This window comes from Cygnus atratus, chromosome 21 (genome assembly GCF_013377495.2).
Source record: "Cygnus atratus isolate AKBS03 ecotype Queensland, Australia chromosome 21, CAtr_DNAZoo_HiC_assembly, whole genome shotgun sequence".
Taxonomy (NCBI): domain Eukaryota; kingdom Metazoa; phylum Chordata; class Aves; order Anseriformes; family Anatidae; genus Cygnus; species Cygnus atratus.
Window position 1 is genome coordinate 6,102,765 of NC_066382.1, and position 223,859 is coordinate 6,326,623.

Here is a 223,859-nt window from a genome sequence, read left to right on the forward strand (position 1 = left end):
AAGTTTAATTAACATTGCACACAACATTTAATCTTTTTCTGTTTTTATATGCTTAGTGAACTAGCTTAGTCAAAAAACACGTAAAGAATTTGCCTCTGAGAATTTTAGAATGTTGCATTCCAACACCAAGAGGAATTACAGCATGTGGCGTCCTCCTGCAGCGGGGCCAGAAGCATCCGTGTCCATATAGGTGTGGCAGTTGGATGGAATATTGTAACATCACTGAGACTTAGCTGTATTACAGGAACCCTTTTCTTTCTAGTAGTAAGTTTATTCAAATGGATACCTCTGTTTTAGCAAGGTTCTTTGGTAAGAGCTGCTTGTTTATTTTCTCACATAAGTCATTCCTCGAAGATCTTATCCTCTCCGTAACGGAATTTTCCCTGAATTGTAATTAACAGGGAAAAGTCTCGTAAAATGATGCAGAATTTTAACATTGTTCAGTAAGTGTTTTTACAAGCATATCTACACCGTGGTAATGTATGCTGCAGTTTGATAGTTGCAGTGACAAAGATGGTTAAGAGATGAATTCTAGCTAGATGAAGTCTAGCTTGCAATAGCAATTATACTTATTAGGTGGTAGGACAGCCACAGTAAAGGTGAAAAAAACAGTTTGTTCACATCTTGCATTACTGACAACTGAAATAGTTGGTGTGTTTGCTCTTACTGCAGTCAGTGTTTTGATCATATATTTGCGATGTCTGACAGTGAACTGATAATGAACAAACCTGCTTCTTTCCCTCATTGCTTAATATTCCAGCAGAAATCCTATTGTCATAGTCTTTACTATGTTTTTTCTGCTGTGATATTAAATTCTGTTGCGTCCCACAGATGTTGCCACTCACTCTGACATGGTTCTCGTGTTCATACACAACAATTCTTAAGCAAAATGCTGTAAGATTGAGATCTGTACTCCCCAAAACAGACCTAATCTTCAAGGAAGAAGTTTCACTCCTAGCTAGTCTATTCATCACACATAGGAAAAGTGCAACTTTTATAGTTACCGTTACTGTTGTATCTCATTTGCATCGTTGGATTCTATAGTTTTTATAACTGTCTTTTTATGATCTGAATGCACCAATAAAGCCATAACGATGCCCACAAAGTACTGACGTTTCCTGAGATGAATCCAAACAGGCAATGAAGACAAACTTGTCCTGTTTACAAAGAGTGACACGTTAGTCAGGATCAAACGCAGTTAGTTTAATAAAAGCAATACTGAATTGTGTATGGAGCTGGAAGAGCTAACAAATGGCTTGCTTTTTGTTTTTCTCCATTATCCAGTTTGTTAGCAGGAGTTACAACTTGCTTGTATCAGAGAATATCTTCAAGGCGTTGAATCCTTGACATTACAAGATAGTCCAGGTGACGCAGCCAGGTCTCCTGCATGTGGTATTCCCTGCCCTGCTCTGTAAGCTCCTGCCCCTTTCTGTGAGCTGCCTATAATCGATTTGGGCTATCGTATTTCTTTTACTATGTTTTGTCAGCATTTTATATTGTAAGCTTTCAATTTAAAGTGTTCTAGTTTAGCTCCTGATGGTTTTCTTTAGAGATGTCATAGAAAACTAGACCCTGCCAATTTAGTGTATAAATTTTCAAGTTCAAATGTGGAAACAAATACCGTTATGTTCACTTAGATTTGTGATTTCATTCCCAAAGTTGTGGGGCCAGTTCCAGCTTTCACTGGATTTGAATTCAGCTAAGAAGCTAAGCTGAGTGATAACCTGTGGCAGTCAAAGTGCCTGTAAATGACCTGAAAAAGAGAACATGGGAGACTTTGCGTGTTGATTCTAGCTGATAGGTATGAGTCAAATGAAAGTCTACTTCCATCCTTTATCTCATTTTCATTATGAATAAGTTCTGAACGTGCTGTTGTGGATCTGAGCTTTTGTGGTAAGTGAAACTGTGAAGAAGAGGTAAATTTTATATCTTACTTAACTAAACTGGTAAAGGATTAGAAACTCTTGGGACTAGCATGAAAATTCATAGTAGTAATTGAAAATACTTTGATAGTAATACAGTGCAGAACAGCAAGCTGATTTTGTTTCCACTTGGTACAGTATTTAAAAACAGAATATTAATACTTATTATAGAATGTGTTAATACCCTATCGTGTTTGGTGTTTTCAGGCCATAGCTGGCATTTTGCAAAGTGTTTCAAGACTTTGATGCACAAATCTTACGGTATTTTAATGGGAACTTCTCGTATGGAGCCACAATTCAAGTTAAGCCTTAAAGTGGATTGTTTCATCTAAACTTTGTGGACAGTAATTCCAAGACTGAGTGAACTGAGAGCTAAGAGCTACTCAAAAGAGATCTCTGAGGACGATACAAATTAATATGTTCAAGAGATGTTTGTTTTTTTTTAAGGTAGTATTCAGATTGCCATAAAGATCCATAGTTTGTTTCCAGCATGCCATGTTATGTGTATTATAGAGTTGTATAATGCTTTTCTTTTCTTTGTAGAACCCATGTCATATTTAATTTTTGGGGTGGAGCTGCTCTAGATGTGAATAGCGGCTCTATGGGAAAGAGGGTTTGTGTTGGACCTTCCAGTACTTTTTGGAAGAGTGGGAAGGTGAGGAAAAACTTTCTTTCTCAGAACAAGATGCAAATAATACACTTTAAGGAAGGTGTGATCCATTAAGTGTGTGGTTAATGGTCTGTTTTACAAATCAAATGAGATAAAGAAGAATGTCAATGCTGTTCAAGTTGTGTCTTTATTCCATACTCATGAATGACATGAGGCCATTTCCTAAGCTTTGGGATCCTGACTTTGCAATTTCAGTAATGTCTTACAGGTTTTTTGTTTGTTTGTTTGTTTGTTTGTTTTACTTTATTTACTTATATTATTTGAGTGAAATTAATACCAAGGTAGCTGAGGTAGCTGAGGTCAGTGCTACTTTGTGCTTATCACTTACAGTCAGGACAGGGTCCCCCCAGCCAAGTGTTAGAAATGGCAATAGGTTATTAGAGTGGGAAAGGAAGCAGGTGGAATGAAACATCCAAGGTCTAACACCAAGGCACGGGCAGAGCTCAGAAAGGAACTGGGGGGGGGGGGGAGAGGGGGTGTTAGTCCCATGGGGAGTGTCTCTGGACCACAGGCTCTTCAACCACTTTAAATACTTCTAAACCTTTTCCTTAGTTAAGAGGGGGCCCTATTGCTAGTGGGCACCTGACCCCTGCTTCCCATGTACAGTTCATCGCTTTTCATCCCCATTGTGCTGAACCCAGGCATTTACTGATCTTAGTCTTTAAAAACACTTTGCTTTTGAAAGCATGCATTTGAAAGAAGGCATTGAATTAGTACTTTTTTTTTCTTTTTTTTTTTCTTTTTTTTTCTTCAGATAAACAGCAAAGCACTGAAACTCAAAGGGATGCCTGAGTAGGTGTCAAGTTGGAGGGAGGCTTTTTCGTAGGAGATAGGTAGCTGGTTCATCTTCCTAACCTAGTCGGAGAGAGTGTGGTTTGTGGGACTTAGTGCGAGAATCAGCAATGAACTTCAGGGTGTGTGTGTGTACACATACATTTGCTTATTTTTTGCAAGCCTTTTATATTCTATGAGCCATGCAGGGTCATCTGAGTCATGTTTTGGATGACGCTGCTCCCAGAAACTGCCAAAGGGTTGTGAGAAGCAGCTTTGATCACTCGGTGGGTGATGCTCCGTTTCTCAGAAGTGTAGGCTCAGCGTTTGGAGTGTGTGTGGCCGTGCACCGCTGGAGGTGTGCTGCCCTGCAGATGGGCAGCAACGTGGGGACTTGTACCGCTCATAATGCCCCATGTCAGTCAAAGAAGAATAATGCTCTGGTATCTGGGCCCGTTTCTGCAGAGCCTGCCTCAGGTCCTTTTACAGTTAAGTCAATGCTACTCGGCAAAGTTAAATGCCCACTGTAAGGAAAATGCGAGTGCTTTTTCAGGGAAGTGATGTTGGCGAGATCACAGAGGATGCGCTACCTGCTGAGGGCATTTGAAAGCCTGGCAACAGAAGTGGGAACAGAAAGGAGCTGAGTCAGCCTGTCTGCTCCTGCTTCCTCCGGGCTGGTGGTGAGCTGCGGGCATGGGTGCTGCCCCGAAGCTGCTCTACGGGGGATTTGCTTTGGGGGAGCTCAGGCAGACTGAGCAAACTCACGCTTGGGCAGCACACGTGTGAGTAGCAGTTAGTTGTATTCCCACTGTAACTTGGTGGTAGCATTTATTTAGCATTTCATTTAGGTACTGTTTTTCTCTACTAACCGTTGCAGTGTGAAAGGAGGTAGGAAGATGAGAGAGAATGAATTCTTCCATGACTGAGCTGCTTTGAAGAGTTGTACACTCAAACTTCACTGTCACTGGAATCTGAAGTTTTATTTCCCATTCATTATGGCAAATGCTTTCACTCATCACTGTCAAATCGGAGGCACATTTTCTTTTGTGCAGTTTCATGCAATGAGATGTGTAGGACAGGGCTCTTAGGAGTTCTGCTGGCCTTCAGTAATCTTGAGACTCACTTGGAGTAAACGTTTCAGATTAAAGCTAAATAAAAATCAACTGCAGCCATCCCTATGTGTGATAAACTTTTCTCATTTTTTTCCTCTGTCATGAATGTGAATCAGTAGATACACATTTTTTTTAAATCAGATTAGCAGATTACATTACATGACAGTATAGAAGATGTATTTGAGTACTGCTATATTTAATCCAATATTCTTCACCTTTTGGCTCGCACAGTGCTTTGTGCCTCTTTAAAAGGGCAGGAAGATAAATTGTTGAAGTGATACTGTTCATCTAAATTTATAGACCTGGATTTCTTAGTGACTAATAATTTCTTTGAGCTCAATTGGAAGTGTCATCAAGGAATCTGATTTTCCAGAAGAGCTCAGTAGCCATCCTCAGGGCCAAATCCCTTGTAGGGGCCACTTTAGATCACTAGTTGTTTTGTTTTTTTTTTTTTTAATCTTGTTGTGTTCAATTAAAATGGTATTGATGCATTAATTTTAAACAGTCCCCAGGTGAATTCTTGGCATGGTGTGAGATTTTTTCAGCAGTTCTCAATCTGGTGTTCATCACTGAAAGTAACAGTGATTTGAAGAACGATTTCTGTGGGAGTGGGATTAAGTCAACAACGAAGAAACTTGAACTCTAGAGCACATGTATTAACAACAAAACAATTTTTGAGTTATTGTGAGGGAGCAGTGCAACTTTAAAGGTATTCTGTCCTTTGAACTGCTGTGGTTAGAGACTGCTGCTATGTATCTTCTTGAAAGTTGAGAATGCAAGCATCTCAATAACAGGTTTTTCCAGCTCAGATTCATGAAAGGCCTAACCATAAAATCATAATATTCATGTTATGTCCTTTAGTGTCATGTGATCGCAAGATAAAATCCTGATACATGATCCAGCTTTTTCACCACATTCATAAATCGCGTAATTCTCAAAGTCTCAGCAATTACATGTGCAGTACATGCTGAGATCCTTTTTGTTTCCTGCTCACCCATTTTTTTATGTAGAGGCAGGGCTTTTTTTGCAGGAAAAAAAAAAAAAGAAAGATCCTTCTCAACCAAATTCCATCTACAAACCATGTCCTTTTTTACTTAAAAAAAAAAAAAAAAGTTCATGTAATTTGATGGTTGATGTTTTTCCAAGTCCTTGTTTTGTGTTTCCCATTAGGCAATATGCTAGTGCAAGAGAGTACATGCCAGCTGGGTTAGCAGCATGCTGTTTGAGTTCTCACTGAGCCGAAAGCCCAGGAATCTTGTTTATCACCCCCTTGCTTGCCTTCTGGCCCCTAAAGTTACCCAGCCTAATTCTGCAAATCCAGGAATTTAGGCTTACACATCCACACCACTGTATCTTTTTTTTTAAGCAGGCAGTTAATTATTTTAGATGTCAGTCTGTCAGCTTAGACATTGTTTTATTTAATTATAGTAACCACTTTGGACAGAGTATGGCCCTGACGTGTCTGTTCTTAGGAGGCTCATTGGAGCGAGTGTGTGTATTCTGAAATATTGGACCATATGCATGTTATTTTAGATTAGGAGTAAAGAAGTGTAAGCCCTGAAAAACAAACAAACAAACAAAAAACACTTAATTGAGGTATAAATGTGAACCTAAATTCCCTGGGTTTTGTACCTTCCCCTTATTGCACGCTGTGACTTTGCTCACTGAATTTCTCTGATGTGACCAGCAACCATATCACATCACTCCAGGTCTTCGATCCCACAAGTAACATGGCTTATTTTTTCTGGGATGTTTTTAGTGAACTAAACTAGCAGCTTGGAAGAATGTTAATTGCCCAAGTGTGGTAGAAGACAAGGTAATTTGCATAAGAAATACCAATGTATTTCAAGAATGTCTGAGGGAAGGGTGCATGCCAGGATCCGGCATTCTTGCTAGCCTAGAAGTTTGCATGTGCATAATCTCAAGGCTCATCGGCCTAGGAAGGTGTAGGACTGTAGGATATTAGATGAAGTGAAACTAAGTGTTGAGACTGCATGGCTTGGGGAATCGCAATGTACTGTGATACGAACCTTGCTTAAAGATCCTGCTTTAGGACTACTGGTCTTCTGGATGACCTTGGGAAATCCCTTTCCTTCTGACTCAGTTCTGCACCTCAAAAATGGGGAGTATGATACCAAGTGTACCACAAAACACTTTAAGATCTTAGCATGGAAGCATAAGAGGCAGGGGTTAGCATATTGTTGTTGTAGTAAGGCTCACTAAAATCAGTGATTTGTTTCTCTGTCACAGCTTGGGTGTGCTTTCAGTTAAGAGAGAGCTCTAGGCCCTGTCTGCATGTGAAAAATGGTATCGTTTAACTTCTGGTTTGGCTTTAATTTAGGGTATAGCCAGTACATTTACCAACACTATTTGTCCTGATTAAAAAGTCCTACTTGACAACACTCTCGAACCCCTCCTGTTGCTTAACATTCAGTTTCTGTGCCCTTTTTCTTGCAAGCTTAGTATCTTTTTGGCTGCTCTTCCTTTTTTTTTTTTTTTTTTTTTTTTTTGGTTTCCCTCATAGCAAGGACTGTTCCTATGAGGGCTCACCGGGGCCAGGCCTGTCCTCTGGTGTTTGGGCCGGAGCGGGGCCGTGGTGCAGCAGGACCAGGCCGCAGCCGCCTCGCTCCTCCCCACAAGGCCCTCGCTGCTTGCCTGTGTCTACACAGGGAGCCGAAGAATTCCTTTTCTTTTGCCTGGCTACAGTTATGCCAGCACCGGTGATGGGGAAAGCAGGTGCAAAGTGACAGTGCCAAAAATAGTGACCTCAATAAACCATTCCTCCGTGTGAGGGGTTGTTGCAGCTCTCCTCCCCCTCGGAGACCAGCCAGGCCGGGTTTGCTGACCCAGGGAGTTCAGACAGCCACGCTGCCCTGCATCGCTCCCATCGGGCTCCTTAAAACCGAAGTTACAACCCACTCAAGCAGCGTGCCGGTGCAGAGGGCCTTGCCTTGCCACCCGCTCTCGTACAGCAATGCTCCCAGCCCTGCCCCACAGTGTGGGCAGCAGCCGGCGTTTTGCCTTGGGTCGGAGTGTGGTTAGTTGTGAGCAAAACAGAGAGGGAGCAGTGAGAACCCCATACGGGCTCCGTTCCTGTTTCTATCCAGTCCATCTAGAAAAACAGCCCCTCCTTATCTTCTTCCCCTCATCCCCTGCTTCCCAATAATAAACCCACGATCCATGGCTTGAAAGCGGGGTGGAATTAGGGGATAAAAGATTTCTTTAGCATATTGGTTTTGAGGGGGAGATGAGGGAGCGTGTTTGAAAACACAGGTCAGATTTTCTCAGATATTTTGTCTCTTTGTGTTTGAGGCCTTGTTTTGTTTATTTTTTATTTTTTGTTTCCCACAGGATCTAGGCATTTGCTCATCGCATGCAATAACACACAGATGTTATTGATTATAGAAGAACTTTTACAAGTCATAATTAATTTTTTGACATTAAACTTTGCTTAAATGGGAACATTCTAAATAAAACAAAAAATTATCTCTTCTAGTTATAGTAAAGAACTGAAACTAAACAAGCTAAATTTGTTTTGGGTATTCTACTGTTTCCCTTGGTAACAGTCTTTATGTGGGACAACAAAATCTGGCTTTTGTTGACTTCCTCGTCACCACTTTCTGATTCCTACACACTAGACAAAGGCTTCAGTATTAAATTCACAAGGACTGAAGAGTATGGTTTACATATAACAATAGCTACGGTTTGGCAGATGATTTTAGCCACAGATTTTAATTTGGAAATGATTGAATTGCTTACTTTTCAAAAGTTCTGTGGTTTTGTTTTTCAGTTGTAATGGAAAATTTTGCACTTCTTTAATTCTAACTTGCAGTTCCACTGTGCTACAAAGTCTGTACGAAACAAAACCAAAGCTGAAATGTCTTTTAAAGGGTGCACATCAAACACTGAAATTACCCCAGAGAAAAACCTAACTTTCAAATGTTCTTAGATGCGTCGTTACGTAACAAAACTAGATTTCAAAAGATGTTCCCTTGGAAGAACATAAGTAGCTGGTTTTGGTTAGACATGTGAGGAGTTTGCATAGCCGAGGTAAGCATTGCGGTTACCACAAGTGGGGGTGCACAGGTGCGAGGGGGGGCATATGTGCATCTGCAGGCACCGCCGGGGTGCAAGCACGTACAGCGAGCAGGGGCTGACAGCCCAAACTGCTCAAAAGCACGAGTCTGCAGAGCTGCAGGTTTTATAAACAAATAGGGTATTTTTTTTTTCTTTTAGTTTAAGGAAATTTAGCTTGGGTGTATATTTGAACTGAGGTTGTACGTTTAGACTACACCTAAGCTGTTTTATTTTCCTTGCTTTGACTCATGTTCAGGCTTCTTCTTGAAATCACAGTTGATAGGGATGTAATATTGCCGAGTTAAAATCCCTGATTTTCACTTTTGCTTTACAAGAAAGTTGGGATTCCTAGAGTTAGTATAAAATTTGAAATGAAATAACATATCTGCAATACAGGCACCATAGCAGTGCTTGCTGTACTGACCTGTAAACGTAATTCATCAAATTTACAAGTACTGTAATGGCAAAAGTGTACTGCAGGCTTTGCACTCAGGTAAAATGACCAGATGGGGTATTGTGCTTATATATGGTAAAATTCTTTTTCTATAAGTATCTATCTAAAAATCTGATATGGGCTGTCATGAGAAAATGACCTTGACTCCTTGTTCTCTACATAGCTGTGGATTTGTCCGTTTGTCCTAGTTGGAGGGCTCTCTAACTGGGACGGTGGGTGGGGGTCTGGAGGCTGCTTCCATTGGGACTTCCTACCTGAATGAACTAACAGAGCAAGTTCAGAACGAGGCAAAAAAAAACAACCCTTGCCTTCAGAAGCAGCTCCCAGTACTTGGAGAATGCATGTAGTCTTTTTTTTTTTCACTCATAGCTTTCAAAGCTGCTGTGGGGCCCCTAAGGCATGTCTATGCTGGTGTTTTGTTTCTTTTTTTTCCGGTACCCTAATGTGTATGAGTTTCTCCTGCCTCTTTGTACAGTTACAGACTCCGCATGGCCTCTAGATGTCCCTCCTCCTCTTCTCATAACACCAGCACCAGACAATGCAAGAAATCCAGCTGCACTGCATCCCACTTCTTCAAGGAATAGACTTCTGCATGTCAAAGCTGCGCAGGTACAGCGACGCGGTCACTGCATGTCACAAACACACCCTGCTTGTGTTTCTCTGGGCAAGGATTGCAAAGCACTTTACAAACCCACAGTGGTGCTGCTCTTGTAACTGGTCACTGGTGAGAAAACAGGCATGAAGGGGGAGAGCAAGGTGCCCTATGTCAGAAACAGGACCTCTTGCTCACTTGAATCAAATGCAAGAGACAAAGCCTTCTCTAGCGATGTGTAACTCTTACATCCTCTGTACCAAAAGGCTCAGTCACAGCAGTCAGCTCCTAGCCTCGTGGAAGATGTAAGCAGTGTTTTCTTCCATTTGTGAGCTTTTGAGACTTGAGGTGTTGTTCCTCTGGATTATGTGTCAAGCTTGAATACGCTGATAATTTTTGTAAGGATGAGGCTTTGTCTCCATCTGGGAAGGAGTGCTATTTGTACCTGAGAGCAGCAGTGGGTAAAGTGCTTTGGGATCTACATATATTATGGTTGGCTTCTCTGGTTGAATGACAGAAGCTCGAAGACCAGTGTTACAATGCAATTTGCAGTGCTATGCTAACAAATAAAAGCACTAGCTGTAGTTGTAGCAAGACAAACTGCTGTAATGAAGCTATATAAACTTGGACAAATTAATGAGCTGGCCCAGTGTTATAGGTGATACTGAATTATTTCCCCATTGGTTAACTTTTAAGAAGGCACTTTGTCTTCTGTTCCTTCATTTCCCCAATGGTAACATGTAGATAATCACCTCTTTTACACTAACGTAATAGCTCAGGAACATTATACTTACCTGTATGAAGCTAAAGATGAGAATGATTGCCAGAAAAATTGAGACGCCTCAACCTGGAACTTATTCCTTGTTAAAATGGTTAAGTATATTCTGAAAATAACATTTTGGGAAAACAGTGGGAAGATTCTAAAGCTCACTAGCTCCCAAATAATGGAAGTGGTTGCTAATGAAACGTTAACGTCCTTAACTGTGGTGTAGACCATTGAGTCACGGGAAAACCAAGCGAAGTTGAAGCACGGGCATCTTTCCTGTGCTGCACTCACTGAACACCTCGTCCATCCTGCTTCCAAGTCGGCGTGATGGGGCCTCATTGCCTGAGGAGCCAGGTAGATGTTCTGACTGCTTAGTCTTGAAGTAGACTCTGATTAAATGCAACTCTCTGTGTATTTGCAGGTACTAGGAACTTTTGACTGGAAAAGGTGAGGTGAAGTAATCCTCAAGCATTATCTTCTCCTGCTTTTTCTCAGATGAGGTGAGACCGGTTCCTCAGTAGATAGCAGGGACAGCGGTTTCTTCTGCTGGAAGCAATGGCGTGCTTCTGTCATATTGTCCTTCCTTCCAGAGGGAGAGGGAGAGAGCGCGGAGCAGGGCTCCTGCCTTCTCCAGAGCACGATGAACTGTGGATGCTGGTGAGAGGGTGATTCCCCAGTGTCCCCTGCCGCGTGAAGCCCACGCGTCAACAGCCAGTGGAATAGCATGGAGAAATGTTCAGACAATTGCAGGCAGATTAACCCTGTTCAGAGGGCTGATGGGTTTGGATGAGTCTCCTCTTTCTGGTCGAACATAGAGGGGTTTAACATACTATGCAATTAAATTCTGAAAAGACTGTTACACCATTTTAGTTTCTACTTTACATCCTAACGGGTAAAGAACTGGGCATCCCACAAAAATCCACTGAAGAGAGTGGTAGGTTTTGCTGAGGTTTCCACATCTGAAGCCTGTGGGTACCCCAGTCTCTTGACTTTGTACCATAAGCTTTAACGGGCATGATGCCATTGCTTTTGAAGTGCGTCAGGACCCACATTTTTTTTTTTGGAAGACCACCTGTTAAGTGATCTCTGTGAAATGCACTGATAGCCCGGTTTCATAAAGGGACAAGCATCCATTTCTCAAAAGCTGCCGTCACATTTGTTGCCAACCTGGTACTCCTGGTACAGTCAGGATTTATTTATTTAGTGAGAGTATCAAACACGCATGTTGCTGCGCATTATCAAGCAACAATTTTCCTTCAATGTGGAGCTCAATGTTTGTGACCTGTAATGCAAGCATGCTTAGCTTCAATGGTCCCGTAAAGGAGGCATCTGTGAAGGTAGTTGGCAGCCAGTAATGTTGCAGAATAGGTCAGTTAGTAAAATGCAGTGCAAAGAGGTGTCTTGGCTCTTGCTCCAAAATGGTGACAATCACAGGTGCATCATCTGGCAGGGGTGCTCGGGCAAATTTCACCTCCGAGATGAAGGGTTCCTTCTGCCCAGTTTTTGTAGGATCCCTGCTAATGTAGTGTCTGATTTTGGGATTTTTCAAGGAGGCCAAGGGGGTTGATTGCCCTATTTCCCCCTTGTTTCAGTCAGTTTATTCCTTTTCTTATCTTTGCACTCCACACAGGTAAGCACACATCTGTGTACGCACACATTAGTTATGAAAAAACAAGTGCCCAGTTGATACTCCTTCCCACCACCACCCTGAAAAGGTCAAAAAAGGATCAATTATTTATATACCTACATATATATATGACATGTATTAATATATATATGTATGAAATTGCTGAAAACAGTTGATTTTTTATAGTTTTGATGAAAATCAGAATGTTCAAAATGAATACAAAAGCTTTAAACAAAAACTATTGGTTTTGTTCACCGTAAAAATGTCTTAGCTACATGTTGTTTGAGTTGGAAAGCAAAGGTCTTCAGGATCTTGCATTATCTAGCTACAGATTTTTTGGATAACCCCTATTGGAGGCTTTCTAAGTGCAATTGTGGTGTGGGGGAAGGCTGAGATGCTGAGAACTAGATGAGCCATAAAAAGCCACATCCCCTCCCGTGTTTGGAAATGATGTTTCCAGTCTGAGACCGAGATCATGGAGATGCAGGCTTTGTGGGGAGAGCTTGTGCCATTGCTGGCTGTTCCGTCTCTTGCCTAGAGTGGAGAGTCTCTAGGATTTGTCCCCTCTTGAGCTTTTTGCTAGCAATAATTTCCTCTTGAAATATGTGATGTACTAATTCCAGACTAAGGCTGAAATTTTTCACAGCAGCCTGGAAGACTGAGATTCTCATTGTTCATTAAAACTAGTAGGAAGTGAGTATCCAAACCTGCTAGGCAGCTTGGTAAATCTTGGTCAAAAAGCACAGAAAATAGTTTTCCTGGCCTTATATATATATATATATATCTCAAAGAAGCTGGCGTGCACATACAGCTCTCTAATCAGTTTGGCTCGCTTTAGTTTTGCACGTTATCTTTCCTTTAATTTTCTCTGCACATTATCTTCTTCCTTTCATCATCTAGTATTAGTATGGTAAACCCTGTTCTTCAGAACAGGAATTATCTTCCTGTGTGTCTGGACAGCATCTAGGTAATTTGAAAAATGAATATACAGTGCTAATATAACACAGCTCCAATATACTCTGTCCTAAAGCACCACTTCGATATGCCCTTGATTTTCCCAGTGCAGCTGTGTTAGGTGTTTTGTCGAAGATCCTGCTTACTGTATAAATCTTCACTTGTCACTCAAGAACTGTTGTTGAGGAAGAGCTTTCTTGCCATGCAGCCCAAATCCTACTTTAAAGAACCAGTTCTTCTGAGACGCTCTCAACTTCCAGCGACAGTAAGTTGAATGAAGTACAGAGAAGTACATCCATTTCTGGCATGGATGCTGCTGAGTTTAGTGCCTTTAAGGCATACCAATGAGGTTATTAGAGGTCACTTTTGTGCAATTTATTTTTGCTGCTTTTTTTTTTCTACTTTAGAGTGGTGTTAATCATAATAACAGACAAACTCCAGGAGAGAGGTGTGTAAATTGTTGTGCTATATGAACATTTTTCCCAGAGAAATTCTGGTTTATCACACAAACTTGTAAATATGTATTTACAATTTTGAAAGCACGTCTTTATGTCCCTGATTGTAAATGCTCCGTTTTTAAAGTTTTATAAAGTGTGTTATTCAACCAAGAGACCACAGCACACAGCTTTAGATTGTACCGGTCTATCTGAAAGATCCATTACAGTCTAAGCTGTGGTAGAAAAATATTTGTGCCACTGACAAGAAATAACCCATTGTTGCACCAGACTTTTCATCATTTTCCCTCAGATGACAAACACATTTTTTTGGGAGGGTGGGGGAGTTGATTTTTCTTGTAGGAAAAAAAGAGTTCAAAATGGTGTCATTTCTCTAGAACGATGAGGATATTTTCTTCACAGTAAATTCAGGAAAGTATGCCATTTTTTCCAAGGCAGAATTTCACAGTTTTGCAGCAAATTTTTAACCTCCCCCGTGCCTGCTGATGAAACGTGAAATTTTGCCCTTGACTAATATCACAAGTTCTTGTGAAAATTCAAGGAGAGGGTGGGGAAAAAGCTCAGGTTCTGCATGTAGGAATTTGCGAGGCTGACACTGGTAGCTCTGCAGTGCTCTCCTGACAATGCTGATGTTGAGAAGTTTATGAAGAATAAACTATGTGGAGACGTGGTATTAGCTGGGTGGTGCTTGGATGCTAAACATTGCTCTGGAAGACTGAAAGCTCTGTTGTCTGTCTGCCATGTAAAGAAAAAGAACAACAATAAATTAATGTTGCAAACTGCATCATGGAAATATTTATTATTTGAGCAAAGGAAGTCTTCAAAATGGAGTTGCAGCCTATTCTAGCTGCAAAATAGGTGAGTGATTCGGGGTTTTACGTGTGGGTGGCAGGAGAGAAGAACGGAGATAGAAGTGTCACTTGGCCTGCCAAGCTCCATCCATGCTAACTGATCGCTGCAGACTGAGCTCTCCTGATGCTTCAGACTCCAGGTGGACACAGGAGGATGAGCAGCACCTTTGTAGTTTGGACTCTCCATTCGACACTAAAGCTCTTGGTGAGCCTTTGCAGAGGAATCAACAAAGCGCAGTGCAGTTCAGGAGGCTGGGTTGCTGTCCTCTCCAGGAGGCGAACGTGTGGGCAGGGCACGAAGAGGGGGGGTCTGCTTCCCTGCTAGGAATGGTCCCCATTTTGTTCATCTCAGTTAAAGGAGATGCTCCATTGCTAGGCCTTGGGTGGGAAGGTTTGTACCTTGTCAAGGTTATGCAGGGCTGTGGAGCTTGGCACTTTTGGTAAGGCAGTTGCTGAAGGCCGGTGGGCACCATTCACCACCAGGGCATTAATTCAGCCACATTCTTTAGAAACAGTAACAGATGCAACAAACATCTTTGGGAATGGCTGAAGGAGAGGTATTAATATTAATTTCACATAGACTAGAAATAGCTCTTTCGCCCCAGAAAATCTGAAGATTCCTTACACATTTTAAATCCAACCTGTTAGTACAAAATCCACTCTTGTCACCATTGCACATTGTTGCCCTGCCTGCAGTCAGCAAACCTCCTCCTGCAGTGTTGCAGTCTACCCAATTTTTATTAAATGGCATTCAGTGTCAGGTTTTGAGTGATCGAATTTTGCTGAACTGTAAATTTCTCTGTGTTTGAAAATCTTCTGGGTTACTCTTTAATGAAATAGATATGCACTTGTCTTTCATCTGTCTGAGCTGTCACATGAAGCAGCGCTAATTCCTCCTTTTGAAAAGAGCTGTGGCTTTTCTGGAAGAAGACTACCTTCAAAAAACAGGTAAGGAGAAAGAACTTTCTCATAGGAAAGCTTCTGCCTTAATCCTGTTTCCTCCCACTGCAGCTGCCAGGTGGCAGACGGGTGCAGCCAGCAGGAGACTGGTGTTGGCAGAGCCCCTGACTGAGTCTCAGTTCTGTGCTCAGGGTGCTGATGCAGAGGCAGTTCAGGGGAAGAGAGAAAAACGGTCAGGCTGTCTCCATCTCTGATGCCCATGCCAGTTGTGAATAGCTTTTCAAGGCTATAGGATGTGTGGAGTGTTGTGTGTGCTCAAGAAAAAAAGCGTGGTGGGCAAGGAGAACACAAGTACGTTACACCTGGGATCCCTGACAGCTTGTCACCACGTACGTGAGATGGGTTAGCTATGGAAGAACAGTGGAAATAGAAACATACATCAGGCCCTGCTGAGCAGCATTTTCCTGGGTTGTGAGCAATGGAGCCTTTCACCTCTGGGTCACCAGCTTGCATCAAGCCAAGGTGACCACTCCAAAATGGCTGCGGCTGGTGGCCAGCAGCCCACATGGGGCGTGCAGCAGGTGCTCCCTGCTTGGTCTTCCAAGGACACCAGCGGTCAGAGAGAAATAGTGCTGTGCCTTTCAGAGCGAGAGACATTTATCTCAGTTTAGGGATGAGACAGCCTCCGCAGTTGACTGAAAAACACATTCTGGCTTACTGATCATGAACAAGCACCATTTATTCTTAAATGAAGAAGAGGAGGGGGGCAGACAGGTGCTTGGGGGGTAGGAGAGAATTGGGGAGGAAAGGGATTTAAGATTCAAGCTATGCTGCATTTGTTTTATGAGTTGCTTTGCAGCTGCCTTGGAAGAAGAAGAGACAGTTGTTAAAGATTAGGCCTCCCTGGAAATATTGTCTTAGGTATGGGATGCTAATGCAAATAGTCCCCCCCACGCTCCTTTACTGATCTACTAAGCTCTGGGTCACCTTGACTTTATCAGGGCTTAGCAGGGTTGGGTTTCTGTTCATTTCTTTTGGAGTGAACTGTAAGATGCTTTTAGCATGCCTCGTAAATATTCTATTTACAAATAAATTAGGTATATTAGTTCCTTTTTCATTTTCTTGAAAGGGTCTCTGTTGTTCTCATTTATTCTTGGAATTAACATTTGCCTGGGTGACCAAGCCTTTTTGAACCATTGAAATAAATACTTCCATCAAGATCAATGAGAACCAGGAAAGAAGCTAGTAGTTATAGTTTGGTTGCTCGTGCTCTGTGTGCAGGGGCTCTGGAGAACTTCCAGGAAGTGCTGAACTTAGTGCTGCTTCTTGGGGCAGAAAGCTCCATTCTCACGAAGGAGGGATTTTAGAAACAAAAGAAGTCAGGGGAAGGTTTCAATAGGGGCGTCAGCTGTATGGAGCATTGCACTGGTTGATGTGGCCTTTGGAAAGTGAATTTAACTGTTAATGATTTTATTTAACCAGAATTAACACACACACCCCAGGCCCCCCATTCCACGCCCTGCTTTTGCTAGTGTTGATGACCATGGAATAGACTGTTTTGGGACCAGCATTACATTGGAATATTTGCACTGTAAAATACATTTCTTGTGATAATACTCAACCTGTCATCTACCGAGCATATTTACTCCCTTTTACATTTTTTCTTCCTCCAGCTGGAGCACTTGACTGACAGGTTCCATGGTTTCTCTGTCGAGTCCAACGATGAAGGCTTCTCTAGGGTGCTTTGTTTGAGGAATGCCTCTTAATTTAACCTCGGAAAGTAAAAAATCCAGAGTATTTCCTTTAGGACTCTGGGCTTCCCATAGGCAGCAGCTCTTCAAGAACTGCTCCAACATGGCTCCATACCACAGGGTCCATCCGTCAGGAGCAAACTGCTCCAACCTGGGTCCCCCATGGGCGGCAGCACCCCCCAGACCCCTGCTCCTGCGTGGGCTCCTCTCCACGGGCTGCAGCTCCAGCCCGGGGCCTGCTCCTGCGGGGGCTCTCCACAGGCCGCGGCCTCCTCCAGGCCACATCCACCTGCTCCACCGGGGGCTCCTCCATGGGCTGCAGCATGGAAATCTGCTCCACCATGGTACACCATGGGCTTGCTATCTGCAAGGCTGTTTCTCACTCCTCTCTCTCCCAGCTGCTGTTCTGCAGCAGGTTTTTTTTTTTTCCCTTTCTTAAATAGGCTCTCACAGAGGCGAAAACATCGTTTATTGGCTTAGCTCCGGTCAGCAGTGGGGCCCTTATCTAACAAGGGGCAGCTTCTGGATTCTTCTTACAGAAACCACCCCTACGGCCCCCTGCTACCCAAGCCCTGCCATGTAAACCCACTACACTTTCACAGCTGCTGATCACCTGGAAGCCTTAATGGCAGCACAGAGCTCACGTGGAGCTTCATCTCAAAGCTGGAGGCAGCGAAGGCCCGTCAGAGCAGAACTGCCTGAGAGCTCGGTTTGAGGAGGCCGCAGTCACCTGGCATCTTCTGGTGGCCACAGGGCAGCTACCGGGGCACTGCACTGACTCCATGCTCTCTGCCATGGATGGGATTACCTACGTGCAAGCAGTGCCATTAACCAAGCGTTATTGCTAGCCCTGACATTTTTCCTTTTTATCTAAAACGATAAACTGTGAGTCAAGCTGTTTCATTAGGAGCAATTTTCTATGCAGAGTCAGTCACTACAGCTGGTGAAGTTGGCAGCGACACTGCAGAGTGGGGCCTCAAGGAGTCTCGCACATGTTAAATAAAGCTCAGATCACTGTGGTAAGCACAGGAGCCCAGAAGAGTAAAGTCTGATGTTGGATCTTGCATGAAACTGGGCACAGCAACACGACTGTCAGCTGTGTGTGTAAAATTCAGGTGAGCTGCAGTGAAATACATGGAAAATTTTTGTGCCTTGCAGGGAGGCATTTCCTGGGAGGAAAATGTACCAAGCTGAACCGGAGCATCCCTTGGCCTGCTGTTCAGAGCAGAGGTGAGGCACTGCTGTGCCTCTTCTTGCTGGGTGGAGAAGGTCGTTGATGCCGAGCAGGTAGATGGTGCCCAAAACAGCCCAGACAAGAAGGCTTCTTTGCTTGCTTTCTATTTTTCAGAGACATGTACTGACTTGATCTAATGGCTGCACACTGTGAACGACAGCATTAAATGAAGCGTGGCTGTTCTGCGTGCTGTGCAGGTGCTGTGTGTGCTGTGTGCAGTGCCCCAGCAATCGGCTCCTGCTGGGGAGCTCTGCAGGGAGTGGGAAGGGGCAGCGAGCCTGTGACCTTCCCGCATGGAAATAGGAGAAAGGGGCAAGGAGGAAGGGAAAGGGATTTTCAGGTATCCTCTTTCATATTTCATTTTTTATATTTTTATTTTTTATTTTATGCTTTAATATTTCAGAGCTGAATGCAGCTGTGCAGATAGTTTTGCAAAGGAGTCATCAAACAGCTCTGCGGGAATTTCCAGATACTTGATCAGCAGTACACATTGCACGAGGTGGTGCCGGAGGGAGAACTGACTGTAGTCCCTGTTCTTCACTTTCCTTCCCACCCAACTAAGCACCACACTTACATTGGCTTTTCTGACTTTTTGCATCGTTTTAGAACTTGGGCTTGTGGGTTTCGAATATCAGCAGACTTTGTCCAAACGAGTTTGCCCTGGCAAAGAGAGTGAACAGGCAATAGAACCGGCCCAGTGCCCTGTCCTCGTTGGTGGGATAACAAGGACAAGACTTCGAGCACATGTCCCTCTTCTCCCCCTCCATCCCCTTCTCTGCTCTAATGACAAGAACATCTGATAATGACAAGAGCATCTGACATAATTTCTTGTAGACTCATAAAACAATGATAATTATAATTCTATGATAATGAGATGTCCTATTAATACATTATTTTCTCTGTGTAATGTTGGAGACTAGATCTGAACAAAGCTTTTTAATTATTATTATAATACAGCTTTCTCTCTGTAGGAGGGATATAATAGTAATTCCCCACTGTGAGATGTATGGATGATGATACAAAGTACCATATGCAATTTGGATATTATCATTCTACTAAATCTCAAGCCCTTCTTTTTTCTTCATGAAAGCTATATGGCATGAAGTAAATTGGGTAGCGGCATAAAAAGAAACATGCAGCTTGCTTAGTATATCTGAACTTCAGAAAACTCCTTAATTCTTCCACTTCCTAGTGCATTTGGCTGGTTTTGCTTGTGCTGCTTTGGTAACGGTGAGAAGAGCCTTCGATATTTGCAGGTCAGGGAGGAGAAAAACAGCGACTGAAATCAATACCTGAATGCTGAAGTCATGTGGACCAAACCACATGGCCAATTTTTTCTTTTCTTCGTATAGCAGACAAGAAGGTCAAGTGGAACATCTCTCTTCTGCTTGCGAGGACAGAAATTGTTCCTGTGTCAGCAAAAATGAACATGCAAAGATGTCTCTGTTTAAACTTTGCTGATAGAAGCCTAAAACCATTTAAACCAGTACAGGAAGGAGCCACCTGGTGGGAGGCAACAGCTTCCAGCACAGGCCCAGTTCAGCAGCCTTTCAACTGCTCTGGGTGATGGTGGTTGTAAGGGGGGACGGTTGGACCAGATGATCTTGGAGGTCTTTGCCAACCTTATCGATTCTACGATCTGCCAGTTTCTTTGGACTTAGAGGAGGGCTAGGCACAAGGAAGTGCTGAAACTGGGATTTTCTGGGGGCTGCCAGTTCCAAGCCAAGCTCACACTGTGCAATGTCATTGCTGGTGGCAGTGAGCAGCCCAGGCTTCAGTTCCCCCCTGCTAAAACTTCTCCTTGTGCCCCTGGGCGAGTCCCATGGCCTCGGCTGCCTGCAGGAAGGGGCAAGAAGGCCTGGAGGTGGCCAAACCCTTGCTGGAACCTGCCCGGTTTGTCTCCAGCTGGGCCCCAGCCTGTTTTTGTGGTGGGCTGGTGACCTGTCCTCCCAAAGACAGTGCCAGTGACTCATGGAGGACAAAATTATGCAAAGCTCCCAGAGTCAGCATCCTTTGCATTGGATATTTTAAAAATAAAGATGAATCAGCTGTGTCAGACTGGTCTGGGAGTTAACTCTCGGCCCTCCATCCCTGAAGAAAAAAAACCACCAACCAACCAACAATCCCCCCACCCCCAACCCGGCTGGTGTTTACAAGGGAACAGTTCCAACAGGGCCCAAGGGCCGAGGCAGGAGAAGCGGCGGGGGCTGCCCCCGGCCGGGCAGGGGTTAACGCCGAGCTGCGGCCCCGCAGCACTGGGGGGAGGCCGGGGGCAGGGCCGCCGTAGCGGGGCGGAGGAGGCGGCATCGCAGCGCGGCTCCGGCCTCCTCCGTCCCCCTTCTTCCCCCCGCCCGGTTTGCCGGGGGAAGGTTCGTGAGGGAGGGACGAGGCGCGGAGGCTGCTGCCGCCGCCAGCCGGGAGCCTCCTCCGGCCTCCCGGAGCTGAGCCTGGGGCTCGGAGCCGGGACGAGGGCAGCTCCCGGAGCACCCCCCCCCAGCGCCAGGAGCCCCCGGTGCCCGCCGTGCCCTTGCCCCGGTTCCCGGCAGGGGCAGCTCCCGGCGGAGCCCAGCGGCAGCGGGCGGCTGGCTTCTCCCTGTGAGGGGGAGCACGGAGCTCCCCTGGGGGCCGCGGGCAGCTGCAGGGCTCTGCCCATGACTAACGCGAAGGACCCGAAGAGAGCCATGGACTCCTCGCCGGCGACCTCCAGCCCTGCAGGCCCCGTCACCTTCTCGCAAGTTTTCGGGCAGCAGTGCCAGCTTATGGAAGCAGGTAAGGGAGGGACCGGGGTGGGGGGGGGGGGGGGGAGTGGGATGAGCCCGGCTCCCAGCGCACCGCCTGCGGCTTGGCGATGCCCTTCGTCCCTTCCCTCCCCGGCCCCTTTCCCAGGTCCTTCCCCAAAGCTTGGTGTTTTCCCAAAGGACAGCGGGGATGAGCCCCGTTGCGGCTGTCCACCTGCTTCACCTCCTCCCTGAACCGGTTAAAAGTCTTGTGTCTGAGTGGGGTCATGCATTTGAGGCAAGGGTTGGGGTTATTGCGTGTTTTGGGTTAGCATGGAGCAGAACAAGGTGCTCTGAGCCTTACAGCGTCATTACGTTTCGGTGCGTACACGACACATACAGCAACTTTCAAAACGCAAGCGTAGGAATTACTTCAAAATAATTACTTCAAAATAACGTTGTAAGCTGGAGGTCAACTTGTCTTGAATGGGGACTTGCTACACAAAGCTTCTCTAGGTGTGAGGTTCTCTGTTAGTTTTCAGTTTTGTGAAAGACAAAGTATTTGGGTTTTTCCTTTTATGGCTTTTTGTGTAACTGCAGCACCTAAATTGTTCCACTTCCTAATTATTTTCATGTGTGTAACTTGTCATGGCTTTGCCTGATTATCTGTGCTTACACCTTTTAGTAATTAAAGAGGGAGTGTGTAGCCTGACTGCACCCACATCTTCCTTGGTGTTTTCCTTCAGTGGATCTGCACAGGTGCTATGAAGCACTGCTCCGCTAAGTGCTAGCATCCTCCTTCAAACTGAGCTCCCAAGATTAATGGATTGGCCTAATGACTTTGACGAGACTTGCTCTCTCTTCTTATCCCTGGGGACAAGAAGCTTAGAGAATGGATGTGTTTGTTTGCTCATGGCTGTAGAGAAAAGTTTGTGGTTCAGTGTTTTTTCTTTTTTTTTTATTGATACCTCAGCAACACTCACTATCAATTTCCAGTGCTCGCTTTGAGATGTACTGGCTTATTCTTATTGCTGCGTTGGAGAAACACATTAGCTAAGATACATGCACCAAAATGTCCACTCTTTCTCTGCCCCTTTTCCTCTATTTTTTCCCCAGCCAATTCTCTAACTACTCACGTTTGGATTGTCGTGTTCATATTTGTGTAGTCAGAACAAAAATGTTTTACACTGGGGTTTTGCTGCAGATCTCAGTGTGACTTCTGTTGTGACTCTCATGGTACTTTCACAGGTCGAGTTAGGAAAGTGACTCGTTTGCTGATGACTGCTCAGTTTATCAAGCCTGTGATCATAGTGCTGCCTCCAAGGAAATGTCAGCAAGTTTTCCAAGAGGGTTTGGTATTCATCTTTTATGTTACAGGGTATGGAATCAGTCCCAACGCTGTGGATCCACTATGTTGAGTGCTATACGTGGAAGAGACAAGTTAGAGAGCCCTGGTCCTGTGCAAGCAGTTTGTTTTCCACATGAGTAAGACCAACCAGCTGGGAAAGCACAGGTGGAAAATATTGTGGTGTTTGCTCTTCCTTTCCCTTTCTCACCAAGGCAGATGTCTGCAAATTTAGGGCCTTTGAATCCTCCCCAGTAACTCAACCACAAGGTTTTCTGTGGGATTGCTTTTGTAGAGGTATTGCTAGGGTACAAGGTACAATGTGAGGTAAGGATGCTGCTGTGAATACCGCTGACATTCAGAGAGAAATGAGTAGGTAGTGTGTGTGTGATGTGACTGTGTGAGCTTCCTATTTTCATGGCAACAGCAATATATACTCAGCATCCGTGAGAGCAGAACTTCAGTGGGTGTGTTTGAGAATAGGTCTGCGTCTACAGGACCTTGCACAGTTTGTCTACCCCAGCTGTCACTGTCCTCTGGGGCTTTGATGTAGATGGGAAGGATGCCCTGAGGAAAAGGGAGAGGATGCAGGTGTGGGACACAAAGCTGGAGACACTCAGTTGTGCCTCTGAACAAATGACATTGAGGTAGAGCTGTGAAAGGGCCCTACATCATGTTGGGCTGTGCAAGTCCGTCAGAAACCATAAAACCAGGTCTTGCCCCAGCGATTCTTTTGCAACATCACTATCTGAGGAGCTATGCAGAGTCAAACTTTGACCTGTACAGTCCAGACTTCACAAGCAAGGCTTGTAGACACGCAGTACCACATTCCTATTGTTAGTGGCATCTGTTTTTTTTAATAGCACTGCAATGTGCTTGAATGATAAAGGTCCTGGCCTTAATTAAATGTCAAACTATGTGCCTGGAGAAATGCTGAACTCTAAAGAAATCAGACTCGACAGCACAGCTTTCAGGTACCATCTGGAAAGATCTCATGTTTTCTGCACATCTGCCTTTTTCACATTGCAAGTAAGCCAGAATGCTGGAACGGGAGCTCTGGTTTTTATTCCAGCGGGGGAAAGGAGGTGTGTGGGAACAAGCAGAAACAAAAGAAAACACGAAGAAACACACAAAAATAAACAACAAACAAAATCACAAAACCAACCCAGAACCAACACCTCTGAAGTTCATAGTCTACCTGAAAATGATCTGAGTCCAGCTGTTGGTTTCAGTAGGTTTCTGATCAAGGGTAGGAGACTTTGCCCAGAAGATTCCCAGATTTTTCTGAAGATGTCACGTTTGTTAGCTGAAAAGAAATCAAGGGAGAAGTTTTTCCTCTCAGATAAAGTCCTCCCTGTATAAATGGGGATGCCTACTGCTTTTTGGGTGAGCAGGACGAGGCTGGAGAGTCGCAGTGAACTGAACCTCAGTTTCAGGGATTTTCTTCAAATGCTGTAAGAGAGGATTGCTCACTCTGCATGGAGATCTGGGAGTTCGGGGTGACAGGGACTCATTTCCTCCACAGCACCTGCAAGAAGAGCCTGCTTGCAGAATAACCCTTAGGTTTTGTGTAGCAGCCTCTGTCCTCAGGAAAACGAGAGCAGAGGATGGACACGTGGCCGAGCAGCCTGCCCTGTTGCACATCTCTTTCTTAACAAATGCAGTGTATCAGTAACATGCTCTCAAAAACAAATATTTAACGTCTTCAAAGTTAACTTTTCTCCTGCCAGCTGCTTGTCTTTCCGTTTGATAGAAGACTTGAAAAGTTTTCTGTGCAGCTGATTCTGCATAATTTACTGATTATTCATGCATTGTGTTTGTAGATTTGCATAACACCCTAGGAAGTGCAATGGTAATGACAGTATTAGTCTAAAGAGTATGTTGTCATATGGGAGCCCTGCTCCGAAGCTGTTCTGCACTTTGCACAAGTCCTTGATCTTTATTTAACCTCTGGAGTGCTGTTTACTTTTACGTTGCATAGAAAATGAATTTTGGAAAGAGCCTTCTACTTTGGAACTGTACACTACTGCACTGCTGCCGCTTGCCGTCTATTTATCATGCCCCAATAAAAATTTGTTTGCTGGGGTGTGTTCCTTGCAATTACCTGGGCTTTTGTGTTTGCACTGAGCACAGGATATAGCGCAGGTAGAAAGGCTGTGGTTTTATAGCACGGCTGGCTTAACTCCCTGGTTTGGTTCACTGACACTGCTCTAGCTACCCAGGGCAGTAAATCCTTGCTGCCACGTGCATTAAATTTGCCTGATGCAGGAGAGAGCTTAGTGTCAGCTGAGGGCACAGTCACCTTTCAGGAGAGTGTAATTTCAAAAGAGGGACGGTAATTCCTATCCAGGATTGCTTGGTGAATAAGGTTTCCATTTTGTATGCGGGTTGCTTGCTTGGTTTTTCACCTGCTCCATCTGAACTACAGAGCCAGTGATTTCCAAAAGCAGTAACTGGAGGCTGGCTTTATAACCCAGTGCTAAATCTTCCATTGCAGCTGGATGTCCTCTTCACCAGGCAATGCTGGGTGATGCTTCTTGATCGGAGCATGAATTTGCACCTCACTCTGGCACAGTTTCATGCTGTAAATTTTGTTCAAACAAAAATATGCTGTCAATAGAAGGCTGCAGTTTTTTTTTCCATTTGACAGTTTGATTAAAAAAAAAAATCTGAAAGATTTATAACCAGAACTACCAAACTTAAAAATGGGAGAGATGGTGAGAATCTGAAGGGTATTGCACCCCCCCCCCCCTCCATGTAATATTGAGTACAGGGAGTGAGACTCGATCTCAAGGAGAGCTGAGGGTTCCCCTGAGGAATTGAGCTTAGCAGAGAAACTGCTTTCTTTATACGTGGGCAAATTCCAAGCATCTTGTTCAGCAAAATGCAGTTTTCTGGACTTATCTCTGCATATTGTTCTCTGACTCACTGCTCCATTATGGTAATTGTCATTCTCCATCAATTCTTTGGCTCATGGATGCTGCTGATTTGTTAGGCTCTCAGGTTTTTTATACCTTGCCAGTTAATTCTCCGTTGGTTGTGAAATAAGGAACTTGGTTCAAGGTATGATCTGAATGAGCAATAGGGCTTAAGTAACTGAGAAATCAGTTGGGTTTTAAGATGTTGCACTGAAACTCTTATGTATTATCTTCCAATTATATATATATATTAGCCAATATGCATACTTCGCATCCCGCTGATGGCTGCTCTACAAATCCACAAATCTCTACAAAGTCCTTTTTTAAAGAAAACTTCACTCATATAATTTCTGATTGAAAGTTTACATCAGACAACTGGGGAAGAATTTGTAGAAAAAAATCTGTCCTTTACAAGACGTTGAAGGAAATCTCTGACCTTTTTAAATAAGGCTGGGGCCATGACAATTTACTGTTGTTTTTTTTTTGTCCTTTAATTTCTGCTGTATTTTTTTCTTGATTTAATTAATCACCAGCTAACCAGGATCTGGTTTCAATCCTTTCACCTGGAGCCCAGGTGGTTGGGCTTGGCTTTTGTTCTTGTGGCAAGTTTCTGGTCCTGGGTGTCCCCAAGCTCCATGAGCTCAGGCTCCAGCACAGGAGCATCTGAGCACCTTGGGGTAGCTCTCCTTCCCTCTCGTGGGTGGCAAGAACACGGGCAGCGAGCATAAAACTTGCTTGGATCAGCTGGTTTAAGACCATGCCGAATCCGGGCTGGCAACGTGCTCTCTGGTACTTTGTACGTTAGGTTTCCTACGTGCATTAGTCGGTAATAAATTTTTCACACTAACAGTTCTCTGCTTATACTGACCCAAGAGAAGATGCGTGTGTATAGCAATTAGACTTTGCTTCCGAGATGATTGCAGGAGGTCTTGCTTAATTTGTGTGCCACTGGCCAGCTCTGTGCAGAAGCAGACTTCAGGGGTTTCTAGGCAAGAGCAGGTGTCAGGTGGATGAGGTGGGATGTGTTCAGTGAGCCCCATGAGCATGGGTGATAGATTTGTGATGCTGGGGGCTGTTGGGCTGCTGGCCAGCCCTGGAGCAACCTGGACCAATGAATTATTTACTGCAGCCTTACCAAATTGCAGCCTGACTTTTATTTTGCTGAAATTTGATGGCAGGTGGTGGAAATGATGATTTTTTTTTTCCCCTCGTACTAAATCTGCCTGCCCTTGGAGGTTTCTCTTCCCTCGGGATGGAGAAAGGGAAGAGATGGTCCAGGTTTCTGTGCCCCAGCAGCTCTCTGGGCACGGCGGTGTCACGCCAAGTAGCAATCTTTGTGTCTATGTAGAAGGAGGTATTGCATTCATCAACCCCCAAATCCCATTTTTCTGAGATGACAAGAAATGCATCAAACTGCCCCAAATGTCCTTTGAGCCTTGCGCTTTGCGGGAGAACAAGATAATCTGCTTCTGTCCAGGGCCAGCTCCAGCACTAGCAGGAAAACCCATTTATTTCTCCCCCAAAAGCAATATGTAGAAAAATTCTTGGGGAGATGGCGTGCTCCCACCTGAGCTGAACAGATTACGGGGCCACAGAAATGAAATGGTAAGATCACTAATATTTTTTTTTGCTTTCTGCCCAATGGAATGAGCTGTTACTAGGGATTTAATAAGAAAAAAAAGTGACAATTATCTGGTACACCCCAGGAGGAAAATAGCATTTTTTTTTTCCCCAAAAATGGGGATCTAGGTGCTCCCCTGTCCCCTGGAAATAGCTGCTCTGTAAAGCAGAAGAAAATACCAGAGGAAAAGAAAGGAAATACTGAAAATCTTTCTTAGAATAAATAAAATATAAATTGTTCCCTGTCACCTCAATGGAGGGACTCAATTATTGCAGCATCTGTGTGCTAATGGCTCACCAGCTGATTTACTCCTGATTAAATTAGGGGAAGTGTTCATTCCTGTTCTTGACAGACAAATTTGCTTTTGTCAATTAATGTTTGCAAGTAGCAAAGTGTAAAGATGTAATAATTCCTTCAGATTGAAAGCAGTCACCATGCTTTTATGATGCCAAAGTAATGAACTGAAAGCACGGGTATGATGAGACTTGCAACTACAACCGTGAATTGGTTTTCTTTCTTTCTTTTGGGGTCTCTGAGGCAATTTTAATGGCCAACCATTGGAAAAAAAAAGAGTGGAATGAGAGACATTGCACAAGGTGCTTGATTTGAGCCCTCACCGTAGCTTTCAGTTATGGAAGGTGACGGCATCGTACTTTATCACGTTAATGTGATGGCTGCAATCATGAAATTAAAAACATTTGAGCCTTTCCAAAGCAAAACATTCCTGCTGAGCCAAAATGAAATACTCTTGGAACATATTTATGTTATCCTGATTTGTGAATGAGATAAAATATTTAAGTGGTATGAGCTGGGGAAGCTACGTTTCAACGCTGTTAATTTTGGGAACAAAGGTGTGGTGCCATCAAACCTTCTTGTAATGAAGAAATGGGTTAGCATGCAGAAACTGATGGTTTTCCTGCATAGGAATTGAAGAAAAAGAAAACGTAGCTGTGCCCCAGGAGTCACAACAAGAAGGTTGCAGATGAGGAGTATCTTATCAGCTATGCATCTGGGCATTTCTGCAATCCTGGCATGTAAGGCTCGAGCCAAAAAGCACTTCTGAACGGTGCAAAACAGCTCGAGCTGGTGACCTTGGAGCAAATTGCCGAGAGCCCTGCCTGTGGTGCAGCTCGCTCAGCCCGGTACTAGCTCTGCACCGGTGTTGCTCTGCCCGTCTGGCTGCGCTACTGCTGTGCTGAGGGTAAGTTCCAGAGCATCCCCTTCGTTTGTTTTTCTGCTGTTCCTGTCTTCCCTGACTGCTGGATGCAGTTTGCAGGGACAGGAGTCCTTGTTGCTGTCATCTGCAGCGTGGTGGGTTGTATTCTGTGTGCACACTAATTGCACTGCAATTACAGCACTCATCTAAGTGGTTAAAAAAGTAAATAAATTAAATTTTGTAAAGTTCAGAATGTTTCTGTAAAGACTTGATAAAACAAAAGGCATCAGCTCTGAGCATAGCCACAACTCACAGCAAAATGAAACTTTGTTCTCCCTGCAGCATCCTTCTGCATGGATAAAAATAGTTCATGCCCTCATCTGAGCTGTTCAAGTTATTTTACAGTGGTGCTTATTATTAGCTTGGTTTTGCAAACACCAAAACAAAGGCACAGCATGCTTCGGTGACTCTGCAAGATTAAACAGCTCAGGTTTGCCAAAAATAGCAGCGAGGGTTGCAGGCTGAGGGTGCAGGGATGCTGGCACCGCCAGGAAGCGGGAAGCAGGGAGAGGACAGCGCAAAAGCTTGCAAAGCCATGGCCAGTCCTGGGATCTCCCAGATTAATGGGCTCTGCTTTGCTGTGTGGCTGGTGAGGGGAAAGGAAAATGGACGGCTCTGCCCTTCCTCCAGCCTGCAGAACTCATGGGAATTATTCCTTGTTCATGCGCTGCTCCTTGTTCGGTCCGTGACTCTTGTGGATGCCATTTGCTGTTTCTTGCTGCCTACCGCGAAGCCAGTTACGTGATGTCCGTAATGCTTGATCCAAACCCATCCATGTCTGGGGAATTAGGACGACAGCGGTGTTTGAGCTGTGTTTGCCTGGGCTCAGGAAGGCAGGACAAATCCTGTGCACTCCGACAGCCCTGCTAACATCTCCCAAAGCAGTAGCTGTCAGCCCCTTGTCACGATTGCCCCAGCACCTCCAGGGTCCCTTCTTTTCATTCGTCCTTGTTTCTCTTCCAGTATTTAAGGCTTCCTTGACAAAGGTCTGACACGAAGGGCTCGATGCTTTCCTGGGTGAGCTTTGTGGGGCAGGCGCAGCATTGTGCACGAGTGCCTCAGTGCTCTTAAACGAACTGGAAACATTAAGAGCAACTTGGCTGTGGCATCACAGAGCTCTGCATGGGTTAATTCACGCTCTGCACCCTCAGTTCCCAGCTGCTGGAGCGCTGACTGCCTCTGCTCAGCCGTTTGCCAGGTTCACCCTCCAAGAGAGCTGCAGTTTGTTTGCAGAGTCTTCATCACGCTGCGGGTCCCACCTTGGGGGTGACAGCCTTCCCAGGAGCTTTGCGGAGCTTCCAGTGACCAAAGTTCTGGAAGAAACGTAGAGCTTATTTATTTAATTTATTTCTTTCTTTTAGCTATAGACCTCAGTATTCAGCTTGGAGAATGTATTTCCTATTGCAGACGGAGTTTCTGAGGCTTAGCTATCTGTTTGGCGAGTGTGTTAACATGCTGATAACACCCTGATGTGAAAACTGATGAGCCCTCATTGCAAACCCTCGTGGGTTTGGCTGGGCTGCAGGTGTGGGCAGCCCCAACACAGTTAGTTGTTGGTGCCTTTAAAAAAAAGAAAGTAGGAAAAAGACATCTTAGGTTTGGATTCATGTTCCTAAGCTTCCTCTGTAAATAGATGGAGTTTATTAATGAAAGTTGAGATTTTCATGCTATTTTTTTATCCAAGAACTAGGGCTTTAGTAAATACTTAGTAAGTAGAGCAAATATTATAAACGTCAGCCACCTGGGTTGATAAGCTTGGACTTGCTTTCAGTAAGGAGTGAACTGCTTCTCCTTCTGCGGGTACAGAAGGGCTGCTTATCTCCAAGGCAAACTGTAAATGAACTATAAGGGCAATTTAACATTCACGATTGCTTAAATTGGATTGACTCCTGTAAAGAGTAATACAAATCTAGGAACACCAGAAAAGGCATTTCATATGTGAGATTTTTCTGGATTTTGGGTTAAAATGTGATATTCCTTAGAACCAGAAGTGACCAAAAGGAGTGCTGTTGTTTTGGTGGTCTTTCTCCCATTTAAATATCTATTTGTTCACCAAGAATATATGGAAAAAGGTAAACACCTTTAATTAAAAAAAATTAAAATGCAAGTGATATTCTCAAGATGCTCATTGTACTATTGATGTTCAGCATTTTGTTATACTCCATGTACGTGTAGAAGTCAGGCACCCATGCTTCAAAATTTGCCAGCAATTAGGCGTGCATTTACCCTTACCCATCCAAAACCACAAATGCGGGTTGGAGCTGCTGCTTTGCCTTGTAAGTAGTACGTGTCTTTTTTTTGTGTGTGCGTGTTTTTTTCTTTTTCTTCCATTTTATCTGTTAGAGCTCAGTTACCCAGTGATGTCCCGGTGCTGTTGGATGGCTCTCCAGGAAAGTTATAGTTTCCCTGTGGAAGGAGGGATTTTGTTGTACTTGACCTTCAGTGGGCTTGACCGTATTTCCCTTGGTCTGCTGCTTTCATTCTTGTTGGTTGAATTGGGGAATCCCAGATTAAGAGCAATGCTTTTTTTTTTCTTCTTTGCCTTTGGGAGTGCATCCTGTAATAGGTTAAAATGATTAATGAGGAAGTGTGATGGTAATCATTTCTTCTAAGAAAGGCCGAGAGGAAATTGCTAGGCTTTGATAGCCATGCCTGTGATTTTAAGCAGGGATTACTGGTATTTTGGCTTGTCTGTTATCTTTTCTTTTGTTGGGCATTTTTTTACAGCTGCCAGTCCGTGGCAAAATCTGCTTTTGCAAGTCTCAGCGCTGGGTCAGTAAGCTAATGATGGAAGGGATTTCCTCAGGGCTCTGCTCTATAGGCTTTGGTCGTTTTAAATGAACAAGAATCCTAATCTGGCTAATGCTGCTTTTGCTTAACTTTGTACGGTTCTCCATTTCCACAGTGCCTGGGAAGAGGCCAGGAGAGGGAGGCAGAGTACGCTGCAAGGTAGAGCTTGCTCACTCTGAGCCGATTTTGTCTGTGGTCTACAGATGCAAAAATGTTCGTGCTGCATCAAAAAAAAAAAAAAAACAATGCTGGGGTTTTTCTATGCTTCCTGTAATCTCTCTGCCACTGCTAGTCTCCTGAAGGCCAAATTCCCACCCCTGGGAGCTCGGGGCTGGCCCTGGACCTGGGAACTCAATGGGGCACGCAAAACGAGCCCAGCAGGTCCATGGCAAAAACCTAAATCTGCAAGATGCTAGCTGTGTCAGGTTAGCTAATCTGTACAGATTTGGGTTCATTTCAGGTTAATTAGGGTAATTTAATGTGATTTAATTGCTATCAGCAACGTTTAGTTTATCAAATAGGCCAAATTTGGTATAAACGTGTCCTGAGAATTTGAAGCTGAAGAAGTGTTCTGTTGTATGAGGTCGGTGCTGGAGATTTCACCTGCAGTAAAAAGAAAAATTGGGGAAAAAAATGGAAATCAAAATCAGAGCTTTGGTGTCCTATGATTCATGTCTTGCAGAAACTTTTGTTTTGCTGTTTTTTTTCTTTTTGGCCCTTGCTTTCAATTCCAGTAATTACTTATTCTTTTTGTTTTGGTTCATATTTATCTTTCTAATCAGGGTCTCAGTAGAACTGGGCAGGGCGAAAGCTCTGAACCTGGCAGCAGGCATCCCCATCTCAGCTCTTCTCAGTTTTTAATTTAATTCATATGTGTCACATCAAGTGCCTCGCATTTCTGGGTATCAGTCCACATTAAAATTCATCAGGAAGGTGTGTGTTTGTCTGTTTTTAATGTACCTGCACCCTGTGTATGAGTTTTATTGGAGGCCTGAGGCAATCTTGGAAATTCTTCTGGGCTGCAGCAAGGTGACTTAACTCAGCGTAATATTACAATGGATGGTCCTGAGGTGACCTGGGGTCCGTGCACTGTGCTGACTGCAGGGTTCTGCCTGGTGCGTGTTTTGGGTTGAGGCTGGGACAAGGGTGATGGAGGGAATGACAAAGGGCTTTGTGTTGTGGGCAAGTATAATGCAGTGCATGGAAAATGAAATTGCTGCTTGGTGCTGCTTGCCGTACCCCAAGGTAGCGTGGAGTTACCCAGGTCAGAAATAACTCACCCTAAAACGATTATGTGATTGGAGCTTAGGGCGAGCTGCACACAGAATTTCTTGCCAGGGAAGAGGTTTTAGCCAAATAAAGTTCTCGCGAACAATTACTCTCATAATTCAGTGGTAATCCTGTTGGGGAATTGCTCTCAGTAACTCTTTTATTATTAATTAGCACGAATAACGTGAGGGATTAATAAATATTCCAGCACTTGATGAAATGTTGTTTGTTTATTCCCATTTTACACGTGGCAAACCTGAGGCATGAAGGTTTAAATAAGCCAGCCATTGAGTGACGCAGCCAGGGACAGACAACGAAATTATTTCAGCTGCTGTAACAGGCGGACTCACATTGATTCAATTGTATTTGTGATGGGAAAACGTAGCTAAGTGGTCCAGTTTGCTTTTCCAATAAAGTTAAAACATGAACAGATGGCTTTCCAGAGTTAGTTGTTAGAAGTTTCAAAAGGAATAGCTGAAGTAGCCCTCGACCCAAAATTACGTGCCACGTTTCACGCCCAAGAAAGTTAACTTTTTAGTATCTCTTCCTTATGGTGGTAGGTACACAAATGCCGTTTGATTTTTCAGAACCGGCTGCCTGTCTCAGCCTGGGGACTTAGCACACTGATGGTTCCTCTGGAAACCTCTCTGATTCCTCCTTGCTGAAGTTTGCAGCTCCTCAGCCATCGCTGTGCTCTGTCTGTCCCTGCAGGCAGTGCTCAGGCCATTAGTTAGATGAGAAGCACCTTGAGGGTTTTTTTTTTTTTTTTTCGTTCCCAGGGGTTGGGCTGGCAGGGACTTGCCTTGAACACTTGCAACGTGAGGAACCACTGCTTCAGCCCTTACAGTCACAGCGAGCTGGGGCTCGGCATGCTTTACAGCACAGGCTGGCAGCGGGGGGCATCAGCCTGAGTGGTGGGCGCTGGGCGGCTGGCGCTGCTCGGACCCACTGATTCGTTTGTCAGCAGCGTGCCTGAGGCTAGGCTAACCTTTCTCCATAAGCAGTCTGAGAATTAGAGATGACATTTCATGGTAGGAAATAAACTCCATCTGCCATTTTCTGCTTACATTACTGTCTTCTCCCCCTTTGCAAGTCTAAACCATTAGCACTCTAATGCATCATCTAGACAATGATTTTCCGTGGCTTGACACTCTGCTCAGACCTCTCAATTCTTGTCACCGAGACATGACAACATTTTTATGGCACTCTTGCTAAGAACAGCTAATCCAGGTGCTGAGCAATTGAAGGGCCGTTGTGATGAGGAGCAGTGCATGGTCCCCGGCTCCATCCCTGTCCCACCTTCCCGTACCACAGCCCACTGTGGGAAGAGGATCTGGCACGGTAAGAACCAAAGAACAGAGTGCACAGGTGTGAGGAATGGTAGCCATCTCCTCGAAGTCACCCTAGTTACAGCCTCAAACCCATAATCTGCACTTCCCTGGGGGCTGCGATGCTTGTTGGGCTGATGGATGGCTCCTTTCATCCACTTTACAGCACGGAAAGAAGTGTGTCCGCTCTAAGACGCTTCCCTTCGGGGTTTATTTTTGCATGTGTTGTGAAGTTTTCTTCAAGTATGTGCTTGAAGTAGGAACCTTGTATCTATTATTTCCTTAAAGAAACAGAAATAAGTATAAAATGAAGAAGAAGCTGCTAGGGTTGTTGTGTTATAGTAAAGAGCAATGTGTCAGAAGGATAGCACTTGCCATATTTTCTAAGGCTGGCGTGGCAAATAAATGTATGAATAATTAAGTAAACTTATACATAATTAACTCAGTCTGTGGGCATATGACCAAACTGGAGAGACCTTTGGTCAAGACATATGCATTAGCCACTTGAATAAGTGGCAGATCTTTATGGAAGAGCAACATTCCTTCCACAAGTATTAGCTGCTTTGCTTGCTGTATTGCCAGTGACCTTTACCAGGTTTTCTTTTCTTAAATCCATTTTATGAACTCATAATGAACATATCTATTATTGTTTTGCTGCTTGTGTCTCACCCGTGCAGCTCATGATGTGTGGTGTGATTTATGTCTTTCTGTGCAATGCTTTAGGTTTCATTGTGTTACTGCATACAGCATCATTCCGTGTAGAAAATGAGGCTGTGAGCTGCAAAACTGTTGATGAATTTAAATATGTAAAGCTTACATGTGATTTGGGGAAAACTAAGGGCTACAAGACTTTTTTTTCCAGCTTTGTGCCTGAATTCTGTATTTGGCTTTAATAGCTTATGTTTTCATTCATATTAAACAAAAACAAACAACAAAGCAAAAAACTCCAACACCTTAAATAGATGTTGGATGAATGTAAGAGTTACTGCAGGTGTATTTTGCTGTCTGTGAGACTGAGTTTTTGAGGAAGGATCCTTGAGGATTCTGAAAGTATTTTAGCAGATCTGGTTACCCTTTGCTACTTTGGTTTTAAGTGAGCAGCGAGGAGCGGTTGCTGCTGGAGCATCTCCTCTGTTGTTATGGGAACGTGAGCAGTGGGGTGCCATGGAAGTCAGCAGCGATGGCATTTGTTGCATGATGTGTAAAATGAGATCTCTGGGAGGAATGGCTCTTTCCTCCTTAGAGGAATTTGCACTTTTGCTTTTGCAGCAATGCTCTGAAAACAAGCTGCCTGGAAATGAAGCAGCTTTTGGAGCAGTAAGCTGTGCCAGTAAAGATATGCGTCACGACTGTGCAGCATTTCCATGCAGCCTTCTGCCTGCTGGTGTCTGGCTGGTGTGGACGCGTGTCCCCGTCCCTTTCTGTACTACTGCAGTAACTCAGAGCTGCTCGAGACACGGGAAACCCTTGCCTGCAGTTCTCCTGAAAGCCTTTTTAAAGTTTGTTGGATTATTGTGAGCTCCAGGTCCCGATGTGTTCGGTAGGGTCTGCAGTGCTGAGATGCACCCCTTTCATGCTGTAGTGCCAGCAGTTGTACGAGTACTTTGTGCCACCAAATCTGCATTTACAGCAGCATGTTCACTTAGCAGCATGAATAAAGCAGAAGTTGCAAAGACCTCCGTTACTTCTGCAGGCTACTTCAGTATACATTCATTTTAAGCCACCCGGGGTGTACATATGTGAGTAGGATAGTTCAAGAGCTTATTTGAGATGCTTTTTCCCTTTTTTAATGCAAGACAAAGCCTTCTGTAGTTTCATGCTCATGCGTGAAGTTCTGAGCTGCAGCAAAGTATTTCACTTCATTACTTTTCCCTCCATTGTTCTTCCTAAAACATCTACAACACATAATATTGGAAATGCTTGAATGCGTAGCATGCAGAAACTTTGGCACGCTCTGCTTGGAAATTTAAGTGCAGTTTGCAAGTGTGAATCTAGATCCGACTTTATGCGTGCTGCACATGTGCACACACACAGGTAGCGATGATGTTTCTAGTAGTCAGCATTTAAGTAATAATTTGCATACATAATTTATGAAATCCTTACAGCTTGGCGGTTTCTAAACAGTCTTAAAACTCATGTTTTAAAGAATAAAACCAGGAAATTTGAAGATGAGCTGGGAATCCTTAACGCTTCTGAAAACTACCTGCTCTTCCTATAGGCTCTCCAGCTGTAGCCCCTGGGTGTTAGTGAAGTCCACAAAAGAGTCCCACGGCACAGCTGTGGCCATAGGGGGAAAGGTTGTTGGACATGTCCCAGATTCCCACTGGTGGTCAAGGAAAGATGTTGTCAAATGTGGATTTTTTTAATGCTGTTGCGTACTTTCCCCCAAGCCACACATTTTGCTTTCCAAGTTTTTTTTGCTTTCTTTGCCAGATCATTCCACATAATGACAATAAAAATTAATATTTTTTTTTAAATATGGTTTCAGGGTTACTATTGTTCACTCTTTCATTCTCCAGTTCCCAGCTCTTAGTTAACCAGGGATTAGAAGCTGCTGCTCATTTGAAGTTGGTGATACCACAGGGTCTCTAGCACGCTTGTGAAAGATGCAAGAATAAAAGAGAAAACCCAGCCCCACATTTCCAATATTTCTAGACATTCTGGAAGGGGAAACTCTGCCAACTGAAGAAGTACAGATAATTTTAATTAATTTATTTTTTTTAACCTGACCCAGAAGAAGAATTTCAATTTATTTCAGTCCCGTGTATCACTAGTAGAAACACACTGGGCATGCTTGTAGTAGTAGCCTTGCAACAGACATAGTTATTAAAAGGAATAAGAAAGATCTAGAATAATTGGCCATGACTCGTTTTCCAATCAAAAATGAGTGCTGTTCAGTCTAACCTTCCAGTCCTCCTGGAGGGACGTCACACTGGCACTCACGCCTTGGCTTCAGAAGGGAGCAAATGAGATGCGGGTTAATAAAAATCAGTAATGTAGCATTTTTAATAATTCATTTTGTCCTTTGCTGTCAAAGATGCAAATACCTGTTCCTTAAAAGCTTATCAGATGAAATCCCCTTCCTGTCAAGGAAACATATGGTAATGTAATCACAAAGGGGAGACTTTCTTCTATTGATTATTCTCTCCAGATATCACAGGAAAATTACAGTTCCTGGTTGGAAATCTGATTGACTTGCATTTCTTTGGGAAGATGCAATGTTACCACACCGTGAGCTTGCTTCATTTTTTTTTTTTTCCACAGATGAAAGCATTCTGACCATTAGGGTGTCACAGACAGTCTCATTTTGCTGACATGCTGATACAGTGGGCACAGATCTGGCCTCGTATGCGTGTGCATGCATTCCCCTTTTTCATTTCAGCAGCTAGCCTAGGAATTGCAGCATCTTACTTTGGCCTCTCGAAGTGCAGTTTTAAACCACAAAACTACATGAAAAGGCCCCTCCTTAGTCAAAAGTACTTTAACTGGAAGATTTGGTAGAGGTCTGCATGGTTTACTAACAGAAATTGCTTTCTTACTGTTGGTGCAACACAGGGAGCATGGCTATGGATGAGCAAGGGGGACTTCTTCTATTTTATCTGTTGCTATAATTTGAAAAAAAACAAACAAAAACCCCCACCACAAACCAACAAAACCCTTGTCTGAGGAGCTCTGAGTGTGAGACCTTTCATTCTGATCTAAAAGTCAGAAAAGTATTTATGGGATAAATTATTTTATCTTGGAAACCTAGCGAGTTTTATCTGGAGGTTAGGGAGAATATATGCAAAAATGGCTATCGTAATTCTGGTTGTATTTCCAAACTTATCTATATGTTAAGGAGAGGCACTTGCATCTGTTATAAAATGCTCCTACACCTAAGCTGATAGGTTAGATGCAAAATAGAAAATCTTCCAGTAGAAGGTAAGAGTTTTTATTCTATTAATCCTTGAAAAATAACCAAACATTTCTTTCTGTATTTACAAGGTCATCCTTTAGATCGGAGGCTTGTGTGTGGGAGGCATTTATGCATTTTACACAACACTTTGAGATCAGTGGAAATGAAAAGCGGTATAATTACCCTCTGGCCTTTTATCTGTCTGCAGTATCAATCTCTAGAGAGCGCAAGGATGGGGTAGAGAAGCATTCACGCTGGGGATAATCATAGCCATTAGATGAAACAATGCTGACTTAAACACAACTCTTTTTTTTTTTTTTCAGTAAAACCTTGTTTCAGAGCCTGTGGTGGTCTGCCAGTGAAATCATGCAGCCTGAGGAACAGCCAAATAATGTCGCATGTAGGGAAGGACCTGTATATAGGCTGAACTGCCGAATATGCTAGTGAAGTCAAATTTAGTCAAAGTTGGTAAATCCCAAGGGCTGATATTACAGAACGTGGGGGGCACTGTGCACAAAGAATATGAACGTCTGCTTTAAGTGCAAAATCCAAGTCAGCCTTAATTACAAATTTGTGATCAATGCTGCTGTATTTTGTATGGGTTGGTGAATAATTAACAAGTGAGTGCAGCCCGAGGACGGAAATCTCCTTTTCAGACCGTGTGTTGAGGGAATGCTCATGCTGGTGCATTTTAAAAGAGGGGAAGGAAAGGGCGAAATCTGTAATATGACTGGAAGTTGAAGCGAAGTAACAGTTTTGGTGGGTAGTGAAATACAAGCCACTACGAGCCTCTCCTGCTTGCTTCGTCATCATTAGCATGAGCAGCAGCGGGACGATATTTGTGTTATCGCTTAGCTGTAATTTTGTGGGTAAAATGGGTGATTCTTCTTCTGTCTTATAAAAGGGCCTGCAAGCTTTCTTAAGTCAGACTTCATCAGGCTTAAAACACTATCCAAGGAAAACAAGCAGCTCTTTCACAGTGCATTTTATTTGCAGGAGTGCTGAGAGCTCTGCAACTACACCTGAGGTTACTTGCCCTGGAAATAATTTGGTGTTCAGTATAATGCAGAGTCCTCTGAAAACACTATTCTTGATAGTCTCAGACAAGTGAGGTACTTTTCAAATATTTCCTAAAATAATGGCATTTTCTTTTAACCTCTCTCTCCATATACCTGAGTCCCGTAGGCAAAGTAGGATAATTATATTTTCCCATCTTATAGAAGCCTGGTGACAAAGTTAATGCTTTTTGCATCCATCTAATCTTTGTGCATACAACTTTGAGCTGCATAAAGAGAAAGCGTGGCTGTGGCACTATTTATCTTCTCATTCGTGACAGGTATGAAATCTTCATTTCTTGCATAAATGTTTTTACAGTCACATCCTTCTTCCTGGTGTGAGGATCCTGAAATCTGTGGGCTGTTGCGGTGTGCCTGGAGCAGGCGGATCCAAGCCTTTGACTTGGCTCCGAGGGTTCTCGCACGGGGCTCAGAGCTGGAGCACGCCCGTGTCCCAAAGCAGTAAAATATTTTGGTATTAAAGGATGCTCCTCCTCTTCCAAGATTTCTTCTTTTAGAGCTTCACTTGATCCTTCAAGATTCCTGAATAAGATGTAGGTGTGAATAAAATGTAGGTGCACGTACTGCTGTGATGGGTGTAATAGAACAAGGAAGTAAAATATTGTATGACTTCGCAATGGGAGCAGACAGCATTCTAGACGTAAATAGTGTCTGTGTTGCTTTGGTGCAACAGAACATGATATAACTGCAAATGGGGCTGATATCAGCAGTGACCCAAATGCCATCCATAAACCTCGGTAGTTGGACCACTTGTCTTAATTTTGTCATTCCTAAAATTCAACCAGATAAACTGTTGATAAATCCAGCCCATACCACCAGGGTGATTTGTAATCAAATGGAAGTGAAGCTATTTAAAAAGAAAATGGGCCCAGCCATATTTTTGTAGGTTTGTTTTTGAACTGGCATATGTAAGTGCTGAGACAATAGGATATTGTGTTCTGAGATGAAGTAGCCTGAAGATTTAGAAGGAAGCGGGTGAGTGTCTAAGTAATAAATGATACCAGGGAAAATATCATAGGAGAGGCTTTAAAAACCAGAAACAAACATACATTAAGGTTGTAGAGTATGAGTTACCTATGAGAAAAAATGCAAATATTACCATATTCAAAGTGTTGAAGTGCTCCTTTAGTGAGAGCAATGCTGTGGTGTTGACACTGATATTCTAGTAGTTTACCAAGCGATAAAATGAAAGTAATTTATTATAATTTTACAGTATTTTTTTCATATGGAATGAAAGGTTTGATTGCTTCCAGTTTAGTCCATTTCACTCTTAATAATATTGATTTTGCCATATATTTTTTTTACATTTTCAGAGCCTTTTTCTGAACTTGGCACAAGATTTAAGTTTTAATGCAGTTGACAACATAAAAGCCAATTTTTAAGGAATCTTATTATGGTAATTACATTTCTCTGCTGGAAGCTGATGTGTATATTACATGGAAAAATAGTTTTTGTAGTTGGGAAGCCAGTGTAAAGGGACAGTCACTTAAAAATAAAATGTTACAAGCACTGTTAAGGTCTTGGATTTAAGGTGATTTCAGTGTATTTGAAAGACTAGAGAACAGTACGTGCATTCCCGGAGCTTTTTGTATTTGCCCCCGCTTCCAGTGATGATAAATTTATCCTACAGATGCTTACTCTGCATCTACAGTTCTGACTTTTCTCAGAAAAGTGGTTGAGCTATTGTAGTTCCTAATCTACGTCTATGTTCCATTTATAATGTAAAATATCAGACCAGGCAGAACAGGCACGGTATTTGAAAAACTCTGTGGACTATGAAATGTGAATGTTGTAGCAAAAATAACTAAAATTAGCATTTTTAGAAACTATCTCCTAAGCATAACCTCAGGAGTGGCAGAGTTGCAGGGAAATAAATTCATCAGACAACCTCTAGTGCTTTATCTGCACACAACATTTACAACAGGATGGCCTAGGGGAAGCCCTGGAGTGGTCCCCAGAGAGATGCAGCCACCTGCTGAGGATCAGAGGTGGATTTGGGTCGTGGTTCTGGAGGGGATGAAAATGGGGCATTAAAAGGCAGAAAGTGCAGGAGGTGGGAGGGAGAAGGTGCTCCTCTGGTAACCCTGGGGGGAAATGGTTGTGGCTGAAGCAGCACTGCAGATTTGAACTTCCATGAACGGGGAAAAAATGTATCTGACGGTTAGTAACTGTCTCACTTCTGCCTTGTGTGGAAGGCAATGGCAGAAGGAGGTGATAATGATGCATTACTAATTACAGGGTGAAACACCTGCCCCCCAGTGGGAAATAGTGAATGAGTTCCTTCTGCTTGGCTTGCATTTCAACCCATCCGTTTTCTGGAAGCAGTTTGTTCAGGAAAACCTGATCATGTGTTCTCAACCTCAAAATGAAGCTTGCAAAATACTATAAATCAAAAGGATTAATCCAGAGGTTGAACCAAATCTCTTATGTTGCCTATTTGGAAATAGTGAATTAGGGAAGATGTGGCAAGTCAGGAAACGGTCTTATCCAGAAATTGTAAAATACTTTCCAACTTCTTTACAGCTTCAAAGCCCACATACTAATTTAAGGCATGACTGAGTTTGAGGAATAGAAGTCAGAAAGATGAATGGTTGGACCTCACTGAATTAAGAAGAAAGCAGAATCAAGTAATGCTCATTGTGTATGAACACAGTACCATCCAGCCAGCTTTTAACCCAGCAGAGTGTGCCTGTCCCAGCCATGGGCTGCAAGGTTCTCCAGGAGAATATTGTGGGAAACTATGTCAAAAGGTTTTGCTGAAGTCTAGGCAGACTACGTCAACAGCCTTTCCCTCATCCACCAGGCGGGTCACCCGGTCACAGGAGGAGATGAGGTTGGTCAGGCAGGACTTGCCTTTCCTGAACCCGTGCTGGCTGGGCCTGATCTCCTGGTGGTTCCGCAGCCATTGTGTGATTGCATTCAAGATGACCTGTTCCAGCGTGGTCAGCCCTTTCGTTACCATCTGCAGCAGAGTGTGGATGTGGTCTTTGGGAAAGAATAAGAAATGTTTTTTCCCTGTCTTAACTGGAGAAAAACCTGGCTTCAAATCATCACTCAAGTAAAAAATAAATTATTTATACAAGGTTGAAGGGCCGGTAGCCCAGTGGCCAGGGGTTTTGCAGGGTATGAGTGTAGAAAACAAAAAATCTAGTCTGCCTAGACCAGATCAGCAAAATGAACTAAATTTTTCTACTATTTGAAAAAGCAAAAGTCTCCTATTACTTCTCACATAAAATTAATGCACCAGCAGCAACCCAGGAAGACCAGAGAGTTTGGCTTGCAGCAAAGTCCCCCCTGGAAAGTGGTTTGGCTGTTTTCAGGCTCATGTATTACCATTTAGATTAATACAGAGGAGAGCCAAAGAAGAGGATTGAGTCAAGCTGCTTGTCAGTATCCTAATTTGATTTTTACTGAGAAAAGGGACTATGCCCTTTTACATTCACCTCCCACTAAGCAGGACTTTGCTGCCAGCAGCTCCAGGTGCCCTCTCAGAAGAGCACCACGAGCCTGGAGGGATGCAGATTTGTGCCCTACTGAAGGCTTGGAGATAAAACATCCAGACTTTGCCCTGTAATTTCTTCTCGGGAATGGGCAAATGAATAAGTTGTGACTAAGCATCAAGTTGAGATAAATACTCCTTGGATCTGGAGGTCAAATCCTGCCCATATGTCTCAGCCTCCTACTTTCATAGGGAGATTAGCAGAGGCTGTGCAGGTGAGACCTTTAGAAGTCAGTGTGCAGCCTGGGCATTTAGAGACTCAGATGTGCTTCCCATCATTCTGGTGTCAAAACTTCTTTTCCCTTCTTATGGTTGCAAGTAGCTTGTTTGTTTTCAGACTTTCATTCCTCACTGCTGCTTCAGAAGCCCAAATGCATACATGTAGTTAAACAGGAAAGCAAATCTAATCTCTGATTTCCCAGAAATAGAAAGTCTACTCCATTCTTCTATGTTGCAGTATTTTAGGTTTCCTCTTTGTTTTGATCTGAAAGCTCATATCAGGAAGGAGAAGCTGCATAGAGCAGACAGTGGCTCGAGGGTGTAACGGGGCTCCTGCATCCATGTGAGCTTCCTTCCCAGTCTTGCACCTCCAGCTTCCCTTGGGCAGATCTTCTAAGCCAACCTGTGGCTATAGAAAGATAATAACCATAAAAAGATGGTAACCACAGTAAAAGAAAAGGAGGAAAAAAAAAGCATCCCAAATATACACGTGGCCTTCTTTGAATAATAATTCATATAATATGTGAATTAATATGTGGCAGTATCCCTCATCCTTTAGCAACAGCATTAGAGAGGCTCAGTGAAATGCACAAAGAGCAGTGGCTGTCAGGGTTTGGTTTGGTTTTGCTTTCCTTACTACTGAAGTTGGGTGGTTTTAAGGAAGCCCTCTGAACGCTGACATGAGGCATGGGCTGGGCTCGGTGTGGCGCTGAGTGGTCACCCCGTCCGTGGGGCCAGGGTGCTTCAACCTGCGTGGCTGCCTCGTGGTGGAGCTGCACGGAGCCTGTGAGCAGGTGACGGTATAGATACAAGCATCGATGTGATGCAGTGCTGGGATGCTTTTCGATTGCCCTCATTAGCACCCGCATTTCCAGACTTAATTCCCATGTCACTGCAATGCCCCCTCTGCTTGAAGGAGAAAAAAAAATCCTTCGTATGGGCTCTTAATTGTTTTAGCTTTATGTTGGTATTTTGAATCCTGTCAGTGCAGCCGTCATTGCTCTGGATTACAAACAAAACTGCATCATCCTAAATGTTTGCCTTGTATCTGATCAACAGGTTACTATGGTAACTGACGTTGCTCTAGCTGCTACACCGGATGCGCCAGCTCTGTCCCTAGTCTAGGTTTTTTCTAATAAATTAATTGCATTTAAATTAAACATATGAAGTTATTTCATGTCAATTAATTTGGATGTTTAACTGGATGTTTGCAGAGTTTCTCTCTTCCTACTCACCCTGCAAGATTAATTAACTCCTCCAGATACTGTAGTCCGTCACACGAAGCTGCGGCCTTCCCCAGCTATCGGCAGTTACAACACTCGCTGCCTGCATGGGAAGTAATCAGTGTCCAAAATAATTGCTTTTCACAAGCCTGTAGTCAGCTGTCTTGTCAGATATTTAAGCTGTAATGAAACTGTTTGCATCTCCAGGAAAAAATACTCAGCTGAAACAAACAGTAATTGCAGGTGGAAAGCAAAGCTGATAATGGAGCTGTTTTTGTTTAGCACATTATGTTTTTATTTGTTGGTCCTCTTTGCAGGCATTTCCTCCAGCACTGGAACCAGTGCACTCTCCTCTCTGCTCTTCTGTTGTGGGAGGTTTGGGTTCCTCCCAGTATCGCTGTTATGCTTTAAGGCAAGGAATGGTGGAGATGAATCAATGCATAGTGAAGAGCATCCTTTGTTAGAGGCAAATGTATAGGACTGCTGTGTCCAGTTCCTGTCATTTGGTCACACACGTTCAGCCAGCAGCAGGGACATCAGAAAATACTTGTATCTGGTCATTTTAAAAAGTCTGTGAATAGGATTATCCAAGGGTGCTTTTAAACCTACACTTTCTGAGAGCTCAGCAGCAAATTAATCCATTGCGTAGATTTGCACGATGCAGTGCTGGGCTTTCTCCTAAAATTCAGAGTTCTTAGACCAGAATACCCGTTCTGGGTGTACATGTCCAGCATTAGCCTAAAGAAAGAAAAAGAGGAGAAGACGGTGAATGCATGTAGCAGATTTAAACATTTTATACAGAGATTTCTGATCTGCAGTCACAAGCTGTAGAGAAACTGGCTGATAAATTAGTAGCCCACAGGGAAATCTTATTTACAAGGAAGGCAACAGAAACACTTATGTATCTTTATTAGCCTTATTTAGACCATATGCTTTCTGCATGGTGGGAAACTTCATAGTCCCTGCAGTAAAACAGCAGTAGGTATGTGCTGAGTTACAAACTCTCCCTATTTGCATGCTTTCTTAGACCTCTTCTGCTGCTCTAACTTCTTGCTGCAGTGAAAAGCAGGCTGGTAATTAACAAGTGAGGGAAAATGGAATTTTCTTTGTCTTCTCCAGGATTTCATTGGGTACCGATACTACAGAGAGCGGAATGGGAGAGTACTGATTTTTATAGAGAGGGGAGCACACAAGCTTGAGTTTGTAAACTTTTGCGGGAAAGAACAGAGTGAGAGAAAACTGCTGCCCTCCCTGTGAGGTGACTTCTCTCCTCGTCCTCAGGGATTTCCTCCCCAGAACAACAGGAGCTGTGGCGTGACTTGGAACGTGCCAGGTTTATGGTTTGCTCTGCTGTGTGTTGCAAAGTAGCTCTTAAGGCAGTTAGGAAGGCTGCCTTGCACCTGCAGTGACACGGCTTCTGCAGCAACAGGGGCCTCTTGCACACAGCTGAGAGAAAAGAATTGTTTTGATCTCTTCTGCAACCACCTACTGCACATGAACTTGCTTTGCTGTTGTCTGAAACAGATGCCTTTTCTTGCATATTACTCATTTTTGAGTTTGCTTTCGATAGGTTTCTGCCACTCACGCAGTAGAGTTGCTATAGAGATCACTATAAAACAAAATTTAACAACAAATTCTACACTTTGAAAACCATTCACTAGGAGGGTTACTAGTGTTTTGGAATTAAGCTATAGTTACTTGTTTTTAATGTAAGCGCACGTTTTTCTGCATATGTTTAGGTAAAAATCAACTGTAGCCCAATAAAAAGGAATAAAAAAGTTGATTAGCATAGTTTTGAATTTTATTGCCTCTCTGGCTATTCCTATTCCAAGTGTGTTTCACTCTGCAAATTGTTTTGCTTGGTTCAGACTAGTGCAATCCTAGCAGTTTTTCACTGAACACAGTGAACCTCCGATATCTTGCTGCTCTTAGAGGGGTAGCACTTTGGTTGCCAAACTTCCTTTGGCACTTTTGAAGCATTATTTGTTTATTTACTCTTCTAAAGGAATGAAATTCCATGCACCGTGGTGATTTCTTGCTCTCCAGTTGAGTCTGAATTTTTAACTGAAACCTAAGTCTAAAGAAGGAGTCTTTTAATTGCTGGTTAACCTTGCTGGCTGGTTGTAGCCGGAGAATGACAACAATCCCGTGTTGTTCCTCGTCACCCATGAAATAAATTGGGAGAAATGTGTGGACTGAGTCTTGGGGGTTGCATTAATGCCAACCACAAAGATGCTCCTGCTCAGATTGTGCTGCTTTGATTACTGAACTGAGTTATTAGATCCATGAAGAACACCCATTTAAATGTAAATCCATTCTCCTTCTGTAATAGATAAATGTGCTTTGCCTTGAATTTGTAAGCAGAATACATCACTTTGATATACTAACTGGAACTGAATAAAGCTAGGCAGTAGACCAAGCGAAGGATGTGGATAGCTTTAAAGCAAAGGGAACAGAGGAGTCCATCAGTTCATTAATTAACTCCAATTTCTATTTTAATGAATTTTCTCTGGTGCTTGTTTTAGCATCCAGATGCTTGCAAATGTTTTTCCTGACAACAGACTTCTGTTGGCATATAACAAATTTTAATTTGAGGTCCCTGTCTCCTATATCACAGAAATAGGTTTGCGGTATTTGCTTGGCTGCAGCATCGAGGTGCCAGGTGGTCGGGTGCTGCACAGGGCCCGATGCAAACCCGTGTCAGCTTTGAGGCTAGCCACAGTGCAGGGACAAAATCCAGTGGGCAGGTTTTCTGAAAGAGGGGAAGGAGCAGTGGTTTGAGGTCTTGGTGTGTTCCTTGGGATGCTTCTAGAAGGCAGGTGGCCACAGTGGATGTCCACAGAAGCTGGCTGCTCTGGTGAAGCTCTTTGCTCCTCCCAAGCAAGGGGCAGTTTTGGGATAGGTTGAGTTTTGCTCCAAATTGCCCTCTGGATGACTCTGTTGTTTGCTGCTAGTAATAGAGGGGTTGAGAGAACATAGTCCTACCCGACCCAAGTTGCCTAGCACGTGTGAAGGTTACCCCTTCTGCAGTTGTCCTTCTGAAATCCTAAAATTTTCTCCAGCAATTGGCTGCATTTACGAATACCAAGGAGATCTTAGCTATTTGTTCCAGGAAACTGTTTAAGAAACATAATTTCAAAATGACGATGCAGCCATTTTTCAACTTCCCTGACGTGAGGCGAACAAAAACCCCTGCATGTCTCTGCTGGGTGACTGCCCCGGAGCAGGGGATGGAGGACACAGCCTCGCCTCGGGCAGTATTTTAGGGAGGGAGCAGCGCTGGCTTAGCTCTTCATATGGAGCAGGGCTAAGCATATTCACAGGGCCTTGGAAAATCTTGCCCAGCAGCAAAGCTGGCGTAAGCACCTCTGAGGTTAAACAAACGGCACGCTCGTATTTCTGTCTGAGCTCAGTAAGAGCAGGAACTGTCCTGGGGTTGAAGACCTCGGCTGAGACACAGAGAGCTGTCTGCAAGGACATGTTCACCCCCCCCTCCTCGGCCCTCCAATAAAGGCAGATGTTTTACTCTTGCTGACTTTCCATAACTCATTCTGCCAAGGACTCCCTGCGTGCTATTGAGCAAGCTGCTCGTTCTCCCTCATTCAAATTCTTTTTTGCCATTCGGCTCCTGCACCCTTTTGTTTCCTCGCAAAAGAAGCGCCATGGAAGAGGAAGCATCTCCTCTATTTAAATGGCAAAGCAGGGCCGTGTCCCCACAAATAACTACAGAAGTACAACCAGGGTCCTCAGAAACAAATGACCGAGTTCCGTATCATAGTCTGTAAGAAGTTTTCCATTTTCTTCATTCTCGACTAGGTGATGCAACTGTCCTTGTTAAAGGATGAATTTCAGTACTCTCCCCATTAGCTGGATGCGTAATTCTTTTAAACATCACAGTCATCTGTGGAATGAAACAGATTTAAAATCTAATAGTAATAGCCGAGTAAATGCATCTGCCAAGCGTAGAGCTTCTCAACTATTGCTCATTGTAACTGTAATTAGCCAGTTAAAGCCATCAGACATCTGTGTATTAAGAGATTAAGTCTGTCCTGCTGCTTTCATTAGCTCTATGAGCACTGTTGCATTATCCCTCCCGCTTCTCGTTTCGGGAGCATATTTTTTGTAATCATTGTGACCAGATTCTGTAGGGATGGTTTTATTAAAAATGCCCTGGGAAAAAGCATATTACAGATGGATCTGTTGCTGCTAGTTCAGGTGGGGGGAATGGTTTCCGCTTGTGTGCGGCGTGAGTAGTCCTGTGCAGACTTGAATTAAAAGTTTTCTTGTGATACAGAAGATATATTTTCTTGTGATATATATTATTTGCTATAATCCTTTAAAATACTTGTGTGGGTTTTATCTTTTTTGGACTGGAGATGTTTCTGAACATGCAGCACTCACTGGGACAATGAACATACGTATTAAAAGTCCCCTTCCTTTCTGGTACCTGCCTGCCCAATGGACAACACGGCAGGTTTTCCTATTTCTTTTTCTACTTCGCAGACTTCGCAGTTTTCAAGTTGTCCCTCTGTTTCAAACCCATCCTGTGCCTGGACTAACCATAAAAACTGTTCATTTGAATGCTGCTTTAATGGGATTCTGTCTGGCAGCAGGCAACACAGATGATATTGCAAATTAATCTTTTAAGATCACGACAGGTTTAGCTCTATGTTTCATTAAAGGCTCCTCAGAATGAGTCACTGGGATGTCTTCAGTGAAGCCAAACCCAGATTAGTTGTTGTTTCCTTTGTGAGAAGCAGCAGCCTCGTTTGAATTAGTGTCTCAGCAAGCCTTTGCAGACTAGTTACTTGGTACAGAAAATGTCCAGTTTCAAAATCTCTTGCTGTTTTTGCCTTTGGCATGAATCGCTCATGCAGACAACTGCACTTCCAGCACTTGAGAGTGGCAATGAAAGGCACAGGCTGGGAGCTGGAGGGACAGAGCCTCGCTCCCAAATAAGCTCTAAATGGGGGAAATATCCTTGCAGAACCTGACCGTTGGTTTTGCAAAATGCCTGGTGCTGCTTTTATCACTTCTAAATGCCAAGGAAGAAATTAAATCGCTTTTCAAACTGTTTCCTTCCAACCTGGGGAAGTTTCTGTTGAAGTCCTTGGAGGAGAGAGCTTCGATTAATCCTCTTTAAGTTGGTGTGAGTGCTCCAGGTTGTTCTCTCATCAGAGTCCTGCTTGCCCTTGGGTCTTTTCTGGCTGCCCTGGAAATAAGAGGGGCGGTCAGTTTTCTGCCCATTTTCTGTATTTAATGGGGCATACAGATTCCTGAGCACGTTGGGCACAGCTGGGCAGGTAGGAGCTATGGCATAAGCACCAGCGCTTGCCCAGTGCTGCTTTTTGGCCAGGAGGGCATGGGGCAGCTCCCTGATGCTTCTTGGGTCACGGGGAAAAGAAGGTCTTACGGCCAAATTTCTGGACACCAATTCTAACGCCCAAACCCGAAAATCACCCTTTCTCGGACATAATATGGGGAAACACCTGCTGCTTTCTGGTCTCTGAGATGTAACTGCAGATTTTTTTGTTGTTGTTCTAAGCCCATATTTGAGTTCTTGTACTGGAGACTTGAGCTGGGCTCTGTGAATTACCTGTCCTTGAACCTCTTTCCATACATTTCTGATCATTGGTTTTGCAGGAGAGATGATTTAAAATTATGAGCCTGGAGAAGTAGTAGGGGCAGCGGGATGGAGGAAGCTATTCTCTTTGCTGAGGTTGTGCTATAAACAAAGCCTTCTGCACTTGGGGCAAAAGTCTGTCTGGCAGAAAGAAAATAGGACAGTTAACTTGATGAGGATTTATGTCTGATGGGTTTCTCTGTCTTTATACACTGTCCTCCGTGGAATCTGAGTTATTAAAACTGGGTGACTGATGTACCTGCACAGACAGGGAGTGACCCTGAGCCTTTGCTAAGTTTTGAAAACCTTAGGTTCATTTATTTAGATTTTCTGTCTCTAAAACCAGAATGGTTTTAAATAAAGCAAGTTTAGGGCTTGCCAGAGAAGGTCAGTGAAGAGCAGGAGCGGTCAGTCAATAGGGATGGTGTGGGCGTAAATCTTCTACAGTAAAGACTGAATTAGTGGGCTGCCGTTTCTGAAAATCTGCTAGAATTAGGGACTAAGCTTTGTGTGTTCATGTACCGTTCTGGATGCTGACTGCTCCACAGCTTGCGTTTCCATTATAGTTACTCAGTATTTCATCTTAAATTGATGATGCATAAGCTAAATATTTTCTGAATATGACTCTTGCCATAGGAGATCCTATGGATATGATGTACAGTGTTAATGATCTGTGCCTCACCTGCATTTTTGCTGGTTTTCCCAATGTCTGGGGGAGATAAGACTTTGGCTAGTGGTGGACTTGTTTCCTGAGGTTTCGTAAACTCTCAAATTTGCCCAGGGTGTTCGGGTTTGAAAGACAGAAGAGAGAGCAGACCTACAGCCACCTGTTTCAGACTTCAGCAAGTAAAAACCTGCCCTAAGAGGCTTTATCCAGGGATGCCATGTGCTAGGTTTCTGGTATTCCAGGTCTCAGAGCAAGTGTTCTTCTATTTCTTGTATTAGTTATTCTTCCCTGGTGTCTCAGGACTCAGGTCCCAGAAAACTTTTTAGTGCAATTTTGAACTTGCAGTGTTCAAGTGGGATCAAAGCAGTGGAGGAAAGGAGTGAATTTATCCCTTGTTTCCAATTAGGTTTGCATACGAAGTAGCATGTGCGTTGACTGCAGTCAAGAGTGATGCACTGCAGGGTCAAGAATTTGCCTGTTAAGGAGCCCCAAGACAGCCTCCGAGGCTAACAGCAGGCTCTAAGTAATAGCAGGGATCAGGCTGCCAGGTCAAAAGCTATTTATTGTCAGGAACTGTGTGTGGCGTTGCGACACGCTTTCAGATGCGTCATCTCTGCACTGCCTTCTAGACACAGCAAAGTGTGAATTTACTCAAACTGATATTAGTATTTAATTTTAATGGGCTAATTAAACTGACCAGCAGTAAACCTCAGAGGTCAAGTGTAATTTTGGCTTGTATCAGTGAACTTTTTTTTTTCTAGTGGGACTCTGATGAGATGCTGAGAAAGTGTTGCCTTTGTGTCAGAATCCCACTATTCACTTCTGTGTTTTGTGTATTTAAACTTCTGCTCTGCACAAAGGCTCTGCTGTGTTAAGCACCACCTTGTTTTCCAAACCCTTCCAAGGGACAGCAGACTTATTTAGGTTTTTAAACAGATATACTAATATGCAGACATGTAATTAAGATCCTAATCAAATGCATACAATTATTTTATTGTGGAAACTCGGAGTTTTAATAGAATTAAAAATGCAGTTGAATTCAAATCCAAGGTAATGTAATCCCCCTCTGTGGTTCTGCTGATTGGAATTTTATATTCCACACAAGAATACAGGAATAGAAGTCTCTTTTGCAGAGCCCTGTGATGCCAAAACGTGCCATTTGTAATGAGCTGCTCATCAGCCGTGGCTGTATAATTTGTGCCCTTAATTTATTGGGCAATGAGACTCTTAATATGTACTTCATATGTCTCCGAAGGATCGACTTGGCTGCCAGCCTGAAAAATACCAATATTGTAAGGATTAAGCAAACAAAGAAATCTAACAGTGAGACTAAATCAATACAAAAGAAATACTTGGATTGTGTGGATGCATTGGGCAAGGCAGGGAAGCGTGGCTCTGGAGAAATCAATGTGCCAATGGCATGCCAGAGGCAGGATGGGCATTTGGAAACACGTTCTGCACTTTAGCTCGATCCTGCAAAATGTAAAATAACAAAAAATTCACAATCTGTGGCACTAAGGCAGGTGCACAAGTGTCAGTGATGAGGCGATTGCCTGACCCACTGCAGCAAATCCTCTTTTCCGGTGTTTTGCCAACTTGTTAAAGTCTTTCCTTCCAGGAGAACAGGCCGTCTCAGCTGAGTGTGGTTCACTGTCTTGAGATTGCTTTCCTACCAGGCAGATTAGTGATATGTGGCTGTAATTATGTAGGTGTGGAAGAATGCTGCAGACAATAAAGTGTCTCGAGATGGAGGGGAGCTGAAGAGGTCACAGAAAACAGAACTGACCAAATTTCTGGCCCACTGGATGGGCCAGATTTTTTTTTTTTGAATACAAATCTGTAAATAATAGCTCTATGACTGACTATATGTGCAATTAATTGCTTTCCACTGATGTTGGACATGAGTCTCTTTGGTCTGTAGAGTGTTTGCAGTTTCAAATCTATAGTTTTTAACTGAAAATCTATGCAGCTGAAGGAAATTAAAGTTTCTTCAAGGAGGATGCTACCAGTGTGTGTATGTTTTAGGCTCTGATGACTTGAAATTGGCATGTTGCATGTCAGATGTAAGCCGAGTCAAAATTTGAAGCTGCTTTACTTTTCAGTGGGTTTTTATGGATTCTCGTAATTAGCTAAAAACCTCTGAACGTGAAGACTTTAGAGAGCTGCTGACTGTTAGGTCCCCGGGGCTGGCTGCAAAGCTGTCATCTTCTATGGACTTGGATATCTGATCTCACCAGGGACCCCCCAAAACTGGTAAAGCAGACAAATAAAAATGTGTAATTATTTCCTATGATCCATTTTCATGCGTTGCACGTAGAGACTGCTAAAGAGGCAAAACCCAAATGGTCAGTGAGAGCTGCATACCTAACACCTGCTTGTGCTTTTCCAAGACCCGTGTTGCCATGAAAATTCACGGTGGATGAAAAATTTCCAGTTACCCAACCAAACGGAATAGTTGGAAAGGAGCAGGCAATTAAGATGCGTGATGCTTTGCTCGAAGTGACGGACCATAAATCACAGCCTGTGGAATATTGCATTTTAATGCTTCGTGCTCTGCGCATTGCAGCGCAGCCCCCGCCGTAGCTGAATGCTGAAGTCACTCCTAGAGGGAGGCGAGGGAGGTCAGGCTGAAGCTATTAAAAGGTGTCAGCCCTTTGGTATGTTGTTTGCAAAATAAAAGAAATGAGGTTCATTTTGCCTGCTCGCTCTCGCTTTTAGAGGAGGTTTTAAGGAGCTTCAAGTGGGTTTCTTGCTTGCTCCTATTTAATGAACGCAGTTTATGGCATGCAGCTGAGAAAATGCAGTTAGCAGAAACATTAGTGAGAGAAATTAGCAGAAAGCATAACTCGAGGCAAAGCTCAGAGCTAGCTCACTAAATTTTGCAAGGAAAATATTAGCTCAGTGATGTGATTGGGTGCTAGAAAATCTGTGTAGTCAAGTAACTCAGTCAAAAAAAACCCCACCCTTTTGAACAGAAATGGATGGGCCAGAGTAACAATTTCCATAAAAAAAAAAACCACGTAAGAATGTTGAAAAGAAGCAGCACAAAGTTTCCCTAAACTTTTTCTCCTATTGCTCTTTACTTGTATCTTTAGCATATGCTGCCCAAGCAGCCGTTAGGATGACATAGAACATGGGTGATGCTCAGCTCAATGCCTTCCTAACCATGGGGACTCAGGGCAGCTGCTGGATGGTTCAGGCGGGTGGGAACCTGGCCTTGCTTTGTTCTTTGGCTCCATCCATAAATTGCTGCCAAGCTGGCTGCTTCTTCAAGAATCTGACCACCTCTGTGTGGTTTCCTGCCATTTCACTGTCTCTTCTGAGCTCTGGTGTTTTCTCTGTGCCTGAAGTATTCTTGAGAATCGGATGGTTTTGTTTCTTTTATTCTGAGGGGTCAAGTGCACACAAGGGGATAAATCAATGAGAAGGAAAAAACCAAACCAACAAAACCCAACAACAAACCCAGCAAAACAGAAAGAAAGAAGTGATGTTCCCTGTGACTGTCAGTGCATCTTACCTTCCAGTGAACCAATTCTTTGTGAGTAGCAGCGAGATGGAAGAGACTGTTCCCTTCCAAAGGCCAGAGCATCCTGGGCATTAAGGACAATAAAAAAAATGTTTTTATAAGTGCATAAACAAGAAAAGAAAGAATATGGAGAATCTTAATCCTTTATTGGATGGGAGGATGTGTTAATGACCTTTAAAGGTCGTGTACAGGGTGGTGTCCTTTCACTGTTGGGTCTGGTATGTAGGCAGGTCTCAGCAAATGTCCTCTCATGAGTCTTGAACTCAGCTGGAGGCAGGGACCACCAGATAAACTCCTCCACAGCCCCCTCTCCCCATCTGGATGTCTCGTTGAAACCTTGCCCTCTTGTTTGGAAACCAGAAGCACAGTTGGGTCTACTACTGTTGGGGGGTGACCACCTCTAGGGGTTGGTAATTATGGGCTGTACCGTTATCCAGCAACCTCCTTGTTGCAGGACTGGGAGACTGTGCTGCACAGAAGGGTGAATCGAGGAAGCCTGTAACTCTTTTTTTGTCATCCTTTCCAGGTCAGCTTTTAGAGTAAAGCATAGCAAGGACGTCGGTAGGCTATGGATGTAAAGATTTGTCTGCATCTAGGTGCTGAGTACGAGCACAGGGCTAGCTGTATATTGCAGGAGTGTTGCACAGAAAGGGTGATCTGGATCCTTGGAGCAGTGTGTGGCCAGGGCTGATCTGCCCTGGGTGGGACACCACACAAGTCCTGTGAGGAGCAGCTGAGGGAACTGGGGTTGTTTGGTCTGGAGAAGAGGAGGCTCAGGGGAGACCTTATGGCTTTCTGCAACTACCTGAAAGGAAGGTGTGGGGAGCTGCTGGTCAGCCTCTTCTTGTAGATAACTAGTGATAGGACTAGAGGGAATGGCCTCAAGTTGCACCAGGGGAGGTTTAGAAACGAGGAGACATTTCTTCTCAGAAAGAGCAGTCAGGCACTGGAACGGGTTTCCCAGGGAGGTGGTGGCATCACCGTCCCTGGGGGTGTTTAAGGAAAGGTTGGATGTGGTGCTTAGGGACAGGGTTGAGTGGGTGATGTTGGTGGTAGGGGGTGGTTGGACCAGATGATCTTGGAGGTCTTTTCTAACCTTAATGATTCTGTGATTCTATGATCTCCAATCAAAATGGGTCCTCCCTACTTCAGCCTTCCAGTCACAACCCAGTGCTTGATTCCACCTGCACTCATTTGTTCTTGTTGAAACTTAATGATCAAGGTATAAGGTACAGAAAGGTGTCCTCTTCCTTCATAGTCTTGCATGAGTAAGTCATATGCACGTGTGTGTGTGTTTCATTCATTGTCTCATTTGGCATCCTATGTTTGGAACTTGGCAGATGAAGAGGTCACACATTGGCCTATCCAAACGTTAATTCAGAGATGAAATTCTCAATTTGTTTTCAGGTTGGTAGTCCCTTATTTAAAATGAAAGTGCCTCTAATTCTCTTAATTTCCTATGCATAAAATGCATTAATGATAAGGCAGTTTTATGTTTATATGCTATTTGAGCTGCTGAAACAACGTTTGACCTTGAAAGATGTGGGAGTTGGTTTGATATGCCTGAAATTTTAATATAATTTTCCATACCTTGCAACCCTGCTGGAAAATCATAAACCTGCTGATTGAGAAATGCCAACTGGAGGATGGGTTGTAACCATCAGTGCACTCGCTTCCATTTGTAGACAAAGCAGAATGCCTGTAAAACTGCATGTGTATTTATAGTCCCGTAACAAACGTAGCAATGATGCATGAATTCACTGTGCTCCTAGTTATCAGCACATACTCACATTTTCCAGATGTTTAGAGCCCTCTTTTGAGCACGCTGAAGCTAGAGGAAGATGGTTGCTGAGCTTTGAGCAGGTTTGGGAATGTTACCTTGAAAAGGGGCTTGCAACTTGAAACTCAGTAGAGAAAGAATGACTGGGGCAAGGGCTGGTTATGTATTTCCTTGCGACCATGCTTCTTTTGCGAGTTTGTATGTGTTGGTAATTCAGTGATGTTTTCTAGGATGCAGTTCCTGCATGTGACAACTCCAGGCCTTGCCTTTGGCAGCTGAGTGCAAGCAGGAGTGTGCTGGCTTGTGTGAAGTTACTCCACGTTTCCACCAGTTTAACCAAGAGGAGAACTTTGCCTGTTGTGTTTTATTTCCCATCACAACACTGCTTGGCAGTGACAGTATTTAATTAAGCCATATGAGAACTGACAGATATACAATTAAACCAATTTACTGAAAAGTACCAGAAATAAGTTATACTGCAAATAAAAGCAATCTGATTTTGGCTAAGTCCATTGTAGTGCTTTTTATGAATTCGCAACAACTTCTGCTTTCTTTTTTTCCTCATTTGAGGCAACTCAGAAGATGTGATTGGAGGGAGAAAGAAGCCACAGTCTCAGATTTCCAGCCAAAAGTGTGCCCCTCTTCCCTTTTCATCTCATGTTTATTATATTACCCTATCAAAGAAAAAGAAAATCAGTTATTTGTGTTACAGGAAAAGCACTGTGTAGGAGTAACTGAAGGAAAACAGGCTGGAGGCTTTCTCAAGAAAGGAGAAATCTCATTGTTAGCTCCTTATCGACAGAAGGCGATGGCCATGTTAAATGGAGCTGAGTTAACTGTGTAATTAATTCGTCCCTCTGAAAGTCTGTGTCATCTTTGCATGTGATTAGGGGAGGGCAGGGATGAAAGGGTTTCTTTCTGGAGCTGCTTCTGTTTTATTTCTTAAGGTTATTGTGACAACATCCTCCTCCTTCGTATGCTCAGGGCTGTTGTAAAGCTCTTCCAAACCTTGCTTTCCATCAATGCACATCTGCGCTTTGCATAAAGCCGAAAAAAGCCCCTCACCCGCCAGGCAGATGTCAAACCCACAAGTCGTAGCTAAGCTGTGCAGATGGGATGATGTTTGTCCTCTTTGTTTCTCATTCAAAGCCCTGGGAACTGAGCAGGGAGTGGATGTGCACGTGCTTTTGTGGTCTTCCTTTGCTGATGGCCAAGAGTAGGGTTGGCTGATAAGCTGGGAGATTGCAGTGCAGAAACAAGAGGTCTGCCTGTCTATGGATGGCCAAAACCGTGTGCTTTAAAGGAAGAAGCGATACGGTCCATACCACACGTTGCGTAAAAGCATTGGTCATTTTTTCATGAATAACTTCATTTGAATGTTGTCTTCTGCCTCTTACAATAATTTATACTTTGTAAATAACTGGCTTAAGGAGCATCTACATTTGTTTCTTAGTCTTACCTTTTGTTTTCAAAGTTTTGGGTATCTTAAGGAGCATTTGTTTTTATTATCACAAGCTTTATTCCTACAAATGCCCCTGTTCCAACCTACCTTCAGCTTTCTTCCCCAAATGAAGCAGAACTGCACCCCATTTTAGGATGTATTCTCTGGCTTAACTAAATCGCTTGGTCCACTATATGCTGAGCACACACAAGCTTTGCAAAATGGAGATCACAAATCTTTGCTTTTACTAGTTTTTCTCAAACCATTTTAAGACCTGGTATGAGGTCAGCAAGAGCTGTGAACAAATTAAGATCTGAATAACTTCACATTTGCCCCTTGGATGCGTTTGCACTGATCAGTCTCGTTCCCTTTATCGCTGGCTATGTCACATGGTGATTTCCCACTTCATGTTCTGAGTTTGCATGGCATGGTCGATTATGACCCAGTTTGGATAATTGTCCAAGTAATGAATCATTTATCACTATCCAGAACCCACTTCAGCAAAACATTTAACTGTGCTTTAAAATGCTGTACTTATGAGGAATTAAAATAAGCAATTGCTTAAATGGTCTGGAGGTGGGGAAGGTTGTTTGCTAATCACACTTTTTCCTTACTGTTGTTACTGAAAAATGTTCCCACCTTACAGCATTTTGCAAAAAGTAACAATTTGAGATAAATAAATTTGATAAGTAGAATCAAATAAAGGCACCGTGTCATTTGTGATTAAATTTGACACTGTGCTAACGTCTATCTTCCATAAACTGTGTGGCAGTGATGCAAGTCTTTCCTGCTGGAGTCTGGCTCTGAATTATAAAACTGTCTAAACCTTCCAAAAAGATTTATTTCAATTCAAAGATCATTGATTTGTTGGAGAACTACAGAGGGAACCATAGCATTGGTGAATACCTTTGAAGTGCTCTTTACTTAATCCTTTGTCTTTTGCAAACAAATGCAGCAGAGATGTTAAATAGAATTGCTTCAATCTGGATGCTGTTCCACATGGGGAATAGTGCTGCAACCTATATGTATCTTTGTGTATCTATATAATATCTACATATTTGTATATCAGCTGTTACCAGCAGAGTTGGAAGAGTGAAAGATTCAACCTGGGTTCAGAATTCGTATGATATTACTAAAAATCTCTTATATATGTTTTTTTTTCTTTAAACCAAATTAGACATTGAATCTTGACTAAATAGGTTGTGAAAGTATCAGCATGTTAATGAGTTGACTCTGTGTGCCAGTAAATGCTCTGTTTAATTTGCTGTTGCAGTTGCAAGAAAATTTCCCCATTAAAATTGCAGCAGTGTGAGCTGCAACATGGTGTGTAGTTCCAGGACAAGGCTTTTACACCTTATTAGCACTGCAGTAGGGGGAAAGTACTTTAAAGTGCATTAAAGTTAAAAAAAAAAAAAAAAAAAAAAAAAAATCATTAGAAACATATTTGTCAGCTTTCAGAGAAGCTAATGAACAGAAGCATAATGACATATTAACAGCTTGAGGTCCCCTGCTTTTCCAGGGAAAACTTTAGCCTCACATTCTTCTTTCATCTAGGTACGGAAATGCAGGCTAATGAAAGCTCTTTGCAGGGCAGAAGATATTTGAGGGTTTAAGATGTGGCAAAAAAGGCTGCAAGTGTGTAGCTGCTCCTTTAGTTTGTGTAACATACCGAGAAGAGCCATTAGGAAGAGCAACGAGAAGAGGCTGTGGAAAAAGCCAGAAAAGAGGTGCTAAATGTTATTTTTTGGTGGTGGTGATGTGTCCCCCAAGAGCGATAACTGTGGGAGGTGCCTGATGCTGTCCTCGCCATAAGTATTTCTGAGGCTGAGGAGCAATTTTGAGGGGAGGGAGGCTGTTTTTGCTTTTCATTAACCTAATCTCACCTGAGTTTAATAGCTAAAACATGATAAACCTCATGTTCTTTTCATTAAAGGAACCTGTATCTCTTCGCTCCTAGTTCACTACGTGCTATCTGCCAGCATTATTAAAGGGTTTATCATTTTGGCTCCTCATGCATATCACAAAGGGGTTGAAAGGATTTGATCTACAGCCGAAGAACTTATTAGGTGAATTCAGCGGACCCGTGTGCTGTAATTGGCACCTGAATATGCGTTGGACAGATGGTGCCGGAGATTGTATAAGCAAATTACTTCTTGACCACAGCTACTGCTCTTCTGTGTATTATTTCCCAGATTCCAATCTAGCCTTTATTCTTGTCAGAATACCAGTGGAAGCGTGTTTTTTTTTTAAAGTGTAATTTTAAATTATTTTCTTCTAAAGATATTAATACAGTAAAATGAGTCAAAACCACCGTGGACTTATAAATGTACAGGGTGTTTTTGTTTGTCTCACTGTAAAGCAGTGTCTGTGGGTAACTTTGTCTATGAGAACAGTATGGGATACAGGTTTCCTGTTTGTAGCAGAGAAGGAGCCCTACCTGAGCACTGAGCACTTATGCAAATGGACAATCTGAAGCAAGCTGACGCTTCCAAGTGAGGAGACTTTCCAGTGCACTGATACGGCTTGTAAATGTGCTTCTCTTCCCTTTTTCTTGAGTTAACTTCATAACCTCTGATGATTACTTAATGATCATCAGAAGAAGGTCCCTTTTAATAAGAAGCATGAAGAGTAGGTGTAGTCTGAATAGACCACGAAAATGTAATGTTTCTGAAATACGGTGTACAGATAACCTGTATGTTTTCATGCTCCGTGTGTAAGCGCAGTATGGCCAGCTCTACGCATTCAAATGTTGTGATGCTTGAAACAGCATCTGTCTTGTACCCTGAGAGTGTCTTAAAATCATCTTTGAAATGTGTTTAAAATACACACTTTAATTCTTACTGTGATGTTCTCAGTCTGTGCTGGGCTACGTTTAAGAGCTAGCTTTCCAAAACAAAAAGCGAGCAGTCCAGACTGTTGCATGTTTCCAGGAGATGGGCTGTGTGAAAATAAAGAGCTACTTGGGGGTGAAATAAAGTCACAGCGGCTGTCAGCTACAGTCAGACTAAAAATACTGCAAAAGGTTGTTAAGGAGGAGCCTCCTGGCCACCTTGTCTGGCCTCTCTCTCCCACTGTTGTTTGGTCTGCTGTGTCATGCAATAAATTAGTAACGCCAACAGCATGACTCCAAGGAGTCCCACAAATGCAAAGCACTTTGCGAGGGGAGAATCAGACTGCTCTATGTGAAATTATTCTCGCTCTCTAGTTCTCTCTGTCTTTGGTGTGCTTTATGAGCTTCTTTTCTGTTGCATTCTTGGCGATAGCGATCCTCTTGCAGAACTGCAAGAGCAATTTCTGCAGCAGAAGCTTTGGTAGAGAAGCACCATGGCTGCTCACGGTAACCTAACTACAAGCAAGCTGGATATCTTAACATCATATATCTTAGCTGCCAGCCAGATATCTTAACACCTTTAAGATACCTGAAGGGTCTACACCAAAACCACGAGTCATTTATGGGCTTTGCTTTTCAACGACTCCCTTTTATTTTTCCCCATTACCAGGCTGAACAAAATGCATGCTTTAGCTCATGCTATCAATAAACTCCTGATGACTTTTCCCTAGCTCAGGATTTACTCGTGTAGGAATTTGGAGTTAATGGACCCACGTATGATGCTGTTGCTAAGAAACTGTGGCTTGCCTCTCTAACGTCCTTTTGCAGTTTTGCGAGTGCCTCCCTGATGACAATGCTCCTGGTCCAGCCTCTCGTTTGTCCAGAGGAGGGTGTACTTCGCTTGCAGCTTTCTGCAGCAAGCCTATTGCTGGTCTTGCACGTCTTGTAGCTAGGAGATGTCATAACCTGGCTAGAGACAGAAGGATGATTTAAAAACATAACCCATCCATTTTACACTGGTACTCTGTCATTTTCATGTTGCCATGGCAAAACTGGAAAAAGATGCAGAGGCAGCCGTTCAGGTGAGAGAACGCTGCCTCTGCGAGGAGGCAGAAAAGCAGCTTGGGGCTGTTTTCTGTCTAATGGGGTGCGTGAAACCCGAGGTCCCTGCTGCAGGGGTTCCCTCAAGCCACCAGTGCAGAGACGGCTGTGTCCTGGTGGAGCAGGTCATCCCTTGGTCTGATGTTTGCACATAGGGAGTCTGTGAATCACCAATGAACCCTTAGAGACCTCAGGTGACTTCACATTAAGGAATGTTTTTTGTCCAAGTCTGTTCTGGGTGTTCTGTTTGACACAGGACAAGCAGCACAGTTTCTCTGGCTCTTCCTTTCTGTCCGTGATTTCAGGTGTATGGATGAATCGTAGAATCATAGAATATCCCGAGCTGGAAGGGACCCACAAGGATCATCGAGTCCAACTCCTGGCCCCACACAGGTCTACCCAAAAATTCAGACCATATGACTGAGAGCACAGTCCAAACGCTTTTTAAACTCCGACAGGCTTGGTGCCGTGACTATGTCCCTGGGGAGCCTGTTCCAGTGCGTGACCACCCTTTTGGTGAAGAACCTCTTCCTGATATCCAGCCTGAACCTCCCCTGTCACAGCTTGACACCATTCCCTCGGGTCCTATTGCCGGTCACCAGAGAGAAGAGACTGGCGCCGGCCCCTCTGCTCCCACTCATGAGGAAGCTGTAGGCCGCCATGAGGCCTCCCCTCAGCCTCCTCCTTTCCAGGCTGAACAGGCCCAGTGACCTCAGCCTCTCCTTGTACGATGGAAGTGAAGCTCTGGACCCTGAAAGCAGGAGAAGAGGATAAGGTTTAAAAGATCAGGGGTCCTTTTTGTGCCAAGGTTTTCTCAGTACTCTTCCCTTCCCCAAGCTGCCAGACCAACCCCTTAGGTGTCTGCAAAGAGCTTTGTCACAGGCAGAGCCAGCTGAGCCCCCGTCAGCCTTGTACTTGAAATGCTTGCAAGGTGTTGAGAAGGAGAAATGCAAGGGGAGATGGAGATGCATCATTCTGCGTTACACTGGTATAGGTAGGGGTGAAGTCCACCTTGGAGTTCTGCTGGTGGGAGTAGAGGTGGCTTCTACACAGCTGGAAATATTTGGGAAGTTGTTTCATATTTGTACAAGTCTGAGCATACAAGATTTGATATTAATGTTGAACTCCAGCAGCCTTGATGCTGATCTTACCCTGGCTTTATAAGAAAGACAGTAAATAAACCCCTTGCACTGTGCGATCTTAGCTCAGCCTCTGCATTTTCTAAGAACCCTCTAACTGTGACACCAAAATTAGTTCGTGGAGCTGTATTATCATTTTCCTTTCTCTCTCTCTCTCTGTCTTTTTGGCCGTAATTAACAGGGACGCTCTCTGTCAATCAAGTGCCAAAATGAAATACTTTCTCTTCATCCATCAAAATGCCTGCACCGAAGGAAATGCTCGTTCCCTCAGGCAGCTGCTGGGGGAGAGCATGGAGTGACGGGCTGGGTTATTAACAGGGTGAACCAACTTCTAATGTTCCTGTTGTTGTTTCAGCATGTTTGGGGGTCTTGGGAAGATGAAAGGCTCTCAGAAACTTTAAGTCGTTTCTGCTGAAAACCTAAAGGGGTTCTTGCACAGGGAAAGATAGACAGTGCTATAGGTGCTTGGCTTCCAAAAAAATGAGACTGCAGGATGTGCCGATTGGTTTTAGAGTTTTTGAGGGTAGCTCGGCCGTAGGAGCAGGTAGCGCATATTGGGATAACGCTGTCCTCATGCATGTCTACTGAAGATCACAGGTGGTTTTACAGATGATACTTATTTTCATTAGGATATATCAGCACTGATTGCAGCCGCAGCCCAGGCAGCAAGTTAATGTACTTTGAGGTCTCCCACCCATCAAGGGCTGGACACCCAGAATTGCTGCTGGTTCAGGAGCATTTAAGCTCCGTCCTCGAAAGCAAGTTAGATACCAAAATGCCACCATTACTCCAAGACTCGGGAATCCAAGAACCGCGGGTGTGTTTGAGAATGAAATGAGGTCTGTGAGTCACTTCAGGGGTTTCAACACTTCAATCAAAACCTTTTCTGTTTACCTAATGCTCTGTGTTACTGAGGAGAGTGTTTTCATTCCTCTCCTGCTCTGCTGCTGGTCTGGGTTTACCTGCCTCACACGCCACCAAGGCATTGCAGTGATCTCATCTCTCCGGGTGCCTGGCTGCCATCCCAGCTCCTTGCTCGGGCTTGGCACAGGAACACAACTGGTGGAAAATCCCAGTCCTTCCAGGCACTGCCTGCGAAGTGCTGCTTCCCCAGTTCCATACTGGTGACAGTTACTCCTCTTGTACTTTATAAAAGTTTAATATCATTGCCTTGCCAAACAATCTTGCTGCAAAGGCTACAGATGAAAACGAGGAAAAGAGGTTAATGCAATATATGTTATCCCTGTCTCCAGGGATATTTGGTTTTCTCGTGCTTTCTGATTGCTAAAATAAATGTCACCAGTGAATGTTTACAAGCACAGTGCTTGTAATCTAGACATAAATGTGAAGGTTGATGGTGATGTCAAGGTTCAAAGTTAAATCACAGAAGCCAGAAAAGTCAAAACAAAGAAGACAGTGCCTTCTTCAGTTAGAAAGTTTAGAAATACATGATTTTACCACTGGTTATTGAAAGAAAAAAAATGCACTTAAACTCTTCCATGAGGCTTTACCACATGAAAAAACTTACAAGGTGCTCACTCCTTGCTGAAAAATCCCACCAATTGCAGCAGAGGTAAAAGCACCTTAACAGAAGCATCTAGAAAACCTAATAAACAAAAAATAATGAGTCCAAATGGGAGTAGCATTTGAATACTATGTAATTAGTATTGAATGCTCTGCTTGTTCCTTTTTTTTTTTTTCTGGAAATGTCATAATTTTGACAAATGATCATGCTCACATAGAATGAAAACATCACTGAAAAGAAAGTGCGCACAAAATTTTGTTAAAATGCTATTCTGAACATGATCTGGGGATATGCTTAGACATCATTGAGACTTGTTTGTTTTCTAAGTGAAATCTCACAATGGACGTGCCTTTCAAAATTTTCGATACCTTTATTTTGGCTGTGGGCAGGAGTTTCTTATGAATGTAAAGCAAGACTTGCATCGTTGTTCTTCTTGCGAAGGAGCGTAGCAAGAATAGTTTCCTTTGCTGTAGGTTGTGTTTCCCATTTATCTTAGAGATAATGAAATCCCATTTTCTGGAAAGTTAAACCTGTCACTTCCGACTGCTTGGAGTAAAGCTGGGTGCACTGTTACGCTGGAGAAGTTGAGACATGAAAGATTTTCTAGGAACGCAGCTTGTGTTACTTGTTCTCGCTGTATGGAAATCCACTCGAGTTGAGTTTGAAGCTGTGCATACAGACATAGTTGATCACAGGATAATATTCTTTACAGAGGATACGCTCTTGCTATGTTTTATAGACATAGTTAAGAGAAAGAATAAGTTAAATACCAGTCTGAAAAATCTGCTTTATTTTAGGAGGAGTTTATTCAGGTCTGTGCCCATGAAAATAAATGACACTGAAGAAGTGTCTTGAATGTGAAGCTTTTGCTCCAAAGATACAATTGTGACAGGACTATTAAATACTGAAGATAGTTTCATTTTAACTTTGTATGAATATATTTCTAGATGCTTATTTTTATTCCACATAAATATGTTTGGTGTTACTGGACATAATGGATTGATGGCTGCCAGTTAGAATTAGGCAGTAATTGATCACAGTAATGTCAAAATAACATAAATTACAAATAAGCCAAAACATCCACGGCATGGTACATCCACAGATGACATTCTCATGTGAGTTGAGTGTTTTAAATGTAGAAAAAAAGGCCTGGATTTCTCAGTCGGTAAAACAAGGAAATAGTACTTGTGCACTTCATGGAGTACGGGTCTGGAATGCAAAGGGAGTGCCGTAGGAGACACTGAACAGGGCAGCAATTGATGGTGGGTGGCTCTGCTGGCAGCATCAGTGCAGATGTAGCATCTGGTGTGATCCTCGGTGTCACCTTTATCTGCAGGGGAACCAGACCCCCCTCTCTGGCTCACTGAGACAGCTGGTTTTGTGTGAGTGCCTGATAAAATTTGACCATCTGATTTACTGTACTCAGCTTGTACTGTGCACTCCCAGTGTTTGAATTTTAGCTTTTTAGAATGCTATGCCAATGAATTTTAGCTTTTTAGAACGCTATGCCAATATAGGTGTGTTTTTTTTTTTTTTTTGGATAGAATTGCTAAACCCAGCATTTTGTTAGTGTCACTTCTTAAGGTTTTAAGCAGCTCAAGAAGTCTTCCAAGGAAATTTAAATACTTGCTTTAACAGTATCCTCCATCCCTTTTTCAGCTATGAACAGTGAACACAGACACTTTCAAAGGGAGATTTGCAGGTTGCCAGTTTTTGTGTCTTTATTGCAAGCGTCATAACCATTGCTATTTTTCATAGGCAGCAAATACAGATTTTTTGATTATATTTTAAGTTTCTAACCATCAGGTTAAGAGAAGTGAAAACTTAAGGGCTAAAGGAAAATCTCAAAAGCATCAGCAAAAATACCAAGTTTGTCTGTTTATTTTTTATATCTTGTGATTTTTTAAGCCAGTCTCAGGACTTCTGGTGACCTTCTCTGATTATTGCAACCCCAGCAGATTGGCAAGACGATATTCATTAGTCTCTCAACACTCATAAGGGCACTGCTTCACATACTTCCAGATGTTTGGTGGGAAACAAATCAAGCTCAGTTGTCTTCTAACAATTTCATTTTATTCAAAACCCAGAAAAGCCCTGCAATTTATTAAATTCCCTTCAGGAAGTGTTTTATTCCACCTTTGACACTGAGGAGACGGAGCATCCTGTTTATGCCAGGAGCTGCTTGTTAAACCAGAACAATTCGTAACTTGTAGTTGAACGGTAGGGAAAAGCCACGCGAGTCCCTCACCCACGGTGGCATCTTGTGTTTGTGTTTTATGATGTTTCTGTGTGCTACAGTCCTTGTATTTACGGATGGGAGGCTGGAGCACTAAGGTTTAAGTGACCTATCCAAGACGGTGGAGTCAATTTTGGGCACAGTGGCAACCGGAGCTGCTGTAGGCTCTCCAGAGCCCAGCACCGCCATCCCAGCTGCAAGCACAGCTGGACCTCACTCCTCTGAAGTCAATTCGGAGCAGCTGGATGTCTGGCCCGTGCTGCCGTTGTGTTGGCGTGCAGTATTTTCGTCGGCCGCTTCCTTTTTGTCTAAATAAAGTAGCTATTGTTTATGAAATACAATAGCTGTACAATTAGCTAAAGAGATGACAAGTAAATGGTTACCCAGCAGAAACACGAGAGCAGCAGCTCTGAAGCCGGGTGCCACCACGTCGTCTGGCTTTGGAAAGGGCTTTTTGGTTCTTGGCGAATTTGAAGTGAGTTTCTCCTGCAGGAGTTAGATTTACCGGTTTGGCATCGTGCCTGCTGCGTTTCTCCAAGTCTGACAATGTTCCTGGCATGGCAGCTTGCAGCTCTCTGGGGAGTTAAGCATCTCAAATATTTCTGAGAACAACAATAGTCAGGCTGACAAAGTTTGGTGAGGTCCAAATTTGCTGGAGGAGCCGTGGGCTCCTTCTGCTCAAAGCACCTCAGGAGCAGCAGGACCCCTCACCGGCTGCTTTATTCCGTGCTCTCCCTGTCATAAGCATAAACACAGCGGAGGAATTTATCTTCATTTTGGGTCTCACTTTTGGAGTGAGTGGCAGTGTGTTATTTATTAGTGTAGCTCATAGAGCTTGGGGAGGGAAAGGCAGGTTTTCAGGCATGGGAGCGCTTCTTCAGCTCTCTGATATTCTCATAGCTCTGGCAAGGCTGTTGCCAGAATAGAAATTTATTGCTCATTTTCTACATGACCCCTGGCAGTATTTTAGCTAGAGTAAACACCAAGTTTTTTGATTTTTAAAAATTTAGCCAAACTCCACACTGAGCTTCACCTCACTCCTCTGGGGTGTTAGCCCTGATTTAGAGATAAAGAAACTGAGGCAAAGCACAGTGCTTTCCAGAGGGCTGATAAAAAAGCAGAAAGCCATAGCAAAATGCAAGAGCTTTTCTCTCCCTGTTCAGTGCAGACCTATCTCGGATACAAAACCTCCGGAGTTTTTGAGCATCAGATGGAAATCACAGGTAACTGGTGCTCAAATAGGACATTTGGAAGACTTTTTAAACAAACCACTGCATAAATTGTGACTTTGGTAGGAGCACTCTTTAGTTTCATGAGATGTTTGCACTATGTGTTCAGGACTTGGATGGAAGCCATTTTGCTCACAATGATTCTTCATTTTTGTGGCTATTGTCATTCAGACAGTACCAGGAACAGGCAGGTACCGACACGGTGTCTAATACAAGAAGATTTGGACTTACGGTCGTTATGTTACCACTATATAACCACCCTCACAGCACAATCAAACCCTCTTCTCCAAAACCCAACGGCTCTCTGTCTTCCAGCAAAGGACAATTTGTGTTCTGTGTTGGGAGTCCTGAGCTGCCGCCTTAGCTGGGAGCCAAGTGCCCATTTGTCAGTGTGTCCATGCAGATGGGCATGGATTAAGGAAAGGTCAATTTCCGAAAGTGCCCAAGCTTCTACATCTGGCCTTTTTTTCTCTAAGGGGAACATGGACATCTGTCCTCAAAGAAGCATGGCTCCAAAATTCTCATCCTTTTTCTGCTTTGTACTAGGATATATGCTTTTCAATGTAGGGGCAATGTCATGAGAAATTTCAGAATCTGATTCCAGATCACTGGATTCAAAATGTACCTGTGTATTTACGGACAGTTTAAAATTGACTTTTTAATGGAAATACTTAAAAATCCAACTTTGAAAGAAGCTCTCAGAACATTAAAACAACAACAAGCAAAACCCTGAGGTCTCAATAAAACACTTTGATTATTAAAGAGCTGTCGCAACCCCACAAAGCTCCACTCCTTGATGTCATTTTTCATTTCCAAAAAGGTCAGATTGGTAAGGAGAAACTAATAAGCTGAAAAAATGACCAGCTTCATTTCTGGGCACGTTTTCCTCAGGAACTGCAGGGCCATTTATTGGTCTGATGGCTTTCTTCTGCATCTGGGAAGCTGTGAATGCAGCTCTTTGCCAGTTACATAGAAAATATTTACAGTCCAAAGAGGCCAGCTCATTAGTAATTACTGTAATGAGTTCTTCACAGTGTTTCTCTGAAAGGTGATTGAGCCCCTAATGTAGACACCAGATATTTTTTCTTCAGTTAATGGTGTGGTAAATTATTCCTGCGAGGGGCTCATTGAATGCCTCCTTTGAAACAAGTTAAAGACTACAATGGAAAGAAAAATCTGTAGGACTCTTCATACCAGCTCCAGGAGAAAATATTTATGGAGCGTTTCAGATCTGGGTCTTCCTGATGATTCTGCACACAGCAAGAGTGAAAGGTTGGGTCATGTAAATAGCAATATCACAAGCAAATGGATGGAGCAGATGCTGCAAAGCTTATTTTCCAGCTGTCAAGGTGCATGGCAGCTCAGGGAAAGGAGAATGGGCTCGGTTTGCTCAGATGCTGCCTTGGGATCGTGATGGCCGTGGGCTTTGCAGGTCAGCTTCCCATCACACTGTGAGTGCGAGGTGTTCAACCAGTGCCTTACTGGTATGGGAGAAGGGGGAACACTTGTCATGAGCTTCGCTTTCATGAAGGCAGATTTCTTCTACTAGTAAGTGAATAAATTCATGGATGTCTCTAAGTGCAATTAGCAAACGCTACAGTGGGAAACGCTTCCTAATCAGAATCGTTTATCAGGCAAAACCGAAATGTTGCCTATCTTGCACGTTGAATTTTTTTTGGACTCAGCAAAAGACCCATTAAGCAACCTCAGAAACATATGTAAGGTCAGGCATCAGTTACAGCTGAGCTCTATAAAGATCTTTTCATACACTGTACTCAGCTGGAACACTGCCACATGCTGTAACCCCAATGTGCCTTCAGTGTCAGAGCCTACACCTGCAGGGCTCTGGGGTGGTCCCAGGTCAGGGGCTGCAGCTTTCACTAGAACAGTCCCAGCTTCTCCTCAAACCTGTGCAGAGGGATGCAGTTGTTGCTGAGGCTCTGAGAGAGGGTCTGAGAACCGGCTGTGATTCCTCATATGGCTTCATATGAGCGGGGTCATTCTCATTGGTGCTCAAATCACAGAGAAGATTGGTCTTTGACTGTAAAAAAAAAAAAAAAAAAAAAATCAAAAGGATGACCAGATCAGTTTTACCTTCCCATCCAAAGGAGGTATCAGTTGAGACGTGTCCTGTGGGATGAGGAAGCTCCCTCCTGGACACAGCGGTTGCTCCGGGGGACCTGAGTCTTGTGGACATCTGTGGGCGACTGGTGTGGTGGTGTGGGTAGAGTTGGGAGGGGTGGTAAAGGAAAGGCCCAAAGCGCCTGGAATATTTCTTCCTCTCCGCAAAACCCAACCCCGTAGCTGTTACTCGAGAAGCTGTTTTGTAATATTAGGCCACAATGAATTACACAATTTGCCCACACACGTCAGTGCCTTTCGCTGGGTAGTCAGAAACACTCATTAGAGGCAGGCTTTCCCTGGCAGCCCACACATTAAAGACTTCTCTGTGCTCGGTGGGACAGATTTTCAAAGGATCGGTGCACTCCGCACGCCTGTTGCCTTTTCTCTCAGTGGGAGCACATCTCCAGCTGCAGTGACAAGTGCTGACTGCTTGCAGAAAAGTCCGGCTTGAACATCTTCTTGAGTTTTTTTGCCACAGAGTCAGGTGAAGAGCCCAGGGATCCTTTCTCCACGTCCCTTGTTAAAATTATTACCGTGTGTCGTCTTTCATTTAGTCAGTCCCGCTAGTGAGAATTAATTTTAGACTTTGCTGGCTTTTGTCCGTAGATCTCAGGATATATCATCTACAGTTTATTTTGCACTCATCTGGGCAGTAGCTGGAGAGTATAAAATGGGATCTCCTGGAACAACTTAATTGCTTCAGCCTCTTCCTCGAACCAGTAGTTGGCATGAATGTGTATGGGTATATAGATGCGTGTGTGTGTTTTTCCCCTAATCTCTGACAAAAAGCAATAAAGCAATTTCCTTTCTCCCCTGCACGTCCTTTGGTCTATGGGGATTCGTGCCCTGAAGCGCCCTGCAAAAAAAAAAGCTTTGATGACCCGCTCTGGCTTCTGGGGGTGGCAAATGGTCCTTGCCCAAAAACCTGCGCTGTGCAGTGCCTTGGATGGCAGCGGCCACAAAAAGCGGCCCTCCCAAAATACATCCTTTTCTCTTATCTCGTAGGTGGTGTCGAAGCAGTAACGGAGAATTGTTACGGTTTCTTCACCTCTTGAAATTGGTCCTTGCAGTGAGGAAACGTCGAAATTGGAGTGGCAAAAGCTGGGAAGCTGATGGGGCTTTGATAGCTGTAACTTTACTTAGCTGCTTGTCTCGCTCATGGCGTTACTGGCGTATTATCAACCTGAAGCCATGAGGACTGATATGGGGAGGGAAAATAATGGTGTTGCTGTGCGTTATTTTTTTTTTAAGGCATCAAGATGCCTTTGAAGCTGAGCAGAACATACCCATGCTTATATTTCAGGTCTGTAGTCAGATTTTTTTTAATCTCGTGTTATGTGTTTGCAAAGAAATTGCCAGGTTTGGTGAAGTGCTGCTCAGCAGAAATAGTTACAGACTAGCATCGAGAGGGAAGGAAAGTCTCCCACATTAGCCTTCTCACTTAGATTTTGAGTGGGTACAAGCAGGGAGTTCCTCTTCATTGGATGAGGAGTATCAGGTATCTCTGCGTATATGATAGGGGACCATGGGAGGCTGTGACACGGGACTCCCAGAAAACGTGTCAGGAGTAGACATTTATTTATACTTTTTTTGTTTTTGCTTTGGTAGCCGGAGGTTCAGAAACTTGTGTTTTACTTCCCCAAAGAAGACTCAGGCTGCTTTGTTTTCACATAGTTTTCCATTGTCTGCGTGTTTTGTTAAGCAAAGTTTAAAAGCTTATAAAATCAGCACAAGTCAAATACTGTTCTGTTTTTTCTGCATTCATGCTGGAAAATACTTGTTCTGGTATCTGTGGCATCTCTCTAGAGTTGGAGAATTACCAGTGAGAGAAGCATTTGCCCCCCAGAGCTTAACGCGCCCCAGACTGCACAAACAACACTGAACTTCCCAAAGGGTAAAAAAGAAAATAATGGGGAATATGGAGCTGTCACTTCAGACAAGGAGGTTAAAATAACTTTAGATAATATCATTTTGTTTGGGTTTAATTACTTTAAAACGTGAAGGCTGAGAGAAGTGCTTCGCGTCCTGGTTTCTGGTCTCAGCACAGATGTGGAGTGAGGCCACCAGCTGGAGGAGGGCTCTGGTTGGCGTTCACATTACCCCCAGGAGGAGCACGCTCGTGGTGCAGGTCAAAACTTGAGAGTACGAAAAAAAAGGATCAGTCCTCAGTTCTTCACCGGTCAGGAGAGATGGGACAGGCTCAGAGCTCGTGCATTGGTGCTGGGACAACGGCTTTCAGGACTCGATGTCTGGCGGAGCTGGGGGGCTGCCTAGGAGTGCTGGGGATAAATCCCACCCGTGAGTAAAATTATTATTTATTAAAGGAAGATGTAAGCTTTTGCTTGAAGGCCATCTGATTTTTGGTAAAACGGAAAGTTGTATGGCACTGAAGCAACCCGTGTGTGCATATGAATGGAGGAATGCTACACCCTGATATTCTTCCTCTCAAGATATAAAACTAATTTCTCTAAGAAGGCTAAAGCTTCGTGTGGCTTTTATTTCCCTACTTCCATTTTTGTTGGAGGAATCACACCAGCACCCTTTGCTGGCATGAATCCTGCCCGATGTGCAGAGGTTTGTAGCCTTCGTGCTGGCAAACCCTCATTTCTAGCGGTGTGAACAGAGCACAGCAATCGTCTGTGGGAAAGAGAAAACGCTGGCTGAGTACAGACAGTGTACACAGGGAATTTCCAGAGGATTTTGGTCAGAGAACTAAAAATGTTGTCCTGGGTTTTGGTGCAGAACTTGTGCCTTGTGCAAGGAAACCAGGAACCAAAGGGCAACATGCAGACCTCACTGGATGAGTTGCAAGCCTGTGTTGCAGTTCCCTTTGGTTTGATCTCAGGGTAGCAAAGCAAGAAAAATGTTCTTGTGGGAGTGCAGGAGGAAGACGCCGTTTCGGGGCGTTCAGTCCTTCCAAAGCAAACGCTGTCGGTGAGGATGGTTCTGTGCTTTCACCCCTGCATTGTGCAGATGTACCCGTTCTTTGTTGCGGACCGTCTGGGGAAGCTTTGCTCCTGAATAGGAGTGGTTTCTGGCCAGTCTTTGCCACTCTGAATTTCATGGTAAGATCTTCTTTGGACAGAACTAGGTTGAATGTATTTCAGTTGCCTGGTGTTCTTGAAATCAGTTTGTCAGGGAGTCCTAAATAACACATTGCGTTACGCATAAGCAGCCGGAGCAGAGCAGGGTCTGCAATATGAGGCACGGCTCAGCTTGCTGGGTGCCACAAGCTTGTTGAGGGCTTTTGCTGCGTGAGACACTGGCAGAAAGAAAATACTCTGAAGAGTTACTTGAGCCTCGTTTATTTAATGAGCCTACAGTAAAGATGAAAGCTCACCACTTGCGATGGTTTGGAAGCTGATTGCGTCACAGACTTTCCAAATCGGTAGAAATGCAAGGGTTTTCATTGTGCAGAGATAAATTTTGTCATTAGTTCATATCGTTAGAGCCTGTGTAAATTGCAGCATCATAAAAGGCATAAAATTGCTGGGGGACTTGTGTGAAACATGGCGATTCTGATTTCTGATGTGCTGCCACACGACTGGGAGCAGAATCCCATACACAATACCTGGGGTTTGACCCTGGGGGAGAGAATTTTAAAGATTAACAGGGTTTCAAGCACTGATAATCATGCAGAGATAAAATAAGTGCTATTGTAGTTGATGGTCTTGCTCTCTGTACCCTAAGTAATAAATAAAAAGCCACTTTTACCTGTTTGTGCCTTTTGTGTGGCCTGAAGATCTGGGACCCAGCACATGCAGGGAGCAGGTCTCTGAGCTGGGAGCCAGGAGGCTAATTTTTTCGTATTTTTATTCTAGCAATGACCTGCTACCTGACCTTGAGTAATTTGCTTTCTTCATGGCTATGCAATGCTGCTCTTTAGATTTGCCAGATCTTAGGGGAGAAGGCTTACAGGCTTGTTTCGTAACAGAAGCTTCAGCTGGGGTTTTGTGAATGCTAATATCAGATGAATTTATGAAGAGTAATATTTGCAGCTAACGCTTCCATGTCAACATATTTAAGTGCATCTTGTTCCCATCCTTATCTCAAAGAGAGAAAATGGCCTGGGCTGTCCCCACATTTTTCATTCCCCTTTCTGCTCTCTGTCTCCCCAGCTGTGGAGTCACTGCACTCCTTGAACGACCAGATCTCCCATTTTATCGTGAACAAGTCAAAAACACTGGATGAAGACGAAGATGCCTTTCTGCCCAGCGAGAAGGAATCTCTGAAAAGTGCCATGATGCTGATGAGGCACCTCTTAATGGATGCACAGGTACGAAATCAATGCACTCCCATCTGTTACAACAAGAAAGGCACTTTGCACAGACCCAGAGGCAGTACTTCATTTTTAGGGATGGTTTTAGCAGTGCAAAGCAGTCCCTGAAACGTGTTTAAAACGGACTTGGGCTTCCAGAACACACAGCTGCAGCAAGGCCATCTCAGTGCAGAGAGCAGCTTTTGATGGGCCCTAGTGTTAAATTTAGGGTTGGAGATTGATATACCTGTGGATGGGAATCCAGTGTCAGCCCAAGCAAAAGAAAATCATTTTGCCACTAAGCATCTGTGCTGATGTCACTTTTAGAAGTGCCAGACACGCAGCTCAGCTGTCGGTTTAACCTGGCTCCAAAATGTCAGGAAATCTTACGCAGATGTTGCTTCGTGTCTTTGCTGTTTCTACACAAAATCTCTCCCTCTGTAAGTTTATTATGTTGGAGTGTTTCCTTCAACCTATAAAAAAAATCTGAAATATTTATTTTGTATATATTTATTTTTTATACTCCCCTGTAGTCTTTATTTGCAAAGACTAGATGGAAAATGGCAGCTTGCACTGGATGGCTGGTGGGGAGGCAGGGAGCCCCACTATCTGCTCCAGTAAGGCTCACGCTGCCCCTGCACTCACAGCTCTCCAGGGGTCGAGAGCTCCACTCCTGGGCCCCTTTCATGGGGGATTTTTCTTTTTCTGAATATTGCAGCTTGTGCCCCTCACCTCTCATTAGAAGCCTAACAAGAAAATAAAATCAGAGGAAATTATTCCTGTAAGGATTAGCTGTGCTGTGTGCAAAATAATCTTACCCAGGATTTTTCCTGATCACTATCCCATGCCAACCCCAGTTTGCCCTTGTAGGTACCAGCCCGGCTTGGTGCTGATAGCATCACCACAATTAGCCACACCTCTGCTAACCAGACGGTCCCCAGGGCTCGGTTTTCTGCGACTCACTACCAGCTCTTTGCAAGTACCTAAATGGAAAATGCAAACAGAGAAAACCACACATTTTCATGTTTTATTCCCATATTCTCCCAGGTGGAGCGTGGTGATTATCTTATCCGTCTCTCTCACTTTCAAGGCCCTTTGGTCCTAATTACTTTAGCTAATAGGGCTTTTGTTGCATGCAAGAAGTGAGCTGGGAATCCCTGGTGTTAGTGACGTAGTTTAGATTTGGATATTCTTGCATGCGGAGTGAGGGAAATGTATTTAGGTGTGCTGAAGTTTTAGGATGCTCAGTGCTTACAGTCCAGTGGGAGAGATGGATGGGAGAGGCAGTTGATCCCAAAGACCAGAGATGCCACCCTAGCGGATGTCCACTCAGGCTTTGCAGGCTACAGAGCTCACCTCTCTTCTGTGCGTCTTTAGCCAAATCACCTGTTTTTTTCCCAAATCACTGGTTGGGGCATTGCTGCAAGGACATGGAGAAGATGAAGGGTTAAACTGTGCATTTGGATTTGCACATGCAGCCTGTGCTGCAGGTGGGAATACCTTTGGGGAGTCAGGCGTGAGAACAGGCAGATGTTGACAGGCATCTGCATGCTGCAGATGAAATAAATATGGGGCAAAAAGTGCCTATGGAAGAATTCCTTACGCAGGAATTCTTTCTCTAGCTCCTGAGAATTGCTTTACTGCTTATTGGCTGTCCTAAATGCATACAAAGCGCCACCTGGGTGACTGGTGAAGGAAATGCCAACAGCAGTGGGAAGTGCCACGGCATCCCCGTGGGGCACCTGGGCCTGCTCTGAGGCAGGACAGGGCCTTGTTGGGCCTGGGATTTTGGAGTTGGAAGGATGACAAGGTGGGCAGTAGCAACAACGAGCAAAAGGATGGAACTGAGCAGGTGACAACTGAACAGATGACAACATCAGGTACCAAAAAAACCCAATGAAATAAATCTCCTGAGGAACGGGAGGAACACGAGGCTGGCAGCAAGCTGCCCAAACAGGAACATCACACAGGGGTATGCGTGGAGGGCACGTGCTCATTGCCCTGGTGCTCTAAGTAAAAAGGAAGAAAAACTGTCACCAGTGCAGTTATTTCCTTCCATTTCCCCTGATCCCAGCCCACGAAAATGGGCACTAAATCAGATGGGCTGTGCAAGGCTCTGCACAAAGAAAAGCTGAAATCCAGGGTTTGGCCCTTCTGCTTCCTCTCCAGCTCTCTCTTGGCATGGGCCTGATTCTGGCTGGCAGGACGGTTTGGGGAGAGAACATCCAGCCTCAATTTTGGGGTAGGAATTAGCTGGAGTGCTAACCCAGCACAATCAGCTGATGCGGGGGGTGGTGGTTAACGGGCATTCCTCGCTTCTGTGATGCTGCTTTTAAAACACACCCTTGGGGATGACTGCCTCAAAGTGCTGCGTTTCTGACGTGGAGAGAGATCGTACAAATCTTGTAACTCTGGACACCAGCAGCCCAGGAGACATGGCTGAAGCAAATGCTTCCGATCCAACAAGGATCTAGCTTTGCTCTTGGGTAGGTGTTTTTTTTTTTCGTTTGTTTTTTGTTTTTTTAGGTGAATCACAAAACTGATCAATGGCCAGTGGTCTTCCACTTTGGACAAATGCTCAGAGTAATTTTCACTGGGGTTGTGCTGTGCGCTGTGTGCATCCATCCATGATGACGAGGAGACAAAGCTCACCGGTGGGGAGCAGAGGAGCTGCAGCAGAGCCATGGGCAGTTTGCTCAAGGTTTCACAGCTGTGTTATCTCAGAGCCAGAATTTGGGCTCCATTCTGCTGAGTGTCAGCCCAGTCCCCTCATTAGACCATATTTAGTTCTCTGTTGGACTCTTGGAAGACCTGTCTGCCCTGTCTGTCTTGTCAACTTGGAGGTCACTTGTTGGCAAAGGCAGAACAGAGAAAGAGCCCCTACAGAAAACCATCTCCTCCCATATGCAGCGGGGCATCCTCGCGTGGAGATCGGGGCACTGCCTTGAACGTTTTGCACCGATCCTACACAATGCCACCGCGGAGCAGCGTGGGCGAGTGGAGCACAGAGCTGCTGCTGGGGCTGGCCAAGAGGATGGGATGTGGAGAGGTTCCCTCAGCAGCGTTTGGGGACAGGTAATAAGCTCGGTTGAGGCCGTCAGCTCAGATTCTGCCCAGGGAAGACAGAAGTTAATGAAAGTCATTGCAATCTGCAGGGATCTTGACCCTGGAGGTCTCCATCCAGCCCAGGGAGGGTTTTCTCATCATGAAAACACCCCGTGGGAGGGATTGCTCGCTGCCAGCCACAGAGCATCACCCTCCCTTCAGCGAGGGCTGCAGCTTTGCCTCCAGATTGCTCATTTCTGCTGTTTGTGTCGGGATTTTGGCAGTGCCGGCGCGGGGGTGTCGAGGCGCCGTGTTCCCTCAGAGCACTCAGCGTGCAGTCTGCGCGGAGGGCACGAGAGGGGAGAAACCCGGGGGGAAAACAGAGTAATGCTACGTGAACTAAAAGCTGTACCTAGATAACGCTGGTATGTAAAAGCAGATGGGGAGGAAAGGTACATTTACGCTCTGTGACATGTTCCATCCTCCGCATAGTATAGGGATGAATAAACAATTTCATTTCTGCCAGCCAGCCCCGTGCAGGATGCTATTGCACGGGTACGGCCTTCTATGATAGATTGTCATTGCTGTCAATCACTTCTGACAGTCCTATTATGCCTGGGAAGGATGTTTGCTCTGTGCGTGGTGTTTTATAATCCTCAGAGGTGGAATTTTATAGCCGAGCAGTGTTTTTTCCTCCAACGTTTCCCTCAGCAGGATTTATTGCTTCTGAGAGACACGTGACTAGAATCCATTACACCTCCCAACTTTAAATCTTCCTTCAGCTATGCCTAAATTACCTTTTTTTTTTTTTTTCTTTTACTTTCTGTTTCTAATTGCTATTGTGAGAGACGTGCATGGTGTGGAGCAGAAGGTAGCCGACAGCTAATGGCTGCGTCACAGGCATCAGATCTAATCCAGCGGTTTGCTGAAGCAATTTGTCTAATGAATTGACAAGGTGCACCCAGGCACCAGCAGCAGCCTCGGGTAGGTTAGTATTCTCCCTTATAAGAAAGTACATGTGTTAAAAAAGAACAGACTCTTTCTTATTCCCGGATGCCTGACCTTAAAAGCCAAGCTTTCAGGAAGTTCTGAACATTTAGCTACTTCCATAAAGCGTTGAATTGACTTCGAGTGGATTTTAAGTTCTTTGGGAGAACTGCCATCTTTTCGCTCATTTCCTTTCTCAACAAGGTGCGATTGTCATCGGGGCCCACTTAGGCACTGCTGCAGCAGGGGCGAATACCCAGAGATACAATCTTTTGGTTTGAACCAGACTTTTCAGATGTGGACATACCGTGAATGATGAGTTAAGATAGGATTAGCCTAGTGTGGAGCAGCTGGCTTAGATTTAATTGGATTTCAGTCGTGGACTAGGTGTAATTCAGCGAGCATGAGGATGTAGATATATTTGACTGCATCCCTGCTGAGGGGCTCATTGCATTCTTAGGTAAAGAAAGAAAATAAACCAGGTGGTACTGCTAGATGAATTTGTTAACAGAATAGTACAGATGTTGCCCCAAAATTTAATCAGGAAGAACCTTTTCATTTACAGTTGGAAGTTTTTTTGTTGTTGTTGCTTAAAATAACCACCATGAGCCCTTGAAGTTTGACACTGGGGTCCTATGAAATAAATGATTTAAGGTGAGAGGAAGCCTTTCAGTTTTGCAAAAAGGAGAAACTTCCTTGATACGAGTGACTTCTAACCATTCGATATCCCACCAGCTATTTTATATATATATATGTATATATATATATATATATATATATGTATTAGCCTCCAACCAGAAAAAAAAAACAATTTCTTGAGCTCTTTCAAATTATACTCTTTTCTTCAGCAGTCTCTGTCATCTTTTCCAGACAGACTGTTACCGACACAGTGGCGATAGTAGCTGCAAGACGAGTAGCAGTAGTGCTATTGCATCAGCTGACCTTTAAAAATAATTCTCATTTTCTACAGAGGCCTGTTGTACAAACCCAACCGTGTTGTTGCAATATTGTGCTTGCTAGTTAAATGCTTTCCACCATCTGCTCTTCAGACTTGTACCAGACCAAGCTTTAGGAACAAAACACTGTGACCTTTATTTTCATGTGAGTAGGCTGTATTAGTACCTACAGGAAGAAATGGGAAGGGAAAATTTACCCTTTGTTTCAATAAACTTGAATTGTTTTGAGTTCTGAAAGCATACTTGCCACACTGATGTGTTGTGGGGGATACAGAAGTAGATACGACATTAATTCCCCTCTATCGAATAATATAAAATACAATTTTAACCTGGTGTTCATGCATGGCAGTGTTCACAGTTTGTAAGCAGGTTCAGCTTGGAAAAAAGCATCAGATAAAATCAGGACAGGGGAAAGTGAAAAATAAACCTGCTGTTCCACACGCTGTATTTTTAAATTAATCTTGTCATCCCATTTCCATAAGCAGAAATCTTCTGAGCCCCTTCCAAGCCAGCAACCCGTCTTCTAATGATCGTGCTAGGGCTAGCCTGAAAAGGAACACAAAGGACTCCCACTTCTCTTGAAGGAGAAGATAAAACGCGGCATCTAGCAAGCTCCATCAAGGCCCGTGTTGTCTCTAATGGCATCATTAGCATGTGTTACATGAACCTGGTCTGTGGCGCCTCTCCCTAAACGTGTACCTGACAACCCGCTGCCTCTTTTCATGGTCTGCGAGAAGAGAAATTGATTTGTGGATTGCTTCTGGTAGCTCAATCTATTAGGAGAATGATGTGCTGTATAATGAAGGGAGATCAAAGGTATCCTTAAAATAGTGGGTGCGCAGCAGCGTGGATGCTGCTGCCTTTGCCAACACAACCCCACACATAGTTAGTTACCCACAAATGGTGAGACCTGCAGGAACTACAATCCCTTTGAACGTCACACCTTGGCTCTACTTACTATTCATCGCTTGTTTTTAACTGCCTGCAATTTATTGGGTCGTATGGGTTTGGTTTCTTGAGGCTGATTTTCTCTGTCCCTCTGTTTTAGTGGAAGGGAGAGGCTTTCCAAAATGTCTGATGCCATTTGGTTGGTCGGGTGGTTTCCTTCCACCGCATGGACGGAGGAAAAGACGGGGTTTGTGCAGCTCCTGGTGCATGTCTGAGGAGGCCAAAAGCCCACCTGGTTCACACCAACCTCTCATGTGTCTTTTGCCAGTGAGGGCAAAGCTAATCCAGATTTGAAGATACTTTTTCTCTGAGTATTTAAAACTAGGAAATTTGCACATGGATGTGTGGTTGCATTTGTTTAAAGTTTTAAGGCAGGCAAGTAAGAGTCACCAGTTATTTGTGCACATCACTGCCAAGGTCCTGCTTTATGTGGCATTTTACATAGTTCTAATGCAAAATCAGTCGGAAAGCTTTACAGCAAGGCCAACTCCTTGAATATTTGGCTACCTCGGGATGCTGAAGACTGCAGCTTGGGGGTGATGCTGCCTGCAGCAAGCCCACCCAGCGTTTCACTCTTGCCGACCCCAACCTGTGCCATCAGCCTGGTGCGTGGCTGCCGAGTCAGAACAGCTGTGGCTGCACGTTTGTCCTCAGCAGGTTTGTCACCCCAGGGTCGCTGTGGTCATTTAGGCACCGCTGTACCCTGGTCAGCCTCCAGTCCCATCCTCCCTTGGGACTGGAGAAAAAAAGACGTTCTGAATTTGTTAAATCCTTCTCCGTACCGAACATGCAGGGAACCTAAATTCGGCTGGTCTGCCATGCACGGATGTGTGCTGCTGCTGAGGCTGCCGCCGTCCCTTTGCTCTGGTGCTACACTGTGCAAACTGGGGAGGAATCCTGCAAGAAAGCCAGCACGTGTTAGGTTTTTGAATGGTGTGCAAAGTTGAAAAGTCGCAGAGAAAAGGCTGTGTTGTTGCAAAGGGATTGGGAATCAAAGAGTGGCCAGTGGCAATGTGATCCCATCCTGCTCTTCTCTTTTTGCACGCCTTTTCTGTGAATTGGGCACAGATTTATTTCTTTGATTTATTTGGGTGAGCTCTCACTAAGGCTTCTGCTTGGGACCATAAGTCAGGGACTTGGCTTTCATTTGCTTCTGCCTTCTCCGTGTTATTGCTATGCAATGGATGGATTCTCTTGCCTGCAATCACTGCGAGAAAATATTTATATCACTGGGTAACAGTACTGAAAAGCAATATTACATTTGCCATCACCTAAGTGCTGCAAGAGTGGAGCTGTTAGTAATGCATTAGGTAAAAGATGCTGCAGTACAGTGTCGTTGTGGCTCTGATTTCCTTCCCTCTCTCTTATTTTGCTCTCCTTTGGTACTGGAATATGCTCATTATTCAGAGTTAGGTTTGATATCTCTGCAAGCTCAGAGATACTTTCAATATTTGCAACCCTGCAAGAGTAAAAGACTCAAAAAAATAATCCCTTCTACAAACAGGAAGATACAACCTTGTGTTTAAAGAGTACAGCGGGGAGATTCTCCACAGGTCTGTTTTTCAATTAATTGCTTATAAATTAGTGGAGACTTTTATGTTTTTGTTGTTATATGGAGGTCATGCCAGGGGAGAGGTCGAAGCTGGATGTTGTGTAGCAACCCAGCACTGTGCTTCATGGAGAGTAACATATATATGTGTGTGTGTCTATAAAAGATACAGCATTTGACCAAGGTAGATGCGTTTCTTGAAGTCACGGGGAACCAAGACTAATTGAAAGAGGAAGTTCGCAAAGAATCCAAGATCTCTGCAGACAGCAGGCATTGCAAATCCAGCTTGTACCCAGACAATTCCAAAATCCCCGTTTGCCCAGCCCCTTCACTCACCAAAGGCTCTCCCACCTACGAGCAGCTGGCCAAAGACAGCTTTTCAGCCTCAGAGACCTGGTAAATGCGGAAGAAAAGATGATGGCAATTCCGTGTCGCTTAAAAAGTGATGTATATTCATGACTGGGGGGGTGCATGCATGAGTGTGTGTGTAAAACCTCTGCAAGTGTTAATTAGAGTTCATGAGAGATAAATGAAAAGTATCCTCATAAATGTGGAAGGAGCAATTAGGGAGGCTAGAGTGTATCTGCAATCGCAGCGGTTTATCAGCAATGCAGATTTCCAGCTAATAAGCAAAGAAAACACCAATTGTGGAGCAAACAAATGGAACAGAAAATCCCGCCTAACTTTCTGTCCCCCGCTCTGTTTTCTGAATGAGTCAAGGAAATGAAAACTCGCAGAAAGCGTGTTTTATTCTCTCCAAACACCACTTGGTAGTCGGGTGCGAGAAGCCTGTAGGAAGGCAGAGATAAGAGGGGGACAGCCCGTGGTGATAAGGTGTTCATTCTTATCTGCCTCAAGATGGGCATGGATGGAGCTGGTGTAAAGCAGGTTGCAGACACTCGGGCTGCACGGCGTGCTGCTAGCATCCCTGCTGAGGTGGTTTTGCTGTGCCCCATGCAACCAGGAGGTGAGATGGGGGGTTCCCCTAGGAGCTGGGCTCCCCCCAGATTCAGGGGGCTCACCCGGCTGCATCGTGCCTGCTCCCTCTGATAGCTTTTGCCTGGGCTCTGCTTCTGCAAGCAGGCAGCCCCTGCTTGCCCCCAAAGGCAGCTCTGCCAGTGCTGCACCGTGGTAATAAGGCACCAGGACGCCCACGAGCTCCGTCCCGAAGCAATTCCCCCAGAGCCAAAGCCACAAGCTCGCTGCCTGCCTGAGCCCACCCGGGATGCGCACGCAGCCAGTCAAGCCCTACGCTTGTATTTGTGTCTCCGAAAGGCTAATAAATATTTAATGGCTCTGCGAGATTGAGCGTTTGCATTCTTTCCCCATATATCAACAGTTGCTCTGAGTTCTCGCTTGAGAAAGATGAAGTTACTTCTCCAGATTTGTGCCTCAGATGCTGGATAGCGAGCTAATTTTACAAGCAAAAGCCCTTTTGTTTCTGAAAGCAAATGCTGATAGAAGAGCTGGTTTTTAGAAGAGAATGCTGGCCTGCTATTGATACTGGAAAGAGGCAAAAATATTCAAAACAGCCCTGAAGTTAACCCTGGCAGCAGATCTTGTCCAGATGTTGCAGTCCCGTATACTTTAACTCCTTCTAGGCCCTAGGCAAAGCTGCTCTGCGAAGAAAGCACTCAGCACACATAAGCTCTCGTTTCACTTGCACAAGGGTTTGGCAGACTCCATCGATTTTCTCTGCTCTCCAATTTTCAGAGCAAGGCGTTGGATTTGCTCGTTGTGAGACCCCGTTGCCACTTTTGTGTTTCCCCTGTTGGGAAAAGGTGTCTGCTATTCATTGTGTAAATGTGAGGGTGTAATTTAATTCCCATCGTCCTCGTTTATCCGAGTTGGGAATAATACAAACTTCACAGTGGTAGCGTGAGATTCTTCATTAATTAATGTGTGTAAAAGCTCGGGGATCCTTAGGATGAAAAGTGTTTTAAAAGATGCTGTTAATAATAAATATCAAGTAATGCACCTTGGTACCTCTTAGCAATTAATTGCTGCTATCGTTTCTGCCCAACTCTTCCCCGAATTAAAAGGCTTTGAGCAGGACTAGAACCGTGAGTGGAGTTGGGACCAATTAACGTGGAATCGGACGTCAGTTTGCGTATCCTTGATTCTCCTGTCGTGGGAGCCTCAGGAAAATCTCCATGGATTTTAATGGTGCAGTGTCAGAATTCAGCCCCAGACGTGTCTGTGGGATTGCTGCTGAATAGCCTGCCTTCTCCTGCTTACTTGGTTGCTTGGTGATTAAGTTAAAAGCAAAACCATCCTAGTTTAATATTAACGTCAGTGGAATCATTCACTCTTTTTGCAAGTTAAATGTTACATGAAAATTTTTGTTATAAGCGAAGCGTAATTTATTATTTTTTTTTCTGTTGATATTTGAATTTAATTAACTCTTTTGTTGGAAGGTTGATAGTTGGTGACCTGCTCTTTCTGCTTAACCTCGTCACTGGTGTGCAGAGCCTGGCTCTTATGGAAAATCCAATAATTTGCTGCTCAGTCACCCAGCTCAAACTTTTATTAGATTTCAAGCACACAGCACCTCTAAAAATGGAGGCTCTGAATATGTTTCCCAGGTAAATAAAGAGCTCCCAGAGAGAGGATACCAGATCTTTCAGAGATATCGGCTGTCCTTTGCTGGGACGCACACTGTTACTGCTATGAAAGGTGAAACCACTGAAACCTGGCATGAGAGGGAGGGCAGAGCAACCATGTTAATTAAGACCTTGCAAAATAACGAATACAAAAGTTGGTGCTCGGTAAGGGGCAAATTTACAGCAAAAGCCATGGTTTGGGTTGCAGAGGATGGACTGCGCTGCAGAAAGCGAGCGGTGGTGCCACTGGGGGGAGATGCTGAAGAAGAGCTGGATGGCTCCATCCTGCACTCCCAGAGCAACCCAGAGCCTAATTCCTTTTAATTTTCCTCTAATAACATAAGCATTTAACTGTCCCTTGTAAAAGGGGTCTGCTGCAAACCATCTTTAAACTTATTCCCGTTGACCTGAGAGTACGTGCAGCACTTTCTGGTTGCTGGAGGTGCTTTCTTTAAGCAAGACCACACAGCAATCAAGCAAGATAAAATAACAAGTGATGGGGTCTGAGTGCTGAGCCTCTTTGTGCTGACACATCACCTGGTTTTTCATCGTGGTCTTCCTGTTTGTATGTCCCTGATTTGGGAGGGTTTGGCTGGGGAAGGGGAGGCGGGCTGGTGGTTGGTGCACTTAGCGTGATTTCTTGCTGCCGTTCCCTAATTTGCAAAAAGTAACGAGAGTCCTGTACAAGTGGCTGGTGATGTATGTGACCCCGGTGGCCATCTTTCTGGTTTCTTCTTAAAATAATACTTTTTGCCCTACCTATGAATTAGTGGTTAATGTTTATTTATGCATGAGAAATCTCCCCAGAAGTGGCTTTAGGGAAAGAGAATATATGTACTATGTGAAAGCCAAAAAAGTAAGGTTTTCTTTTTGAAATATCTTTCTAATCTCCATTCTTTCCTGCAATAGTTTAAAAAGATGTTTGCTCTAGGACTCTTATAATAGCCTAGCAGCTACGTTAACAGTTAGAAGCAAGCACATTTGTAAAAGGAACAAACACAGAGAGAGGTAGCCTGGGGGAAGTCAAGATCTCTTAATTTTCCAGCTTAAAAGAAAAGAAAGGTACAAACTGAATGCATCCCCCCTAAGCCAGGGAGTGCTGCCCCCTTTGAAATTTTGCTCCAGCTGACTTTAGGGTAGCTTCTGCTGTACTTTCAAGTGTGACCTTCCCTTTCTGGCTGCAGGCTGCCAGAGGCTGAGCATGCATCACCTCTGTTTGCTTGGTCTTTCTCCATAGGGGAATTCAGAATCACCATAGGATGTGAGTCTTACTTAATATTCCCCAATTGTTCCCTTTTCCCTTCCAAATGATGTCAGTCTCCATTATTTTTGGCGTAATGGTAATAAGAAGAAGGTCTGTTTCTCTATTTCTCTTTTTCTCTCTTTTTCATGTTTTTAACAATCTTTGCTCATATAAGGATTTACATTTTCCTTTTTTTCTTTTTCTTTTTTAGCTGTCTGGTTTAGTCTTACATTGCAAATGACCCAAATAAAATAATGAAAACTGTCCTAATCTATTACTCCCCAGTTTGTACATTATTAATAATGAAGGCAGTGTAATTAGGCTGCAGAATGCACAGTGAGCACAACATTAAGATGTCCTTAACTAACATCTGTGGCTGATGCTTGTCTTATATTGGCAAACACCGCCAAGATTTTACATGAAAACAGCATTCTCATCTGACATTGCTTTTACAGAGCACAGTAGCTTTATTTTTTACTGGCTGCCTGATTAAAAAAGGAAAAAAAAAAGGCACAAAATTCATAGCTTCCTCTGCAGTGAATGCTTGGCTCTATTTAAGCCATGCTGAAGGTACAGATCCTGGTCTCGGCGTTGTTGGTGCTTTACTGAAAACTTCTCTTGTTAGGGAGCAGTGGGCAGAAACCCCTTTCCAAGAGGTGCTTCTGAGCACGTCTTGCCACCCCCTTTCCCATCCCTGGCAAACCTCCATGGTCCCCATGACCGTGCTCAAATGCAGCTGTCTGCAAGGAACGACCTGTGACACCTCTCGTCCCTGGAACCACGGGCATCAAAGGTGTACCCGAGATGTTTTGGCTTGTTCCCAAGAAGCTGGCAGGAGATCTTGATATTAAAGCTTGCTCAGTGCTGCAGGAACATCGCTGCTGATGTGCCCCATCGCTACCCTCTGTGACAGCTTTGAAAGCTGAAAGACCAAAAAGGGACCTTTGGAAGCAGAGGGACATTTCCCAGGGCAGGTGTAGCAGCCTTGGCATCTTTGGCTAGCGCTGCAGTTCCAAAGCAAGCAGCTTAAGAGTTGTTTTGAACTCATCCAGATAAAATTCTTCAAACAGAAGCCAAGTCTGGGGAATATTTTCAAAACTCAGCCTCTCTGTGATTTCCTAAAGTAATTCTTTCAGCGTGCAAAGTTACATTCACACAAATGGCATCCGGTCTGAAACGGGAGCTGAAGTGGTCCTCGGATTCTTCCCGTGTGGTTAAAAATATGATAAAGGAAGCAGTTCCCATGATTACAGACTTGTTAAAACCCCTATGAATAATGCACTTGAGTTGCTGGAAAAAAGCAGTGGCAGTGATGCTGTTACTCATCTGAATGCATGGAATTGAAGGCGTAATTATAATTTTTCCGCCGGTTGCATCTGCCATGGCTGTGACACTGCTGGGTGTGAGCTGGACCAGACCCCCTCAGCTCCAGGCTGTCCGCTCCCTGGGCAGGATTCATCAGAGCTCTTTCTTTATTAATAGTTGGAGTGAAAAGGCTATCTGGAAAGTGCTCTGATATCTTCCTCTCCTAATTCTCCTCCTTGGTGAAGGAGCCCTAAATCAAAGTAATTGCTGCTCTGTAGGCATTCCCCTCCCCAGGCTTTCTTTTGCCAGGTTCATTCTCTGCCACGCTGCTGTCCCAGTAAAGCTGGTGCTGCAGGAAAAGCCAAATTCCTCCTGACTGCTTGGTTTAAACTTGGAAATAAAGGCTTCAGAGCTTCATTGCAATCGGTAGCCACTGTCCTTGCAGCCAAACCGTGGACCTGCTCTGCCAGCAGTGCCCTGTGGTCAGTTCCTTGCCAAACCCTCCAGACACACCTGGATCTTTTGTCTGGACTGGAGAGGAGGAGTGAGATCTCACTGCACAGAGCACAGGTGGCCAAACATTGCTGTGTGCTGCAGGAAAAACAAGCGGGCTTTGGTAGCAGGTACTGCAACAGAGGCTTTGTATATGTGCACATCTCAAATGAGAACCGAAGAAGGGATTTTTTAAAAAGGGATTAAAGGGGTTTTAAAATAATGTTTACAGCGAAATGTTGCATGGAATAACTATGCTCTCCTCGCTCATCTTGTTGATGCAACCCTCGCTGTCAAATCCAAAATTATTAGCAGACCCAAATCTCACTGCTGCGCTTACATTACTCATATGATAGGTGATGACTCTGCACAAACAAGAAAAGAAGCCAGTCCTACAGCTATATTAATGTAGCTGCTCCGCTGAAAACACAGGAAAAATGCAATGTTTGCAAAAGGGGGCAGGGGGATTGATAGTGCAAGGGATTTTGTTGTGGCACATTTGAGAGTAGTGCACACAATGGAGAGTGAATAAAGACCTTATAAAAATACTTGGCAGCAACTCCTTTAAATCTTTCAAGGTATGAGTTTCTTATTTTAGTTGATTTACTGGTCTGACAAAGAAGTAATCATCATTAATCAAAATAACTCACTCCTACTCTGGATCTGAAAGCCGAAGTTAGATGAAGGTCATGGAAAAGAGATGATAAACTAGCTTGGGGCATTTAATGGTTTGAGTTTATTAGGGAGTCCATTCTAGAGGGGAAACAGGTTTTGCAAATGCTGATTATTTTTTAAATGGATTTTTTTTTTTTTTTTAAAAAGTAAGGTTCACATCTACAGCAGATGCACAGACGTGATGTTCTTAAATATGCATGAAGGAGTGATTTCCTGACCGGTTTTAGTAGGAACAGCTACCGTATTGGAAAGCATTTTGTGTTCTCCTGGAGGCAGAGAGGAAAGTAGAGATTTGGATAAGACGTTCAGGAGCTGAGAAGCGGTAGGGTTCTGCAGGTGCCAAGCCGCATTTTTTGAGGCAACTTGAGCAACTATGGCAGTGACGCTTCTGAGAATCTCTCTTGTGCGTAAATGAAGTTTCTGTCTTGTGCAGAAATCTGTTTCTGTTTAGGTAGGAGCCTTGCCTTGTCTTTCAGTGGTGCAGTTTCATTGCTGCTTTCCGTGCCCTGCTCGGGTTGCTCCAGTCCACGCCACATCCTGCCGAGGAGGACCCCGGTAGGCACCTTACTGAGCAGTTTGCTGGGGGCTGAGCCCCAGAGAAGAAGCTGAACAGGCAGTAGCCCGAGAAACCTTCCAAATGCTCATGCTAACGGCTCTTAGTGAGTTCCTTGTTTTGCCTTGCAAGACACCGTGATAGCTAAAATATTACTGGTATCCAGTGTGGAAGTAAGAGGGTAATACCTAAATTCACCCAAAAGCAATTGCCTGGAGCAGTGAGGGCTACCAGTGCCTGCAGATAACATCAGTCCATGTTTTGGTACCAGAGTTATCAGTAGCTGTTTTGCCAGCAGCATTTACTGTTAAGAAACTAACTTGAGAGCTGGGTACTGCGCTGGGGTAACATAATGTGTGACTTTAGCTGTGATGAAGGGATAAGTCCCTCAGAAATTTTATTTAAAGCCAACCACTTTGTGATTGATGAGGTTTGTTTTCTGTTCTCTATTCTTCCTCCCCCATGGACACATCAGATGAGTCCACACCTTTTCATTTAAAAGCTTCCATGAGGTATTTGAAATTTCTGAAGAATACGTGTATACATTTTTTGCTTGCATAACCAGTGACACGGACACTCCTGGGGTCTGCAAGCACTCACGGGAAACAAACTGCAGATCAGCTCCCAAATCCTGGGGACCAGGCCAACATTATGAAAGCTGTAAGTTATAATATAAATAGCACACACCTATCTCAGCTCATGAATTAAGTTATATTTCCAAGAGATCTCTTGTGGCAGCCTACTAAAATAATATATTATGTGCTCAGAGGCAGCATTTGCCTTATGCACTGAAAGGGGGATAATTAAAGGCTTCTCAAGTCCCCAGCGTGCCGGCAGCTGTGGGGCCGTGCGGGCAGCAGCTCCAGGACCCACACGTGTCTCTCCCGCAAGGACAGAGCCCATTACACAGCACTTGTGGGGAATAAACCTGGAGGGCGAACAGCTTCTCTGCTCAGGATAAATACGTAGAAGTAATCCACTGGGAATCACGCAAAGAAGTGGTAGCAGGTGGCAGCACTTCTTGTCGCCCTTCAGAATATATGTTTAGAGGCAAAATGGAGAGGAGGAGCCAATTAGTGGGATTACTGAGCTTCAAGAGGCAGGTGCTGGCATTCCAGCTAGGAAACTGCTGCTTCCTATTCGATGAGGTGCAGGTGCTTTGTATACAACGCAGGCTTTGGCCACCACGTTTGGTTAATTGCAGAAGCAGAGGACAAAAAGAAGTAAGACCTGATGGTGGCTTGCTTCTCAATGAGCAGAGGACCCATCGGACAGCATTAAAGCTCGATAAAAATGAAATTTTCAGGAGTGAGCAATTGTGTGTGTTCAGTGTGGCAGCCATGAAGGTGATGTGTCCTATGCAGTGGGCAACAGGGAGATGCTGAGAGCTTGTGTACTGTAGTTCTGCTGTGTAAGCGATAAAATGGCAAAAGGGCCTTGGCTCTGAGCAGAGTAATAGAATTGTAGACATACGTTCCTATGTAAAATGTAGGAAAATGAACAGCTGAGAACAAACCCATGGGTTAGTACCAGGCCAAGAGGCTGAACTAGAAATCCTTTAGCTTGTCTGGCTGCAGCTCTTGCTCGATCCCAGCTGCCTTTCCCTGGCTGCGAAGCAGATGTCTTCCCAGGCAGGGTGCTGGCAGCGAGACCCAGCCAGCACTTGGGAGGGCAGGGGAGGCGCGGAGCCTGGCTCCTGCAGGATGAGCGGGTTCTGCAGAATTCAGCAGCAAGCTGTCCTGCACGGGGAGGGAGTGCCCTTGATGGAGGTGCAAAGCAATGGTTCATGCGGCTTGGTCACAGGTTACAGCCTGAAAACCTTTGCCACGGGGAAGAGGCAGAACGGTGGAAAGGAGCCATGCATGGCAAGGGGAATTTCTGGGAAAATAAGGATGCTGTGTGCTTGGCTTGCCTCTGGCCGTGCACGCTCTGCGAGGGATGGCAAACGGAGCCAGCGCTGGCCAGGACCTGAACGTCAGTTTTCAATTACTCTGGGATCAATAAAAAGCGAAACAGGGAAATAACTTTGCTGAACTGTATTTTGGGGCATTCAGGCTATGTTTCTGGTTAGCGAGGTGGCAACGCTGAACATTTTGGAGTTTCTCTGCTGTTAGTACTGGCTGGGTGCTGCAGTTACCCATCTGCTTGGCTGTGTCCTGTTTTCCGGTGCGTAAAAGTCCTGTGGCTTTCAGTTCTGCAAAGGATGCTCTGCAGCAAGCAGCCTTCTTCCGAGAAAGCAGAGCTCCTGCGGCCTAAGTAAGTGCCTCAAATGTATTAACGGGATTGTTTCTGGCTATTTTAAGTTGTGGTCGCTTGGAACTAAGGGAAAATAGAACTGGTGGTCAAATGTGGTTCCAATATAGAAATAGTTGAGTTTCCTGGCATGTTGCTGGAGCAAATCTGAAGTCAATAGTTTTGAAAAGGTTGTAGTATTTATAAGAATTGGCATTTTGGAGATAAGAGACGGAATGGTTACGGTGTATAGATACATGTTTTTTTTTAATAGAAACATTTTTTCACGCTAGCATTTACATACAGACGTACAGATGTTCAAGACCCAAGTCCAGACTTTGAAGGCTGACACAGGCGACTCACAGCGAAGGCAGGTTTTGTTAGAAGCTGTACATGAGCTTGGAAGAAAAGGCAGCAAGGAAGAGAGAAGGGCTTCTGAAGTGAAGGCAGATCTCTGGAGCTTTGGATGACCTTCGAAAATGGGTGGACGCTTGGGCTCGTTATCATTAGACAGTGACTCGAGTTATTAAAGGTGAACAGATTGCGGGCACTGAAAAAGGCTGCATTTGCCCAGCCCCTTGACTTTCTGTGGTTTCTAAACAGCGCTAGTAACTGGGAGCAGATGACAAAGTCCCTGAGCAGAAGGATGGCTCAGTAAAAAGCTGCACGAGAAAGAAGCCTCCTGGGTACATCGAGGCCGATAACAAGGGTTTTAAACAATGCCTCGCTCTGTAGGTGTCACAAAAAAGAGGGCAGCCAGAAGGCAGTTGTGTTTCTGGCACAGGCTGGTTGCGAAGCACTTGGTGGTATTACAGTTCTCCATCGCCTCAGGCAAAGGAGGTTAACTACGATGCCTAGGATAGAAATCTCAGTGCTGCGCTCTTTGTAAAAATGAGAGATCTAAGCAATGCATTTTAAAACCAAATCCCCAAACCAGGGAACAGCTGGAGGTACTTGTGAATGAGCCAGGTTGAGGAACTGGCAGAAAAGTTTTTGAGAGTTTCAGAGCCTCTCGTAAGGAGCTGAACCGAGAGCTGGATCTGAAATGAAAAAGTCCAGAGAGCAGCCAGAGTGGTGGAAGAGCCATAATTATCTTCTAACAAAGCAATTAAAATCTGACAAGCAAAGGCAGTCTTGGGCAGCGGAGTGAAGCTGATGGAAGTGGATGGGGCTCCGAGTGTGAGTTTCACAGCGAATCCAAAATACGTGGGGGAACAAAGTGCCTGAAGCCAAAACCTGGGTGACATTCAGGGTGAGTTACAACCCATGGAGCTTCGCTAAATTATGAGCACCTCCCAAAATACCCAGAGAAATAAGAAATGGTCTCCTACCTGGGTCTTCCACTGGCCACTTCCAGTGGCCCAAAGTGATTTAGCTAAAGACTATTTTTTTGTATTATTTTATTTTTTTCCCAGTACCCTGGCCTTGCTTGCACTTTGGGATTCAAGAAGAGCAGGAAAGCCATTCTGCCATTTGCTATGGCTTAACTAAGCCCTGGTAAAGAAAAGTAGTTTTATTTTGCTCTTGTCTCTCAGATGTGAGAAGAACACTATATATGTGTGTGCCTGGCTGCTTTTGCTCTATGGCTGAGCCCCACCAACTGGCTAAGGTGTGAAAACCCAAAAAACCAAAACCACATACGGCCCGTTGGCCATGTCTGACATGGCACCATGTGCGAGCTCCACGTTTTCTCACGTTTGATAAATCTGGCATGGCTCCTTGCAGATCTGGATGAACCGTACGTGCAGGTTGACTGCACAAATGAATTTAATCATTTGCACAAAGTCTGTTTTGCTTCTCCACAGAGTAAGGATGCTGATCTTATTATTATATTTCTTTGCTTTAACCGACAAAGTGTATCTTGTTGGTTTTTGAATAATTAATGCTATGGAATTCGGCTTTGATCCAGCAACATGCCAGGAAATGCTGGGCTATCCAATCTACTGCAAAACAGCGTTTTCTAGTGCATTATTTTTAATCTAATGCTGTAATGTGGAGAGCCCTGCAGTGCATTGGCTAATGCGGCTTCTTCTGTCTCTTCATCACAGCGGTTGCCTTGTCCCTAACCTGTGCGAGCTACAAATCCCATTAGCTTAAAAGCAACATCATCCAGCTTGCAAACTCCAACCTGTGTTCGGCTATTAGATATCTATATATTGTCAGCTTATAATTGGGGTGCTTTAAAACCTGCTGGAGCAGCAAAACACCATCAGGTGGGAAGCTTGTACACGCTTGGCGCCATGGGTTTTGCCAGGCAGCTTCCCATTTAGATCGCTGACTGCTCAGATCTCTGCAGGAAAGGTCATGAGAGCTGAGCAGGACTTACCTGGGAACTGACCACAAGGGAAATCCTGCCTTTATTTTCCAGAGGAGGGAATATTAATAATGATACCATGCTCCTCTGACTGTCTGGGGATATAGCAAACAGGGAACACAGTCAATAATGTAGTCAAATAGATCAATATAATCCATAACATAATCAACCCCCCCTCTTTTCCCTGCTGTTTGTTGTATGTAGTGTCAAGAGCAATGAACAGCTCGTTATCGAATAAATGGACGTATTTTGCTCTTCGTTTCCTATAGAGCAGTTAGGTGGTTAACTTTTCTAGCTTACCACCCTTTGACGCAAGGAAAATAAATTTGGCTTAGCACCTTAACAGTTAATTTTTAAAGACATCGTTCATTAGAGCAACTTAAAGAAAATCCAAATCAAATGAGCTAAATAAGAATGGGATCTCTTCTGCGGATTTATAGGTGGCAAACTAAAATATCAGAGGGTCATGTATTCATCTGTCAATGCATAATGTAATTAGACAAGATAATTGGGTGAACTAAGGTTTTACTGAGGGCTGAAAAATGTATTAACTTTACTTCATTAGCTTTGATAGCAGTGCACTGTTGTTGGAGATGGGTGTGAGCTGCAAAACTGAGTCTGGATTTAGATTCAAAGCAAGAAATTTTCCAGTGAGGAGCATGCATCCAAGCAGGTTTCAGAATGTCCTAGGCTCAGCTTACAGGAGAAACAGGATCCTAAGTTTGTCTTCTTGGTTGAGGAAGGTTCAATAACTGAAACGGCAGGGGCAGTTGTGAATATGAGGAGATATTGTGAATATCTCCTAATTCAATCAACACTTTGCAAAAATCCCAATGAAGTAAATAATCTGTTCACTTCCATAGCAGCTTTCACTGTGGTGAAAACCTGGGCTCTACTTCTACCTCTTCTACCTTTTTTTTTTTTTCTTTCTTCTCTAAGAAGGGTTATGAAAACCATCTAGAGATCTTATACAGGGCCCCAAGCAGCAGGAAGACATGGAGACTGGGGCACTTGTTTTGTGTCCTTTCTTCTGCATGTTTAACAGCCCATCCCAATGCTTGTATCCTTGCATGTGTTCATGGCTTTACGTATTCCCTGCTCTCATTTTTCATAGCTGGCATGTTTCAGGTATTAAATGTGAAATGGTGGTCACAGACCATGTAGGAAAAAAGCAAAAGTGAAGTCAGCAGGAAGGTTTAGAATTGCCACTGAAATAAAAAGCATGCTGCAGTACTCAACGATGAAATATTAAATGATGTCATGGCAATTGTGTTAAACTAAAATAAGCCAGCACATTTAATTTACGCTACCCAAGCTTTCTGTTCACCACGCACTGGAAGTTCTGTGGTAGTAATCAGCCAGCTATATTCAGAGGAAATTGTTGCTTTATGGTTTAAAGTAGAAAGACTCTTAGATAACCACATATTGCCTGCAGCAGGACCCTTCTTTAGCACGTTCTGTGTCTGGAGAAGGGAGCAAATAGCAAAAAAATTAAGGGAGAAATTGAAGAGCAATGGCCTTGAACTGATGTAGGTCCCTAATTCAGCGAAGCACTCAAGCGCATGTTTAACTTCTAATCTCTGTCAGCTTTGATGAAGGGGTTGTGAACCCAAAAGCTTTTCCACTCTTTTTCCAGTTATACCAGCTGGTCTAATGACAGATATCACTGCAGCCTAAAGCTTAGCTTCTTATATCTGCGGACCATCACCTCAAACAATGTTGCTCCTGCCTTAGGCAATGCAACCTGCCAAGACACATTGATTATTGATGCTTATTGCTTACTGATGCTTATTGATGCTGCCAGCACAGGCTCTTCTTGGACCTGATTTCCAGCATCAGGAGCAAGATTGTCTGGGGTCCTTTTTGCTGAAGTAACGTAAACACCCTGTTTTAATGTTCTAGCCGAGGACAGAGAAGAGTTATTTCTCATAGCCGTGGGCTTCCAAGTTAATCAAACAACGGTGTGCATCATCGTAGCGGGTTTGTTACTGCAATTTAAGCACCACGTAGGAACAGCCACCAATGACGGAAAGAATGAGCCATTGAGAATGAGCCTGAATTCCCTCAAGGCTTAGCATTTAAGGTAATTATTGCACTTCTCCTTCATGTTTCATGTTTGGGAAGCTCTTGGATAATTACGAAGTTCAGAAGGAAAAGCACATGAATAGAAAATTTGTGTTTTTTTGAGATGGCTTTAAAGGTGGCTTTTTGTCTGGCGTGAGCCGTTCTATTAAGCTAGTAGACAAGAAGGCAGCCTGGTCACTCATAAATACAGCCTGAGCCATTTACAGCCCCTGCGTAAGCTAATACAATGAGCAAATGAAGGGATGTCGTGCCTCAGCCGTGCCGAGCTGGTGTGGCGTGGCTGCAGACGATGCCCATGTAAGGCACCGGAGAGATGGCACCGCTCAGGGGAATGAGGATGGAAACACAGCCCCATTCCTATGGAAAACCTGGCAGCAGGTAAGAAGGATGGCAGATAAACCAGGGGGATGAAAACCAAGTGCGTCCATAAAGTCCCATCACTGACTCTAGCTGCAGAGGGGGAAGTGTCGGGCTCCATCCCAGCCAAGCACGTGGCTTTGGGAGAGCTTTCAGCGCCTGAGGACATCAGTGGCAACTGCTGAGGTTAACAAAGCATTTATACCCCGTGCTTTGGGACACCTGTCATAATAGATTATGCGTTGGATAACCCTGAGCACCACCACCAACGCGCATTTCCAACACTCAGGTATCATGAGCTGTTCCTGATTTCTCCCTGAGAGTGCAGGAGGTTTTGGAAACCACTGCTTTGGTAAAGCTCTCCAGTAGGAGCTGGATGATGACATGTGGTGCTGTGAAACCTAGAATTTGAACATGCCAGGTTAATAAACACCAGCAAGTTGCTATAACTCAGAAATTTAAGGCCTTAATTTTCACAGTTGGGCTGCTAGGTCTAATTAAGGCTGGTGGTGCAATTTGCTGGTTGGAGAGTAACTGCCTTGTTTAATTTATCAATGGCTTTTGCTAACTTTGTTTATAAAAAGTGCCTGCCATATTTTTTTGGTAGAAAAGACAACCCCTGACAAACTGGATAATGCGCAGGGGAGCAGGGGATGAGCACTGTGGTCTCGCCAGAACTGGAAACCAAGGCAGGAGCTTGTCTGGGGCTCTTCAGCAACAGCAAAGTCTGAGTTTCTCCCTAACAAACCTCTGTTTAGGGTCGGAGAGCCAATGTACCCAACCTGTTCAATCCTACAAGCAGGAGCTGCGTGTTAGCTCCTGTATGTCAGCTCCTGGTTGTTCATCCTTTGTTCCCAGAAAATTTACGTTATTGTGTGTTGGGAACTTGAAGGCCTTTGTTTGCTAGGATCCCATGACACCACGTGGGGAAAGCTTTAGGGGAAGAGCCCCTCCTGATCTCCTCACACAGCAGTCTCTGAGCAGCCTTGCAGATTTCTGCCACCTGTCATATGTGGGGTGACCATGTGAGGGACCATGTGAGGGACTTTGCTCCATGTGAGGGACTTTGTGCTGTGCACAGCGCTGCAGAGCACCTGGAGCTGCACCCATGGCCTTCACGCATTGCAGGGAGTTTGCTGGATCTCAAAGAGATATAACTAAAGTCCACAATGGGTTGTTCACTTTTATAGATAGGAATATTGTTAAGTAGAATTGGTACTTCGCTGTTATCTTGGGTACTTCTCTGATGTATTTGCAGGCCATTGCATCAAATCCTGTGGGCAGGTTACTGACAGCCGGGTGCAGATGGCTGCAGTTGTCAGAGGGTGAGAGAGGTGGCCTTCTGCAACGCTGTTCCCCCAGAAGAAATATAGGATGTACAGGCAGTGTAAATGGACTCCAACACTCCTGCGTAGCACTTGTTAACTATAAAAATTTCCAGAACAGCTTTTATTTGGCATTATCAGCTTTTCTAATCACCTCCCCTATTAGGAGATCACCTGGGAGAAGAAAATGACACTAAAGAAAACTTGCCTGAGCTGGTTGGTTAGGTTACAGAGCTGCTCCAATTCAGGAGGTAGATATCATCTCTCTTACCTTCCTCTCTGCAGAGTTATGTCCACAATAAACCTGTTCTTTTTAGCCTTCAGGTAATCAAATACCTGCTGCTAAGTAAGTCCCCTGCATTCTGAGCCTGACCTCTCTGTGTGTGCCAACTGCCTGTTTTTAGCTGGCCGATGGTTAGTTCCTCATACCAGGGTTAGGGCTGGGCAGCCCCTATTTCTGCAGAAATAGGTTCGACACCGTGCTCAACCTGCCTTTGGTCAGCCACGATCACTGTGCCACACGCACACAAAGTGCCTTGGTATCAGCTGCACCAGAACAAGAGCCCTGCAAAGGGACCAGGAACCCCTAGCTTTGCCAGGAACACCGTGCCACGTTGTCATTTGGCTAAAAAGCCCGTTGCACGGTGAGAAGTTTGAGCTGCAGAGTTCCAGTCGCTGCCCTGCTGTTGCCAGGGGGACCTGTCCCCGTCCGGATGGGTTGGGGAGGTTGGGGCTCCTCTCCTGCATCCCTCCGGTCGTGCTCCCTTGTCAAGCAGTCCCCTGCTTGGCTGAAGTTTGGCCGTGCATATGCTTCAGGGACTCGTTGCGCTGGATTTCCCTTCGATGGTAGACCTCTAGGTCCTCATTTTTACCCAAGGAGCTAAATATCGGGCATCCGCGGTCTGAGCACCCACTGCTCCGGGGGCAGTCAGTGGGGAGCCGCGCATACCGCACGTTTCGGAGCCCATTCAGCTTTGATTTGCATCTGGTATCTAGGGCAAACCCCGAGAAGTGTTGTGTTTCTTCCAGTCTCGCTGATGTCTGTGATTTTATCCGAAAGTCTCCTTGTATTTGGTGTTTTTTTTTTCCTTAACGTTCCAGCTTTGGCTGTCAATTGATCGTGTCAGGAGTGAATCATTTAGTTAAAAATAAAAGCCCGTGTCCCCTGAAACGTTGAGCAGCAGCTGAAAAACACAAAAGCTGGGAGGAAGAGGGAAGAAGAATCTCAAGAAAGCGGAGCTTTTGATTGCGAAGCTTTCCTCTAGCCAAAAAGCGGAGGCAGAGCAGGCAGTGCCGAGCAGCTCTGGAGGTGGGTGGGGGTTGTGTAGGGGTTTCTGGATGGTTCCTCGTAGTTTGGAAAGGCTGGATGGCTGGGTTTTGCAGTAGGTGAATGAGAAAAATGTGGGGTTTGTAAAAGGTAAATGAGGTTTCAGCAAGGAAGTAAGGAACTGGGAGAGTTCCCCTGGGTGCACACTGGGAGCACTGGGCCAGCCCCGCAGCAGTGCTGTCTCCACGTGCGTGTGTTCCTTTGCCAAATCTCCGCAGCAAAAGCCTTAGAACGAAGAAATGCAGAACGTCTGAATGAGCTTAAGTGTTTTTCTGTGGGAAGCACTGAGCTACCTCCCTGGGTGGGAGTACGCTGCGAAACAATGCAAAGGTAACCAGGGCAAGCAGGGTGCAAGAAGCTCCTTCGGAGCATTTTGTAGCACTGGTGGGGATAACTGATGGGTGAAGGGGGAAAAAAGCAGCTCTGCACCTGCTCAGGGCTCTTGGGTGCTGTGCTCCCAGCAGCGTACGAGGAGAGTAGCTTGGATTACAGCTGCATCATTGCAATCCTGCACTTGGTTACTGCAGTGAGAGACTGCTGCAGGCAGGGCTGCTCCTTGGAAAATGGCTGGTTTGAGGGCATCCAGCACAATGGAGAATAGCTGGGAACATTTCTTCTCCTCTTTCTTTAGGAGGCCATTTGCCAGCTGCAGATGCCCTTTGGGACTGCCTTTCCTCCTCCATTGCATTCCAAATAATCCCAACTATTTGGAGACAAATGGAAATTTCTGGCATGAGAACGAAAAGTAGATGCTCAGGGCCCCTTGCAAGTAGCAGTCATGTAATTTGCTCACAGATCTCAAAGCCTTTGAGGAGATAAATTGCTATTTTTTAAAAGGGAGGAGAAGCGTCCTGCTAAGTCACGACCATGGATTCAAGGCTGCTTCTGGCTTTTTACACTCCACAGCAATGCCATAGTACAATGGTGCGTGGTTTGGGGACTGATCTCACTGCATGCAACAAAAACCTCTACTTTGTCACCCTGTGCAGACCCATTGAGCATTACGTATTTTGCAAGGGGTATGTAAGCCAGGGTTAGTAGTGTTCAAGGGCTCTGCTGTTCCCATGCAGTCTATTTGTTTGGATGCTTCCACTGAAAACCCATAAAGTCAGTGAAAGTAAACCAGGCTAAAAAGGTCAAAAGTCATGTTAACAATTTCCTCCATCTTCCTTAAGCCAACCGAAATGATAAGACTCAAGCATCTCATTATGTAAATGCAAAGAGATGATTCTGAAATTAACTGGCTTCATTGCTTGGACAGCTCTTTAAAGCCAAAACCAACGTTTCTGCTCAACTCTTTGCACTTTCAAAATAGTGGGTGAAGACATGATTTTGGCAGAATTATGCATTTGTCTCCCCTTTCCTTCAGTTGAACTGAGAATCTGTTTTCCATCCCTTGTGTTCGGAAAAAACCCTCCAAGCACATGGTAGCTTGTGCACAGTGGTTTAGCTCCACTGACTTAATTCAGAATTGCAGGTGCGTAGCTGCAGCAAACCAGGGATGCGCTGTTTCATCCCGGGCCGGATGTTACACCAGGGCCGGTGTGTCCGAGGAGACACTGCAGTGTCTGATCTCATCCTGCCTCTCTTCATCCCAGGCAGGTTTTTTTTGATGGATGCCAGGAATGGTAAATGGCAGGTAGCAGGGCTCTGCTTTGCTCCTTTAATCATTCCTTCCAAAATCAGTGATTATAACCCATTAAAAGCAACAGATTTCTTATTAATGGCCATTTTGTGCCAGCACTCGGGGCTTCACCGTTGCTTTTGCAGACCCAACTTGGCCATGGGCCTCTCCGGGAGGAAGCCACCGCCGTAGCCTGTCCTGGAGTTTGCCCCTCACCTGGTGCTTTAAGGACTCTTAAATTCTGAGAAGTGTTTCATTTAGAAACTATTCTCTAAGTTTATGTATTTAATGTATTTCTTGTCCTTTTTTATTTGCATGGCTAATGGCGCTAGCACGGAAGATTTTATCCCTACGTGTTTTATCTGCTGCTGATGCCAGCTCTGCACAGACTCACGCTCTGCCCGTGGTTTCCCTGTGGCTTTGGGTGCCGGGTGCTTTCCCTCGGCAATTTTCTGGAAGGGAACATGGTGGGGAGCTCCTGGTGGGGAGCTGCGGATAGGTAAGGTCAGAGGCAGGCTGGCTGGGAGGGATGAAGAGGTTGCAGTAATAATTTGTTTGATCAGAAGCGTCTTCCCACCTACAAGCAGTTAATGTGTGCTGGTCCCTTTTGCCACAAAAGACTTGTTTATCTACTGCTTTTCGGGATGTTTTCATTCTCTGCGTAACGCTCACATCCTTTTTGCTTAATCCTCCTGCTTTTGTGTGCCTAAAAGCTTGTGGCAATGGCTCTGCTGAATAATTTTTAAAAATAAATTCTGAGATTCAGGGGCTTGTTTTCCCTGAAGCCCAGCAGCATCCACTTTGGGGCTTCATTTCTTTTTTCCAAACAAGGTTGCCTAGTAAATCATGCTTTCATCCTTCTAGCAGCATACGATTAAAAACCAGGGGCATTTAAGGGGTGCAGCAAGAAGTCGGGGTGCAGCAAGAAGTCAGGGTGCATCATGGCTTTGCATTTCCCTGCTGCTTTCTTCCAGCTAGGAGTTTTCCACCACGCTTTGTACCCTCTGAAGGGAAAATCCATCAAACTGTGCAAGACGAGGGGAAAGATTGGAGCTGGGTGTCGCAAGCCTGTTTGTCAAGCTGCACGCTCTGGAAATGAAGACTAGGAAAAAAAATGTTTTTTCAAGTCTGATGTGAACTGATTAAATACTGCAAAATCACCTTAATGCTATTCTAATATTTTATTTAATATGTATTTATTTATTTATTTTAAAATTCTTAAGCCCTTCTAAACATTATAATGAATGCCCAGACCAGAAGCCTGCATAGCTGTAAGATCAGAATCTAACTGGGGTAAAATGGGATGAAACAGGCAGTTTAATAAAATCAGTCGAATTTTTCCATGCTCAGTTACAATAAACAGGTCATGAAAAAATGAGCCCATGTGTTTTCGTAACTCTCAAACTCATATGAGACGTACCAAAATAACCTATTCCCCAACCTGAAAACAGAAAAGTAGGCAACATTTATTATTTTTGCATTTTTCCCCATGTTGCATTGCTTACATCACCAGACCCACACTAGCTGTACTCTCCCGGTTACTGAGGAGGATACATAAAAATTTGCTAAATACATTTTGTTGCCAAAACATTTCTAAGCAAAGTTTAATTGTGCACATTCTGTTGCTAATTCCTCTTGTAAATATTGTGTGATATGTTTATTTTTTTTTTAAATGTGAGCAGCTGTAATGGTCTGGGAGACAGCTCTAATGAACAGATGTGTGTGTCGAAAAAAAAAAAACACAACAAACTATTATCTGTCTCTTTTTTCTTTCCACCCAAACTTGCTATTTTTTGGCAATTCACATTTTAAGATGCAATTTTGCTATACACCAGGGGTAAAACAGGGGCCTTCAGAAGTGTAAATTTTCTTCTTTGTCTTTAGACTGCTTGATGGTCCCATGGTGCATCGCTTGACCGTGGGCAAAACTTTTACATTTTCCTCTCCCTTTTTTACCCACCCGTAAAATGAAAACCTGGGAATTTTCTGTTCCAGCTGAGTTTCCTAATGTTTCCTTTTGGTCTGCAAGAAGCTCGTATAAAATACATGCGGCAAAGTTGGCTGTAATTCAGTGGAAAATGAGGTGTAGCTAATGCATACAGAGTTTCCAGAACCCTAAACAGTTTACATTAACATAATGTATGTAAGGAAACATAATAAGGAAGGAATTTGGCATCTCTGAACTACATGTCTTTATTTGACTGTGGTCTAATTCTGGCTTCACCTAAATAATAGAAGCTTTTCTTGTGCTGCAGCAGAGGCAGGATTTGCTCTTTTTGTTCGCTGGTGCTCGTAGCCATCATTCCCTAGAAGGTGTCTGGGAGCATGGCAGGGCTGTGCAGCTCTCAGAAGCAGCCACTGGATCCCTCTGTCTTCCCTGGGATGGTGGGATCCTTTCCCAGTCTGCTCCCCTGATAGAAATAAACCCTGCTTGTTGGTGGACGTCTTGTACACCACCATTTCTTGATGCTGGTTTTCCTGTGAGAAGAAAAGGAGAAGATTTAAATCAGTTTGTCATTGTTTGGGTGATTTTTTTTCTCAAAGCCACCTTTGTAGAAGTGAATACCACGGGATTTTCACTCCTCTCCTTCGACTGCTCTTTCTCAAGCAAATACATGCCTATGCATATATGGGTGTGTGTATATATATATATATATGTAATAAATGCACTTATCACTTTGGGGGTGTATTTCTCCATCCCCAGTCTGAATTTCACTTTTTCTGTCTCTTGCCTTTGTTCCTAGCTCTGTCCCTGTTCTTCAGCTGCTCCTTGCCCCCACCTCCTTGTCACTGACATGCTGCATTTCGGTACGTCCTTCCTCTCATCAGCCCATCGGTCACCTTGCTGTGCTGTATGTCTTAGGGATCTTTTTCAGCCTTGGTTGCAATGGAGCGTCCCAGTAACAGGTTGTTTGGGTGGCTTTTCTCCCCTCTGAGATGAAGGTGAGATTATTCAAGGGTCATTTAGGAGCAGCATGATGTCCCCCCCAACCTGCAACGGGAACCCGTTATTATGCAGCTTGAAAACCCACTGGCAGCTCCTGCACATACCTCATGCTGCAAACTCATATCTTATTTATTGTCCACCATTTAAATTAAGTCACATTTACTGTGGCTCCAAGGCATCCTTTCCCTCTTGAATCTCTGTTTCCAATTATTTTCCCCCAGATGTCATTAGCTTGTATTTGCCAGGTTGCATCTCATTTTGTTTTCTGTCTTTTTGGTTAATAACAAAAACATGAGGGGTCACTTTGAGGCAGTGGAACTAATGGGCAATCATGAATATTAGGGAAGCTTGAAAAATTATTAGGGTGATGAAATCTTTCTCATGCTACATGCTAATGAAATCCCAGCATGTGGCTGTTTCTGATATAAGCCCGTTGCTAGACTGATTGAAATATCATTGTGCATGCTTTCTTCTAAATATATATATTCTAAATATATATGCGTTTATCTCCATGAAATTGGAGCTCCTTATTCTTCTTGCCGTGATCTCTCATGTGAAAGATATTAGGTGGATGTCTGTAAAATCTTACAAAGTGGCTGTTGCTTGACACTTTGTGCATCTTCTGGAGGGATAGTCTTGGGGAGCCAGCTGAGCACTGGAGTGCTCGGGACGTTACACCTACAGCTATGCAGTGCAGGGTGGGACTTAGTGGCCTACTCATCTACAAGAAGCTGGGCAGAAAGGATTTTTTCTAAATTTATTTTTTTGCTAATTAGGGAAGTGCACTCCTTGGAGTTGCAATGAGACAAGCCTGGCGAGATCAGCCCCAAGCAGGGGAAGACGTGTCCTCCTTGTGATGCGCCTCGCTGTTAAACCCCAGTGTCTTGACCCCACTGCTCTGCCTCTGCACGTTTCTCCGAGAAATGCTGCTTTTAGCCAGAGCGACTGGTTCTCAGGTATTTATGAGATGTGCTGTTTGCTTCTCACTCTTCACAGCCGTATTAAAATGTGAATTATTTCCTTAGTTTTCCTATTGCCAGGACACACTTGTAAGGTGAGCAAAGCCTTACTGGCATGGCTTACAGAGGTAGCGTGCTGCAGGAACCCAAACAAACATTTGGTACAGTTTTCTGCAATCACTGTGTTTTGTAGTCACCGAACATAACTGAGGCTGTTTTGTGGCAGTTAGGTGCAGTTGCCTTGTCTGAACTCCATACCTCCAATTTTTTCTCCCTTTTATTACATGGGCTAACAGGAAAAAAGACCAGCATGAGCACAGCTGCTTGACCTGTAACCATCCCTGTTCTTTTTAATCTCACCAACAAGTGTGATAAAGATTGCATCCCTTTTCTTTTGGCCAAGCCAGTTCATTTCCTCCTTAGTGCTCCAAAAACTTAAATTATTTGCAGGGAGAAGGTGCCTGTAGATGAGTGAAGATTGCATTGCTTGCAAGGAAAATACACTGAGGAGCAGAAATTGGCTCAGCTGCATGAAGTCCCAGTCTGGCCTGGGACTGAAGTAAACATCTGTAGCTGAATAACTGCATTAATGCAGAGAACACATAATAAAAAGTGCGGATTGTGTGCTGGCATTTTTTTTTGATTCAGTACAAGCAAAATTCTCTCCCCAGAATGAATGGCAGCTATTCATGTCAGTGAGAGGAGAGAGAAGGAGTCGGGACAATTTTACTAACCTTTAATAAGGCTCTCAATCTATTTATAAATCGCCATCAAAGTGTGGCTACACATTCAGCAAGTCAGCAAAATAAAGACAGATGGCAATAGTTTAGCTCAAGCACTCTTTTTTTTTTTTTTTTTTTTCCTTTAATGCAGTAAAACCGTTAGGGCTTTTGTCGCTGTTTTGGCTTCGGTTAGAGGCCGGTGCGTGACGGCGCTGCAGCGAGGAGCCTCTCTGCTGGGAGGGCTGGGGGATGCTCCTGCCCTTTCAGCAAAACCCAGAGGTTGCAGTAACCCCTCCGTGCTGCTGCTAGTTGGGTCTGGTGCTGGCCTGACCCCCCCGTTTTTCTCCTTTAGCTGGCAATGGCAGCCTGCAATCGCACCGTATCGTTGCAGCTTGCCCTGGGCAGCCTGACCCTGACTTCTCCCAAGGACTTTGGTCTATCTGGGGGGCCTGCAGGGAGCTCGCAGGGCTTGGAGGCGGTGGTGTCTGCTTTGTCATCCCCCGTCCCCCTGTCCGCGTGTAGATCTCTACCGAGCGCTGGGCTTTGTGCCCATCTCGTCTGTCTCAGAGGCACTCGGGCCTCCGAATTTCTGCAGTTTCTGTAAAATCCCAACAGAGCAGATCGCTCTTCTAATCGCACCCAGGCACTGAAGCGGAGGGTTGACTTTGATGCGGCACCTGCCTTTCACCTACTTTTAATGGCTTTTGATCAAAATCGATGCTTTCTGGAAAGAACTTTGATCTTTTCTTGCCTATCTGTGAGGGACAGATGCGTAATAACAGAGAGTAAATGTTTGGTTACTAAAAAGTAGAAAAGATGCCTTTAAGATTCATTTCCTGTAATAGCATAAAGGGTATCCCGACAGTCCCTCCAAGCATCTTAATTTGAGGTGCATCTGCTCTCGCTATTGCGAGTATTTTTAGTTAATTATTAATTGCAGTAGGGATTTCTTCTCAGTCTCAGCATTGTTGCAAAGTGCTTTAACATCGCATCGGCAGAGTAAGACGTCGCTGGAGCTTGTCTGGGGCTGCGTCCCACGTGCCCTGCTGTCTGTGAGACCATGTTTTGAGCAAAGAGGGTGCCGAAGCACCCTGCAGCCTTGGACCTTGTGGCTGTGTTTAACCTTTGTCACCCATTCCCTGGGCGCACAGGGGTGACGTATGATGTCCCCTGCTGTCCTTGCATGCCCCCAGCATGGCAGCAGGCATGTGCACGCGTGTGTAAGTCAAATTAGCATGGTACAGAGCTTTCTGCCTACCCGATTCCTGGTCCCCATAAGGCTGAGATCTGTTTTCTGAACTGCAGACGATTTACGTGGTTTGGTAGAAGTGGTTTTACAACATTGCAGCAGTCTGCAAGGTCTGAAGTTCACTTTGTTAACAAGGGCAACACAGATCTCTGAGCTTCCGTACCACTTTAAATAATCAATAAAATACTGCTAAAAAAAAAAAAGGCACTAACAAAACAAACAACAACACGTATGAAGTGTGTCTGCTCAAAATCAGACTTTAGCCCGATAAAATCCCCGTTTTGTCCACGTGCGATGGCTTGATGGAGGTGGTGTGACCGTGCAGGGTGGTTCCCAGTGGCTGGGGTGGGAGGCGGCGCTGCAGCAGCAGGTCGCCGTCAGCACTCTGCACGTCGATGGGAACCTTTTGTTCCCGAGTTTCTATAAACAGGTGCTGGGTTTTTGTGGCACACTGAGCTAGCTTCTCAGAAATCATCAGGTGAGATGTCTGGCCCTTGCTCTGTCTCCACCAGGCACAACCATCAATTTTGGCCCTAAAAGCTGCTGATCGTGCACATCACTACGCTGCAGTTTACTGGATCTGAAGACCTCATGCTTACTTAATCTTTTTCTGTTTCCACATTCTCTATGGAGCAAAAGATGAGACTGGTACGCTACTAACTCCGTACACCAAAACCTCCTTGGGTGGAAGGAGAGGCTGCTATACCTTCAGCAGACCCTTCCTGAGTCTCTTGATGCTGGTGGGAACTGTCAGGGTGTAGTTTGATGTACTGCGGGGTAATTTGCAAGAAGCAAAGCTTTCTGCTTAGCTATTGAGATAATATTCTCTGGAATTATATTCCGGGAGGCTCCTCCTGATTTTTCACATCACATTAAGCTAACCTCTTTGGCTTTGTGGCATGCGTGTCTTGCAAATGTGCTCCCTTCATAAAAGCTTCAGAAATGCTCTGAAGCCCCAGACTGCAAGGGTTGCAGCAAGGAACAAATTCATGCTATGTTGTCATAACAACAAACAATGATTTGAAATGCAGATTTTTCATCTTTACTCTTTATTTGTGATTGAAAGCTGTGGAAAATGGGGGATTTGCTGTACTGAGATTTTGCCTGTTAGAATAAGAACGTGATAATGGGAGTTGGTAGGATGCCCAAGGGATGAAGAGTACAATTTATGAAGCATCTAAGCCAAGAATTATGTATGTTTATGGGGTTGCCCATCCAGCTATTTCCATTGAGCCTGTAAGACTGGTGTCACTGCAGCAGAAGCTCTCAGATCTCTGGAATAAACAAATGTGACTTCTTGTACCGTGGTTAAAGCACGAGCCTCCAACCTGCTGTGCTTGGTAAATGCCCACCTGGAGTCATGTCTGTCCTGTCCTGCCATTGCTAACCTATGGGATGCTCCAGAGCAAACCCTCCCTGGGGAAGAAAAGCATTTTTCCTGTTGCTTGGTGCATGCCTGGTGCGGTCCCCAGGTCCTAGAGAAAATCCCATTGCCATGGGGAGTCCTAGGGGGTGATTCCTACCACTCGTCCTCCCCAGGGAATGTGGTTTCTAGCATTTTCTCTGTTGATCCTGCAGGATTCTAACAAGCACCAAGATTTGGGGAACTGCATTCAGACTGAAGAGTTTGGTTTTCAAGAGCAATGCTTAATTTTGCTCTTTCCATCTCTCGTTTTGCTCCGTACGTGTGGAGGTGAACAAAGTGCCAAGTTAAAGGCAAAGGGAGAGGAGCGTTAATGGAGCAGAAGTGTTTCAGGGAAAGTTTATGCAGTGCCAAACCAATGGTTGTGTAAACAACAGCTAACATAGAAAACCTGGGTGGCAAGACAACATAATTTTGTACAAGGGCGCTCCAAATCACATCCCAGTGATGCAGTTTGCTTTTACAACGTGCTTTTGCAATATGGAAAACAACCCGTGCTGTCACCAAAACATGAATGCTGGGCATTCAGGATCAAAAAAAATGTGATCTTCGCCCCGTGAATGGGCAGATAAATAATGGAAGAGCAGGGGAAGGTTTCTCTCCTCTCGTTATCCAAGCAGGCAGTTGGCATCATAAACATGTCTGCTCGTTATTTTGCTTTGCTGAGCAGCCCTTCTTCCTCAAGTGGATGAATCACTTTTTCCTAAATTATCCTCTCACCAAACGACAGCATTATAACTGGCCTTTGTTTATGAGTTGTCTTGTCCAGGACCCCGCAGCAATGCCATATTGTTGTCTCCACGTTTCAAGGCCGGATCGGGCTGGATGGACTCTGCTGCGCTGTGAAGAGCAGTGCTGCAGGGCCGCATCCTGATATGGCATCCAGCAAAAGTCCAGTTTCCCCAAGGAGAGATTTAATGGTGAATTTAGAAACATGTTAGTGCAGCCTTGCCTTGCCCAGGTAACTTTCAGCCCATTCTGCTGGTGATGCTAGCAGTCCCATGGAGGTATTGTCTGCTTTAATTTCTGCTGGGGTGGCTCCTGTCCATCCCACCGAAAAGTGGGCATCGTGGGGACAATAGAGGGCTCAGGGATGCTCTCACCAGAAGCTTGCAGGTTCAGTGGGCAGGTGACTGAGAATGAGGGCAGAGGAATAGAAGGGGATGCACCCTTGTTTTACGTGCAGGAGAAATTACCCGTACAGGGGTTTGGAGCGCAGGGGGTCCGGGGCAGAGCTGGTGAAACTTGGCTGCTCTGGTCCCCAGCCACTGTCTGTCCCTTTTAATATTTTATACTTAGATAATGGGAAATCTCATTCTCCACATGAACTCTCATCTGTTATTGTTAGCCTTTTGGGCTTGATTCACTCTCCCTTTGTTACTCTTCATGTTTCGTGATGCCTCAAATGCCAGAAATCTTATTTTCGCTGATAGGATTTGTGATTTCCGTAGTCATCCATATCTGTCTTAGCTCTTTTCTTGTACCAATATTTCTGAGAAGCCGACTCATTTCCTGAGCTTTCAAGAAGGGCCTTTTCTTTCCTTTTTATTTCTAATCCTCATTTCCTTTTTCTGTCTCTGACTATCCTACCTCTGCTCCCTCTCCGATGCTTTTCCTCTTACACCTCACTTTTCTCAGCTTGCCTGGGTAAAATCTAGCAAGTTTGATTTTTGTAAAGGAATAACCATAAATAAAGTGAATATGCTCGATATGTCAACACAGACGAGATTCGTTCTGAGCAGTGTAAATATTCTTGAGATCTGAGAGCCCTTGAAATAAATCTTTTCACCATTTGGAAAAGAAGGAGCTGATCAAACGTGCCCGTCTCTGCGGAGCGCTGGCCAGGCAGGCAGGCACATCAGCAGCCTGCCATCACTCTCAGACATGTGCTGCTGGCATCACCTATAGAAACAGCTGTTAGACAAAAAACAAAAAAAGGAAAAAAAAGGACCAGAAGCAAATCTCAGCTCCAATTATTTCTAGTGACACGTGCAATCTCCAAAGCTGCAGAGATTTCTGCTTGTTTCAGATAACGCCCTCCGCGCTGGATGCCTTCCTCAGAGCCTCTTTCAATTTTGCTTTCCTGGAGAGCCATGGGATGGCTGGGTGGCTGTGGGCAGGTGCTGGGGGTCCTACGGCTGCTCTTTCCTCCCCTGCAATGCTCTGCACTTTGTTTGCAACATAAGAATATGAATTATGTACTTTCACCTCCCTTTTCTTATTTAAAAATAATTCTGGAGTAAATAATTCCTATTTAATAATAATTCGCTGGTTAGGATAACTCTGCTATGGCTGCTGCAGCAAGGGCAATGGCTTCATATAACAGATTTATTTGCTAAATCGTACTATGCATTTTATCCTTTGCAGTGGAATTCATTCCCTTCTCCCTCCCCTGTAGGGTCAGAGTTTTCAGCCTCTCTCTTGCCCATCTTTCTTACCGACTACCAAGGCAACACATTCTTAATATTTCAGCAACATCTATTTCTGCTGTCAGCAATCTGATCTCGCCATATTTTCTGAGGCCCCTTGTGTCTCTTTCAATGATCCTATTTTTGTATTCCACACTTGGAAAAAAAAAAAAAAGTTTTTTGTCTTACCCACCAGCGCAATTTCCATTTTCTTACCCATGCTGTTCTCCTCCCCGTGCTCCCTTCATCCCATACGTGGTTCGCTTCTTCCTCAGCCGGACCACGGGCTCCTCTCTCCGTGTTGATTATTTCTGCACCTCCCTGTTCCTGCTCCCTGCTCTGTGATGTATTTATTTATCGCTTGACAGCTCGCAGCAATTCCAGGGCACGCAACTATTTTTCTCAGGCTGTTTTCTCCCCTTTGATGGCCTCGGTTGCTTTCCGCAGCCAGCCTCAGCCCAAAGCTGTTGCCATTTACCGCCCGTGAGGAGCAAATTGCACACCTTGACTAATGGCAGGGGCGTTTCTTTTACTTTACATGAGCTGGCGATGCAGTCGGCGGTCCGTGAGCATGCACCGTGCTGGGTTAACTAATGCACCCCAGGGAGAGGTGGACATTTCTGGTGCAGGCACAAAATGGGTATGGATGGACAAGACTGATCAGACACGGATAAATTAAAGTGTGCCGGGTTTAGGGTTACAAAATACCTACGCTGCACTTACTGAGCAGGTTGCGTTTGCAGACAGGCCTCCATCCAGCCATAAATTTGTATTCATAGAGGGAAATGTCTCCTCCTCCTCGTGAATAAGACATGCAAGCTACCGTAGTCCTTCTTTGAAAGCTTAAACAGCGCGTGGCACAGACGGTGCCCGCTGCAATGTTACTCCATCTGCACGAGGGGCGTTCTCCAGCCGAATAAATCAATGGAAAATCCCAACGCAGACAACACAGGTCGAGACATTTTTACTCGTGTTAGCAGATCAAAGCGAATACTAGGCTTCCCATTAAGGCTTGCTTTAAACTGAACACGTGCATTAAAACCCTCCCTGCTTTGTTTACAAGAAGGGTGCTAGCACATCCTAAATCACATCCCGCTTCGTACGGCTATGAGCAGAGAGGCAGGGCTTTTATGCCTGGGCACGTGCTCCTCCAGCATAGCTGGGGTGGTTCCAGGGGTGGCAGGAAAGCTGCTGGGCTGTCACTGGACCTGTTAGCATGGGGCAAGCTGCACCAGCACTGCAGCGCTGGGGCCACTTGGTTTTCTCTTTAATCATTTCGGTGTTCTGTCTTCCTGCCTGGCCACGTGGATGAGAGATATAACGACAGGGAAATTGAGTTATTTTCCTCCTAAGTGTGGGGATGAGGAGGAGCGGCTCAGTCAGCTCAGGTCACCCCGGCTCTGCAAGGGCTGCGAGCACCGGCATGCCGGCAGCCGAGCGTGCGCATCCTGTACAGTGGCACATTTCTCCCAAACCAGGAACACTTGCTCAGGAAAAAGAACAGCCAAGTCCCTGAGACTCACAGCACTGGCAGGCCGTGCCCCGAGGCCTGAAGTGTCTTCGTAGAGGCCAGAGAATCGGGTTTATGTCCAGGGTTTTTCGTAAGAGCCCGAGGGCTCTCCTCTTGCTGTGGTTTATCGAGTTCTCGTGCATAAGATCGATGAAATTTGGTTACGTGCAGCTTCTTGAGCTCCTGTTTTATTGCTTCTGGGTGGAGGGGAGCTGTCAGATTGAAGTGTTCTTGTTCTGGTGCAGACCTGGAAGCTGTGGAAGAAGGTCATTCTCACCTGAAGCTTCCTGACCAACTTAACAGCTATGAAAAGTTAATTTACTCTAACGAACTCTGGATAAAGACTCAGGTTGCTTCTGTGCTTTGTCAGGGTGAATCTGTGCCTCTTGGGACCAGCTTCTGGCCAACACCATGCTCGATATTTTGAAAGACCTTGAAAGAAGAGGGTTCGTAGGATGAGGACAAGGAGCTGTGGGGCACCTAAGCCATACGAAGGGCCTTGTGATGGAGAGCGAAGTCTAGAAGACATGCCAGCCCTCCAAAGAGCTTATTGTAAAGGGTAAAAACACACACTGCTATTTTACTTGAACACAGCCTTGTAGCTGCTGGGATGGTTTTGCACGGGCAGTATTTTAATTAATTCCTGGGGTAATAGGTTGGGTGGTGGCGTTGTCTTGGAGGGGGACAGCCTGGAGGGGCTTCCACCTCACCATGTGGGCAGCTGGCTTTCAGTTAAGAAATAGGGCTTGAAAAACTGGCTTTTTCCTGCTGAGTTCCAGGAACGTATCAGCATTTCGGTGCTCTGTGCTCCAAACAGACTTAGTGCTGGATTTACTGCCTGGGATGTGTTTGATCACGGCTTGAGGAGCAGCAAGGCACGTGGTAGCTGTTCCTGGCCACAAGGGTTCCTGAAGCTGGTTTTCTTTCTTTAGCTCTTAATAGTCCATTTTCCAATGTTTTGCCCTTTTCCAGTAATCAAGCGGTCTGCCTAGAACTTCTTGAAAGTCTGGGGAAGAGTCCAGGTTAGTCGCTCTTAAAACTGGTGGCTTTTAATAGAGGAAGCAGCAGAAATGTGCATTTCCTCATGCCAACCAAGCACGGCATTTGGAGAGGCAACCCACCGCGGGGAGATAAGGCAGCTGGCCCAGAAACCACTCAAGTTCTTCAGATTTTCCCTTGAAGCGATGTGGAGAGCCATCCGCCGGGATCAGAGCCTTGCTTTCCACCTCTGGAACAGCCACCATGGATAATCCCAGCCACATCAAAACCCACGAGCAGAGCCTCAATTCTCCCAGGTGCTTGGTGCCCCGTGGCTAAGCTTCTTTTGTGCACTACCTGCCCTCCCAACGCCTTGCTACGCGCCCCGTGCTGAACAGGTGGCATCGCACTGGGAAGGAGAGCACACGAAGCGTTTCCTAATCCATTTCCAGCAGCGTCAGAAATCGCTAAGAGCCACTTCACAGCGAGCTGTGAGGAGAATTTTTAATTCTGCCTCTTTGCAGCACAGGATATTTTTGGCCTCTTTGGCTCTATTATGATGCTAAGTAGTCTAAAAATGTCTTTTTTCCCTGCTTCCGTGACTTTAGATCAAATACGGCATGTCATCTCTTTGCCAGCAGATCGTGAACGGGGTATGAAGTCCTGATGGCTTGTGCAGCAGCAGAGTTGCCCACAGGTGTCTGAGCGGTGAGGAGTGTCTCTGGCAGGGTCAGTAGGTCTTTGGTTTATGCAGTTCAAACAATTTGCTCATCTTTTAAAACTCCCATGGGTGTTTTCCTCCAGCCAGGGAGAAAATCCTCTTTCTAGGTGCTCTCAGGTGCAGCTGAGCCGCTAACAAAGTTGTTTGCAATGAACGTGGTTCGCACGCGGCTTGGAGGTGAAGGGTGCGGGGTGCTCGTGCTGCTCGCTTGCGTATCTCCATCAACCAGCCCAGGAGTGTCAATTTTTGTCGGTAATTTTGGCAACATTGCAGTTATTTTTAATCAGCTATTAAAGACTTGGTGGTTGGTTGCCAAACCCCTGTTTAGTTTCAATGGAGCAATTTGCTCTTCTGCTTCCCATTGCGCCTGCACCCATTGCACGACAGTATCCAAAGTGTTGAGGCAGAGCTGTGCAGCCCGACTGAGGACCCCGATGCTGCCAGGCACATCCCAACATCCACGTACACATCTACACTGGCACAGCGTTCTGCAAATCTTTGGTGAGCATCACGTTTTGGCACCTGCTGGAGATGAAGCTCGTGCAGGCAGCGTGGAGACAAAGGGCAGAGTACATTTCCTCCTTGGATTTCAGTGCCCTCCTGGCTCCTCATGAAGGTGGTCTCCCCACCAGCTGTGCTGGCAAAATGAGGTGCAGAAGCTTCCACATTGCTGCAGGTACTCTGCTTCCTCTGCAGGGGTGCAGAAAACTTGGGGCTGGTGGATGCATCCTGAAATCCCTGCAGCCCTGAGCTGCTGCTGGGAGAACCGCCGCGTCGTTTTTGTTTTAACTTGATGGGTTTTCGTAGTATTATTGTTATAGCAACCATTAATCATTTTGCAGCCTTTACGTCTCCTTGATGGGGAGGACAAAAGATATGCAAAAGGGCTCATAAAGGGAAAATATAAGTCAGTTTGAGACAAAATTCCCCCTGCTCCCAGAAGATGCCACAGCAAAATGGATTGTCACAGCCAAAGCAAGTGAAAACTACTTGGCTGGTGGTGCTGGAGTATTTTTTCCTGCCTTGCCATCAGAGCAATAGTGCACAGTTACATTAAAAAGCAAGGTCTGGACCCCACACAGGGGGTCAAGAAATACAAAAGTAATAGTAGCATTTGGATTTGTGCACCATTGTCCTTTTAATGTGATTTAGCAGACGGGCTCGGTAGTTGCAAATCAGAAATCTCTCGGCAGAGCAGCATGCCCTCACGTAGGAGTGGCAGCGGGGGAATCAAACTTTTGGAATCTGTTCCCAGCTCTATTGCTGGGAATCTCATCCTGCTGAAAAGCCCCTTTGGCTCTCACCTGCACGTCGGCTCTTAAATTCCCTGAAAAGACGTTTTCTCTAACAGCACCTTTGGAAATAGCTGGCCTTCTATAGCAACTTCTCCCTGGTGAGTTCATGGCACTGAAAGCACGTTAATGAATACAGCCACCTGCAACCTGTCTGCTTCTGCATGCAAGTCGGAGCCTGAGGAGCGCTCAAACCAGAGCTGCTGGGCAGGGGGACCTGCAACGGGTGCGGGGACAAGGTGGGAAACTGCTCGCATCCCAGCAGGGTGCTCGAGCCCCTCATTTTCCTCCTGGAGAAGCGCATCTTCTCTCCCAATTTGAATTTCAGATCACGCCCGTGGCCTTGACACTGAAAGAATATGAGTATGAATATGCATCATCCTCTCACCGCGCTTTGCTGCCCTCCCCAGCCTTCTACAAGGAGGCACCGTGCCCCGGAGGAGGTGGCACAGGGAGCTGAGCCTTCCTGAAGGTGCTCCTGCTCCGGGGTCCCTTCGCTCAGGTCAGCGGTCTGCAAGCACAGGGGGAGGCACAGTGGGACATCTGCGGCCAGAAGAAACCTTTGCCTGCAAGGGAAACCTGCCCCAACCCTCCTAGGCAAGGTAAGGACACCGAGTTCATCGGTAGCCTGCTCCAGTCATCCATTTAAAAAGCGTGCAACAAGTCAGCGCTAACGAGGACTGAAGCTTCAGCTCAGAGCACATCCCAGCAGCTGGTCGCACAGTGCCTCATTAGCTTTAACGCTAAAAACTTCTGCGAGAGTTGGTGCTAACAGCTAGCTGGTATATCTGCTCATCTAAGGAGGCTGCAGCCCAGGAGAAGTTCAGACATTCAGATCCTGCAGGAAGAGGTTTACAAAACGGGATGAGGCGATCCAAGCTGCTAAAATTCAATCCTCAGTTTTTCAGACATCCGTCCTCTCTTATTTCCCCCTGCTCCTTGTTTCAGACTTGTTGGAGTCCTCCTATCCCCAGTTTGTAAGGTATTGGCACCGGTGACCTGCCTGATGTTACAGTTAACGATGCATCTTCTCGATACTGTAAAACACAGAACTCGTTCCTAGTGCTTGGAGGCTTGGAGGCAGGCTACCAGCAATTTCAATCAAGCCCCTCATGGTAATTTTCCTGAAGTCCGCCCAGCCAGCAGGTGAGATCTGCTTGCAGCTGGAAACTATGGGAATGTGCTGCAGCTGCTCCCTGGGAGATGGGCAGAAAAAGGCTTTGCTATAACAGCAGAGGAGTCAGGGTGCTTTTGGGACTGTGTTGTAATGCAGGCAACACCTCCTGGAGGTCCCTGCTCAGCTCTGGTCTTTGTGCAGCTCGTGCCTCATCTGAAGGTATGTTAGAATCCTTGTGTTTTTGAGGCCCAGCCCTAATTTTTCATTTTGGTGTTGCTTCATTAAGCAAAATGACTGCAGTTTTCCTGTTTGGCTGAAACCTTTATTTCTTTCAGTAAAACAAAAAAAATGAAGCCCTGCTTCTGTGATCTTGAGCTATTTGGCAGCAGGTTGGATATCACTGTATTCACAGGAGATGTTATTACCAGAAATACAAGCAGGTTATTATTACTCATGCTCAGCCTGGCTTTTGATGGGTCTCTCCAGGATCTATGTCTATTCACCATTTATTTTCATTAATGATTTGGGTGATATAACAGATGATACTGTTACAAAGCTTGCAAATGATGGAGGGTGGAAGAGGCTGCGAGCACTCTGGAAGGCAGGACAGCAGCTCAGATGCAACTTGGCTAATTGTGCTGCTGCTCTGCACAGGCTGAAATTCAGGATAAAGGGTAGCAAAGCTCTCCTCCTAGGAAGGACAGATCAGAGCTCTGAAATGGGGAATAGTAAACTTGGCAGAAGCATGTGCTACAAGTATTTAGGGTCTGTTGTGGATCACAATAAAAAGTATGGCTCAGCAATGCGATGTGGTTGCTAGGAGAAAAAGCAAATACCCTTCTCAGAGAGCAAGAGTGCTCTGTGGGAAGTCACTGATCAGGGGTGTTCGTCACGGGATGCATCAGGACTGAGTTTTAGGGGAAAATCCGCTGACCGTCAGGATGGTGGGACCCAGGGGTGGTACCTCTGGAGGCTGGAGGGTCCTCGGGTGGTACAGCTGGCGGTAGGTCCCCCTGCCTCAGGGCAGGAGGTGGCACTGGCACCTGAGACCTCCCTGCTCCTCGTGTCACGGTGCCACTGATGGAGCTGGCTCACGGCGCAGCAGTAAATATGCTTGCGCTGCTAGTATTTACAGCGGGGTGTCCAGATAAAAGCAGGTATTTATGTGCTTGCGATAAGCTGAGATCTTTATCTGTGCAACTGCTCCTGTTTTGCCTGTGTAGAAAGGTTTGGCATTCTCAAGCCTTTAAATATTTTATTCAGAAAATAAACCTGGATCTCCTTGAGTTCTTCATGTCTGAGCTAAACAAAATCCTAAATTGCTTCAGAGTGTTGGAGTTAACGCTGCATCAAGAAAAAGTGTCTTTAAGGGAAACTAGCCTGAGCTTTGCCTGGGTAAAGTTAAGCCTTGACTTTCTTCCCCACTGTTAAAATTAAAACCAGCTTATATTTATTAGTGATAAAATCAGAGCTTCCTCCACATTTCTGCAGTAAAGGATAGCCTGGTTGTAACAGCTACATCTCTATTAAACTCAGATTTAAGTAACCTAGGTTTTTCAGAACCAAATCTCTCTTAGTCCTCGTTCTAATGCTTGCTCTTTTCTGGGCATCTGACTGCATCATGCAAGCATTAAGTAGGAACCATCAGGTGAGAGCACTTGGAGTCAGACAGTCACTTGCAAGGACTGGGGGGGGGGGGAAGGAAAGATAATTATAGAGTCAGAAAACAAATCCACTGGAACGTCCCATTGCCAAGTTGCCTATGAGTTATTTATGAAATAATAGTGCTTCTCTTGGGTATCATAATTTCTCATTTTTGTTCCTTAGCTTCTGCTCACTGTAGTGAAATATCTTAGGCAAGTGGAAAGATGCAATCTTGGCTGAAAGCAGGAGAGGGACAGCTTCCCTTCCCTTGGCTAGGGCAGCAGCCAGGGCTAAGGACTAGTGCCAGAGCACTGTACGGGGACGTGTGGTGTGAAAACTCGTCCTGCTTGTGCTAATGCTGGGCACACAGGCAGCACTGAGCAGATCTCTGCTGCTGGGCTTCAAATTGAGGTTTGCAGATGCCTGGGAGCTTTGGGGCTCCTTTACGGGGTCTTTAGGATGTGAGTAAGAAGGATGTGGAGCTTAGGGACATAGTTTAGTGGTGGATGTGGCAGTGTTAGGTGATGGTTGGACTTGATGATCTTAAGGGTCTTTTCTGACCTCAGTGATTCTGTGATGCTGATGGAAAATTGCTGAGATCCACAAATTGAAAAATGGTTGCAAACTTTTGTTTTAAACTCCAAATATACATTCTTATTTTTTTTTACATGTAACTGCATTGCTGGTGCATGAAGACACCGATTTCATTTGGTGGGCGGTGGGCTAGTGCTTCTCTAAGCTTAAAATAACTTTTAATTTATTTCCTAGTTTTAGCCTGTTAGGTCTCATTGTGCTAGGGCAGGGGTGATCTTGGATTTTTTTCCCCTATCATTGGCAAAGTTGTTCTTTGTTAGGTTTCCACTGGAATAAGACAGTGTCTGATTCTGTAACAGTTTCCTTTTCAATGAACTACTGGCAGAGATCCTTGTGAAGGCTTTCTTTTGAATACGTTCTTGGCAGAGCTCTAGGTAATGAGATTTCCACTGAATAAGCTGTTAGCAGAGCATCTTTTAACTCGGTTCAGAGTTTGAGACAAGCCTTGAGCGTTGCAGGGTCCACAGTTGGGTCTGTGGTTGTGGCATGGGGCAAGGAGCCTGGTGGCTGCCCCTGCTGTGGCTGCAGAATGGGTGCATCAGCACTTGTCCACTTGGACTCTGCTGAAGCACAGGCAGGGCTTGTAAAATCCCCAAAAGTCTTCAAAATGTTTGTCCTCAATAGTCTTGTCACTGCACCTTATAAAACGTTTCTGTCCCTGTGAGTTGAAATCAGCTCCAGGTTTACTATTCACCAAGGTGAAGAGGGGTGATCTTGAGCATGGCATTTTCAGGTAACATCTGTCATGTCTTTAGAACTTGTATTCCTCCTGCCTGTGCTTCTGGAGATTCTCCATCTCACTCCTTCCTTTGATTATTGGGGAAAAAATGTAGCAAGTGTCCAGGCACTGTAAGCAACGTGTTCCTCCTTCCCCTCGCAGCTGTCATGTCCCTGCTATTCCAGCTTTCCATCTGAGCTTGGGATTATGAGTGGCAGGCTTTCATGCTACAAACCTTTACAATGGGATTAAGCGGATAAGGACAAGCAGAAAATGATTAGTGCTCTCCTGGGAGTCTTTAATGGCTTTTTAGAGGCCCTTGCAGAAGAAACATCTACCGAGCTGTGTTGTGCAGGAAGAAGCTTGCGCTTCCTTTAGTACTGATTTTAGAGAGGCTGCAGCTCTTTGGGTAATAAGTATTGATTCCTCAGAGATCTTGTGAGAATTGTCAAGCGAATAGACTTAATCAGAAGTGGGATTCTGGCTGTAGAGCAGAAATTACATAGAAAATCACACATTTCATTAACTTTTTTTTTTTTTGATGAAGTGAGGCAAAGTGAGAAGTCCCTGTTCCCCTCCCTCCCAGTCCTGCTGCCTTGCAGGACCAAAAGCAGCATCTTGCACGCACACAGTGCCTTTTTGTGAGAAAACGCCCTCAAATCCTTCACATGAGGTCCTGTGCGCTTTTCTGACGATGCCGAGACAACCCAGGGGCTCCCTGAAGGGAAGCCACCCTTGTTGTGCTCCTGGACAGTGGTGGTTCCTGGTGGATGACAGGTTGGCCAGCAGTGTGCCCTGGTGGCCAAGAAGGCCAACGGGATCCTGGCAGGCATTAAAAAGAGTGTGGCCAGCAGGTCAAGGGAGGTGATCCTCCCCCTCTACTCTGCCCTGGTCAGGCCTCACCTGGAGCACTGTGTCCAGTTCTGGGCTCCTGGCACAAAAAAGACAGGGATCTCCTGGAAGGAGGCCAGCGGAGGGCCACAAAGATGATACAGGGCCTGGAGCATCTCCCCTGTGAGGAGAGGCTGAGACACCTGGGTCTGTTCAGCCTGGAGAAAAGAAGACTGAGGGGGGATCTTATCAATGTTTATAAATACCTGAAGTGCGGGAGACAGAGGGATTTGGCCAACGTCTTTTCAGTGCTCTGTGGGGACAGGACAAGGGGCAATGGCCACAAAATGGAGCCCAGGAAGTTCCGCACCAACATGTGAAAGAACTTCTTCCCGGTGAGGGTGACGGAGCACTGGGACAGGCTGCCCAGGGAGGTTGTGGGGTCTCCTTCTCTGGAGATGTTCAAGGCCCGTCTGGACGCCTCCCTGGGCAGCCTGCTCTAGGGAACCTGCTTTGGCAGGAGGCTGGACCCGATGATCTCTGGAGGTCCCTTCCAACCCCTACAGTTCTGTGGTTCTGTCTCGTGCGGGCTGTGCAATCCTGTCCATGCTGTGTCCTGTTCGGATTTAACATATTTGTGGGGCATGGCAGAAAGCTGGGTCAACTTGAGTTACTGTCCTGCTAGCTGGGCAGACAGGAATTACTGCTGCTGTGGGCCAGAAGGGAATGGTCGGCCCTTGCTCCCCATCCCAATTACTTCATGTGGCAAACTGTGACTTGATTTTATTTTTCCCCTTCTCCCATTGGTTTGACATAGCTACCATGATGACAAGGACTTCCTGAAGCACAGCTGACGAAAGTGAGAGGCTTAAAGTTTGTGGCTCTCCCTCGATGCTGCCATTTGGGAGCAGCAAAAGCAATGGGATGAAACAGTGCCCTGTGAAGGGCTGAGGAGGAGGCAGCAGTGAGAGCAAACCCAAGGTGAGGTGGGGCTGGGCAAGGCTTCCCTCTGCTCCTGGCCATGCTCCTCTGACAGGCATGTGCAACCCTCTGCTCCCAGCCACTTGCATCTCCCCAGCAAGTGCTGCAGACAGCAAAACCTCCAAAGCAGTGCCATATTCAGCAGGCTTGTTTTGTGTGTTTTAAATAGCTGCTACAGGGAGCTGCAGTCACTTCTGTTAAGTGAAATCTGATTATTCCAACAGCATTCGGGTGTCAACATGGCTTACACTTTTTATACAAAACAGTCTGCTTTACGGGGTGGGATGGATGTAAAAGTAAACAAATACATGTGTAGCTCTGTGAAGAAGGAACTAGTTTTAAAAGTCTGGAAGGCTTCCTTGTTGGAAGCACGACCCAAGTGCAAGGCATGAGAGGAGCAAAGGTAGCTAATGGGTAACAAGGAATGTCACCCATAGGGGTTGGCTGCCTGATGCTGAAAGTAGCAGCTCCTTGGAGAAACACCGGGTTGCAGGATAACGTGGCTAGCAGCCCTTGCATCTTCACATGCTTCCTAATTAAGTCCTGGCTATTAATCTGTCTTCCTGGGTTAAAGTTCTTCTAGGAAATAACAAATTAACATGGAGCATCTTGAAGCAGAGGCATGAGGTTGGTTTGGTTCATCCAGCCCATGTGCAGTAGAATTGGACTGGTTGTGGCTGAGGCACAGGGAAGGCTCTGAATTTAATTATTTTTTTAATTGATCCTAAAGCTGTATGGGCTGCCGTGTTCTCCAGTGTCCTTATTAAGGGTGACTACAGAACGAGCTGGAAAAAAAGGTACGGAGGGACGTCATTGCCATGCAGGGATATTTGTCTGTTCCCTGGTTCTAGGCTCTAATCCTCACAGTGACTCATCCTCTCATATTTTTTCACAAAGCTCCTGACATTGCATTGTTATTTACCCAGATAAATCTGTTTGTGGAGCTCACCTGCCCTGTGCACCTCTCGAGCACAGAAAGCATCCTTCTGCATTCACCAGCTGGGTCCGAGCAGGAGAAAGTCTCCTCCTCTGGTGAAATTTGGGTGGAACTTTTTGGGAATCATCGCGTCAGGTTGTCTTGTGAGTGAAAGTCACACCTGAAATGGAAGGCATGGGAGCTGAGTGCCTCGAGGACCCAGGGAAATGAATGTACAGAATAAATTCATCTACTTATTATCAAAGGATTTAAAACAAAAAAAACATGGTGTTGAATTCAGGTCATAACCTGAGCACCCCCACATTAAAACCCTCTTCCCAAGGGCCCTGGGAGTGGCCAGCACCTCTAATAAATGGGATCTGTGTAGCCTTGAAGGTTTGTGGGGATGGGGTGACCTCGCTGTTCCTGGGAGCCTGCATCACTTGGGGCTTGAACCCCAGTGTGATTGTGGGTGCTTTGTGCTTTTGTGCACATACCAAGCCTCTGCTGGCATGCCACTAATCCCCTTCATCTGCTCAGCTCTTCACACCCTGTTAGATTCTGAAATATTTGGGACCAGGGCTTCTGTGTTCTATACAGTGTGCAGCAGGAAGAGGGGCCTCAGAGGTGCTTCCTAGGCATGGCCACAATAGATGTGATTAATGTGTGGTGTTGCAATGTGACTTCTATTTAATTTGTGGGTGAATGGGGTGGTTAGGAAGGAGCTGTTCAAATATCACATAGCCTTGTGGCAAGCCTGGATGAAAGGGGTTCTCTGCTCAGCGGCAGCTACCCCTGCAGCACCAGCAGCATGTGGCTCATGGTGGCTTTACCATCCTCAGTCCCACTCTATCCTACTGCATGGGGAAAAAAACAAGAAAAACCTACACTTTGAGAGAATCTGCCTGAGTGCAATTTTCTCTAAACACCTAATTTTCTACCAGGCCAATTGCACCTATTTGCTAGCACGCAGCCGTGACACTGTAATGACTTGTAAAGTACTGGTCTGGGTGCTCTGTCTGCGTGAGAGCAGTCATGGCACTGAGCTGCTCCGCTTCATTCTTCCCTGGCCCAAACTGCTCACAACATGCTGCTTTTATCTGGCAAGAGAGCCTCCCAGCACCTTGTTGTTGGGGTTGGACAGCTGTAGTCCATTAGCAATTGCCCAAGAGCTGAGCTCTGCCTCCCAGAGAAGCTGAACGCTCTGGTTGCTCGTTTTTCCTAGGCTGAGATTTGACTTGGGAGACTCCTGAGCACAAAGACAGACTTCTTCCTTTGGCTGGAAGCGTGGATGGAATTTAAAGCAGGTGGGGAAGGATGCCATAAGAGCTCTTGCTGTTTTTCACCTTTATTGTGCTACACGCATGGTGTAAAAGGATGCATCACTGGTACTTGAGACAAGCTGCATGGAGAGAGAGACCCACAGAGGCCAGTAGAGATTCCCATGCTCACCTGATTTCAAAAAGCACACAGAAGATCAGAGGAACAAAATTAAAAGTAGTAAAATAGCGGGGAGAGATTTACACATCTCTGGCTTAGAAAATTAGCATTAACACTGAGGTATTCTGGACAAACCAGCAGGATGTCTGGTATGCTTAGCAGTAGTTTGGTGGAGCAGGTCATGGATTTGATGGACACAAGTAATGGTCCTGTATGTGCTGCAGCAGATGGCCTCAGTGTTTTTTTTTCTGGTGGGCACTGAACACGTGTGGCTGAAGCCAAGTGAGCACGGAGTGTTAACGTGCCCCCTTAAGCACTGTGCCACTGGGTGCCCAGCCTGGGAAGCAATTGGGATTTCCTCGTACCTCCTGCCCTGCTGGTTCCTAACAGAAGCCTTCCACTGGATGAGATTTGGAGGCACTCTGGGGGACATGGGAACGAGCGTGTATACACAGGGGTGGTAATAATACTCCTGGTGAAGGCTTCATGTGCTCTGCCTAATCCTTTGTTTGCCCTCACTCTGCATCAGCTCGGTGAACACCAGCCATCGGTTTAATGAAGGGGAAGCAGGCAGAGTAAAGCAAGCCGAGGGAAACCGTCGGGCTGCTGTTTGTTGCTTTTTGTTTCTACTTTCTCGAGAGAAGGAACTCTCGGGTGGCTTTGTGGTTGATTTTTGACAGCACCTTGCATCTGCTGCCGTGTGTTCGCAGCAGCCTCAGCCCTGGCGTGGTGCCACTTGCCAGAGCTCAGCCTTGGTTTGCCCACTGCAGCAAGCTGCTTGGTCCTCAGCATCGCTCCCCACTCCGCTTGGCTTCTCTCAGCGTAGGGTTGTGACTCCAAGGATGCAAAGCAAGCCATTGCCTGCTCCCTCAGGATGAACAACCAGTTTTCTCACCAAAAAAAAATGACTTGCAGGGCTCTTTTAAGTTGAGTTTCCTCCTTTTAATTGAAACTAACCTTTTCATTCCCATTATTTTTTGCTGGTTGCATTTCTTGGCTTGTGACCTCCCGGTCCAGCACTACCTGGGCCACGGTGTCTCATTTGGGAACCACCTCTGCAAGTGGAGAATTCCAGTACAGGAACAGAAGCAGCTCTCACATGCTGGTGGGATCACCCAGGTGCCACAGGTCTTTTCTTCCTGCCAAATCTCACCTCACTGGGAGTGTTTTTTTTCTTCTCTTAAACTATTATAACAAATCCTATCAATTTGAAGTATAAAAATCATCATTTCCGAGCACGTTGCATCCTATGGTGTAAGAACACTCGGTAATGAAACTTTTTAGGTCATTAGTTCACAATGATCTTTTTAAAAAAAAAAAAATCTCCTTTGTGTAAGTACTAAGAGGCTATTAAGTTGTAGTTATTGACTCGGTGGACCACATGAGATTCAATCTAATGGGGCAAAACAAAGCTCAAAATATGTTCCTAAATATTTATTTCTCACCTCCGGCGTTGTTACTGTTCTCCCAAGTAAATAATTTGGCCAATTACACGTTTCTAGATACGCGCTGCTGTCGCACAAAAAGCACATGTGAAAACTGCTGATTACAGCCAAAGAAGGTTTTTTATCCAGAAAATCCCCCTCAGTGAGAAACTGTTAAAATGCCATTAACCCCACAGCCTGTGAACGCCCTGACTCCGAGTATTTGGGTGCAGCAGGGTAATTCCTGGCTGCCAGCACCAGTTGCCAATTTCTTCTCTGAGGCTAACTTCCGGCATCTCTCCATTCAGTGCAGCAGGACTTTCCTCTCTGAGTAGGAATAGATAATCTCATCGCACCCAGTAAGTTATGAGGTAAAACTTGCATGAATTGAATATGCTTCTTAATAGCCAAAACAGCCCGGTCTTGCTGCCTGCAGGCTGGGGACTCTCTGGTTGTCCTTTCCCCAGTAAGAATTATTTCTGCTATGCAGTAATAAGCATCCTGGATATCAATGAATGTTAATAAGTAGTATTAAAGATGATCTGCCCTAGGGTTAAAAAAAAAAGTGAATCACGGGATTATTTGGTCTGACACTTTTTTGACAGTTTTCTTATGTCTGCATGCATTGCCAATGTGCCTGGAGATCCCCCAGGAGGGATGGTTTATCCCCTGTAGCCAGCATGGCTTCAGCACCTGGCCATTGCTCCCTTACTCACCTTTTTTTTTTTTTTTTTTTTCCTGTGAAAGTCCTTGAAAACCCTATTCCAATCCCTCCTTGGTCTTCCTGGCATAAACTGAGCAGCTCAAATTGTTTGCGTATGAGTGACTGCAAAGTCAGATTTACCAGATCAGGCCTCGAATTCCCCATCCCTTCATTCCCAACACATCCATCTCAGGGTACCGTGTGCCTGCTGATCTTCTGGGTGGGTGAGCAGGGTGGTATGTTAAAAAACCAGGGATCGATGCCCTGTGTAAATGCCTCAGGATCAACCTTTCCCTTTGTGTGTTTGTACATACAGATTAGGTATGGTGCAATAAATCAATGTACGCCATTCGTACGGAGTTGCTGGAGGTTTCTCCAGGCTGCAGGGATAAATCAGAGGTTTTACCACTCTTTCATCAGGAATCATCGCAAGCTATTGATTAGACAGTGAAATGTCCTGGACAGCTTTTGATTATTGTGCCTTCAGCTCCCTAAGCCTCACTGAGCAGAATTTAGGCTGCCGGGGGCACTCCAGCACCTCTTCCCTCATCGATGCCTGGAGGACAAGGATATTTTATCCTGTTCGTGAAATAGCTCAGCCTTGGGTGCAATATTTTTTCCTGATCCATCAAATCTGAAGCAGACTGTAATTATTGAAAATTAACAACTTTTAAAGCATCTTGGCAAATGGTAGCCATTTGGAATTCATCACCATTTTAATTGGACAGGAGACAAGGATGCTCGGCTCGCTGCAACGCTCCCCATCTCCCACCCACGCGCGGAGGCTGCTGCAGGGTGCCCAAAGGAAATGAGCCGTGCTGCCTGGTAAAAGCCTATTTAAGCGATCAGCCATAGACTGGCTTGGAGTATTCAGCAGTAAAACAGGTTTTCTAGAAAATGAAATTGCCCCTGGCACTGGTAAATCCATTTGGAGAGTCAGGTGGATGTGGTGATGGTTGGGAGGCAGTGGGTATTTCTCTTCCTTAATAATTTATATAATGAGAGGCTATAAATTAAGTAGTTCTGAAACATGGGAGCAGATCCTTCTCTCCTTCTCTCGTCCTAGTTCTGTACCTGGTTCAATCTTGCTGATTTGATTGGCTTGAATCCTGGGAGAGAAAGGTTAGGTAGAATTTCTGAGACAGCACAGAAATCCAAGCGTCTTCCTGGGGATGTGGTGGCGCCTATGACCGGCTCTGCTCCATCACAAGCCTCGTGCTTTGTCTGTGGATGTCTCCCCTGGGCCAGGAGGTGACTAGGAGGAGGTTTTCTGTCTCAGGTGTTCCAGACCTAGCTCTTGGGGAGCGCAGTCAGGAGCGTGCCCGAACCAAGGTGCTTTTCCAAACCAGGATTGTTTTGACAGGGAAAAATAGAAAATAATTGCAGCCTCCAAGGAGGCAGCAGGATGCAGGCAGTGTTTCCTACTCTTGTGTGCAGGATGGCGCAGAGGAGGAGGTGGGAGCGTGTTGGGAGCAGCTGCACCTTGGTGTTTCCCCGTTCTGCCTGCAGTCACCTCATGCAGGGCAGCAAGAAGCAGGCTTTGCATCTCTGATGTTTTGAGGCAGGAGTGATGCTCGAACACAGCACGCAGCCTGGTTTTAGGGAAGTGCTGAAGGGGGAAACCCGTGGGAGCTGCAGGCGTTTGGATCACCAGCCCCGACCCGCTGGGCCGTGCAGCTGGGGTGGCAAAGCCAAGCTGCAGCGTGGCACAAGCGGGAAAAGGCAGGATGGAGAACCTGGGCAATCCCCACGTGCAGTGGAAGCACAGGAGCTGCCATGCTTTCAGGCCCTGATGGCAGGAGAACCTGGTGTACCTGACTTGAGGCACGAAGACAGAAGGGGAAGGCTTGCGTCGTTGTGCTGGAGGCATCTGCGAGCCCAGCTTGCCTGTTGTGCCACGTTAGGCTGGCTTTCGGCACAGTTCTGGCTTCTGATTAAAACAATACAATGTGGTCGGCAGCCGGCAGGAGGCTGAAGCAGTTCGTGTGATGTGAAATGTAAGAGATGTTTCTGAAAGCAGAGACAAATATTGAGCACATCCAAACTGGAGCCAGGTCCCATCTCTCTTAATTCGACTAAACAAAGCGGTAGATAAGGCTTTTGCCGAGCAGGAATTTCAATTACCTGCAGGAAGTTTTCAAATTAAGGAGGAGGAGGCTAACAATGGAAATCATTTCCTTAGGTTTTGAGTTCTGCAGCGTGATGAGCTGGTATTTAGGAGCGATGAAAGCGATAAGGAGCTCTGCAGCCCGTGCTGATGCCCGTGCGTGGCAGCTCTGTGCGGGAAGCAGCACCTGGCTGCTGCTGGTTTGTGCCCCAGTTTGGCACTCTGGGTGGCGTGAATGAACGGTGTTCCCTGCTCACCATCAGTAAGGGGCTGTGTGAGCACAGAAGTTTTAAAATAAAAATAACTTTAAAAAAAAAAAACTGCAGGAGGAAAGCATCAGCCTGGGAAAGGAGGTCCTACAGCACTGCTGCTCTGCGCTGGTAAATGCTCAGAGTTGGTGATGGGATCCTGGCTGTGATGGGATTGTGAAGGCGAATTCAAGAAGCCTTTAGGTAGGACAACGCTGGGATTATCTTGTATTTTTCCTAGAGTGACCCCTTTCATTCCTTCAGCTCCCTCATCCTTCTTGGCGCTCTGCTCTGCGCTGTCCCAATTCCCGTACCTCTTCCCCCGTGCAGAAGTGGGTGATGCTGTTGAAGCCAAGGTCTTCTGCAAGAGAAGCAGGGAAGTTACCTGAAGCTGTGCATCCAAAAGCAGGTTTTTATTCTTTATTTTACTACTAGAGGCATGAGACATGGCCCAGCAGCAGGAGGGAGGCAGCCAGGAGCTCAAGGTGCCATCTCCAGAGGCTCTGCAGCTCCTTCAGCCCTGCCAGGAGTGCCCTAGCCCTGCCACGTTTATCTTTTCAAAGGAAAAAAAACAAAGGCAGAAGATCTCAGAGGCCACCGTGGCACCAGTCTCTTGTCATTAACACCAGATCAGCCCAGGGAATGCTGCAGGTCCCACAAAGCCTCTGTGGAGGCTCAGTCCATGCTCAGACCCAATCAGGGAGCTCATGTTCTAAGCTCTTGGCCAGAAACTACTTTATTGAACAGGCTAAAATAAGCCTCAGTTATTTTTTCCAGGATGCTAAACATGAGCCATCCTTTCTTAAATAATAATAATAAAAAAAAAGAATACTCAAAAAAAAAAAATCACTGAGTTGAAATGGAAGCTGGGGGTTGGACCAGATGACCCCCAGAGCTCCCTTCCAACCTCAACCCTTCTGTGACCATCATGTAAGAACTCCAGCACTGGGACATCTGAGGAACTTGGATTATTAGATCCAAAACCATGGATTGGGCTGTGCTCAATTTCCCTGGCCACTCTCATCAAATTTTTTGGAGTTAGGAGGATGGGAGCAGGAGGAAGCCCACTTTTTTTGTTGCTGGCCCCATTGCAATCAGCAGAATGTCATTTTCACCTATAATGCTTGTGCATAAGGTCCAAGTGGGGAAAGATCACAGCCAAATTTAATAAAGCTACTAGCGTTTTTGGAGTTGTTTTATTTATTTCTTCTTGTGGTGTTATCACCCTCCTCTTAGGCAGCAGCGATGCCCTGGCTGCCTTCAATCTCTTTCCATCAGGCTACCACGTTGATAATCAATTTTTCAAAGCATGTCTCTTTTTTCCGGGTTGGAATTATTTGCATTTTTATTAAATAAATGTGCATTTGTGTAGAATGGAAACTTTGCTCCTTATCAGGATCATCTGTCTTGGTGAAATGACTTGTAACAGCTGTTTCATGAAGAAAATCTGATAGAAACACTCAGAAGGGATGCAAACACAAACATTAGTCACCATGGGAACAAAAGTTGCTGCGGGATGGCTTCAGAGGCTGGGTTTCCTATATGTTCCTTATCCCAAATATTCACTGGGGATTTTGCCAGCCACTTTATTTAAATCCACCTAGGAAGGGCTCTGCTTGTGAGCATACAAATGGCTCTGCAGCGGCGCGTCTGAATTTTGGTACTGTGCAACTCTGCTACTAAAAGGGATGGGGTCATTGATCACCAGCAGCGCCCTGGGACTGGTGAGGGGATAAAATAGGTTGTAAAATATCAAAGGACGAGGCTGAATTTTGGGGCTCCAATCTGCTAGTCCTCTGCGTTACGATCATGCATCAATGGAGGATGCCTTGCCAGAAGGGCTGCAATTAAAAAATGGTGCCTCTGTTGAGCTGCATCGTGAGATAGCCCTGAAGTTGCACTTATTTCAGCGATCTCCAAGGGTTGGGGTCTGGCAGAGGGGAGCTGGCAAAGAGCTGCTGAGCACTGGCCGAGGTGTTTGGGAGCGGGGCTGTCTGGGAGCATCCTGCCAGGCTCCAGGTGGCCGCCCGGAGGTGGGAGCGCAGCGTCTCCACGTCGCGCCGAGACCTTCCTGCGAGGGAGCTGCTCCTGGGGGTTCGTGGGCCTTCGCTCTCCTTTTTTTTGCAGGATTTCCAAGAAAATCCACAGTCGTCATGGCAACCGCTGGCTCCATCCGCGGTGCTCGCTGAGAGCTGGTGGCCGTAAATTAGGGTGCAGGGCTTGGCAGTGGGGATTGCTCAGCGCTGCTCAGACTTTGGCTGTGGTGAAGGTTTGGGGGGCCGTACGGACCCAAGGGGCAGCCGCAAGGTGCGTGGTCCTGCTGCTGCTGCACCCCAAGCACCAAATCCCTTCCCTTGTGCTCTGCCTGCCATGCCCCAGCGGGGTGACCGGGGAAATCGTTATCAATTGTCTTAGCATCTGCTGTGGTATCTGCCACTGCATCCGGACCTTAGCAGCCCATCCAGAAGCTGCCTTTCACCTCATCACGCTGCTCCTGCATCCAGCGTAATATTTTTTTGACATCTGGCGTGAAGGCCAAGCATTTCATAACCCATCTCATCCAGCAGCATTGCTGCACAAGGCAGGAGTTGGATATTTATTTGTATATATTTTATTTTTTTTTAGTAAAAACTGGTATTTATTTTTTTTTGGTGGGAAGTTTAGGCTTCAGTTTTTCTCCCCTATTATCCTCCTTCTTGCTTTATCATTCACTGCCTCTGCCTGAAATCCGCTTTACAGCTTCACCCTTCTCCCCACGCACTGTACAGGCTTTTCTTGATCGTCCCCCCAGTCCAGTGATGCAGACAGACCTTGGAAGGAAAACCACCTCAAATTCTCAGCCGCCCCTGCTTAGCCCGGGGAGATTTGGGTCTCAGCTTCCTTGGCCCCCTCCTGCCCTTTGCAGCCCATTTTCTCCCAGCACATCCCTCTCGCACCAAACCCAGCAGAATAAATTACCCCGGCTTGGTCCCCACCCGACCTCGTGCCACGCAGCCCTTGTAGGGAGCACTTTGGGACGTGTGAGCAGGGGGAGATGCCTCCTGGGTATGTGACGGTGCTTGCAGGGACTTTAAGGGGTGCCCGGTGACTTGCAGCAGAGTGAAAAGGGCTCGGAAAAGGGGGTTTTGTGTGACTTGTAAAGGCCCCCCTGCTTTGCATTTTCTCTAGTTATCAGCCCTCAAAGATCTCCTTTAAATAAATAAATAAAACTGCAAGGATTTGTGATTAGGGGAAAAAAATATATCTTGTTCTTTTGCCTTCCTTTTCTTTTGCGTGTGCATTAAACCCAGCTCAGCTCACCCCCTAAGGGTGCGTGCAAGGTGCGATGAGAGCCCTGGTGAAAAGCATCCCCGGATGGCTCAGGATAGATGAAAATGCTACGAGAGAAGGAAATTGCTCTCCCTAAGATGGTTACATGGTGGTGGCGTGGCTGGGGCCAGTGTTTAACCTGGGTTTGTGCAAAGCCTGACGGGCACAGGCTGGCTGCATCTCCCCATCCAGCATAATCGGCTCTTTAATGTGCTCGAAAGACTCCTGAGGGTTCAGGCAGCGCCGCAGACCAACCACCTCCCTCCTTGTGACGAGGCTAGTACAAAAAGAGGGGGGAAAAGGCACATGATGTGAATTTATTTGCATCCCCTAACAATAACGCAGTCATTCTGCCTGGGAACTGCGTGTCCTGCTTAATGCCCCTTTATGCGTTTTTTTTTTGCATTATGCTTGAGTGTTCGCTAATTTATTTGCAGATTGATTTTGCAGAGGTGGGAAATGAGAGCCAGAAAATCCCTTTATTTCATTTGATTTTGACTACTTGGATTCGCTCAGTCCACGGCAGGTTGGAAAACACCGTCTCCCCGAGAGTTGCCGGAGCAAGCCCTGAGCCCCGCTCATTGCATTTCCTGGGGAAATTGCTGGAGGAGCCGCTCCCATCCAGCCTGGTTTTACGCTTTCCATCTCAAAGCATGGACCAGCCCTGGATGCAGGTCTTCGTCCCGGCTCTTCCACACCAAAGTGTCCAAGTTCGGGTATTTGCTTTTAATTGAAAGCCTTGGGTCCGTGCTGAGATGCCCCAGGCGGACTGCACCGGCATGTTCTCTGTTTGTGTAAATTGCACCTGGAAAACGTGGAGTTGTTTGGATTTTGAAAAAGGCATCTTATTTCAACTCTGCTTGCGAGAAATGGTGCTGGTGCGCGAAGTAATTACATAATAAATTCGTTAGAGGAATATAAAGCCATAAAAGCAGTAGTAATGGTTTGCAATTTAATAGCTGAATTGTAAATGAATTTTCCTCTTGCAGCTTTAATGCAGCAGGCTGCTACAATTAAGGGAACATTCTTTGGGGCGCCTTTAATTTTTTGTTGTGAAGTTCAGTGTCATTAATTCTCTCATTTAAAGAAGCCGTGGACTTAACCACTTCAAGCCATGAGACAGCTTTGACTTCCTACGCAAGCAGCAGAATTATCCTGGAGGAGGTGTTTTTGGGCTGTTGGGCACAAATTTTGTTATAGTAGCTACCTGGTGGAGTTGCAGCTTGACCTTATCACCCTCAGCTTGTTTCCAACAGCATCCGGGTTTCTTTTGGGTTTTCTCTTCAGATTCCTCGCCTGCTTCTCGCATTTGCATCATCACAGCTTTCGATGGCTTTTCTGTGGCCGACATTCAGAGGAACCGCTGCGAAATGCTGCATCTTACCTGCCTGCAAGCATCTTGGGGGTGATTTAAACGTTTGGTAACTGCTGATGGTGTGTGATTAGGCTGTCACTAACACCTCCTACTTCCATGGAGGAGCAGGCAACTGTTGCGCCGTGGCCTGTCGTGAATGCAAATTGACACAAGCAACCCAAACACAGCAGTGGTGGTGGTAATTAAAAGCCAGAGCCGTAGGTACGGGCTGGGAAAGCTGACGGAGAGCTGACACTGCTCTGAGGGGTAGCTCTGAATCCAGCTGAAGAGAAATGCATGAGCTCCGTGCATGTGCTAATGCAATTTTCGCTCTCTTGTGCATCCTTATTACTGTAACCTGAGCTGCAAATTCAGCTCTCCTTTTGTTCATCAGCCCGTAATAGTTGGTAATTTGCTGGTGCTGGGCCGTGGGTGCAATGTTGAGAACCTACCCTGTTTCCAGCAGGGATTTGACCTTGCACTTATTTCTCCATAATCATAAAAAATTTGCTCGCTCAGTGCATTCCAGACTGAAGCAGGCAATAGAAAGAAAGAATTTAGTGAAGACTGGCCTTAAAACGTGCTCTTGATGTGCTTCCTCCCTCTCTCCAAAGGCGCTGGGTGTGCAGCGATGCGGTTTGCAGCCTCGTGTGCTGTGCTGCACGGCCAGGGTGCCAGGATGTGGCAGGTATTTGTTGTTTAATTTGCTATTTTGCAAGAGCCATCTGCAAAGTCCAGCATGCGGTCGGTGCTATCTCAACCAGAGGCAGCTTTGCTAGGAAGTCTTTGGGATATGGATCGTTTGTGACCGAGCCAAAAAAAAAAAAAAGGGGGGGTCCCATATTGCAGAAAGTGCAGCCCATTTTTGCCAAGGGGAAAAAAAAAAAAAAAAAAAAAAAAAGGCAGTTCTGAGGCATTTTTGGTGCCTTTGAATCTCTGCTCCCCAGGCAGGAATCTGCTTGAGGAGGCAGCGGGGTTGCGTGCAGCCGTGGGTGTCGCTTTCTGAAGCACTTAGGGCTGCAAATTGTGGAGTGGAAAATAGAGGAGTCCATTGTAACCCCCCCACGCCCTGCGAGCGTGGAAATCTGAGCTCCCTGCTGAAAGCTGGACCTTCAACATGGGATTTAAGACAAGAAAAGAGCGTTGGCGAGGATGTTTCCAGCTAATTCCCATTCCTTAAATCCATCTCAACCCCGTGCAGGCTCCTGCCATTTGAAGACAGCTCGCACCTTCCTCAGAGCTTCTTGGAGGACAAAACTTCAATCCTGCAGGAACGGGTTGATGCCTCCAGCCCAATCCTTGTTCCTGACCCCGAAATCTGGGCTGTCCCTTCGCCTCCGAGGTGGCCCAGCCTGGCCGGAGCTGTCACACGTCGCCTCTGGTGCTGGCTGTGGTTGGAGGCAGTGGTTGTGCAGCACCCAGCAGGGCCCTTTTATCTACCGAGTGCTCCCACAATATAAATATTTAAGTATAATAAACAATTATGATCAAGTTTCTTGGGTGACTGCACACAGCGAGTGAATTTAAAATTCATTTCCCATGGGTATTCAGGCTTCAAATTCACTTTCTGTGGATGTTCGTGCTAATAAAACCGCATTGCACAGGCAGGGAACACAAGAGAGATGCAAATATGACAAGGGCAAATTTGCTTAAGAGTTCAAATGAATATTCACCAACTTTTTATTATTTTTAAGTATTCATCCCTATTTGCTTTAAAAAGATTATTTTAGCTTCACTCTGCGAACTCAGCGAAGCATGTATTTCAGAGGTGTAATATATATTTTCTCCTGCTAATACAAGTTTTGTTGCTAGCAAGCATGAAGCGCGTTCAGGATGTACTTTATCTTCAGGAAAAGTCTCTGCTAAACCAAAACAAACTACCACCATCGTGGTTAACATCTGTCTTTCAACATATCTCACAATTTGAGGCTGTCTTAAATAAGCCAGGGTGTGTGCTTCAGCTGCGTTCTCCCTCCACACAAAACGTTTGGAGGGGCTGGGGGTCACCACGTCTCCTTTTTTTATCCCTGGCAGATGTGGCACTGTTTTGACATCTTCATTTGATTTCTCTACTAGAGCTGAAAGAGATGCAAATTAGCAATAATGAATATTTTCATTAAAAGTATCTAGACATTATATCTGAGAACAGGATAATGACGCTGCTGCTTTCTGTAAAGCAGACCCATGCCGTTTTATTTTTTTCTGTCAGAAAAGATAATGTTTATTAAAAAAAAAGTAATTTAATGTAAGTGAAATTAGGGTAATTGCTAATTATGTAACTGCAAATGAGGCAGATCTTAATCTTGAGGCAAGCTGGACTGCTGAACTGCCAGGTTGAATGGAGAGCCATTGGGAAGCCAGGAAATGGGGCAACGAGAGCACGGGCATCCACGGTACTTGTCCTGGCTTTTCGGTCGAGTGGGATGGAAGGAGCATAAATAACCCCATATTTTAATAACATCTGTCCCAACAGCTGTACTGCACACACCTCGGGTCGTGCCTCATCTCTCGGGCTTCACCTCCCAGGTTTTGTCGTGCCTGCCTCTGGCCAAGCTGTGCTCAGCGTCTCGGCACAGCTCTGCCGTGGGCTTTTTTTGGTGGGGAGAGGTTTTTTCTTTTTGTGTGTGTGCTGGAAGAAAGTTAATAACGTGAAAAATTGCCCTAAAGCAGAGTGCTGCATTATGGAGTCACTGACTTTATAGGATAAACATATTACCCTCATTCAGGATGTGGGTATCGGAAAAATTAATAGCTCTGTGGATATATATATCTTTGTATCTATAAAGTCTACTGACAAGGAGCAAATATGGGAGCTTGGCAGCTGTCCTGCTCTGTGTAATTGCCATGGATGGGTTTTACATGCATCACCTTCCTAACATCCCCCTCCTACCAGCTGGGCCAGCTGCGCAACTGGAGGCTTGTCCTGAGGAGCCCTGGGGTGATGGATGTGCTGGTGCTCGGTGATGGATTTAGAATTTTCTAGGGAATTTATCTCTAAAAAAAAAAAAAAAAGTGCTTTGCATCCCTGTTTTTTCACTGTCCCCTCTGACACCACCCATAGCATCCCCTTTTTGATGGCTATATTCCTGGCACAAGAACGTCAGCTTTCCTTTGGATCTTCCGTGCTCCACCAAGCCTTCATGTGAAGGCATTTCCCTTCGCTCCAGTCTGCCAGATCTTGGGAAAACTTCCCAGCTTTCAAGAAAAGCTATTAACAATATCAGTAATTTTCTCCAACTCCTTTTCACTACAGCTTCTCCCTGGCCCTGGGCATCTTGGAAATAGCTTTCACCCGGGCTTGCTGATAAGGCTTCCATCCTCCTTGCTATCAGAGGCCCAGGCTCCTTGTGATGTGCCGGCTGATGCCCGCTGCTGTCAGTCTAGGACTGCAGATTACTCACAGACCTGTGGCAGCTCACAGCAAGTCAGATTTATCTCAAATTTTACCCCAAAGCAGAGGAACTGATAAGAAAGCCTTGACCAGCCTGGGGATGCCGGCAGAGCAAAGCACCTTCCTTGCTTTTATTTCGAGACACGCCAGAAGCGGAGCTTGCACGGATGAAGGTGCAGATACTTTATGGGGTGATGTAAAGCTGCTCTTCCAGACCCAAACCAGCACCCTAAATGAGGAGGTGAGGGAAGGTGACCCCTGGCACTGTGCTGCCCAGCGGATGGGGATTGCTCCACAGGACGTGCCTGGCTTCCCTGGGCACTGTGCTGGGGAAAAAGGAGCAGTGGGAGGTACGGGGATGGTTCTGGGTGTTGGGGCTGCCGGATAGCAGACACAAAGTAAAATGCCCGCCTGAGTTGACAGCACCTCCGTTTGATCTCTGCCACGGGCTGACTTAGGGCCAGAATTCTTCAAAGGCTGCTAATCGCCTCGGTATTGATTTTATACTGAGATGCTTTATCACGCTTGCGGTTGTGTGGTTGTGGGTTGTTGATTTTTTCTTTTTTTTTTCTTTTTTCTTTTTTTATATAGTCTATGTCAAAAGCCGAAAGGACTTGCTTAGAAGAAGCACATCCCCTCCTCTCCCGTGGCAGGGTGCTGTGTCTGGGTACACTGACCACCAGCAGGTTTCAGTAAGAACCTGCCAGTTAGCCAAAATGTGTGGTGGTGCAGTGTCTAAACAGTGGTTTTTTGAACGCTGCCCTCAAGGAGAAAATGCGCTGAGCCTGTCTGAGCCGAGATAGCACCAACAGCCAGGCCCCCGTGCTTAAAGCTCTGCACTCCCTGCTTTTTAACCCTGCTCGCTGCACCTCTGGCTGGTTCATTTTGAAGCTCTACCAAAAATACCCATCACATGAGGATGAGCGCTCTTGAGCACAGGGCTGCACGCAACCATGAATAACGCTGCAATTATTTAGCCAACATTATCTAGGTGTATTTTTAGAGCTTTCGTAATTTAGTGGGAAATGCAATCGCATGTTTGTCATCTTATGCAATACAGGATTAGTCCACCCTGCTGGTAGCAGCTTGTGGGGGGAAAGGAGGCTGGTCTGCCATGTGTTGTGCCCTTCCAACCCTGTTTCCAGTTTGGTTTGTTGGGGAGGGAGGAAAGGGCTGTTCTCCCACTCATTTTCCCCAGGATATTTTTGACCACGGTTGCACTGGATGGGTGCAGGTGTTTATTCCTACCTCCTGCCCAATTCAAGGCGCGGGTCTTGCCTGTGATCTGCCAGCCTCAAGCAGGGGAAGCATCTAGAGGGTCATGAAAATTCAAAGGCATCTGAATTTCACCCTGCCTCCTGCTAATGTCAGGTCTTGATAGGAATTGACTTCACAGGACAAAGAAGCCGTCAGGCGAATGCTGATGCTGTATTAATGGTACGGTGCATTGACCCACCCAGCGTGTCATCCTCGTTGCCAAAGGAAACACAGAGGCAATCCATAATCACCTTTCTTGCATCTGCCCCACTAACACCTAATTTAAGTATATATTTGTCTGCTGACTGATCACAGGATTTTTTCCTGGCACCTATTATCCTGCTATCTGAGTGGTTCAGAATCTCCCTATTCGTTTAAGTTTTTATGTGATCCTTGTAATAGCAGCTGAGCAGCTGGTGAATTGGATCTGTAGAGCAGATGTCTCCGTGGACTTCCCGTTCTTCTCTTCCCAAGAGCTGATTCCTTGCTGTGGGACTCGATCTCCCAAATCACCCCTGCACTTTTGCAAAAGCCAGCCCTGTTTTTCCCCTCTCATTTGTGACAGAGAAGGAAGGCAAAATGGCATTTAGTATGGACTTTGCTTGATGTGCATTCTCTTTGCTTCTTATTTCTCTCTTCACGTATGGAAAGGTATTTTGGAAATTCAAGCACTTTTACCAAAGTAGCATGCAGCTTTTACCATTGCTACCAAGCACGAGGGTATCGTGCGTGCACGTTTTGCTCTGCATGCCCTCTCCTTGCTCCTGCTTGTGCAGGATACGCGCTTCCACTGCAGGCTCTTGTGGCCACCAGCGTAAGGAAGCTGAATTATCCCAGCACCATCATTGCCATCACTTCTCCATGCCACGAACGGAGCATTTCATGCGTGGTTTGCAGCAGGGGATGCGTCCAAACAGCAGGATGGAGTTTTGTCATGGTATACATACCGACCCTGGGGATGAGGAGGAGGTCATCCTGCAAAGAGCTGCAGCACCTCAACAGCGTTTGGCCCTGCTAGTTTCACCAGCTTAATTCCCCTTTCAGATGCATATGGAGTAACCCTGATCTGGTGAGGGGTGTGTAATGGTTCCTAGGTATCAGCTGGGGAGAAAACCTGATGTCTTCCCATAAAAGTTCCAGTCTAGGCTGGCCGTACAAGGATTCATTGGATTGCTGCAATTCATTAAACAAATGTTGGGTTTAACAGAGCTGCACATAAAGGCTGGTGCCATCGATGCGCTCAGCTGTGAAATATGCTATGGAAGTCATTTGTTTGCGAGGGGGCTCAAAATCTGCTTCCTATTAACATAAAATGGGTTTACTGGAGACAAATCCCTCGGATCACATTTTTCTCTGTTACCCCTTCCCAATGGGATTCCTCCAGGTTCGCACCACAGTAACTGCGATGTGTCTGCGCCGGGCAGTTAGGATCTCGGGTTGCTTTTGCTGCGTTCACCTCCTGTCTGGCCACAGCAAAGTAATTCCCCCAGTTCGGGACACTTTATGACCAGGAATGGCTTTGTTTCGGGGGTCCCCTGAAAAGGCCAACGGGATGCGTTCACCCACACAGAAGCTGGGATGGGGACGTCTCCCTGGGGCATCGTGGGGCAACCAACATTCACCCCAACGTGGAACCTGCCCATCCTTGCCTAGCGATCCCCTTCATATAATGTATTACTTCAGTAATTTATAAACTGAAGCACAAACTTTTTGGCTTCGGCACATCCGCAGGGCTTGCATTAGGATGCCGCGATAACTCCAGCGGAGGAAGAAAAGAGCCCGTGCTCAATACTTTAAGAGCAAGAAGTGGGGGGGGGGGTTAAATGCAGTTATAAATACACAAATAAAAATGTGACCTTTGTAGACGGAAAAAAATAAATGTAGACTTTAGCAGCTATTGTAACTTGGGTGGAAATAGCTTAGCAGAGCCGTGCTAGAAAAGTTCCCTAACTTCAGGCACAAGTTTGCTGGTCTCGTGGATGGTGGGATTTTTTTCGGGTGTGCTTTCTTTGCGAATAAACGGCTGTGCAGACGCCTCTGGTGACATTTGGGACAGGCCAAATGGCTGCTTGTTGGCACTGTGGCAGGGCAGGGCCCAGCAAAATGGAGAAGCAGCTCAGCCCCCGGGTTCGTCCCAGCCACGGAAATTAAGCTCCAGAGGCTGCGTTGGAGGAAGCTGGTGATGCTCGCTGCCTTTTCAGCTGGGAATTGTTACTGCAAACAGAGATACATTGAGTAGATGAGGAAATAATGTAAATACACCGACAGAAGGCATTTTTTTTGTGTGCTCATGGAATGACACACGAGCAGATAAAAAGCCATCCGCAGAATTTACATAAGCCCACACAATCTCAGAGGTCATCGTTCTGGAGGACGACATGTAGAAATTCATTTTTATTAAATTCTGGCTGATTGTTTAATTGGAAAAGAAAGGATTTAATTGAATCAAGTCAAAGGGCCATATTAGATTATGTTCATTCCTAACACAAAAGGCTTTCTCCATTTAGTTAAAGCGGTTCCTTTGCATACTGTACATATTAAACTACAAAAAGCGGTAATCAGTAGCAAATTGAAGAGTTTGGAAAGCCCGAGCAGTGCCCACGTGCTGCCCAACCCTTTTCCACCTCCTAAACCTCCTCATCTTCCCTTTACTGAACTACTTGGGCTGAAAGGAGAGCAAGCAGGGTGGGCAGTATTCTCAAACCTTCCTCCATCCGTGTCTATGCCATCCAGGTATTCTTAAGAAATAGCAAGCTGGAATGTGATGCTACTACGGGAACGTCACCCAAAACTAAGGGGGTTTTCAGTATTTCAAGGATACGCTTGCAGAAAGATCCACACCACGAGGGACTCCCATCCCTTAGGGACACTGCGGAGCTGTTGCACACCCAGTCAAAGCTAGAATAATACCAAAAAAAAAAAAAACAATTTGGGGAAATAATATGTTTCTGATTTTGTCTATTTAATTAGCTCTCAATTATTTTTTTTTGTTAATTCAACACTAATAGGAGAAAGGGAATAAATTCATTTCTTAATGCTTCGTTTCATCCCGATCTTGAGGACTTAAGCAAGGGCTTCACCTTCTGAACAGGAATCAGCATAGCCCCAAGTTATCCTCCGGTATGGTGCTTGCAGTGCACCTCACGGTCGTGGTTCCAGCCCCAGAGGGAACCCAGCAAACCCCATGGCAGAAGCGGTGCTGCTCAGGTGCACGTGGCCAGCCAGGTCCGGGCTGCGCTGCCTGCTGCAGAGCTTGCCGATGCCTTGGGATCGCTGCATGCTGCGGTCAGGGGGAAGCTCAGAGAAACCAAATCCTGCTTTGAGATCAAAATCCATTTTTAATGGACTCAGCTGTTCCCTGCAGGGACAGGAGGAGGTGCACGGAAGGGGAGAAAATCTTCGGAGATGTCTTCAGGCTAATCTCAAAAGAACTTCAAGCAATAAGGGAGATTTTTAAAGCAAAGTTATTAATACATGGAGTCCACAGCAAAGTTTAAGGATTTTTGTTTGTTTGTTTGTTTTAGATACCATACACTAGCATAGAAATCCTCTTGCATTGGTAAATTAAAAAAAAATTCAAGCGCTGCCAATATAGCAACTCAACCAGTCTGTTATTGGGGTTAGCCTAAGAAGCTCAAGTTGGACTTTGCTTCAGCAGCTGAATGTGTTCTTGGAAGGCTCAAATCAGTTTTAACCTGACTTTTTTATGATAAAAATAATGTGCCTGTGCTTTAAAGCTGACCGTTCAGATTTTATTCAAGTGCAATGCCCAAGTTTTTGCATATTTGGCGCTGTGTTTGCACAGGCAGGTGATCCGGTTCCGTACAAAACTGTCCTGTTTGCAAGCAGAATTTGCAGCAAATAATGATGCAAACCGGGCATGAACCCGGGCATTTATCTCAAATTCAATTTCTGTATTTGCTCAAAGAGCTTCACCTCTTGCACGTGTAGCTACAGAGAAGGAACAGAATGTAAGAAAGTGCATTTATTCCCCTTGTGGGTTCTTCACCCACCCTTTGGGGCACGACACGTGGTTTTTATCCACGTGTGCACACATGCACACACGTGCTTGCTCTACAGCTCTGGGCGAAGCTACACTCTGTCCCTGTGCAGCAGCCAAAGATGCGCCCCAAATTCCCAGCTCCCTCCACCAAAAGCCTGGGTTTAGGCAAGCATTGGAGGGTCTACTGAATCCCTACAGATCCGGGCAGGGCTGTTTTCCCCTTTTTCCAGTGTGGCTGGGATTTTCCCTGGCTCCCCACACTTGGCTGCCTGCACACAGGTTGCTTCCCCCCCCTCCCCCCCCCAAAAAAAAATCCTTCCAGTGGGATTCCCCCCTCCCCCCAAAAAAAAATCATTCCAGTTGGATTTTTTTTATTTTATTTTCCGGTCAGCCCATTTTGCCTCTGCCTGCTGCGCACAGCCTCGGGGCATGGCCGTGCACCCGAGCCCAATTAGCAGAGAGCCGCTTAATTAGCGCTCCCGGGAGCACCTGGCAGCCCGGCCGCACTGCAGCGCTCCTCGCAGCATCCCGGGGGGGGGGGGGGCACGGGACAAATGCAGCGGCTGCCGCAGCGCTGCCCCCCCCAAAATCCCCCCCACCCCCCCCACAAAAACCCACCACCACCACCACCCCCCGACCTTCGCACGCCCACTCCGTGCTGGGGGGGCTGCAGGGGGAGCAGCAGGTAGGGGGCAACCTTCCCCCCCCCCCCCCCAAGCAATTCTGTTTCCTTTTGCACCCCCCTTGTACTTGTGCTGTTCCCCCGTAGCACCCCCCCTTACACATTGCTGTTCCCTTTTGCCCCCCTATTCCCTTTTGGGCTTTTTTTGGGTCCCCCCCCGCACAGCCTCCCTTCCCTTTTGCACCCCTTGCACTGTTCCCCCTTTGCCCAACCCTATTCCCTTCTGCATCCCGTTTTGCACCCCCTTGCACAGCTTGCCTTGCACAGCCCTATTCCGTTCTGCACCCCCCTTTGCACAACCCTATTCCCTTCTGCACCCCCTTAAACCCCCCTTGCACAACCCTATTCCCTTCTACACTTCCCTTGCACAGCTCCCCCATGCCCAATCCCGTTCTCTTTTGCACCCCCCTGACACCCCCCTTGCACAGTGCTACTCTCTTCTGCACCCCCTTTTGAGCCGCCCTTGCACAATCCTATTCCCTTCTACACCCCCCTTGCACAACCCTATTCCTTTCTACACGCCCCTTGCCCCCCCCTCACATGGTCCCCCCCTTGCAGAGCCCTATTCCCTTTTGCACCCCCCTTGCACTGCCCCCCTTGCCCAACCCCATTCCCTCCTGCACCCCCCCCTTTGCACAGCCCTATTCCCTCCTGCGCCCCCCGACACCCCCTTGCACAACCCTATTCCTTCCTGCCCCCCCCTTGCACAGCCCCCCATGCCCGACCCCGTTCCCTTCTGCACCCCCCTTGCACAACCCAATTCCCTCCTGCACCTCCTCACACCCCCCTTGCAGAACCCCATTCCCTCCTGCACCCCCTTGCACAACCCTATTCCCTTCTACACCCCCTCACACGCTCCCCCCTTGCACACCCCTATCCCCCCCCCGTTCCCTCTCCCCCCCAGCCCCTCCCCTCTCCCCACCCCTCTCCCCGCCCCTCCCCTCCCTCTCCCCCCGCCGCTCCCGCTCTCTCACCTCTCTCCTCCTCTTCCTCCCCCCCTCCCCAACCCCCCCAACCCCCCCCCCCCCCCCCCCAGGCCAAAATCCTGCACATGATGGACGACAACAAGCAGCTGGCGCTGCGCATCGACGGGGCGCTGCAGGCGGCGGGCCAGGAGGTGACGGCGCTGCGCGCCGAGCTGGCCGCCACCGGCCGCCGCCTGGCCGAGCTGGGCAGCGACCCGGCCATGGAGCACGGCCCGCACAGCGCGCAAGGTGGGTGCCTGCCGGCCTCGGGTGAGAGGGGGGGGGTGGGGGGGTGGGCGTGGGGTCGTGTGTTATCGGTGTTTATTGCATCGCGTTTTATTTATTTATTTTTTTTTTTTAGGAACCACCCCCCCCCCCCCCAAAAAAAAAAAAAAAAAGCGCCGTGCCCCCTCTCTGCCCTAAAGCTCTACGTGCTGCCTCCCCCCCCCCCTTCTGCCCCCCCTTCCCCTTTTTAACCCCCCCCTTCCCCCTTTTATCCCCCCCCCCTTTCTCTCTTTAACCCCCCCTTTTTACCCCCCCCCAAGCCCGATTTACCGGTTTCGTAACTGGGGAGCCAGCCGCAGCCATCTTCTCCCCGCCGGCATCGCCTGGCCCGGGGAGGCTCCGGCCGCCCAGCCCCGAGCTGCCCCCCTCCAACGGGGGGGGGGGCAAAAGTTACCGGGGGGGGCGGGGGGATGAGGACACATCGCTTCCGTGCCCCCCCGCCTCGGGTGCTGACTGCCTGGGGGGGTCCCTTCTGCTCGGCGAAGCCCAAACCCGGCGGGATCCGGGATGCAGCCGCCTCTCGGTGCTCCCCAAGGGGCTGCGGGTGCCGGGGTCATCCCGCCCCCCCCGGCTCGGAGCCGGGCTGGGTTCCCACCTGGACGTGGCTCTGGGGGCGATTTCCTCGGTACTTATTTACTGATGGGATCGGCTGGCACCATGCAATGCAGGTCGCCCCTCGGTGCTGGTCGCCTTTCAGGGTTTGGGTGGCCGGGGGGGGGGGGTGGGGGGTGTGTTAAAGGCAGCGGTGCCCTCGGTGGGCATTGTTGGTGGCTGGTGGTGTCGATGCAGCTCGGTTTGGAGGGGTTCCTTCATGGTTTTTTTCCAGCCAACCTGTTGGGTTCAGCTGTGGCGAGGGGGGGTTCCACCTGTTCAGCGGGATCCATCGCCAGGTGGGGCCAAGCAGGGTGCTGAGGTGCATGCCGTGGTGCTGGGGTGCGCGTCGGGGTGCCCAGGTGCAAAGTTGTGCCGGACCCCACTGCGCATCGCGGACCCGGACCCCTTCCCATAGCCCACTTGGCCCCCGTTGTCCCTCTTCCTGCCTATGCAGCCGCGGAGGGCTGAGAGCTGGAAGGGCAGGGGGAAACCCTTTGGCTGCCCTTTCCTGCACCTATTGCTGCGGGTTTGGGGTTTGGCTTGGGTTGGTTCCTCTCCAGGAGGCTTCTGCGCGTGTGTTTGCGTGGAGGAGCAGTGCCTCTGCTCGGCAGCACGCCCCGGCAAGGGAGGGATTTGGGGTGGCTTGCCAGGGGTCAGGGTTTCAATTTTTTTTTCCCTCCTCAGGGGTTTTTCAACCCATTGGGTGATGGAAAAGCACCTCTTCAGTTTCCTTTGCTGGCAGCATGCTGGGAAATTGGTGTGCTATAACAGCGCTCCGTTCCCCAAAGTGTGCGTGTTCCCATGTAATAACCCCAATCCCACCTGCTTTGGGGTCCCGGTGGAAATACCAGCTGCTACAGAGTGCCAGGAGCAGTCCCATCCTTGGCTGGGCACCGGAGCGGTGCCTTTGGCAGGGCAGGAGGCCCTGGAGGACTCGCTCCAGCCTCCAGATTTAAGCAGGCAAATTTTATCTTGGTGTGCTGGGGGCCAGCGCCAAGCCCGTGTAGCTCTGGATGTGTTTTTTTTCCCTTCCCCACGTGTTGAAGAGGCTGGTATTTAAAACACGACGTATCCAGCCGAGGGGAGGAATGCTTGGTCTCAGCAAAAATAAAAAATAAATAGACTCCATTCTGGGTTTCCTTCCCAAATTTTATACTATTATTCATCCGTGTTCTCATACATTGCCCTGTGCCTGCTTCTATAGGTGGGCCTGATGTATCTGTAGGGAGCCTTCTGTTCTCCAAGGGTTTCAGGATGATTTCAGAAGGATGGGGTGAAAATGAGTCCGAATAAGTAGAACGAGCTGTGTAAGTAGGAGGATCGCTGAGCTATTTGGTTTAAGCCCACGTGCTGTGGGAGAGCTGGAGGCTGGTAAGTGGGGTGGGCAGCCACCAGCCCGTGGGGATTTAGGGTTTGGTGGTGGTGCTCAGATGGGTGGTGGGGGTCTGCTCGTGGTGTGGTCCCCCCAGGTGCCTTTGGCCATGGTGGTCCTGTCGCTGCCACCGCTGCGGGTGGGCGCGCTGGGTCGGTCCGGAGTTAGGTGAGCTGAGGGAAACGTGTGCCTCCGTGCTCAGCTCACTCAGTAATTAATGCTGCCTTGGTGAAATGTGGTGTTCACATAATTACGGTGCAGCTTGAGACAGCTCGAGGTAATAACTCTGCTCCTTTTGTGCGTACTGCGACTTCTCCCTGCTATAATGTGCCATCTCTGCTCGCACGCGGGCAGTGGTGAGGTAACGCTTCGAGGGCTTTTTTCTGCGATTTGTAACAAACCGGGAGAATTCAGCCGAGAGAGACGGACTGGGTGGTGGGCGTGCGTACGGAGGTAGGGATGAAGCCACGTGTTGTTAAAGTCCTTAGCGTGAGCGTTAATCATCCCAACCCCTTGCTCCTGGCATCTCGTTTTAAATGGCAAGTTTTCTGGAGACTTATTTTGGCCGTAGCATTATCTAGGGCTGGATGCAGAGCGGTATTTGTGTCACTGGCTCCTTGTGGGGCTGCTCAGTGCTTCTGGGCCCGGGTGTCAGAACCCGCGTGGCCCAGCTCTGGTTTGCATCTCAGGCGTGGTGGGGACATGGGTGGGTGGCAGAGCATTGGAGTGGGCGCCGTCGGGGCTCCATGACCCCCTAGCACGCCAGGGTGTGCTTCTGGCCTCCTGGGTGAAGTCCTTTGCTGAACTGATGCTAGGGTTTTTGATAATTTTGAGTAACAGCGAGGTCTCTGGGGAAATGAGAAGTTTGGGGAGCAAGGACAGGCCATGCTGAGCCAAGTGCTTGGGCCATTTCGCCTGCTGCTTTTGTTCTCCTCTCAGCGTTAAATGGAAAACACCTTAATTAATTAATGTTGGCAAAGCGCTTGAAGATGTAAAGTGCAATCAATAGCCAAGTGTTATTAATAAGACCTCGATCAGCGTTTGGCTCATCTTGCTTCCCATTTCAGCGCGTCGGTGGCACGCAGCGCTTTCTGTGCCAGGGTCTGCTGGTGACGGTGGCGGCGTTTGTGTGGGTGCTGCCAAAATTCGGCTGGAAAGGGAGCAGGAGTTGCACCCTGCTCCTGCAGCAAGGGATTCCTCCTCGCCGCGCAGCGGTCGCGGGCACGTGTGGTCATGTCCTGGCTGTAGCGATGCCGCTGGGCCAGGACGACCTTTGTGCTCATGACAGCCTAAAATAGTTCCCTCTTGTTCTCCTTGGTCTCTGTCCACTTCCGCTGCGACCACGCAAAGACTCTGACTTCTGCCCAGGAGGCGAGCGGTTACCTCGGTGCTATTGCTGTTTTGCGAATAATCCTCTGGGGCTGGTGAAAATGTGCCATTTTCATCTTCCTGGGGCTCTTCCCTGCTGTCCTTTGTTCTTCCAGAGCCTGAGAGCTGGTGTTGTAAAACAAACCTGAGGAATTTGGATGCTGCAGTCCAGTTGGATATCAGAGTGGTTTTGCACTGTGTGTGTCGCAAGATCAAGGTCTTGCTGTGCTATTACTATTACAGCTGCACGTGCTGGGAAATAAATGTGTCGTAGTAATATTCGCGTGGTTGCTTTAGACTCAAGCATCTGGCTGCAGCTAGCACTTCAGGTCCCCGTCACACCTTAGGTTTTGAAGATGTTAATTTAAAGCATCTTTATGCATCTGGAGTCTTTCTATTCAGAAGCCTCATTTGGCATGGTTAGCATAAGATTTTTGATAATATTTAGATTTTCGTTCCTTTAAAGCCCGACTAGGGGAGTTTTCATGAAGCGCCTGAGGATGAGTGAGCTCGAGTAAACTCCGAAGTTGGAGAAGGACAGGACCCAGGATTTCTGGCTCCCCAGCTTGTAGCATGACCATGAAGACGTTTGGTGCTAGATTCACAGGAGAGGGAGATATAAGCAGGCTCTGGTCTTAATCTTGGGGAAGGTTAAGTGCGATTTTTTTTCTCTTGGATTCGGCCACTCGGATAATCACTGGTGGGTCTGGGCGTCCCCCAAAAGGGCAGTCCTTCATCCCGTTGCTTACCCTTCGTTACTCCAGCTGCATCGGTAAACTCAGCATTCACTGGCACCGGGGCCAGAGAAATCTGCATCCCCAATATGAACCTCTCCAGGTTGCCCAAACCTGGATATTTATCCTCTCCAGGTTGCAGCAGGGAAGGAAGGGCCTTGCCCAGCCCGTAAGCCCAGGTGCCACGAGCCTTTCCTCCAGGTGCCCGCGCTGCTCGGCCGCCACCGAGCAGGGCCGTGGCACACGGCGTTAATCGAGGCACTGAACTTCAGCGCGGGCACAGTGCGCGGCGGTGCTTCCGTCTGCAGCTTGTTAAAATTCAATTCTCGTAATTCCTTGTTGACAGCGACGCGTGAGATAAGGGAGCTGGAGGCTGACGCAGCAGCTTGCACAAGCAGCGCGCACGGGGCGTGCGGAGCTCCGGCGAGTCAGCTTCCCGAAGTCCTCCTCGCCGTCGTCGCTTGTTTGTACGAGTTGTTGGCTTCGGGGAAGAAAGGAGGAAAAACTCATCCCAGCCCTCCCCTGATCTAACAAAGGGATGTGGCTTAGGGATGGGACTCGGTCATCGAGGTCCTCTCCAGCCCTGGTGATTCCGTGATCCTAGTGGGGTTATTTGAGGCTGGTGGGGTGAGAACTGAGGCTTAGTGACAGCCCCTGAACCAAGGGGACGTGGGATGATGCCAGAGGTGTCGATGAGGCTGGTATGTGGCTGGGAATGACCAGCTTTGCCCATGCCTTTGGGGGCGACGCTGGCTGGAGGTGGTGGCCCCCCGTCTGAGCCCTGGTGCCTGTCAGCCTGGCTTCACCTGCACAGGTCGAGGAAGGGGTCTTGCTTTTCAGCCTCGGGTTTTACGAACGAGCAGCACCATGACTGGTGGTGGTGGCAGGGGGGGAATGGTATTTGGCATCAATGAGGTTTTGGAGTGATGTGTGGGGTGTGGAGGAAGCAGGCAAGCACGGTGCCATGCCAGCACCTCCCTTCAGGTTTTCCTTTGGCTCCTTTTTGCAGCAGCGAGCAAAACCCTGAGAGCTGGCGTTGCTGATGACAAGTAGGTTTCTGCAGAGCAGATGAAGCAGGGTTGTGCATCTTCTGCAGCACGACGAAGCCACGGGCAGTGTTTGGATTTTGTAAGCGAGCCTCTCTCTTCATTTGCCTTTTATTTCTTACACAAACATGGCATTTGCAGAAGTGGACGTACCTTTGTGACCATAAAATGCCATACAGCAGCTACAGGCACAGGAATGTATGAAAAAAAGAAAAGATAGACCCCAAAACCAACTTGTTTCTGGATATTCAGGGGGAAAAAAAAGTTATATTCTTTTTTTTTTGCCAGATTTTTCCAGCGATGGCCATCGTGGCTCTTTCTGCAGCACTCGGAGGTGCCTGGTGGCACCTGTATTCGCCCGAAACCCTCAGTGCAACTTGCTGAGTCCTAGGACGAGCGGTCAGCACACGCTGCCTGAAACGAACAGCCCGTTAACACGCCAGCTGAATTTCTTGGCCTCCGTACAGCAGGAGGGTTTCCTGTGCTCAGCGCACGCGGGCAGGCGCATCATTTAAGCACCAAGATGATGATAGATGAGTGCTGGCAGCGCACCCGGGCGCTTGTGCTCCAGCCCGTTATTTTTAAGCAAATTGTCCATCATCCTCCCCTCAAAAAAAAACACAACACAAATCGTCAATTCCATCAGAGGGATTTTTTTTCCAGGATGTTTCAGATTGCTGGGGGATGCCGTTGTAGATCAAAATTTGCTGTTGGCATACGGGCACGGGAAGCGTGTCCCTATTTTCGGGTGAGATGTGCAGTGTTTGGGGTAGAAAGCAGCAAATGGATTTGAGGAAGAGGTTTGAGGAGCTGAACTTTGATGGCTGGGTTTAGGCAGTCTAGACGCCTTCTTTAAGTTGCAGAAAGGGGAAAAGATCATCTTAGAAGAAACCTAAAGAGAGAGCTGTGAACGGTTTAGTGGGCTATGCTGAGATTTCCAGTAGGAAAATGGCCAAATTCAGCTGTGCTCTGAATTTTAAAGAGCTCCTGCTCTGCCGAGGCCAGCAGGAGCTTTGCTGTGATTTTGGAGCGAGCGGGACTGGCTCTTCCCGGCACCTTCCTCCCACCATACCTATGCCCGAAACTATTTTTGCTCCATTTCTGACAGCCATGGGAAACGTGTGGGAGCAGAGCCAAGCCGCTTGGCTCTGGCGGCGTCCCGATTCCCTCTTGGAGGAGGAAAGGAGAGAAATGAGCTAAGAGGGCTGTTCCTGTGCCCTGACTATACTGCGAAAGTCAGCAGGGCAATCTGATTTTTAGCACGGCCCCATAACCTGTGGCATGGGATCTGGGCACTGGTTTAGGGGGTGTATTTCCCACTCCTCGCCGCGCATACCCGCAGAGCTGTTCTGGAGCGACTCCTTTGGGCCGTGAGGAGAAGGAGAGCCCAGCTCTGAACTGCTGGGCGAAGGCTGGCAGCGTCGTTTTGTCATTCTGGCCAACAGCGACACGTTCAGAAACACAACTTCACCCTGCAGCTGCCAAATATTCCCCCCCCCCGGTGTGCATTGGCGTTGCTGTTTCGACTAGACCGAAGCACACCCAGTTCTTTGCTTTCTGTTTGTCAATTATTGCATTATCTGCTCAGGCAAAGCCTGTCGTTTTCTCCACCTGCAGGTTAATTCCGTGCGCTTTCCCACCCCCTGTAACGGATCCGGAGTTGTTAAGTGCCCGTGGCCAAATTCCTCATCATTTCTTCCCTGCTGCAGCCAGGGCTGGGGCAGGAGCAGGGTAACCGCTTCCGATGGAGATGCGGTGCGCTCCCGGTGCATTTGCATCAGGTAATTGAATCTGCAAAGATCAGCGCTGTCATCCCAGCCAAGGGAGCTCGTTTCCGAGCCACGTGGGCTTTCGTTCAAATGGGCTCTGGCTTCCTGAACTGGCAGAGAGAGGTCCAGAAGTGGAGGCTGGTGGAGAGGGCTGATGGAGGGAGGTGCTGTGTTTCCGCGGAAGGCAGGACCGGTGCGGCCGAAGCTGTGCAGCCCCCCTGGGAACAGCCATCAGATTTACAGGGTCGTGGTGACAGGGGCCTGAGAAGCAGGAGAGGGCCGCCTAGTTAGTTTAAGGGCTGTATTTGATACCAAGAAGATGTCTTCTGGGCATTGCAGTAGAAGCCAAAAGGTTATTGCAGGCGCGATGAATTCGAAGGGATCCAGCCGGTCGCAGAGCATCGGCCTCGGAGGGGAATTTCTGTAAAGCCCTTGAGTCCTGGGGATGCTTTTGTAAACCCGCTGCCTCTGTGCGGGTGTGGGATCTGCAGGGAGGGGACTCCGTGCGCTTTGCCTTGCCCCCACCTTTGCAGAGAGCCTTTGTATGCGCTGCTCCTCCCCGGGCATTCACCATTTCCAGGGTATTTTGGTAAATGATCTCATTTAAGGCATCTCCTGCACATCTTATCGCAGTGCTTTCCAAGTGCATTCGTTAGGGACCGGTTTCATTTGGGGGGTAATTCCTCTGATGGGTGCATTTACTCTGCAGCGGCAAAACTGCTTTGATTCAGCGTCGCAGGTATGGTGAGATGAATGGAAAGCACTTTTCTAAATGGCTCTGAATATCTTGTAGGTTCCTTACGGGTTCTTTTCATTTAAACAGCACCGTGTGATCTCGGGCTGAGGTTTTTTGGAGATTTATTCGATGCTGTTGTGGTTTTAGGGGTAGAGTGCTCCCTGTGCTGCTGTGGTTTGCCTGCTGTGCCCAGTGCAGCTGTAGCTGCTGAAAGTTGCCCGATGCCGAATCCTGATATATTTGTGGTCGTTTTCTATTTGTTTTACTTAAGAGGCAGGAGAAAAAAAAAAAAAAAAAGGGATAAAAAAGCCTGGAGAGCTTTGCCTGTTAATTAGTCTGACAATAATTTGATAATGACCACAGTGCAGGATTAAAAACCCATATGCAGATAAAGCATTAACTCTGCTTGCTGGCAGCAGTAAGGGCTCCAGATAACATCAAAGGAGCGGAGCCGGCTGGTGCATGTCGACGACAGCCCGTCAATAGCCTGATATCAGCAAGCACACCTCTGGCCTCATGCACTGAGCCCAGCCAAACCAGGCCTGGCACTGTCACGTTATCCAGCAGGTGGGAATATTGCACAGGGCCAAACCCAGTAAGTCCTCAGTACTGGGAATTTTGGGTGACCCTCTCCAGTTCTTTGCCATCGCCCATGCGATGGCATGCGGGAAAGGTCCCGTGGGGGGTTTTGGCACCGGCGTGGCTGCAGGGAGCTGCCCCGTGGTGCAGAAGTGGTTTGGGCTTTTGGGTGGGCAGATACCTGCAGCAGGAGCTCGGGCCGGGTCCTTGAAGTCACCCAGATACCTGCAGAATTGCCGGTGTTGGGTGCTCCAGCACGGCCTGAGCTGGGAGCCACTGAGCTTTTGGCTCCTCTCCAAGAAGGAAAATGATCTGTGCCTTGAGGAGCTGCCCTGGTGGACGTGGGTCCCTTTTGCTCACAGCTGCATGTAAAGACTGCAAGTGGGGAATATTTTGCTCAACTGCAATTTTTGTGAGGTCTCTCTCATTCGCTAGCTCGTTTTTGGTCATTACCAGAGCTGCAAGTACAAGCTTATTTTGCAGCAATAGTTTCCTGGACTTGTATTAGCAAACGAGCATTGATGTCTTTGGGCCGATACGGAGAGGAGCAGAAGTGGAAGAGTTGGAGTGATGCCCTCAAGATAATTTTGTACTTTGCTTGGTATCAATAGCCACTGACACCTATCGGACCAAGCATCTAGAGGGAGAAGGGTGAATTAGGCTGGCTGCAGGTGGATGGCACGAGCAGACGTCATCGGTGCCAGAGCTAATCGGTAGGAAACCATCAAACACACGCTCATTCCCTTGGGACGTGTTTTCAGCATATCTTGAATTTCTTTGTGTGTGTACGCAGTTCAGAGGGTAATACCATCAATTAGACCAACAAGAAAGACTAATAAAAACCTATAACCCTCTATAGTATACCAGGTTTATCCCTGATTAGCGGGGTTGCTCTGATCTCATTGTAAATCTGTGTACGTGTCATTAGGAGAGCAGTATTAAATTGGTAATTAACGTTGCCAAAAAGTTTTCATCATTCGCTCTGTTGAAAAAAGAGGAGAAAATGGTAAGGAAAATACCACAGCGTGGAGCATGGGGCAGGTGGAAGGTGGAAGCACGAAGAGCGTCCCTTGTTCCAGTGTTAGGGAATGTTGTTCCTGTATTGGTGGCGAGAGGAGGTGCAGGAGTCAGCAGATGCAGCCCCCATGTGGATGAGCCCCCTGGGGCCCTTTTCAGAGCGCACAGAGCGTAGAAAGCCTCCGTGTGTGCGTGCACGGCTCCAGGAGCGGTGGCACAAGGTATGGGAGCGCATCCAGAGTGGAGCAGATCCTACAGATCCCGGTGCAGATGCCGCACACAGCTCTGCGTTGTATCCGTGCGCTCATGCTTGGGCTGGGTAAACGTCCTTGGCAGTAGGCAGCCAATTTTTTCCAAATTTAAGCCAAAACTTTTGCTTGGCGAAGCAACAGAAAGCGCGTCTTCAATCTCTGCTGCATTTCATAATGGTAAAAGGGGAAGAAGCAGCATGCAGGGAGCTCAAACAATCGGGGCGCCTTGCTTCCAACAGTGCCTGGAGCCACTGCGCCATCCTGACCTGCTGGGATCTGCCTGGGCGGGCGCTTTCCTTCCTGGCTGTTTATTCAGGCAAGCAGCGACTTGCTCCATCCCTTAGTTTGCCTCTTAGAAATGATGATGAGCCGGGGAGATTTCCTTTATTATTTTTTTTTAATTTTATCTTATTTTTTTTAATGGTGGAAAATGGTAGGACGGGTAGGAGGCTTTTGCCGCAGATGCTAATTGCGCTGGAGTTTTTGCCGTGCTTTTCGTCAGTGCTGCCTCCAGCTCGTTCGCGTGAAGCCGAGCTGCCGTGGGACCTGTTGCACAGCCTCTCCGTGTGCACGCCGTGGGAACGACGGATGGAAAGCAGCCGCTGCCCTCCCGCTAGCAGCCGTTGATGGAGGCAGGCACCGGCATCCCGCCCGCTTGCGGCCGAGAAGCTAGCGAGGCGTTTGCTGGTTGCAAACGTTAAATCGCGAGCCGGGGCGGGTTGTCCCTCCGACAGCTCCAAGGCTTGTCCAAACGGGTCGGAGCGGAGGGCTGGCTTCTTCCCAGGGTGTTTTTTTTTCGACATCTCAGGGGGAGAGGAGCGGCCCTCGTCTCTCCCCGCCGCCTCGAGGGTGAGCTTGGGCTCCAGCACTGCCGCTCGGGGAGATGGGAGGCGAGGTGATCCCACCCACAGCCCTAATCCTTCCCGCTCGCTACCTCATCAGCTTAATTAAGGGTTGCGTTGGGTGAAAGCCGTCCTGCTTGCGTCACGTTACGTCTGTTACGCGTCTGCCAGCCCAGCCTTTTCTCAAGGGTGTTCCCGGCGCTGCTCGTTGCCCAACGCGTCCCCATGACCTGCTCGCGGAGGCGCCTCTCCTGTCCTCGCCCTTGTGTGGCTCGGGGTGTCCCAGCTCGCCTGCCCAGCTCTTCCCGGGGCTCCCTGGGGGCTGCGACCTGCTGCCAGGACCCCTGCGGTTGTGGATTGCTCCAACAGGACGCCGGCGTGGAGCTCTTCCAGGCTTCAGAGCCTCCAGCGCTCCCAGGTGAACAAACCCCAAAGGCGCCGTGCTCTTTATTAACGCGTTCCCCACTTCGTTGGCAATTAAACAGGTTCTCCTGCGCCCCTAGGAGCTCCTGTCCGGCCAGCCAGGCGGAGGCGCACAGGGGTAAAAAGAAAGAGGCTTGCCCACCTCGACTTTTGCACAGCTTGGGGCTGTTACAGGGCTTCCTCCGAAGCTGCTGCTGGCTGGATGAGTTGCCCTGCATTGATTTTCGGTTCCCGATGCTTCTGCTGGGGTTGGTGGCATGCACGGAGCGTGCTGGAGAGGTTTCACTGTGCCTGCAGGTGTCACGGGTGGGGGCAGCTGCGAAGGGCCTTCGGATGCAGGTAGGGCATCCCCACGGCAGGTCTCCCTCCTCCATTTTGAGCTGGTAAAAATACAGTAAAAATACGGGGGCTTTCCAGCCGGAGCTGTTCCTGCTGTGTTCGTGTCTCGGTGCATTTCATCCCCTGGCTCCGTGTCCCTCTCCGCAAGGGCCATTGTGGATCCAAGCAGCCTGACCAAGCCCAACGGCACGTTTGGTTTATCTGCTGTTAATGCCCCGGGTGAAGGGGGAAGTACCACGTTAATTAGGTTCACAGGGAAGCACCACGTTAATTAGGTTTGCAGCCAGTGAGGAGCTTGGAGCCCAGGCACCGGGCGGGATGTGGGGAGGGCGCTAAGAGTGAACGCGGGCGTTGGGCCTCGGGCTGAATGAGAGTTTCACCCTTGGCTTTGGGATCTTGTGTGTTTTTTATTTCTTTTTGGGGGTTTTAGGGATGCAAACAGACATCTGGGCTTCACCTTGGGTTGTTTTTGGCTTTGTGTGCGGGCATTTTGTCTCCCTTTGTGCCCACACCGGGCATATGAGCTGCAAGCAGGCAGGAGGATGCGCTTCCATTTCAGCTCGGACCCAAGATGGTTTTTTTTGGGCATGTACCAAAATCCCTGAAGTCCAGCTTGGTTGGTTAGCGTCTCTACAAGGATCTGCTCGTGCAGCCGTTCCTGCAGGAGATAAGAAGTGCCCGGCCAGGCTCACGACCTCGGTGTGCGTGGCTGCGTGCTTCGAGCCGGCTGCAGGGGGGGGCTCAGCCCCTGCCCGTGTAGCGCTGCCACCCCCTCCCCTCTTCTGCTTCCTAATTGTATCCAGCTGCAACACTGCTAAAAGTGAGCTCAGACGGAAAATATTCTTGTGCAAAAATGTTAACGCGTTTTTTGGAGGTGGAAAGCCTGTTTTGTTGTCGTTGGTGGTGGTGGTGGTTTTTTGTTTAGGGGTGCAGTGGGGTGCTCTGGGTGGCTTCATTTTGGTGGCATCTGCCACATCCCAGCCGTGCTGGAGGCACGGTGGCACTCAGGGTGGCAGGGGTCTGGCTGGCACGTCCCGGGGAGGAGCAGAATAGGCCCGTTGGGGTGGAAGGGACCTTCAGAAAGCTGTGGGGCAGCCCCACAGCCTGAACGTGATGCTGGCGATTCAGGGCTGGGTTAAGTACAATTAATTTTGGATGCTAAATGAATTAATTTGCCCTTCTCCTAACAGTCCGTACAAACAGTGCTCAGGTTACTACAAGGATGTTTTAAAGTAAAAGGAAGAGCTTTGCCAGTTTGTTATCTCCTTGGTCAGAAGAAGGATTTTGTTCTAAAGATCAGTGACTGTTGTTGAGGTCCTGTTATACCATCTTGAAGACACGCACCCACGCAGCTTTTTGGATTTCTTATATTGTTAAAACATTTTTGCAATTGTTAGTGGTTTTATTTTTTAACTGCGACTTTTTTTTCCCATGCTACACAAAGATCTAGCCCTGGGTGTGACAGGCAGCACATGCTGCCCTGCATCCCAGCAGTGCCAGGGCTGCAGCGAGCTACGGAGACATCCGAAGGTAAATAAATATTGATTTGGGTGCAACAGGGGAAAAAAAAAAAGCAGCCCAATAAGCCGTAGGGGATGTATCCGCCTTGTGATGGTTGGAGGCTGAAGAGGGGTTGAGGTCTTGCAGGGTCTCGTAGCCTGTGGATTGGGCCGGAGCCTCCGTTTCTGGGGAGAAATCTTATATTCTGATCGCGCTCGCAGGGCTTCTTTTTTTGGTTTTCTGGCATTTTTTGTTTTACTAATTGCAATTGTTTCACGTTCCTCTGATCTATTATACTTTGTAATAAGGCACGTAATTCATTATTTAAGTGGCAGTGCTCTGATAATTAGACGGGTTATTTTTGTCGGTGCTGATTAGTTGGTAAGTACAGATTGGATGTTGGAAGCCGTGCTGCGCTCCCCTGGTCTTTGGGTTTTGGAGAGGGGCTGTGGCGGCCCCGTGCCTTGCAGCGGGAGGAGGGTGCTGCTAGCAAATGGCTGCAAGAGTTTTAAAGGGTTCCGTACTTGTCCCCCCCCAAAAAAGCTCATGGTGCTGCATAAGGTTAAGAAGTTGCTAGCAGATGTAAGCTGAGGCTGGTGTATTTACACCGCAGCAGGCGGCATTGCACCTCCAGCAGTGGGTGCATCAGGGGGTCCTCGTCCCAAATGTGGTTTTGGGAACGTTTCAGGGCGTAAACCCACTGAGTGCTGGAGCTGGCTGTGTCCTAGGGAAGCTTTGTCCCTTCACAAGTGTAAAGCCGTGTTGGTTTTTCCCCTGGAGTTAATTGCATTTGTAGGACAATGTGGGCTTTGTCCCTGCGGCTGGGGGACGCTTTCTCCTCTCCCCCCGTCCCTCGCTCGTTGTTCTGTATTTGGGATGCAGGAGCTGTTTGCAGGATTAGGGCTTTTTTTACTTTGCTCTCAGACTGCTTAATGAAGGGTGTGGTGGACGAGGTGGAGCGGGTCAAATTCAAAGATGTATGGGGTGAGATGCTCAGCGCTCCCTGCAAACCAAACCGAGCCAAGCAGTTTGCACACATGGAATTAAGGACGTGTTTTTGGAGTCGTAGCTCTCCGCTTTCTCCAAGATGATGTGAACCATGCTGCTAGGAGAGTTTAATTGGAGCCGAGCCATCGCATTATTCGAGCGCAGATTTCTGGAAAGAGGGAGTAAAAGGCAATCTTTTGTGTCACTTGGTCGTCCCTTCCAAATAAGCTACAGGGCTCTGCTCGTTTTTGTCGGAGGCTGTCGGGATGCTCCTGGTTCAGCAGATGGCTCCGAGCACAAACAGCCCCGGGGATGCCTCCTGCTGCCTGTGACCCTGGGGACGGTCGGAGCTGTGTCGGAAATGAGCAGTGATTAGGAGATGCCTCGCATTTTTCTTGAGCAAATACACGTGGAGTGGGAAAAGCCAGAGCTCTGTGTGGTTATTGGTGCTGCGAGCGCACCTCGGGTGAGCCCCCAAAATGCTGGGAGGCTTCTGGTGCTGGGTGCTTGGAGGGCACCGCTGTTAAACGTGGCAGCGGAGGGTTTGTGTGTGTTTCCAGAGTCCCCGTGCCCGAGGATGGGAGCTGCAGTCCTCGGGATGCTCCCCGCTCACGTAGTGGGATGTCTGCGAGCGACACTGGGCTGATCGCACGGGCTCTGGGGTGGGCCTGCGGGCTGCCAGGGAAGCAGCACGAGAGGAGGATTTACTGAAAAGCTCTGCTCTTACTCTAGGTTTTCCCATCTTCCTCAGTTTTTGAGGCTGATGGGCAGTGGAAGTACAGTCGGGGCTCAGCAGCTGGGAAGAGGGGACAGGAGGGAGAAAGAAGTCCAGCAATGTCCCCGTCCTTTGCCCGGGATTTCCAGCTGCTTTTCCCTTGGGTTGGGGTGTTGGAGGCGGTGGGTTTTTACGAGAACCGGCTCGTGCTTTACGCACAATCCCACTGCTGCTAAAGAGCGGGGGGTCAAAGTGTAAGTCGGTTAAGTGGCTGGATTGCCCTGCTATATTTGCCACGGGATAATGGAAAATTCCTGCGAGGAGCCTGCTTGATCTGGGGCCAGAGGAAACAGGATGAAGTCTATTCCACTGCGAAGCGATAGAAGAGTACGCTGCCTGCCTTCCGCTGGCTGCTGCCAATGTTTTTATGGGCTTGGGATCTAAATTTTGAGAAGAAAAGTAAACGCACGTTATGTCAACCTGCGGTCGTGCCAGGCTTCTCGCCGTGTGTCCTGCTTCGTGCCATCCCTTTGTACAGTTTCGGGGATCTGCATGCCAGGAAGGCAGCGACAGCTTCGTTTTTGGCTCCTTGGACTGATAGGAGGAGTTGATCGCAGCACAGGTCCCCTGCGGTCAGTGCCCTGACCCAGCATACCAGCGCGGCCAGACCTCGGGTACCAGCGGGAGCCTTTTCGGGGAACCCTGTGTCCTCTGGCTTTCTACCCAGCTTTGATGGGAATTTTAAGCTTGCCGTCACATTTTGAGGATTTAAAGGGAATCTTGGAAAACTAGTGCCTAGAAGTCTTGGAAAGAAACTTTTGATATCTCTTAGGACTGTGCCGGAGTGTGTGTTATGAAACTATTTTGTGCTGTAAGGCTTTGGAGGGAAGGACTGAACTTGAGTTCCTAGGCTGTTATTGGTAGTCAAACTGCTTTGATAGCCCCTTTCATTCAAGGAGCTGAAAGTACTTAAAAAATGCTAACAAATTGAGCTCCTTGATAGCTCTTGAGTGCAGCTGTTTGTACAGGAATTTGGTCCAAAGCCTAGCGAAGTCCATGGAAAGATGTCCGTGTCGCTACCTCTGGCGAATCCCACCGTCTGTCTGTCCCTGCAGCTGGAACTAATGACACAGACTTCTTCCCATCCCATGACCCCTTCACCATTTCTCTGTAGGGTTTTTTCCTTGATTTTTTTTGCCTGGCTCCACTGTTGAGAAACACATGGGGGGAGCGGCAAAGTCATGGCAAGATTTGGGGGCACCTGTCTCGTGTGCCGCTGAGCCCTGCCTTAAGGTCGGAGATGCAGGAGGCACCTGGGTTGGAAATAGCCCTCCTGAGCTCTGTTACTTTGTCATTGGAGGTTTGCCATCGGTTTCAGCCTTTGGGATCAAGCCTCGGAGAAGGCTGCTCCCTGTGCTTTGGACGTGGCTGTGGACAGGAGCTGCAGTGCTGGCCGTGAGAAGCTGGGGAAAGCTGCCCTTGGGTCCGGTTTGTGGCCATCAGCCAGACTAACAGGGGAGGGAATTCTCCTTTCTCGCCTGTTAGGTAAAAGATGTTATGCTCTGGTAAAGGCACACGAGGCACTGGGAACGCCTGACATCCCTTTCATCCTACAGCAGTGCGAGGGGTCGTGTAGTGCCCTGATATCTGCCCAGCCATGACGAGCTGTGCTCTGTGGAGTCCCGCTCCTTGTCGCCCTGCTACATTTTCCCTTCTCCCCTACCTTACATTATTTGTCTTTCAGAACTATCTGATCGCTGCTCTGATGATTTTTTCCAGTGGATAAGCCTGTTAGAGATAATCTGGTTTGCTGAATTTCTCTTCCTCTAGGCGATCTCCTTAATAGCTGCCTCGGAGGATTTCATCTTGTTGGGAAACAGGATGCAATTCCGTATAAATATTCTGTTTCTGCATGGTTCTTCTGCTGATTAAGGTCTGCTCTTTCTCCTAAATAAACTGTCACATAAAATACTTGTGACAAGGAGGAGCTTTGGGGATGCTTAGTTTGGTACTTCTGAGTGAGTTACCTTGGCCAGTATGGTCAAAACCCAGCGTTGATTTTGGGTACGTCCATTTCATCTTTCAGGAGCCAAAAAAAAAAGGGGGGTAGGAGGGAGAGACATGAGGGAAAGACCTATAATCCTTAATGTCCCCCGTAGCACAGAGTGCTAAGACACTGTGGGATATCCCCTTTCATATACCCAATAGAAAAAAGGAAAAGACCCAAGGCACGTTCCTTCTCCTCTTATCCCGTTCCCAGCCATATAGCAATCAATGGTGTCATTTAATTTCAGACTGTTACCCGGCTTCACATAACCTGATACGGATGTTTGCTGCCACTGCTCCTTTAGAAAAGCTCATTTTCAGCTCTCTTAAAAACAAACCGACCCGTTTTTTAATATGTTCTGCACAGGTATATATTTTTCCCCTGTCCAAATCAGCACTGGATGGAGGGTCAGGGGATTACAGTTCTGTTCCTGCCATTGCCAGCGAGTTGCTGAATGATCTTCAGCAATTCATTTGATCTTTCTGCACCTCGTTCTCACAAATAAGGATGCTGGTAATAACTTTCTATTGTTAAAGCTCTGGTAATAACTTTCCATTGTTAAAGCTCTTAAAGCTCTTGTATGGAAAGTGCTGTATGGGAGTTAGAATAATTATTGTAATCATTCGCTGCGAAGCCACTGCAAATAAGTTTCTACAATAATGGACCTTAGTTCTTGGTGAAGGGAATTATTAGAATAATTGTGGCTGGAATGACCAATAAATTGCGAATAAAGCAACTGCTCCTATTGAATATATATTCAATGGGGAACTAGGTGACTGGAAGATATGCCAAGCAGGTAGAAGGTGCAGCGTTCCACTTGAGCCTTCCCATACATCAAGTGGGTCCCTGGCACGTGTAGGCTCTGAGCCATTTTGGGCATTATATTGAGCAGCAGACCAAACTCTACACACACATACAGAGCTTCTTGGGGGCTGCAAGCGCTGATCTCCTGCAAGAAGGCAGCTCCGAGCAGGAGCAGCTGCATAACGCTGACTGTTGGTGTGCGTATGGCACCTCGATCCTGCATCATAGGTGCGTTGGGGTGAGGGAGAAGTAGGTAAGCTTGCTCTATGAATTTCTGAGCCTGGCTCACACCCTTTCCCTTATTGCCTCTAATTTACAGCTTGCTAAAAATAGGTGATGGAGAAGACTTGGAGCTGCTGAGACAGAGCAAGACCGTAAATCACTTGACAGCTCATTTCCTTATAGCAAATACCTTGGTCTTATGACTATATGTTTAGATTAAGGAAGGAATAAAATGTAGCAGTCATTGCCTGGTTCAGTAGTGTTTCTTTTTTCTTAAGAAATAATGGTATGCATATGTAGAAGTGGGACAAATCCTGTAGCAAAGACCTGTAATGTGCATCAGTTTGTGTATGTTAAATTGCCACAGATTTGGGGTTTTTGGCTGCTCGTTAGGAAAGGTAAGATGTTGTTAATGCTGGGGCTGGGGTCTGAAATGCAGGATGGCGCTCAGCTCCTTGGGAGGAAGATGATGCCTGCACCAAGCGCGGTGACGCTGCTGCACCCGGTTATTCTACCAGCCCCTCTCCGAGATGATGGAGAGCCGTGCGATCTAAAACTGCCTGATTTTCCCATCTGCTCAGCCCCTTTTAGCCTCAGATTTCACCAAATTTGTTCTCTGTGATCCTTTGAGCTGTGCTGCTGCAGCCAGTGGGACCTTGGCCAGTAACTTCAGCTCGGGCAGCAGCGAGACCTTGGCTGCTTCCTTCCCCTGCACCCCTGAGGATCTCCAAGGGCTTTGCCAGCATTTTCTGACCCAGGCACCGGTGCAGCCAAATCGCCATTTCCTTTTCCTGGTAGCTGCCCTTGGGGGGACCAGCCCCAGCAATGGGGGTTGTGCCGAAGCTCCGTAATGTGAATAAGGCTCACAGGATCCTCCCTGTAATAACAGGCTTTGTTTTCTCTTGTGGCAATGGGTGTTTTTGGTGGGTGAAGTTAGATGTCCTGATGCATGCAGCTGCTGATGATCAGAGCTGTTAGCGGGACACTGCAACGCTTCTCAGAGCAAACCTTTTGGCGGTGCTGTGTGCGGCCGGTTGTTTGCAGCATTGACAACAGCTTGGGAGACACAAACCCTGCTTCCAGATGCGACAGTGCAGTGTGATAAGATCGTGGACAAGGCTTCTCTCACCCGAGCTGCTGTTCCTGAACCTTAACCTTTGCAAGACAAATGCTGCATGGCAGTGAGGGGTTATAGCACCGCCTCAGACAGGCGCTGTCTGCATTGCACGACAACAAGCAAAAGAAGTTATCGGTGTCCCAGGAGGCCGGGAACAAATTTAGGTCCTGATCTTGCATGTGCTTATCCAGCTAATTAGCTTTGCCCATTCAGCCCTTGGCACTCGGCCTTCATATGCTCAGGACAAGGCGCATGGATGCACACTGCAGCGTGCTCAGCTGTCGTGGGTACCTTGCTGCTCCTGTTCTCCTTCGAAGCAAGGAACGGTCTCTCTCCATTACAGGATGCTGGTGAATTTATTACAGCCCGGGTGAATTTACGCTTTTCAGTCCCCAGGTCAGGCACAGCCGAGCTTGGCTGTTGTGGCTGGGACGTGTCGGCAGTGGTTGTCACCGCGTGAGCTGTGATGGGCGCGTGCTGGTGGGTATTCACGGACCAGGACCTTTCCCCCCAGTAATTAATCTGCTCGCCCGGATCCTCCAGACCTCTGCTCCTGGCCAGGCTCCCTCTTGTCATTCTGGTCGTTCAGCAGCAGACATTGCAATAAAAGTCGTGTTGCAGTTCAAGCTACACCTTTATGGTTGTGGTTTCAGGACCTAAGTGCTGACTTTAGGCTGGGATTGCTTTTTGTTTTTTTTCTCCTGCATTTGAACTTGAAAGGTTCTTTAATGCTCAGTTTGGTGTTCCTGTTTTGCTTTTCAAACTCCTTATTATTTCCCCTGGCTTCGATACCCCGTGCCAAGTCACTTCCAGGACTTGAACTCGAATTAAATTCAGTAGCTGGAAGGTGCTGAGCCTCACAAACGCGTGCAGTGATTCAGCTCCCGGAGGACAAAGGCTCAGCCTTGGCCAGGGCTGCCTGGCACTGCGAGGAGCGAGGTGTGGAGGCTGTGGCAGGCTGTTCCCCGCGCCGTCCTCCCATAACATCCCACCCGCGTGGGCAGCGTTGAGTTTTGTCTCCTTTCCCAGCCAGGCTCTCTCTGAATCTTCATCAAGCGCTAATTAGCGCTGGTTCCCACCCAGCGGCGGGATGGCGAAGGTTTTCGAGGAAGTTCTGCATTTGCAGCTCTGCCGATGGGGCTGGTGCCTGTGACCTTGACCTGAATCAGAGCAGGTGATGGGGTGTGGGCAGGATCTGCTGCGGCTTCATCCTGCTGCTGCTGAGGATGCTCTGGTGGCATCGTCCTGCGCAACATGGGCTGCCACCGGGATGGGCTGGGGGCCAATTTCACCCTCTGGTCCGAAACTCCCCCGTAACCCCTTCGCCGCCCTTACCCAGCTCAGCAGAAGTCATCCCACACTCGGTGGTGCTCCCCGCTTATTTATCCTTGCGTGCCTGGGATTCTTGCTCTCAGCTCAGCAGCAATAAATGAGCCATTTGCATAATGAACGGTTTTAAAATCCGCAGCCCTGCGGTGCCTTGAGCCGTGCCCTTCAGAAAGGGCCTGTTCTCCAGGAGAAGGTGGCATAATTCAAAGCGCTTAAATTCCTCTGGGGAATGTAAGTTAGGATGGGAAGTACTTGGGTTATTTTTCAGCTGATTTTTCGGTGCTTACACGGTGCCCTTGCTCTGCATCGCCTGTGCGTTTTGGGCAAGTGGAGATAATGCAGTCAACTGCTCTTTGTTACAGCCATGGGGGGGGGGATTAAAAGGGCAAGAAATGGGGAAAAAATGCTGCAAAAAGATGTTCCATTCCCATTTCTGCTGGTCATTCCTGTGGGGGAATGACCTTTGCTCCCCGTGCCTTATTTTATCATGCAGGGGTTGCCTTTGCTCCTGGCTGGGGAGGCAGCTTCTGGGCGCTGCTCTCACTCACCCAGTGATAAAAACAGGCAGGCACGTTTAAATTGCTACCCATATTTCCTTGAAAGGATCTGAAAAACAAACAAAAAAGACATTCTGTTCCATGCTCTCCCCTTCCCCTGCTTTTCCATGTTTTGTTTTGGTTTTTACCACCCTGGCAGTAGTTTTGGGATAGATGTTCCTTCAGCTGTGCATCCAGGACCCCCACATCCTCCACCTGCAACTGGGGTGTCCCCCCCCCAAGTTAGGGAGGCATTTTTCCCTTCACCATTGGGATTGTGGAGCAGAAAATGGGGTGAAAGACCCCTGCAATGAACCGTGCCCCTCCCCGAAGCAGGAAGTTTTCTGCTGCGCTAGCACAGCCGAGGAGCCCTGGAGCACGGCGGGTGATGGGTTTCATAACCGCTTCCAGTGCCAAAAAGAAGGATGAGTAACGAGCAGTGATAACTCTCCTGCAAACATCAGCATCCCGCTCAGGCTGATAAAAATTTGTTCCCTTTCAAAAGGCTTTAAAGCGCTCTTTGTGATGCCGGGGCCCTTTTATTTTCAAAAATTCTGCAAGATGCTGGTTTTCCTTTAAACTGCTTTAAATTGGTGTTTGTTGAACTCGTAGCGAGCTGCTTTTGAGGAAGAAGAGATGGCTGTGGTTTGGTCCTTAATGGAAAATGAATGTGACTCGAAATCCAGTCCAAAACCCATAATCTCTGCCCCACACAAGAAAGCTCCACTTGAAGGAGTAAATGTAGGAAAAAAAAAAATAGGTTGGATTTAATTGCTTTGGATGCCCTGTTCCAGCTGAAGTGTGAGGAGACGATAAAAGATGCAATTTAAAGCTCAACAGCGACGTGTTGGAAACACCAGTGCTGGTGCACTGGGATGCTTTATCCCCAGCCCATCTATGCTGAGCTGAGCTAAATGGTGAGCTATTCAGTGCCTGAGAGCAGCGAGCCTGTGAGAAGGTCACTCGGTGCTTCCAGGATTTTGGATTTCCCCCTGTGCTGGGGCTGCGAGGGGCCTGCTCCTTCTCTTGCGCCTTGTGCTGATTCACTTCTTCTCCATGCCATGTCCACGCATCCGGATGGCTCCATTTAGGACCAAATTTATATATTTTCAATGCCTTCCCACTGGGACACAAATCCCTTTATATGCAAGCGATAACCTGGCAGTGCATTGCTAGTGAAAAGTAAGGAGTTAATCCCCATCATGGGGCAGTTCAGCTGGCAAACGGTGGTGGTGGTCAAGCTGTGGGTGTGAAACTGCTGGGGAAATTATTCCATCACGGCGTGCTGATAGGTCTGGGTGGTGAGCTTGATGCCCCTGCGTCGTCTCGGGATGTAAGGGACCCCCACCTCCCTGCCCGTGGTTGGAAATAACGTTTGCAAGGCCGGGCTGGGGTTTTGGCTGCAGTGAAATGCTCTCAGAGCACCTGGTCACCTGCTGAGCATCTCCTGGTTGAGTGGTGATGCTGCGTATCCTCCAGCCAGGTACCCCACACTGGTGACACGTATCCTGCACACCCAAGGAGGGTGGAAAGTAGGAGGATGCCCCAGGGAGCGTGCTCCTTCTCCTCCTGCACAAGCCTCACTTTTTCTCCGGGCTCTGGAGGTTGTGCACGGCTCTGCCAGATAAAGGCAAAAGTGAGGGAGGACAGAGGAAGATGAATCTGCTGCATTCGTTATCCTCTATGCAAAGAACATCAAAAGCACTAATGGAAAAGGCTTTTTATATTTTTCATCAAAGCACTTGTTAAGATTTGGCAGGCTGATTTCTTATCAGTAAAATATTTATGAATGAAGCAGCTGGGGTGCTGGTTTAGGAAGGCTGGGAGTAAATGTTCCCTCCTGCCTCGGGAAATGTTTTACTCCTCTCGGTGACTTTTTCCCCCTTTTCTTTGTTCATGCCGCTTCTGCGAGAGGAACTTCTAGGTGAGCCAGCACCCAAGCCTGCCATCCCACGGAGCTCCCGGAGCATTTGCATGGTGACAAGCCCCAAACCCACCTTGGACCCGATGCCGCAAGCTCTGGCTATCTTTCTCTAAGACAGCGAGTGCTGATGCCTGCAGCAACTTGGGCTCCTTGGGCCATGTAAGCGTCTTTGGGACACTTGAGCATCTTTTAAGCAACCCAGAGCCAAGTCCCCGTGGGGCAGAGCTGCTGCTGGAGCAGCTACCACCATCCCATCAGCCCTGCATGACGTGCTGCTGCAGGCTGCGTGCTCTGCCTCTTTATCAGTGAAATGGTTGCTTGCAAGTAAAATAAATAAAAAATAATAATCCTTTCTCTTATCAGGGCTTGTCTAGACTCCCATTTGCACTAGCTGTACTTCCTGGGATGCTTTGTTTTATATACAAGCAGGTTTTGGAACAAAACTGTTTGCTTGTTGTCTTGCCCATCAATGCAGGTGTCTGCGGTACACTAAACCTTTGAAAAGCTCTTGATTTCTACAGCTAATATAACACATCCAGGATGCTGTTCTCCTAAGAATGGTGATTGCACTGGCCTGAATGAGGTTTTTATCTCCTTTTCCTCTCCACTAATTAGACCCACACACGTGGAGGGAGTATGAAATGATTTATGAAGGTGTTTTGATCCCAGTTTATTAATTCCTAATCCTGATTTATTATTATTCTTTCTAATTTTGCGTTGTCACTTGGTGAGTAAGGTAGTTCAGAAAGCACGGGGGAAGAGCTAATATTGAATTTCCATTGAAATACCAGGTGCTTAGAAATAAATGGGCTCACAAAGGGAAGCCTGCAGCAGTTGGGCATGTTGGAGGAGGCTGGGAAGAGCAGCAGTAGCTGTCAGCGTAAACCGTTGTCACACCTCATGGGCAGTGATGCTCTTAATTTATTATTTTTTTTAAATGTTTTTCCTCCTGGCCTTGTCCAGAAGAATGTAAATCCGGTGACTGGGGAGAACCCGGGAGTTCTGAGGCACTATTTAAAAGGTAAAGCTGTGCTGCCATCACAGCGTTGTGTTCTTTAAATATAGATCCTTTGAAATGCAGTTACGTTGGTCACTGAGGGATAGGAGTAGTGACAATATCAATATTTATAGCATGTAAATCAGCACAAATCAGGAAGTGCGGAGCTGGAGTAGTTCTTTGCAATTTCAAAAAGTTGGCTTTCATTTCAAGCATTGACCAGATGTGGAGGTGGATAAGCCCATAAAAATCTGAGCAGTCATCTGAGCTTGTTTCTGTTTGGAGGGGGAAAAAGAGTGCATTAATGCATGGAGAGAGCGTGCGGCTGATGCAGTTGAACTGCAGCCTTGCTGCTCTCCCCTGGAGCTGCTGGGGCTCACCAGCTGCCCCTGGGGGCCATGGCTTTTGGCTGGTGCTCGCCAGGGCCACCTACAGAACTGTGGGGTTAGAAGGGACCTCGAGAGACCATCGGGTCCAAGCCCCCTGCCAAAGAAGGTTCCCTAGAGCAGGCTGCCCAGGGAGGCGTCCAGACGGGCCTTGAATATCTCCAGAGAAGGAGACCCCACAACCTCCCTGGGCAGCCTGTCCCAGTGCTCCGTCACCCTCACCGGGAAGAGGTTCTTTCGCATGTTGGGGCAGAACTTCCTGGGCTTCATTTTGTGGCCATTGCCCCTTGTTCTGTCCCCACAGAGCACTGAAAAGAGGTTGGCCAAATCCCTCTGTCTCCCACGCTTCAGGTATTTATAAACATTGATAAGATCCCCCCTCAGTCTTCTTTTCTCCAGGCTGAACAGACCCAGGTCTCTCAGCCTCTCCTCACAGGGGAGATGCTCCAGGCCCCGTACCATCTTTGTGGCCCTCCGCTGGCCTCTTTCTCTGTCTTTTTTGTGCCGGGAGCCCAGAACTGGACACAGTGCTCCAGGTGAGGCCTGACCAGGGCAGAGTAGAGGAGGATCACTCCATGCCGGCACTGCCTGCGCCTGAATAAAAACACGGAGCTCAAGGGCACTGGTCAACATGGACGTACTCAGGTACTCCCCTGGCCTGATTTTCTGTTGCCCAGGAACAAGCAATGACAGAATTGATACTTGAGCCAAGAGGAACAGCAAGGATGCAACCTGCAAAGGGAGCAAGGGTTCAGGCAGGAAATTAAAGCTGTCCCGGAATCCCTCCTCCATGCTGTTTTTCAGTGTTGTCTTCCCTCCCCCATTGGGTTTTATTGTTTGTCCTGATATGGAGCAATTGAAATACATGAATGTCGTGTATTTGGGGTGGCAGGTCAGGAGGGCCAGGCCGGATGCGGAGGGGCGAGGGGTGAATTGGGACTGGGCAGGATCTGGGACTTGGCTCAGGTGGAGCATGCTGCGTGGGATACCTTGGGGGGCCAGAGTTACTTGCTGGTTTATTACTGTGTCATTTGTGGGCTGTTTCTCTGCTTATTTTACTTATATTGCAAAAAAACCTAAGTGATGCCAAACTACACTGGTCCTGCTGCAGGTGCTGGAGCTGTGTGGTTGCTGCAGCCACGGAGGGTGATGCAGTGAGCTGCAGGCAGCCAGGGGGACTCGAGGAGCATGCTTTATTTACCAGAGATTGCCTTCACATCTTGCCAGCAGCATGACAGTGGCTAAATCACCTGTTATCATGCAAAGAACAAAGCTGTTGTCATGAGCAGAAGAATAAAAGCCTGAAATTTGGGGGAAGAGCGTAGCAATTTGAAGGAGGCGGCGCTCCCCTGGTGAAGGCAAGAGCAGGCAGCAGAGGGGCCAGGAGGGACCACCCGGTGTAGAACATGGCGCTGCCTCAAAATGTGTGTCGTGGGGCTGCTGATTTAGGGGCAGATGGAGCGAGGAAGGATTCAATCTCAGCTTCATGGGTCGGGGAGTATGGAAGGGACAAGTTGACCCTGGTGGTTCGAGGAGGATGTGGTGGGGATGCTCGTGGGTGCCTCCTCCCGGCTTGGTGCAGCATGGGGCGCAGCGAGGAGCAGTTACGGGGTTGGGACGGTCTTCCTTAAAGACCAGCCAGTGTGGCGGTAAGGAAATAAGTAGTTGTGGACCCAGATTTCCACCTTGAGCTCCCTGGTTTGCAAGGACCACCAGCAGGGCTTTGCTCAGAGCCTGTCTGCAGTTTTGTTCTGCAGCTCAGCTCACAGCCCGGTGTGCAATCAAACCCCCTTTGCATCAACGCCAATTTACCACGGCAATCCTTCTCATGCTTCCCGAGGTTTTCCTGCAAGTGCTTTGACCTCCTGCAAGCTAAACGAGCAATGCAAACAGTGCTTCTTGTAGCCTTTTGATGCTAAAAAGTTAATCCCTTGGTCCTGGCCTGTTGTCGCTGCATGGCTGTTGGACATAAAAACACCAAGCAAATAGCTAGGAAGGATGATGTGAGGTGGGAGCTGCATGAAGAGCAGTCTGAACGCTGCACACAGTGGTGGGTGAAGCCTTCCTCCTGCATTTCCACGAAGCGCTGCGCTCCCCGACGGCACTATCCAAATAACATGAATAATTAAGGGCTTGGTGCCGATTTCGTGGCATGAACTGACGCGACGGTTCCCGGGGGCAGCTGTGTTACGCCTGGGCAGCTGTGCCCCAGCAGGTGGATGTTGCCCCTGCCGCCGTGTGTCTTTGGGGGTCACAGCCAGCACATGGCGGGGGGGAGCGGCTGCAGCGCCTGAGCGAGCACAGCGGGAGCCTGTCGGAATAGTTACAGACCCATGGTGGCAAACCCAGATGGGATGGCATGAAATGAAATGGCTGGGTGCAGCGGAAAGTAGGGCTGATTTTATAATAGTGTAAATAAGCTGCTTTTATGATTTTTTTTCCATTCTTTTTCAAGCAACCAGTTGTGGTTTTGCAGTATTCTGCATCCCAGCTATAGGTGGGGGGTGAGTGCACTACGTTACATGAACCATATTTCCCCTGGCCTGCACAAGCAGCAGTAGGACATCCTATTAGGATGCCCTAGTAGGACATCCTTCCCCAACCACCTTGGCTCCTTCCTACCCCATGTTTCCTGGACCCGCTCCGCAACATCCAGCCCCGCAGGGCTGGTCTGCTTGGCTGACCGTGAGGCTCCAGGGGTCGTTTGCAGCAGAAGGAATGTCTTAATTAACCAAGGGGCTGAGAATTTTTGGCTGGTGGGGGCCAAATACGTTGTGAATGTCCATCTGTGCATGGTTTGGGGAGTGCAGCCAGGAAGACGTCTGTTGGTAGCACCAGGCTCAGCCCCAGGGCTTGCTGGTGGGGTCTGAAGCCAAAATGTCTCTTGGTCTCCGTGAGGATGCTGCTGGGGAGAAGCTGCTCAGAAAGGAGAGGAGTGCTGCTGGTTGTGATGTTATCAGCGATGGTTAACCAAGAAGTAGGAGGAGGACTTGTGAAAAAAACACTGAAAACAAAGCTCTTACAGGAACAGAAACACATTGATGGGAAAGGAGGATTGGTAGTCTGGAGATGAAGTGAATGGCTTTTCCTATAAATCTGAATTTCAGGTACAAAAGTAGGCTTTAATTCCTTCAGCAACTATTGCAGCGGACAGTGCTCTGCAATAAGTTCCTTCCAACAGCGATATCGCGTGTGATTGCTGTGATTTAGATTATATATGTGGTCGAGAAGAGAGGTCGCTGCTGAAAGCCTGCTATAATAGGCACTGTGGAGCCTTCTCTAAGGATAAGGGTTTTCTAAGTTGCTGTAAAACATAAGGATAAAAGAAATCAAGCTCATTTTTCTCCAAGGACCATAACATCCTTTAAGGCTTAATTCAGCTTAATATTTTGCCCGTCCTCTTCAGGCTGCGCTGCCAGAGTTACATCTATCATGGTAGTTTTGTGCATTTAGAGAAGCACTTGAGGTCTGTGCTCTCTCTGCCTTTTCTTTCCTTTTTGTGTTTTCAAACCATCGCTGTCAGCTTGAAATGTGCAGCACAACATCAGAGGGGCAGGATTTTAGCCTGAGCTCCATTTTCGGTTTGTTTTTTACTTTTCTGCCGTTTTGGTGCTGGGTGGAAGCTGCAGCTTGTTGGCCAGGCTCTTGCACTGTCCCCTGCCCACACCGCATCTTCGGGGTCCCCGAGGACCCAGGCCAGGAGCTGCCGTGGTTGTGCTGCTGCTGCCAAACAGAATGAATTTCACATATCTGCCTCTTCTGTCAATATTTGTGTTGGGGAACGGCTTGTACAATCTCTTAGCAAAGCCACCGTCTCCTTTCACTGACCTTTTATTTCTTTTGTGGATGGAATATTTCTTTAATATCCTCTGCAAGGAGTGCGGCAAGTTGGTGGGGAGCTATGAGTTTCCTAGTAAATGCTTTCTGTTTCCTTTCCCGGTCTTTTCTCGGTATTATTTTATTCCAGCTATCCCAGCACTTCAGGACTGAGTTGATAAGTTTCTTGTAAGAAGGAGGGCACAATGGATTGTGTTCAGCATTCTTTGCAGAGGAATGGTGGAGGCCACTTTTTTATTGGGGAAAAAGAAAAAGGATCGGATCTTCATTAAGCAACATTCCAAAGCAGCAAGCAGGGCTTGTTGCTCTGGTGGTCATCCACAAAACCCAAACTCTTCTGGAGCTCTTTTGGTCCTTTTTGCCCCCTGCATGCCGTGCATTCCTCATGTCCAGATGAGCTGGTGTCTGGTCTGTCTCATTAGTTTCTCGTGACCCTGCTGGCTTTTTTTGCCATTTCTCTGATGCTTTTCTCCTTAGAGGAATTCCCCTTTCCTCCCTGATTCTTGTGCTCGGCTTTCCATTTAGGAGAAAATGTCTGAACACGGGGAAATGGGAGTAATTTCAGTGACTCTAATGGAATTACAGAGCGTGAGCAGAGCTGACCGGAGTTCCCCACTGTCATCTTGCTCAGCGTGTTAGTAAAACCCACACCCAGGAAAAACCAGGAAAAAAAGCATACACGTAACCTTGCTTTGGAGACACCCCAAAACCGTTCTCCAAAGGCATGTTTAGAGCCCAGTGGGAGCACAAGGAGGGACATTGTGCCCAGAACATGGCACCTAAAAATGTCCAGTTCGTTTTTTGTTGTTTTTTTTTTTTTTTAACAAATAATACTTTAGATCTTTAAGATGACATAGTGGGGATCGCTGAGCAGATAAACACTGAAACCAGAGATATTTGTCCTTGCAAAGCTCCACGGGCGGCTCATGAGGAAGGGGGAGATGCATTGGCTTGGACAGCTACTTATAGAAAACAGATGTGCAAGTTAGGAAACACAGGCGATAAATCTGAGCCCATATGGCAGCCCTTTCACGAGTGTTTAGAGTCACAGCCGGCCGTGAATGGCTCTCAGTTTCTCTCCTGAAAGGGGAACTCACTGTCTCTTGCAAGACACGAAGACGGGTTTGTTTGTTTGTTTTTCCCCCCCTCAACCTCCACGCTTGTTGGATGGAGCAACCTGTGTCCTACAGATGTTCCTCGTGCGTGGAGAAGGAGTATCACCGGGACGGCTTTATGGTTTCTCTTCTGCAAACGCCAGGACTGAAGGCACAAGGAAGCGTGCAGGATCGGTGCTGGTTGGTGCACTGGAGCTGGCGCCGGTGTGGGTGGCTTTCAGCAGCACCCACTCTTGGGTTGGCTTTTAAGGAGTCGGAAAGCCTGGCTTGCTGCAAAGAAGGGGCTGCTCACTCGCTCCCTGGGTGCCCTCAGCCTCACTGCAAGGCTGGGGGCTTTCTGCGCCCTCCCTGCTGACGTGGCCAGGACCCCTTTCACGGTGGCCTTTGTGGAGGCACCTGCGGGCAGACACGTGGTGTTCTGCCACCTCGCGTCCAAGCTCTTTCCCTTTCTCCCCTTTACTAAGTTTATGAAGAGCGATGCTTTCCAAGCTACTTATTTTTCTCTTCATGGATTTTTTTTATTTATTTATTCTCCTGCCTTCATGGATTTTTTTTTCTAATTTTATTTTTCTCATGCCTATCTAAAAACTGCTTTTCAAGCAAGTTGGGGCTTAGTGGGCTGTGTAACCTCCTCTGCATTGGGAAGCCTGCTGTGCAGTCCTTCGCCTTCTTCCAGCCCCTGGCATCCCCTTCTCATCGCTTCCACTGAAGTCTTTTGTGCAGGAACCGTAACGGGTTTATCAGTTATTGTCTTACATGTGCGTTCCATGAAGCTGGGATTCCTTTCCCCACAATACCATAAGGAGATTAAAAAGAAAGCCCAGATTTATGGGAGACAGAGAATGGATATATTTATAACTTGAAGAAAGACTGTGGAAAAATATCCTGAGAAAGTATATTGAACTTAGGATCCCGGTTTAACCTGATGATTACCATTCAATGTTTTTCCCCCCATTTTTTTCCATAACTTGAAGGCAGTGCTCAGACTGGCACTAGGGAAGGAGAAAAATACACTGATATAAGGGAAAAAAAAACACAACTCATCAACTTAATTACAACATTTCTCGTTTTCACCAATAAAGCACCTGCCCTCTCCTAAGGTCAGCATTTCATTGCCGCATCCCTCTCTCGTGCCCTGGTAATGGAGCAGTGTCAGAAACCTTGTTGCCTCTTGGCAGAGATGACTGTGGTAGCAGTCCCTGGGTTTTTGTCATCTCCTTGGGCATCAGGGCTGCTTGTGCCCTGGCTAGCTGGCATCCCCGCTGCAGCGAGGCTTGCTCGTTGTTTTATTTCCTTCTCCTTTTTGATGTGTTGCTGCACCCTGAATTAATTTCTTGCTGATCTCACTCGAAGCCCTGTTGAGCGTACTGGTCTCTGGGCTGCATCATTAACATTGACAAACAGCACAATATAGTCATACACAAAAGGCCGTAAAGAAGGAAGAGAAGTGCCATAAAGTAATGAGGGATGCTGGCTGAAGCCTGTGTCTCCTTCTGGCGCTTGCCAAGAGTCCTAGTTTGGAAGGAGAACCTCAGAGAACCTTGGCCACGGGCAGGAGGAGTGATGATGGATGAGGTCCTGGCCAGAGCTTTGGCTTGCCTCGGTTCCTGGTTAACGTGGAGCAGTGCAGCCCCAGGGCCACCCACTTACTCCCCAGCACAGGTTTGTCTGCAACCGCCATGCCGGCCAGAGTGCCTCGTGTGTTCCTGCTCCTCCCTGTCTTGCTTCGGCATCTTGCACCGTGCCACGAGGAGCGGGTCGCTTGGAGCAGAGCTTCCCATCGGCCCCGCTGGTGCTGGGCTGCAGCTCTGCCTGCCCCTCTCCGTGGTCCGGCTCTGCCAAATTACTTACCAAGCTGCTTACTAAGGCTGCTGGAACCCTGTTGGTGAACACATTTTGAAAGACAGATTTGCACTCGATGCAGGTGAGAAGCGGTCGGTGCTCGTCTTCTCCAGTAGATTTCTGGAATGGTGTGTTTGCTTAGAGCTGGAAGTGATGTGCCGAGGTAGGTCTTCTCACGTGCTTTGGGTTAAGTGGGCTTCACACCGGCCCTGAAATATCCCAAGAACCTAGGAGAGGTGGGAGTTGGAATCCTGCTGGCGCCCTCGCAGCCCCCAGCTGCAGCTCCTTGCCCCAAGCATGGATTTAGGCGCTTTGCAGGTGGCGTTAAATCAGAAAAACTGATGGTGGTGGGCCCTTTCCTTTGGTGTGTCAGCAGCAGCGGTTCATTCGAGGGCAGGGCTGACTTGCATCCTCTGGATCCCGTGCGACAGCGTAGCTCAGAGGCATTGCTTTTTTTGAAAGCAGCAGGCGAGGAGAACTGCACGTGGGCATAGATGGTTCTCAGCTCTCCCCAGTGTTTGGAAGGACAATGGCCAGAGGTAGGAGTAATGCTGGGTCCTGGGGGGAGCAATGCAAACCTTGGTTAGGGTCAGAGCTGGGTCCTTGGCTGGGACTCTCCAGGCTTGGGTGGACTTGTACTGGAAGCAATAGCTCCTGGCCCTGCTCAGATGGAGCACGCTTTCTTTTAAGTGCATGCTGCAGTGGTAGAAAAAAGTCAAAATGCTGCTGTTCAGGAGTCGGGGCTTCCCATGGCAGTTGGCATCGCTGAGCATTGTTTGCATTGGTTGGAGTAGAGGCAATTAAGAGGCTCCCACTGCTTTCACTGGGAGTTTTTCCTGTGTAAGGAGGCTTGAAGCAGAGGGGAGGACCATTACAGGGCATAAACACGGCGCAGGCAGGCAGCTGGGGTCTGGAGGCATCTCGCAGCCTCGTTTAAGCCTGAAATACTTCTCACCGACTGGCATGGGGTCTAAGAGAAAATGCCAAGGAGCATGTGCGGCTCAGCAGGGGGGCTCACGAGCTTCGCAGCACGTGCACAAAATGTCACCCTATACCCTGGCAGAGGGGTTTTGCCGGTTATCCCACAGCGCACGCTTCTCAAAAGTTGGTTATTCCAGACCTGCTCTTGAGCCCATACCCCACATGAGTCCTTTTTCTTTTGGAATTTATGTCAGGGAGAAGGAGCGATGAAGCTGAAGCAGTAAAAAAAAAAAAAAAAAAGAAAAAAACGTTTTTTGGCCCAGAAGAAAGGAGTCTCGTGGCACACTCATCGTCTGTGCCGATGGTGCCGCTTCCCGTGTGTCTGTTGCACGCTCCAGGTTGGGTGTTGGCGTCGAAGGGAAGCCAAGGGCTCAGTCCTTGGCTGTCGGGACTTTGCTTCGTTCCCAGCTAGGAAATAGTTTCCTGAATTTCCTGGCAATAACTCACGAGTGTGAAATGTAAGAATTTGCGACGGGTTGTAGGAAGTTAATTTGATCACTTGGCAAGGGGGGGCTGGGGGGGTGGGGATCCAGTTTTCAGGTGTTTTTTAAATCAATGTAATTTTATATCAAGGGAAAAGAGAGTGGCAGCAAACAAGCTTGGGTCTTAGTGCATCAACACAGCCCTTACTATCCCTGATGTCTTTAACGTTGCTCTTTAAGCATGAGGATAGATTTAAACTAGACATTAGGAAGAAATTCTTCCCTGTAAGAGTAGAGGCACTGGAACAGGTTGCCAAGAGAAGCTGTGGATGCCCCATCCCTGGAGGTGTTCAAGGCTGGATGGGGCCCTGGCAAACCTGGTCTGGTGGGCGACATCCTGCCCACGGCAGGGGGATGGGAGTTGGATGATCTTTAAGGTCTCTTCCAGCCCGAGCCGTTCTGTGATTCTGTGATATTCTGCAGCAGCCCTTTGAGACACCAAATCTTGGTTAGACAACATAAGCCTTGATGGAGCCGCACATCTTGTAATTCATTAGTGTGGCTGGGAGAAGGTTTGTGTGAAGATGCTGGGGAAAATAATAAAACACAACCTCCTTGTGCTTATGCTGCAATATGCCTTCTCTCTTAAGCAGCATTTCTTGCTGGAATTTCAAAATTCATGTTTTATTTAGTAGTAACATGAATAGTCATTTGTCTGCTCCTGTAATGCTGCAAAACTCTTGGAAAAAAAAAATGTGCTGACTTTCCCCAGCAATGCAATGTTATTGTGGGTAAACCGTAGCCTTCGGGGGCCTGTGTGTTATTCAGGTCACATGAAATCACGGAATCACAGAACTGTAGGGGTTGGAAGGGACCTCCAGGGATCATCGGGTCCAAGCCCCCTGCCAAAGCAGGTTCCCTAGAGCAGGTTGCCCAGGGAGGCGTCCAGACAGGCCTTGAACATCTCCAGAGAAGGAGACCCCACAACCTCCCTGGGCAGCCTGTCCCAGTGCTCCGTCACCCTCACTGGGAAGAGGTTCTTTCGCATGTTGGTGCGGAACTTCCTGGGCTCCATTTTGTGACCATTGCCCCTTGTCCTGTCCCCACAGACCACTGAAAAGAGGTTGGCCATGTCCCTCTGTCTCCCACACTTCAGGTATTTATAAACATTGATAAGATCCCCCCTCAGTCTTCTTTTCTCCAGGCTGAACAGACCCAGGTCTCTCAGCCTCACAGGGGAGATGCTCCAGGCCCTGTATCATCTTTGTGGCCAGGGCTCGTCCCCCACCCTTATTTTTTCCCTTGTATTTTTAGCAGAGCAGCTGTGGTCCAAGGAGATGTTGAGGGGAGAAGAGCAGAGGCTGGAAACCCTTTGGTAGCATGTGTTACGGCTTGAATTTCTGTAACTCCTTGATTTTATCTGACTTGTGCAGGTGGTGCTAAGCCAGGCCTCTGGCCTAAGCGCTGCATGGTGCCCGGCTGCTTGGCCCTGGCCATGGTGCTCCCATCCAGGTTGTGTCTTGCAGAGCCCTTGCCTCTTTTTTCCTGAGCTCTAAGTCATCCATATGCATTGAGTCCTCCCTATTTGAAATGTTTTGAAATCAAACAGGAATCGCAAAAACGTATTTACCATGCGTCTGCTACTTCAAAATATGTATACACTGGATCTCATTTTCACATGAAAACGATGCTTTTCCTCTCAGCTCTGAATCTGTTGGCACGAAAACTCAGTTGCTGCTGTAATTGAGACAAGGTGGAGGAAAACATGTTGTCTTTTGTCGTGCCTTCTCGTGCATTCAGCAGCTTTGGGCATACAGGCAGTGCTGATGCTTCTGCTGAGGCTTTGTCTCCTTTTAGCAAGGGGACTGAAAGCAGGGGTAACACCGAGGAATGCTTAAACCTCGTTTTAGAAACCGAGGCTGGCTCTGCAGTGTGCGATAGTGGCTGGGAGCATCCAGTTTATCCTCTGACGCTTCCCCCTTTCTGCTTTGTGTTGTGCCAGGAGAAACTACTGAAGCCCGTACGGTTGGCAGAGCAGCAGCAGAGCAAAACAAAGCAAAATAGGGGCTGCGCTCGGTGCTGGTCCAGCCACAGGACCAAACCCAGTGCTTCTGCCTTTCTTGCTGTGCAAAAGGAGCAGGATGGTACCACTGGGAAGGGCTCGGTGACTGCAGTGGTGTCCAGCCCCTGCCAGAAAATAGAAGTACTGGCATGCTAAGCCTCTTGTTTGCTCTAAGCTGTTTATTTTGCTGCTAAAGGCTTTTCAGATCTATTTGGCTGAGTGGGTGCAGCCAGTGGGACCTCATGGTCTGAAATTCCCTCCTGTCTGTGTTAGATACACATATCGTATATATTACACACATATGTGTGTGTATATATGTATATAAAATAAGCAACATACCTATAATTTCTGAAGCATACATTCACTAAATGCACGTGCGTTTGCTGATGGGGAGCGAGAGCTCTTTGACTCCCGACAGCGCGCAGGAAGGCGAAGCCCAGCTCTGAGGCCAGGTCCCCCTGTGCCAGGTCAGCACAAAGCAGGAATACAAAAAGCTTTTCTGTAAGGCTGGCTCAAATCCATTATAATATTACTAAACACCATAATCCTGTGAGCCTTTGCTTTGTAATGCGATAATGAGTTATTAAAGACTAAAGCAGGGGAAGCTGGGGAGGGGGCAGCTGTGGTTCGGGGTCTTTTTTACCTTCCCTGCTTCTGGCTCTGCCTCCTGCCCTGGCTGGGTGATTTCTTGAGGTTATTCTCCATCCCTGCAATGTTGCAGCAGTTTTCCAGCCACCTCTGCATCAGATCAAGTGCTATACGTGTTTCTTAGGAATGTTGTATATTTACCAATGGGATGAGATTCAGTGTTGTGCAGAGTGGCAGTACTGCTGAAGGGGAGGGAAGCAGTTCTTGCTAGGGAAGTAAAGCAGAAATTTAAAAAAATATTTTTAAAAAAATACAAATAAAGCAGAACAGTGTGCCAGCCATTCTTTGCAAACTGTCAAACTTCGGGTTTGGGAGCATTTGGCAGCCCTGGGCTATATTCAGAGTAAAGGCAGATACATAAGCCCTTCACTCCGGCGTGGGGGGATTTTGGGGTGCTATTTTGTTGTAAAATACCCTTTCCTGTAAGATTTTTCCTTCCTTTTCTTTGATCAAAATTGAAGACCTTGCAACATCACATTTGTTGCTGTCTTTTTTACATTTTTGTAAGCTCTCTTAGCGCAGCCTCGTCCCTTGGGCCACCTTAGTGTCTTCTCCAGCCCTGAGCCTCGGTGCAGAGCACCATTCTCCAGGAGAACCAGGACATGCATTGCTATCTATCACCAGCAGCCTCTAAGCCGATAAAGATCTTTTTATTATTTTACAAGCACAATAATTACCACCTAGAGATGTTTTCCTATAGCTTAAGTGCTCTGCTCCTCCTCTGGATCCACACATTTGCCCTCGGTCGCTCGCGTGCAGCCTGCAGCAACCAGCTTTCCCCCAGCGCGCTGAATATCAAAGCAGCCCCTTTGACGGGTTTTTTGATGCGCTTTTTTCACCCTGTAATTGTCGATGCAAAAAAGAAAAATGAAGGAGGAAGGGAGGGGAAGGGGAGATTTGGATTGATTTGTTCCAGCACTGGCTAATCACTTCTGTAGTGAAAAAATCCTCTGCTGTGCCCCTGGGGAAGCCGCTTGTGGTGCAGGGCAGGGGTCCGGGGCTGGGCACTGCCAAATGAGCCCAAGCTGGTCCTTGCCTGGTGCAAGCTGTCGTGTGCGAGCGCCTCATGCTGGGGGAACATGCATCCCCTACAGCTTGCGTGCTCCCACCTGGGGAAAATCCCTGAGGGGGATGAATGAACCCATTTTTGTCGAAATCTGGCTGCAAAGGGATAGGTGGGAGGTGGCAAAAAGTGAGGAGTTGTTTGCCATACTGCAGACAATCGTCTCCAGGTAAATCCGAGCGGAGTTGCCATCTGTATGAAAAAACATTAATTTCCAGGTAAAGCTGAGCAGATTTCTTGCTGGCGTAGGAGAGTGGCTGTGGGTGGGTGTGGGAGCTGCAGCGCTCGATGTGCGCAGATGGGTGCGTGGGAGGGAGGAAGGGAAATCACCCTGGTGCTTCCTCCAGCGTGTTGCTGCGTGAAATGCGGGTACGTGAGACGGGCAGAAGAACGGAAGGGTTTGCTCCAGGTGTGCAGCCACCCACTGCCTGATAGCACAGCTGGGACACAGCTTAATGCAGAACGTCGAGGTCCCCTCTGTCCCCCCGCCAGGTGGCCACAGGGTGTCCCCTGCGTGGTCGCGTGGGCTCTATCATCATCCTCCTCCTCCCACGGCCGTGTCACCGTCATGTGCCCATGCTTTGGGCAGGCTCACCACCAAAAAGCTGCCTCTGCATCTGCTTTGGTGCCACTGCAGGCCAAGGCCAGGTTGCCCTGCACGTGCCAGCTCCAGCTGAACATCCCTGTTAATACGGCAGCGGCGCGATTTTCCTCTGGATTTCAAAAACGCGGTCCTCGCCATGATAGCTCGCAAATGAGCAGCTCTGGGTTTTTCCGCGGTAATGTGCACCTATCAATTTATTTCTCATTAAAAATTTTACACGCTGCCATAAAAGCCAATAGTGAGAAAACACCAGGGCTTTATAACCCGCTAAATCAGGCCTCCGCTTGGACGTATGGCTGCCGCGGGGTATCGTCGGGATTCAGAAGGAAAATGGATCAATTCAGGGTTTTCTCCCCATCCTGGGTCTGCAGGAAGGCCAGTACAAAAGCAGGAAGAAAAGCACTGCATTTCAGTGACCCCTACTAAAGAGCTGGGCGAGCAGGAGAGGAATCGATCTCTGGATGAGCTGCGGTACAGACAGCTTTTTTTTTTTCCTTGCACATAAAAAGCCAGGCACACTTTGGTTTCTCATCTGGAGGGAGTGTGGAGCGAAAACATTTTTAATTAACAGAGGATCGGCACCTTGCTGCACCAGAGTCAGCCCTTAAAGGTGAGGGAATTCGCTTTGCTCGTGTGAAAGGGGGTTTGTTGTTATTCTGGTCAAACCCCATTCCTTGCAAACTCCACTTCACTTGCTGCTCTGGGGAAGGGCTGTGCTGAACACTGCCATCGGGGCTTGCTAGGAGGCAGCGGGATGCCCCGAGGGATGCTGCGGGTCGGGGGACTTGTTCCTGCTGAATTGGCTCTCGCCGCAGCCCCGCTTTTCTCTGAGTGCAAAGGAAGGAAGAAAAATCGATTCCCATCAGCTGAGCGGTGCCCTTTGATTCATTGCTGCTGCAGGAAGAAATTCGTTATCGCACACTCCTGCAAGGGATTGCTTTTGTGTTTGTTATTAGGGAGAGATGCTGGAACAGCCCCAGTCCTCCGAACCCTGATATTTTGATAACCTTTACCATCCAGAGGACATCCACTCTCCCATTTTTATTGCACAAGTTCTCTTTGACTAAGTAATGACAGGCATTTATTCGCTTTTGAGCCACGAGATCGTGCAGAAGCGCGGCGTGGGAAGGCACTTGGTTCCGATTCCAGCCCCGGGGGGGCACTATGATGAAAGAAACGCCATCGGATGGAGCCAGCTCGGGGCTGTCCCTGCCGACAGGCGCACGTGCGATGTATTTGGTGGCGTTTTTGCAGTTGGCACCATGGGGGAGGTCTGGGCAAGAGCAGCAAAGCCGGGCAGCGCTGTGTGTGGGAAGCAGGGAATAGGCTCAATTTGGGTGAGAAAATGACATTTTGACAGTGTGCTGCAGAGGGGAGGGCCAGAGCTTCAGGTGGTGTGGTCGGATCCATAGCTGAACGTCGAGGGCAGATTCCCTCCAAAAATAGCTTAGGATCAAAAGGCGGATTTTTTAAATTTATTTTTCTTTTTGACTTTTCGTCCTCAGCCCATCTCAAAACTACCGAGTGTTAAAATCATCCCGTCTCCCCCTTTCGGTTACTCAGCATTTATTTTTGTAGCTTTTTGCATCGTCGACAAGCCGTCCCCTTAATTCCCTCCAAATTCCGATTTCCTTGGGAAGGGAGGTCAGTTTCAGCTGCTGCAGTTGATTTGATCCAGGTCTTTTTTTGTGTAGTTTGATGTGAATTTTGGTCTAGAGGACCCAAGAATTGCAGTCTGTGTTGTTTCACTGGTGCTTTTTGGCCTTCATTCACGAAGCATGCCAAATACCGCGTGGCAACCCTACGTAAAACTCCAAAATAAATAAATTAACTAATTAAAAAAATAAATAACCCAAGATAAAGACAAGAGGGGCTCGCTGGGCTTGTGTAGAGCTCAGCCAAGGGCCAGAACTTGTGAAATGTTCACGGAGCAAGTTTCTTTCTGCAGCATTTTGCGACGTGAAGCAATTTCAAGACTACATAACGTTCTTTAAGAAGATGATAATTGTGCCACAGGCACGGAGAACCTTTCCCCAGGGGCATCCCTATTTGGGCTGCGGCACTTCCCTGGGTGGGTTCAGAGCAGCCGAGCCTCTCCAGGACGCCCTCGTTCAGTATTTGCTCATCCTTGAGGATGCAAAACTTCAAATATCCCCTGCACGGCTGGGAAACTCCCCATCAGTGAGCTTCCTTGCCTTCTGGAAGCCAAAAGAAAAGCCAAACTCTGGGTTTCTTGTATCGATTTTGCTCGTGGAGACTTGATTAGAAAGCAGGAAGGACGGGGATCTGTTGAAATTAATTATTAAAATGTTGTCCTTTACGTTTCCTTCCGGTCCGATGTGCAGCATCGGAGAAAGCAAAGCCTTCTTCCCTATGATAAAGGCTTTTTTTATCTCTTTTTCACCCTCCAAGAAATGTTTCCAGCCACCAGGCATGCTTTTACCGCTTTGCAATAACTCAGCGAACATCGGATTTGTGCCACAAACCTTCCGAGACCAGCCCGAATCAATGGGTGGTGCGCGTCTGTTTATTTTGATACAGCAAAACAAGGGGGAAAGGAACAATTGGGCAGGTGAGGGAAAACAAAGATGCTGTTTGTGGAGTCTTGTTTTTAAGGGTTACGATGAAAGCGCCCATCAGATGAGACTCCGATACCCAGCCCCGAGACACACACGGTGCTCCCTGAGCACAAAGCCCTCCTTTCATGGGCAGCTCAAAGCCAAGATCTCTGCGGATGGGTTGGGTTTTTTTTGGCTTTTTTTTTTTTTTTTCTGGCGCTCCCAGGGGAATATTTGAATGACGCCGGGCTGAATTACGGGCTGCCTTCCCCACCTGCCAGCACAATCACGGCAGAAAGGTGCGGCTGGCAGGTGAAGGCGGCTCCGAGCGTGCAAAGAAAACCCAGGGAGGCTGGCATATGGTGCAAGGCCGGGGGCCGGAATCCCGATTTTCCCTGGGACATCGACTCTTTGTGCGTAATGCCCATTTATTATTATTATTAAAACACGTCCTGGGTTCAATTTGGGGAAGGCCGTGATGGATTTGCCGCGTGCTGATGGGCAGCTCCGATGGCGATCGATCTGCTGGTGCTGCTCTTGATTAATTTTCTGCCGACGATGGTGCCTGGTGGGAGCAGCTGATGGGTTTTTTGGTTTCTGCCCCTTTGTTTTTTGGCAATCCTTGCTTGGTTTGTCCTGACGCGGGGACGCAGGGCCCCCGAAACCAGAAACCTCCCTGATGGTGCCGGTGACAAATCCCCCAAAAGCCCTGCTGCAGGTGGGGGGAGAAGACAGAGACCTCAGCAAGATGCAGAGCGTTGAGCAGTTTGATGGTGCAAGTACAGATTAATCACGGGGAATAAAGTTATCCCATGAATTTGGCTTTTTTCCCGAATGAATCGTGACACCGTTCAGGCCTCTGGCAGCTCCTCCGTTGGTGGTCTGGGGCGTTCATTCCCCAACCCCACTTCTCGAGCCGTGCCTGGTCACTGTGGCGGCTCAGCCCTGTGCCTGTTTCTCTCATGCCTGCTCCCCAGCCAAAGGGATGGAGCAGCAAAAACCAGCCTCTGGGCTCTGTCTGAGGGCGTGCTGGCGCTTTTGCTTGAAATGTCACCTCCTGGGGTGGTGGCATCCTGCCCCCAGCAGGACCGAGCAGGGCACGAACCGCGGCACGGCTCCAGCAGGCAGTGATGGGAGCTGGTGCAGCACCCCGAAATGGACGGACCCCTTTGGCACAGCATCCCAAAATGCGAAGGGGTCAAGTTCTGCTCTGTCTTGTGGTGCTTTTGGAGGAGCTGCCCGTGAGCGTCAGAGCTGTGTGCTCCGGCTGCTGCAGCCCCTTGGTGTGAACTCCTTGGGTTTTCGCTTGGATGTGCCGGGCGGGCGGAAATTATCAGCAATTAACGTGCATTTGATGCGATAGCAGCCTGACTCGCCCGGACCTGTTCCTTCCCAGCTTATCGGGGAGGCTTGCGGGAGAACGAGCAGGTTTCCAGCATGCAGGGTGATTTGGTTTTGTGTGGGGAAACAAAAGCCCACACAGCACCCCTTGCATCTGCCTCCTGCATCCTCCAAGCGCAAAAATCAAACTGGGTTTGCAGAGTGGAGATCTGCAGGGAGGGCTGGGCAGTGCCCACGACTGGATTTGCAGCTGGGCATCCTCTGAGCAGCAGCTGGAGCACCGGGCGCCTCCGAAAATTGTGCTGCCCGAGCCCCCGGAGCGCTGCCCGAGTCCCCAGACCGCTGCCCGCTGCATGCAGGCGGCTTTAGCGCCTCTCCCTTGCTCTGCCCGTTGTGCTCTGAACGTTTCTCCCCTGCTGCAGCGGCCGGTGTGAGGCAGGAGGAGAGGCACGCACATTTTTCCCTCGCTGCTTGTTTCAAAGAGGCTTTGTAGATAGCGATCTCCCCTTCATCGCAGTGCTCGCAGCGATAAACTGAGAAGGGTGGAAAAAACAAAACACCAGACGTACCCAAACGCAGGCAGCCCGGGGTGCACTGTTTCCCCCCGTTTCTGCAGAGGAGCCGTGCAGGTTGGTGCCTGCTCGCTTGGCCCCAAAACCAAGGCGCCCTGCCCCGCTTTTGCACCTGCGGCTGGCAGTGGACGGCAACAGGATGGGGATGTGTTTAAGTGGCTAACGACGCTGATAAAGCTGGGATTCACGAAGGCGGCTAAATTCAAAGGGGTTTAGGCACCTAACCAGCTTAGGGGCTTCTGGAAATCCCGCTGAGCCCTTTGGTATCTGCTGGAGATGTCCCCCAAGGTGAGCGGTCCCAGTGCTGGGCACATCTCCTGGCACACTACCTGCACAGTCGCAGGGTTTGCATGGATGCGAACGGGGAAATAAATCCTCCTTCCTCCTCCCTCTAGGAGCCCCAGGGTGCCCGTAAGGAAAAATGACTTTTTTTTCCCATCCTTGGCATAGGTTTTTTTCCGTAACGCTCAGGTATTCACAATCCCCTCCAGCATCTCCCTTTCTCGTGCCTTTTGGCTGGAGTGGCAGCAAAGAAAACCTTGCCAGGGAGCAGGAAAAAAATAAAAACAAAAATCAAATGCAACATTTAGGGAAAAAAAAAAATGAGGTCTTTTAAGCGTGCTGGGGGTGCTGTGCACCTTGGCAGGTCCTCTCCTTGCACGTCCCTTCCCACGTGTATTCAGAGCCTCCTCAGCTGGCAGGTCAGGCGTACAGCTCAATTTTGTCTGGTTTCTGGGAACCCAGTCCCCAAATCCTCCCCCGGGTCCCGCACTGAGCTCTCCAGCCCCCCCCCCCCGGGATTTGTTCAGTTCGTTGTGTGCCGGAATGAGCCAAAACTTCAGCCAAACTTCGCCCGGCTCACACCAGGATGCAAAGCCTGCGGGGTTTGTCTCACGGCGGAGAAAATACTCCTCTCTGCTGCACTTGGCAAAGAAATGAGCGAGGCAGAGGCACAGATTGTGTTTGCTGATGGCGGCGCAGTTGCCAGAGGATGCACAAACCGTTACACACAGCGAGGGAAACTCCTCGCTGCGAGACGTCGGAGCTGGAAGCCTGGGGCTGCGGCGTTCCTCAAACGGGTTTTGGTGTGATCCTCATTCGGGGCAGCCGATGGTGCTTCGATGAAGTGGAACTGAATTCGGCCACGCTGGGGTTGGATCCCCTTGATCCAGCCCGCAGGGGTTTGGGCAGCAGTACCGAATGCCAAGGGGATGCTGAGCGGGTGGGTTTTAAGGCCGTGCATGCACCACTGGGGCTCCTGCGTCCTTTTGGGGCCTGGTACTGCGAGGACGTGGAACGCCTTGTTGTTCTGCGGGTATAAAGGTCTCCGTCCTTGCAGGGTTTCGGCTGAGGAGGAGCAATTCTGGCTCGCTAAGGGGGTGTTGTGGGGCTGTGGTGGAGGGGAGGGAGGTGGTGGAACATAATCCCTGTGCTCAATCAGCTCTGGCAAACGCCTCCCTTTTTTTATGAACACGTGCTCTTTTTCCCCCCTTTTCCCTGCGTCATGTGTTAAATAAAACCACGGTTTTAACTTCAAATAACTTCAATGAAAACGTCCCCGTGTATAAAAGCCGCCACGGTCATTGCTTGACCCTGCTGCCATGGGAGGCTGGCGGGCTCCGTGGGCTCAAAGCACAGCTTCTCCTTTTGCCCCACACCGCTGCTTCAAAACAGGCACTGGTTATTGGCTTAGAAAAATAAATAAATAAGTAAAATGTGGGTATCTAAAATTTAGGCTTTTAATTCGCATTTGCATGGAAACAGCCCCCGTGGTTCACCAAGGCTGTTGGGAACACTGAGGACCTCTGCCGTGGCACCGTTACGTAGCTGCCTCTAAACAGAATGTAAAAAAAAAAAATGTTTTGTGTGTTTAATTCAGTATTTTACGGACACGTGGCTGCAGATCCTGCTAAAAAGCCATTGAATGGTTGTAAAATCTAGCGATATCCGGGCACAGGTGCTTAAAAAGGTAACAAAATGGGGCACGTGGGTGAACACGAGGTGTCTGTGTGTCTGTGACCCCTTGGTGGCATGGGAGCGGGTGAGTTTGGGACTGCAGGTGTCAGAGCCCTTTGTTTTGGGGGGAAAATGCAGATTTCTGTTAAACGCAACCACCGGGGGGCTTTCGAGTGACGGGCTGGGGAGATGACTTCTTTTTAGAGAACTTCTTTTTTTTTTTTCAATTTGTAAGCTCAGTGCAGAGCTCACCAAGGGTTTGCTCTTAGCTCGCTGAGCTGCTTGTACTGGATGCAGTGGGCAGGCTGGCTTATTAAGGAGGCTCTTTGGTGACTCCTTGCTCCTCTTTCTTGCCCAATAAAAGCAAAACAAGGGCTGCAGGCAGCCCCCGCTATCAGTGCCGTGAGGGATTTGATTATCGTCGGGGATCCGCCTGGGCTCATCACTTGTCTTTGCACTTTCTATCTGAATAGCATTAACTCTAATGGAGCGATGCTATTTTTAAAATTCCGTCTAAAATTGCCACTCTGACACAGAAGCAGGCACCGTTTGTGTTGTGTTTTCCTCCTCCCTCGCCTGCAGAAATCGCACCCGGAATTTCGAGACAGATTTTGGAGGTTAAAACTTCCCCGGCGAAGCCCAGATTGTTTCCCTCTCAGTTGTCATTTCGGGACGGTTTTGTTTTCCTTTCAGATGGCATCAAATATTTGTAATCCCGCAGGGACTGTGGTGCGAGGGTGAATCTCACCCCCAAAAAATAATAAAATAAATACATTTAAAAGGCTTTTTTAGCATTTCGGTGTGTGCTGATCTGCAGCGCAGCACGGCTCCCTTGCAGAGCCCCTGTGCCTGTCGCATCGATGTGCTTATAAATAAATACATAAATGAGCCCGATCCTGCTTGCGCCGAGTCGGATGCATTGCATTCTCTCGTCTGTTGATTTCTCCTCCCAAATCCCCACGTTGCGTTGGCTGTTTCTGTTGTTCTTGGCCTCGTCTCCCTGGTACAACAATATTGGTGCTGGGGAGGTGCCCGGGAGCAGGCTGCCTGCGAAGGCAGGTGCACGAGGTGAAGCTTTCTGCAAGGATAATACCAGGATTTTTTTTGATTTTTACTTTTATTTTCTTTGCTCGAGTAATGCGTTGGGAACACGGGTTTCAGTTATTATCCTCGGTCATGTTTGAGTCGATACGAGTGCTTCCTGAGTGCTTCTTGGGCTCCTTTCTCCTAGGGCTCCTCATTGCTGTCCTCGGTTTCCAACCCTAGCCGGTCAAAAACAGTTTGGGAAGAGGGGAGGTGAAGCCGGGAGCCAAAATCCCCGCGCCGTGCTGCAGCTGGGGAGTCAGTTTGGGTGAGATCGGGGTTCCTTCTGCTTTGCTTCGAGGGGGAGCATGAAGAACTCTCTTCAGTACCGACAGAGGAGCGCAAACCTTTGAGCTGAAAGCGGGGATTTTCAGGAGTTGACTTCAGATTGAAGCTCGGGAGGGGAAAAAGAAGACCCCGAAGCCAACCAACACCACAGGGTTGTGCTGCAGTGACAGAAGCTGGCAGCTCCTCTTGCTGCACATCCTGTCCCAGGAACCTTCTCTCTTTTTCTCCTTCTCCCTTGACTGCTCTCACCAGCGGTGCCGCTGGGCTGTGCCAGTGAGGGCAGGAATTGTGCGTGCCCCGTGGCGATCATTGCTCCATCCCATGCAAAGGGACGTTAAACAGGGCGTAAGCCAGCCTTGGCCGGCCGTGGGGGGTCCAGCACTGGGGGAGATGCTGCATTTCCCTGCAGTTTTGTGTCCTCGCCGGAGGTTAGGTTGCAGAAGGAGGCGCAGCGCTGGAGCTCTGCAAACCGTGATAAAACACCTCAGAGCACCGTTTCCTTCAGAAATCATTGTGGTTTTGCCTCATTTAGTTGGGAATTTTTTTTAAAAAAAGAGGGTTTTTTTCCTCTGCTTAGCTGTGTTTCTGTGCTTCCTTGCATGCTCTCGTTCTCAGGGATGCAATTTTTGACCGCTTCTGCACCACGCGCCGAGGCCGAGCTCTTGCTTTGGTGTGTGTCCTCCGTGGCTTCTGCTCCTTTTTCATTTTATTTTATTTTTTTTTCAGATTTTCCGAGCCCAGGCTTGGCCTGGTGCGAAGTGCTGATAAGTTTGGCGGAGCTGCTGCCTGCCAGCTCCGAGCAGCGCGACGTGAGCGACTATTAATAAAAGCCTGTCACTTTTATTAACTTTGCAATCTAGCGCGTTACTTAATTCCGGGCAGGCACCAACTGCAGCGCTCAGAGCTTTAAAGGGCTTTTTTTCTGTCTCGGTGCAGGCATACGAACCAGCTGGGCACACCCCCAACACCTCTTACTGTCTTCAATAGGTGCTTTTCTGAAATAGCCTCAATTCTGGGGAGCTGTCGGGGTTTGGCTCCCCGTTTGCAGCCCGCTGCTACCAGTTTGGGGTCACTTTGGTCTTTGCCTGGCACGTGGGGTGTTGCAGTTTCATTGCAGTCGGATGCGGCATAAAAGATTGAGCTGCATGAAACCCTGGGTTTGGCACCTTCCGTGACCGTGAAACAGGTAGGAAGGGGAGCGCTGCCAATCCTCTGGGATTTCCCCTTTGGAGTGGAAGGATTGGGATGGAAAAAGCAGCACCAGCATCGCCAGCTCGGTGCGCCCTGGCTCCATCGCTGCCTGGGGTGCAGGATGCGGCCCCTCGGTCCCCGGCTTCTCTCGCAGGTGCTTTTGTGGCCGTGCTGCGTAACGCGGCGGCTTTTCCAAAGCTGTTTGCCCGAGCCATTAACTCTTGCTCTTAATTATTCAGGTCGCCCCTTGGAAATTTAGTTTCTTAGTGGAGCTAAGAGGCTTTGCAGAGGAGGATCCAGCCACAGTGGTTCCTCCCCGGAGGAGCCCTGTCTGCGTGCTGCCAGCTAATCGCTTTTCTTCGTTAACCCGTCTTCCTCCAGCTGATGAATTGCCTTTGATTGATTTGTAAATATTCCATGGGTAAGGAATGGGACGAGTGCCTGCTGCACTTGGGTGTCGTGTTAGCGCTACAGGCCTGCCCTCTCTGCCAAGGTGTTTTGTTTTATTCCGTCCTGGAGAGGAGAATTTTCCTTGAACTTTGGATTAATTTACCTTTTTTAAGGTTGGTTTGTGGGTTTTGTTACAGACGTACAGACCTCACGACTCCTTGTTTGTGAGCTGCACGTGTGAATATACATTTGCATCCTGTGTTGTTCCTACAAAGCGTCGAAACGGGACGCAGGTGCGTGGCTCCCAGTTAAACACTGCCCTAAGCCAACCTGGGCTGGAGTTGCCACTGGTTTTGTGCCTCGCTGGCCCTCCTGGGGGCAGGGGACGGTGCTGGCCTGATGCACGCATCCAGCTCCGCACCCGACCACTGTGCATCACCCCCAAATTGTAGGGGCTGGTGGTGTCCAAAAGGCTTTTCCGTGCTAGGCTCCCAATAAGCATATACTGTTGGAGTGGTTAACCAAGAGGGATCGCTAGAAGCGCTCAGCTGAAGCCGAAGGGTTGCTTTGAAAAATAAAAACAATTTTTAAAAAGGCAGCAGCGTCTGGTGCATAAAGACAGCGTCTGCACTCGCAGTCTACCTTCAGCACCATTAAAATCATGCGTGCGACTGAGGATGCAAATCAGACAGGTGCTTTTAGGAATGGGAGCATGTTTTTTGCATATCTGGACATTATTAACCTCTCGGGGTGGGTGTCCCCTTCTGCTAGTCCCCAACGTGCAGCCGGTCCCCTGCCCTGTGCCCTAGGGGACGCTGGCCGTGCGTGCACAGCGGTGCCCGTCTGCGAAACGGGCGAGGTGCTCCGAAACTCCAGCAGATACCCGCAGGAGCTGGGGAGCTGCTGTGTAGCAGCACCTCGATGTACAGGAACTTAATTACGCGCCGCTAATTAGCGGCGGCCCGTCGAGCACGCTGCTGTAGCAGCCGGAGCGGACGCTTTATCGCGGCTTTGCAGGAGTCGTGCGATTTCGTTGCCATCATGTATGGAAATGTATGCGCTGCAGCACAGCACAGGGCAAGGTTTGATGAATAATGTAAAGCCCAGAATTATGCTGAATCTATATTAAGTGTGCTTCCCCCCGTCTCAGCATTTATTTTTAAAAGGAAAATATCAATTCCAAGGGCTTCAAGGCTGCCGGAGAACCTGCATTTCGCTCCCTGCAGCAGACGCAAAGTTTGTTGCGAAGCTGGGATGAGCTTTTTGCCAGTCTGGAGGCCACGGGTTGTTAATAATCTCCATTTAAGCAAATACTGAAAACTCGATAGAGTTGTCCCAGAGTGACTGCCAAGTACAAATGCAGCATGGTGATGCAGCACGGTGTGTCCCCGTGGGGTGGATGTCCTGCTGAGATCCATGGCACAAAAAACTTGCAAGAGAAATTCCCAAGGATGCATCTTTTTTTTTTCTGTCTTTTTTCCCTGCATACTGTCTGATTGCTAATTAAGATGGATAATTTGTATTTGTTTTCTTTTCTTTTCTGTTTTTTTTTTAACCAAATCCCATCTATTTTGATCTGTATCGTTTATTTTTGCAGGCCATTATCTCAGTCTCATTACATCGTTTTAGCATCTGAATGAAAACATCCTAAGGATGCCAGAAGTCGTTAGGCATAAAATTCTGTGACAACAACCATAATTCTGATGATAAAAAAAAAAGAAAAAGGAAAAAAAAAAAGTGTGATGAGTTGAGGAAGTAGCACCAAATCAGAGCATCCTTGGGAGGCAGCACCCCAGCATTTGTCCTCCCTGGATGATGTTATTTTTAAGAAGGGGAAAATCAACATTTATTGATTATCGAGGTCTTGGCCTTCCTAAAAGCTGCCAGAAAAAAAAAAAAAAGGGAAAAAAAAAAAAGAGAGAAAGCTGCTCTGTTTTGAAACATCTCCTCGATGCATTTTTTTATGACGGCGTAATCCAACGGGAAGAGAAACCGAAACCGGAGCTGGGTTTTCCCGTGCCAGCCCTACCTAGATCCACATGCTGAGGCTGGGTTTCATTATCCTCCAGCTGCTGTTGGGTGTTTCGGTGAGCACAGCGCCTTTTGGGGTGCCGATGCTGGCCTTGAAGCACTTTGTGACCCCAACTTGTTCCCCTGCTTCTGTTGGAGGTTTTTTTTGGGGGGGAAGAGGAGGATTTGGTCCAGCCTTGAAGGAATTGGGAGGTTTGGTGGTGGTCTCCCAAGGGTGGCTTGCTTCTGCACCCAGGAACGGTTCGAACATTGGCAGACCTCCGGCTGGGAAAACTGGAGGCACGGGGCTCCTGGAGGTTGGAGGTTGGAGGCATGGGGCTCGTGGAGGTCGGAGGCACGGGGCTCCTGGAGGTTGGAGGTTGGAGGCATGGGGCTCGTGGAGGTCAGAGGCACGGGGCTCCTGGAGGTTGCACAGGGCACGCAGCGATTTTCCCCGCTGGACACGGGGAGAAAGAGCCCGGCCCCTTGCCTGGAATCTGCGGGAAGTGACTCAATGGACAAAAATCCAGCCTCCGGCTGCTGCTTCCTCCCCTCCCGCAGCTGCCGGTCCTGCAGCCCTGCCCGGGGAGATGGGCATGCAGCGAAGGCAGCAGCACCCTGCAGCCACACGGGGGGAAGCTTCGCAGAAGCAGAAGGCGAGGTTTGGGTTTGGTTTTCCCATCGCCTTTCCAGCTGCAGGGTCGTGGCAGGGCAAAGAGGGAATGCCCGCAGGGTGGCCGCGTGCGGGGGATGCCGTCGAGCGTGCTACAGCCCGTGCATCATCCTCCTGGGCTGAGATTAAATTTGAAGCAGCCCCTCCAAGAGAGATTGAGCCCAAGCTGCCAGCTTGTGCCTGGTTTCGTGCCATTTCCCTAAGGAATCCCAGCTTTTACCCCAGTCTCGCTTGCGTGGGTGCTGGTTGCACAGCCCGGGGTGCAAGACCCACTGTCCGCATGCCTTGCAGAGGGGTTTTAAGGAGGAAGCGAGCAGGGAACCCCCCGCGGGTGGCATCGCTCAAAGCACTGCGGGTGCTGCGGGTGAGGAAGGGGGCTTGGCCAAGCAAAGCCACAACGAGGGCGAGCCCACGAGCCCGAACCTTCCTCCCGGCTTACTCACGGGCTCCCTGGGTGTGGAGCACCCGCTCCTGGGTGCTTGGGGACTTGGGACACACCCTGGCCTGGGGACATCCCCCTGCACCTTGCTCCATCCCCTGTCACCTGCCAGCAGCGCCCGCTTGTCCTCACACTGCTGGCTTTGCGCAGCGTCAAATGGGAGGGGAAATGAAGCCCACCAGGGGTCCCGGCTGCCTTTCACCCCCGTGGTCTCACCGTTTTTTGTCCATCCGCTCGCACCCATCACAAGGCTGCCTCTCAGGGTTGTGCCTCAGCTTCCCCACATCCAGGTTTTGCAGCCTTTGTGTGATTTTTTGGCAGAGCCAGGGGAAGGGCGCCGCGTGTGGCAGCGCTGTCCCAAAACATTCCCAGCCCCCGGCCTGCAGCAAGGAGCACCCCGGGGTGCCTCCGCCTGCCCCGCATCCCTCCGGCAGCGTGGGTGAGCGGAGAGAGAAGCTCTGCTTTGAGGGGACGTGAAGGACACGGGGTCACGGGGGTGTAACATGGGGTGGGGGATGAGGAAGGCGGTGCCTCCACGTGCCTCAGTTTCCCCACGGCGGCCGGCCCCGGGGATTGTTTCCGCCGCCTTTCGGTTCCTGGCAGTTCACTCCCGGGCCAGGCCACTCCTCCGGCGTGACATCAGGGCCGGGAGCCGCGGCGGGGAGGCGGTGGCGGCGGCGGTGGCGACGGGGCAGCGGGCGCCATGAAGTCGGAGCAGGAGGAGCGGGGAGCGGCGACGGCGGCGGCCCCGTGCGCGTCTCCGTGGCCACGGCGAGGGATGGTGGCAGCAGGCGGCAGGGACGCGCGGGGCAGGATGCGTCCCGGCCTGGCCCCTGCGGGTAAGGGGGCTGGAGGGAGGAGCTCCAACTTAACTTTTAACTTATTTTTTTAATATTTTTTTTAAAAATATATATTATTTTAATATTTTTTTTTAATGTGCGAAAGGAACAAAAAGCCACCCGCAAGCGCGCCCTCTGGGGTGCGCGGACGCTTACGGGGGTGTCACCGCGGTGCCACCGAGGTCGCGGCCCCGTTGCTCCCAAACCGACCCTGAAAGCCCCGAACCCCCCCCCGCCCTCCCCTCCCAGCCCTGCGTGTGTCGGGATTTCAGCTTGTCCCGAGGCGCTCAGCCTTCTGCTCCCTCTGACAAATGTATTTTGGGGAGGTTTGGGGGTACCTGGTAACTTTGCAGGTAGGTTCTCCCCCGATTTGCTGCCCGTTGGGATGCACCAAGAGGGGGAACGCCGACGTTCCCCGTGGTGCTTGGAGGGTTTGGGGTGAACCTGCCTCAGGTACCCAGAAGTCCGGCTCCAAACCAGAGCTGCTCAGCTCTCCGAACTGGTGGGGTGCTTGGTCGGGGATGAGCCGGACGCATCCCTGGGGCTTAAATCCTTATTTTTTGTCTAATATTGCTCTTTATCCTGTGATCCCTGTGTCCCAGGAGGGAGATGTGTATGTGTGTGTGTCTATAGAGAGAGGCATGTTTTTATAAGTATATTATAAACACAAATATACAACCACTGGGCCAAGGCTGTGCGGGAGGCAGGAGGGGATGAGTGTCACCCCGTGCCCTCCGTGGGCATGGATCTGATGGTGAAAAATGGTGAAAATGGCAGAAATGGGGAAAAAGCAGCTCCCACCCGAGATATGAACCGTGCCACCGTAAACCCCGCTGCAAGAAAACCCGTTGCAGTCCTTTTTAATAGATGCCCTCTGATGGCAAAGGCACGTGTGTAGCGGTCGCGTCGGATGAGTTACATGGGGAAAAAAATCTTTTAAGTGGATGTTCTGCAATTGGTGCCTGGTACGGGGCCAGGAAAAGGCTCCGTGTCCTGGGGATCTGCTCCAGAGCAGCCAGAGATGGGATTTGCAGGAGCTGGAGGGGAAAGCTCAGCTCCGAATGCTGTGCAGAGGTATTCGCTGCAGATGCTTCAAAAAAATTTAAAAACAATAATAATTCAAGAAAAAAATCTATTATTTACATTGTCTATTAACTCTAATCAGTGCTCAAAGCATAAAGGATGTAGGATCCGGCAGTGTCATGGAAGTTTAATGCTATCAACTAAAATATAATTAACAGCCAATTATTTTGGTGTGAATGATAGTTTTCATCAATTAGTCTGGGAAACGTTTAAATTGCATTAATTTCACAAGCTGCCCGTTTGTGGCAGCTCTGAAAGCTGCGGGCTGGAGGAGGGGAGCTCCTGCTGGTAATTGCAGCACCCCGTTACAAGGAGGGACAAAACCACCCCAAAAAATAAAAAGGGCTTAAAGCAAACAAAGGAGGAGGAAAAAAATGAATGAAAAGGCAGAGGAAAGTGCGTTGCGGCAGCTTTTTGCTCGGGGCGTTTTGCAAGGGGTAGGATTTGTGCGTGGGGGCTGCCGCCGCCCCAAATCCACTTTGCAGATGCTGCGGGGACGTGAGCATCGCTGCGAGCCCCCCCCCACCAAAACCCGAGCACCTTTGGGTTGAATATGAGCGGGTTTGGGTTAAAAGAGCAACGCAAGCCACATCGGCTTCGCGCTAGCAGCAGCGGGGCTGGGGCTGGAGCCGTGGATATTTTTTTTTGTGGCCATTTTTGCACAATTCCAAAATCCCTGCAGGGGTGTAGGGGCTGAGTCGAGGTTCCCAAAGAATTGGCCTTATTTTCCCCGTTATTGGGACTTTCCCAAGGAGATTGCTCAGCACTGCCGGGAAGCGGCACCTTTTGGGGCCCGGGGTGTTGCTTTAGGTGCTGAGGCCTGGCCCAGCACCGTGCTGGTCCTGCTTTTGTCCTGTTCCAACCCCGAGCTGCAGCGTCCCTCTCACATCTAGTCACTCTCTTAATGCACTCTATATTTTTTTCCTTAAGCATTTTCTTAAGGAGACTTGATGAGAGGAGGGCATGCCGTAGCCCACACTACCTACATGAAACTCTGGCTTGTTTCACCCCAAGAAAAACCTTTAAAAACCTTTCTGGGATCAGCATGGCGGGTTATTGCCTTTAAGCCTGTCTCTGGCTTCAGCAGCAGAGGCAGCGCCAGGAGGCAGGGAGGAGGATGAGACTTCTCCAGGGGTTGAAGCAGCTCCTGGCGTGTCTGGTGCTGTTTGAGCAGAGCAAGATGCCAGGATTTTGCCCCTCAAACCTTGGATTTTTGGGCTGTGCTTTTCCCCGTGGATGTATACCGATAATACAGAGCCGGTGTCTTTGGTGAAACGTCCTCACCGCGGTTCAGGCTCGTTCTCTCAAGCCGATCTGACTGTGCAGCTCTGTAGAAAAATCACCTCTTTAACATTAAAATATAGTTTTTAAAGTTTTCAATAAGTTAGAAAATAGATAAAATAGTTTCCAGGTAAAATTGAAAAGCAAGGGAAGTTAGGCTGCTTGCACGAGACCAGCAGCTCAGTGAAGCCCGCGTGTGCTTCACGGGTTCGGTCTCGCGTATTTGTTGCGTTCGTTGGACCTGCAGCTGGTTGTGGGCCTTCATTTTAATTTCTGCAGAAGTTTTCACCTCTGTCTGTGGGGCTGTGGTTGCTGTGGTCGGCGTGAGGATGTGGTGGGCACCAAAGCGACCTGAGCTGGGAATTAAGGCGCAGGGGGGTCCCGAGGTGGCTGCGTTGCACTCCCTGCCCTGCCCTGCGCTCCCTGCTCTGCGGTTAATCATTTGCCAGGGAACTGCCAACCGTGGCTCTCGGGGCAAGAAAAAAGCCAAACTGAAGGTGAAAATGAGTCGGGGTGGGGGGGGAAAGGAATTAAAGGTGATCCATGGGTTTGTGGGGTTGCACAAGCGAGCCTCGTGCCCAGGGCAGCAAGGCTGCAGGGTTGGTCGTGCAAGCAAAATGAGATTTTCGGGGGGATTTTGGGGAGGTGAGCGGCTTGCTGCAGATCCTTGCCAGCACCCACGTGCGTCCCGCTCCCGTGTCCTGTCCCCTCGGTGCCTGTCCTCACCCGCCGACGTGCAACGAAGGCGCTCGGTGGCACGGTCTCAGAAATGCGCCCCCAGAGCACTCCCTGCGCACCCCCAGTCTGAGCCCTGCCCCTTGCGTTTCCCCCGGTTTCCTGCACGCTGGAGGCCAAAAATCGGGATTTCTCCAGCCCCTTGGGAAACGGGAACACGGGCAGAGCTGAGCCAAGCTCCTCGGACGCGTATTTATTCAACCTTTTTGCAAGGATTTCAAGAAAGCACTTTGGACTTTAATGAAATCCCCAGCCCGGAGCTCGAATGTTCCTCGTTAGTGACTTTATTGCTAAATAATTTACAGAACGAGGCCTTGCCAGTTTTCATAAGGGAAGCATTTCAAGTATGCAAACCAGATTTTATGCCTTTCCAGAGCAGCTGCTGGCTCGGGCACCGAAGGGACCCGGGCACCACGTTGGGGTGCAGCAGTCCCGGGGGCTTGCCCCAGCCCTGGCCCTGGGCAATTTGGGTTTTTCCTCCAGTTTTTCTTCCACCTTTTGGGAGGGTGGGAAGCAGCCACGCAGGTAGGGGGTCGCTTAGTCCATTTCTTCTAGAAATAAACTAAAAAAAAAAAAAAACACAAAAAAAAACTATATTTTGTGCCTGGACTGGCTGAGAGGTGGCAGGGAAGGGACCAAAACACAGCTGAGTGGAGAGAGAATATCGATTTATTTTTTTTAGATTGATACGTATTTTTATATTTATATATAATATTTATAATCTTTTTTTTTTTTTTTTTTCCCAGGAACTGTAACATGCATGCTGGGGTTTCTTTTTAGCACAGGCTTTGGGTTGCAGTCTGCTGCCGCGGTTTGGGGAGCCGCGGTGCAGTTATTCGGAAGCACCGTCCCCGAGCATGCTGCTGTCCTGGGGGAAAACTGGCAGAAATCGCCATTTACGCTATTGCTGGTGGTTGGTTCACCCAGGGGAGGTTTTTTGCTTATGTGGAAGGACAAATCAAGTTAATTTTCTTTTTCAAAGAAGGCGATTGAGCAACAGGAAGTGGAAAAGCACAGGCAGGCTGCTCGTGTGCTCGCGCGAATGGGTTTGAGTGGCAACATCTGGCTCGAATGGGCCAGGGAGAAGATGGGAAGGGGAAAAGAGGGCTGTGGGTACAGCGTGGAAATGAGGGAAAAGCACCCAAGAATGGCACCCGGCCGTCCCCGAACGCGGGCTGGGACGTGCCGAGATGCTCACAAAAGCAGCGGCTTTGCTGGGCAAATTGGGAAAAATGGGAAATCTGCAAAATTGGCGGTGTGGAGCAATGCGTGGAAGCGTCGCCTTCCCCTTCCCAGCCCCGCAGCAGGTGTTGGGTTTTCCTAAATGCACCCCGAGCACAGGGCAATGCTGCAGAGCTCCTTGGCCACGCAAGCACCCGTCCCTGTGAGACAGCAGCTCCAGTGGCTCCTCCTCCTGTGGTTTGAACATTTTGGTGCACCTCGGGAATTATTTGGATTTCAGATTTTTCAGGCGGTTTGGATGAGGAGAAGTTTCTTGATTTTTGTTATTACTTATCGTTGCTTGGACGGTTGGACTGATGATCTCGGAGGTCTTTTCCAACCTAAATGATCCTCTGACCTCTTACTAATTATGTTATTTACCACCCTGCACTGCTGTTTATTGCTACGTAGTGTGACTTGTTGCTGTTACCCGTGGCTGGGTCCTGAGCAGGCGGCACTGACATGCCGGCGTTGTTTTCCCTCTCCCCCAGCGCTGCTGCGAGAAGAGGTGGCCCAGCTGCAGGAGGAGGTCCACCTGCTCCGGCAAATGAAGGAGATGCTGTCGAAAGACCTGGAGGAGACGCACGGCACCAAGTCCCCCGAGGTGCTCTCGGCCACCGAGCTCAAGGTGCAGCTGGCACAGAAGGAGCAGGAGCTGGCGCGCGCCAAGGAGGCTCTGCAGGGTAAGGGCTGCCCCAGCGGGGCTTTTTTCCAGACTTCCCGGAACCCCAGAGCATCACCGCAAGTTAGTTAATGAGGAAAGGACAAGGCATCCCTCGTATTTGGGTGAGGTGGTGCAAGGGGGGGTGTTGGATACGAGGGATGCTCCCCGAGCATCCTCGCGCTGCCCTGCCGAGGTTGGGGAATCGGGAGCACGCAGTGCTCGTGGCGTTGCAAAGCTCTGCTGCTAAACAGAGAGGAAAATGGAGCCGAAACACAGCTGGAAAATGTTGCGGGACGGGCTTGGTTCGGATTGGAGCTCCTTGGACCCTTTAGGAGGGGAGCAGCAGGGCTCCAGGCAATGCATGTGTGCTTCGTGCATCCTCCCGCGGGGAGAGCTCGCTGCACACCCCGGTGATGGGTTGTGCAGGGCAAAACCTCATGGCATAGGTTTTCCTCCCCATAAAACCTCTTCCTGCTGAATAAACTGGAAAGAAGTACAGCAGGGTGATGTACCCAGGGTGGGTGCACTGCATGGGGCTGGGTTTGGGTGTGGGATTTGGGATTTGGGGGGGCAGGAATCACCCCGGTCCATCTGTCTTTTTGTGTTGTTGCTCTTTGGGGATGTGCAAATTAATGAGAATTGGCCCTTTTTTGAATTTTCTGCCATGTTATGGGGCTTGCAGATGTTTCTTGTAAGCTGTTTTTTCCACAGTCCATGCAAAATCGGGTGTCAGGGCAGAGAAATCTGAAGGATTGATAGTTTTGCACAAAAAAATAAAAATGCAAAGTGCTGCCGGGTGTGCGTGAGCAAGGAGCTTTCCCCCACTCCACTGGCTCAGTCTCCAGCAGCAGGAAATGCTCTGGGTTTAGAACAGCACACTCGGGGAAAAAAAATCTTTATTAGAGAAGCCTCGGTCCAGGCAGAAGTGCTGATAAATGCAAAAATATGCAAAAGCAGGATGGATTTAAGACTATTTGAAAAAAAAAAAAGTCATTTAAGAAGGTTATACACACTTCTGCAGAGGACAGTGCAGAAAAAAATGAGATTGGCTTGAGAATCAGGAGTGTTTAAAGAATATTTGTATATTTTTTTATTGGTCTTTTACTGGCCTGCTGGGATTTCTTTTCCAGGACTTTCCTGGAGTTGTGATGGATAGGATGGGGGGGGCCCGGTGGTGGAACAAGAAGTGGTGTTAAACCACTGCTGCTTCCCTCCCCTCCCACGCTGGAAAGCTTCCCCCTCACTTGGAGAAGCTGCCAGTGCTGGATCTATCCCCGCGAGCTGGGCAGAAACTTCTTTTCCTTCCCATGGAGAGAAACGCGGCGAGAAATGGAAGGGAAAAAAGGGCAGAAACCGTGAAAAAACGCATCCGCCGGCGTTGCCAACTGGGGAACCGATGGTTGCAGGTTCAGGAGCTGCTGCAAACCTGGCCGGGCTTCTCCATGGCTCAGGATCCAGGCGGAGGCCAGGCCTCTGGGGCCGCAGCATCCTCCCGGGCGGCCGCGTCGCTAGTGGGGAAGCGCTGGGGAAGCGATAGGGAAATCCGTGCCGGTGGCTGGCGACGCGCCGGGAAGTGCCGGGCAGGCGGCAGGAGGGAAGGGGAGGCTCCAGCCTCTGCGGCAGCCCCTGCAGCGCCCCGGAGTCTCCGCAAGGGTTTGGTTTTGCCGTGGAGAGGACTGGATGAAGCCGCCTTGGTGCTGAAATGCGTCCCCCCCACCACCGAGCCCTTCCTGCGGGGAGCAGATCTATATTTATAGCGCCCCGGCGCAGGACGGGTTGGATCTGACGTGGCACAGGATGTGCTGGAGCAGCTCGGACCGGGGTTTTGTTTTATTGCTCCTTCCTCTGGGCTAATTCCATCGCTTGCACCTTTTTTTTCTCTCTAATGTCCAAAATGAAATCCTCTTGTGCTTCGTCATGTCCTCCTCTCCTCCTCTGGGAGCATGAACCGGCACAAATCCGGCACAACGTCCCCTCCACGGGGGGTTCGCAGCCTGGTGGCCTCCATCCCCTGCTGGTGGCTCCGAGCTCTGTCCCCCGGTGGCACAGAGCTGCTGCAAAACCCTTCCGTGTGCTCCTTTGGGGAGGTAGCAAAGAAATGGGAGACGGGGCACCCGGAGGTGCTGCGAGCCCGAATTTCATTCCGGAGCGAGGGGCGGCGCTGCCAGCCCTGCGCGGGGTTGCCTGATTTTATGGCTTGGTCACGGTGACAACATTGAATTTCATGGTCGGGATGGGGAAACAGGAGAAATTAAGTGAAAGTTAACGTGACGGGACGGTGTTGCTTGTCCCTCCTGTGCAGAGCTGGCCATTTTTTCCTCCGTTACCACGTTCCCGAGGTACCAAACCCAAATTACCATCCGAAGGCTCTCCAAGCGAACCTGGGCTAGGTGGTGCCATGGCTCGTCATCTCTTCATCCAAGATTAGAATTTTAATGTTGAAAGGGAAGACACTAGTTATTAAAAACCGTCGTTTTTGGAGGGGAAATGTCTCTTTTTAGCACCCGTTGGCTAATTTCCATCCCAAAGAGGCCAGAAAGTGGCCCAGGGGTGGCGGCATCGTTGCAGCCGCGGCAATTTTGGCCGTGCCGTGCCGTGCAGGTTGGGCGTCGGAGGGACGAGCTACGGGCACCAAGCTGCACTCAGAGGGTGATGGGGGTGGCATTTTCGGTTGGATGGGCTCTGTCCGAAAATGCGATGCCTGCACGGACAGGGGACGTGCTGTGAGAGCCCGACCGATCCTGCATAATTACCCGGGCTCATTTGCCAAGGAGGTACGGAGCTGCTGGCAGCCCGGCTCGCTTTTGCATAACTTTCTATTTTTCTCCTGCCTCTTTCGATTAATTTCCTATCAGACGGGTTGGGAATGAAGTTCTCAAATGCCCGATAAATCTTTTTTTAAGCTTAGGAGCTCATTGGCTCTGGAGGAGGGCGAGTAGTGCTAATGTGAGTGGAAAATAAGAGAGTTTATTTTAGCAAATCTCTCAAATACGAACTGAAACGGATGTGGAACTGTCCTTGGGCCCACTCGCTGTGCCGGTGCAGCTTGGCTGACCCCAGAAGAGAGGTGTTCGACCAGAAACCTTTTCCACCTCTTTTTTCCCCATTGCTTTTGGAGGGGCAGGGCAGGAGCAGCAGGACACCCACAGCGAGCATCCACGGGGCTTCAGGTTAGCTCTGCTCAGCGGATATCAGACCTTGAGAGACCGAGTACTTGTCTCCTCATAATACTTCTGAATGGTTTTTTTGTAGTTTTCTTGGTTTTGTTGGTGGTGGTGCAGGAGTGGAAGAGTTTCCCATAAATCTTTAAGGACTCTGAATGCTTCCACTAATGGAAGCAGGCTGTGTGCTGTGGGGTACCGGCTCTTTAATTAAGTTTGGTGGGAGCCTTTTGTCACCTTCAGCTTCAGAGAGTGCAAATCTGAATTCAGCTTTTCTAAGAGCCTCTCGTTTTCCTTGAGGAAATGAAATATGTACGGATGTGTGTGGCGGGGTGGTGAAGGGCTCGAAACCGGAGGGGTTTGGTCTGCGGGCGTCTCGCCAGCCCCTTCTCTCGCCTGCCTGGTTTTGGGGGAACTTCCCCTTCCTGTGAAGTTTTGAGCCCTCAAATATTTGAGCGAAGCTGCTCGGAGGAATTCTGTTAGGCTGGAGGGGGATGCTGGAGGGAATTCTCCTGCCTGGGGAAGAAGCCAGCCCTGCTCTGGGGAGTCTTCATATTTTTCTCGTAGCGAACAGCCTCATGCCACGCCGAGGAACCACGAACAGTTGTGCTGATGGGGAAACCAGCCCGGCAAAGGGGCTGCTCCGTGTCTGGCAGCACCGTGAAACACAGCCCCATGGACGGGGGGACCCAGGGGGACTTGGGGACATAGGGAGGACACGGCGCAGCTTGGAGAGAAGAGGTGGCTCCTGCTGGAGCCCGGATTTGGGAAGGTGCAGCGTCCCCAGCCCCGGCTGCATTTGGGAAGAAATGGATGGTGTAGAGCCAGCTAGCATCCCGAGATGAAGCGGCTAATTACGGGAAGGGGAGGATGCTCTGGGGCAGAACAGGGGTGAAAATGCTGCTCGTGGGGTCAGGTAAATCAAGAAAAACCCGCGCATGGGGATGGGGCTGCAGTGCGATTGCAGCAGCCTTGGCTGCTGGCAAACAAGGGGAAGCAGCACCTCCTTGCAAAGGCGTCCAGAAGGGATTTTGCTGGCATTTCACGTGTGCCTGTGCAGCCTCTGGCAGATTTTCAGGTGGCTTCTGTGTTTGTTTGGGTTCAGATTTTTTTTCTACAAAGGGACACCTTGCAGAGTTCGCCTGCTTGTGAAGCAGCGAGGGCGATGACCGCTGCAGGGTCAAAGGGTGTTTAATAACTTCCTGCTTTCTCAGGGCCAAAAGGCACGCGGAGCCTTTTTTTTATTGCTTTTCACTCGGTCTTGCAGCCCGATTGCTCAGCTGCCTGCCGTTGGGGTGGGGAGGGCTGGGTCTGCAGCAGGAACCTGGGTTTCTGCCGCGGTGCCGAGGCGCGGGCTGGAGGCATCGGGCACGATGGGCACCCGCAGCTCCCCCCGAGGCGTTCGATGGTTTCCCCTCGTGTTTGCTTGCTCCTCGTAGAAATGTGCCCGGTGAGAGTTTACCCATCAAAATAGACAGAAATGGGGAAAAATCTTAATCCTCGCTGCTAAATTCAGCCGCCTGGGTTTATTTAGCCAGGAAAAGTGTTTTTCTGGGCTAAACCCTGACACTGCAGCACCAGTTTTGCTCCCAGATCTCTTTTTTTCATGGGTGCCCCATGATGCTTTTGGGGCATGGTTTGGAGCATGTGCTACAAGGACGAAGCACCAGAATAATCACAGCCCCAGCAGTTTTTAAGCACTTTGGGGAGCAGTTCTCAAGCAGAGTTGGAGTTTACTGCTGTCCTCAGGCTCCTAAATGATGCAACGTCAGACCTGGGCATTAGCATGAATTTACCGTGGCTGCAAAGCTGGCGATGAGCACCTCTGCTCAAAACGACTCCGTTTTGGGGGTCGGAGGAGCTGGTAGGGGCAGAGTGTGAAGGATTCGCTCTGCTCGGCGCATCCCACGCAGAGCAGGCTGCCAGGGATGGACCCACCACCAGTCCTTGGGTTGCATGGTGTCCTCCAAAAATCTCTGCTTCGGGAGCTTTGGGTCTTGCTGCTGCTGGGTGTGAAGCCCCGAGCAGGCAGCACTGCTCCCCGTGCTGGTTTTTGGTGGGGCGGGGGATCCACCGAGACGTGGGGAGGGAGCTGGGGGCTTCGCTGCTGGGTCCTTGTGAAACAAAGGTGCTGGAGGGGGAGCCCGGTGCCTGTTTTAACCCCAGTGCTCTCTCCCCCCAGCCATGAAAGCTGACCGCAAGCGCTTGAAAGCCGAGAAGACGGACCTGGTGAGCCAGATGCAGCAGCTCTACGCCACGCTGGAGAGCCGCGAGGAGCAGCTCCGCGACTTCATCCGCAACTACGAGCAGCACCGGAAAGTGAGGCTGGGCGCTGGCGTGAGGCCTTCGGGTTTTCTTTTATTGCACTGGGGGAAAAAAGCAGCAAAATGGGGCTTAACCCCTTGCAAACGGCGAGCAACTTCCCTGCTGCGGTTCAGACCCTGCAGCAGGGGAATGGTGAAGAAAGGGAGGAGGCTTTATCACTTAGCAATGATAAACGAATCAGGCCAGAGATTGTAATTAGCTGAGCTGGTTTTCAAAGCTCAGGTGGGGCTTTTTTGGGGAGGGTTTTGCTTTTATCCAGTCTTTTTTTGCTGGCTGAAACCCTAAGGCAGCTCGTTTCCGAGGACGTGCTTTACGTGGGGCCCGTAAGGTTAGGAGCTTGTCAACCGCACAAACCATAGCACGTTGCTTGATTATAAATAGCATTTTTCTGGATGTTTTATGGACAGAAAGCCGGGGGGTATAGGCACAGTTTCCTGTTGTGCTCATGGTTTGCCTGCGTGGAGCCGTCCACCAGTGCGAGCGAGCGTGGGAAACCAGCTCAGGCGGCTATTCTGGGCTTTTTTCCATGCAAGGGGAGAAATTTGCTATTTTTGAAGGCTGGTGCTTAAGGAGCAGCACTTGCAGCCAGCTTGGGGTAGGCCGGGGAGAGCCTGAGGGACATTTTTCCCCTTCTATAAGAAATCCCTTGCAATTTCCAACGCGAAGGGGCACTGCAGGAGAAGCAAATAGTTGGGTCGAGGTGCTGGCGTAAGTCTTCAGCTTTCGGGCACAGTGCAGGCACCCTGTTTTGGGGAGCGGGCATCTCATTTCAGGGCACGGGGTTGCCAGTGCCTGTGGGGGAGAGCTGGGGGGTGTCTTCTGGCCGTTCCCCCCATCCCGACGGCTTCCCCGGCTCGCTGTAGGAGAGCGAGGACGCAGTGAAAGCCCTGGCGAAGGAGAAAGACCTGCTGGAGAGGGAGAAGTGGGAGCTGCGGCGGCAAGCCAAGGAGGCGACGGACCACGCCAGCGCCCTGCGCTCCCAGCTCGACCTGAAAGACAACCGCATGAAGGAGCTGGAGGCCGAGCTGGCCATGGTGAGCTCAGCCCCTGCTCCCACATCACCCGCCCATGCCCTGGCGTGGCCGCGGGCTCGAGCTGCAGAAGCATCCGAGCGGCCGAGGGTCAGCCCTGTGCACTGCTGCGGGCTCTCAGCTCAGCAGCTCGAGGGCTTGGAGACCCCGGGGAGTTTTGATGAGGTTCCGTGTTCGTTGCAGTATTGCACCAGGGTGTTTGCAGCAGTGCTGCTGCGCTGCGTTTGAGCCGCGATGCTGCATCGAAGCTTTTGTTGCAGTATCACAGGGGGTATATTATATACCACCGTGAGTATCGGGGATAAATGTTGGCCCCAGCGCCGTGACACCTGCACATAGCATTGACTACGATCACTGTGTTGTGGCAATACTAGCAGGAAAAGAAAAAACATGGATGGAAAAGAGCTGAGTGTCCTTGCTGCAGGGATTTGGCCGTTCACCTGCAAAGGGCAGGGTGGGTTTTGCGCCACGCGTTGCTGCTGCTCCTGCAGCTCCAGGAGACGTCTCTGTTTTTCTGCCCCCCTCCGCCGTGTCCTCCCCAGGCCAAGCAGTCCCTGGCCACGCTGACCAAGGACGTCCCCAAGCGCCACTCCTTGGCCATGCCGGGCGAGACGGTGCTGAACGGCAACCAGGAGTGGGTGCTGCAGGCCGACCTGCCGCTGACGGCCGCCATCCGGCAGAGCCAGCAGACCCTCTACCACTCGCACCCCCAGCACTCGGCCGACCGGCAAGGTGAGACCCCGAGACCTGGGCACTCAAATCCTGGGGGGGGGGTCCTGGGGTGAAATCCGCAGCGGGAGCTGCTGAGCTTGCTGAGCCCTGCACGGCCGTGGCTGCCTTGGTTAGGGTGGAAATCTGCTCACCAGATGAGTATTGTCAGTCGCATCCAAAGTTTGGCAGAGTGGGCTGGGTCTTGCATGGTTGGTACTTGGGTTTTGCAGAGGTTTGGGTTTCCCACAGGTTTAGGGTTTTGCACGGGTTTAGGGTTTTGCACAGGTTTGGGTTTTACACAGCATGCCGGGGTTTTGCATGGGGGATGCTGGGGTTTTGAGTAGCGTCTGGGTTTTTGCATGGAGGGTACCTGGGTTTTGCACGGGTTTAAGTTTCGTACAGCAGGTTGGGGTTTTTAGCGGGGCGTGCTGGGGTGTTGAATAGGATCTGGGTTTTTGCATAGGGACTGCTTGGGTTGTGCCTGGGTTTAGGTTTTGCACGGCAAGCTGGGGTTTTGCTGAGGTGGTGCTGGGGATTTGAATGGGATCTGAGCTTTAGCACAGGTGGTGCTGGAGTTTTGCACGGGGGGACAGCGCTCGCGTGAGGTCTCGGCTTTTGCACGGGGAGTTAGAGGTTGCACAGACGCAGGTCTGTGCCTGAGCTCTGCCTCCCTCCTGGGGGGATGCTGCTGACCCCCTGCTGCCTCCCCTGTCTCGCAGCGGTCCGGGTGAGCCCCTGCCACTCCCGGCAGCCGTCCATCATCTCCGACGCATCGGCGGCAGAAGGGGACCGCTCGTCCACGCCGAGTGACATCAACTCACCCCGGCATCGGACGCACTCGCTCTGCAACGTAAGTCTGGGGGGGCGTTAGGGGGGGGTGTCCTTGTGGGGTCCCCGTGCTGCGTTCCCGCTGTTTCAATGCCCTCTGTCCCCTCCTGCTGCAGGGGGACAGCCCCGGACCGGTACAGAAGAACTTGCACAACCCCATTGTACAGGTAGGGCACCAAACCCCCTGTGCCAAAAAACCCCAGAGCCCTTCACTGGGGAGTGGTTGGGGGGGTGCTTGGAGGCAGCAATTTCAGACCGCACGCTTCGGGTTTTAAAAAATAAAAATAAAAAAACTTGTTGGGAATTTTAAGTCTGGGCTGTCCCAGACTGCAATGATTTGTCCCCAAATCCAGCTAAGGTGCTGGCTGTGTTCTGAGCCCAGCACAGCCTCAATTTCAGTAGGGCACAGCCTAGGTCGCATTACGTTATTTATTTTGCCCCCCAAAGCTGGGGTACTCATGCAAGAGATGTAAGCAGAGCCTTGCTGTGGCCATCCCTGTGTAGCAATGATTGCTTTAAAAGCCAAATTCCCGGTAACATGGGGCGAGGGGCAGCAAGATTTCCCCGTGACTTCAGATGCAGCATTTCAGGAACTCTTCTTTGGGTCTGCACCTCGTTATTACTTGGGACCAGCACCGTTCTGGGGATCAGGACTACTCAGCCCGGGCAGGGAGGTGCTGGCACCTCCAAAGCATGCTTTAAGCCCAAAGAGGCTCATATTTGCCACGGGCAGGGGGATCAGCGCCAAACTCAGAAGCAAAACCCCAAAAAGAGCCCAGCTCAGCGCTGCCTTCCCGCAGCTCACCGCCCGTTTCCCCGCGCCCTGTTCCCTTTGCAGTCTCTGGAAGACCTGGAGGACCAAAAACGGAAAAAGAAGAAGGAGAAAATGGGCTTCGGCTCCATCTCGCGGGTGTTTGCCCGGGGCAAGCAGCGCAAGTCCCTCGACCCCGGGCTCTTCGACGGCACGGCCCCCGACTACTACATCGAGGAGGATGCGGACTGGTGACCCCGAGCGCCGCTGTACATCCCCCCCACCCTGCGTGTGCATACCCCTGCTGTCGTGTTGTAATTTCGTTCCCTCCACACCCTTTTATTCCTTTTTTTTTATTATTATTATTTTATTTTTGCATTCCAGTAACTCTTCCTTCTTTGTCCGTCGCTTCGGTTTTTGTCGTTTTGGGATTTTTATTATTTTTTCATTTTTTTTTTGTTCTCCCCTCCTTCTTTTGATGAAACTTGAAACTTGAAGGACTGCTGCGTGTCTGTAAATAATGGGAATCTTGTGCACTTTGTGCTTGTGACGTCTCTTGTCCGAAACCGCTGTTTTCCGGAGCCTCTGGAACCCGCCTTGGAGAGGGGGACCCTGCCGTCTTAAGAGACCTTAAAAAAGAAAGGGACTAAAAAAAATAAACAAAAAACCACCAAAATCACATTCGCCGTGACGTCCCCCTGGCCAAAATCCGAGGAGGCAGCACCCAGGCTCGTCGTAACGCCTGCCGGTCTGGAATAAGTGTTTTCCCTTTCCTTGTGTTGTTTTAATTTATTTGCACAAACCCAGAGAGGAGCTATTCTAACTAAATTATTGCAGAAATTTTGGGGGGGGTTTTATATTTTTCCATGTTGGTGGGGAGGGCTGGGGGAGGAGGAGGGGGCTCTTTGTACTGTACTGTCCTGGGGCGCTGCCCGCGGGCGGGAGGATGTGGATGGGGACCGGGGACCAGCGCGGTCGGACGGCCGTGAGCATCCTCGTCCCGGCTGCGAGAGCACTTAACGCCTTGGAAAAAAAAACACACAAAAAAAAAAAAAAAAAAGCAACCTCAACGTTTTCTGGGAAATAAGGCTTTTCCCTGCTTTGTTTTTCCCAGATTTGGGGTGCTCGCCCTTTGCTGGAACTAAAACTGGGGGGAAGCGGCGCAAGCTCGGAGCCGGGGGCAGGCGGCATCGTGGGGCAGCCCTGGTTTTTGGGGCATTATTGTCGCCGGGGCGCTGGGTACGGCCGCGGAGCTCACGCTCCAAAATCTGCTCAAAACGCCCCAAAATCACCCTGCCGTCAGCCACTTCCCCCCCCCCAACCACCACTAACACGCGCCGCGCTCTGCTTACGACAAGTACCTTATGCTTTAACGCTTACGATATAATTTGAAGCTCTTAAAAAATGTATGAAGATTATTTAATAACGCTACGATAGTGTATTATTTTTCTTAATGCCGATAACGCACGCCCTGTTTCTAAGGGGGATATTTTGTCTTAAATCCCAGGAGCTGACCTGCAGCTGCCCTCGTGCTCTGTATTCCCCCTAACGTGATGATGCGGGGGGGCCGTGGCGGTGCTGGGGGTGGGCCCGGTGGCCTCTGTCTCTGCAGAAAAGCATTTTTTATACATTTGTCTTTTTTGTTGTTGGTTTGTTTGTTTCTTTTCCCTCTCTTTGCGTTTTTCTAATTTAAACTCTCAACCAACAAAACAGACGAGCAATCTCCTTGTTATCAAGTAGTTTCCTTTGCATTTCAGCTTTTTTTTTTTTTGTAAATTAGGAAATAATTCTAAAAAAAAATAAAAAAACGACTAAGAGGATGATTTATTTAAAAGAGAACTTCGAGAAATAGCATATGGATTATGGGTAACATTAGATTTAACTTTTTCCCCCCGTGAGTGGGGGAGGATCCTTGAAGGCATGGATGCAAATATAAAAAAAAAATAAAAAAATTATAAAAAATCTAAATAAAGCTTATTTTAAAGTATGGAGGAGCTCCCTGTGGTGTAATTCCTTGCCGACCTGCCTGTGCCAGGTGGAGACTGGGGGCTGATATGGGGGGTGGGGGGGGGCGAATGGGTCGTGGGAGGGTGGGGGCAAAATTGGTGAGAACTGGGCTGGGGGGGATCCCAGCAGTTTTGGGGTGGGGGTGTCCTGCACCCTGGGGCACCCCAGCGCACCCCAGCCATGATGCCGTCCCCATCTCGCTTTGGATTTGGCCTCGATGCCAAACGGGAGCAAAACGCATTGTCTTACGGTTGTTTTCCGCCCCAAATCTGGAGGGATTTGGGGTCGGGTTCTGCAAATGAAGGGCGAAGTTGGGACCAGGTATTTCCCCATATTCTGCTAGCGTTGGGTGCCTGCTGGCTTTTGGGGCTGGAGGATGGAAAGCATCAGAACGGCAAGAGAACTGCTGGGACATAAAAAAGCTTTTTTGTGGCTTGATCCCTGGCTTTGGTGGCTTGTGCCAGCCCCCAGCCACAGCCTGAAGGGTGTTTCAAGCAATTGAAAGAAGGGGAAAAAAAAATAAAAAGGCATTCGATGCCAGCTGGCTCTCCAGCTCCGTTAACTAACATGGTAATAGGGTGTTAATGGGAATAAAACCCATTATTGAGGTGTACCTGTGAGGAGATAAGCCTAGTGCAGACTGTGGCCAAGGCTGCCACACATAGAGCTGTTTCCCTCAAATATTTGTTGATGTCCTTAACCTGCAGCACGGCAGTGAGGCCAAAGTCAAGCCACGGCCCTAAAAGCCTGCAGTGCCTGCGGTCAGTGGCAGCGTGCCCACGTCCCTGTTGCTCCCAGGATTTTGGGGGTCTGGGGATTTTGGGGGGCTTGTCAGACCAGGAAGCTGACTTGGAAAATGTGACCTAAAGGGTAAGGCTGTGCTGGAAAAACCCAAACCTGCGTTTTCCCTGCTTTGGGGAGGACGGGCACTGAGGGCTGCGGGAGGTTTTCTTTCACTGCTGCATTTTGCTGCATCCTCACCGCGTTCCTGCTGCGATGCTGCCATCGTGTGAGCAGCCCCGAGCTGCAGCCCAGTGCCCTGCCGCTGCGTCCCTGCGTCGTGGGAGCCATGCACCAAATCCCCACCAAAATCCGGCCGTGGCCCCTCGCTGCCCTACACCCCGGGGCTTGAAAAGGCCGAAAATCAGAAATCCCCTGAGGACGCAGGACGTCGCCAGGCACCGCTGCTTTATAGGGGTGTGTGAGCCAGCAATGCTGGTGCCGTTTCTGCCTGGTGCCGTGAACCCAGGCTGTGTTTGCCCAGCTCTGTGCAGAGCTGTAGATAAGAAGCAGGTCAGAGAGTTTCCAGCCAGGACGCGGAGGTGAGAGCTGGGCAGGTTTCCTGCCCTAGCCCCGGTTCCCTGCAGCTCCACACCTCCCCGTGCCTCGTCCTGTGTGCTGAGGGGCACAAGCTGCTGCAAGCAGCAAGGAGCAGAGGCAGTTTTTGGGATGGTCACGGGCTGTGGGTGATGGGGACACTGCTGGTGGCAACTCCCCAGGTGCTGCCTCTGAGGCTGCTGGGGTTTATTTAGGCTCTCTGATGCAGGAACATGTCTGAATTTGTAAACTTCTGCTCTGCTTTTAGCACCGCAGCGCTTCTCTCCCAGCCTCGCTGTGCTCTGGGTGTCATCTTTCCGAGGCTCTCATAAAGCAACTCCCTTCCCCAGCCAGGACTCACAAGCCCAGAGAAAAATAAAGTTATTCGCCCCCCCTGCAGTGCGTGGCAGCAGCAGCAAGGGAAGGCTTCTCCCTGCGGAGAGGGACTGGGATCGGCGGCAGGTCGGTGCCTTTATTTTCTTTTCCACCTTCCAGGCTTGTGCGTGCTTGAAGCAGAAGGTGACCTCACGCGGTGGGTGGACCGGTCGGACCTGCAGCGTGTCCCCAGGATCCAGCAGCAGCCCCAGGGATCCCCTGGGCACCAAAGTGCTGGGGGGACGGGGGGAGCGGAGCCGGTTCCTCTGCTCCCCAGGACGATGCAACCTGCAGATGCCCAGGTTCAGCACCTGCGCTCTCCCATCATTCCTGCAGCAGCAGGAGGGTGTGGAAATGTCTCGTTTTCCCAGCTCAGGGCTGCTGGTTTTCCTTCCTTTTGAACACGCAAAGCAGGAGCCCAGCCTGCAGCCTCGGCTCTCCCCCCCCCGTCCTGTCTATGCGCTCCCTGGCCCTTCAGCTGCTCCAAATTCAGAGGACTTTACCCATTTTGGTGACTGCAAACTCAGGCTTTCAGCAAGCCCTGCTGCGTGCAGAGCTGCCAACAGCAACAGCGTTGTAGAAACAAAGCGTGGCCTTAGCAGGTGCTCCTGACATCGGGGCACAGAAGGCAAGGCATAGAGAAGGGGAATACCAGTATGGACCAGTGCTTGGTGCTGGGAGCTCTGTAGGGCATGTGCCAGGATTCACCTGCCCAGCTGGAAGCAGCCGGCGGCCCTCTCTTCTTCAAGGGGGGCAACGGTCCCGTTAATGGAAGGGGCTGCAGAGGGATTTTTAGGACTGGAGAGCTGGAGGGAGGAAGCCGAGCATTGCCCTCAGGCCCAGGAGCTGCTCTTGGGGTAACCGGGATCGCGGTTGGGCTCGGAGCAGAGCCCCCCAACTGTGGGCATGGCAGGGGCCACCACAGGCGGCTCTGGCGGAGCTCCACGGCTGGATCCTAATGGAAAGGTTTCCTGCACCCCGTGATGCTGCCAGGCTCTGTCCTGGGCTTTGCAGGGGTGCAAAGCAGCATCCCCTAAGCAGAAAGAGGCAGGGGAATCCAGTGCTGGTATTTCAGGGGGTGGGAACCAGCTTTGCAGGAGCCTGCACTTTAAATCCCCCTGTAACGACGCCCTTGTCCTGCTGCCACGAAAAAGTCCGTTTCTGGCCCCTGTTCAGCTTTGCGGAGAGGGCGAGCAAGAGCACAAGGAGCCCATTTAGGACTCTGCCATCTCCGGTTGCGCTCCCCGGGGACCCACGGCAGGATGGCAGGATTTAACCCAGCAGCCGGCGGTGCTCGGGGGCCGACGTGGCGATGGAGCGGTGCTCGGTGACCCCGTGCCGTGGCAGCACCGCTCCCTGCGCAGGATCAGTGGCAGCAGCGCCAACGGGTAAAGTTCATTTTTTTCTTCACGTTCTCGCAGTTTCCCTGCGGAGAAGACAACTCCCTGCTCGAGCGGCTGGAGTTGCTCTGAGACAGTAGGTTGGTGCGGCTGGGGATGCTCGGAGAGGTGGGAATTTGCCTCGCTGGGTGGCCAAGCCCTAAAATGCAAAATGAGCAGTACAAAGGGGGGAAAAAAAAATACACCTGCCCATGTCGTTGCGTGTCATCGTAGCACGGTTCAGCGGCCCTGATTAGGGCGAGACGCTATCAGGCACGGGGAAGGGCAGCGCTGGCGTGTGCCCTGAGGAGGAGCGGGGTGGGTGAGTCAGTGGAAAATCCCCTGCACGTGGCTGGCGGGGGGGTACGGGGAAATGGGGACGGGGCGAGGGGGTTTCCACAGCTCCCCCAGATCACGCAGCAGGGCTGGTGCATGTGTGGTGGTGAATTGTGGCAGCTCCCGCGTTTGTGAGGACTTTGTGGCTCAGGGATGGGGAAAGCCACGGTGGGTGGGCACAAAGAGCTGCTCTGTCACTTGTGGGGGGGGGGGGGGGGGGGCGCCTGAGGGGCGTCCCAAATGGAAGTGGGGTGCTTGGTGGTGTGTTGGGAGCGAGACGGGTTTCGGTCATGCCTGTCCCGGGTGCCACAAGGATGGTGGTGGGGTTGGGGGACAGTGGTTGGATGAACCCCAGCTAAGCCCGTGCCAGGCTGAGACCTTTGGGTCCCGGGGGAGCTCTGGTGTGGGCCAGGAAGGTGAAGCCCCCCACGGGGAAGTGTCCTCAAAGCAGGGGGAGAGGGCAGAGGGACAGGGGGGTTGGGGATGGCCCAGTGGTGGCCGTGGGCACCTCGTCACCCCAGGCAGCTCGGGGCGGCCGTCCTAAGGGAAGGGAAGGGGAAAGGCTGGCCCTCTGGGGGGCTTGAGGGGATGGTGCAAGGCCAAGCCCCGTGCCAACCCCGCCGGTGCTTTTGGGGCTGAGTCCTGCAGGGCGAAACGTGGCGGTGGAACCATGTCTCGCGAGCCCTTTGCTGGAGGACATCAGTCCTGGGAACTGAGCACTGGCCAGTGGGGTTTCCATTGTTTGTATCACCACAATTCTTCCAAAAATGATTGTCTTGGAGCTTGAGAAAGCTCCAGCAAACCTGCGGCCATCTCCCAAGCGTGGGTTGTGCCGAATCCTTGGGTGGGAAGGGGAGGGTCGCATCCGGACCCCCCACAGGTCCAGTGCTGGGTGTTCCTCGGGGGCTGGCAGCTTTCCTGGTGTGCTTTTGTCCTCCTGGTCTGGCTTGGCGTGTTTCTGTGTGTCACGTACAGTCACAGTGCGTGCCTGCCCCTATTGACTTAAAACCGAGCCGTCCCAGGCCCCGCGTTACACCCAGCGTTGCGGGCAGAGCTGCCGGGCAGGTCGGGCGCGAGGGCGATGGGCACCGAGCGGTGCTCGATTTTCTGAGCCAATTCTGAGCAATTTTCTGGAAAGATGGGGAGCGCTTGGGGGGCTGGAGGCATGGAGGGAGGACGCTGAGGCTTGGGTGTCCTGGCAGAAAGGGAACCACCCCCCCCCCCCACCATGGAGGCAAGGAGTGAGTGGGTGTGGGGCCAGCGAGCCCAGCCCTTTGCCGCCGCAACCACTCGGAAGTGGATGCGATGCCTTTGATTTGAACTGTGCGTAATTACACGGGGGTGGAAAGCCAAGGGAAGGGAAGTGCCTGGGGAGGGAGGGCTGGGCGGCCAGCCGTGCCTCCTCCGGGACAGCTGACGGCAGGGGATGCTCGGCGGAGCTCGGCTCCACGGCACGGGGGTCTCCCAGCCCGGCTGGAGCCGACCTCTGCGGGGAGCTCGGGGAGGCGAGGGCTGGATGGGGCCCTGCCCTGCGCCAGCTGGAAGCCTCCACCAGCAGCCCAGGTAGGTGCCTGCCTCCCCAAAAGCACCGCAAGTGCTTCCTGATCTCGTTTTTAGGAGGAATCGATCGGCTTTCGGGGCTCAGCCGAAGTGGTTGAAAACCCCAGGTGAATTTTGCGGCCGGTGCGCAGCAGCAGGAATCCCTGGCAAACTTTCACCTGTCTCAAAACCCCCGTCCCCTGCTCGCCGAACACCGGTGCTCTGTGCTGCGCCGCGCTGTTTTGCTCAGCCCCAAAAATCGCCATGTCCGTCCTTTCCGGTCATCTCATGTGGGCTCCCCGCATGCCTCTTTTGTTTCTTCTGCTCGCTTCCTCCTTCCTGCAGCCCCTTCCTCGCTGCTGCCTCAGCAGCCGCCAGTTCCTGTCCTGCAGCCCCCAGCTCCCCGATGGTGCCCCCGCTTCGTGCTGCAGTCCCAGGAGGGGTCTGGCCAACACCCCCCCAGCTTGCCCCTTCTCCAAGCCAGGCGCTGCCACCCTCCCTCCTCCCGGCTCTGACTGCAAAACCGTGCTTGGCTGCTTCCCCCGAGGAGCGCTGGGTTTGGCAGTGCTCCCAGAGTGAGCCCGGCGAGGGCAGCTCCCAGCACAGCATGCGGCTCCGGAGCTGCCCCTCGGCGGGGATGTGAGGTGTGGGGAGAGAAACAACACAAGAAAATGCAATGCCGGGGTGGGAGTGGGGTGCGGTGGGAGCTGGCTGTTCCTGTAAATCGCAGCGGGTGTTATTTGTGCAACTCACCCCTAGGAGAAGGCTGCTTTCAAAGTTTCGTGGTGCTGTCGGGGCCCAGGGAGATAAAGAACGTTGATGACATTATAGGGGCACCAGTGATGCCGAGGGATGGTGCAGAATCCCTGGCAGGGACTCACAGCCCTGATGCACTGCCAGCACGGGAGAGGGGCTGGTAACAGCGGGGGTGGCTTCTGCTGGCCACAGTGGCGATGTTGAAGGAGGTGGAGGAGTTGGCTTGGGCCGGGCAGGATATCTCAAGGGCAGGGGGGGTAGTGCCTGAAAGCTCTGCCAGGCTCAAGAGGAGAGTTTATTGAGATGAGGCAGGTCACCGGAATCCACAGGAAGGCTTTTAATTCCTTTCTCAGTGGCAAGAAATATCAGAATTGGGAAATTTCAAAAAAACAAAGGTGCAAAGTACGATCGGAAATAAACCAGGGAAAATAGCGAGCCGAAGCACGGGGAGTTTCCCAGGCTGGTTTGTTTGTCCCAAGCCTTTCTGCAGCAAGCACAGGTGGATTTAACTGAGCCAGGGAGCCCAGAACCAAAACCCCAGTGATTTACTGCCGAAGGCCAAGTCTTGAAATAATTATCCCAGCCTCCATGTATGGGAAGTGTCTGGAACTTGACTTGCTCTGCAAGTGGCTCGATGGTAATTTGTAGTCAGATTGTGGCTGGTTTTCCTCCAGCTCCTCTCTCCAGCAGTGTTTAGCTCCTCACCCACTTTTCCCTGGCTTGTGGCGGCGCTGGGGCTTGGAGCTCTCCTCGGGGGGAGCGCGGCTTGCCGGGTGGGCTGCAGAAGGGTGCATTAAGGAAAGGAGTGGATGTAAAACAACTCTTGAAGTGCCTGGAAGAAATGCAAAGAGCAATCAGCCAGCGCACAACGCTGGGCACTCCTGGCAGGGAGCACAAGCAGCAAAATGGGGGCATGCCCGAGTAGTCTGAACACCGCTGTCCCTCCGTGTTCTTACGTTTCCTGGGTGAGATGCTATAAAACCGGCTGGAGGTTAGCCAAAACCAACAGGAGTTGGCCAAATCAACAGCTCCTCCCAGCTCAGCTGGGTGACCTCTGCTTATTTCTCTCCCTGCTTACCCGGCTGGGACAGGGGATCTGGACAGAAATATTCCTGATGGTGGACCAGGGATAATTTGGGTGGGGATAATCAGGGCCAAAACCGACCCGCTGTGCAAGGAGGTGTTCTTCTGAGGGCGTTGCTGTTGTGCAGCATGGGCTCGGCATCGCAGGCAGTTGGTTTTGTGACTTTTCAAGGAGTTTGGTGTTGCCTGGGGCTTGAATCCTCCTGTATGCAGGGCTCTGCATGAGGGTGCTGCCGCTGCAGGTGGGTTTTGTGGAGGCCAAGCTTGTGGGACACAAATTAGTGACCAAGCTCATGGGTCACAAATTAGTGACCAAGCTCGTGGATCTCAAATTAGTAGGAGCAATCGGTAATGAGAAGGGTGGCTGTGTGCAGACACACAGATGAAGGGAGGCTGCAGTCCGGAGGAGCTGCCAGGCTGCCTGTTCCCTGGGGCTAGGGGCAATGCAAGGAGGAGCTCAAGGAATTACCCCCAGCTCCGAGAGTCTCAGGGCTCACCAACACAAAGCTTGGGCAAAATCCGTGGGATTTCCAGCTCTGCCTTGGCTGTTGGGAGGACCTTGGTGCCGCAACTTGGAAAGAAAGCTGGCAGAGGTGGCTGCGGACCCACCAGCCCTAGGACCAGCTGGGGAAGAGGGAGAACCGTGGCTGCACTGAGCAGATGGAAGCTAACCTACAGTGGGCTTGGTGTTCTAAGGGGTTTTTCATAATAGATTTATTTCTCCAAATCTGACTTGAGCCTCAGTGCTTCAGCATTGCAGTAACGACTTGGAGACACCGGGGCTGTGGGGCTCTGCCAGCAGGATGGGAGCTCCTCTTTGGCAGAGGCTGAAGGTGAGGCTGTGTCCCCGGCACCTCTGCCGTGCCTGCTGACGGAGCAGCCCCACAGGTGTCATGCCAGGCTCTAAATGACCTCCTTTTCATCTGAGGTGAAAATCGTCTTGTGTGGCATGAGCTGGGCTGTCCCCCAAAGGGGCCGTGCTGTGCATCCCGCGCCGACCTCACCCGGCAGGTGTGGAGCAAAAGAGCCCTGGAGCTCAGACTGCTCGAGCTCGCTACGTGACAGCGTGGGGGGTTTGACCTGTTCCCCGAGCTGCCAGCTCATCACTCGTGATCTGACGACAGAGGTGTTGCTCCTGGAGCCTGGGCAGGAAAGCATTGTCATGGGAGGCAAGGAACACAAAGGTCTCGCAGGGCTGGGAGGAGCGTGGGTGCTCACTGCACACCCACGAGCAGCGAGGTGTCCGTGCCTCCTCGCGAGTCTCCCCGCTGGGCTGGTGTTTCACCGGGAGCGCTGGGGCACGGACGTAGCACGGAGAAGGATCAGGTGCCTCCTGGCTCGATCTTTGCTGTAAAGACGTGCCGATGCGTGGTGGTTGTTTTTTGCTGAAGGTTTGTTAAGGGAAGTCAGAGCAGGGAGGCCGAGCGGCAGCTGCGCCGTGCCGGTTTAATGATTCGGAGATCCAGGTGTAAATCATTGACAGTGGCGAGCACAAAGACCGCAGGTGTGCGTGGGATGGGGACAAAGGTAGCTGGGGCGGCAGGGAAGCCCCTGTGCCGCCAGCGTGGTGGCAGGGAGACGCAGGCAGGGGTTGCGGGTGATAGCTGGATCCCTTTCCTGGAGGGGCAAGGTGGGCAGCACGGGGTGCGTCACCTCGGTGCCAGCAAGCTGGGCGAGCGGGGAGGGAGCGGAGCTGCATGAAGTGCCCTCAAGACGGTGAGTAAGGACCGGTTACACACGGCTTGGCACAAGAATGGAGTGGAGTCAGCAGGCAAAGCAGGGATAGCGTGGGAGAGCAAGCTGTCGGGTTTGCTGGCCTGATGGTACCACGGGGGTCGGGGGTTCCCCCTCCTCTTGCTGCCAGCCCTGGGAGCACCGCATCACAGGTGTCCTGCTCTGCCTCGTCTTCCTCTGGACGTCCTTGGAGAGACGATGCCGGCCACAGAGAGACTTGTGGTCAGTTTTCTGCTTCCCTGGAGCCTCCAGGTGCAGTACCTGTCTCCGTGCTCTCTGCTTTCCTTCCCCTTGAGGCCTCCTCTGCTCTTCTAGAGGCTGCAGCAGCCTTCTCCAGCCGTTGGTGTCATGGCACCAGGGTTATGGCTACGCAAGCAATGGCAGTGCACCCTGGTAAGCCAGAAGGAGGGATAATTCGATGGAGAGAGCGGCTTAGACATAAAACCTTGTGGTTTAATCTAATTTGCCCTCTCTGCAGGCGAGGGATCTGCATACAACTTTTCAGCGCTGCGATGATGGAGGAGCTTGGAGAGGGGCAACGTGCTAGAGGGAGGCCAGCGGTGCTGGGCACGTACATGGAGAGTTAGAGGCAGAAAAAGTGGTCGTTTCTGAAACCTCGTATTCCCCTAAATAAAAACCACTAGTGAGTGGGCTGTTTCTTTCCTTCTCTGCCACTCACGACAAATAAACGGCCGAGGTCTGTGCTGAGGAGCGGTGCTGTGTGTTGGCAGGATGCGAGAGCTGAGGTCTGCGCTGAGTTACTGGCACGGGCAGATGCTAGCAGAGCAGCACGTCGGCTGTGCTGGCCTGTGTGCCATGTGCGTTCTCTGTCCTAAAACCCCAGGAGCAGTTTGTGAGTGAGATCTCAGCTGGCCGATGTCTGTCTGCAAAATGCCTGGCCAGCTAGCGTGGAGATGGGAGCTTTTTTGTATAGGCGTATGTGTATCTAACGATATATTAAGAACCAAAGCATCCAGCTAAGAAGGGAAGACCCAAAATCAGAAGCAGGGTGCTGATAAAGATCAGACCAGAGGGGATGGTGAAGTCAGTGTAGCTGATGCAGTGTGCGTTTGCATGTCTTTTTCTGAAGAAAATGCTCCAGTCTGTCAGCGTGGCTTTGGAAGCGAGTGAGCAGTAAGGAAATGGCAGCTCTGGTGGTGCTGGCAGCGGTCGGGATCCTCTGCCCTTCCTTGCTGCCGTGTGATGGGAGAGCAGTCCCAGGACTGCCAGTCCTGCTCCGCCCTGCATCTGAGTGGCATGCTGGAAAAAAACTCCTGGAAGAGGCTTTGCTGGACTGATGGCAGCTGTCCCATTTTTGCCTTCAGTGACGGAGGGAGTTGAGAAATGTGCTGAATGAGCCCCAGCAGCACTGGGGAGGAAGGGTTGGAGGACTGGGGGAAGGAGCTTTCCGACTCGACGAGCCTTGGAGGGCTGCAGCAAACCCTGGGAGCGTGGAGGGCTGGAGCCACGTGCAGCCTGGTTGAAGGGGGTGAGCAGCATCTGCCAGCGCCTCGGGGCACCGGTGTGCTGGAAATGGGGCCGGATGCAGCGGAGGGTGCGTGAAGGTTTAGGAAATCTGATGCAATTTGCCTGTTGCAAGATTTTCCAAGCCTGTGGAGGTCAGTGGGTTCACAGCACGCCTGCAGCATGGGTGCTGCCCGTGGTGGTGCGGAGAGGTGCGGGGCTGCCGTCCCGGCACCGGCAGCACGCTGGCAGCAGTCCCACCGGGAGAGCAGCTTGGGCTTGCAGGTGGACTGGGGACAGCCAAGGGCCCCTGTGACAGCAGGTGCTGGCCCCTCCGCCAGCACCGGCGATGTTTGTCCATCCTGAGCTTCTGAAGATGAAACTTTCATCCCACGTGGCTCTGGATACCTGCTGCAGAGTTAAAGCTGTGGGTTTTTGAGATCACGTTTGTGCTGTCAGTTCATAACCATGGGAAACATTTGCAGGCTTGTCTTCAGACAAGCAGCCCTGGCTGGATTTCTAGCTAGGGCTGTCAGGAAGGACCGGGACGTGGGAAGGAAGGGAGCTTGGGGTGGGTGAAGCCATTGCGTGCGCTGACTGCTCCTTTGTGGAGAACTGAAAGTCGGGACCACCACGGTGTGCTGGGCTCCCCTGGGAGAGCCCCTTGGCTGAGAAAAGCCCCGAGGAAGGGCAGGCAGAGCGGGGCACCTGCGGGAAGGCAGGCGCCAACCCACAGCTTTGTGTAGGAGGTCAGAGGCTGCTCCTGGGAGCGGCTGTGGCTGGTGGAAAAAAAAAAAAAAAAAGCAGCTCTGTTAGCATCGACTTCCTTGTTTTAATTGCTCTCATGAGTCAGGATTTTGTAGAGGATGTTTGCAGCACTACTTTTTAGGACGGGAATGATGCTTGGGGGGAGGTTGGGGGCACGTGGGGCACAGAAGCCGACAGCCCTGGTGCGGGGCTGAAATCAGCTGTGGGATCTCTTTGGGAGCCTCCAAAGCATTCGAGATAAGTGGGGTGAGGTGGGAAAGTTCGCTCTGTGCCCTCCCTGTTTCCGTGTCTGGCTTGCGTGCCTGCCTTTTCCTGCAAGTGGCTGGAGTCGGTCTGTTTTCTGGGAATGCTGCTCGACTCTGTCCCGTGACCCAGCGACCGAGGCGTGCTCTCGGGCTGAACAAGCTGGGACCATTGACCTGGACTGCCGTGACGAGGGGCGAGGCTGTACATGGGAAAAGTGAGCAGCAGCATCCTGTCCGAGGGATGGCTTCTAGCACAAGCAAGCTTTGCAAACCCAAGGCTGGGGAGGAAAGGAAAACCAGCAGGCTTGTTTGTGCCCTTGCATGCGGTTTTTGGCACAAGCAGGATGTTGTTCCACACCAGCTGCAAGATTGGTGTGGAAATCGGGGGGGGGGGCTTTGCTGCCCGCATGCAGTTTTCAGTAACAGGTTTACGCTCCTAGCTGCCATCCCTCCTTGCTGAGGTCCAGGAGGCAGGCTGCCAGAAGATGCAGTCATGCGTGCTTATTTTAGGAAAGCAGGCGCATCCAGTGTTTGCAGCTGAGAAAATGCAGAAATTCAATCCAGGCCGGGTAGCAGGAGTTTGGTTGGCTGGGTCACAACTGCAGCCTGGTGCCTTCGTCTGGATACACCCAGGGGACTCGACAGGCGTTATTCCAGGGCAGGTTAACGCTGCCCAGAAGGGAGCAGTGGCTTTGCCGTGGGCTTTTCTGAGGCTGTGCTTTCGACTCAGCCTGTGCAGGCAGCAGCCAGGAAAAGCTGCACGGTCGCCTTGGCTGGGAGAGCACTGCTTTTGCTTTCTCTTCCTTGTGCAGGGAGGGTTCGAAGGGCAGGCAGCCAGCTCCACAATCAGCCGCTCTCGATCTTTCACAAGGGAAAAAAAAGGAGAAGTAATAGAGCCTGGGATTTTTTTTATTTTTTTCCGAGTGGTTTCAGGTTAGTTCATACTGGCAGCAGCAGTTTGGGTAAGGCTCTCTCCATGCAGCGAGGAGCAATGCTCCGAGCCACAAAGGTTTTTTTTTGGAGGAGCAGCTGCTGTGAAGAGGTCGGTTGTTGCTCTCAAAAGGATGTTTAATCTAAGTTCCCAGCAAATGTTACTAATTCTGTTCTTTCCTAAGGTGGGTGTGTAATATGGCTAAGAAGGTAGCAAAGGGTCAGACTGTGGTTGAACATACCTGGTGGGTAGGCTCCCCTGTTCTTCAGGAAGTTAGAGATTTAGGAACATGTTGCATCTTGTGGCTTCCTTCGTGCTGCTGGGGTTTGATAGGGCTGGAGAGGAACCCTCGGGGTGGGAACGTGATGCAGGCGGTGAGGCTGCTCAGCAGAGGACTCGCACCTGGGTGAAATGTCACGGGGCCGGTGGCAGCGTAGGTGGGAAAAAAGCTGGGTGGGAAGAAGAAGAGCCAGTGGCACTAGTTGATTTTTAGGACAGTGCACCTGAGCCGTGGCGTGGAGGGAAGCAGCCCGCATCTGGGGTCGATGCTGCTCTGCAGATCCCCTTGGGAATGGGCAGCAAGGACCCCGCTGCCAACGGCTGTGTTATGCGCTCTCCACAAGGCGCGGTGTAATTAGATTGCCAGCATCAGCAGTCCAAAAATGACGTTATCTTGCTTGCTAGCTGCATCATGTCCCATGGCAAGCTGAGTAACCACTGCTTTCCTTCTCTCCCCAGGTCTCACTGCCTGCTCCGGGAGGGCACCGCACGCATGGTAGCTGGCCTGGCCGCCCGGCGCCGCCACGGGTGCTGTGAGGTGGCCGCCGCGGGCAGCGGGCGCAGGACGCGATGGCCCAGTCCCGTGCCAACGGGTCGCACTACGCACTGACAGCTATAGGGCTGGGGATGCTTGTCCTGGGCATCATTATGGCCGTGTGGAACCTCGTCCCCGGCTTCGGCCCCACCGATAAGCCCACCGCCCATTCCAGCAACAGCAGCAAGCCCGACCGTGGCAGCGGGGGCATTTTGAAGAGCAAGACGTTTTCCGTGGCGTACGTGCTGGTCGCGGCAGGGTTGCTGCTGCTGTTGCTCTCCATCTGCTTGAACATCCGCGACAAGAAGAGGCGGAGCGAAGACATAACCAGGGTGCAGCACCAGGCATCGGCAGAGCCCTCGCAACAGGAGGACAGGTGAGTCTTTGCAAGGGGAAAAGGGCGTGGGACGGAGGGTAGAAATGACACCAAGGGCTTTTTTTTTTTTCCTCTTCCAGGAGGTTGTGAGCAAACAGCAGTGTGTGCTCAGATGAAGGTGGGCACGGCTCATGGTTTAGGGTACAAGCTTGTTTTATAGCTCAGGACGAAATGAACCCAGCTGTATTTACGGTGTTGTGGGTAAAAGGAGGCAGTGTTTGTATGTAAGCTCATGCTTTGTTGGTCCGCACGCTGTATGGCCTGGGGTAGCGCAAGGAGATGCGGTTAATGGTTAACGCAGGAGAGACGGGTGGCTGCTGCGAGGTGGACGAGGAGCTACGGAGGGGTGGGGAAGAGGAGCAGGAAGGCTAGGGCATGCTGTCTTGGTCAGCGTGGCTGGTGGTGCCACAGAGTTGTTCAGCTGCAGAGGTGCAGTCAGCAGCTGAGGACCCAATGTGGACCTGCTGGAAGTGTGCAGGGCTCTCCTGTCTGCCTGGGGATCCCTGCTGCACCTTGCAGACCGTGTTCTGTCCCCACAACACGGGCTTGAGTCTGTCCAGAAAAAGGCAGCGGGTGGTGGAGAGGAAAAGAGAGAGGAGGCAGCAGGAGAAAGCACCTCTTGTGGCTGCTGCCCGGGGAATGATGCAGGTGAGAGCTGCTGTGGGTGGCTTCAGAGGGAGGTAGTTTGTGTGCTCAGAGCCTCTAAGAAACCTCTGACACCCCACCAGATGTTAAAAGCACCTGCCTATTGCAGAAGCAGCGCGGAGCATAGCTGTGCAGACTGCATGCAGGTACCCATGGGCACATATTTCTTAGGGGGGACCTCTCAGCAGAGAAACTGAAGTGATATGCCCAACCAGACATATATCCCAGTGCCATGGCAGGGTGCTGAGGTCCCTTCTGAGTGTGTTCTGAGTAATTTGTGGTGAGGTGAGGAGAGAAGTTGGTGTTCTGCTTGGGGAACTTCTTGGGGAACTGCTGAGAGAGATAAGAAGAGATTTTGTGGGCAAATAAATTGATAATCAAGTAAAGACGTGAAATAGAAACAAGTCTGAACATAGGTGAGGTTGCAGCCTGTTCAAACTGTCATGAGCTGGTATATATAAGGTGGATGGGCAAATATTCTGTCCTTTATTTTTGGTTGTGTTTCATCTCCTCTCTCTGCCTCATACCCGCCGTGAAGCTGAAACCACGTGCAGCTTATGTTCTCTTCTTATCTCCTTCAGCCAAGAAGAGGATGAAGACACATCCTCCCGGTACTACGTCCCCAGCTATGAGGAGGTGATGAATGCAGGCTACTCTGAGCCCCATAACCCGGACAGGAGCCACAGGCTCAGCGTCTCACTGCCCTCCTATGAGTCACTGACTGGGCTTGACGAGGGCGCACAGCCCCAGGGAGCAGTCAGCACGGAGCCAAGCGTGGAGCCCGGCACAGAGCGGCCTCCTGGTCGGCACAGCTCACGCCTGAGCAAGCGCCTGAAGCCCCTGAAGGTGCGGAGGATCAAGTCAGAGAAGCTGCACCTCAAGGACATCCGTCTCAACCTCGCCGACGGGAGCAGCACCCACCCCATCACGATCGAGCCACTGACACCCCCGCCAAAGTATGAGGAGATCCAGGAGAAAGCGCTGGAGAGCCAACAGATTACATAGAGAGGAGAATTTGGTGATTCTGCGGGTTGAAAACACTTGGAGAGGCTTGGGCAGAGGGTGCGGGAGCATTTGGCACTCCCTGGATGCTGAAATATTGAGGGAGCAGTCGATGGAGACTGCGGCATTGCACGGACAGGACCATCTCTTCCCAGGATGGTGTTGTGTCAGATACCACAGGGAAATGTCAATGTGTCTGCTGCTGTGAGGGACACAAAGGTCGGAAGGACTGGATATGTGTTTTGTGTTGTTTTAAATTAAGGACAGCCTAACGTATTTTTCTCCTTTGTGCCTTGCCTCAACAAGAGGTTTTGAAGCCACCCAACTGCTATTTAGCAAGAATTTTCCAAAAGGAAAAAGGAAATGTTCTTTTTTTTTTTTTTTTTGGTCTTTTCTTTCAGAGTAAGGCAAGCAAAAGTGTCAGATCAGTGCCGTAGCTGTTCTCTGCTCCAGTCACCGGTGGGGTTGGGATAGCGGCATGGGGCCAGCCCAAGCCCATGCAGAGTTGTGTGCTTGCTGGTGCAAAACAGAATGAAATGAGCCCTTAAACTTGTCAGACTTGTAGGTAAGGCTTTACCCGTAGGAAGTTTCTTACTGGCATCAGTGCCCGTGCTCCTGTGGGAGAGGACTGTATTTCTTGCCTCGGTGGTTTTCTCTTTGTGCGTTGTGTTGGGAATTGAAGGGACAGTTGGTAAATGCAGGGGGCTGGGAGCTGCAGTAATGTACCTCTGCCAAGAGGTGTTCAAGACTTTCTGGGTGCAAAACGACTGTAGAGCGTGCTGTGCAAGCAGACCTTTTCTAAATAAATATTTTGTACATGGTGTGTGTGTGTGTGTGCATTTGTGCACAGATGGCTGTTCCCACAGAATGTAAGCCAGAGCTGCATGAAATCAGGCAACTGTTTTAGGATGGATGCTGCTCCTCTGTCATCCTGGAGCTACGCTACCTCCTGAGCTTGCAGCAATGCCATGGCCTACAAAGTCATGAGCATCCTGCATTCTCAGCCACGTATTCCCTCACCTCGTTTGAATGTGAAGGGGTGGATGGAGATCTAAAACTCTCCCAAGTTTGTAGCAGATGTCCATGCTGTGTTTTTGTTGAGAGGATGCTGATATTGGTGTAGGTACGACCTGTCCAATGGAGGTTGACTTGGTGATAGGGTAAGCAAAAGCTATGAGAAGAGTGCAAATGGCCAAAACAAAGACAAGAAAGAGATTCTGGTCCAAATCCATATAACAGTATATCTGGTGATTTATGGCTTCATATTCCATCTTATTATTTCTATTACTGTAATCACAGGATATTCACTTGGTTGTTCCCCAAAGGACAGCATGATCTCAGATGGGCAGAATAGCATCATATAATAAGGGTCTTCCTCAATCAAACGAAGGGAAAAAGAGTAATGGAAGATCATTTTAACTTTCCCCCAGCCTCATGTGCCTCAAAGAGCCTGCCCCCAGTGGGAAGCAAGTGCTTTAATTCCTTGCTGAGTTAGCAGGTTCTTCCTAGGGTGTGACTCTGGTCAAAACATTGGACCCTGAAATCTTCCATGAAAGATATATCTGCAGGAACACAAAGTCCTCTCTCCCTGGTGACAAAATGCAACCGTAACAGTTGTCCTGCAAAATGTAGATAAATGTCAGGTTAATAATGTGAGGTCTTTTGTCTGAGTGGTTGGGTGTTGCTGCTTTACCAGGACATCCTGTGTCATGAAACAATCTGGGAAAAGCAGAATCTTTCTCAGTGCGCAGTAGAGGAACGAAGCTGAGAAACTGATATAGAATGTAGTGACCACAGTGAAACGTCGTGTGACCAGTGTAAGAATTCTGTGACAAATGTGCAGATGGCTAATGAATATCTGCTCCTTGAACTCTGGTAGTATTTGGAAAGCAGGGAAAAATGTGTGATGCTAAGGAAGGTGAGTGCTTTCCACATTTTGACCGTCACTGTATGAGGATGGCTCATCCTCTGTGTGAAGGTGAGGTTATACTGCAATATATATCGTCGATGGTAAGAGTAGTTATTCCTGAAGGTGAATATGAAGAAGGGGAGAGATGGCAGCTGTCTTCACCGACATCCTACATGCACCTAACCCAGATCTCATGCTGTTTAGCTCAGGTAATAAACATGTGCTTGTATTTGAGAAATTGGAATGCGTTTCCCTACACAGTGTCTAAATTTGCATGTATATTTTTGCATCTCTGGATGGTCAGTCATGTTCAGGGGCAACTCCTGGGATATACAGACCTGGTATTCGTGTCATGGAGGAAGCCTCATGTTATTGTTAAAAAGCATCACTGATATGCTGGATTTGGGCTGCAAAACCTCTGCTGTTATTTTCCAGTGCAAAACTCTTGCAGGGATGGAAAAGTAAGGAGACATTGGCAGCAAACCATGCATTTGTGCTTCCTGGTGAGCAAAGGGTGACAAATGGCTGTGGTGCCGCCGATCATATCCAAGGTCAGCAGCCTGGCTGCCATCCAGGAGCAGCCCCATTGTTTGGGGTGGAAATTTGGGTTGTGCCAAGCATTGAAGCAGTCTTAGAAATACAGGAAAAACTTTGCATGCAGTGTTTTTTGCAGATTGGGTAATTATTTTGGGGGGCAGGGAAGTGCTGTGTTTTTGCAAGCATGCTTCTAAGCTGAGTTGTATGGGACTCAGCAGCCCAGTGTTGCAACATCTGAGCATGGAGTGCAATACCCCTTCTCACTAATCTTGTTAGTTTTGCTGTGGGTGTGGTACATGTCCCCGGGGAGGTTTGTGGTGGTTTCCATGGCCTCTCTCAGCCTTCCCAAGGCTGCTGACACCTGCCAGCATACTGGGTGCTGGGGGAGATCTTTTGACCCTTTTTAAGGTCTAAATCTCGCATATGGTGATGTATTTGTGTTCCTGTATTGAAACGTGAAGGGAGTGTGAACGATCTGTGCAGGCAGAAGGACGTAGAGCGTGAGGCAGGATCAGGCCTGGCTCTTGCCCTCAGCTCACGGTGGCGGCCATCATGGCGGCCCGGTTGCCATGGCGACGGCGGCAGGGATGGGGAGGCACTGCGAAATGGCGCCTTGGGGACGCGTGAGGCCACGGTGGCAGGGTGCAGCCCTCGTCACAGCAACCTGGGCTTAGATCTCAATTTAATTAATCCCCTCTCCACAGCGGAATAACCCTCACCATCACAGGGCAGCCCAAGGGCCTTGGTGAATCACAGGTGGCGGGCAATATAATA

The 223,859-nt window shown here is 48.3% G+C and overlaps 2 protein-coding genes and 1 long non-coding RNA gene across 9 annotated transcripts; all 3 read left to right on the forward strand.

Moving 5' to 3' along the window:
* Positions 1–20,407: 20,407 nt before the first annotated feature.
* KAZN (kazrin, periplakin interacting protein) lies at positions 20,408–205,820 on the forward strand. 4 transcript variants are annotated; one of them, XM_035557514.2, is made up of 10 exons: positions 20,408–20,905; positions 72,592–72,749; positions 140,316–140,493; positions 194,889–195,080; positions 200,405–200,541; positions 201,411–201,581; positions 202,121–202,310; positions 203,009–203,139; positions 203,234–203,284; positions 203,956–205,820. In XM_035557514.2, exons 1-10 carry the CDS (start codon positions 20,788–20,790, stop codon positions 204,121–204,123), a joined length of 1,494 nt encoding a protein of 497 aa, XP_035413407.1. In that variant the 5' UTR covers positions 20,408–20,787; the 3' UTR covers positions 204,124–205,820. The 4 variants fall into 4 exon arrangements, with proteins under 4 accessions (XP_035413407.1, XP_050570842.1, XP_050570841.1 ...); XM_050714885.1 differs by lacking the exons at positions 20,408–20,905; positions 140,316–140,493 and having other exon boundaries at positions 72,609–72,749; XM_050714884.1 differs by lacking the exons at positions 20,408–20,905; positions 72,592–72,749; positions 140,316–140,493 and adding an exon at positions 188,689–188,787.
* On the forward strand, positions 157,238–158,118 carry LOC118253297 (uncharacterized). Its single transcript, XR_004780377.1, has 2 exons — positions 157,238–157,361; positions 157,972–158,118. It is a non-coding gene; the product is annotated as an uncharacterized LOC118253297 (long non-coding RNA).
* Positions 205,821–210,581: 4,761 nt separating the features above from the next.
* TMEM51 (transmembrane protein 51) lies at positions 210,582–221,460 on the forward strand. 4 transcript variants are annotated; one of them, XM_035557625.2, is made up of 3 exons: positions 210,582–210,845; positions 218,541–218,992; positions 220,219–221,460. In XM_035557625.2, exons 2-3 carry the CDS (start codon positions 218,652–218,654, stop codon positions 220,640–220,642), a joined length of 765 nt encoding a protein of 254 aa, XP_035413518.1. In that variant the 5' UTR covers positions 210,582–210,845; positions 218,541–218,651; the 3' UTR covers positions 220,643–221,460. The 4 variants fall into 4 exon arrangements, with proteins under 4 accessions (XP_035413518.1, XP_035413522.1, XP_035413519.1 ...); XM_035557629.1 differs by lacking the exon at positions 210,582–210,845 and adding an exon at positions 215,766–215,883; XM_035557626.1 differs by lacking the exon at positions 210,582–210,845 and adding an exon at positions 216,736–217,086.
* The last annotated feature ends 2,399 nt before the right edge of the window (positions 221,461–223,859 follow it).

Excerpts from the sequence above, each read along its gene's own strand:
- TMEM51 (XM_035557625.2), top strand. The coding sequence starts at position 218,652 with ATGGCCCAGTCCCGTGCCAACGGGTCGCACTACGCACTGACAGCTATA. Across the intron at positions 218,993-220,218 it reads CCCTCGCAACAGGAGGACAG|CCAAGAAGAGGATGAAGACA; the intron begins GTGAGTCTTTGC and ends TATCTCCTTCAG.
- KAZN (XM_035557514.2), top strand. The coding sequence starts at position 20,788 with ATGACTAACGCGAAGGACCCGAAGAGAGCCATGGACTCCTCGCCGGCG. Across the intron at positions 140,494-194,888 it reads CGGCCCGCACAGCGCGCAAG|CGCTGCTGCGAGAAGAGGTG; the intron begins GTGGGTGCCTGC and ends CCTCTCCCCCAG. Across the intron at positions 201,582-202,120 it reads TGGAGGCCGAGCTGGCCATG|GCCAAGCAGTCCCTGGCCAC; the intron begins GTGAGCTCAGCC and ends TGTCCTCCCCAG.